The sequence below is a fragment of the Wyeomyia smithii genome, chromosome 3 (assembly GCF_029784165.1).
Source record: "Wyeomyia smithii strain HCP4-BCI-WySm-NY-G18 chromosome 3, ASM2978416v1, whole genome shotgun sequence".
Lineage (NCBI taxonomy): Eukaryota > Metazoa > Arthropoda > Insecta > Diptera > Culicidae > Wyeomyia > Wyeomyia smithii.
In genome coordinates, this window is record NC_073696.1 from 133,178,113 (window position 1) to 133,466,470 (window position 288,358).

General features: G+C 37.8%; 3 protein-coding genes and 1 long non-coding RNA gene across 10 annotated transcripts in view; 2 read left to right on the forward strand and 2 right to left on the reverse strand.

The window, feature by feature from the left end:
• Positions 1-30,983: 30,983 nt before the first annotated feature.
• On the reverse strand, positions 30,984-80,238 carry LOC129732824 (U4/U6.U5 small nuclear ribonucleoprotein 27 kDa protein). 2 transcript variants are annotated; one of them, XM_055694105.1, is made up of 4 exons: positions 80,015-80,238; positions 79,827-79,930; positions 55,830-55,946; positions 30,984-32,825 (listed from the first exon to the last, which is right to left on the reverse strand). In XM_055694105.1, exons 2-4 carry the CDS (start codon positions 79,898-79,900, stop codon positions 32,546-32,548), a joined length of 471 nt encoding a protein of 156 aa, XP_055550080.1. In that variant the 5' UTR covers positions 79,901-79,930; positions 80,015-80,238; the 3' UTR covers positions 30,984-32,545. The 2 variants fall into 2 exon arrangements, with proteins under 2 accessions (XP_055550080.1, XP_055550079.1); XM_055694104.1 differs by having other exon boundaries at positions 79,827-79,961; positions 80,015-80,237.
• A 7,737-nt stretch (positions 80,239-87,975) lies between these two features.
• On the forward strand, positions 87,976-158,746 carry LOC129731187 (lysosomal-associated transmembrane protein 4B). 2 transcript variants are annotated; one of them, XM_055691000.1, is made up of 6 exons: positions 87,976-88,104; positions 105,719-105,856; positions 151,843-152,038; positions 157,041-157,179; positions 157,231-157,510; positions 157,561-158,746. In XM_055691000.1, exons 2-6 carry the CDS (start codon positions 105,746-105,748, stop codon positions 157,870-157,872), a joined length of 1,038 nt encoding a protein of 345 aa, XP_055546975.1. In that variant the 5' UTR covers positions 87,976-88,104; positions 105,719-105,745; the 3' UTR covers positions 157,873-158,746. The 2 variants fall into 2 exon arrangements, with proteins under 2 accessions (XP_055546975.1, XP_055546976.1); XM_055691001.1 differs by lacking the exons at positions 87,976-88,104; positions 151,843-152,038 and having other exon boundaries at positions 105,778-105,856.
• A 7,771-nt stretch (positions 158,747-166,517) lies between these two features.
• LOC129731188 (uncharacterized) lies at positions 166,518-209,084 on the forward strand. 2 transcript variants are annotated; one of them, XR_008728980.1, is made up of 3 exons: positions 166,518-169,862; positions 205,231-205,362; positions 208,675-209,084. It is a non-coding gene; the product is annotated as an uncharacterized LOC129731188 (long non-coding RNA). The 2 variants fall into 2 exon arrangements; XR_008728979.1 differs by lacking the exon at positions 166,518-169,862 and having other exon boundaries at positions 202,091-205,362.
• A 46,027-nt stretch (positions 209,085-255,111) lies between these two features.
• Positions 255,112-288,358, reverse strand: part of LOC129731185 (uncharacterized) — a 131,898-nt gene continuing 98,651 nt past the window's right edge. For all 4 annotated transcript variants that reach the window (XM_055690999.1, XM_055690997.1, XM_055690996.1 and 1 more), the window contains 4 exons: positions 287,608-287,702; positions 259,562-261,074; positions 255,559-255,791; positions 255,112-255,362 (listed from right to left, as the gene is read on the reverse strand). In XM_055690999.1, the coding sequence (XP_055546974.1) occupies positions 255,194-255,362; positions 255,559-255,791; positions 259,562-261,074; positions 287,608-287,702 (2,010 nt within the window). In that variant the 3' untranslated portion in view covers positions 255,112-255,193. The remainder of the gene's footprint in view (positions 255,363-255,558; positions 255,792-259,561; positions 261,075-287,607; positions 287,703-288,358) is intronic.

Below are 288,358 nucleotides of genomic sequence, written 5' to 3' on the forward strand. Positions count from 1 at the left end.
GACATAATTGTCCCACGACTTTTATTTTATATATCATGGCATTGTTGTGATAAATACATCAAATCGACAAAAGCATGCGAACTTTAACAAACCAGTAAAAATAGGCGAAATGGTGCCCATCGCTGATGGCAATAAATCGTACATGCCTTTGATGATGAATATGATATTCTTTTCTCGATCAAGACAAACGAAAACCTAAAGCCTGTAGTACACTCTTTGTCTAATGGTCAAATATTTGACCTTCTGACATTATGGTCAAATTTATTTGACATCATGGTTGTTGTTTGCCCGTGTTTGCCCCATGTTAAAATTGGAGAGTGACAAACAATTATATTTGACCAAATTTTTATCTGGCAAAAAATGACAAACATTTGACGCTCGGTCAAAGAGTGTAATACAGGCTTAAGAAACAAATAAGAAGACTCTAATTAACTAATGAGGTGAAGAGAATAAAACTTATTCGGATATTTTTGTATTTCAATTACGAACAGTTTACTAACCCCAGGTGAACGTGTATCGATTGCTATTCCTTACAGCACTTTTTTACCAGTGTTTGAGATGTCTGACAGTTGCGGATGTTGCTTCTTCTTTTTCTTGAAAATATCCTGCATTCTAATTTTTTTGTGAAAGGACAATATTCTACCGTTCAAATAGTCTTTCAGCCCATGAGGCAGGTCTACAAATTCACTCAGTTCTTTGTAAGCCGATCTACTATTGACGATCATAAAGGTAGCATCATCTTTGTCTACCTCGATTTTCTCTTTGGAAAAAAATCAATCTCTTAGAATCAAGTAGATTATGATTCAAAGCTTCTGCAAAGTCATCGTAACTCAATCCCTTTGTTTCTTCGGGATAGTCATCGAAGCTATAGTCAATGTTTTCCAACCCATCCATGTGTGGGTTCCAACTAGTTTCTTGCTTTCTTTTGAACAGAGTAAATCTACCTGACTCGTCAATGATTTGTTGGCTTTGATTTGCTTCATTAACTTGTTGCTGCTGCAGTTGTTGTTTTTCTTCCTCCCGTTTTTGTTGTTAATAACTCCAACACATGATACATCTGGATTAAGACGTGATAAAAAATCTGCAACAACATTATCTTTTCCCTGCTTATACCGTATGTCACATTCGAGACCTTGTAATTTTAGTCTCAATCTGGTTAGCGTTGGTGAAGTTTCCTTCAGCCGCCAAATCGAAACCAAAGGTCTGTGATCAGTATAAACTATGAATTTTTGATATGTATGTAATGTATGTAATATGTAATGTTTGAATCTGTTTACCGCCCAAACGATGGCGAGTAGTTCTTTTTCAATTGTGTGATACTTAATTATTTCAGCACCTATAAGCACACGACTGGCGTACGCTATTGGTTTATCTAAAGTTTTTTCATTTGATAATACCGCTCCAATTGCATAATCACTTGCATTCGTAGTTAGAACAAAAGTGTCCTTATAGTTTGGCCTAACTAAAAGAGAATCCGAAGTCAAAAAATCTCTCAATTTTTCAAACGCTTTCTAACATTCATCTGTCCAGACGAAACGTACGTTCTTCTTCAACAATTCGTTTAAAGGTTTTCTAATTTCTGCAATTTTTGGTATGAAGTTGCCATAAAAATTTACCGTACCTAAGAATGATCGAATCCCCTTTACTGTTATAGGAATAGGCATATTTCTTACAGCTGTTATGTTATCCTTCATTGGGCGTATGCCTTTTTCGTCAACTATGTGTCCTAAATAATTAATTTCGGTGCGCAGAACTTGACATTTGGTTGACTCAATTCTTAAATTATGTTTTCGTAACGCTTTCAGAACCCTTACTAATTCTCGGTTGTGTTCTTCAATTGTTCTACCATATACAATAATGTCATCCAGGTAAACAATAGCTTGAATGTCCCCAAGTTCATAAAGTACTGTGTTCATCAATCTTTGAAATGTTGATGGACTGTTCCTTAGCCCCATAGGCATTCTAGTAAATTAATCATAATGGACTTTCGGGGTTGAAAATGCCGTTTTAGCTGCATCTTTTGGGTTAATAGGCACCTGAAAAAAGCCTGATTTTAAATCCACTGTAGAGCAAGATCGCGCGAAATGACCTATGGTCGAATATCGACCATTTTTGATTTGAATGAAACTTTGCACACGTATTTGGCTTAGCAAACTGAGCATTTTTCACAGATGGAGAGATTTTTTACACCCATGAGTTACATTCTAAAAAGGCGTATGCCTTTTGGCATAGGTTTTATTCGAAGCATTGTAGCCCAGAAACCGTTGGTTGTATAGAAAAACTGTCTGAGAATGAGTTGTAGGGAATCAAAAATGCACTATAAAAAAAAATATACACTGTACAAAAAAATTTTTTTTGACCAAAAAAAATTTAAAATAAACATTTAATTTCAATTTAAAAAAAAAGAGTTGAATTTTTTATTATTGTTTTTTTAAAGAAACTTGACGTTAATACGCAACTTTAAAAAAAAAGTCCAGGATGGAGAAATGAAAAAAATTTTTTTTATGGTAGATTAATTTTTTTTATAAAAAATTCTAATTTAAACATTTTTCAAAATATTTGTATTCTGATGATTTTGAAAGATGCAGAGAGCCATTTTGAAGTAAAAAGCTCCTGGTAGTAAACATTCTAAAGGCATCGGTTTTCGAGTTATTTTAAATTTAGGCTCAATAAATTATTAATATTTCGGAAAATACACGTTTTTTCTTAATTTGTCCATGGTTCTCCAGCAAAAACCATACGTTCATTGGAATGCTTGATCAAAAATATACAATTGATTCTTTGACAACAAAACGATCGGATAAATAACTCAAGCGCTAAACCTCAGCCTACCTACACGTTCCCCCTTGCCGAATGTTTTATAAAAAAATATGTTTGTCGTGCAACACTACCTACTTGTTTACTAATAATAACTGTTTGTTAAGTACGCAACCAATAACTTCTGGGTTACCTATAATATCTGTTTTCGTATATAAATACGATTGCACTACTCTAGATGTGTTAGTAACAGTTTGCATTTTGTGAAGATGAATAAAGTGAAAATGGAATACACCAAGCCCAAATGCTGTAAACCCTTTCCAGATCATCGGTGCTCATCAAGCTTACGCAAATTAAACGAAAACGTTATTGCAAAATTGAAAATATTGAACAGTCAAGCTCATTTTAGTACGTCTTTATCAATTTGTGATTCGTGTAGTTATTGGAATGATAGTCAAGTCACCATTCATCCCTTCGTTGTTTACTATTCAGAATCTGGAACACTTAAGAATATCAGCTTCATCATAATATCGGAAGTACTCCATCATGATACCCGCAACAGTATCATGATGGAGTACTTCCGATTTAAGGTGTTCATTGCCAAATTAATGAGTTTTTTGAAAACAACAATAGAGTTGAAAAAAGCGATAGAGCAAAATCATTTCAAACCGCCTGGAAATACGCGAAAATTTAATCGATCATTTTTGATTTGAATGAAACTGTGCACACGTATTTGGCTTATCAAACTGAGCATTTTTCACAGGTGGAGAGATTTTTTACATCCATGAGTTACATTCTAAAAAGGCGTATGCCTTTTGGCATAGGTTTTATTCGAAGCATTGTAGCCCAGAAACCGTTGGTTGTATAGAAAAATTGTCTGAGAATGAGTTGCAGGGAATTCAAAATGCATCATAAAAAAAATATACACTGTACAAAAAAAATTTGTCTGACCAAAAAAAAAATTAAAAATAAACATTAAATTTCAATTTAAAAAAAAAGAGTTGAATTTTTTTTAAATTTTTTTTTAAAGAAACTTGACGTTAATACGCAACTTTTAAAAAAAACCAAGAATGAAGAAATGAAAAATATTTTTTAATGGTAGTTTAATTTTTTTATGAAAATTCTAATTCAAACATTTTTCAAAATATTTGTATTCTAATGATTTTAAAAGATGCAGAGTCATTTTAAATCAAAAAGCTCTTGGTAGTTAACATTCTAAAGGCATTGGTTTTCGAGTTATTTCTAATTTAAGCTCGAACAATTATTAAAATTTAGGAAAATACACGTTTTTCTTAATTTGTCCATGGTTCTCCAGCAAAAACCATACACTCATTGAAATGCTTGATCAAAAATATACAATTCATTCTTCGACAACAAAACGATTGGGCGAACGGTTCTCAAGAAAAGAGTTAAATGTTCTAAGTGATATAAATATATATAAGAATCAGATATTTATTTTCGAGTTTAATTATCTTAGGAACATATTTTTTTATGACATAGATACTTTACAGAACTAGTTTCACTTTATATTTTATATACATGATAGGTAAATGATTCGTCATCTTTTGAAAACAGCTTCGTTTGTATCTTATTTTCTGAAATCGGAACAAAAGAGTAATACTTTTGTGTGGCAGCTATTATTATAGATCTTTTTTAAATATTGCTCAATTCTGTAACTCCTTGTTCATATTCTTCATATGATACCCAACTAAATGACATTTTTGATGAATTTTCATTACTTTTCTGATTAGCCCAATCATACAATTCTTTTGCGCTTGTAATGGGATGTTCATGTTCTTTAGCTAAACTTGCATTTCTTGCCATTCGTTTTAATGTGCCACCAATTGCATCGCATGGGCCTTTACCATGAGAAGTCGCGAAAAATGCCACTCTGCATCGACGTTATATCTTGTTTTGAACTTGCAAAGACTTGCAAAGTTTTTTCTATTTTTATATTGTGAGGCAGCTCCATCAGACATAAATATCGCTTTTTTCAACTGTATTTTTGTTTTCAAAAAACTCATTAATTTGGCAATGAACACCTGAACCGCAACAGTATCAAGATGGAGTACTTCCGGTATTATAACGAAGCTGATATTCTTAAGTTTTCCAGATTCTGAATAGTAAACAACAGGGTGGCCACTCATTTTACATTTTCGAATTCCCGCATTTTTCCCACATGATTGCAACAAATTCCCGATTTTAATCAAAATGCTGAAAAAGTTGTGAATTCTCTTCCGAAAAGTTTTCAGAATCTATGTAACGCGTGATAAACGAAATACAGTTTTTCCTGAACGTAAAATAGCATTATCTTTAATTTAAAAAAAAAAACGCAAATCCATGTCACAAGTTTTGTTCCCCAAATAATCAATTTAAACAAAATATTTTTTACTCTTAGGTTTAGTAGTTTTATGTTTACCCTTAGCTTCCCATGACTTTTTCTGATGATTTGAGCAAAGGAAAAAAAAAATTTGTACGAAAAAAGCTGTTTTGTTTGTTGTTGTTCCCCTCATAGGTTGTTAGTCCATCTAGTCCGTCAAAGTTGTATCTCTCTGGTCATCTTCCAACATATTCAACTTGTTTGCATCCAGCGCTCAAAATGGTCAAACCGATAAAAAAAATGATTTTGGGGACCAACATTTCAAAATAAGTGGTTTCGAAACTTAAAAAAATAACCTGGAAACCAGAGAAATGATCTCAATTTATTATTTTTTAAATTGAAAGTCTTTTACTGCACGAACATGTCTTGCAGAAACCGTTGAAAAGAAAACAAATCTATTTTTAATTTCTTTTAAACTTCTCAAAAATAAAAAATATTTCCTAAAATTTTCCCAAATCCTTTTTATTAGGATATTTTCTAAAGAATTTTTGGTTTTTATTTCTCCATGATCATCAATGTACAGTCTACATTATGCAATTTTTAAAAAATACATTAATATTTTTCAAAAATCAGCTCCTTGGAATGTTTAATTTAGAATATTTTTAATACTCAACTACTGTCAACAACTTTGGCGAAAACATCGCACCAATCAAACAAATCGTTCTGGTTTCGAAAAAAAAAATTCAGATATTTTAACCTCTTCCGTGTTCAAATAATCAACGTTGTAACATTTGGCAACTTAGAATTCAAAAAATAAGATTTTTGAGATATTCAATCAATTTTTTTAACTTTCGCTTTCAATTTTTTTTTCTTTCGCTTTTAACAGAACTACTATCTACAGCTTTTCCGGAAACATCACATCAATCAAGCTAATTATTTTGGCTTTTAAAATATTTAAAGTATTCTTGTTTATTGGCCACAGATTTAGTAGCCAACTGTGCACAGGGCGATTGCAGGGCTAGCGCTACGATCCTGCATACACTAATAGTCTCTCTCGAGCCGAGACACGAACCTACGACGACTGACTAGTTAGGCCAGCATCGTAAGACCAGTTACAAAACAACAAGCATCTCCGTAAAACATTGATTTGTGTTGTACCGTGTCAAATAAATGTTGTGTGAACAAAAAAAAAGCATGTAAAAAGTCGTATGCAGAAACAAATAAAATAAATAAATGTTTTAAATGTTTTGTTTATAAATAAAACCTCGCAAACGATTGTGCTGTTTTCTAAGAGCATTTCTGATTGTATTTACATCAAAAATAGTTTTTTAGCAGTCAAATTGTATAATTACGAATTTGAAATATGTACAAAATTTAGTTTTAAAAAATTCCAAAATAATGTTTGCTCTATTATGTGGCAAGTTTTTAATGTTTTTTCAATTAACTGCTCCGCATAGAAAGTTCATCCCAAACCCAAATTTTCACCAGCATTGAGTTTCTAAGCGGAAATGGTAGCTAGTTTCGCTGGAGTTCGCCAAATATTTCTTCTAAAAGACTAGCTGAAATAAAAATCTTTGAAAAACTGGAGAATCAGAACTGTGTACCACTTATTTTATCCTCAATTTGTTTATTCAAATAAATACTAATAACTAGTAATGTTAGTAAGATTGTACAGTAAAACTTATTTTCCATTGAAACAGTTTCTATTATACATATGAGAATTTATGATTGATTCTTTCGCTAAAAACGTTTTCTCGACAAACTGGCAACTTCCATTCCCAGACTCCGGACCAGTTTTCGACCCCGGTTTTAATTCGCTTTACCATCTTGAGAAGTCCCACAGAGTCCATTCATTTTTTTTTTGACGTAGAATACGTCTTACGGCAACAATTACAGGGACCCAATTTCAATACAGGGATCCAATTTCAAAACCGAAAACATCGAGAGCTTCACAAAAATTGTCCAATTTCAAAAGTTTTAAACCCAGTCAGTTTCCAACCGAATTCTGTCATTTTTGCAGCAATCGATTGGAAAATCAATTAAGCACCCGACCAAATGCAGAAAATTGTAATCTGATTGTTCAAACTATTGTAATAATGAAAATTGTTGAACATTGTCGAAACGCAAATGTCGGCTTTTGATTGGTCGCTTGCTGCCTTTCCCTCAAAAAGACGACAGAATGGAGTACCTATATAGCGTGCGTGGTTTGCTATATAGCGTGTGCATGCCTAGCGTGTCTGTGCATGTCTATAGCTTGTGTGGCTTGCTATTTAGCGTGCGTGGCTTGCTATATAGCGTGTGTGGCTTGCTATATAACGTGCGGCTAGCGTACGTGGCTTGCCAAATATGCTATAAAGTTTATAGCATGTGTGGCTTGCTATATAGCGTGTGTGGCTAGCAGTATAGCGATTGAAATTTTCATATATACATGATTGCTAATAAATCACCTCATGTAGAATTTAATTATCACTGTAAATTATCCAAAACTTAATAAACAATTTGCCATGTTGAAAAAATTTTCACTTGTCAATAAATGGCATTGACAAACACAGTTAACCTCAAAGTTTATCTGAAGAATTTCTGAGCTAGTGAGCCTGAATCACATAATTTTTCGCGCAAGTCTTACTAATTGCAGCAATCAGTTGTAAAATTATCTGCGCTATCGTGAAATGCAGGAAATTGTTATTTGAACTGATATATCATAGATGGAGAATGCACTATTTGCCCTTGTCTATAGCCTCTTCGTAGCCACTGCCTAAATTAAGATATCTTAGTGCAACTTGATACAAAAGACAACCACAAAACAATTCAATTTCATTCTTGTTTTGGATACGGCAGCAAATGAAACCGCGGTGCCGGCTACAAAGGTAAACGTCATCTGGAGCAAAGAGACTATTAAATTAATTAGCCCCAATTGAATGTATTCCCAAACATATTCTAAGAAATACATTGACATAAGACAGGCTGTCGTATTCTACGTTACCTCTGCGGTCGTGTATTATAAACAACCTCTTCAACTTTTTTAGATAACACCAGATTTCGACTTTTTATGCTATTCTAAGACATTTGGTGTCAACATTTATTTTATTTGAAAAGCAGGCCTGATAAAAGTAGTCAGCTGGTCAGCGGATCAAAATAAGCAAGTTTAGTGACTTTTTTGTTAAAAAATTGACTGCTGAAGAAAAATGTAACTTTTAATGGATCAACTTGCAGTGCTGCACTTCCAACTTCTCCATCATTTGTAATTGCATCATACACAATACTTTGAAAAATCTTGGTAACAAAATCCCAATTAAAGAAAAAAATTCCCGACTTTTTCCCGATGTAATTTAATTCCCGACTTTTTCCCGATTGAGTGGCCCTGTAAATAACGAAGGGATGAATGCTGGCTTGACTATCATTCCAATAACTACACGAATCACAAATTGATAAAGACGTGTTAAAATGAGCTTGACTGTTCAATATTTTTAATTTTGCAATAACGTTTTCGTTTAATTTGCGTAAGCTTGATGAGCACCGATGATCAGGAAAGGGTTTACAGCACTTGGGCTTGATGTATTCCATTTTCACTTTATTCATCTTCACAAAATGCAAACTGTTACTAACACTTCTGGAGAAGTGCAATTGTATTTATATACGGAAACAGATATTATGGGTTACCCAGGAGGTAGGTAGCTTACTTTACAAACAGTTGTTATTAGTAAACAAGTAGGTAGTGTTGCACGACAAACATACGTGTAGGTAAGCTAAGGTACAGCGCCTGAGTTATTTATCCAATCGTTTTGTTGTCAAAGAATGAACTGTATATTTTTGAACAAGCTTTCCAATGAACGTATAGTTTTTGCTGGAGAACCACGGACAAATTAAGAAAAACGTGTATTTTCATATATATTAATAATTTTTCGAACTCTAATTTAAAATAACTCGAAAACCGATGCCTTTAGAATGTTAACTACCAAGAACTTTTTGATTCAAAACAACTTTCTTCATCTTTTAAAATCATCAGAATACAAATATTCTGAAAAATGTTTGAATTAGAATTTTTATAAAAAAATTAATCTACCATAAAAAAATTATTTTTCATTTCTCCAATTCAACTCTTTTTTTTTAAATTGAAATTTAATATTTAAAAATTAAAAAAATTTTTTTGGTAAAAAAAAAATTTTTTGTACAGTGTATATTTTTTTTATGATGCATTTTTAATTCCCTGCAACTCATTCTCAGACAGTTTTTCTACAACCAACGGTTTCTGGGCTACAATGCTTCGAATAAAACCTATGCCAAAAGGCATACGCCCTTTTAGAATGTAACTCATGGGTGTAAAAAATCACTCCATCTGTGGAAAATGCTCAGTTTGCTGAGCCAAATACGTGTGCAAAGTTTCATTCAAATAAAAAATGGTCGATATTCGACCAACAGTGATTTGGCGTGATCTTGCTCGATATTAATGTCTGATGGAGCTGCCTCATAACATAAAAATAGAAAAAACTTTGCAAGTCTTTGCAAGTTCGAAACAAAATATAACGTCGATGCAGAGTGGCATTTTTTTGCGACTTCTCATGGTAAAGGCCCATGCGATGCAATTGGTGGCATATTAAAACGAATGGCAGGAAATGCAAGTTTAGCTAAAGAACATGAACATCCCATTACAAGTGCAAAAGAATTGTATGATTGTAATAAAAATTCCTCAAAAATGTCATTTAGTTGGGTATCATATGAAGAATATGAACAAGGAGTAACAGAATGGAGCAATATTTTCAAAAAATCTATAATAATAGCTGCCACACAAAAGTATTACTCTTTTGTTCCGATTTCAGAAAATAAGATACAAACGAAGCTGTTTTCAAAAGATGACGATTCATTTACTTATGATGTATATAAAATATAAGGTGACACTAGTTCTGTAAAGTATCTATGTCATAAAAAATATGTTCCTAAGATAATAAAACTCGAAAATAAATATTTGATTCTTATATATAGTATCACTTAGAACATTTAACTTTTTTCTTGAGAACCGTTCGCCCAATCGTTTTGTTGTCAAAGAATGAATTGTATATTTTTGATCAAGCATTCCAATGAACGTATGGTTTTTGCTGGAGAACCATGGACAAATTAAGAAAAACGTGTATTTTTCAAATAATTATAATTTTTCGAGCTTAAATTAGAAATAACTCGAAAACCAATGCCTTTAGAATGTTTACTACCAAGAACTTTTTGATTCCAAATGACTTTCTGCATCTTTTAAAACCATCAGAATACAAATATTTTGAAAAATGTTTGAATTCGAATTTTCATAAAAAAATTAATCTACCATAAAAAAATTATTTTTCATTTCTCCATCCTGGACTTTTTTTTTAAAAGTTGCGTATTAACGTCAAGTTTCTTTAAAAAAAAAAACAATAAAAAATTCAACTCTTTTTCTTTAAATTTAAATTTAATGTTTATTTTTAATTTTTTTTGGTCAAAAAAAATTTTTTTTTCTACAGTGTATATTTTTTTATGGTGCATTTTTAATTCCCTACAACTCATTCTCAGACAGTTTTTCTATACAACCGACGGTTTCTGGGCTACAATGCTTCGAATAAAACCTATGCCAAAAGGTATACGCCCTTTTAGAATGTAACTCATGGGTATAAAAAATCTCTCCACCTGTGAAAAATGCTCAGTTTGCTAAGCCAAATACGTGTGCAAAGTTTCATTCAAATCAAAAATGGTCGATTAAATTTTCGCGTATTTCCAGGCGATTTGAAATGATTTTGCTCTGTAGTAAAATATTTGCTATGTCCAAGGTTACCGAGAATTTCATCGATTAGTGGTATAGGATAAATAAAAGGTTTAGTAATCAAATTAAGTTCTCTGAAATCTATCACAATTCTATACTTCTTATTTCCGTCGGCATCTAAGTCTTTCTTAGGTATGCACAGTACTGGTGCATTCCATGGACTTGTTCTAGGCCTTATTATACCTTGACGGTACTTTTCATCAATTTCATCGTTTATTAATTTCTTTGAACTTTCTGGGAATCTATATTGTCTTTTATTTATTGGTATATTAGTAGTAGTTTCTATATTGTGAATTGCTGCATCTGTAATGGTCCATTTATCTCCCGTTAAATAGAATACGTCACTGTATTCTGACATGATAGCCTCTATTACCGTATAATTATGTTGTTCTAAATGATTCATGTTAAGTGAGTCTATTACTATAGAAATTCTTTCTACTCTTTTCAGTTCATTCAGGTTTCTATTCTCTACTAGACTATAGTCTTGTCTGAAATCTATATCTTCAACATCAACTGCTTCCTCGTATAACTTCACATCATTGTTCGAGTAATCTACACCCATTTGTTCATAAGTATCGAATTCTTGTTCCATCCTATTAAAATCATCTTGTTCATTTTCTACAGACATTCCTATGTGCTTATCTGTTAGATCGAAATATGTGTCCTCTAAGCAACCAGTTTGACATTCTTTTTTGTTATTATTTTTAACTCCAATATATTCTTCAATGCATTCAGTTTGACATCTTTGCAATGCGGATTTACCTTGCACTCAATTAACCCTCTGTTTTCATTAAATACCTCAGTATATGTGCTTCCCATATTTAACTCTTTGTTAAAGCCATTGTCATTTTCACATGGCTTGCGCAAAATAATTGAAGTAAACTGTTCGCTTATATATATTGTATATTGTTTCAAAAATTGAGCCCCAATGATTGGCGGGACACATAAATCTTTCATTATAAAAAATTTAACCATGTAACATGAATTCCCTATTGATAATCCTACTTTTACTGATCCTAATGTTTCTTCTTGAGTTAGATTAAACCCTGTTAGTAATACCTTATCTGTATAATCTACATTTTCCAATTTCATATTGATAACGGTATTCCATCTAATTAGATTATTGTACGCTCCTGTGTCTAGCATGTACCGTTCTGTTTTTCTCGGGTTATCGACCGTAGCAATGTTCAAAATGAATTGATTATTCGCAGTAAATTCGATACTTAACTTCTCGTATGCTGGGATGTAAGTTTTAAACTTTTCCCATAAGTTAGTAGTACTTTGACACATTTTGCGCTGATAATTTTCCGTCACGCTTGCTGAAATATAATTGCATTCGGTCGTTTCCCTCTGAATGCGTCTCTGTTCGTTATTTTCTAAATGTCTGAGTGTTTGGACGCCATATTCGACACCCCCAGAATTCAGTTTTTTTGTTGGTTGTAGTTTCATCCTTCATTGTATCCTCTATCGGTTGTACCCTGTCTAGGAAATTGATTTTGATTTCTATCGTAATTGTTGTTTGGATTGGATAATAAGTGCCACCCCTATTTTCAGTGTATACTCTATTTTGATTAAACGCTTGGTAGTTATGAGATTGTGAAGGCTGATTGAAATTGCTTCTATTATAAGAACCATTAGACTGGTACCGATTGTTCGTAAAACTATTTTGAAATCCGTTATCTCTAAAATTTTGCTGATTCAAGTTTCTAGAATTCCATGAATTATTATTGTTCCCTCTATAATGATTATTGCTTCCACGAAAATTATTATTGTAGTTATAATGCTGACTATTGTTTCCTCTAGAAAAATTATTGTTAGCTCCACGGATGTTATTGTTGTAGTTCTGCTGCTGATTATTATTTCCTCTAGAATAATTATTATTAGAGTTTTGTCGTGTGTTGCCTACCATTCTCGTAGGGTGGAGTCGGTTGTGAAAGTCTTTTAATTCTTCTTCATCGTCATATTCTTTTTGGAGCCACTCTAATAAATCTAGAAATGATTTTTTCCTCTGTGATTTTTCTGCAAACGCTAATGCTCGACTGTTCAGACCAGCTAAAAAGTGTCTTCTTAATGACGCTCCTACAAAACATTCGTCATCGTTATCATGGTTTTTCAATTAGGTTGTTTGGTGGTAATGTTTTGCAGCCCTACTTCTGTATTTTTCAAAACTTCCGGTATCTCCTTGAACTAAAGTTTCGATTTGTTTGATTAGAGATCCTATCGTCGATTCTCGATTGAAAGCGCTTTCTAAATTTGTTTTAACTTTTTCCCAGTTGTCGTCTTCTATTTCTGTGAATCGCGTTAGCGCTTCTCCTCTTAGCTTTGTGTATACAACATTCAAGAGCGGTGTCTGATCTTCTTGTTCTGGTACTTTTTCTGCGAAGTAGTCGATTACTATCAGAAATGGACGAAGTTGTTCGTGCTTCCCATGAAACTCCGGAATCGATTGCATAGCCATGACCATTCGTAAGGTGCTGGGTCTGCCATCATGAATTTTGGTTTCAACTTCCGATTGAGTAGAAACTGTCTCTCGAAAATCGGTCCTTTAATCTCTCTATAATTACGCAAAAACTGGTTTCGTCTAAGTCTAAATCATCAAATTGCTTTAGACTTATTTGGTTGATGGAAATATTATTTTCCACAAATTCTTCTTCTAGATCTTTGATATGATCTAGGAATTTACTTTCTATGTAGCTACCACTTTTTTCTTTTTATACTTGCTTGGATGACGAAGTAAAAGGAAGATCCTCCCAAGCTTGTGATATCTCTAAAACTGATATGTCGTTCTGTTCATATGCTGAAATGACAATTTAAGAACATAAGACAAATACAGAGACAATTTCCAGACAATATTCCGAATTTCGGCGTTGTTTTCGTTCCTTTTCAGGGATTAAAACTGTTCTATTCAAAATTTTCAAAGATAATTCGACTTTCGTCTTAACGAACTCAAAGTCATCTGTTAATTTATTCCAATCTCTTATCGGAATTTTATCTTCATATTTCTTTAGAATAGATTCAAACTCTTCTAAATGCTCTTCTAGCAACAGCCTCTTTGTATTAACTCCTGTTTGTGTTCTCGCCCTGTTCATGCTCTTGCAGAGGTTCTTATACTCCCTGTCAATATATTCTTTAATGTCTTCCAACCTACTATATTTTTTCACTTTAATCTGTCACTAGCGATCACACACATCTTGCGAAAAGAAAAAAAAAACAAAAAAAAATGGCTTGAGTTACTCACCACAGCTTGCCTACTTCCATGTTGCACGGTTGATTTTGTCCTTTGTTGCTGGCGTTCCTAACACTTCCTAGTGTTTTTCCTGCTGTCACCATACAATGTAGGGTATAACCTACCAGGGACTTCTAATACTAAGTATCCATGTACGCGCAATTGGCGCGAAATAAAAACCACCAGATTAACGTGGACTAACTAACCTTATTTTCGCACAACACTACTTAAATATACCCTACATGTAACTCAGAGAGAGAGACTTTCTCCACTCTCTGTTTACCTTACTAAGCTCTTAACCTAATCTAGTACTGTTAAGTACAGGCGGCGTTTTGTTTACAACACAAAACTTGTTTATTTTAGTCGAGTTTGTTTGCCTGTGGCACAGCAGAAGGCTGCGCGAAGTTCTTTATTTTTGTCTATTCAATGCCTCGGTGGCTTTGGTGACTATTCATCGCGGACGGAAAAGATCTATCGCCAACGCTTGCATGGCAGAACCGCTCTCGGTCTCTTCTTCAAGATTTTTCCTGCTTTCCTTACAGATGATCTTGTTTTAGGGGACAACGGCAGGCGGCCGTGTCCCGGTTCAACACTATACTTGTTTTACACTTCTTCCATCGGAAGGTTTACTGTCTTTCGGACTAAGCTAAAATGTACCGTACTCTGCGTGACGGAACACAAGGTATTTTCTGTGCGGGTGTGACGTCATATATATATATATATATATATATATATATATATATATATATATATATATATATATATATATATATATATATATATATATATATATATATATATTTTTTTTTTTTTTTTTTTTTGTTTCAGGTGGAGGGGAAATTTGCATCCAAACCCCTGAGGTGACCAACCTCAGGGAGTGTGGGGTTGGTTTGAATCAGTGACCGGACCCACTAAAACCCCTCCAGTCTCCAGCCCATAATACTCCCCGGGACCACCGCTAGGTATTGCTTCGGGGAGCGGCTTTTGTGCTCTGTGCACCCTCTTGGTTCTATAGATCTCTTTGCTAACTTAGCTAACTAACCTGGAGACTGGCCGTTAGCTAACACTGGCGTGTCGGTGGTCAACCTGTCGCCTGTTTTGCAATTCTAAAACTATTTGAGAGGCGGCTGTACAAACCGCCCTCCAAATGTTTGGGTCTTTACACATCCTCCGAACTAGGTTGTCCGGAGTGGTGTCTGGCCCGCTCACTACCATCATGTCGCTCCGCGCATGCACAAAACGAGGGCACACGAAGAAGACATGCTCAGCAGTTTCTTCCGCATCCGCGCACTCGGGACACATGGGGGACCCCGCATGCCCGAATCTGTGTAGATACTGCCTGAAGCAACCATTACCTGACAGAATCTGTGTCAAGTGGAAGTTAACTTCTCCATGGCGCCTCCCGACCCATCCGGATACGTCCGGAATAAGTCGATGCGTCCATCTACCCTTTGCGGAATTGGACCATTCCTGCTGCCATCTGATCATCGAGAATGACCTTCTGGTGCCTCGTATACCCCTTGTGTCACGTTGATCGAAGCATTCTACGTCCTCCTTAATGGCTATGCTGATAGGCATCATGCCGGACAGGACGCAGATTGCGTCGTATGACACTGTACGGTACGCGCTCACAACCCTCAGGCACATGAGCCTGTAGGTACTTTCCAGTTTTCGACGATGACTGTTGGTACCTAACGCTTTGGACCACGCTGGCCCACCATACCTAAGTATGGACGAAACCACGCTGGCAAGAAGTTTACGCTTGCTGCCATATACCGCTGAGCTATTGGACATCATTCGAGATAGTCCTGCAGCGGCCGTTGAAGCCCTCTTACAGGCATAGTCGACGTGACTCTTAAATGTGAGCTTATCGTCAACCATAACCCCCAAGAGCTTCAAGGAACGCCTTGAGGTAATGGTGCAGTCACCGACTCTGACCACCGCCTGTTGCTCTAATTTGCGGTTGTTCACAACCGTAACCTCCGTTTTATGGTGCGCTAACTCCAGTTTCCTAGAGTGCATCCAGTCTTCGACCTTGCGTATGCAGTGCGCGGCCGTCAACTCGACCTCTTCGATCGACTCGCCGTAGACCTCTAGCGTGATGTCGTCTGCGAAACCGACGATCACAACCCCTACAGGGAACTTTAGTTTCAACACCCCGTCATACATGACATTCCACAACACCGGGCCCAGGATGGAACCTTGCGGTACTTCTGCGGTGATTGGGACGCACTTCTGACCCTCCTCCGTGTTGTAAACTAGTACCCGATTCTGGAAATAATTTTCCAAAATCTTGTACAACGACACCGGTACGTGGATGCTCCTAAGCGCGAGCGCTATGGAGTCCCAACTGGCGCTATTGAATGCATTCTTCACGTCAAGCGTGACGATTGCGCAATAGCGAATGCCCCAACTCTTACGCTGGAGTGCTACCTCTGCCGTCTTGGTGACAGAGAGAATAGCATCCAGCGTGGATCTACCTTTCCGGAAGCCGAACTGGTTACTTGCCAGACCGTTTACACCCTCTGTGTACTTCACCAGTCTGTTGAGGATAATCCTCTCAAGCACCTTGCCCGTAGTGTCCAGCAGACAGATAGGTCTATATGCCGATGGGTCCCCTGGCGGTTTCCCAGCCTTCGGCAACAGCACCAATCTCTGTCGCTTCCACCTGTCCGGAAAGAGGCAGTCATCCAGGCACTTTCATGGCCGTCCTGATGGCCAAGTTCGGGATTCCATCCGGTCCCGGTGCCTTGCTCAACTTTAGGGAGTTGGCGATCACGATGAGTTCCTCATTCGTAACCCTTACCTCCTCCACAACCTCTGCACGGCTGCCGTCTCTCACGGATTGGATGCCCGGCAGGTTGGCCGACCATCCCTGGTCTGTGTCTGAGATACTGGAACGTCGGACGTGAGACTCAGCAACCGGAGGCCAAGGATTTGGCTCGTGTCGTGGAAAGAGTCCCTCGATGATGCGCTCCAGCATCGCTGGTGATCGCTCTGCAGGCGCCAACACGCCTTTGGTCTTCGCCATTACGACTCTGTAGGCGTTGCCCCATGGATTCGTATTGGCACTCGCGCATAGCCTATCGGAGCAGGCCCTTTTGCTCGCCTTTATCGCACTTTTAAGCGCCGATCTTGCAGATCCGAATACTACACGGCGCTCTACCCACTGTGCATCGGTACGTGCACGTTGCAACATCCGTCTTGCACGGAGGCACGCGCTACGGAGGTCCGCTATCGCGTCGGTCCACCAGTATACCGGTGACTTACCATTCCTAGGTTGGCGGGTCCTAGGCATGGTGGCGTCGCACGCCCGCGATAATGTGGCAACTAATTGGTCAGCACTCGGGCGGAGCCAACTGCCCCCCTCGCGCTCTCTTCTCATTGCTTCTGCAAATACCTCGGCATCGAAATGCGGTTTCGTCTAAGTCTAAATCATCAAATTGCTTTAGACTTATTTGGTTGATGGAAATATTATTTTCCACAAATTCTTCTTCTAGATCTTTGATATGATCTAGGAATTTACTTTCTATGTAGCTACCACTTTTTTCTTTTTATACTTGCTTGGATGACGAAGTAAAAGGAAGATCCTCCCAAGCTTGTGATATCTCTAAAACTGATATGTCGTTCTGTTCATATGCTGAAATGACAATTTAAGAACATAAGACAAATACAGAGACAATTTCCAGACAATATTCCGAATTTCGGCGTTGTTTTCGTTCCTTTTCAGGGATTAAAACTGTTCTATTCAAAATTTTCGAAGATAATTCGACTTTCGTCTTAACGAACTCAAAGTCATCTGTTAATTTATTCCAATCTCTTATCGGAATTTTATCTTCATATTTCTTTAGAATAGATTCAAACTCTTCTAAATGCTCTTCTAGCAACAGCCTCTTTGTATTAACTCCTGTTTGTGTTCTCGCCCTGTTCATGCTCTTGCAGAGGTTCTTATACTCCCTGTCAATATATTCTTTAATGTCTTCCAACCTACTATATTTTTTCACTTTAATCTGTCACTAGCGATCACACACATCTTGCGAAAAGAAAAAAAAAAAACAAAAAAAAATGGCTTGAGTTACTCACCACAGCTTGCCTACTTCCATGTTGCACGGTTGATTTTGTCCTTTGTTGCTGGCGTTCCTAACACTTCCTAGTGTTTTTCCTGCTGTCACCATACAATGTAGGGTATAACCTACCAGGGACTTCTAATACTAAGTATCCATGTACGCGCAATTGGCGCGGAATAAAAACCACCAGATTAACGTGGACTAACTAACCTTATTTTCGCACAACACTACTTAAATATACCCTACATGTAACTCAGAGAGAGAGACTTTCTCCACTCTCTGTTTACCTTACTAAGCTCTTAACCTAATCTAGTACTGTTAAGTACAGGCGGCGTTTTGTTTACAACACAAAACTTGTTTATTTTAGTCGAGTTTGTTTGCCTGTGGCACAGCAGAAGGCTGCGCGAAGTTCTTTATTTTTGTCTATTCAATGCCTCGGTGGCTTTGGTGACTATTCATCGCGGACGGAAAAGATCTATCGCCAACGCTTGCATGGCAGAACCGCTCTCGGTCTCTTCTTCAAGATTTTTCCTGCTTTCCTTACAGATGATCTTGTTTTAGGGGACAACGGCAGGCGGCCGTGTCCCGGTTCAACACTATACTTGTTTTACACTTCTTCCATCGGAAGGTTTACTGTCTTTCGGACTAAGCTAAAATGTACCGTACTCTGCGTGACGGAACACAAGGTATTTTCTGTGCGGGTGTGACGTCATATATATATATATATATATATATATATATATATATATATTTATATTTATATATATATATATATATATATATATATATATATATATATATATATATATATATATATATATATATATATATATTTTTTTTTTTTTTTTTGTTTTTTTTTTTTGTTTCAGGTGGAGGGGAAATTTGCATCCAAACCCCTGAGGTGACCAACCTCAGGGAGTGTGGGGTTGGTTTGAATCAGTGACCGGACCCACTAAAACCCCTCCAGTCTCCAGCCCATAATACTCCCCGGGACCACCGCTAGGTATTGCTTCGGGGAGCGGCTTTTGTGCTCTGTGCACCCTCTTGGTTCTATAGATCTCTTTGCTAACTTAGCTAACTAACCTGGAGACTGGCCGTTAGCTAACACTGGCGTGTCGGTGGTCAACCTGTCGCCTGTTTTGCAATTCTAAAACTATTTGAGAGGCGGCTGTACAAACCGCCCTCCAAATGTTTGGGTCTTTACACATCCTCCGAACTAGGTTGTCCGGAGTGGTGTCTGGCCCGCTCACTACCATCATGTCGCTCCGCGCATGCACAAAACGAGGGCACACGAAGAAGACATGCTCAGCAGTTTCTTCCGCATCCGCGCACTCGGGACACATGGGGGACCCCGCATGCCCGAATCTGTGTAGATACTGCCTGAAGCAACCATTACCTGACAGAATCTGTGTCAAGTGGAAGTTAACTTCTCCATGGCGCCTCCCGACCCATCCGGATACGTCCGGAATAAGTCGATGCGTCCATCTACCCTTTGCGGAATTGGACCATTCCTGCTGCCATCTGATCATCGAGAATGACCTTCTGGTGCCTCGTATACCCCTTGTGTCACGTTGATCGAAGCATTCTACGTCCTCCTTAATGGCTATGCTGATAGGCATCATGCCGGACAGGACGCAGATTGCGTCGTATGACACTGTACGGTACGCGCTCACAACCCTCAGGCACATGAGCCTGTAGGTACTTTCCAGTTTTCGACGATGACTGTTGGTACCTAACGCTTTGGACCACGCTGGCCCACCATACCTAAGTATGGACGAAACCACGCTGGCAAGAAGTTTACGCTTGCTGCCATATACCGCTGAGCTATTGGACATCATTCGAGATAGTCCTGCAGCGGCCGTTGAAGCCCTCTTACAGGCATAGTCGACGTGACTCTTAAATGTGAGCTTATCGTCAACCATAACCCCCAAGAGCTTCAAGGAACGCCTTGAGGTAATGGTGCAGTCACCGACTCTGACCACCGCCTGTTGCTCTAATTTGCGGTTGTTCACAACCGTAACCTCCGTTTTATGGTGCGCTAACTCCAGTTTCCTAGAGTGCATCCAGTCTTCGACCTTGCGTATGCAGTGCGCGGCCGTCAACTCGACCTCTTCGATCGACTCGCCGTAGACCTCTAGCGTGATGTCGTCTGCGAAACCGACGATCACAACCCCTACAGGGAACTTTAGTTTCAACACCCCGTCATACATGACATTCCACAACACCGGGCCCAGGATGGAACCTTGCGGTACCCCTGCGGTGATTGGGACGCACTTCTGACCCTCCTCCGTGTTGTAAACTAGTACCCGATTCTGGAAATAATTTTCCAAAATCTTGTACAACGACACCGGTACGTGGATGCTCCTAAGCGCGAGCGCTATGGAGTCCCAACTGGCGCTATTGAATGCATTCTTCACGTCAAGCGTGACGATTGCGCAATAGCGAATGCCCCAACTCTTACGCTGGAGTGCTACCTCTGCCGTCTTGGTGACAGAGAGAATAGCATCCAGCGTGGATCTACCTTTCCGGAAGCCGAACTGGTTACTTGCCAGACCGTTTACACCCTCTGTGTACTTCACCAGTCTGTTGAGGATAATCCTCTCAAGCACCTTGCCCGTAGTGTCCAGCAGACAGATAGGTCTGTATGCCGATGGGTCCCCTGGCGGTTTCCCAGCCTTCGGCAACAGCACCAATCTCTGTCGCTTCCACCTGTCCGGAAAGAGGCAGTCATCCAGGCACTTCTGCATGACTGCTCGAAATAGATCAGGGGCCACTTTCATGGCCGTCCTGATGGCCAAGTTCGGGATTCCATCCGGTCCCGGTGCCTTGCTCAACTTTAGGGAGTTGGCGATCACGATGAGTTCCTCATTCGTAACCCTTACCTCCTCCACAACCTCTGCACGGCTGCCGTCTCTCACGGATTGGATGCCCGGCAGGTTGGCCGACCATCCCTGGTCTGTGTCTGAGATACTGGAACGTCGGACGTGAGACTCAGCAACCGGAGGCCAAGAATTTGGCTCGTGTCGTGGAAAGAGTCCCTCGATGATGCGCTCCAGCATCGCTGGTGATCGCTCTGCAGGCGCCAACACGCCTTTGGTCTTCGCCATTACGACTCTGTAGGCGTTGCCCCATGGATTCGTATTGGCACTCGCGCATAGCCTATCGAAGCAGGCCCTTTTGCTCGCCTTTATCGCACTTTTAAGCGCCGATCTTGCAGATCCGAATACTACACGGCGCTCTACCCTCTGTGCATCGGTACGTGCACGTTGCAACATCCGTCTTGCACGGAGGCATGCGCTACGGAGGTCCGCTATCGCGTCGGTCCACCAGTATACCGGTGACTTACCATTCCTAGGTTGGCGGGTCCTAGGCATGGTGGCGTCGCACGCCCGCGATAATGTGGCAACTAATTGGTCAGCACTCGGGCGGAGCCAACTGCCCCTCTCGCGCTCTCTTCTCATTGCTTCTGCAAATACCTCGGCATCGAAATGCGATGTCTTCCACCCGCGGACGGTCGGAGTATTGGCTCTACCCGTCGCCTGCCGCCTCACGTTCTGGACTACGCTATAGCAGACCGACTGGTGGTCACTATAGGTGTAGCCATCTTCTACCCTCCAGTTCACGATCAGTCCTGGGCTGGAGAACGTCACGTCGATGATCGACTCCGCACCATTTCTGCTGAATGTACACTTGGTTCCAACGTTGGCCAGATCTAGGTTGAGCTTTGCCAAAGCTTCCAACAAGATCTGACCCCTCCGGTTCGTGCGGCGGCTTCCCCACTCAACAGCCCAAGCGTTGAAGTCGCCCGCCACTACTAAGGGTGTTAGTCCCGTCAGCTCCATAGATAACAAATCGACCATCTGGGTGAACCTTTCGATAGACCAACGCGGCGGAGCATAACAACTGCAGTAGAACACTCCGTCCACCTTGGCAACCGCGTATCCTTCATTTGAGGTTGACACAACCTCCTGAACCGGGAACTTGCTGGTCGTGCATATGGCCGCCGTACTGGACTTATCTGCAACCCAATTACCGTTTCCGGGAGGAATGCAGTAGGGGTCCGATACGATTGCGATGTCCGACCGCGACTCAGACGCTGCTTGGTATAGCAGCTGCTGTGCCGCATAGCAATGGTTCAGGTTCAATTGTGTCACCCTCACGCCCGTGGTTTCGTGGCCGCCTTACCGGCTGGGCACCGTGGGCCTCCCATAAAGTGCTTGGCGTCCCGTTTTCCAGTACATACCAAGCACTTGGGAGGCTCCCCGCAGTCTTTAGCTTTATGGCCAGCACCACCACAACGCCTACATAACTGGCTCCTATCGGGCCCCTTGCAGGTCCAGGACTTGTGTCCTCCCTCGAAACACCTGAAGCAAACGTCCGGCTGCTGGAGTATGCTCAGGGGACATACTGACCAGCCAACCTTAAGTTTGGCTGTCTTCAGGGCCAGAGTTGCATCGGCCGATGCAAGCCGGAAAGTGGCCACCTGGGTCCCCGCTGGACCCTTTCGGAGGCGAATTACCTCAGTGGCTACTTCCACTCCGCACTTCTCCTTGAGGGCCTGTGCAATATCGCACCTCTCGGTGATTTCATCCAGGTTTTTGAGCTGGAGAGTCACCTCTGAGGTGAGTGCCCGAATTTGCACATCTTTCCCGAGGACCTGCTCGGCTACCGTCTTGTAGGCAGCGCCCTTGTTTTTAGCATCCTTACGGAGCTCAAGGATCATCTCGCCGTTGCGAGAACGACGGATGGTCCGCACATCCGCTCCCAGATCCTTGAGCTGGGTTTCGCCTCTCATTTTCTTCAAGACTTCGGAGTACTTGGACCCCTCCGTCTTGAGTATGAGGGCGTCGCCTCTGCTTCGCGCCTTCTTTCCCGTTTTTGGACGATTTTTCGCCTTCTCGTCGTTGCGCTTGCTGTCTTTTTGGCGCTTCCTTCCTCCCACGGTAACCCAAGGGTTTCCCGTAGCTGCCACTTCGGCAGACTTTTCGGCGGACTTGGAGGCCGTTGGTGTGCTATCTCGCGGGCTTAGCACAACCAACCGTTTCTTGCTGTTCTCGGGGGCTTCCCCCGGAGACTGCCTTGCTCTTTTTGCGGCTGACCCGGAGGCGCAAACCGCTGCAAACGTGCAGGTGTCCGTTTGGACCGACTTCGTCGCCCTTCCGGTCACCTCCGTTGCATTCTTCTCTGCAGCCACCGCTCTTGCCTTGAGCTCGGCGTGCTCCTTCTTCGCAGCATCGACGGAGGACCGAAGCATGTAGAGAGCCTGCTTCAGGTACTTCGTCGTGTTGGTGCGACTTTTCGCAAACTCGATTATGGCATCGAGCTGCTCCGACAGCGCTACTACCTTCGGTAGCGTGTCTCGCTGTCTTCCGACCGCCTTTATCAACAGTGGACCAGCCACTGCGATGACTTGCGTCGATCCGGTAGGCGTACTGCCTTTGCCGTCTTCGCAGGCGTCCTTTACTGCATCCATCTCCGCCTTTCTCGGCGGAGACCTCTGGATGCCTCCTCGTGCAAACGGGTTTTTCAACCCATCTGCGCCCAATTGTTGATCTTCATTTTTTTTCATATATATATATATATTTGTTTTTTTTTGTTCATCTATAATTTATTTGACACGGCACAAATACAATTTAATGTTTAACGGCGCCAATTATATCTGGTAGCTTACTTTCTAAAGTATCTTAATAGCTAAAAGCAAATTTTTTATCCTCGCTGCCGACTACGAGCTGAAACTAAATGTAACTTTAAGCTATAATATTTTGCATTAAAAGCACTGGTTTACTGCATGATGGTTTTCATTGCCATAGGTAAGCACATGTTCCGCTGCTGGGCCAAGATATTACGGACTGGCATATTGGGTTGTCTCCCTCGGGCCTTGAGAGTATCGTGCGGGTGTGATTGCTGTTTCCGGATCCGGGGTCTCAACGTGTTCTTGTCGTTAGGCTGGATGCAGGCGGAAGGGGGTAGGACTAAACTGGGGCGTGGATGGATTTCAGGAAAACGTATATAAGGGACATGTAGGATAGGTCACGGCTCGCCAAGACATCACGAACAGGAACAGCCGACTGCCTACCTTCGGCCTGCAGGGAAGCTATTAATTTAGACCTGGCGTCACGGTGTACAGGGCATGACCAAACAACGTGCTCTATGTCGTGATAACCTTCACCACAGGCACAGATACCACTTTCCCCGAGCCCAACACGACGGAGATGCGCGTCAAATCTATAGTGATTGGACATAAGCCGGGACATCACGCAAATGAAATCCCGACCTACATCCAACCCCTTGAACCACGGGTTCGTCGACACCTTGGGGATTATGGAATGTGATGATCGGAGTCCAAGCATTTTGCCAACTGATGATCGTATTCTGACGTACAAATGAGAAAAATTCATTAAAGGCAATTGGTCTTTCATAAATTCCACTGTTTGTTGCGCCCACCTTAGCCAAAGAGTCCGCTTTCTCATTGCCCGGTATCGAGCAGTGAGAAGGGACCCACGCTAAGGTAATCTGATACGATTTTTCGGATAAAGCACTCAGATGTTCCCGTATTTTCCCCAGGAAATACGGAGAGTGCTTAACATCTTTCAGCGATCGGAGAGCCTCAATGGAACTGAGACTGTCCGTAAAGATGAAATAATGGTCCGTGGGCATTTTTTCGATAATCCCTAGGATGTACTGAATTGCAGCCAATTCTGCGACGTAAACAGAAGCAGGATTATCAAGCTTATGGGAGACGGTTTAATTGTTATTGAAAATACCGAAGCCAGTGGACCCATCAAGAAGTGATCCGTCAGTGTAGAACATATTGTCGCAGTTGATGTTTCGATATTTATTGGAAAAAATTTTGGGGATCTGCTGCACGCGTAAATGATCCGGGATTCCACGAGTTTCTTCTATCATGGATGTATCGAAAAAAAAAAGTAGAATCAGAAGTATTTGATAAGTCGACACGATTTGGAATATTCGAAGAAGGGTTAATATTATGGGACATGTGATTGAAATGCAATGTCATTAAACGGGTTTGAGAATTAAGTTCGATTAACCTTTCAAAATTTTCAATCACAGGACGGTTCAGGGCCTCACATTTGATAAGAATGCGAGAAGACAGGCTCCAGAACCGTTTTTTCAATGGTAGTACTCCAGCTAAGACCTCCAAACTCATCGTATGGGTCGACTGCATGCAACCCAAGGCGATACGCAAGCAACGATATTGTATTCGCTCCAGTTTGATCAAATGTGTGTTTGCTGCGGAGCGGAAGCAGAAACACCCGTACTCAATGACAGACAATATCGTTGTTTGGTAAAGCCTTATAAGGTCTCCTGGGTGGGCTCCCCACCATTGTCCGGTTATTGTACGAAGAAAATTCACTCTTTGTTGACATTTTTTCATCAGATACCTAACGTGACAACCCCAGGTGCCTTTAGAGTCGAACCAGACACCAAGATATTTGTGTACCAAAACCTGAGAAATCGTTTTACCCATTAATTGTGTTTGAAGCTGAGCAGGTTCATGCTTCCTAGAAAAAACTACTATCTCAGTATTCTCCGGAGAGAATTCGATACCTAGCTGTAAAGCCCAAGCAGACAAATTGTCCAAGGTATCTTGCAATGGTCCTTGCAAATCGGCAGCTTTGGCTCCTGTAACAGAGATTACACTGTCGTCTGCAAGTTGTCTTATCGTGCATGAATTTGCCAGACATTCGTCGATGTCATTTACATAAAAGTTGTAAAGAAGGGGGCTTAAACATGAGCCCTGGGGAAGACTCATGTAGCTAATGCGAAAAGTTGCCAAATCGCCGTGCGTAAAATGCATGTGCTTTTCGGACAGCAAATTGTGCAAAAAATTGTTCAAAATTGGAGAAAATCCTTGTCGGTGAAGTTTACCCGAAAGAATGTCAATAGAAACGGAATCAAAAGCCCCCTTAATGTCCAAGAACGCAGACGCCATTTGTTCTTTGCGAGCATACGCCAGCTGAATATCTGTTGAAAGCAACGCAAGACAATCATTCGTCCCTTTGGCACGGCGGAAGCCAAATTGAGTATCTCATAGTAGACCATTTGATTCGACCCAGTGGTCTAAACGACGGAGTATCATTCAAGTTCAACAAGCGCCTCTTGGCATTGCCGGGTAGATTCTTCAACAAGTTGAATTTGATTCTATCTAACCCAGGTGCGTTATTGTTACAGGACAGGAGGGCAACTGAAAATTCTGCCATCGTAAAAGGTGATTCTATCGCGTCGTGACCCGGAGACGTATCGCGAACAAAGTTTTGCGCAGGAACAGAGTCCGGACATACTTTCCTGGCAAAATCAAATATCCACCGACTTGAAAACTCCTCGCTTTCGTTGACCGTTACGCGATTCCGCATTCTTCGGGCTGTGTTCCAAAGAGTGCTCATCGATGTCTCCCTCGACGTCTCGTTCACGAACCGACGCCAATATCCGCGTTTCTTTGCTTTAGCCAGGCTTTTAAGCTTGGTATTAAGCTCCGAATACCGTATATAGTCGTCGGGTATACCTCCCTTCTGGAAGGCCCAAAACGCGTCGGATCTTTGCGTGTAGACATCGGAGCACTCTTTGTTCCACCACGGAGTTGGAGGCCGCTCTTTGATCGTTACGCCGGGATATTTCTTCGTTTGGGCTTGCAACGCGGCGTCGAGGATTAAGCCCGCGAGGAGGTTGTATTCCCCAAGTGGTGGGTGATGTTGAATCGACTCGACCACTTTTGAAATCATTTCCTCGTATAACTTCCAATCGACATTCCGTGTGAGGTCATACGGAATGTCGATTGGTCGCATGCGAGTTGAACCGTTAGTAATTGAAATAAGAATAGGCAGATGGTCGCTACCGTGAGGATCGAGGATTACCTTCCATGTGCAATCCAACCGTAGCGACGTCGAACATAAGGATAGATCCAAAGCGCTTGGGCGCGCTGGAGGTTTCGGGATACGTGTCATTTCACCGTTGTTCAAAATAGTCATGTCGAAGTCATCGCAAAGGTTATAGATTAAAGAGAAGCGGTTATCATTGTAGGGGGAACCCCAAGCCACACCATGAGAGTTGAAGTCTCCCAAAATCAAACGTGGCGAGGGAAGAAGTTCTATTAAACCAAAGAGCAACCGTTGCCCAACCTGTGCTCTGGGAGGAATATATATTGAGGCAATACAAAGCTCTTTACCTTGTATTGTCATTTGACATGCGACAACTTCGATGCCTGGAATCGAGGGGAGGTTAATACGATAGAAAGAATAGCACTTTTTAATCCCTAAAAGTACTCCTCCATATGGGGTGTCTCGATCAAGGCGAATAATATTAAAATCATGGAAGTTGAGATCAATATTTGAAGTAAGCCAAGTTTCACAAAGGGAAAATGCATCGCATTTATTTCTATTTATTAAAACTTTGAATGAATCCATTTTTGGTAAAATACTTCTACAATTCCACTGTAAGACAGAGATAGAATGCTTCGTATACGCAGATGAATTAGGCATCGAAGGGTACAATCGCTGCAAGGAGGGGCCATTGGGCAGTCAACTGCTTCAAAAATGATCTAACTGTTGGGAGGAATGCTGTAAGAAAAATTTTAATTGGATCGGGTACATTGAAAGTTTCAAAAATCCAGTCCACAATGTCAGAAAATTTCACTAATCCAGAGTTTGTTTCATCAACTGGGAGTGCAAAAGGAACAACTGGAGTTTTAGATGTTCCTGGCAGTGCTGGGAGTTTGCTTCGGTTTTTCCGCAGCACTGTTTGGTTTGTTTGTAACTTTCATTTCACTTTGGGAAATCTTAGGACCTTTTCGGGGAAGTTTAGGAGAGGAAATATTTTTCCTCTTTCTAGACGCCCCAGGATTTGCATAAGTAGTTCCCGCTGGTGAATCGTCAGAATCGGTTTCATCAGAGGACAACAGATCAAAGGGGTTCGATGTTATGGTAGAAGTGGTCACGGTCTTCTTCAGCATCTCAGCGTAAGATCGCTTTGAACGCTCCTTAAGTGACCGCTTGATTTTATCTCTGCGCTGCATGTACACCGGGCATGTGGAGAGCTCATGCTGATTTTCCCCGCAGTGAATACATTTTTCAGCATTTACACTGCAAGAATCGTCTGCATGAGTTTCTCCACACTTGCTACATCGTGCCTTATTGCGGCAGTAGGCGGCTGTGTGGCCTAGCTGCTTGCAATTGGTGCAATTCATAACACGGGGTACATACAATCGCACAGGCAGACGAACCCGATCGATCGTGACGTGGCTAGGGAGAGCAGATCCGGCAAACGTAACACGAAACGAGTCTGACGGAGTGTACACTTTTGTGCCGTTGACAAGAGACACAGACCGCAATTGCTTGCAATCTATGATCTTTACTTTTACGTCGTGACACAAAGCATTTTTGAAGCAGCCAAAACCGCTTGCCAAGATACACTCGACCGACAGACTCGAATCGGTTATGACACCGTCGATCTCCACGTCTCGGGCGGGTATATAAACGCGATACTCGCGTGTGAAAAGCTCGGAGCGAGCAATAGCGTTGGCCTGTTCCAGGTCGCTGACCACGACACGGAGCTTGTTGGGTCTGACCTTGGAGATTTCGGTCACGGCCTTATACCCCTCCGTCAGGTCTTTCGAAATCTGCAGGATGTTTAACGGTTTCGATTTCGGTCCTGCTTTTGGGCGAAAGAAAACAGTAAAGCTGCCCTGAGATCCGTCCGGGTAAAGCCTGGGGCGAGGGGGGACTGGAGAATTAACAGAGGAAGGGTTGGCAGGAGGGACAGGGTCGGAGGGGTTCGGGGATGGTGGCACGGGAGGCGAGGGATCTACATCCATCGCGCTAAATCTAGTGCACTAGCGCCATCTATATATAATAGAATAAAACAAATTATTTTCAAAACATTTCTTTATGTTTTATTCAGATTTTGAAACAATATCACTCTTTTTTATTTGACATTTCAATACAAAACCATTTTAATTGCTCCAGTTTACCATAATAAGAGGTTGATTAATTAAGTAAAGCCTGGGAGGTGCTCTAATATTATGCAGTTGTTATTTTATATAGACTTTGGCCGCCAACCATTAGTATACCGGACGATTGCGAGGCTAACGCTAACGATATCTCTGGCACTAGCAGTCTCTCTATAGACTGTTGCCTTCATATCCAGACTTGTACCTCTATAACTCTACGTCTGGTTTTCTTTTAATAATTAGCAATATAAAGACCAAAAACAATACGTGTGAATAATTTGAAAGAAGTATCTACTCTTTCATTGAAAGCAATATTTCTTGACACTAAATCGTTATAAACTGTAAATTTTTTTGTTACGTGTAATCGGTTTAAATGCTGGAAAATTTTTGGATGCAATAGAGTAATTTAAAAGATTTTTTACACTCGCGATTATCGAATGACCTGGATACAAATTCTTATACAAAAACTGTGCGAATCGAATCAAAAACTCAAAATATGTGGATATAATAATATTACATATCAATGCCCTATTTGAAAATATTTGTACCGTATTGTTATAACTGAGTATTCAACATAATAGAATCATATGCATTGACTATAATGTCGGTACTCCTTGAATCTAAAAGGTCAATCTTAATCTTTTCATTTAATGTATTAAGTAAGCTTAAAAAACGAATTCATAATGCTTGTCGAATAAAAACCAACTTGGTTTATCTTTCTCAATAATAAACCAGCTTCATTTGAACAACTGGACTCACAGTATCTTGGCGGGTTGTATATAATGATTATTGATATGTTATAATAAAATTATTAAATTTTTTAGATTTGTTTCAAAAAATTCTATTATAATTGTTGACAAATCTAACGTCGACGTTTCTCACTTACAGTTTATTTATTTTTATATGTGAACAGGTGTTTTAAGCATATAAATGTGATAATCTAATCTTCTACAAAATGAATAACGTACGTGGATACATATAGAACATGTATTTCTTATTATTATTATTTGAGGTATATTAAAGTTTCTCTTTTGATGCTATTGTTAACTGTGATGAATAAAACTATGAGGTTTGGTTGTTTGTGTATAGAAGAAGTGCTCGAGGGATAGCGACACGCGAAAAATATCATTTGCTTTTCAAATTTGGACCAGTAACTTATTAGACAAATTGCAATGCAATACACAAATTTGGATAAAATTGCGTTAATTACAATTCAAAAATGAGATGTTACCAAAGATGACTAGAACAAGATTCCTGACTCTTTTAGTATCCATCGGACGCGATTGTCGCTGCGCGTGAACGAAAGTCGAACCAATTTGTATACTGGTAATTTGATGATGAAGGCTAGGTGGCGAAAGGTGAAGCATTTTTTTTTCAATATCCTTGTCGGTCCTGCCATCTGATTTTCAATATCCTTGCACGGTGTGGCCATCTAATTTTTAATATCCTTATAATGTGGTGCTATCTAGTTTTCATTTTCTTCTGGCGGATTATGCACGATAAATCGATTCTGCTCATAACCAGTTTTATGCGCATTTAAGTTATTAGATGGCAGCACTAACCGTTGTAAAGGTGTCGTGGGCAGAATGTACGAAAAAGCTGGAAGTCAAGTATCTTGTTCTAGTCATCTTTGATGTTACGTAACACGTATGACAAGTATTTCTATAATAACAAGCTTTCCTACCGAGATTTATTTTTATTTTAATACACCGTACAGTATCCATTCACCGTGAGGGTTCCATTAACTGCTCACTTTTCACATGGAAGTTATTTTTTTTTTCATAACAAAACACACTTCACGAAAACCATTGTCGCGTTACTGAAGTATCGGTCACAATATTATTCAAAAAGCGTTTTTTGTTATGAAAAAAAAAAAAAAACAAAAATGAAAAGTGAGCGGCGAATGGAACCCTCACGGTGAATGGGCATGTATTTGATTGTTATGAACGGGACCTGTGTCTGCGGCGGAAGTTACCGCGGCATTGATATTGGTCATGTTATGTCAACAAACTGATCCTGTCGCGATTTCTTGACGAACCTTGACCTTCCATGCATGTCCCTAATATACTTTTTTCAGAAGACCATTGAAAACCACATCTCCTTCCGGATATATCACAAATAAGAACAAACACACATTTGGATCCCCAATTTGATACGCGCACGGCAACATCAAGAATAATCATTCGTATAACAATCGAAATTCTGTAGCTAACGGCATCGTGGATAAAAAAAACAATTCAGAAGATCATTGGCTCTGTATCGTACGTTCTATTTTTAATAGTTTGTAAGTTAGCTTATCTATAAATCACTTGCAAGAGCTTGTGCTCTTTATTAAAAACCTTTACTCTATAGAAAAGTGCTTACTCTTTTGGATAAAAAAGAAGAAATATTGTATTATTATGTAAAAATAATAATATAACTGAGTATATCATTTATTGTTGCGAGCAGAGAACAATACATTGGCAGATTTGCATTCGGTTATAAATGCATTCTCGCTCTTCAACAAGTTGAAAAAAAATATTCGTAAATTTCAAGTTGTATCAGTAACACAAAGGTAAACGATGTTCAAGATTTCCTTATCATCTGTTTGTGAAAGTTTCATAAATTTTCAAGAATGTTTAAAATATTAATTTAATTAAACTAAAAACAAATGTTAAATACAACATATCAAATGAATAATAGATTCAGAATATATCGAATTTCAGTTTTTTATAGAAATTTTCACGTGGGTGCTTTTATGCACATCCGCAACAACATAGAAACATTAGACCACATGAAGTAAAGAGTTTACTTTTCTCATGAGATTTACACGACAAGACCAAAGCAAAAGCTTTTGTTTCTATGATCAATGTGTTATGTTCACCTCATAAATTGCAGCCACACTAAAGTGCTATATAAATTGAGTCTACTAAATACTGATTTGTATTTGTGAAGTTACAGTCATAGTCATACAGAGTACAATTAATAATATTAGGATATTTTATTAATTCAAATTAATGAATCTCGCATCGTTACTAAAGTTTCTTAAGATCTATTTAAAGAAACATGAAACAATAAATAATGTATTAAGGCACTTTTGAGGCAAAAATATTTTTCGCTGTGTCGTACAGTCTTGCACTGCTTCCTTGGCTATTGCATTGTTGTGGTAAATTTAGGTGTGTGTATGATTGTGTATATGAAAATGGCTATTGCAGTTTGTGGAACCCGTTTGTTGTGCTATGTTTCAGCTATTGTACTTTATGGAGGATGATCTGAATGCAGTGAATTACTTTAAATATACCCATTTAACAAATCATTACAGCAAATATATACGCAATTAAGATTAAAATTAAGAATAGTTTGTAACGCACTCTGACATGAATACAAACTGCATACAAAGAAATCCGATCGAGTTTTTTTTCTATAAGCAACATAATACGATTAACGCAATCTAAGCAACGAAGTCTAACGGTCGATTGAATCCACCCTTTCGATTCATGTACTGTCTATATTTTCGTTTTAAAATTACGTGTACTTCTCCTACGTTGTTGCCTTCCACTTTCTTACCTTTGGTCGTGTCAAACCCGCAGAAACCCATTGTTTTTAACATTTCCTGCTCATCTGGTGTTTTACCTTCGAGATCAGCTTCAGTTATTATTGGTTTCGCATGAAATCGCCTTGACGATGATGATTGAGGAGATTTATCTCGTCCTCTGTCGTACGACCTCGATCTGCAAATATGAATTTTGCTTAAGCATTTTCTTCCATTTTTTGATGTAGAGTACAACTAAAAATATTAATAGCATGAGAATTGCAGTTCCCCCACTTTTTTGACGAATTATTGTTTTATTTATATCAAAAGTATTAATACCCCTTATCATAAAACAACCTTTAATTCAGCGGTTCCAACCAAGGGGAATGCTAATAAAACTAACAAACCCTTCTTAAACCTTCATTTGACTTATATTTTTGTATGACATATTTCTTTATTAAACATTGACAACTAAAATGGAAGCCCTAACATTGTACTTGGTCCCAGGGCCCCCTTAATCCTGAATCCGGACCTGTAATCGTGGCATGCACAAATTGCACTTCGCTATAAACAATTTATTATTTTTTAAATTATGGCACACATCAAAGGAAATCTAGCGAAAAGGTGACTTTTCTGCACGGTTTTGCTATTCAGGAATCAGACCACAGACTGACGGACATAACACTTTGAACAAATTTCCAATTAAATCGTCGTTCGATTGGTTATTATTGTCGTAAGATAATAACACTAGCAGCATCTGCTGCCCTGTTCGCGCTGCGTCTGTTATTCCGACATCAGCGCTAGCGTACGTGCATACGTCAACTTGGAAATACAATATAGAGATAAGTGACTTTTCACCTACGCACACTAGTAAACGTGTAAGCCCGTGTAAAGTTGCTTTTGTTTCCTCCAAACTGTAAATCATCGCATCTCGTTGCTTCGACTTTTATCACTTTTTAACATTTTTGGCCGATTTTGTTCAGCAGCTTCTTCCGATTTCTGATCACGAATGAAACCATTCATTCAGAAACAAATTTAAAACACATAATGAGTGTGCAACTGAATATTTTTCTAGCTGCTAAAATAAAGCATTGCAAACGAAACAGCCATTTGTAAATATTTTCCTCAACTAATGGCACTAACACATTCGTACGTAAAAAGGTCTATATGTGTGAAATTGCATTAACTCGCCCCAGACGGTGTTTTCGTGCGATGACTTATCAGATTGGAAATTTGAAATGATCGTTTTTTTTTTGTAGCGATAAAGTTTTGCTTCAGTGATATCCTGTTAGTTTCATATCCCGTAATGTAGAACGTGAGTATAAAAAAAAACTCGTCAGGAGTCGCAATCAGTGTGTCAATTTTTTACCATCGTGTTCCAGAAGAACCACTAATTCCGCAAGCAAAAATGTATGCTCTTTTATTTACTCAAATTTTCACTTCGCCTGAAACAGCTTAACATTCCTGAAACATAGTTTACAACTCCAAAGGGAGGAAAATTGGAATTAAATAGAAAAGTAAAAATTTTCGATGGCGAAATCGCTTTTTCATTATGATAATGGGTCCGCGTCTTATCTCTACGAATTAGTAATCGCTTCAATAGAACTTTACACGCCAGATTCCACTAATACAGTCCTAGCCGTGTAACCGTACGAAGTCGATTTGTTTTCAACAATAAACCAGCTGATACTCGGTTTCGAAAAATATTCCAGCTTGGGCGGGATTCTAGTTCATTTGAGTTGAATATATTGACAAACCTTGTTTCAATGGACAAACAAACAAAATAAAACTAAAAATCGGCTTGCAACTTTATTAAAAGTTCGGGGAAGGAAGATTTTTTGTTGTATTTTACTTACCAGCAAAAACATGTATTAGTGAAATCAACCACTACTATTAGTGCAAATATTAAGGTCTATTAGCTCAAAAAAAAAACTATCAATAAATCTTTTCAATATTCGAATGCTATTTTACTACTATCAATCAATTGGACATTCTTTATATTCAAAATAAGCCAACAGGGAGGAAATTTATATGTCAAAAAACAATTAAAGGTGTCATAACTTTCCCGAGTAATCTGACGCTTGTCTAGAGCTGCTTCCTAATTTAAAAAACTCAATTTTGCTCGGATATTGGCCTTAACATTAACGTAGATGAACATTTGTCTACGATATGAGACTTTCTCGTAAAATATCTCCGGCCGAATTTGAATATCATTTCAATATTTTTTTTCCAATTAATTTATTTTGTCAGCCATATCATCATCATCATCATATGTAAACTAGTCTCATAGTTTTTCAAAAGCTATAGCTATATAAAAGAAAATTATTGTTTTGTGGTTTTAGCCTCAGGGATTTAAAATACTGTTTTAACCCCTAAATGCGCACAACGTTGAAAAATCATCTAAAAGCATAAAATCTTTCTTCAACAGGTTTACTGCTATAAAACTAACAAATATGCATAAAAAAATTGAAGGATTTACTTTGCAATGTGAAAATATGACCATGTTTTTTTTCAAAACAATACTGCGACTTTATCGCAGAATAAAGTCGAAACAATTACTTTTGTTAACAGAAACTTTAAAGAGGACCTTTTGTTAGCAAAATTTCTGATAATTCAGACATTTTCACTTACCACTAACCTTATATTAAAATTTATTTTCAAAGACTGTCAGCACCAGACGGAAATCTCGCCATGTTTTTTTTTTCGTTTCCGAGATTTTGACAGCAAAAACAAAAACAAAACATTCAAATACAGTACTTCCAGCTGTTAAGTTTTCTTCGTTAGAGCCTAGAGAGCTGTTCTGATTAATGATAATTCGAAAAAAAAATTAAAAAATACATGCATTTTAAAACGTTATTAGTAATGTTGTTTTAAAACAACATTGCGCATTTAAGGGTTAATGTATGCCGAGACATTGTAAAGTCAATGACTTCGCATTGTTGATTATAGAAATCCGTCATGCTATTTATCGGTCTACTTTTGCATATTGAGAGCAAATAAACCACGATTTCGATGTCCTCGAGTTGGTGCATGAAAGATTAATTTAGAAAGTAGTTCTGCTGAGTCAACTCGTTGCGAAACGATTTTGAAGTCATAGCGTACTCTCGCAAAATGCTGCTTTTTTAATGTTTGAATGTCAACACATAACATATATACAACTCTGAACAAAACTCTGCAACGAATGAATGCCCAAGCTATCGCATTCGTTTTTCGCTGTTCCATCCTACATTGATTTTCAAGTGCATCGTTCGAATAGTTCGCTCCAATACACAGTGGTTTAAAACGCGAAAAACGTGATCGTCAGTCTTTTGAGTATAAAAATGCCATTTAAATGCTACAGTGTATTCAACAAAGTTTTTGTAGATCTTAAGGAGCATAAAAGTGAGATAAATTTTTTTTTATTTACTTATCAAATCAAAACTGAAGACTTCGTAGTGCATTTTTTTATCTGAAATGTCCTAAACCCTATGGAAAAGTTGAAAATTCTCCCAAGGTATGTCGGCAGAATGATGTATTTTTTAAATATAAAAAAATTTCTAGTACATAGTAGGCCTCTAAAATCACTTCAGAAAAAGTTATTTGTTTTTTTGATTTTTAGAAACTTTAAGGATGTCTGTGTATGAAACTACCTGAATGTGGTCGATTTTCAAGAGATAGAACCAAAGTGTCTCCAGCAAAGTTTTTCTACATAAGATTGTCTACAACTTTGCTGAAGACTTCGTTCTAATTTGTTATGTGAATAAAAAAATAAAATTTTTATCTCACTTTTAGGTGAATTAATCAAAAATTTATTTACATCAAAAGATGCTCCTTAAGATCTACAAAAACTTTGTTGAATACACTGTAGCATTGAAATGCCATTTTTATACTCAAAAGGCTGACGATCACGTTTTTCGCGTTATAAACCACGGTGCAATAGTTTGAACATGCAACAAAAATCTGTTTTTTTTGCTTCAATGACCAGGTAAAAAGCTGATCTTGAATCTACCAGAATCAAGTTAAGACAGGACCGCATTCAAGAGACCTTTTAAGTGGAAATTCAGTAACAATTCACAATCAACATCAATAGCAGAGCTGGTAGCGACTGAGTGACTCAAAAATAGGAACTTTAGAGACCAAATGACTGAAAAAAGAGACCAAAAAGAGACCATAAAGGAACCGAAAAGAGACCAAAAAGTGACCATGAAGAAATAGTAGGAGGGTGGTATTCAAGACAAGACCGCATGTCGTTGACTACCGTATTCTTATATTCCATTAAAACAAATAGTAGAGGGACATGCAACTCCAGTATTTGTTGCAATTTTATCTAACAGTGCATTTCTGAATGCTGAGACGTTAAAACGTTATAAATAATAATATATATTAGAAGAATGGATCCTTTGTTTGTAACTGCACTACCAAGACAATCATTTAATTTAGCGAATTGGGTAAAATTTTCCTATCTAAGCAAAAAGCAAACTCAACGAAACTATCTGAAATTGGAGACCAGAACGATTCAAGCAAAAATTTTAAGTTTAAAAATTGTTTGACATTAAATAGATAAAGCTCATGCTAGGTTAGCTCCAGCCCAGCTTTGAACAATAATTAATAAATAATATAAATGACATATATGGATGAAACCTTATTTATATTGGCATCCCCGCTTCCCAGGTATTCGAATTAGAAAAGCATTTGTTCGTAGTTTGAAATGACAGGACAAATATTAGAATTAACAAATTCGATGTATTCCGAGAATTGCGCTTATAGATCATGTTCATGTGTCGAGATATTGCGAAGATTCTCAATATATTCGTTTTAGCACTAGACGAAACTGCTAGCAAATTACTATAGCTGTAAACCTTTATTACAAAAATCCGTATCGTCCGTATGTCACTGGTGCGGTTTTGGAATCAAAATGATGGGGTGAAATGTTCGAACGGTACGTTTTATACCAAGGCTTCGTCAGATAATTATAAAGAAGGTGGAGCTAAGTAGATGATGGAATGGTAAGGAAAATTTTTTCTTGAAAGCTGCGCCGGTTGCTGTCGTAATATTAACACCAGCACGAACATGCAGTTATGCAAGGTTTTTTCCGCTAGCAACAGCATTTTGTAAAACAGAAAATTCAATTAACCGCTTCTATTTTAAAACTTCGAGGCACCAAAAGGTGCCAGTTGCCGATTATTCTCGTTTACTGGTTATTCCGTCCAGAATTCCAGTCATTTTAGTATATTGCAGTAGCCATGTATTACTTACAGCCACCAGCATTACGGGTGAAACCGGCACGAGATGACCGGTACTCTTTTGTCTTTACTCCTTTCAGCTGCTAACACCTAGCGTCCACATGTCACTGATGCGGTTTTGGAATCAAAATGATGGGGCGCCGACCGCTGCCGTAAAATTAACACCAACAAAAAGATGCATATTTGCAAGGCTTTATCCGCCAGCAGCAGCATTTTGTAAAACAGAAAATTCAATTAGCCGCTTCTATTACACAATTTCGAGGCACCAAAAGGTGCCAGTTGCCGAATATATCCTTGTTTTTGGTTAGTCCGTCCAGAATTCTTTCAAGATAACGGCCGTATGTAACCGGTACGGTTTAGTAATGAAACTGGTGGGGTGAAATGTTCGAACGATACGTTTTATACCAAGGCTTCGTTAGATAATTAGAAAGAAGGAGGGGCTACATAGATGATGAAATGGTAGAGACAAATGTTCCTTGAAAGCTGCGCCGGCCGCTGTCGTAATATTAACACCAACACAAACATGCATTTTTGCAAGGTTTTTCCGCTAGCAACAGCAACTGGTAAAACAGAAAATTCAATTAGCCGCTTCTGTACCAAAATTTCGAGGCACCAAAATGTGCCAGTTGCCGATTATATTGTTGTTTTCTGGTTAGTCCGTCCAGAATTCCAGCCATTTAAGTGTTTTGCAGTAGCCATTTACTACTAAAAGCCACCAACATTACGGGTGAAACCGGCACGAGATGACCGGTACTCTTTTGTCTTTCCTCCTTTCAGCTGCTATCACCAAGCGTCCGCATGTCACTGGTGCGGTTTTGGAATTAAAATGATGGGGCGCCGGCCGCTGTCGTAAAATTAACACCACCAAAAAGATGCATATTTGCAAGGTTTTTTCCGCTAGCAGCAGCATAAATAGCGGAAACAGAAAGTGACAACAACAATAACAACAAAGTCAGATCGATTGTATCCGTTAGTGTCGACTGTGCTTGGGAAAAGAGGTAGTGATTGGCTGCGCGGTATGATTTAGACAATCGATATTGATTACCAATTTTTCAATAGTGTATCTCAAAAAATAGTTACATAAATTTAACCGTAAAAGAATTTCTGATCGATTGATGCCAAAACCTCGAAAACCTGATTATAGATGACTGCAAAATAAGCGCTCAAAACCTGACCACTTTTCCCTGGTTGAATTACTAGATTTTCAAATTCAGGGGCCTAACTTCGATATAGACGTTAGTCAACGTCAAAAAAATCTATTGATATCGTAAAAAAATTTGAAAAAGACACAGTAAGTTTCTATTTCGGCAAGAATTTATATCATATTAGTTTGTCTCTTAAATTTTCGCCCCTGGGACAACTTTAAACGAGGATTCACATCAAATATTTTTACATTGAAATTGGTTATTGTCATATAGAATTCATCATAATCCGAGTTTGTGTTAGAACGACTCCTACACGTTCAAAAGAAGCAGAAGGCAACAAATACCCGTACACCCACCGATATTATATGGGTGCATGTGTCGTTATGCAAGAGCAGGGCCTCCCCGTTATAAAATTTTGGCCTCAGTTTTGGCACAGACGAGCCACTCGAAGACGATTTCTTTATCCCGAAAAATAACAATTGATTTGAAGTTTTGTTTATTAGGCAGTAATGCCACTGATGTTGCTAAAAACAAGCGTACACACTTATTAGCAAAAACAAAAGCCGTTTTTACGAAAATTAGTTGCACGGTTGTGTCTGTGGCTTTAGTATATGATGCACAGTTGGGTGAGTCAACTCAGCCCAATCGAAAATTTGAAGTAACAGAAGCGTGAACGAACATTTAACACTTCAAAATTTAGTTCCACCTTAAAAGGCAAGTTGAAATGAGTCGTAGTTAGAAAAAAATCAAAATGATTGACGGGGTAAACCTTTTTTCGATAACCAAAAAGCTCAGTTAAAGTTTAGACAAATATTATAAAAAGTGCTCAGTCCCCCTAATCCCCACCGATGCTAACAGCTGTTAAGAAACAGCAAAAGATGCTTATCCGGCTAATTAAATTTCTTTATTCCACCAGCTCACCTCGTTTTGACCTGGAGTCGCTCGAACTGCTGTCAAAACCTTTCTTTATTCGCTTGAATTTGACTCAGAATTGACCTGGAAGCGCCTGCAAAACAGACAGGTTCACACTGTAATTTTTGTCAGTTTTGCGAGTGGATTCACCAATACTATTACATCGTATCTGTCATAACACGCGGGGGATACTGAAAACGACCAGTAAAGCACGACATGTACTCAATAGAACAAGCAAAACATATTTTCCATTTCGTAAAATATTTGAACCCAACGGTTTGCATTTGTGGTCCCATTTGTGGTCCCCGTGGCTCTGTGGTTAGCGATGTCGGTCGGCTAGCTCTCCCACACGGTTGTGATCGTTCGATTCGATTCCCGATCGAGTCGAGGATTTTTTCAAGCAGGAAATTTTCTCGACTTTGCACTGGGACACGGTGTATCGTTGTACTTATCCTACACATACAAAATGTGCTAAAAACAATATCGATAACGAATTCTCTCAACTAATCTGTTGATCAGTATCAGTATTTGTCACAATATAGTCAATAGTATTAAAATTATCAGCAGGTGGTGTCATAAAGCTTATCTCAACTGGTGATTCGTCATAGTCGTTCCCCTTTCCAGCTGGTTCGTGACGTTCGCTATAACAAACGCACATTCCTTGAGTTTTTTGAAAAGAATTAAAATACATATACTTAACTGGATAGGGGGGCCGTTGCCCCCCCTTAGTCCACCGGTGGAAGAGTGACAGCATTCAATTGCCAACAATTGTGTTTTAAACAGATGTTGGCGGTATAGCGAGACCGTTTTTTTGTATTAAAATCTTCAATTTCCCCAAAGAAAATACCAGTCGGCCAGGTACTCAAAAACAGCGCAGTTTCCTTGGTATACCACGGTGAAAGCACGACGTGGAATACGCGAATTCCGCCTACAAGCAACCAACATTCGAAGGAATCATTGCGATCGCCCGAGTGCAATCGTTTACGATTTTTTTGTGAAACACTCGCTATATGTTGCCCGCTCTGCCTACAGCAGGCAATAACGTTTGCGGTAAAAAATGGACTTTTTCAGATAGTGATAAAAAAAATCAAGACAGATAAATGAGTTGGATAAATTTCCCATTAATGGTAATCATATTATCTTATTTGCAAAAAAATTCGACGTCCTTGCGAGCGGACTTCCGGCAGTTAAACGGAACATTCGCCATGGCGGACGAAAACATGCGTGTAGGCATGTTTTTAAGCTCTTTCTTCGTTTTTTTTTTTATTAATTTCTCCTCCGTTTTCGCGACAAAATTGTTGGGATAGATCTTGCGCTTCAAGTTTGCCCAGAAATTTTCGATAGGACGCAGCGGGGGACTTTGGGCGGATTCGCCGATTTCGGTACCATATTTAGCCACTCCATCTCCTCAAACGATCGCTTCGAGTAGTGGGCCGACGCCAAATCTAGCCAGAACACCGTATCTTCGCCCTTATGGTATTTCTTGATGAACGACGCAACTTTTGGCAGGCACTACGTACTATAAATTTCCCCATTCACAGCCAGCCCGGAGCGAAAGAAGAGTAACTTTGACATCCCTTTCTCGCTGATTGTCAGCCACAGCCGCATCTTCTTGGAGAACTTGGTCTGTAAAATAAACTCCACCTCGGTGCTCACTTCCTTCGTGGGGGAGGTAAAATACGAAGTGCCCTGCTAATCGTTGCCATCCAGGGCGAGATAGGTCTCGTCGTAAATCACCACTGTCACGTCGCGATTCGCCGGGAAAATCGCTTTGACTATCTTATTCAACCGCTGTCGCTGCGTCATTGCCTGCAGCTCCGAGACCAGTGGACAAGACTGCCGCTTCCTGACATGTATGTCCATGTTCTCCAGATACTTGTTCACTGTTTTACTGCATGCACCAACCTCCCGACAAAGTGCACGCAGCGATTTAGCCACTTTTCCCTCGGTCAGGAATAAAATTCAGCATCCTTTGAAGTTTCTTGTCGCTCAGGGTCGTTGGTCGCCCGGAATCGGGCTTTCTTTCGATGCTCTGAACGTTGTCCAATAGTGTCAAGATGTTGTAGATGCCGGAACGGGCATACCCGGCGTCCACAAAGTGCAGCACGATGTCCGTTGTTGACGCGGCGGGGTACCGTTCTTTGAACACGCATACTTCTGAAAGGAGTAGCTTCACTTTTTTCGCCATCACAGTTAGAGTTTGACTGATAGAGCTGTCAAATTTGTTTGCTAACTCATGGGTTACTATGATTGATGATGCATGAGTAGTTTCATCAGTGCGATTAAAGGTAAACCCATGAAAAATTGGAAATTTTTGTCCGTTTTTTTACCGCAAACGTTACTTGAACAAAATCATTAAAGAAAGTCACCATATATTTCTTTGCTCTAAGTTGTCTCTTGCATGCGTGAGAATGTGTAATTTTTATTAGTGATGGTTTGCTGGGATGAAAGCTTATGAATAGTACGATCGGGAATGATACCCGAATGATTGTTATGCGATAAAAATTTTTCCATCCTTTGTCGCAATACCAAAAAATACTTTGGTAACGTTTCTATCCCTGGGCAACAAGAGAGCAACCCATGAGCTAGTATTCATGGTGGTTGGAGTATACAACCGATGGAAACAAGTGGTTGCATATTTTTTCAACAGCAAACTCGATACCGGATGGATTCCTCAAGTCTGTTCTGTTGGACAACATCCAGAAGGCTGAAGCACTGGGGTTGGAGGTTCCTTTTTTTACTTCAGATTGTGATCCGAATAATTTTGAAATGTGGAATGATTTTCGAAGCAAAAGTAAACTGAAAATTGTGACAGATGTAAACCACGCATTCAAGAATTGTGTGCAAGGATGAGTAACAAATAGAGTTATTTATCTCTCACAGCAAATGGTCACAGAAAATAGACTGTCTTCAAACGTGGTTGATATACTTCATCTCGCTTTCGAACAAGGCAGAGGGTTGAAAATGGCATCCCGTTTAACTTTTAAGGCAGTAGACTTCCTCAACGTTAGCAGTCTGGATGCCATGAAAGTATCTAATTCTTATAAGCTTGTCAATCATGACGTTGCCGCAGCATTGCGTTTTATGAGTGCGGAAACCCAGCACCCAGAGCTTCTTATCACGGCACTAAGAATCGAGACTGTGTGGTGTTGGTTCAAATACATGACTTCTCGTCAGTTTCAGTTAGCCCTCAGTCTTCGTAATCTGTATGTATACAACCAAGCGATATCGTTTCTCAGAACGTATCGCACTTTAATTTTTGATTGTCAGGTCGGAATTAAAAAATAGTGGAAGCCGTGGCAAGCTGCTCATATTTTATGTACAAACTCTGTTCTTCGACTTCAACATATTTTTTCATACACTGAAAATTATCCAGCAGTTTACACTGCCAGATTTACTCAAGACTGTATTGAGAATGTTTTTTCATTGATGAGATTCAAACAAAAAAGACCAACAGCGTTACAGTTCAAGGATAACTTGAAGCTTCTATCAGTATCGTAGTTTTTGGCAGAAATACCACAGTCGTCCTACGACCATGACGTAAGAGAATGGTTAATCGATTTCACAACCAGCATTCGGAATTTGAATCAGTTTGAATCCAATGCCTCCGGAAAAAGCAATATTGCTGGTGAGATGGATGATGTTGAGTATTTAAGTGACGTTTTTGGCGATGTTGTTTTTAAAAATGCGGATCGGAATAAAATATTTCATGTGGAAGGATACATACTACTCAGCGTTGCCAAGAACTGTACAGTTTGCGAATCGTGTTTTTCACCATGTATAAGCGAATATCCTTTTTTGAAACTATTCACTAGGTACGTAGTTTTACAAGATTACAACGGTGAAGCTTTGTTATATGTCACTGAACAACTATACATGTTTTCCGTTGCACTTGAGAGAGTCTTTCGTGAGAATATATCGATTTTAGTCGCCACGAATTATAACATTTCATCGCAAATGACTGCATTGACGATGGCTATTCCGATAGGCATTTTTGAAGAGTGCCACGAAATTCGAAAAAAAAAGTAATTGATAGATTTGTGACATTCAGGCTACGAATTCATGAACCGTATAAAACCAAATCCAACAAATTAGATATCCGTTCGATGGCATTATAAACTGGTTCGTTGTTGTTATATTTTTTGTATGTGTGCTGGTTCCACTGATGAAAATAAAGAAAAGCTGCGTTGATATTGCAATGTTCTAGTTTAAAATTAAACCTATGTGCCATCTATAAAAAAAAACAAAATCTTACTTCAAATCAAGTGAAAATTTGTTTCGGATAATGTTATATTTCAAATGTGTAGTTGATATGTAGAAAAAACTCATATTCTATATTACGCTCAATTACAACACTTTTCATCCACTCCTAACATAATCACTTTGTTTATTTACTTTGCTCGATTGGTACCCTTGCTTGACGTTAAATTGGTTCCATTGGTTTCAATTTTGCGCGACTCTATATTATAAACATACTCTGGTCCACATGTGGCCTATGGCGACCTAGACACTTTATATGACTATCGAAGTAATCAGAATGTAAATAAAATGTAATGAATATTATATTACCGGAACATTTTCCAATCATATATCCAGAACCAGCGATTCCGGCTATCCTACTCATGAACATGAAAGACCATAATACCTTTTTTTTGGCGGTTATTGAACTTGAATTTGTTATGCAAAAAACTAGAAACCTAAATAATATGATTATAAAACCATTCATTTCTGGCACAAAAAAAAACGAGTATAGCACGCTAGCCTGGAGGGCTTATACCGGTCTCGATCAAATAGATTAGTTGAGAGAACTCGATATCGATATTGTTTTTGTCCCCCTGAACACATCCTTTACTTCAAACATCCGAAAAATAAATCACGAAAATTCATTATTTTTCAACCTTTTAGACTAGGGTCTCCCCTTAACAAGAGTGCCCTTCGTATGGTATTTGTGGAGTGAAAACTTGGTCTCGTAAAAACGTATGTCGAACAGTCTTCGAGGTTGTCATTGATTTTATAACCTTTTCCGACCGAGCCAACACAATTGTGTACGTGAAACAAAACCTAAATCGAAGTCCACACCCTGTTCGATTTTGGCACGGTTCAATTTTAATAATTTTATCACATATGCCAAAAACGGACGGTTTTCTAATCATATTATTAACAAATTTTAGTTCAATAACCGCCAAAAGTAAGGTATTATGGTCTTTCTTGTTGCCGGATGGTCAGCTGGTTCCAGTTATATGGCCGGAGAATGTTCCGGTAATATAATATTCATTACATTCTGATTCCTCCGGTAGTCACATAAAGGGTCTAGGTCGTCACATGCGGACCTATTACGGTTGTGTTCCGGATACTCCGGGATTACTAAACCAAAACAAATCAAGCGACACCTATAGCTACTTGAAATCCGAAAACTAGTCCATTGGTGGCCATATCTAAGTCTAAGTCATCAAAGGCCACTTGAAGGTGAAAAAAAAATTAGATAAAAAAAACTTCGTTTGTGACAGGGTTCGATTCTGGCAACATAAAAAGTTCTGACGTGTTGCCAAAATCAAACGGGACCTGAAGTTCCTAAATGAATACTTGTTTGCCCCGTTTTTTTATTTTTCGCAGCAGCTGTGATGTTGACACTAGCATTGTGAGCGATAAAACAATAAATTTGACTTTCTAAGAGAGATAGACAAGGTTTTGTTTAGTCATTTTCTACCTACACAATTGAGCCGTTGAGAGCAAAAGTGGTACATGTGCCATTAAGTAAATTTTTCAGAAGACGCGATAAACAAAAACACTCGAACAATAAATTATTTTCAACAATTTTTTTCAACATAACTGCACTAAATCATTGCTAAAAAGGTTTCAAAGGACGGTTCGTGAAAGCATAACGAGTTCTGGATGAGAAACTTACACAAACTTCGATGGAGAAACATGTACCACTTTTATTCTATGGGAAAAATAATGACAAGAAAACGTTGAGAGCAAAAGTGGTAGATTTCCAGTCTGAGCATGAAGGATGGATTATAGCTCGCTAATCTTAGGGCATAGAACATTCATGTCATCAACAGAGTCGTCCAAGTGATGGAGTACTATAGGATGGTGATCTGTTTTTTTGAGGAATTCTGTCACTTCGTGGCACTAGTGTATATGTATTTGGTAACAGAAGAAATTTTACATAATCTAGATCGACCTGGGCCAATTCCAACTGTTATCTTTAGGATTGTTATTTGGCCGATAATAACTACACGATGGACCCAGGTTCAACTTTCGGTAGACTACCGGTTGCCCACCAGATCCAGAAATATCGTAGAAGAGGAAAACTGAAAAATATTTTGGCAATAACTCTGTTAATTCATCAGATCAAAAAGTGCAAAAATGGCACAAGAACCATGTAATTCTGCACTCAACGGCTCAATTATGAGGGCTCGGTCGGAAAAGGATAAAGGTAAAGTTACGGAAGATGATATGTCATAACATCTAAAAAGCTATCTTTTTAGAACTGTTTTAGAATCGAACACTCAAAACCCAAAATTTGACTTCTTTTCAAGCAGCAAAAATTCACTTATTGTTAGGCGGGCACTTGGGAAAACTAATTTATTTTTTTTTTTGTTCACACAACATTTATTTGACACGGCACAAAACTAATTTATTTGAAATTTTTTGAAATTTTACCTAACAATTATCATGGCTCTCATGGTCTAAACTTGCAATTGCGACTATTGAACAGTGTTTTATTCTGCTGATTTCGTGCTCTAAATTGATCGCGTCCTCAAATTCGAATTTAGTGATATACTTTGTTTGGAAAAGTTTCTATGTATGTTATTGCGCTTCTTTCAGAATGAACGATCAAATCATTAATTCACCTAGAAGTGATATAATTTTTTTTCCTCAGGGCAGTGAGTTAGACAGCCAGTGTCTTCGAGAAAGTTATGGAAAATGTTTATGCTAGCAACTTTGTCGAAGGTATCGAATTTATCTCTCATGTTAAAAAAGATATAAAAAGTTTTATACACAAAGTTCACTCAAATCATAATAATAATAATAATAAATCGATATAACCTTTCTCCTGGATTTTCGCAATAACATACACAGAAACTTTTCTCAAACAAAGTATATCAATCAAATCAAATTTGAATACGCTATTAATTTAGAGCATGAAATCAGCAAAATAAAGCACTGTGTATTGGTCAGTCCACATACCATTTACGATAGAGAATGTCCTTTTCAGTGACACTATACTGCCAGGAAGGTACAACATGTACATGCTCAGTATTCCTGGTAGACAAACTTGTTTGTTTTGAAGAAAACCCGTTGCCCCGAGTCTTCGAAAACTTTTCGGAGATGACTACTATGTGTTCCAGCAAGACGGTGCACTAGCGCATACTACGAACTGGGTACAAGGTGGGACAATTTTACGGATTTTCTGGATAAAAATGAAGGGCCTACAAGCTGCCCAGGTCTGAACCCAATGAACTTTTCTGTCTGGTCCTACATGATGTCGAAGCTTACGGACAAGATCTCCAACTTGGAGAAGTTCAAAGCGGTTAACCAGAAAATCTAGGATGAAATACTCATAGAATCCGTGCGTGCCACTTGCGATAGCGTTTGAAGTTGGTAAAGCTAACTAACGGAGGGGTTCTTCAAAAACATCTGCTGTAGATGTTCATTCCTTATGAGAAGTTCAATAAAATATACTCAGAAATTAAAGGTGTATTAAAGGGACACGTAATAAAATTTTGAAATTGTACCAGAATTTATTGAAAATGGTGTATATTCTTTGGGTAATTATTAAATTACTAGCTGACCCGGCAAACTTCGTACCGCCGCCTTGAGTTTTATTGACTATTGTATTGCAAAAACTGAAATATCTAACTACTGCTAAAAAGATACCCAAGATATGTTATAGCTCTGATTTGTTTTTAATTTTTTTTTTCATTCCTGCGCTCGTAAAATTCTACGTTTTTATTTCATTGAACATTATGAAGCACCTTTCAACCATAATCAAATAATTTCAATACATTTCTGAAAATAAACAGCCATTCTTTTAAATATTCTGAAGGAAATGATTACGTTATATATTCAATTATTCAAAATCTTGGCCTAATGCAAATATAGTAATACCCTTCTGCATGGCCAATCTCACTGGTACAGATTTTATAAAAAGCTTTAGAATTCTAAATAATTTAAGCTTAAAATTCGGAATATACGAAACATGTGAAAGTGGTCAAGACGGTCCTAGCCACTGAATTCTATATATTCCACAATGTCGGGGTCAGGGTCACGTGCACATGCGACATAGAGCTGTCCATGTGAGAAACATGAATACTCGGAGTTTATGCCACAAATTTTCAGCGACTGTCCTTGGGTTTTATCAATAGTCATCGCGAATGCGCGACGCACGGGAAATTGCAGAACGGCAAATCGGTAGGAGTAATCGAGATACGAGGGATTATTACGACTACTCCTTTGTAGTTTCCTGTCAGAATTGTCGCTTCAAAGACATTTGCCATCGGGTAGGGGCAGCAATGCATCTGTTCGGTGGTAAATTTGACCTTGAATCTATAAAGTAGTAGTATTTGAAAATATAGTATTAGCATTTTTCTCTCAATTTTATTTTTCTTTTGTTCAAGACTCGTTTTAAGACTTTGGAAACTAAGTGTGTAACTGACGATTTTGAGATATATGGGCTGTCGAACGTCGACGCATTTCGAGTTCGTCTTGTTCTTAACCGATCAACTTCCCTTCGGGACTCGTATATTTCCTGTCTTTTTAATAATCTAGTGTTGCGAAGCCTGACACTTTTATTGACCTGCTACTGCTCGTGTCTTAATTCGCAAAACTGGAACAAAAACTACGAATTTAATTTTAATTCAACGGCATGTTAAGTATTTCAACATTCCGCTTACAACAACTTCATCTGAAGAAAAAAACACTTCGACCACAGCAGAAATTTGTCAAAGTCAACTGGAAGATATGCAAGAATCAGTTTGATCATGTAGATTAGGACACATTCCTTTTATAACATACCCTTAGCGGCACCTTCGTTAGGAAGCATCCCCACTACATGTGGAAGAAAATTAATCGAAACCAACTAAAACCAACTAAAATCAGTATGAAAGCTGTTTATGCGAGAATATGCATGTTTTAGGTTTAATGCCGCCAGTTATCAGGGCTTCGGGCATTATCGAATATCACGCAACTGTGGAGCGCGAAATTAAATTAAATTACGTTTGAAATTAAATGGTAAATTGGTAGGTAATATCTGGATACACGGAGCTTCGAAATTTTCGCTTCAATGACATTAATATTTCATCTGCTTTTTGAGGCAGATCTGCTGCCTAAGCACCAGAGTAAATCCAGAGATTTGTAGGAATGCAATAGTGCCTATTTAACGAAACATGAACAGAATGTTTTTTGAGAAGCAAAAACTACACGTTCATTTCAAATAATCCAGAAATTAGATTTACATTATCAAGCATATGCCCTTGAATAAAATCGAAGCCACGTTGAGAGTATTCACATGCTTTTCGAGTTTGTTGCTACCACGCTATTGCTCTTTTGCATAGAAAAGGTGTAGTAGGCAGTGGAACGAATATCACTTAATATGTGAATCAATAACAGGGGCTTGTTTACTCAACAACGACGCCTCAATAACGACGCTACAACAACTTGTCTACCGGTCATAGCCTGCAATCATAGTAATCTAATGACGTTGTTCTTGGAGTAAAAGGCGGGAAAAACCGAAAATATATTTCAATTTTTTTTTCTAACTTTATCAGTTGATTATTTTTATTTTTATGGCCTATTAACTCGTCGAAGATGAAGACAAAAGAAACACAAAAAGAATCATTCAAATCCGTTGATTCTACTTCGAGTGAAACGCCGTTATACAGACACCAACTTATTTTTATTTAATAGAAGATAGAAGATGCGCAATATATATGCGAAATTAGCTCAAAACTTGGGAGAATTGGTAGAACGCAATAAATGCTTAGGCTCGAACCATTGCGTGTGAAAACTTATGGGTAGAATTTTCCTACAGGTGAGCAAAATCACCCCAAATGACCTATGGTGGTATATCGACCATTTTTTATTTGAATGAAACTTTGCACACGTATTTGGCTTAGCAAACTGAGCATTTTTCACAGATGGACAGATTTTTTTAGACCCATGAGTGTTTTCATTTTCTGAAAGGGCGTATGAATTTTGACGCAGGACTCAGAAACCATTGGTTGTATAGAGAATCTGTCTTTTTGACTGAAAAATAATAAAAACCCAAAATTAATCCTCCTAGCGGTGAGACCCAGCATTTCTCTTTCGAACTTATTATTTGTTTAAATAAATTTGCATGAAACCTTCAATTAATAGAAGAAAATATACCTTCATAATTTCTGCAGGAATTATTTTTCACTCTAAATAACGAATTTCTGATAGCCAAAAGCAAAACTTACCGAACACCGAGCACAAAAAAGTAATAAAAAAGCGTTCTTTTTTAACATTGTTTGATTTCGGCAACAGAAAAAACTCTGACGTGTTTTTTCAAAATTTAACGGGGTCTGTATTTTGATTATTTATCTGCAGATCTTAATTGAGAACGAATTAGTAGAAAGTAAACTTCCTTTTATATTCAATTGCACTTGTGAAAGATAACTCACTCACCGATTCCAAGCAGTATCATTGTTAGTATCTTGCAATTGCTTAGCAAATATGTAACATAAAAAAATCAGTATTCACAAGTTCGTGGGAAAAGTAAAGATAAATAGTTGCAGTTTTCAGTGGGAAATGAGATTATGTAGAAATTTTGACATTGAAATTTATGAGCATGTTAACATTTATTTATTTCAATTTAGGCCAATTTAAACATTAATTAGTAAGCAGAACCAGGAAAAATTAATCAGTTTTAAAATACCTAAAAACAACAAAGATGCCATATTTGAAAGTTATCCATCTGTTTTCTTCAAAAATAAACCGGGCTAGCATGATAACCAACATTAGGCCCACCAATTGATGTTTTCATAATGTTGTTCAATTACGGTACGGTAATGGAAGGTTGTGCTCATATGTTTAGTACCTAAATAGTTTCTTGCAGATTGCTGATATATTTTTTGACGTGGGACTACGTCTTTGTTCACTATACTGGAAAGCATTCTGTAAAATTGGAAATGAAACTGGCAAATGTTGCGTCAGATTTCAAACGTAAATAACAGCATAACCAAAAGATGAATAACAATAACCAATATGTTGTTGGATAGATAAAATGTAGAACAATTTTGCAATTTGCTAGTTATCACTCTAATTTCATTCTTGAGCGATAAAATTTATAAAAAGTTTCAATGACAAATTTACGCGAATAATGAACCAATTACATGCGAGCATTCCTAGCACAGACGACGTGAATGGACACCATCAATTCCCTATGATATTCTCTGTATCAATATCGAAATAAAAATTGACAGAATCTCCAGATTTTTTGCGTTACGTAATTTGTGAACGACGCCTTATCATCTAATTCTTTTGGTTGTTCATTTTTTTCTTGTTGCTGAACATCTTTATATCCGAAAAACGAACTGGAACTTCTCCAGAAACGTTCTCTTCCAGATCTTTCTTCATGGGCCCATCTGATAACTTCTTGATTTCATCATCTAGTTCCAAGAATCGGACATCACGGCTAATGACTACTTCTCCTGTTTTAGTGTTCACCAATCTATAGGCTCTGCTATCTGCTGCATATTCAACAAAGGTTAACTTCATCGCTTTTGGCTCGAACTTCGTGCGTTTTTGGAATGGCATCCAAACATAAGCACTACAGCCAAATACCTTTAAATTTTTCATATCTGGCTTCCTGCCGAACCAAATTTCGAACGGTGTAACATCTACTGCACCGGTTGGTAACCTGTTCTGTAAATATGTTGCTGTATTTACAGCCTCCGCCCAGAATCATCTTGGCAATCCAGCGTCCAAAAGCATACATAGTGCCATCTCGTTCCTTTCGGCTACACCGTTTTGTTGCGGAGAATAGCCAGCCGTATATTCTTCCCTGATATCTTCTTGCATATAGAACCTCCGGATACCCTTTGGTCCCTTTCCACAAAACGAAAATATTCACGAATTTTAGCTTCAACTTCGGATTTTTCCTGCAGGAAGTATACCGTTGTATATCTGCTATGGTAATCGATCATGCTTAAGTAGTGTCTGCAACCACCCATAGTCTTCGTCATCGGTCCGCTGACATCGCTGTGAACAATGTCCAGGATCTCCTATGAAGTTTTCTGCGCCACTGCTGGAAATTCGTGCCGAGCCATTTTTGCTTCGATACAACACTCGCACGTTAGCTGGATTCGACACTTTTTACATACATGCCAGAAACCAGATTCTTTTGTTCAATTGTTTCAAAAACATCCAGATCCCTGTGGCCGATTCTGCGGTGCCAGTTGGCAGTTTAGATTGTTTCGTCGGTCAGCAACCATCAACGAACGTGATTCTGCAACAGTATTCAGCCGGTACAAACCACCCATTCGATCACCTGTCGCAATCACTTCATTGTTGAATAGCAAACTGCATCTTTTCGTATTAAATACAACACGAACTCCTTTCTTAGTAAGCTAAGTCACTGACACAAGATTTCCTTCTAGTTCGGGGGCGTAGATCACGTCGGTTAAAGTTATTTTCACTTGCTCCCCTTGGCCATCGAGACACTGAACTAAGCAATCCCCGACACCGGCGGTATGAATCACTTTTCCATCGGCCATTGAAATTACCGTCCGAACGGATCTATCCAACCGTTGGAAATATTAACTGTCGTTTGTGAGGGGAAACGTTGCGCCCGAGTCTATTACCCACGAATTCGCGATATCACTTCGATTCCGAACCACGAACGACTTTTTCCGGTCGCTTTCGCGCACTGTTTTCGCCTTTTCTCTTGATGACTTTTACTTGTTCTTTTCTTCTACTTCCTTTTCAGCTAGAAAAGCACGTTCTTTTTACGATGTACTGGCTTCTCACAGAAGTAGCAGACCGCCTGATTTTTCTGCTTACCTCGGCCAACCATTTTCAACGCTTGTGCTTCCGAATTACCCCTCTGCTTCTTTTGCTTATCGGCTTCGTCGATGAGTTTGACTTTCACCATCTCGAAAGTTAGTTCTTCTTCTTTACGAGCTTCTAGAGCAGTCGTCAGAGGATTGAACGAATCCGAAAGCCCACGTAGAATTAGAGCAACCTTCATACATTATTTTATTTTGAATCCGGAACTTTCCAACCTTGCGTAACGCTTCATTATTTCGTCCAGATACGCTTCCATACTTTCACCAGCTTGGTAGTTCTGGTTCGTTATCTGCTTCAAGGGGGTTACCTTTTGTCCCAGCGATTTCTTGTTGTAATGTTCCTTCAACGCTACCCAAGTCGTTTTGGCCGTGGCCTTGTCCTGGATGATGCTGTACTGGCTTTCCTCCAAAGTGAGTTGAATCGTTGCCAGTGACTTTTCATCCCCGTTTGTCCAAGCCTCGGTCAAAGGATCCGGTGCTGTCCCTGGTTTTATGAATTTCCAACATTGTTCCCTTTCAGCAACGCTTGAATCGCAAACGACCATGCTTGGTAATTGGAATTGTTTAGCTTCGGAATTCTTTCCCACTCCATTTCAGGAACTGGACAACTTGGCTTCTTGATTATCTGCTTGATAAATGACTTGAGTTCTGCAATCCGCCTAGTGGTTATGAACTGCTGGTGCTTACAACCTGTTTGAGTTATATAAGCTAGGGCGAACTAAAAAAATACGTCTTATACCAGGTAATGAAAATTTTCATTAATTTTTCCAAACAAGTAACTAACCTAGCAGCTACGTTGCTATGTAGCTTCAATGCATAACATCAATGTTGCTATGATGCCATGCTGTCGACTATGTTGCTCTCAACACATACATTTCAATAAACTTATGGTTTTTGTTGGAGAACCACGGAAGAATAAAAAAAGTGTACTTTCCTAGATATTAAAAAAATTTCAGACTTAAATTCAAAAGAACTTGAAAACCGATGCATTTAAAATGTTAACTACCAAGAGCTTTTTGATATAAAATGACTGCTTAACTGTCCTTTCCGGACAAACTGACGCGGTTGGTCAAAGCGATGATAGATCGAGTGATGTGTGTAGTTCGAGTATCGGGGGCACTCTAAAGCCCCTTCGAAACCCGAAAAGGCCTAAGGCAAGGTAATGTTCTCTCGTGCCTACTGTTTAACATTGCCCTGAAAGGTGTCATTATAAGAGCGGGGATTAATACGAGTGGCATCAGTGTTGGGAATTTCGACACAGAAAAATGAAAATGATACAACAGCAGTTTTACTCTCACTCTCTTCAAACTGATATTGAGTGTCACCCGTGTCAATTATCAGTCAATAATCATGTCAGTGATATAAATGATATATTTTAATTAATATCAAAATTATTTGATCTGAGCCAATCCATTGCTTGAATTCAATGGAGCAGATAGGCACCTTCATCCTACACCGCATAAACATCGCTAGAGCAACATAGCGTGTGCGAAATCACAGAAATGCTGCCAGTCAGCATTACCACTGTCAACCGATTGGAGCTGAAAGCAATTATCACTTTCAGTTCGTTCGTGTTGACACTGACATTCGTAGCTCTCAGTGTCAACTGAGAATCTATTTGGTTTCGCTGACGATATCGACATTGTGGCTCGGACCTTTGTCAAGATGGCGGATACGTACATCGGACTAAAGACTGAAGCCAAACGGATTAGACTGGTCATCAATGCATCGAAGACGAAGTACATGCAATGAAGAGGTTCACGAGAAGACATTGCTAACCTCCCACCGCGAGTTCAAGTTGGTGGTGATGAAATCGAGGTGGTCGACGAGTTCGTGTATCTGGGCTCACTGGTAACTGCCGACAACGATACCAGCCGAGAAATTCAACGGCGCATTATGTCAGGAAATCGTGCATACTTTGGTCTCCGGAGGACGCTCCGATCGAGTAGAATTCGTCGCCGCACCAAGTTAATCATCTACAAGACGCTGATCAGACCGGTAGTCCTCTACGGGCATGAGGCATGAACTATGCTTGTGGAGGACTAACGCGGTCTTCCAGCGGAAGGTGTTGCGTACCATTTTCGGTGGACTGCAGATGGAAAACAGAGTGTGGAGAAGGCGAATGAACCACGAACTGCAGGAGCTGCTTGGGAAGCCATCTATCGTCCACACCGCTAAGATAGGCAGGTTGCAGTGGACTGGTGTAAGAATGTCGGACGACAGCCCGGCAAAGATGGTTCTTGAAACCAATCCGTCAGGGACGAGACGGAGAGATGCACAGCGGGCAAGGTGGATCGATCAGTTGGAAGACGCCATGCGGACCTTACGCAGACTGCAGAGCTGGACCGAGTGGAATGGACACGACTCTTACGTACAGCAAAGGCCACACCACGGCTTGGGAATGTTTGGTAAGGTAAGTAAGTAACTCCTTTAAAATCATTAGAATACAAATATTTTGAGAAATGGTGAAATTAGATTTTTTTTAAATTATCTTGAATGAAAACTTTGATTTTCATTTGTCCACCCTGAACTGTTTTTTTTTTAAGTTTCATAATAACTTAAAGTTTCTCTAAAAGAAATCAACTCTTTTTGTACACACTTAATTAATCTCGGGAATTTTTCCAACAGCTCTCTCCATCTGTGAAAAATGCTCAGTTAACTAAGCCAAATACGTGTGCAATGTTTCATGCAGATAAAATACTAAAATGGTCGATTAAAATTTTGCGTATTTCCAGGTCATTTGAGATGATTTTGCTCAGGTACTCACTGTACCTGTAAATTGAAGGATTTAAAATAGAAAAGTGAGAGAACAAAAGTGATAATAAAAACAAATCTGTAACATATATGTTGGTAAAAATTATACAATACACTTCACACTTCCTGTATTCACCTAGACCTGGATCTCCGTCTGTAGTCACGAGGTCGTAAATCTCGTTCTCTGTCTCGGTCACGACGTTCCCGGCTTTGATCTCGACTCTTCTCTCTATCTACTGAATGCCTCCGTTCTCTGAAAGTACACAATATAGGCGAATAGTTGGTCAATTGTAAAATATAATAACTAAGTGAATACACTTTATCTTTTGACGAGTATAACATTATCTCGTTTATGTTATTTGTTTTAACAACGAATTGTGTAGCATAGGATATTGCATCGCCCATGCAAGTGTTGCCACGATTTATTAATATCTAATAATTATTAATATTGAACCGCCAATGTAATGCTATAGTTTCGGGAAACGCATTCTAAAAGCAATATAAAAAAGTATCTTACGCAACCAAATTGAAAAATAACAAATAAACCATAAACAGTCACAATCACCCCGTGGGCCCTCTCTCCTTAGAACATTTAGAGGTTAGAAAATTGCAAATTGTGAAATGTCTTCACCCTCCGAGACAAAATGTCTTCCCACCCGACATCCGTGATCGAGCAAAAAACGGGTCTGCTAATCTCAGATAGTTATGCCTAAATATCATGTTTCTTTGGTTTCGAGTTGTAGTTGCATGTATGGCCTTCACGGCGACCATACCTGGGAACCGGGGCATTTGCTCCCATTGCCCCCTCCTCCTTAATCTGTACTTGAGAATATCACTTTCATCACTGGCCCTCGAAAAATAATCATAATTAATTAATTAAAATTAAGCTCAAAAACTTGCTCAAATATAATTTCAAATTTGGCTCAGAAGTGTAAAATGACAAAACAACCGGCATTCGAAGTTTTGATGGTGTGTTTTTTGACGCAGAACAACGCCTAACCGTGAAAGTGCGAATTTGGGTTTCTTCGCAACTTACGAAGCGTTTTTCGTGTAAAACACCGTTCACACTACACCGCACATCAGCTTATATCAAACGATTCGTGCTATCGAGGCCATATCACCATCGATATTGTAGAGAGTGATGGGAAAGCAATTGGAAAAACAAAAAATCGATAACAATATTGGAAATTCTATTATTCACATGTTAGTCTCGATTTCATATTATTATTCGAAATTCATGCGCGTGTGTGACATGAGTTTGTATTATCTAAACTGGTGAGAGAGCATGAATTGGTGTGAGCATGGATCCATTATTAATGGCTAATAGAAAGACAACGGACTGTAGGTGTGGGAACATGCAAAGCGAGAAAGTCGAATGTTTGGTGAGAGAGCATGCAAATGGCAACGGTTCGTTGAGAGCGAATGGCTTGCTTCGCGCGCACCCATGAGTTTATATACTCTAAATCGGTAAGAGAGCATGAGTTTGTGTGAGTATGGTTCCGTTTTGAATGGCTAAGGCCCTGGCCATAGTGGACGCGAACAGTTTAGGGCCTAAAAAGATGACGGAAGACTGTATGTGTGCGAACATGCAAAGCGAGAAAGTTGAACGGTTGGTGAGAGAGCATGCACAGGAAACGGTTCAGTTGCCGGCACCGAGACGAGAAGTTAAAATCATTTTTTCGGCTAAAAGTAATTTACAAAAACTCACCAGAAATCGTTCAAATTTTTTTATAATCGGCGTTTTTAACGCTAAACATCGATCATGGAATAATTCTCAAAGTAATTCCAATGGCAAAATTTTATTCAATGATTGTTCCTCAGGATACTATTATGTTTTGTCTCCGAATATTCCTACATGTTTCTCTTCTGTAAGAAATCCATCAACAATCGATTTGGTGCTAACAGATCAAAGTCATGTATGTAGTGAATTGATCACACATGCTGATTTTGATTCTGACCATCTTCCGATAACTTTTTCTATATCACATGAATCAGTTTTAAACCCTATGAGCTCTGTTTTTAATTATAACAAGGCTAATTGGGAAAGATACAAAACTGATATTGAGAGAAATTTCAATAATGAGCTTGATTTGCAAAACGAAGTGAATATTGATTTCGCTTTGGAAGCATTAAAATGTGCAACTGTTGATGCCAGGAATTATTCTGTTCTAAAGGCTCAAGTGAAATTTGATTCACCAATAATTGACGAAAATCTTCAACTTCTAATTCGTTTGAAAAATGTCCGCTGACGTCAATATGAACGTTCTCGTGACCCTGTTTTTAAAATTATTTATAGAGATTTACAGAAAGAGATTAAACATAGATTTACTTTTCCAAAAAATCAAAAATTTGAGACTAAAGTTGAAAAATTGAAACCATATTCAAAACTCTTTTGGAAGCTATCGAAGATTCTTAAGTAACCTTCAAAACCTATTCAAGTTTTCTTGTATCCAATGAACAAAAGGCTCAAAGACTTGCTCAGCAGTTTGAGAGTGTTCAAAATTCAAATTTGAATTTTGTGAGTCCAATTGGAAAGGAAGTCACACGTCTCCCAGAATTTTTTACCTGCAGAAATAATAAGCTAGTTTCACTTGAATGAGATTAAATCAATCATTAAAAATTTCAAAAATATGAAAGCACCTGGTGACGATGGAATCTTTAACATATTAATCAAACATCTCCCTGAGAGCACAATGGAATTTTTAGTAAAATTTTTCAATTGCTGCTTCAAAATTGCATATTTTCCCAAATTATGGAAAAACGCAAAAATTACTCCAATTTTAAAGCCGGATAAGAATCCAGCTGAAGTTTCAAGTTATCGACCAATCAGTTTGCTTTCTTCAATAAGTAAACTGTTTGACAGAATTATTCTTAACAGAATGATGTCACACATCAACGAAATTTCAATTTTTGCAGATGAACAGTTTGGATTTCGCCAAGGGCATTTCAACTACTCATCAATTGCTCAGAGTAACTAATATGATACGAGCTAACAAATCTGAAGGTTATTCCACTGGAGCTACTCTTTTGGACATAGAAAAAGCATTCGACAGTGTTTGGCATTAAGGTTTGATTGCGAAATTGCAAACTTTTAATTTTCCAATTTTCTTAATCAAAATTTTAAAAAATTATCTTACTGATCGAGCTATGCAGGTTGTCTATCAGTTTTTAAAATCTGATAGATTTCCTGTCAGAGCAGGTTGCCTCAATATTCAGTCTTGGGTCCAGTCCTGTACAACATATTCACTTTAGATTTTCCTGATTTGCCTCCAGGATGCACAAAGTCATTGTTCTGCGATGACACAAGCATTTCCGTAAAAGGAAAAAGTCTTCGTGTCATATGCAGTCGATTGCAGAAAAGTTTAGATATTTTTTCTTCCTACTTGCAAAAGTGGAAAATCTCTCCCAATGCTTCTAAAACTCAAATGATAATTTTTCCGCATAAGCCTAGGGCTTCTTTCCTCAAGCCAAACAATAATCACGTTGTCAAGATGAATGGGGTTATTTTAAATTGGTCTGGCAAGGTTAAGTACTTGGGACTAATTTACGATAAAAAACTTATTTTCAAAGAGCACATTGAGAGTATACAAGCCAAGTGCATCAAATATACAAGATGTTTATATCCTCTCATTAACAGGAAAACAAAGAAAAAACTTTTGATTCACAAACAAATTTTTAGACCAGCAATGCTTTATGCTGTACCGATCTGGTCAAGTTGCTGTTCAACAAAGAAGAAAACGCTTCAAAGGATTCAGAATAAAATTCTCAAAATGATTTTGAAGCATCCTCCTTGGTTTGGTACCCTCGAATTACATAGACTTACTGATGTTGAAACATTAGAAGCTATGTCTAATAAAATTATTAACAATTTTCGACAAAAATCGTTGCAATCCTCAATTGCTACGATAAGCTCTCTTTATAGCCAATAAGTTAGCAATGAAGTTAGTTGTAAGTTTATTTCCCTTTCTTGACAAATAGGTTTAAATCTCTACGAATGATAAGTCCTAATTGCGAAAGCAAACAAATCCTAACAATTGAAATTACAAATTTCCAACAGTGTTGAGAAGTCACCATTTGTGATTGGACAAACATACTCATTATTTACTAATATTTATCATAAATACTTAAGCTACTAACAAATCCCCCCTTAAAAAAATTTTTTTTTTGGCTAACGTTGTTAAGTGAAGTAGCAGCTTTCGTGATATCGGAAACCGGAGAACACGACACATATCACCTGATATCCCATACAATCGAGCTATCATCGGATTTCACCTCGGCTACATGATATCGCGGATATCATGTTCGAAATTCAATAAAACCAGGTTTGCACCAGTTGGCAACACGGCCAAAAGACATTTGACGCAACCAGCCATGTCCAAAACACGCTCTGCACTGAGGGATATATTTGAAACACGAAACGGCGTGCTTAGCAATAGCCACTCAGTGTTGGTGTAAGACAGACGATACAAAGGGCGAAACTTGAAACACCGAAGCCAGTGGCAGTGTTATACGATCGCCACTGGCGCCTCAAGCTTCGGCAAACACCGGAAACGAGGGCTTTACTTTCGTGAAAGCACCGTAGCCGTATGTTTGAACTTCGTAGAAACACCTCGTTCGCTGCCATATGGCTCCGCTAGGGCTAATGCGAAGCGAAACATTTCCAAAAATACTCACATTGCTGATATTATTCTTTACGTGAGACCAGTGTTTTCCGAAGCTAGGTTCACCGACGCCGGTGTTTGCCGAAGCTTAAGGCACCAGTGGCGATCATATAACACTGACACTGCCTTCGGTGTTTCAAGTTTCGCCCTTCGTGCCGTCTGTCTAACACTAATACAGAGTGGTGATAGCAAGACACGTCGTATCATGTTGCTATGTAAAACCCGCACCAGTGCAGCCCGGTTCAGTGTTTATACCATGGCTGGACGCAATCCTACAAATTTCGCAAATCGCGTTGCATGCATAACTATACAAAAATCGACATATTTGTTAGGGCGTCAATAACATGCATGAAAAAAATTGACCTTCGAATATCGTTTAGCGGTTGGGCTTAAAAGTTTCGTCTTCTCGAAAAGAAGTCCCCATGCGAAATTCCAGCTCAATCGTACCTTGAGAACACGTGCCTCAAAGCGATCAAAGTACTTTTTGATCGATGAAAAAATGTACATGAAATTGTCGATATCGATTTTTTAATGCCAAATGTCCTAGAAATGCATGAAACGTCAAGATCTCGGCTCTTTCTGGGACTAAGAAAGGAATTTTCCTTACCTCAAAAATCACAGAAAGCCGATTTTTCGAAAAAAAATTCTTCTGTTTTTTTTTGTCACACCAATTGCAACAATTGCAAAATCGCATTCATTATATTGTTGCAAAGTCTGTTTCAAAGTTTCGTCGAATCTGTTCTAACCATTTCAATAATCTGTACTTATCTGAAATTTTTCACAACAATCTGTAATCTGTACGGTACAGGATATGTACGGAAAAAGCGAGAAAATCTATACGTTTCCAGATAAATTTGTACGAGAGCTGGTGTCGATAATGCTCGAAACCGGTCGACTCTAGAGGGTAAATTTCACAATTTAACGTTAATATTAAGTAAGAGTAATTTAGGCTAATACCAATTTCGAACTCTTTTAATGTCCGAGCTTATTAAAGTTAGCCAAGGGGAGGGCGAAGAATAAATAACACCGTGACGAAAAAAAGAAATTTCTTTGATAAAAAATTTGTAAATACAATTACGACGTTTGTAACTTGTACTCAAATAAATGTTCAAAAAAAAAAAACATTGTACTATTATGCCAAAAGGCAAGCAAAATGATTAACAATAATAATAAAATGTCGCTGTCACTGGACTTGTTTGTTGCCAAATTTAGCATATACGCTGTCGAAAAACCAATAATATTGACAAAACGGCTTGAACTTTTTTTCCGTCACGTAAAATGTGAATAAAATTTGTAACGGCCTAAGTGGGTTGGTAAATGGTTGAACACGTGTAACTTGAGACCCTAATGTGGTCATTCACCTGTGTCCAGCAACTCCTATCCCAACCTCCACGAGGTGCCGACCGGAATACGAGTAACCTTAGTGGAGATCGGGTAACCAACCCCCGGTAGAAGCTTTGGTTGTATGCTGACTGGGAAGGGGCGTCATACGCGGCATCCTTCACTCGTCAACCAATGAAACGGCCTGGCTGATAAACTTTCCCGCGGCCAGAGGAATGGTCATATGTGGCTCCTATTTTCCACGTTAGAATATTCGGAAATACACCTGGAGGCATCCAAATGGAGAAGCCTGCTGTACAATCGATCACGCACTGATTGAAAGTCGGCGCTTTTCGGATGTTACTGATGTTAGGTCTTTTCGGGGACCAAACGACGAGATATCTCTGACCATTATCTCGTCGTTTGTAAGATCCGCGCGCGGTTGTCGCACGTGCTGAACGTGCACAGAGAGGACGATGCGTTTCAACATACAGTGGCTGCAGGCTGATGGCGTAGCAGAAGCATACGCCGGAGAGCTGGATCGAAAGTTCGCAGAACAGCACGAGGAGCGAGAGGGAAACATAAATGGGCTATGGAGTAGTATTCACAGTGCTATTGAAACGATGGCGATGGCGAGAGAGGTGGTAGGCACGACGCGTGAAAGACAGCCTAACGGCTGGATTAATACCTAGTGCCAGAGAGCGACAAACTAGAAGAACCGTACCAGAAGCCGCATGCTCACTGCGGCTACGCGTCAGAACAGAGAGAGATTAAGGGAGGCAAGAGCTGCAGAAAACAGAGTCCACCTCCGGAAGAAGCGCGAGCACGAGGAGCAGGTGCTCACCAGCGCACAGGACAATTTTGCTAGGAATAATGCGCGGGGCTTCTATAGAATAGTCAACAGAGTCCGAAGTAGAAATTTTTCTGCGCCGGTCATGTGTAATGACAAGGACGGAAACCTGGGGTGGCATTGCGCATTTCGTTTCGAGTGATTTTTGTTCGTTTCGACCACATTTGACATTGGCGATTTCGATTCGAGCTCGAAACGAGTAGATGGCGTATTATTGCAGTTGATCTTCGAGCAAAAATGGCATTACGTAATGGTTTGATCGAGCATTTTTTAGCTCGAAAGTGATAAAAAATGGTCGATAAGTTGAAGGCGTTCGTTTGTACCTAAGTTTGTTGACTAAAACATAAATAATTTCACTAAACATCTGTGGAGCGGAAATACATTAATTTGGTAGGATCCACTAGCGATTAGATTTAAAGTAGGAGCTAACTTTAACGGAACAGGGATTGTACTAGTGCAGTTTGGAGGAAAATGAAATATTGTACTTCAAATAGGTTTGAGTGTTCCCCGCCTTATCTTGAAATGTTGACGAAACCATGAAAAAAAAATCTTTTGCATCAGAAAATAACTAACTTTGTTTCATTTAATGTAAGCCTAATACTCATGTATTATTGTTTACGTCTTTGTATATTCCTAAAACCATTTTCATCACTAGAAGAATCGTAGTAAAACATTCAAAGATTGATATGTTGTTTTAAGGACAAATCTTATTATAAACGTGAAAAATACCAATCTCTAGGGGCAAGACACTATTGATATATGGCGGAATATTTCCAATATTAAATATTATAAAGTATTTATCGTTGCATTATTAGGCGCCGGTGTGATATCAATGTGTCGGATAAACGATAAATATCAAGATTTATCAACCGATATCGTATAATATTACCGAAATATTTTTTATGAAAATAAAGTTGTTCAGCCCCTAGACAAATCTGACATTTATTTTCGAGTCAATGTTTGCTCGAAATAAACTGCAATAAAATTGGGGTGTCGAAAATAATACGCAATACCAACTCCACCTCGGAACGAGTTTGATTTCTCTCGATTCGAGTTACTCGAAGCGAAATGCGCAATGTCACCCCTGCTCACGGATAAACCGACGGTTGCAGCCAGTTGGAAAGAGCAGGCCTCAAAGCGGTTAGGCAATGCAATAGTAATGATCTTAGTGACCAAAATATCAAAAATATTGACCAAATAGTTAGTGACTTTATATCAATTGAAAAGTGTTGGTCACGGTTGGTAAGGACTACGAAGGTATCCAAACAGCATAAAATTCTAGTTGTTACGTTTTTTTCACAAAGGAGCCAGTGCTTAGACGAGATTTTTTTCTCCACGGTTGGTTTTCATCAGCAGCACACTTTTGTATAAATTATTGCTTCCGAACTATTGACACACATTCTAACGTCGAGCAAGCTCGACCTCCACCATATCATGGTTTTCAATGGCTTTTTTAATACGAGTTTATGACTTGGAAAAAAAATATCAATTTTATTTTAGAAGCATTTGAAAAGATTTTCCACTTTTGCAAGTAGAAAAAAAAATATCTAAACTTTTCTTCAATCGACTGCATATGACACAAAGACCTTTTCCTTTTACGGAAATGCTTGTGTCGTCGCAGAACAATGACTTTGTGCATCCTGCAGGCAAATCAGGAAGATCGGAAGTAAATATGTTGTACAGGACTGGACCCAAGACTTAACCTTCAGGCACACCTGCTCTGACGAGAAATCTATCAGATTTTGCATTCTGATAGACAACCCGCTGTGTTCGATGAGTTAGATAATTTTTCAAAATTTTGATTAGAAAAATTGGAAAATTAAAAGTTAGTGATTTCGCAATCAAAAATTATACCAAACACTGTCGAATGCTTTTTCTATGTCTAAAAGAGCAGCTCCAGTGGATATTGGTAACTCTGAGCAATTGATGAGTTGTGGAATGCCCATGGCGAAATCCAAACTGTTCATCTGCAAAAATTGAACTTTCATTGATGTGTGACATCGTCCTGTTAAGAATAATTCTCTCAAACAGTTTACTAATTGAAGAAAGTAATCTGATTGGCCGATAACTTGAAACCTCATCCGGCTTTAAAATTGGAGTAATTATTGCATTTTTCCATATCTGGGGAAAATATGCAATTTTTTAATAAAAATTCCATTGTGCACTCAGGAAGATGTTTGATTAATATGTTAAAGATTTCATCGTCACCAGATGCTTTCATATTTTTGAACTTTTTAATAATCGAATCTCATTCAAGTCAGTTTCAATCATTTCTCCAGGTGAAAAATCCTGGGAAGAAAATAAATAAACGTGTGACTTCATTTTCAATTGGACTCACAAAATTCAAATTTGAATTATGAACACTCTTCTTTCGATTCGTGTCAACTAGAGATACTCAGAGAGAGAAAGAGAGAGAGAGAGAGAGAGAGAGAGAGAAATAAGCGATGGAAAAACCGCCAATTTGGCAACTAGGCTTCACATGTCAGAGGGGCTTAAAGGCGCAATGTTGACTAACTTTTTAATTCGACCCGTATAACTAATGGTGACGGTGGATGCCCTGGGGAATAATAAAGTGCATCACAAAAATTGCGAAAGTGTTAAATTTTATGTTTATGGTTCATATACTTTCAACATAATTGACCATTATTTTGTTGACCATCCCAGCAGGTCTCGAGGTACGATGCTGACCTAACAAGCCAGTCGTCGTAGGTTCGAGTCTCGACTCGGGAGAGTCTGTTAGTGTCAGTAGGATCGTAGCGCTAGCCCGCAGTTGTCCTGTACACTGCGAAGTCTGTGTATAATAAACAGGAGGTCGAGTTATGAATCGGAATGTAGCACCAAGGCTTTGCTTTTTTTTTGTTGACCATACAAAAGGATTGTGAACCATCAGTTGAAAATCTTTGTGACAAAGCAATTTCTCAATTCATTGTTTAGCAATAGAACATGAAAAACATGTGAAAATGAATATATCCTTTATTGTTCCTGTTTTCAATACCTCTCAATGCTTTACCTTTCTTGTTCGTTTGGCTCACAACATTCTCTCCGCATATCTCTCCCTTTGAGTATTGCTAGTGTCAACATTAACACGCTTAGTTTGAATTACTGTCTCTGACAACGAATGTTGAGAAATTAAAGCGTTGCAAACTGTTTCAGCTGAAAGATGTGCTCGTCAAATATCTTTGAAAAAGTGACTTAAGTGTACGGTATCGATACATGGAGCCGAAGTATCGAGTATTTTGGCATCAATACGCTAGCGATTAGTAGCGGTATCGATACTTTGCCAACGATACGTTGAAACGATACCGATACCACCGATGCCTTCTATTGGGGATAAGCGATGCAAGTATCGATACCAGAGGTATCGATACTTCAGCCAAAAGCATCGAGTATTTTGGCATCGATACTTTCTATACCGATACCACGATACTTGGTATCGTTTTGTGCAAAAGTATTCCAGTACTCAGGTATCGATACTTCAGGCAGTATCGCCCATCCCTACGCGCCACTCGATGACGATTTCATCGACCAGAAAAACAACGATAATTTTAAAATTTTGCTTAGTGGGCAATAATGCCACTAGTGTCGCTATAAGCATGCGTGTATATTCATTATCAAAGACAAAAACCGTCAGTAATGCCGCTGGGGTTGGTTTAAGCAAGCGTGCACACCCATTAGCAAAGACAAAAACCGTTTTACGAGAATAAGGGAACATACTTAAATGACGTAGCATTTTTCACGAGTTTTTTTTACGCGGATTTTTTAATTAATGCAGTTTTTTACGCGGATTTTTGAATTAACGCGGTTTTTTCACGCGATACCGCGCTAATTCAAAAACTTTTTAACGAATTTTTGAATTAACGTGGGTTTGGAACCAGAAACGTTTAAGCGTTTATCTAGTAGAAGACTAAGTCCAAAAAACACCCACCGCCCTACAAAAGATCCGGAATGACCGTCAAAGAGGACAATTTTAAATACTTTAAATAATTAGTGCGTTTTTTTACGTGGATTTTCGAATTAACGCGTTTTTTTACGAGGTACGTAATAAAAACCTGACTGTAGTAACATACATACAAAAAATACTTGAAAAAAAACCGTGTTTAATTCACTTTATTTACAACTTATAGACTCGTGACTGCATCTTCTGCTTCGAAGGGCTTGTATTTTGGTACAAGGAGTAAACTGCCGGTACCCGCATAACTGTCCCATACTGATTTTGGTCACTTTTGAGTTATCATCGGGAATCGACTTAATTGTTATCATATTTTCTAGGAAAAAATTAAAATTGATACTTTTGTATGGAAAAACATGGAAAAAATACCAAGTTGTTTTTGTCCCATATTGAAAGTACCCGCATTACAGTCCCACTGCATAGTGGTACAAACTACAAACATTTAATTTTACTCCAGATTACTGTATATCGGCTTAATTCAGGCATATAGAAGCATGTCATTTAATTACCTAGACTCATGTTGTTTTTCTGTAGTACAATCTACGTTGCCAATGATACTGCCGGTTGCTGGTTGAATTTATATGTGATGGGACAAAATATGCGAGTACTTTTGAAATGTACCCGCATATTTTGTCCCATTTTGTCTTTTTTTCAAGTTAGATAACGTAAAACCAATTCCATCTATGTTTTTTTGTTCTCAACGATAAACTTGTGGTGCAATGAAACTGTTATGGTCATTGGTTCTGGATGTAATTGCTGGAAATCCGAAAATTCAAGGATAACATTAAATCACCGTTTTCTCAACATGTTGTTTTTCATTATGGGACAGTTATCCGGGTACCGGCAGTAAAGGTGTTTAAACAACTTAGTATGATCCATGTCTGCAGAAAACACAGAAACTATTCCGGAAATGAAACGAGTATCTTGTAATTTTCACTATTAAAAGCCACAAAAAAGCAAAGATTTTTGTATTCAAAACAGATTGTGTGTTTGGAAATCCAAGTGATTGTTTATGTAGCAGAGCTTTTAGAAGATTTCAGAATGCCATAGATAAAAACATTTCGACAGATTTCGCTGCAATACTTTGTGCAATGTTTTAGTGTATTTTTAGAATACATTTTTTCTGCAAAAAAAAATCAGTCTTTAAAAAAATGCTACGTCGATTTTACCACAACCCCCCCAACCTCCTTGTCACAGCTTGTCACAAAATGATGATATACCCCCTCCCCCCATAAATGCTACGTCATTTAAGTATGGTCCCTAAGTCAGTAGGCAATAAGCTCACATGGTGGCGCATGAGTGTAACGTTTCGAACAAGGACGAAGATTTTTCAGAATTTTTCTTCGCAGAGGTACGTCTGTTTGTCTGTGGTGACCTTTTGATGAAAAAGTAACTTTTAAGTGACTGGTCTGAAAATAGTGACGGATGAACGAATAAACAAATGCCGAACGACTGGTTGGAAGGCTCCATATGCCCAATCTGTAAGAAGGGTCATCGATTGGTATGTTGCAACTATCGAGGCATTACGTTGCTCAACTCCGCATATAAAGTGCTCTCCCGTATCCTATTCTTCAGATTGAGACCGTTAACGGAATCCTTTGTTGGCGAATACCTGACTGGTTTTCGACAGGGGCGTTCCACGACGAATCAAATTTTCACCCTGCGACAGATCCTCGATAAGTTCCGGGAGTATAATTTGCATACGAGCAAGATCGCGCCAAATAACCTATGGTCGAATATCGACCATTTTAGATTTGAATGAAACTTTGCACACGTATTTGTCTTAGCAAACTGAGCATTCTTCACAGATGGAGAGATTTTTTACGCCCATGAGTTATATTCTAAAAGGGCGTATGCCTTTTCGCATAGGTTTTATTCGAAGCATTGTAGCCCAGAAACCGTTGGTTGTATAGAAAAACTGTCTGAGAATGAGTTGTAGGAAAACAAAAATGCATCATAAAAAAATTTACACTGTACAAAAAAATTTTTTTTGACCAAAATAAATTTAAAACAAACATTTCAATTTAAAAAAAGAGTTGATTTTTTTTTATTTTTTTTTTAAGAAATTGACGTCAATACGCAACTTTAAAAAAAGTCCAGGATGGAGAACTGAAAAATATTTTTTTATGGTAGATTATTTTTTTTATAAAAATTCTAATTCAAATATTTTTCAAAATATTTGTATTCTGATGATTTGAAAAGATGCAGAGAGTCATGTTGAATCAAAAAGCTCTTGATAGTTAACATACTGAAGGCATCGGTTTTCGGGTTATTTTAAATTTAAGCTCGAAAAATTATTAATATTCAGGAAAATACACGTTTTTCTTAATTTGTCCGTGGTTCTCCAGCAAAAACCATACGTTCATTAGAATGCTTGATCAAAAATATACAATTCATTTTTTGACAACAAAACGATTGGATAAATAACTCAAGCGCTGTACCTTAGCCTACCTACACGTTCCCCCTTGCCGAATGTTTTATAAAAAATATGTTTGTCGTGCAACACTACCTACTTGTTTACTAATAATAACTGTTTGTAAATTACGCAACCAATAACTAATGGGTTACCTATAATATCTGTTAGAAGGGTCCAGAAGTGTTAGTAACAGTTTGCATTTTGTGAAGATGAATAAAGTAAAAACAGAATACACCAAGCCCAAATGCTGTAAACCCTTTCCTGACCATCGGTGCTCATCAAGCTTACGCAAATCAAACGAAAACGTTATTGCAAAATTAAAAATATTGAACAGTCAAGCTCATTTTAATACGTCTTTATCATTTTGTGATCATGTAGTTGTTGGAATAATAGTCAAGCCACCATTCATCCCTTCGTTGTTTACTATTCAGGATCTGGAACACTTAAGAATATCAGCTTCATCATAATATCGGAAGTACTCCATCATGATACTGTTGCGGTTCAGGTGTTCATTGCCAAATTAATGAGTTTTTTGAAAACAACAATACAGTCGAAAAAAGCGATATTTATGTCTGATGGAGCTGCCTCACAATACAAAAATAGAAAGATTTCAAAACAAAATATAACGTCGATGCAGAGTGGCATTTTGCAATTGGTGGCATATTAAAACGAATGGCAAGAAATGCAAGTTAAGCTAAAGAACATGAACATCCCATTACAAGCGCAAAAGAATTGTATGATTGGTCTAATCAGAAAAGTAATAAAAATTCATCAAAAATGTCATTTAGTTGGGTATCATATGAAGAATATGAACAAGGAGTAACAGAATGGAGCAATATTTTCAAAAAATCTATAATAATAGCTGCCACACAAAAGTATCACTCTTTTGTTCCGATTTCAGAAAAAAGGGATACAAACGAAGCTGTTTTCAAAAGATGACGAATCATTTACTTATGATGTATATAAAATATAAGGTAAAACTAGTTCTGTAAAGTATCTATGTTATAATAAAAATTTGTTCCTAAGATAATCCTCTTCTTGAGAACCGTTCACCCAATCGTCTTGTTGTCAAAGAATGAATTTTATATTTTTGATCAAGCATTTCAATGAACGTATGGTTTTTGCTGGAAAACCACGGACAAATTAAGAAAAACGTGTATTTTCCTAAATAATTATAATTTCTCGAACTTAAATTAGAAATAACTCGAAAACCGATGCCTTTAGAATGTTAAATACCAAGAGCTTTTCGATTCAAAATGACTCTCTGCATCTTTTAAAATCATCAGAATACAAATATTTTGAAAAATGTTTGAATTCGAATTTTTATAAAATAAATTCATTTACCATAAAAAAATTGTTTTTCATTTCTCCATCCTGGAATTTTTTTTAAAGTTGCGTATTAACGTCAAGTTAAAAAAATAAAAAAAATCAACTCTTTTTTTAAAATAGAAATCTAATGTTTATTTTTAATTTTTTTAGTCAAATTTTTTTTTGTACAGTGTATATTTTTTATGATGCATTTTTAATTCCCTACAACTCATTCTCAGACAGTTTTTCTATACAACCAACGATTTCTGGGCTACAATGCTTCGAATAAAACCTATGCCAAAAGGCATATGTCCTTTCAGAATGTAACTCATGGGTGTAAAAAATCTCTCCATCTGTGAAAAATGCTCAGTTTGCTAAGCGTTTGCAAAGTTTCATTCAAATCAAAAATGGTCGATTAAATTTTCGCTCATTTCCAGATCATTTGAAATGATTTTGCTCATACCCATCATCAATTTTCACATTTTAAGGCAGCATACGATTCAGTGAAATCTCCCAGATGGTCTCGAGGTACGATGCTGGCCTAACAAGCCAGTCGTCGTAGGTTCGAGTCTAGGCTCGGGAGAGACTGTTAGTGTCAGTAGGATCGTAGCGCTAACCCCACAATTGATCTGTACACTAAAACAGTTGCCTGCAAAGTCTGTAAAAATAAACAGAAGGTCGAGTTCCGAATCGGAACGTAGCACCAAGGTTTTGCTTTTGCTTTGCTTACGATTCAGTTAAAAGAAACGAGATGTTGCAGATAATGCTGGAACACGGTTTCCCGACGAAACTAATTAGGCTTATGCGTATGACGCTGGAGGGATCAAAATCATGCGTGCGGATAGCTGGCGAGACATCAGTCGCGTTCGTAACGTTAGATGGATTGAAGCAAGGGGATGCGCTCTCTAACTTACTATTCAACATCGCCCTTGAAGGTGCAGTACGAAGAGCAAACGTGGAAAGAAACAGTACGATCATCACGAAATCTCACATGCTTCTTGGTTTTGCGGACGACATCGATATCATCGGTATCGACCGTAGGGCTGTGGAGAAGGCCTTCGTGCCTTTTAAGAGAGAAGCAACGAGAAAAGGACTTGTCATTAATTCTACCAAAACGAAGCATGAAGTAGCTGGCAGGGAGCGTGGGAGTTCTCGTGGTGTTGGTGCTGAGGTGGAGATAGATGGGTAACGATTTGAAGTAGTTAACGAATTCGTTTATCTTGGTACGCTTGTGACATGTGAGAACGATATGAGCCGTGAAGTGAAACGACGAGTTGCAGCTGCGAACAGGTCCTTCTACGAACTCGCACAAAACTAGCGCTTTATAGGACACTGATACACCCGGTGGCCCTTTACGGATACGAAGCATGGACGCTGAAGGAAGCTGATCGACGAGTGCACGGAGTTTTTGAAATTCTGCCACAGACAAACAGACGTGCCACTCGATGACGATTTCATCGACCAGAAAAATAACGATTATGTTGAAAATTGGCTTAGTGGGCAATGATGCCAATAGTGTCGCTATGAACAAGCGTGTACATTCGTTACCAAAAACAAAACCCGCCCGTATTGCCGCTGGTGTTGACTTGAGCAAGCGTGCACACCCATTAGCAAAGACAAAAACCGTTTTACGAAAATAAGTTAGTAGGCAATAAGCTCACATGGTGGCGCATAAGTGTAATGTTTCGAATAAGGACGAAGATTTTTTTTCGAAGAGACACGTCTGTTTGTCTGTGGTTCTGCGATCGATACTTGGCTGTAAATTGGAAGATGGAGTGTGGCGCAGGCACATGAATCACGAGATGTACCAGGTATACAAACATGCTGATATAGTGAAGGTAATACACTGCCCCTGTTTACATAGTTGAAGTAAGAGCCAAAATGACCAAAATGCACTTTTTCGTTGATTCAGCTTCCTTTCCCTAAGATACATACACTACAAATGAAAAGAAAAATATTTTGTTCTGAAACTTTTGAGAAATATTGGTAAATCATTTTGGCGTAACTGCCAATTGGTTGCAAAAACCGGCGTCACTCCATACAAGGTGCAATTGTCTATGTTAAGTCGTTTTACTCGGCTGTCTAACCACTGTCTGTTTGTCTAAGTTAAGTCGTTTAATTCGATAAATATTCCATGGAAAGAAGAAAAGGGGAAAAGGGACTGAATTCTTGTATTGTATATTAATATTTTTATAAACACTCAGTCTCAGGAATGTCTAAAGTCACCGTGTCCTTTCCCCCTACTAGTGGATATTTGCATCAGATGAAATGATTAAAACGTGTGTGTATATTACGGTGGGTGAATTTAATCGATTTGCCAGACGTTTTTTATGGTTCTATTTGGGGCCCTTAACAATCTTGACACGAGTAATCCATATTCGGCAGGTTTAGCATTGTCTTGGGGCCTAAATTGAACAAAAAAAAGTTTGTTCTGGCCCTGTGCTGTCAAGTTTGCATTTTTTCTTGTAACGATTACCCACCTTAGCGTAAATGTAAGTTTTTGTGTATGTATGTGTGTGGGTTTGTATGTGTGTTTGTGCGTATTTGTCCAACTGAAACTGCCGACAGACAATAACTGACGTTTGACCGAAACACGATTGATAAAACTAATTCAACTGCGAGGCAGAGTAGGAAGTAGTCGAGTTTTTACGCCAAGCTATGCGAACAATCTGCGAGAAAAATGCATGTTTATTCGCATAAACTGGCGTAGCGGTTTTTCTAGTTTAATTACCATGGGGAAACTCGTATAATTCATGGGGCCTCTATTCATAAAATTGACAGACTATTTTGTTGAATTTGTATCTCAATATAATTATTTGGGTTAAAGAATATCAAAAACGCGTTTTTCTCACAATGATGGTGTTGGTTGTTACGTCAACTATGTAAACAGGGGCAGTACAGCGGACAGACTTCAGTAGGCTGGGCATGTAGCCAGAATTCCTGACAAGAGAGCCGCCAAAACTATCTTCAGTAGAGAACCAGGAAGAGGCCGTCGACTCCGGGGTAGGCCTCGCACGCGGTGGAAGAAGATGCACGATCTGCTGGTGTACGAGAAGACTAGTGAACGGCTGCCCAAGACAGAAGAAGCTGGACATCTCTAATTCGTTCGGCCCTAGACCGGTAAACGGTCCGTTAGCCAACAAGGTGAAGGAAAGTTAGTAAAAGTAATGGCTTTTTTTTCTCTGTGTGGACTCATTACTGCGACCAGAGACATTTTGATCTATTGTGATATTGCCCAGGTGTTTTCTGTATACCGCACTTCATATCATTGGCAGTATCACTATTGAAGTGAATGATACGCTTTTTTTTATTTTTTATATTCGTGCTTGTGTGTGAGAGTTTACCCTTTCATTTCAAGCTTACTGCTGTACTATACCGAGCCTCTTTTCTATCCTACTAATATCGCCAAATTACAATTCCCTGAACTGAGGCTACACCTAACGTTCCTCTCTGGCCAGGTTTATTCTAAGAGGAACTTATTATGTCAAGAGGAAGGAGTCTTATCGAAACCTCGTTCCTCGTGCCAATATCGCCAATTACAATTCCCTGTAGAGGGTAAATATTTCTGAAATCAGTTTTATTATAAGGACTTATTTTGTCAAGAGGAAGGAGTCTTATCGAACCTCGTTCCTCCTACCAACACCGCGTCACAATCACAATTCCCTGAAGAGGTACTCATGCTTCACCTCTGGTCAGGTTTATTATAAGTAGGACTTATACTTTTGTCAATAGGAGGGAGTCGTATCGAAACCTCGTTCCTCCAGCCAAGACCGCGTCATAATTACAATTCCCTGAAGAGAACTATTATACGTTACGCAGAACAGTTTTATTATAAAAGGGACTTTTTTGTTAGGATGAAAGTCAGCAAGGGTACCATAGAATTCAGCTTGAAGGAAGGGTATGTAGTAGAGAGCCTGAGAATGAACCCATGTTAAAGTCCTTTGGCAACCAAATAGTCTGATTCTACTAAGATTCGAACCCACGACCACTCGCTTATCAAAGCGAACTCTGTAACCTTGCGGCTACGAAGCTCTCTTAAAGTAACGGCTTAAGTGTTGTCTGGTCCTGTTTACATGTCTGTTCTATCAGTGTTGTTAGCTGACACGTTTTGGAATTAACGAAAAAGAATTGCGATGAAACGGTGTTGAAGCCACAAATTGCACAAATGTTACTTGAAGTCGAGCCATCACTTCGAATTTTCAAAAGCACGAGACTCGGAAATAATAATGCGTTCCCTGTGAAAACACTATTTAATGTTTGTATTAACTCATTCCCCGCAGGTGATGCCATATGACATCACCTGACATATAAACTTTGATAACACTTTAACAACTATACTTGAAATTTCTAACGATGAAAATATTCTAAGCAGTTAGAAAACAGGGGTGACATTGCGCATTTCGTTTCGAGAAACTCGAATAAAACTAAATGATCGCTGGGGGGCGCTATGTTTTGTTTTTCGTATTTTTTTTCGACTTTGCGGGTTAGATGAGCCGCAGGACAAATGACAATGACAGCTCCTTTTAAGCTTAAAGCATAACTGGCAGTATGTGACCTACTCGAAAATAGCGAGAATCGTTCGAATCGAGCTACGCAATGCCACCCCAGATTTATCTTCAACATGCAATATAATTTGTGCCAATTATGAATGCGGTTGCTGAGTAATAAGAGTTTGAATGTCATTTTTCGATGCTAGAACTGATTTCTCTCCGCGGGGATAGGGTTAACTATTACCGAGCCTTGTGCCTTTAAAAATTCGAGGTGGTGGCTCGAAGTCGGCCATTTGTGGTTTCAACATCGTTTCATCTTGATATTTTTGAACATGTGATTCAAATGGAACTGAAAACTAAGAAATTGAAAACTAAGTTCGACTAATTTCTAACAAATTTTCAATTACCGACCGATTCAGGACCTAATTTTTAATAGGCTACAGAAGCGATCTTTCAACTGAAGAACCCCAGCTAAAACCTCCATACTCATGGTATATCGTTGTTTTGTAAAGCCTTAAAAGGTCTCCTGGATGGGCTCCCCACCATTGACATTTTTCATCAGATTCCTAATATGACAACTTCAGGTCAAACAAAGCGTTGATGCTGCTGCTGCGTCTGGGGCATAAGCGCAGAAATAAGAGCTAGAAAATTGTAATTTAAATCTGATTTATGCGATTTGTAACGTGTAACATGTTCCATACAACAATTTGGTATTATTGTTGCTAACGGGTCGGTCAGATCTACAGATTTCTCGGCTGATCTACGGATTTGTTTCACTTCTACTGATATAGGGATCCGTAGTTAAAATCTACGGATTTTAGAAAAAAAAAACTACGAATGTTTTCAGTTTGCTATTCCGGGATGAATATACTCAATAAATTTTAAGGGAATTTTCCCGCAATTAACTCCCATTTAAAACCTAAATATATCCACCTAGCGGTCAGACCCAGCCTTTCTCATTCAAATTTATTATTTGTAAAAATAGATTTACATGGACGCTTGAATCCAATAAAAGTATATTCACTCTTTGGGTTCTAAAATATTGATGTTGTAATTGAAGTATAAAATATGAAATTTGACGTAATGTTAGTGCTTAAGAAATAGCGAAATAAAAGAAAGGACTCTTAATATCGAACAATTTAATCACGATCGATACCGGGAACGTTCAAATATTACGATACCACATTTAAATCATGTTGAGGCCATATATATTGATCAAATTAGGTATAGTTTTAAATAGTTTTTGAATTTCTTTTCGTTCCATAACTTTTGAACCACATATCAAGTTTTTATGAAGTTAGTTATTTGTAAGTTTAGGAGATAACTCGTTCGTATGACACTAGTTATGTTAAATAAGTCGTGTAATCTTTGAGATAATAGGCTTCCCGATCAAACGACTATAACAAACGGGTAACAAAAATATATATCAACCTGATAGAAATAACAAAGCCTGTAATATTCTTGTTATACCGGAATGATAAAAAGTACATAATTATATCAAATTCAGTTCATCTTGCACTTGAATGTTCAAAAGTGTGTTTTTAAAGCATATTTATAACAAAATTTGTTATTAAATTAACAAAATGTTGTACATTCTAACTAATTCTGATTTTTTTCTGCCTAAAACCTTACAAAACATGCTATAATTTGTAATATTCAGTAAGTAATTTTGATAGGAATTTCGATATTTTAATTATTAACGAGACCAAGTTTTGAACACAAGTTGATACAAAAAGTTCGTAACAAAATATCAAAATTTGTTATAATTCTGGTGTTTTTGACAGATCGGGTTTCGTTGTTTTAACAATTTAATACATAACGGTTGTTAAGCATTCGATTATAATCAAATGAAATGGGAACGTATATGTAGAGCACCCGAATTATGAAACCATCATAATTCATCAGTTAACCCCCAACTAGCCCGTTCATCCTCCATCAATATTGTTCAAATCGGTTGTGTAGTTTCTGAGATAATAAAGTTTCGTGGTTTTCACATTTCGATACATTACATACGAAGTTACAAACCGATTACAGTGAAATTCAATAGGGTGTTATGAGGCACCTCTCATTTGACACTAATTTTTTGAAAATCGGTTCAACCATCTCTGAGAAAAGTGAATGAGTTTAAGTAGTCTTGTGAATATTTTTCTTTTCATAGCTGGATTTCACATTTTAAACATAACAGGCAAAGTAATAGTCCGTTTGCAAAACAAATCAATAGGGTCCTATGGGGCAACTAGACCTCCCATTTGACACCGATTTTATGAAAATCGGTCCAGCCATATCTGAGAAACATGAGTGAGATTAAATAGTCTCAAGAACACGTTTCTTTTCATAACTTTTAAACCACATGTCCAATCTTTATGAAATTCGAAAGTTAAGGGTTTTTAGGTAGCCCGTTCATTTGGGACACACACATACAGAAAATGCTTAGCTCGTCGAACTGAGTCGGGTGATATACGACATTCGGCCCTTTGGAGCACTTTTATACCTTTAGTTTTTGCAGTGATTGCAGTGACCTTTCTAGGAGAAAGGCAAAAATATGCTAATGACAATAAAATTATTTCGTTCACCGTCGATTTTCCAAAAAGAAAAAATCCATAGATATCCGTAGAATCTACGGAGTTACACGAAATATTTCTGGCATTTCTGGTTGCGAAGCTTGCAACCAAATACTAGAGTGCCTTTATACAGTGTGCCTGTATTCAGACACTCTCAAAATTGGAACAAAAATTATCTGTCAGTGTCATTCCACTCTAGCAAACAACCTATTCGTCCTGACTGAATTAAATCATCTCCTTCACTAGTGATGGGAAATATCGCCCAAAACGGACATCGATAACAATCGATAATTCCGAGGCTTTTATCGATATTATCGATAAGTATCGATAATTTGACAGCTAACGTTTGCGGTAAAAAAAAATTTTCAGATGGTGATGAAACGTTATTCGACAAATGCAATTTTACTATATAAATTTGTTAAAAACAGAGACAGAGATGGCCCAAACAGAATGGATACGTTTGCGTTGCGTTGATGTCAATGTGACAGTAAATGTATGGGCTAACTGTCAAATTGCCGCAAACGCAGCCGCAACGTATCCATTGTGTTAAGGCCTTGAATGACAAATCTTACGATACTGCGAATGAAAATTCAAACAACCGGACGAGTGAAACAGTTTGTTTTGAAAAGTCATCGGGTTTTATGCCGGGAGTGCTTTCTACGGAGTAGTTTCAAGCCGAAGTTCATTTTGAAGGATGTATAATAAGGGAAATAATTGAAGCAGGCAAAATTCTGTCAATTTTTAAATGGCCAAAACTTCACGAAAAATGAATCAATTCTGACAAAACAGGTTTCATTTTACTGGAAAACTGTCCTAGTTTCCTAGTATTACTTAAGAACTGGACGTGACCAAGGGTCACTGGAAATGACCCGGGGCGAACCTTTACACCACCCCACAACAATGCTAAATCTTGTCGAATAACAGCAGGGTAGGTGAGGTCTCCTTCTTTTGGGTCTCCTCCAGTAACCAGCCGCACTGACTTGTGCTCACCCTTATAATATCGATAATTATCGTTAACGTCAAAAAATTAACGATAATATCGATGACCATCATTTATCGATCTTATCGATAAGTATCGATAAGTTTCCCATCATTATACCTTCACACACATTGAACTGTCCGTAAGCGAATTTTAGGGAGAACTACCAAAATGGTTGCTATCACATTCACCCTTGAAGAAATTCCTATCCTCTGCACTCATAGACAGGGATGCCACATATACAGATTATTCTGTATTTTACAGATTTTTGGGCCGGAGTATCGTTACAGAATCTGTATATACAGAATTTCGTCAAAAAGTACAGATTTACAGATTTTTCAAATTGACATAAATTTTTATGGACACTCCAAATTGAATGCATAAAATCTTGAGCGAATTGAATATATTTTCAATTCCTTGCACGTTTCAGCTCAGAAATGGACTTTGAATATGTACCATAAAAACTTGAAAAGTGCAAAGTTCTTTATGTTTAGACAATACCTACAGATTTTTTACAGATATTTTTGATCCAGATACAGATGCTCAGATTTTTTCAAAGAAAAATACAGATTTAAATGTGGCAACCCTGCTCATAGAGTGAACAAATTGCACCGTAACTCCGTCAGAGCGAATTATATTCGTGCGGAGAAAAGAAAAAGGATGTTCAGTGTTACCTTGGATGACATGACGCCACTATGTACTCTACTATGTACTGTACGCCACAGGTACTCTACCAGATACATTAATCACAGCAGCAAACTTGCTTGTCCTCACCTCTCCAAAGATTTAAAAATATTTTCTTGAGCGTCTTAGAAGAATGAGATACGAAATCAGAAAAAAAAGAATATGTTTCCATTCAACTCTACTAGAAATTTGAGAAGTAAACATTGAAAATATTACTACTATATTACAGATACGTATTTCGGTTGCTACATAAAACCATCATCAGTGCTTATATGGAGTTTTTTTTATTTGTAGGTAGAAAATGAAATTAACCCTTCTTAATTGAAGTTAGGTAGTGAATTATGCGGTCGGTTGTTTATGGCTAGGGTTTTTGGGGAGAAGATTGAATAGCCATGAAGGAAGGTTACCTACGTCTGTGTTGAGAAGCGTGGATGAGTGTTGCCTATAAATTTCTAAACTTTCAGCTACGTCGAACTTACATAAATCATTAACGGGGCAAAGCAGATGAATCCGAAAGTTAGTCCGAAGTTAGTGGAAAGTTAGTCCGAAGTTAGTTGATGTTCCTCGTTAAAAATATGTTCAGCCACTTTTGATTTGAAAAGGTGTGGTGAATCATTTTTTGAAACTTTACATGTTTTTACTTCTGCGAAACCCTCTTTGAAACGCGGGAAATGGGTTTCAGGGAAAAGTAACACAACCGATATATCATAACGTATAAAGTGACCTGTCAAGTAATTTCCTAATACTCTCATCATTTTTCTTCTAAATAAAGAATGCATATCGAATAACCACATAACATCAACTGCAAAATTTTCTATCAAAAAGATTCATTTTTGAAGGAAGTATCGATTTTAGCTAAGACACTTCACATGTTTTATCTGTACATACCAAAATAAAAGCTTTTATATACCTTACCTTCCAACAGAACGATTTCTTTCACGATCCCGCCGTTTTTCTCTGTGTGCTTTTCTTCTTGGTGGCGACGGCATTTTTTTACCCTGTAGTATTTTTTTTACAAACTGCTTACAAGCGGTATCAAAATCAACAAGCCTGCAAAATAATTTGAAAATACTTCAATTTACACAATTATATTATGTACTTACAGATATTAAGGCTCAAGTGTCGAAGCCGGTGAACCATTCGAAAATATAACTACGCGTTCAAAACGTATGAAATAGGTTGCTTATTGCCCCTGTCAAACAAAAACAAAGTCGAGAAGTCGTGAAAATTGAATTACAATGTATGAAACTAAATTGTAAAGAAAAAATATTCTCTGGGACAGCAAATGCAACTTGAAACTCAGCTCAAATAAAAATTGTACATACTTAGCATTAGGCAGGGATGCCAGGTCATATTTTGAAATGTTTTCACGGTTCGAGAAAATATGTCTTCAACAGTCTATGTTTATAATATAGAGTTGCGCAAAGATGAAACCAAAGGAACCAAATCAGTGTCAAACGAGGGTACCAATCAAACAATGTAAATAAACAAGGTGATAATGTTAGGAGTGCACACAAAGAAAATATTACCAAGCGAACACGTAAAAACAACGTAAATTTACGTACAACTGAATGTTTTCCACCCCTTTGGCATCACGCCATGTTTCAAGAGCTAACATCTCAATATATGTAAAAACGAGATAGCATATCACCGCTTCTTTTCATACATCTTTATCGTACTGCTGACAGCGGGCACAAATTAATTTGAGCCCATGGACATGAGTTCATTGTCATTCACTGTTACTCGGTATAGGGATGCCAAAGGCTCGATGTTTTCACTGGTTTAGGTAAATAATGCGCATGAAAATTGGTGAAAACAACGCAACAGCTCAATAAAATGGGAATATTTAATTTTGGGTAAAAATTTGTATGGAAAATGATGACTTACGTGCAGGTACCCTAAAGTAAGTAAATCACTTTCACCTATAAGTACCTTCCCGCGCAGAAGGGTTGATTTGCGTCAAAAATACGCATATTTGGGTGGTTTTATTTTTCGGTGTGTATGAAAAGTGTTGTTGTAAAAGTGTTGTAATTCCGAAGTTTTACTACACATTTTGAATCCAATATTAAACCTGTACATTGGTTCAGTTAAATTTAACAAAGCATCACCGGTGTTATCTTTCTAAACTGTGTACCATGTGAAGAATTTCAAAAAAATTATATTCGCTTATGCATGGTAAAAAACAGAACTGTACACGCTCACTCTGGGCTACTCAGCGGCTGAGTTGAATTTGAATCGTTTTTTTCAGTTGTTCGAAGACGTCAAAAAATGAGTAGAATTAAATTGATCATGGCGGCAAATTTTCTCAAATTTGGGTAGGGTAACGGGGGTATTTTGGCCAGCTTTGGGAAGTGTTCGCACAGTTCATTAAAAACAAACAAAATTTTTCAACATAAATACCTACTCTATTATACCATTGTTAAAAGCTAAGTGTCTATTTTAATATACACCGTTCAACAATGCAATACATTGAAAAACATCCTAGAAATATCAAAATTTCTACGAAGTACTAAAAACATATTTTGGTCCACCAAATTTTTACGTTGGCCCACCTTTATATCTTCAGACGTGTATTGAAATAGTACGGACTAATTATATTTAAGATCATCATCGGTATTTTAAGAGCAAAAATAGTAGGTTTGAGGAGAACATCCTTCTGCTGTGAATTTTTGTAAATTTTAGGCATCTAAAAATGAAATGATTTGGCTTTTAGCGGTTCGACAGGCATTCTCATCCAATTACATATCGTTAAATGTGACAAATTAAGAAGTAATTACCTGTAAATTGTCACAAGCTGCTTCTTTGTTCACGTGCAACGGCCGAACGGGAATCAAGGGAGATGTCAAAACTTGGCATGGCCAAAATATGTTTGCTTCAGAAAGGGGCAAACATATTTCGGCCATGCGTTAAACCACTTTTTCAACTTTTTCCAACATATTAGAGTATACAAACTGTTTCTATGACATTTTATTGATGTTACTACAACAACGAATTGTTTCAAAAGCATACATATTTGTTACAATAGCTTCCGGACGTTGACTTGTATATTACCACTCCCTTTCGACTTTGGGTTGGCTCAGCCATGACTTTAAATATGTATGAACTAATTCCAAAATAACACTACTCAGAGCCAGTTTTTCGCCGAAAATTATAGCGTAGTATAATTCTTAGGTGTGTTGTTCAATGTTGCACGCATAGTTTTCTAATATGCATTGAATTTATCAGATAAAATGCGTAAAATGTTACCGGGTGGGCCAAAATACCCCCGTTACCCTAACTGGTTGCAATTAAAAGCAAACAGCAAACCAAGCAAACCGTCAGAAAAAAGGAAGAAATAGAAATGTTAGAAATTCGTTGTTATCGGTAGGTAATTCATAATTTGAAATAATTGACTGCAACTAATGCCAATTTTTCTTTTTCACCAGAACTCGTTGGTTGGATATACGGCGAATGAATTCAAAGATCTCCCGTGTCCCGGCGAACAAAGGTAAATTTCTCGAAATAAGCCTTTTTAAAATAAAATTCATTAAAAAGGCAAAATATATTAATATCGAGTCAATAATGATAATTTTTCCGAAATTCCCTCATTGAAGCTTAAAGTACTCACTTTTGAGTCGAAAATGAGTAACTTTTACGCATTGCGCATCAGGTATAATATGGGTAATATTCACTCAATTTTTATAACATTCGGTGGTACTCAAAAATGAGTAAATAACTTCAACTCAATTTTGAGTACATACGGTTATAGCGAAACTGATTAAGTTTTGACTCAGTTTTGGGTTATCCAGAGTGAGCGTGTATAGTTTTTGGCAACAAACGGCACAAAAACTGTGTTGCCGAAACGATGGATTTTCTCTTTGCGCGACTCTATATTAGGCTCTGGTTAAAACACCCCTTTGGTATCAGGAGTCTATGTGTATATAGAGTCGCGCGAAGAGAAAATCTATCGTTTCGGCAACACAGTTTTTGTGCCGTTTGTTGCCAAGAACTATACAGTTCTGTTTTTCACCATGCATAAGCGAATATCATTTTTTGAAATTCTTCACAAGGTACACAGTTTTGAAAGATTACACCGGTAATGTTTTGTTAAATTTAAGGAACCAGTGTACAGGTTTAATGTTGGATTGAAATGTGTAAGTAAAACTTCGGAAAAACACATATTCTTTATTACGCTCAATTACAACACTTTTCATCCACTCCTAACATTATCACCTTGTTTATTTACATTGTTCGATTGGTACCCTCGTTTGACACTGATTTGGTTCCTTTGGTTTCATCTTTGCGGGACTCTTATTATAAACATAGACTCTGTTTGGTATCACGCCATGTTTCAAGGGCTAACATCTCAACATATATAAAAACGAGATAGCATATCACCGCTTCTTTTCATACATATTTATCTTATAGCTGACAGCGGGCACAAATTAATTTGAGCCCAGGACATGAGATCAACGTCATTCACTGTTACTCGGTGTTGGCCCTGACGACTCTGTTGATACTGGTTTGGTTTTTACTTGCGCAGATTAAGGAGGGAAATATTTTTGCTTTTGTTTTCTCACAAAAATTGACAATTGCATATGAGAATTCGCGTAGGTGCGAACAGCCTTAAATATTTCTTTTACTTGTGTCAGAGCCAATAGGAATGCCAAACACGCTCCTTTAATTTTACTCTAAATTGAGCAACTTTAACTCAGTTTCACATTGTCTATTAAAACGTCAAACATTGAGTAAGTTTCGTTTACCGAACTGAGTAACAGTTACTCAGATTGTCATAATTTTCTGCTTTACTCTTTTTTTGAGTGGTATTGAAAACATTTAAAAACGTTTCGCTAAAAAAGAGGTGGTGTTTGGAAAAACGTTTTGTGAATAAACTAAACTAAAACGTGTTGTATTGTTGTTTGAAAAAAGTGTTTTTTATTTGTGTATTAGAGTTCCTCCAGATATGAAAATGATTATGGATTTTTTGGCATGTGTACTATTTAAAACCTGAAGTCACAGTTCCCGGGTAACAGTGAATCGTATTGCTGCGGTTTTTAATGAAGCTGCTAAAGGCAGAAAATACACTAACGATTTAATAAGGTTTGTTTTTTTATTACATATATGTATATGAAAATACAAAGATATAAAAAAAACTTGTGATTTTGTTATAATTGTATGCAACAATCCTCTGGCAGTTTCATTCATCAACGGGATCAAAAGTCGAAACGAGCAAACTGAGTAGCTTTTACTCAGTTTCATTTCAAAGCGGTTTTCTTAGATGAGGGTAATTCCTACTCAATTTCTGACATATGGTGACTCTACCCATAAATGAGTAATATCATAAAAACTCTGTTCAGAGCTAAGGGGAGACAACTGGGTATAGATTTGCATCCACTTTGGGAACCACTCGCTGATTGGTTGAAATTGTAAAACCCGAAAGCGTTAAAATTTATCATCAGGCTTGCTGACAGCGTTGCTAAACAACATGTTTCGTTGTTTTGATTTATGTTTTTTTTATGATGTCACCTGTTATAATCTAAAATATTTTCAAATTAACATTCAAAATGAAGTACAAAGCGTACAAATACGGGTGTAGTAAGAGATCGACTTGGATCCTCACTTATATCAATTACCCAAAGATCTAAAAGTGCGCAAGGAGTTAATACGGCTTTGCGTGAAGCATAAGAACAGCATACCGCTGCTCAATGTCGGAAGTGAATAGAGTAAGCTTATTTCTGCTTTTGATTTCGTTCTGGATTAAGTTTAAAACATACCTGTTGAGACATATTGCGTAAGCGGAGAGTACAATTCAGATGGGTCAATGCATGAATCATAATCATTGATGGATGACACATTTGATTTTAAGGTTATTAAAGATGCAGATTCTCCGGTAACCCTCAGACAGTAAAACTATCGCCTGCAGGAGGAATTGTGCATAATGCTGATAAAAAGCAATAAGAACATTCAAGTATTTTCCGAGTGAATGGCATCACTCACGAAAAATAGAACAGGGATCATCGAGGTGGGTGAGTAAGAAAAGTAAGAAGCTAGATGTCTCCCCTTAGGTTCAGAGTAGGTTCACTTTTAACGAAAGTGAGTGACATCTCACTCAGTTTAGAGTTAAATTTGACGAGCGTGATTGTAGTAATGGGGAACTTATCAATACTCATCGATAATATCGATAAATTCCAGGCATCGATATTATCGTTAATTTTCTGATGTTAACGATAATTATCGATATTATAAGGGTGAGCAAGTCAGTGGGGCTGGTTACTGGAGGAGACCTGACCTACCCTTCCCCCGGAGTGGCTTCTGCTGCTAGGTGTTTGTTGGGTGCTGTTATACGATAAGATTTAGCATTGTTGGGGGTGGTGTGAAGGTTCGCCCCGGGTGTCACTAAGTTTCTGAGCAAAAATGGTAGCTAACTAGGTATTTATAGTTTTTAGTTTCCTAAGACAGATAAATTCAAAAACTTAGTACTGCAGAACTTCAAAAAAATATCAAAACTTTTTGCCCCATCTCAAAAAAAGCGATGAAACGAAATTGTAAATTGCATTTTCTTTGGCTTGCTAACTCTTGTAATAGGACGGACTGGACATGCATAGCGTCAGTCTATTGGTAGTTCTCTGGTAATTGTTTAGTTTAGCTTGGAACTGTTTGCGTTTAAAGTATCTGTTACCCAACAAACAATTTTTAGTTCCACTAAAATCGGCTCAACTCGGTTCAATTGTAGTTTCAAATCAACGAAATTGTTGCGCCGAAAAAAAGTGTCCTGATTTATACAGGGGGTAGACAAAATGGTATCCCAACCTCCACGTGGTGCCAACCGGGATACGAGTAACCTTAGTGGAGATCGGGTAAGCATCCCCGGTGGAAACTTTGGTCGTATGCTGGACTGGGAAGGGGGAACGTACGCGGCTGTTTCCCCATGTTAGGGGCGGCATACAACAACGTCTGATCCCGAGCGGGCGGCTGAATCATGAAACGCGGTGTCTCGCCAGCTATATCAAAGACGGCAGCCCCGTCGCGAGAGTAGGTTTCGCAGCCCTAGTAAGGCAGCATACCGAATATTAAATACTACGAAATTAATTAAATACTACACATCTACTATAGCGGCGGCGTGAAAGCAGAAAGAGGAGTCGGTTTCGTTCTAATTGGAAAATTGGATATCGAGATGCTAGAGCCGCTGAATAAAGACTCTATCACCGGAAGAAACGACAGCATCGGGAGCGTATTCTTGTGGAGGCGGAAGGTTGCTTCTCCAGGCACGATGCGAGGAGCTTCTACAAGAAGGTCAACGGAATCAGGAATCGAAACGTGTCAGCCCCTGACATGTGCAACGATAGGGAGGGGAACCTGATAACCGATAGAACAGAGGTGGCCAGGTGTTGGAAGGAACACTTCAGTGTGCTGTTGAACGGTGAGGGAAACAGTGGAGTCGAAAGGAGCAGGATGACTATTGAGAATGATGGTCAAGCTGTGGATCCACCATCCATGGATGAGGTGAAGAAAGCAGTAAAAGAGCTGAGAAACTGCAAGGCAGCCGGGAAGGACGGCATTCTCGCCGAACTCTTCAAAGTCAGGAGCGAACAGCTGTATCGTGCCATCCATCGGATCATGTTGAGTGTGTGGTCTGATGAAAAATCGCTCTCGGACTGGTTGGAGGGTCTCATATGCCCGATTTACAAAAAAGGTCATCGCCTGGACTGTAGCAATTATCGGGACATAACGCTTCTCAATACCGTGTACAAAATTCTCTCCCGCATCCTGTTCCACAGACTGAGGCCGTTGCGACAAATCCTCGATGAATTTCGAGAATTCAACTTGCAGACGCACCATCTGTTCATAGACTTCAGGGCAGCGTACGATTCAGTTAAGAGAAATGAGTTATGGCAGATTATGATCGAACATGGCTTCCCAACAAAGCTGATTAGGCTGATACGTGCCACCCTTGAAGGTTCTACATCAAGCGTCAGGATAGCCGGTGAGATATCGGACTCGTTCGTGACGTTAGATGGTTTTAAACAGGGTGACGGGCTGTCGAACTTATTGTTCAACATCGCATTGGAAGGTGCTATACGGAGGGCTGGTGTGCAAGGAAGCGGCACCATCATTACGAAGTCGCACATGCTTTTCGGTTTTGCGGACGATATCGACATCATTGGTATCAACCGTAGAGCTGTGGAAGAGGCCTTCGGACCTCTCAGGAGGGAAGCTGCGAGATTAGGGCTTGTCATAAACTCTGCCAAAACGAAATACATGGTGGCTGGCAGAGTGCGTGGTAGTCCGTCGGAGGTTGGTGCTGCGGTGGTGCTAGATGGGGAAACATTTGAAGTAGTCGACAAATTTATTTACCTGGGAATATTAGTGACATGTGACAACAAGGCTAGCCGTGAGATAAAGAGGCGGATAGCAGCCGCAAACAGGGCCTTTTACGGATTACGTAACCAGGTAAGGTGTTCTCTGTTTTGAGTGTAGTATTCGTTTCTCCCTTCCAGCTTGGTACCATTCGAGTAGTTTATTTTGTACTAACTTTTTTGGAAGATTTCTTCCTGAGTGTTACGTATGTCTTATGTATGTTCAACTTTCAGTAAAAGATCATGTGAATGATAAACCGCACACTTAGATTTTATTGCCGAGAACTTAACAGCTGATAAATTCAGCGAAATGTTCTACAAGTTTTCGGCAGAATTTCCAAGAACTTCGGCAAACGAAATTTAATACCTGCTGATTTACAGTAGATCGATATATTTGCTGAATGTTCGTCGAAACATATTGCTGACATTTGTTAGAAATTTCACCGAGCTACATCAGCTGTTGGGAAGTTTGCAGAGATAAATTAAGTGTGCAAAATGTATATTGCGGTGGGAAAAATGTTTAAGGATGATTATGATGATGATGGTCCCACCTCATACTCCTACATGGATTTTCAAAGACCCAAGAATTACTCAGATTTGCTCTTTATTTTTCAGTTTTTCAGATAAACTCGGAAAAACTCAAATTTTTTCACTGTCTTGCCCCTTGTAATCACATAACATTTCAATAGATTTTTACGCAATCTTGCCATGAAATTTTTTTGAGTGTATTGTTCTCAATAGATTTTTCTTACGCACTTCTCTTGCTCTGAGTATTTCTTATAAAAAAAAATAGAGTAACTTTTCACATTTTACAGTGCTGAATTGAATTGAAATTGTAGTGTAGTGTTTAATTAAAGGTATTCTCTAAATTCTGATTATTATTATCTAAATAGTTCCATCCAGAAAACATCCGAGTTGTATTTTAAAATCCACTGTCTTTTGCATAAATTGCCTGCTTTTTTATCATGAAAGTATTACAGCGCAATAACAAATCGTGGATAAATAAATGTAAACATTAGTTATGAAATGATAATTTGCTAAAACATTAACTGTTTTTACATCCCAATGAATCTTTGTATGTTTACATTATTTTTGATTTTAAACCATTTGCCATTTCCATGATGTAAGTATGTATTCTGTAAAATGTAACGTGACCCTAGGATAATGAAACAATATATTAGAATATTATTCAATATGTTTTTGCGATTATTTTTTATACATTAGTCGCTAAATTCATATTTAAATGTCTGCTGCAATTGCCTTAGACTTTTATTCTATATCAGCTCTCAAATTTAGAGTTCAATTGCTTTTTATTTTGATACTGCTATTAGCGCACGAATAAAATATAAAATTTTTATCGTCTGATATGTCAATTACGTTGGCTGATACAGATTTTGAAAAATATCTATGTCACATAATATGAAAGTACCTAAATCAACAATAATTTTACCAACGTTTCAATCACTAACAGAAGGAGCGAAAAAAGTTAAGGTAAAGGGCGTGCGAGAATGTTAAAATCTAAATACGATTTGGATCATGAATCTAACTCATGTTAAATCACTGGCGTAGCGTGGTGGGAGCGGCGGGGGCGGTCTGGCCTTGGTGTCACCCTCTAGGGACATCCATGAGGAAAATTTTCATACGTGTCACCTTCAACAGGGTGATATCCGTGAGATTAAATATCAATTAGGTAGGTGGAGGTCGCGGTGAAACCCTCACCCTCGAAAATTATATAATTTTGCTCCTAAGAGTATAATCTCAACCAATTTTTCAAAAATGGGTAGATTTAGTGCAATTGGAAACGAATCTTCTAACTCTCACAATTTTTTATAACAAAATGATTTCGCTGTAACCTGGTGGGGGTGACACCCAGGAGAAAAGGGGTGACACCCAAATTTTCCGCCCCCGGTCACGCTACGCCACTGTGTTAAATTAAACTATTATCCAGTTTCCAATCAATAGTTTTCAAACATTGCTCCAGAACATTTGTTGAAATTGAAGCTATTTTATATTATGCAGAAGCGTCGCGTGGCTGATTTCGTCACATGTGCACCAAACATCCATTTAAGTTCTCTTCTTAAATGAAAAAAGAAAATCAAACCAAAGTATACGATGCTTTGAATTGAAGGGTTTCGCTAGTACGCTTACTTGTTTTTATAGGTTATCATATTTCGATAATTGCATATGCCCGGATGCTGGAATAGCTTACCTGTGCAGTGCACATGTTGCACAGGCGGACCCGACGCCACTGATATTATGTATAGTTGAATCAGCAATTCAGGCTGACCAGATTATCTCTGGGAAAAACGGGACAAATCTCGCTAAACATGTGAAAAGGGCCCATGTGCCATATATAAACAAGCCACAATTTCACGTTTTCCAATGAATACAAGCTTAATTCACCCGTACAAATAAGATTGTTTGATTAAGAATAAACTTTTTTATCAATAAATCTTATTGGTAAGGGCAGATTTCGCTTGTATTAATCAAAAAACGAGAAATTTTTTTAGCTTGTTTACATATGGCACATGGGCCCTTTTCACATGTTTGGCGAGAAATGTGTTTGAAAACGGGGAATGATTTTTGAAATTTGTACTAACTAAAGTAAATCTCCCAGATGGTCTCGAGGAACGATGCTGGCCCAACAAGCCAGTCGTCGTAGGTTCGAGTCTCGGCTCGGGAGAGACTATTAGTGTCAGTGAGATCAGGATCGTAGCGCTAGCCCCGCAATTGTCCTGTACACTAAACAGTCGGCTGCAAAGTCTGTATATGAATAAACAGAAGGTCAAGTTCCGAATCGGAATGTAGCACCAAGGCTTTGCTTTTTTTTACTAACTAAAGTTAAACATACAAAGAATTATAAAATTTGTAATATGGAAGATCAAAACTTTGCTCAACAATTGTCATGGCTCTCATGGTCTCAACTTACAATCGCGACCGTTCACGATACAGGATGTCATTTACAGAGACGCGGTACTGCCAGGAAATTTTTGGCAGCTCAGAAACTTATTTTCCATTTCGAAAAATAGATTTAGTTCAACGGTTTTTTTGGAAAAAATATATTGTTTGTTATCTAAAATATTATTCACATGTTATGTAGAACCACGTCTTATATGAAACTCAAGTTCGTCAACATCGCTCCTACCGTTAACTACATAAACGTACATTATTTAGAGTTTCAATATAAGACTATGCTTTGTTAAAGCTCAGTCCAGGCCGCATTAGATCGTCGAAAGATAGACGCCGCCAATCGCCAAGTATAGAGAATCCTCACCAAAACCAGGCCACAGGCACAAGGTTTTTCAATTTGACATAAATGCACATAGTTGTCAGAAATGGAAAAAAATGATGTCATTTTTTTATCAAATTTGTTTACCCCTCGGCCAAAGGGCGAAATAGTTTTTAGAATAATCAAAATATTAGCAATTCCGAAGTGATTTGCGATAAGGGCGCAACTGGCAAAAGATAAACATTGGGGAATATCAGTTTGAAAATTTGCAAGTACATTTTCAAATCGTAATTTCAAAGGAAGTGACAAATTAACATCAATACTAAAAATCGACGTAAAATATACCTGGCTTATAGTTTCCTAACAATACTACATTAAATTTGTGCATTTATGGCTTAAATCTGCACTTTTCTTCTAACCTTTTTCTTCTGAGCCTTAAAGCATTCTGACAACGAGATTCGCCCACCTCTATTTCGCCTTAAAGCATTCTGACAACGAGATACGCCCATCTTTCTTTCGCCTTGTTTTTATTTTTTCTCCAGTTGCGCCCCTTTAAATGCGCCTTTATTTTTGAAAATAAAAGTTGATCCGCCCTTTACTGTCGCCTGTTTACGAAATATTTCGCAAATAAGCCCGTTGCTTCAAAACAATGGTAAGGGCCTAGTTCCAAAGTATCTTTTGTTTTGGGTAAACTGCTTTATCGCCCTTCACTAAAAGCTTGATTTAAATAATTTTATCGATTTATACAAAAGAAAGGATTCATGCCATGAATTTCGTAAGTCTTTTCGAAACCAATAGTGTAATAAAACCATTTGTTTACATTTTGTTAGTTGAGCCCTAATCGCGAATCACTCCGGAATTATTGAAGTTTTATTTGAGCTCTATATCCAAAATTCGTTATGGAAGCTACTGCAAAGGGCACTTTTTTATAAAGAAGAATGATAGCAAATATCTTATAATACCAATATCAGGGCTGTTACAAAAATCTTATTTTTGAATCCGCAAAATCCGCGCCACGGAATTGAAGATCCGCGCCGTGAGAACTAAATCCGCGCCAAAAAAAAAATTTAAAAACTGTTGAGAAATATAATTCATCAAATATCATTTTTAAAATTTTGTATTTACCTCAAAATGCAGGACATTTGAATTTTGTTACTGGTTAACTACTTTTGAACATAAACTCTAGAAAATAAATTTGCAAAAAAATATAGTTAACCGTAAGTTGAACGTCTCACTGCGCCAATGTTTAGCAGTAATGATGGAGAAAATATTGTTTACAAAATCTTCTTTACAAATGCAAAACGTCGCACTAATTTCATTTTCTTTCTTTTTTGAAGTAGAATACTTCTCTCAGGAAGTTCGGCTACATAGGGATGTGAAATGAAAATCTAAAACCGAAAAAGGGAAAAATATGTCCAATTTCAAATGCTTATAAATTGGTTAGTATTCGATGGATTTCCTTCGTTCTTGCAGCAATAGATTGGAAAATCTTCTAAGATTCTTCCAAAATAAAGATAATTGTAATTTTATTATTCAAACTATTGTACTATTGAAAATAGTTAAGCCTTGTCAAAACGGAAAATTAGACCTCTGATTGGTCGTTATAAGATTGCTTCCCAAGCACGGTCGACATAATCATATACCTTGCAGTTTAAAATATGCTATTTGGCCTATATAAGAGCCTGTTTCAGCCGAAGCCGCTCATAAAAGTTCTAGAAAGCGACAACAGTAGTCGTCCATCCTTAGCAGCAGCACTAGCAGTGCAGTGGATACCAGCGAAAGTGGATAGCGGCCACAGCTGTGGTATAGCACAGTGGGGCGACTCCATACAAAGGCTGGCAAAGCAAAAAAAGTGTCGATAAATGCGACAAAAACTTGGTATTTACATAATTTTGGGGTGCTGAACACGAATTTGGCATCCATTTTTTGTTTGGGGCCGTCCATAAAGCACGAAACCCAATTTTTAATATTTTTTGGCACTTTCTTCCTTTTTATAGAATTATATGATCTTTGACCACAAGTAGTGCCACCGGGCGTCTTCCCCATTGAAAAAAAAACGTTATTTATGGACGACCCATCGAACTAATTTTAAATATATATATTTTTTTAAATAAACTAAAACAACATAAGTAATACAAACTAATTACAAATTGAAAAAGTCATCATCATCATCATCTTCCGCTGTGATCGCTTGAATCTTGTGTTGAATTGTTTCCAGAAAATTTGAAATTCATTATACTTATCAGCAAGAAAAATGTCTTTCGCTGCAATTTTCATTTCTTCTGGTGATTTTCGATGTTTCATTGTTTCATATATATGTTATCTTCCTAATCAGGGTTCTATGGTTGAAAGAGGACATTTAAATACATGTATAACACCATGACTTGACAACTTACTAGACAGTGAATTAGGTGGTGTCGCTGAAATTGAAGGCTCCATAATAAAATTCAACAAATTTATGAATTTGAAAACCAAGACACTGGAATGACACAACGTTCTTAATGAATACGAAAAGATGCGGAGTGCGACGACTGTTCTTTGTTTTACCTAAATTTTGAATGTAGTCACAACCGTGGCAAACTGCGGCAACTATACTTTTAAGCTACTTTACTACCAAAAATCAGGTTTTTTTCATTTTTTTTTAGTTTCAGGCCTACTATAACCAAATTTTACAATATCTAATGAAAAGGGTTTGTTTTGCACAATAGTTACAACAACTTTTCCTTTGACGTCAAAAAAATCCAAGCTATCCTTGAAGCTACAGAGCGTTTCAAAGTAATGTACTTTAAAAAAAAAAAAGACAAAAAACCTCAGTTCGCCAAGCTTTGAAAAGTCATAAAAAATTCAGATTTCATGATATTGCGCCCAAATTTTGGATTTAGACACTTGATTGTTATAGCAATAAAGGAAAAACATTATGAAACAGCTAACGAAAAAAAAATTTTTTTCTGGCTGATGGCCAGCGATTCCCCACTGTGCATAGCAATGGATAGCGCACCAGTTGCAGCGGATCTCAGCAACGATAGCAGCTAGGCCAGCTGATGCAGGGGCAGCGGATACCAATGGTAGCGTATAGCGGCCACAACTGTGGCATGGCTATGGATAGCGTAGTAGTTGCAGCTGGTATATCTGACCATGAAGCATTTATGCAATAGTTGAATGAAAGTTGCAATTGCAGCAATCGCCCTTTTTCAAGGCTACTAAATGTATTTGGAAGAGCATAATAAATGGTTATTAATAAACTGCAATTGAGGTTTGAGGCTGCTGCAAATGCACAGCAGTTTGAAGCTTATTACGGTTTGTATAAATTTCGGTGCTTTTATATGCATAATGTATAAAATTTTTGAAATTTTTGTCTTGTTTTTAAATTGAATTTACTCAAATTTAAAAAATAACATCTTTTTGAAAATTCCTCTATTTATAGAGTCAAGTATGCCCTTTAAAATGAGACCAAGAGAAATTTTTTATGTTTGATGATGAAAAATATTGATAACTTTGAGTAGAATTGAGATTTACAAAGTCAGCATTGCAAATTGTTTCTCTTAAAAAGCTCTAAAAGTCGTTCAAAAACAGTTTTGAGATGAAACTTGAAATAAAAAAGTTAGAGCGCAACATGTGTTTTTTCAATATAAATCGGTTGTTTTCAAAGATAGAGAAAAACTTTTTTTTACAAAGTTACTCAAAATTAATGGAGCTATAATATTGTAGAACAAATTTTTCTTCTATCTACAAAGATAAACAAGTTAGATACTTGATTTCATCGATAATGTTGGTCACTCTAATTTATGATAATTTTTCAATAAGCGCTTTATCATATGTAACAACTTTGTAGAAGAAAGGTTTTCTCTAAAATGTTACTAGAGAGCTCTCGACCCAAATTTCCCCTTAAATTTGGTTTCTGGACCATTGTGGAATGGTATAACTGAAAATAATTTAGCCATACCTATTCTTCCAGTAATATCATTCCACAACGTTCGAAAAATTTATTATGTCAGAGCGGATATCGCACGCTACCTGACCATGAAGCATTTATGCAATAATTGAATGAAAATTGCAATTATAGCAATCGGCCTTTTTAAGGCTACTGAATGTATTTGGAAGAGCATGATGATGGTTATTAATAAACTGCAACTGAGATTTGATGCTGCTGCAAATTATTACGAATTGTTGATAATGTGCTTAACAAGCGGTATATACGAAACAAATCCGATTTAGAAATGACTGACACGCAAGCAGCCGGTTTTTCTTTCTTGTAAATGTATTCTACTTCAACCTTGCGGTCGTGGCTTTGCACACAACCCTCCTGTGATTTTTTTTGAGAAAAGTATGATTATGACGAGTAACATACCTGTAAGACATAAAATCTATATGAGAAGCGAGAATTGAATTATGAGATTTGAATTATTTGAGGTATGAGGTGGGATAAATGCTGTGAGATGTGAAAAGAAATAGATAACCATCTAACTCTTCAATCCCGTATACCATCAAGAACATTCATTCAGTAGTTAATAATGTTCGTGAGTTGCAATTCGTAAAAAGTTTTGCTAAAACTTACGAGGAATCATATTAAAATTAAGTCAAAAGGACAAGCCTAGCTTTAGGAAAAAATGCTAATATTTATGGAGTATTTCCAAGTATCACAGACAACGATTTTAGTCGACCATTTGGGATTTGGGTGAAATTTTACTCAGATGTTTCTATAGGCTAAAGACAAAATATTATATTATTAGTGTTTTTTTAATCACGACTAATTTAAAAAAAACTTCGAGTTAAAATAGCATTGATGATTAAGGGAGTCTTTTCATCAGTGACCTCAGATAAATATAACAACAACAACAATATCGCACGCTATTCTGAGGGGCTGATGCGGTCTCGAGCAACTAGATTAGTTGAGAGAATTCGTTATCGATATTGTTTTCGGCACATTTTGCATGTTGTAGAATGAGTACAACGATACACCGTACCCCAGTGCTGAGTCGAGAAAATTTCCAGCTAGAAAAGATCCTCGACCTGATCGGGAATCGAACCCGACATCACAACCGTGTGGAAAAGCTAGCCGATCGACATCGCTAACCACAGAACCACGGGGACCACAAATAAATAGAAAAATATGTTTTGCTTATTTTTTTTCAAGATGGAAAAAATGATACAGAAAAATAATTGTTGCGTTCATAAGAAGGTAAGTTTGGACATGAAAAAGAATTGTTTGCTGAAAATCAAAACAAGGTGGCGGAGTTAAGAAAAGACTCACACGGTGGTTCGTCGCTGACAACTCAAACGGCGTGTACGATTCCGGCCTTTCCTTTTACCTATCTTCTTTCGACTTCTCATGTAACCATGCACTTCGTCAAAATGTGTTATAAATAATTATAAAAAAATTTTCATTACAAAATGCTCAATTTTCGCTACTCTTTTGCTACTCTCGTTGCAACTGATTTTTTTTTATACCTGTGGGATAGTTGTGTATATTTATTCTTTTCGTTACGAATGTAATTTTGTATAAATAGCTTCAGTAATTTTTTTTTGTAATCATGCACGCCAATGCAACGAATGAAATTGTTAATAAGTATGCCATATTGTTTCGTACATCAAGCATTTTTCTTCTCATGTTCAAATTATGTATAAAGGATACTTATTCTGTTGCCACTGATTGTTTCTCTATGTCACTTTTATCGCGTCGAAACAAATTAGGAAAAAACATGGTAAAGTAAATATTTTGTTCAGAAAAAAAATTAATCCAATTATAAATTTAATATCTCAAAAACCCCTTTTTTCAAAAAGGTTATTTTTTCTACGAAGGGTTAACTAAAAATTGATGATTGTTTGATCACGTAGAAATGATCATTGCCAGAGGTAAAACTTTCTAGAAAGAGCTTTTTTAAAGTCAGAATGGTTTTTGTTTTGTATCTTCGAAAAAAGTTGTAGATAGTACTGTTGTCCTCCCATCGAAAATATACAACAGAAAGAATAATTATGAATGGATTATTATAAAAGACAACTGTTCAATAATTATAATTTATCTTAAAAATCCCACTTTTCCTCGTTTCGAAAAACTGTTGTTTTTTAAGAACACTACAGCTGCAGCACTACAGTTAGCTCAACAACTAACTAAGTTTAAGTAATAAAAGCTAAAAAGGTAAAATGAAAACGATAATTTATTTTGAATATTTTACAATGGATATAGGTATATGTTTTTTTAAGGAAAGAATTATTATCTTCAACTTTTTCAAAGTAACTTTACTGTTGTTCAAATGAAGCATTTCGAAAACAAAAAACATCTTGAAAACTGTTTTTTTCCTCAGTAGATAGACATTCGGCTCAAGAGTTAACTCTGTGCTGATATATATTAAGCTTACTAATCCGAGTGCTATTGAAAATTAGAAATATTTTTAGAGCCAAAACGGGTTGTTCTTGCAATATGTTTTATTTACACATACGATAAAAATTCATAAGCAAAAGTAAAAAACATTTACAAGAGTATACTATTTATTATACAAACAACAACAAATTTCACAAATAAAACAATATATCAACAATAATAGTTTATTCGTTCGCTTTCAACGCGTCCAACCTTTTTTGTTCCTCAGCTTCTTCATTCATAAGTTTTTCACGCTGCGCACCTAAAATTTTTAGACACGCAACTTGTGGGTTATCATCTTTAAGTTTTTTCAATTGTGTTGTAATCAAGCTAGTAATTTCTTCAGCAGCTTCTCTTTTTTTTCGGATAATATTGTTCTGCTCTTCTACTTTCTCTTTCTTGGCTGTTAACTTGACTTCTTCTTCCTTTTTCTGATTATTTTCTTTCTCTACTTTTTCGACATGTGCTTGTCGAGCCATTTTAGCTTTTAATAATAACTCCTTCGGAGGTGTGAACTTTTCCAAATCGTTCTGGAAAAAGTTCATTCCACTTAAAATATTTTCACGATGGTTAAACAGTTCTTCAGACATACTCGAACGATTTTCGGTTAAAATAAGCTTTGAGCAAGAGAAACGTCTTCAGCTTCCGCATTAGAATGCGATACGGTGATTACAATTTGAAACAATTTTTTAAGTTCAGTGAAATTGTGCTGTTTAAAAATATTAGTAAAAAATGCAAAATTATCGTCTGTTTGAACAGAATTTTTAAAAGATTTTAGTACAACAACCTCTTCAAAAATGCGAACTGGATCCAAATTAAAACTTACTAACTTAGCTAGGTCCATTATTTTTGTCTCTGAATTAACAAGAAATATATTCGATGGCTTCAAAAACGAAACTAAATAATAGAAATCATGCGGAATATTATTCGCAAGTAGATAACTTATCAACGTCTGAACATGCTTTATCAAACCTTCTTTTAACAAGGTTAAAACCTTCTCATCATCATTGAATTTACATACTGAACTTGGCAATATTACACTCGCTACCTTTTTACAATGGGAAGACTGAATTGCTTTTTCTTTGAAAACATTCTCAATTTTATCTACGTCATAAATTTTTGCTAACCAGCAAGTCATGAAACATTTAACTTTTTCATGGATACGGAACAAAATAAATTCGTTGCTTTCCAGGTATTGGATTAATTTTTCAGTGTCGTTGCATACATCAATCACAAACTGGATCATGGATTTCATCCCACGCATCGATAAAATTCTGACGATTGCTTCTTCGTGATACGTTAAGTTCTTTTTAGTCCCGTGTGTTAATTTTGATTTCAGTACATAGAGTCATCTATATTCGACATTAACACCTTTGCAGCATTTCCAAGCATCACCCATCTTGTTTCGACAAATTTAACAAACTTCTTCGGCTTTTTCTTGCTGTTGTTCACGAAATCCTCCCAGCGAGCAGGTACGTCGAAGTAAAAATAAACAACTTTTGCGAGCTCGGAAACCTCGATACCAAATTCATTTAATGCATACTTAATTGCATTATGAATGTGTGCTGGGCAAGATCCGGTGCTGACGAGTTGAAAACCTCTTTCACCTATCAGCTTGTGGTTTATCTTGCGTTCTAAGCTTTGGTTGACCTTTGGTCCATCTCTGCTGATCATGACCAAATTCTGCAAGGGCAATTGGGCGTTTTCCAAAGTTCTCATTATTTTACCAAGCAGAATATCTGCGGTTGCTTTTCTCAAGAAAGTCGACTCCAAATGAAAAAACATAACTTTATCCAAGTGACATGAGAAATATTTCACTGTTACTTCCAGCTCCTTTAGCTTGTTGTTGCCTTCCGTTTCATCGAATAGGAGAGAATAATATTCCCCTAGGATATCCTTTAAGAAAAGGTCTCTAAAGTAAGGACCGATTGCATGGTTAACCATATCGGTCATCTTCTGCCTGTACAGACAGAATCCATTGAGGTCGTTAGGAGCTATCAATTTTAAAATTTATGAGTCTTTTCCGGCGGAGTTGAATGATGCATATTTCATCACACTATGGATGATCCATACAACTTCTTTCTCAAGTGTACTCCCATCCCTAACATGAAGCCGCATAGTTGGCTGTGTCGATTGAGTAGACAGCTGTGGCTCATAAGAAACATCCCTATTTCCTCTGCTTGGAATGACTTCAACCTAGAATTGAATGAAAAATGGACTTTTATTTTCGAATTAAAACCCTCTAAGCTTGAACCTTTGTGGAACAAGCAGAGATGCCAGATATACAGACAAATCTGTATTATACAGACTTTCTGTGTTGCGATACAGACACGCATAAGCCTACAGATTTTATACAGACATTTAGTATAATACAGATATTACACAGATATCTGATATTCTACATAATGGTTTTACCAGTATACACAAAAAAACGAACACAAAAACCAAAAGTCACTGTAGCCGTTGCTGGAAAAAGTGAACTAGGAACTGCACACTTTGCTGAACATATTAACCTTGCGTTTTTGAGAGTGAAATCATGACAACGGGAATCGAGTCAGGCTATCGGGGTTTTTATCGGCCCCGTGGGCACTAATCTGCCTGTTTCGCCCCCAGTAACAAAAAGCTGATTGTCTCGATCGATTGCCATGCAGGTTATATTGGGGAAAAGACCGTTTGTTCTATTCGGAGCAATATCCAACGTTGAAGAATTGCTTAAAATGTCCCAAACCTTGAAGGTACTATTTTTATAACCGCGAGACTTCTGCCATCATGTATCAGTTTAGCTACATTACGACGAACGACGATTTTTATCACGGGAAAGACTCTTACTTCTATGTGTTACTTAGATTTAAAAGATAAATTAGTTATCGATTAATCGACCAACTATGATAGACTCGAAAAAAAACAATCAAAACAAGCAATAAAACGAAACAATCTGACAGGTCGACAAATAATTAGGTATCAATGTATCGGTAACTTTTTTTCGCAGCGGTATACAGACTTATACAGACATTTTTATGGATTATACAGACTTGCCAAAAAAAAGTCTGGCATCTCTGGGAACAAGAAACTGGATTTAAAATTTTAAAACCCTATGATCATCAGTAAAACCTTAAGTTCATTCATATGTAATGCTCAATAAATCTTACTTTTGACGAAGAAGACCACCGAAGCTGCTGGTTACTGCTATATATGTTTGCGAGGTCCTTATGTTTTGAAGTTTTAGCATGATCATGAAGAGAGGCGATTCCTCGGTTTGCGAAGGTTACTTTCCTTCGATTACAAATTTTGCAGTAAACTTCACCTGCAGCCAAAGAGCGTTCATTAAAAATGATGTACGATTCGTAAAGCGACCCATTTGGGTCTTGCTTCTGCAACCAATTGGCCTCAAAACGGGGTTTTCCTGTAAAACATGTCTTTGAATAAGTGAAAATAATATGTAAAAAGCTAAATATGCGCTTGCCCATGTTTTGGAATTTAATAAAAACTAGAAAAAATAACAAAACTGGAGATTTACACTTCAAACACTTGAAATTTTGTTCAACTTTCTAGTATACAGAGATGCCAGATATTTTTGATAAATGTCTGCAGCTGCTCGCAAAAGCGGGAAAATCTGCTCAATTAAAAAAAGTCTATCCGTGATTCGAGAAAATTGTGGTGCGTAGCCGAAGTTTGCGAAAATCAGCACTCATTTTAAGAAAACCTGCGCAAATAACAATAATAATCTGCACACGGACTCTAAAACTCTGCGTTTCGCAGAAAAATCTGCAAATCTGATATCCTTGCTTGTAAATGCCGATATGCGTATACGGAGTTGAAAAAGATTTTAAAGGCTATTCGCACCTACGCAAACTCTTGTATGCGACTATCAAGAAGTGTGTGATGCCAAAAGCAAAAATATTTCCTTCTTTTTCTCATGCAAAAACCAGTAGTCGTGAATCAGAGTTTCTGCCCGCCTGCTACGGCGGGCAGCGTGAAATATTTCAGACTTTAATACACTCTTATCGAAAAGAACTGATAATTAACAAAATTGTTTGAAAATACTGATATTAAGCTCGCTGAAAACGGTTGCAAGGCTATCCGCAAAATCCGCGCCTAGGAGCAGTGAAAACGCGCCAAATCCGCGAGAAACGCAAAATCCGCGAAAAACGCAAAATCCGCGCCGACTGTAACAGCCCTGCAATATAGTTCACTCTCGAATTCCTCATATAATTTCGAGAAGACGCATAGGGGACACCCCCTCTTGTGGTGAAAAAGGTAACTAAACTCATTGCACTGTGGTACAGTAACGCAATTTAGGCGGACATGAGCTTTTTGATGTGATTTTGTGGTTTCAAAGCAAGTTTCTTCTGAGGCGTTGTTTCTTACACTTAGTCCTTTATTTATGTTCAAATGAAAATTAGGGTGGCCCTAAAATCAGCGAAACGAAATGAACTAGCTTTTTTATCTGCCGAAATAATTGTATACATTTTTCGGCAAAGTTGTAAATCGACTATTTTTTTGTAGCGATTTAGAGCAATTTGACGTAACTGACCTAGGGTTAAAAAGAAAAACAGATTTTTTGCTTTATTTTTTCAGTCCAAATGTAATAACAAAGTTTTCTTTGGTTAACCTTAAGAACACAAAAATACGCAACTTTTGACGGAAAAACATTGTCGATATGTTGTATAGGTGAAGAGCTTTTATTTGTTAAATAAAACGTTCAAAAAAACATATTTTTAAGCTCTTGAGGTCCGAAGAATACACTGTCATTAAATCTGAACTGAAAAAATAGCGCCAAAAAACCGTTTTTTTCGAAACCCACTCTAAGCCAGTCACGTAAAATTACTCTATTTCGGTCAATTTATTAGCTACAAAAGAGTTTTTTTTTGCCCAAAATTAGTTAATCTACAACTGTGCCGAAGAATGTAAAAAGCTACTTCTGCAAATAAAAAAGTTATTTTTTTATTTCGCCGATTTTAGGACCACCCTAATTTTCATTTGCACATAAATTAAGGACTAGCTATAAGAAACAACTTCTTAGAAGAAACTTTGACTTTAAAATAAAAAAATCGCATCGAAAACCTCATGTCCGCCTAAATTGCCTTACTGTACCACTGTGCATTGTTGTTGCATTTCTGTGAGCGTATGACACATTCTTACACACGAAACTGAAAATATTCAATTTTAAACTTAGTTGACTCAATTTCATATTTTCACAGAAAAAATGACAAATCATGTGAAAAAATTACTTATTACAGATTGCGTACGTAATTCCGGACTAGAAATGATAAAAGCGTTGCGACACTAGTTGAATCTTCTATATAATATGCTTGTATTTAACAACGAATGACCTGGTTGTACTGAGATTCGAGCCCGCAATCTTCCGCTTTGTACCAATTAGTAGTAAATACATGGCTAGTTTGTGCTTGATTTAACCCTTTCCCGCTCATGGTGACTCTAGAGCACCAAGAATTATAATCATCATATCTTGACATAAAATAGTTTGTTGTGCTTACGATTGTTCCATAAACTTTTATATGCTGCCTCAGAGCATCACTGTGAATTTTCTTCAAAATACTACAGTTGATAGTAATTTTTGTTAGTCTACAAAGTGTTCAGCTTGAATTTTCTCGTGATGCTATAAATTTTAATGATAAACCTTGTGAGCGGGAGAGGGTTAATATTAAATGTCAAATACTCATAATACCCGTAACGAAGAAATCTTCTAAAACTAATGTTGTGAAATAAATTACTAGAACTTTCTTAACCTCAATAATGAACTTTGAGTACTTTATGCGAACAATATACCTGCATGCTTTTTCCTGCGTGCTCGAAGATTGCTGCATATACTTCCACAGCTCCTTAAGGGATTTTATTAGCGCTCCAATAGAGCGGAGCATGGTTTTTTTGTCGACTAGTTTGAAACGTTTGTACCAGCAAATAATTGTCAGTGTTACGTATGTCTTAAGTATGTGGTTATATCTCGACCATATTTACTTTTTAAAAGTCGTGTGAAACTTTCACTTGTAAATTCCTTGTTTCCACAATGGTGAATATATGTACACTGCGATCACTTTTGACACGGGTTGTTTTTATGCGTTTTTCAAACGGGACATTTTCACAATAACGCGGATTATTTTTATTCGATTCGAAAGATTATTTGTATGCGGTATCAAATAAGTTTAGTATAAATATATCGAATCTAATCTTTTAAATGCGGTACAACCAACCGCATAAAAAGCAACCCCAGTGTATATTATTGTTTTAAGCTTTCACTTTATTGGCGTAAACTAATAATGCGATATATTTTTTGAATTTTAAAATTCTTAAAATAAAAAGAAAACAATTATGACAAATCTTCCATACTTACAATTTGACATCTACTCATTCGAGTTACACTTTTTTAAACATTTATTATATTCATTTGACATGTAGAACATATTAGATGTACAAGTCACCTATTTTGTCATAAGAAGCGACAATTGGTTTATCTCCACGATAATCAGAAAATCCACGAGACAGTTGTGATCAGCTGATTACAGTTGAGGTCGCTACTTCGATAGAACCCCGATCGAGGAAGCGCGAAAATCAAATATCCAATCGATTGCTCCAGTATCGCGAGAATAGCCATCCTTAACACAACAATAAGATACCACTCTTGATTTTTTGCAGACATTAGGATTTTGTGTTTGGTTCTGTTTTGGGTTCTCATTATAAAATTCACAATAATATGTGAATTTTTTTCAGTGAACCCATTTGGGTAATTTTATTGTCAAAAGTGATTCATTTTCGAATGTCCTGTAGAACAAAATCAGAAGTGGCGCTCCTAGCGGTCGAGAAGGTGACTAGCGCTTCTGTCATTTTCAATGTGTTTTTATGATTTCACGAAAGTGAACTATATTGGTATTATAAGATATTTGATCAAGATTTCTTCAATAGTTTATTGCTTTATACCGCGAAATTAGTGAATATTGACAGATAGTGACTATTATTTTACGTAAAATGGGATGATTTCCTCTCGTTGAGTAGTGTTGTTCGTGATTACCTGTCGCTGAAAACTTACCTGTGAATAAGTGCCTATTTTTACCCGTGTCCACTCGATTAGTACGCATTTTTAACGCTATCTGTCCATTATTCCTCCTGTGAAAATGTGTTTGAGCCCGAAGTTACCCGTCCGGCATTCCACGGTTCCTCTGAGAAGAAGCGTTGAATTTGAGAAGTTCGAAGGAGGTTCGCCAATTTCGTTCAAGGGGTTATATACCTTTTTAGTTTTCGAAAAATTGACTTCATTTTGAAAACTTCAAACATCATTTTGACAAATTTTCATTAAGATCTGAGCAATAGGAAAAAAGAGCGGTTTGAATTTGATCAGGAAGTTACTACTTTTATGCTATGCTACGAGGTTAAAAAATCCAAACTTTCCTTTTTTTCTCGAGCAAAAAGGTATATAACTTCAAAAGTCATGGAATGTACAGTAATAATAAAGCTAGGCTGCAAAAAATGATTCCTAATTATATTTAAAAGTTCCAGAAACATCACTTCAAATACAGATAAGGTGAAAAAATATCTATATTCAAGGTAAAAAACCGCCTGAATTATTTTAAAACTGCGAAAAACAACTAGAATGTTTCCTCTATTCGGCAAAAATGGCTATAAAAATATTAGTGAGAAACAAAGAAGTTGAATATTTTGAGATGAAAATATTTTCAAGTCGAATAATAAATTAAAAACTCTGTTCGAAATTGGCGAGGAAAAATGAAGTCAGAAATGGAAAAAATAAACCAATTAAGATTAAAATGGCTGAATTACAGTTTGCTGACGAATTATAAAAAACTCGAAAAAAAAAAATAAAACTCGAAAACCTTAAAAAATAAAAACTCGAAATGAAGCTTAAAAACAATGAATAAAATTTTGCAAGACTTGAAATGATAGAAAATAATTTTAAAGAATTGTCAATCCGAAGTTCAAAAGCATCCAACATGATTCTTAATTGAATTTAACATTCATGAAAAAATATTCTGAAAGTCTTGAAAAAGCGGAAACTGACTGCAAAATGCCGAAATTACTTAACTAGAAAGAACAGAAAAGCACAAACATCTAATCACCATCATCATTCAATTAAAAAGTGTAGTTGAGCTAGTAATTTATTTTTGAAAGTCTGAAATGACAGACAATTATTCCAAACAATACAAAAAAAATTAAGAAATAATAAACTATAAAATTATATATCTGACTAAAATTTTAGAATTTTTGTTCCCTGCTGTCAAAAAAAATGTACCTAAAGAAAAACTAATTTATTTCTCATGAAGATTCATTCATTATGAACGAAAAAAAGAACATTTGAGAAAGGTCCGTAATCGGCCTTCAGACGAAGCATTTTAATGATGCCGGAACAAAGTGTGAGTGTGTGGGCCTTACTGCCTCAAGAAACTTTGCATGCTTTTTCTTGAAAATACATCTAGACTAACATCTGAAAAGGTCTGAACTTACACCTCTTTCTCATATATCGATATATCTAAATAATCACGAGGGATTGATAAAAGTTATCAATGAATGACTTCTAAAGAACTGTCTGAACGTTCATTTAAAGCATTGAATAAATTAAATTTGAAATCGAACACTGAAAAATTGACTTTAAAAACAAAAAGTGATTTAGGAAAAGGTCATTTCAGATTTCTTCCGACACTAGTTTTTTAGATGGACAATTTACACTATTAAGGAGAAAAGGTTAAAAAAAACGTATGCAATTTTTTGTGAATAAAAGATTATTCCCACGTTTGCTTCTTGTTTATATGAATACCGATTGTTTTGTCTCCATCTTTAGAAACATAATTGTATAATTGCAAAAAGCAAATAAAAATAGTTTTGCTCTTTCAAATGCTTTTTTTATATTATATTTCAGAGTTGTCAAAACGACGAAGTCTCAGTCATGCTAAGGATTCGTTTAAAAATGGGTCCTTCAATAAGAAACAAAGAATGGACATGTTGTTTTGGTCTTCATGTACGCACAGCAACGGTTATTATTGGTGTGTGGCATTTGGTAAGTACAATATTTGCGCTTTGTCAAAAGATAACATGAGTCATGATTGTTTATACAAAGAGCAATATAAATTTTCATTTATTATTATTTAGGTTTACAACTGTTAAAACTTTCGAACGAATTGGAGAATACTGTGCGAATGTGTTCGAACAGTAAAAAGGCAAAAAACTATGAGATACAATAAAATAAAACTGCGTGATTAATGAAGCGAATCCGTCAGGTTTCAGACACGCCTATTCCATTGCACTGGTTTTGTGTGTGACATATTTTTGGTCTCGTTATCATTTCAAATCCTCCCAACTGGTCTCGAGGTACGATGCTGGTCTAACAAACCAGTCGTCGTAGGTTCGAGTTTCGGCTCGAGAGCAGGCATCCCAATTGTGCATATATTTTTTTACTGCCTTCCGTGGGGATTTTAGTTGTTGTTGTTTGTACGTCAACATATCCGCGCTGGTAGTCGGTAGTCACATTGAGAACGTATTGGCAACAGAGCATTACAAAAGGAAACGAAAAATGTCTCCGTGTGTCGATTCGGCAGTATTTGGAGGGTGTCTTCGGAAATGCGAAAGTAGAAAATTGAAGAAGCTGTTTTTTAAACAGACCAATAAAGGACTATTCCCATTGGGGGGATCCGCGTTCCAATAAAGGGCTATTCCCATTGGGCCGGATCCGGGCCGTGTCCGAGTCCTATCAGGGACTTGTCATGCATTCACACTGCGCCGTGTATAAACCGTGCCTGCGCCGCGCTCTGGCTGAGAAATGTTGATGTATGTATGTAAAAGAACGTCTTCCTCTTTTTTTCATACCGCAGTTCACTCCGCGCGAAATATGGCACTACAACATACACGCATCCACCCGAGTGCCTTCCGTGCACTCTCCGGCCAACACAAAGTATCGTCGGCAACGATAGTTTTTCTCTCGCACGGCGGCAATTGCCGTCATACTCAGCGCTGCCCCGGTCTGGGCACGGCGCGTCGGTGTGAATGCGTTCATGAGAACGCATGCAATCAATCTCAAACAAGCCCGGACGACACACGGAACAGCCACGGTCCGGTGCCTGCCCGGTCCCGGAACGGAAGCAGTGGGAATAGCCCTTAACAGCCCGAATCTACCGGAGACATTTCCCTCTCTTTTTTTATTTGCTTATGAGGGATGTCGTGTGCAGGGATGCCACATATACAGATTTTTCTTCATTTTACAGATTTTTTTAACATAATAAGCAATACAGAATCTGTATTACAGAATTACAGAATATTCCCAGAAATACAGATTTTACAGATTTTTTTGTTATACCGACGAACTGAGATCAATTTCAAAGTTAGAATTTGATTATACGATTGTCAAACTTTTGTAAAAAAAAAACATCAGGATTATGTTGGTATCGATGCAGAAGAAGTGGGATGTGACTTGGACGCAGCGCGAAACCTAATGATTAAAAATATTTGTCGGGATCTTTGCTTAGTTCGTGAAACAAATTGCAAAGAGGTGCGATTTCACCGATCCTGTTGTAAAAACGGCAGTTTTAGGCAATCCTAAATCGTTCGTGAAATTGAAAAATTTAAACGATTTTTGATGCATTAAACGAAATTTGATACATCAATTCCCCAAATTCGCATCAGTAACTGACCGACAAGGGTTGAATAACGAATTTCGCACGCTTCAAAGAAACCTTTTGAACGGAAGATTCATTGAAACAAATGACTTAACTTGGTCTGAGAAGTTGGACACCAATAGGCGGGATGGTAAATTTATGTTTCCGTTAGAGATCATTTGTGAGAATTTTTTTAATAAATCTACATTCTTTGGGTTGGTTAGAACGCATACTTTCAATATATAGTTGAAACAAGTCTAAAGTTAGAAATTACATGGCCCCTAAGCTAATGATCACAATTTTAGAAGCTAAAAGCTACGTTACAGATCAAGGAGTATAATATGAAATCAACGAAAACTTAAAAAAGTAAATTTAACAAAAACCTGTATAAACATCACGTAGAGAAAAATAATTTTTTTTTCTTCACATATCATTTATTTGACACGGCAAAATACAATTTAATGTTTAACGGCGCCAACTATATCTGATGACTTAAAATCTAAAAGCAAATTTTTTATCCTCGCGCCGACTACGAGCTGAAATTAAGTCTATCTTAAAACAAGCATGTATTTTTCAATCAGTGTTTTTTGGTTGAATGGTCGTCTGATGATCGTCGAATGGCCATGAATATGAAGCATGTATGGATTTGTTCTGCTGAGCCACGAAGTCATGAGCTGGGACAGAGGTTTGTAATCCTCGGGTCCTGGAGGTATTGTGCGGGGTCTAGTTGCTGGTTATGGTTCGTTGTTGTTGTTCGCTGTACTCAAGTTGCCATATGGTGTGTGCCGCTGAGCCAACATATCACGGTAGGCCTCGGGTTCTCAGGTCCTGGCGGATTCGTGTGGGGTTCAGTTGCTGATTCCAAATTCAGGGTCTACGACGTGTTCTTGCCGCTTTGTTGAATGTGGGTAGACAGGAATAGGACTAGACTGGAGCATGGATGGATTTCAGAAAAATGTATATAAGGGACATGTAGACGACTCGCCAAGACATCACAAACAGGAACAGCTGGCCCTCTACCCTCGACCCGGAGGGAAGAAAAATACAGATATAAATGTGAAAACCCTGGTCGTGTGAAGGCTGTTAAAAAAGTCTGTGGGAAGAAGAAGCGTAAGGACTGCTTGGCACCTCGCAGTCAGTCTTCGTGCAAAGAAAAGCAAACTCGACAATAGAGCGTCTGTGCACTGCACACTGAGCCAGAAATGGAATCTAGCGGAACGAAATTAGGGTTTGACCAATCGGTTTTCGATCTTCTACAAAGTTTCTCGGTATAGTTAGGGCGTCATTTTGGATGTATGAATTGGTTCGGAATTTAGCCGCAAAGGTGGCGTTGCGATGCCAACTTCTTTCCCTTACACGCTAGAGCTTTGCGGTATTCGACAAAGTTGTAGATCTCTAAATTTCATGAAACTTTACAGAATATACAAAATGTCTAACTCTTCAAGTTTCAGAGATCTACGAGTTTTTATAAATTTTGTCTGAATTTCACGTTTTATTGTAATAATTTTATGAATTCACTCGAAATAATTTCTCACAATTTTTTTCTCGATAGAAATTTAATAATTACGTCGTTTTCTTCCGAATACAGAAGTTTCTGAAGTACTTAAGTGAAAATAATACACAAAATTTGAAAAAAATACATAATTTTGTGAAGTAGATATCTCAGCGGGTAGCAAGTAGTGGCAAAGTAGTGTAGGAATCAGGTTTTTTGTTCCAAAGTTTTCCCGCTTAGCCAAATTTCAGATGTTCAGAATAAAACAAAGACAAGCAATTTCCCGATTGGATAAATGCCGGACGCCCAACAGAAGTCGAACAGAAGTAATAAAAGGGCAAAAGAAGAGCGTTGATTGTCGGCAAAAAAGAGCTTTGGTTGTCGTCAACGCAAATACAATATAAATACAATCACTCGCAAATATTCCCCGTTGGACGAAGAAACAGATTTTAAAGCCTGCTCGCAACTATACACACTTCAAATTTATTGTCGGGTCTCGGTAATTTTTGCCCAGAACGGCACCACTGAGTGCCCGGTTAGAAAAATAATGACAACAATTTAGCATAACATAGCATATAAAAATCATTCTGTGCCGAACACGCATCAGTATAGGACGTGTTTGGTGATCGCTCCGATAGAATATAAAACAAAAGACGCGCGAGCAAGTGTTGGCATTGTTTGCCTGGTCGAGTGAAGGTTCAAGATCGCCCGCATTTGTGCAACTGTTTCGCATCGTGACTGTTTGCTGATGCGTAAGCCGATTTGGCTGCTAAGTGATTTGTGCTACAGCAGTGGACGAGAATCTCAACACAAAGGAGGAAAAAGAAGAAGCCAACAGTTGACAGCGAGTTGTGTCGCTGTGCTGAGTGATCACACACCCGGCTCGCTGCTGGTGGCTGTTTGGAGCTGCTGTATTGGTGCTGCTGGCTGTAACGGCTGCAGCTTCGACCGTTCGGACAACCAACCCTGCTGAAAGGAGAAGTAAAGAGGTACGTGTTCTGTCGGCGCTAGTGCGCTAGATTTAGCGCGATGGATGTAGATCCCTCGCCTCCCGTGCCACCATCCCCGAACCCCTCCGACCCTGTCCCTCCTGCCAACCCTTCCTCTGTTAATTCTCCAGTCCCCCCAGGCTTTACCCGGACGGATCTCAGGGCAGCTTTACTGTTTTCTTTCGGCCAAAAGCAGGACCGAAATCGAAACCGTTAAACATCCTGCAGATTTCGAAAGACCTGACGGAGGGGTACAAGGCCGTGACCGAAATCTCCAAGGTCAGACCCAACCAGCTCCGTGTCGTGGTCAGCGACCTGGAACAGGCCAACGCTATTGCTCGCTCCGAGCTTTTCACACGCGAGTATCGCGTTTATATACCCGCACGAGACGTGGAGATCGACGGTGTCATAACCGATTCGAGTCTATCGGTCGAGTGTATCTTGGCAAGCGGTTTTGGCTGCTTCAAAAATGCTTTGTGTCGCGACGTAAAAGTAAAGATCATAGATAGCAAGCAATTGCGGTCTGTGTCTCTTGTCAACGGCACAAAAGTGTACACTCCGTCATACTCGTTTCGTGTTACGTTTGCCGGATCTGCTCTCCCCAGCCACGTCTCGATCGATCGGGTTCGACTGCCTGTGCGATTGTATGTACCCCGTGTTATGAGTTGCACCAATTGCAAGCAGCTAGGCCACACAGCCGCCCAATGCTGCAATAAGGCACGATGTAGCAAGTGTGGAGAAACTCATGCGGACGATTCTTGCAGTGTAAATGCTGAAAAATGTATTCACTGCGGGGAAAATCAGCATGAGCTCTCCACATGCCCGGTGTACATGCAGCGCAGAGATAAAATCAAGCGGTCACTAAAGGAGCGTTCAAAGCGATCGTACGCTGAGATGCTGAAGAAGACCGTGACCATTTCTACCATAACATCGAACCCCTTTGATCTGTTGTCCTCTGATGAAACCGATTCTGACGATTCACCAGCGGGAACAACTTATGCCAATCCTGGGGCGTCTAGAAAGAGGAAAAATATTTCCTCTCCTAAACTTCCCCGAAAAGGTCCTAAGATTTCCCAAAGTGAAATGAAAGTTACAAACAAACCAAACAGTGCTGCGGAAAAACCGAAGCAAACTCCTCCTGGGCTTGCGAATTTAAAGTCCCAGAAGGAGTTCCCAGCACTGCCAGGAACATCTAAAACCCCAGTTGTTTCTTTTGCACTCCCAGTTGATGAAACAAACTCTGGATTAGTGAAATTTTCTGACATTGTGGACTGGATTTTTGAAACTTTCAATGTACCCGATCCAATTAAAATTTTTCTTACAGCATTCCTCCCAACAGTTAGATCATTTTTGAAGCAGTTGACTGCCCAATGGCCCCTCCTTGCAGCGATTGTATCCTTCGATGCCTAATTCATCTGCGTATACGAAGGATTCTATCTCTGTCTTACAGTGGAATTGTAGAAGTATTTCACCAAAAATGGATTCATTTAAAGTTTTAATAAAAGAAACAAATGCGATGCATTTTCCCTTTGTGAAACTTGGCTTACTTCAAATATTGATCTCAACTTCCATGATTTTAATACTATTCGCCTTGATCGAGACACTCCATATGGTGGAGTACTTTTAGGGATTAAAAAGTGCTATTCTTTCTATCGTATTAACCTCCCCTCGATTCCAGGCATCGAAGTTGTCGCATGTCAAATGACAATACAAGGTAAAGAGCTTTGTATTGCCTTAATATATATTCCTCCCAGAGCACAGGTTGGGCAACGGTTGCTCTTTGATTTAATAGAACTTCTTCCCTCGCCACGTTTGATTTTGGAAGACTTCAACTCTCATGGCGTGGCTTGGGGTTCCCCCTACAATGATAACCGCTCCTATTTAATCTATAACCTTTGCGATGACTTCGACATGACTATTTTGAACAACGGTGAAATGACACGTATCCCGACACCTCCAGCGCGCCCAAGCGCTTTGGATCTATCCTTATGTTCGACGTCGCTACGGTTGGATTGCACATGGAAGGTAATCCTCGATCCTCACGGTAGCGACCATCTGCCTATTCTTATTTCAATTACTAACGGTTCAACTCGCATGCGACCAATTGACATTCCGTATGACCTCACACGGAATGTCGATTGGAAGTTATACGAGGAAATGATTTCAAAAGCGGTCGAGTCGATTCAACATCACCCACCACTTGAAGAATACAACCTCCTCGCGGGCTTAATCCTCGACGCCGCGTTGCAAGCCCAAACGAAGAAATATCCCGGCGTAACGATCAAAGAGCGGCCTCCAACTCCGTGGTGGGACAAAGAGTGCTCCGATGTCTACACGCAAAGATCCGACGCGTTTTTGGCCTTCCAGAAGGGAGGTATACCCGACGACTATATACGGTATTCGAAGCTTAATACCAAGCTTAAAAGCCTGGCTAAAGCAAAGAAACGCGGATATTGGCGTCGGTTCGTGAACGAGACGTCGAGGGAGACATCGATGAGCACTCTTTGGAACACAGCCCGAAGAATGCGGAATCGCGTAACGGTCAACGAAAGCGAGGAGTCTTCAAGTCGGTGGATATTTGATTTTGCCAGGAAAGTATGTCCGGACTCTGTTCCTGAGCAAAACATTGTTCGCGATGCGTCTCCGGGCCACGACGCGATAGAATCACCTTTTACGATGGCAGAATTTTCAGTTGCCCTCCTGTCCTGTAACAATAACGCGCCTGGGTTAGATAGAATCAAATTCAACTTGTTGAAGAATCTACCCGGCAATGCCAAGAGGTGCTTGTTGAACTTGTTCAATAAGTTCCTGGAGCAAAACATTGTACCGCAGGATTGGAGGCAAGTGAAGGTGATCGCCATCCAAAAACCAGGGAAACCAGCTTCTGATCACAACTCTTATAGGCCGATTGCAATGCTTTCCCGTACCCGGAAATTGATGGAAGAAATGATACTCCGTCGTTTAGACCATTGGGTCGAATCAAATGGTCTACTATCAGATACTCAATTTGGCTTCCGCCGTGCCAAAGGGACGAATGATTGTCTTGCGTTGCTTTCAACAGATATTCAGCTGGCGTATGCTCGCAAAGAACAAATGGCGTCTGCGTTCTTGGACATTAGGGGGCTTTTGATTCCGTTTCTATTGACATTCTTTCGGGTAAACTTCACCGACAAGGATTTTCTCCAATTTTGAACAATTTTTTGCACAACTTGCTGTCCGAAAAGCACATGCATTTTACGCACGGCGATTTGGCAACTTTTCGCATTAGCTACATGGGTCTTCCCCAGAGCTCATGTTTAAGCCCCCTTCTTTACAACTTTTATGTAAATGACATCGACGAATGTCTGGCAAATTCATGCACGATAAGACAACTTGCAGACGACAGAGTAATCTCTGTTACAGGAGCCAAAGCTGCAGATTTGCAAGGACCATTGCAAGATACCTTGGACAATTTGTCTGCTTGGGCTTTACAGCTAGGTATCGAATTCTCTCCGGAGAAGACTGAGATAGTAGTTTTTTCTAGGAAGCATGAACCTGCTCAGCTTCAAACACAATTAATGGGTAAAACGATTTCTCAGGTTTTGGTACACAAATATCTTGGTGTCTGGTTCGACTCTAAAGGCACCTGGGGTTGTCACGTTAGGTATCTGATGAAAAAATGTCAACAAAGAGTGAATTTTCTTCGTACAATAACCGGACAATGGTGGGGAGCCCACCCAGGAGACCTTATAAGGCTTTACCAAACAACGATATTGTCTGTCATTGAGTACGGGTGTTTCTGCTTCCGCTCCGCAGCAAACACACATTTGATCAAACTGGAGCGAATACAATATCGTTGTTTGCGTATCGCCTTGGGTTGCATGCAGTCGACCCATACGATGAGTTTGGAGGTCTTAGCTGGAGTACTACCATTGAAAAACCGCTTCTGGAGCCTGTCTTCTCGCATTCTTATCAAATGTGAGGTCTTGAACCGTCCTGTGATTGAAAATTTTGAAAGGTTAATCGAACTTAATTCTCAAACCCGTTTTATGACATTGTATTTCAATCACATGTCCCAAAATATTAACCCTTCTTCGAATATTCCAAATCGTGTCGACTTATCAAATACTTCTGATTCTACTGTGTTTTTCGATACATCCATGATAGAAGAAACTCGTGGAATCCCGCGTGCAGCAGATCCCCAAAGTTTTTTCCAATAAATATCGAAACATCAACTGCGACACTATGTTCTACACTGACGGATCACTTCTTGATGGGTCCACTGGCTTCGGTATTTTCAATAACAATTTAACCGTCTCCCATAAGCTTGATAATCCTGCTTCTGTTCACGTCGCAGAATTGGCTGCAATTCAGTACACCCTAGGGATTATCGAAAAAATGCCCACGGACCATTATTTCATCTTTACGGACAGTCTCAGTTCCATTGAGGCTCTACGATCGATGAAAGATGTTAAGCACTCTCCGTATTTCCTGGGGAAAATACGGGAACATCTGAGTGCTTTATCCGAAAAATCGTATCAGATTACCTTAGCGTGGGTCCCTTCTCACTGCTCGATACCGGGCAATGAGAAAGCGGACTCTTTGGCTAAGGTGGGCGCAACAAACGGTAGAATTTATGCAAGACCAATTGCCTTTATTGAATTTTTCTCATTTGTACGTCAGAATACGATCATCAGTTGGCAAAATGCTTGGACCAGAGGGGAACTGGGAAGGTGGTTACATTCCATAATCCCCAAGGTGTCGACGAACCCGTGGTTCAAGGGGTTGGATGTAGGTCGGGATTTCATTTGCGTGATGTCCCGGCTTATGTCCAATCACTATAGATTTGACGCGCATCTCCGTCGTGTTGGGCTCGGGGAAAGTGGTATCTGTGCCTGTGGTGAAGGTTATCACGACATAGAGCACGTTGTTTGGTCATGCCCTGTACACCGTGACGCCAGGTCTAAATTAATAGCTTCCCTGCAGGCCGAAAGTAGGCAGCCGGCTGTTCCTGTTCGTGATGTCTTGGCGAGCCGTGACCTATCCTACATGTCCCTTATATACGTTTTGCCCCAGTTTAATCCTATTCCCTTCCGCCTACATCCAACCAAACGACAAGAACACGTTAAGACCCCGGATCCGGAAACAGCAACTAGACCCGCACGATACTCTCAGGTCCCGAGGGAGACAACCCAATATGCCAGTCCGTAATATCTTGGCCCAGCAGCGGAACATGTGCTTACCTATGGCAATGAAAACCATCATACAGTAAACCAGTGCTTTTAATGCAAAATATTATAGCTTTAAGTTACATTTAGTTTCAGCTCGTAGTCGGCAGCGAGGATAAAAAATTTGCTTTTAGTTATTAAGATACTTTAGAAAGTAAGCTACCAGATATAATTGGCGCCGTTAAACATTAAATTGTATTTGTGCCGTGTCAAATAAATTATAGATGAACAAAAAAAAATAGCATAGCAAAAGGGATTGCACACATCGTAGGTAGCTATACAATGATTAGCTTAGGATAAATATAGTGATAATAATAATAACTTCACAAACATATCATCTGTTTTCACAGGAAGAAAACTTGGGACTAGTATCCTTCTTACAGATGATGTGAGTTGCAAACTAAGCCTTTCATTGGATACCTGGCTACGTCCTTACAATCGCCGGGGAAAGCAAGTAGGAATGTTAGTTCAACGTCTACTTAAGAAGGTGCAGGGAACCCATACTACCTTCATAGACGTTACAGGAATCAGGGTGTTGTGTTAGTAGGAAAGGTAATATGCCAAGGATCTCTATTTTGACAAGATAGAGTGATGTGAACATGTTTAAGAATATTTTGATATATGGAAACTTAGGTAGCTTACCTACGTGATCACCTTCGTCTACTTTCACACATCCTTTCATACTCTCGACTCACGCAATAAATGGGACCGTTCCTAAACCACGTGGTCATGTTTTGATCACTTTTTATACTCCCCGTACTCCCCCTGTGGTCTCTCCTGGTCTTTTGTCCAACCCCCCCCCCCCTTGCGATTTTAACCACGTGGTCTTTTCATTTGTCAAGTGCCAAAAATTCACTTAAATTCTTACATTTTTATTATTAAACTTCTAGTACATTCTATATTTCTAAAATGCAAAAGCTTCATTCATGACTTGGTGGCAACAATTAATTATAAGTCAGGAAAAAAGACCACGTGGTCATTTCGTTAACCCCCCCACTCCCGTGCGTGGTCTTTCGACAAACCCCCCCGTCCCCCTCTTTATGACCACGTGATTTAGGAACGGCCCCAATGCATTCACTCGTCTCACACACACTCATTATCACTCACTGCGACGATGTATGTGAACGCGACGGGTATTCTTGTATTAGTGTTGTCGAACTCGCTTCAGTAAAATTTCTCTGCTGGCACAGGTCAAGTGGGGCGCCTCTCGTGCCCCTCTGTACGACATCACCTGCACTGCTGAGCAATTTACCGCACGGCCGTGTCTGCCGTACACAGCAATTGGGATGATAGAACATATGAGCGGAGCTCCATGAAGCCGCTTACTACTTACGGAGACAGTAACAGCAACAAGCTGTATGCAGTTTCACGCTCACTACATCCTCCACAAAACAAATTAGTGGTGCTTTGTCATTTTATCGATAGTACTCTATCGTTTTGATGATGTTTATGTTAGCGGAACGAACGCCGACCAACACCTAGCGACACATCACAGCGCAACGCAAAGCTATTCTCTTCGCTCTCCAAATATTTATTGTCATTCCCTTCGCTCGCATCACTGAAAAGTCGACGCTCAGAGCAAGCACTCACACACACACGCGCAACAGCTTTGCCGGCATTACAAATTTCAATTTTCAAGCGTAAAACACTGCGTTTTTTGCTAAACCTTCACTTTTCTCACATAAGCAAAGCATCACAGAGCACATCTTTATACTTTTTAACAAGTTTGGCCTCATTAAACACTTATATATCAATAACTTAAACGGAGAAGTTTCGGGACACGTGTTGTCAATTAGCTAGGATAGGTCAATCTTAAATCGATCCAAAGAAAATCGATCTTTTTCGCGATGACTTTCGATTTTTTATCGGTTTTTTAGCTTTGCAAAAATCTAAAAGATTGTTTATTTTTTGATTTGATCTTTTCGCTCTTTAAAAAATTTAAATTATTCTTCAACATGCAGCAGTTTTTTTTTAGATGCAATTTTGAGTCATTGTTAGTGATCGTGTATCGTTGTTTTATCGGGTTTTGAATGGTTGCGTGCGAATATGACATCATCATGCCTCCTTATAGTCCATTCCATTCCTGCAAAAAATGCAATTGGTGACGCACTAGCAGATATGATATGATCGGCGTGCAACCAAATCGAACCAAGCTCCAAAAACATTATCTCGAGTAATCGGCGTTCAAAGTTTTAGAAAATTTTTGTTATCACAGAAAACCACGCGAGCGGCGAGTTTGTCGCCTGACCAATTTGGGTTTTACAGATGGCGAGTCGGCTGGAATTTGGACGAATAGCTCGCCTGCGAAACTGTTCGATTCAGTTGTCAGCAGCCAAGTTTCACTTGCGATCTCTTATACAAAATTCTACCCGCCTCGTAAGTGACTTAATTTTCGAAAAAATGGGGCTTGGTTCGGAGTAGTCGCACACCGACCATCCTATAATCATTGCTATCCTGTATCACATTCCACACACAATAGAGCAAAAGTGTGATATTTTGAAGTATGATTCTGCAATGTATTTTGAATGATGTTCCGAAACGCTAACAAACACATTACCAAAGTTATCAAATGATGTAAACTTTTAAGTATATTTCTTCAACAACCTTTTGAACTTGATGAAACAACCTATTCTATCTCATGTGCATTATAACAACCACGGACGGTGTTATAGCATTATAAACTTCAGTTCCAATCAGTTAGTATAAATTTTACAGCGCCGCAAAAAAGCGCTATAAAAATCGATCCAGCTGAGCAGACTTGGCATTTCTCTGCACCAGGTGTACACGTCGACTCGCACGAGGAGCAGATAACTCGATTCGCGCGAAGAGAATTTTTTTCTCACGCCGTTAACACGCATTAGTTCGGAGGTGCGCGTGTGTTATTTCTCGAGTACACGGTAGGTGCACCGTGTATATCAATGAAACCAAATGAGAAAACAAATAACCTACGCTTTGTCTACTTTATATTGAAAAATAAGTTCAGTCACACGTAGTTGATTTTCGTGCCATAATAATAAACTGGCAGACCTCGTCCTTTCCCTACAGCTTAAACGCACATCTACTGCGAATCAGGCTCACAGATAGTGCGTTTGTGGATTGAACCATCATGACAATATGTACGTTTTGGTGGTTTTAGTGGTGCTGAACTCCGAGGCGGCCAGATCGTTACTTTTAGATACCCATGCTCCAGTTTGTGGACCAAGGAAACAAGGTATGAACGATGCTGATTGATGATCTCCGTAAATCGGGGTAAGATTGTGCCAGTGGGGTGAAAGTGTGCCATACAAACCCATTGTTTGTTAGCTATCTCATGGCGATCACAAGACCAAACTTTTTTGAATAAGTTCCCTCCAATATTCAACCAGGAAAGACTAGTCTTCTGACCAGGAAGAGATGGCTGACAAGTCACGGGTTAGAAGTCACAACCTCACAATCTGATCCCGCCTGACGGTACTTGAAAAGCAACGTAGTGCTCATCAAACAACGAATCGACGACGCGGTGATTAAAAGAGAACATGCTAGTTTTAGTTTTAGGTTCAGTTGCAATTTTTTTAGCCTTTATAAGCCATCCTAGAAACAGGGTTTATCTGGTTTCTGTAGAAATTAGTAGAAAGAATTTAAAAAAAAATGTTTGAAATAAGTAGCAATTAGGAATATTCACTATTGTTCTAGTGGATGAGCATTTAACAACGTGGGCCATACGTGCTTGCCTCTTCGTTACTCTCACTATATTTTTATTCATACCACCAAGTTGTCACACGGACCTGGGAATCCAAGAAAAGGACATCTTGAACAAAATAAAAGATATGAAGAACTGGCAAAGGAAAGCTGCGATCGTTTGCAAAAGGCTGTAAAAAGCTGAAAAACTAGAGTGGCTAGTTAAATTTCAGTACCCATTTTTCTTATATACATTTATAGTCATACATCAGTTGCATTTGCCACCAACATGTTATGTCCAATGCGCTTTGGTCAGAAAATCTCTGGAGTCATTTTGCTACTGTCGGCTCGTCAGTCAGCAAAAATGCTTAGAATATTAATTTGGATGCTGGGAAAAATTACCTTGGATTTAAAAATCAATCGCATTAGCCATGGCAATTATATGACGGACGCCGCGTGCCATCGTTCGGCTTTGCGGAGCAAAACTTCGGTTTTAGGTGTAAAACTTCGGCTTTCTTTTTTGCTGAAGTGTAAACGATTCGTTTTTCCCGTGCAGAATGCATATGAGTGAGCAGTTGCTTGTCAGGTGTAGTGTAAATGAATCGCGCGCGCGGAGTCCTTTGATTCCCGCGTAGTGCAAGTGAAAAATACACCTTGCTCTTCGGTCGCCCGGAGGAGAAATCCAAGTCTGCAGCTGAGATCGATTCCGCGGCTCCGATATTATAAGTGCATTGATCTTAGGACCGTCTTACTGAATCGATCCTTAAGATCGATTTTTTCTGAAGATGCTAATGCCGTGCTGACAGCTCTTCAAATGACAACAATTTCGGCACAAAATATCCGTAATCTCGGTAGTGATAGCCGTGTAATATTTTTTGCCGGAATTTTAGTTAGGTTGAACCGAGATTTACGAAAAAATGTGACAGCTGTCACTATTTTTTTAACCGAGCACTCAGTGGTGCCGTTCTCGGCAAAAATTACAAATTAAAAATTTTAAGTGTGTACAAATTCTCACTCGGAACAGTGAGACTGCTTGTGAAAACCGAGAAAACAGAGCAAAAATGTTGCTCTCTTTTCCTCTCACACAAAACTATCCGCAGCGCACACGCTGCGTACTAAGAATAAGTCAATCCATGAGACAGTTGCGATCAGCTGATTTCAGTTCGTTTGCAAAAAATGTCCTGTGATACCAAAGAATGTCTGTTTCAATGAGACTACATTAGCTGATGTTACGCATTCTTGCCAGTTGTTCGCTGAGCATTTTGCATCAGTATTTTCAAAGAATCCTGCTTCAAGCTGTTGTGATATGCCGGTTCATAGCCTCTTTAGCGCCACTATTGAGCATTATTTTCAACCGGTCGTTCCAGGAGATGAAATTCCCTCGCATCTGGAAGCAGTCTTTCATGAATCCTGTTTTCAAACGTGGTGATCATTACAATGTGATTATTTACCGGGGGATCACGAGCCTATCCGCAGCCTCAAAACTGTTGGAAATTATAGTGCGTGAAACTATGCTCGATGGCACGATAAGCTATTTTTCAATTGACCAACACGGCTTTATGCCTGGTAGATCGGTTACAACGAATTTGATGAAATCTACGTCAGAATGTATAACGAATATGGAGAATGAAGTGCAAGTCGATGCTATATACACAGACTTAAAGGCAGCTTTCGACAAAATTGACCATCAAATACTCCTTAACAAATTGTCTCGGCTTGGGATTTCTACTCAATTGGTGTCCTGGCTAGAATCATACTTAACGAATCGTGAACTTAGGGTACGGATTAATGGTTGCGTATCGAGGGCATTTACAAACAATTCCGGTGTCTCACAAGGTTCAATCTTGGTCCGCTACTATTCATTCTATTCTTCAATGATGCTGCTTTGATTTTGAATAGAGGTTCTTTTAAATTGGTGTATGCTGACGATTTAATGTTATATGCTGTTATACAAACGCAGGAGGATTGTCGCCGTTTACAAACCTGTCTAAGTTTGTTCGTTGATTGATGCCACAGAAACAAATTGATTGTTAACATGAAAAAATGTCAAGTCATCTCGTTCCATCGTAAATCACAACCAATTATCCATGATTATCATATTGACGGCATTACGCTCACCAGAGTAACCGAAGTGACTGATTTGGGTATCCTGTTGGACTCAAAAAGATATTTGATTTGCACAGCTCAGGGTTGATTTCTAGACCAACAAGACAGTTGGGCTTTGTATCCAAGGTGGCTAAGGACTTTTCTGACCCGCATTGTTGGAAGGCACTGTACGTGCAATTGTACGACCGATTTTAGAAAATGCTAGTATTGTATGGAACCCCTACTAGGTCACGTGAAACCTTAGGATAGAACGGGTTCAAAAACGGTTTTTTCGATTGGCACTGCGAAACTTACATGAAACCCCGACAACTTGCCTCCGTACCCTGATAGATGCCGACTACTGGGCCTGGAAACTCTGTAACGCCGAAGAAATATACAGCAAAGTTTGTTCATCGCTAAGCTACTAAATGGAGAATGAGATGCCCCGGCACTGCTCCAAATTAAATTTTCGTGTCCCGAACAAAAATCTCCGAAACGCAACATTACTGCAACCTATTTTTCCACCGCACTTTGATCGGAAAAAAATAAACCATTCACAGCGTTTACCGCTGTTGAAGACCACTTCCAGTTTGACAAACCAACCCGATATTTTATAAGTAGACTCAAAACTGGGATTGGTTAGTAAATTTATTCATTAAGACTATTTACTGTCAGATGGATTACTCAAATACAAATACAAAACTTTTGACAGCCTCAGGTATGTTCGTGAGATCGCAACTTAGATGCAATCATTGAAACGTCACTCGTGGATTGCCTTATGCGAATCGGCGAGTTTGGTGGCTATGTGAGAAAAAACTGAAAACTGATGTTCGGATGAAATGTTTATGAGGCAGATTTACCAATTCTTCAATTCGAACCTTTTGTGAAACATCAAAATTTCAAACCGAAACTTTAAAAAATCGATTGCTGAAATTCTGTACAAATCTTATGTTTAAGCATACTTCGCTAATATAATCGACTTTAGCATGTTATATGCTGTTAGAGTGATAGTTTGCAGGAGGATATGATAAGGTCGATAAGGAAGGAAGTAGGTTACTAAGTCTGAAGGCGAAGATAAAAGCACCATAACACGGAGCAGGTTACTTCTCAATAAGTAACACTGCAAAAAGGTGAAAAACAAAAATGTGCGTCCAGCAAAAACGTCCGGACAATGCCACAAAAGATCAAAAAACTACTGTCGCAGTGGGGTTCATACAGGAAAAAGGTAGGTTCATCATTCGATGCAATGCACGAGAGGAGTAACATTTAAACTTTATGTACACCATCAGCGACTCACAGTTTTTGAGAATAGTTTTTTGTCGCTTCTCTACAAAATTAGAGAATTAGCGATTAACGTTTCGAAGGCCAAAACTCTAGCGTCGCTAATAGTCCGCAAACCAGCTCAAAAATTAGCGAAATCGTTTAACCGCTTACTGAATATTAGCATCGCTAATTAGCGATTAGCGAATTAGCGGAATGGTGCTCACCACTGGTAGTCATGGAATACTACATTCAGTCGGCCGATATAGAACTCCTCAGTTCCGTGAAGCAATCGCTTATTATTCTCAGTGCGTCATTTGAAATCCCTCCCAGTTGGTTTCGTAAGTAAGATGCTGGCCTAACAAGTCAGTCGTCGTAGATTCGACTATCCTCGCAATTGGATAATAAAGTTACACAGTATTTTTTTATTTTTATATATCAGCTGAAAGAGTGTAATTTTCTGAGCGAAACGTGATTCGAAAAAATGTTTATCGTTGTCTTTCGATTTTCAAGTAAAGAATAAAGAACTGCTCGAAATCTTTTGGATGACAGTTGGTACTTGGACGAACTGTCATTCAATGGATTGGGAGTAGTTTTTCATTCTTCATTTAAAAATCAAAGGACAACGATAAGCATTTTTCAAAAATCATGGTTTGTTCAGAAAACGCATCTTTTTCAAATCTAATGATACATAAAAACTAGTATAGTTTTTTAACCCAATTGTCCTGTACACTAAACAGTTGGTCGCGACACGATGTCTGTGTATACTTAATAAATAAACGGTCGAGTTACGAAATTGAAAAAGTTTCATTATTACTAACAAAAGCCAAACCACGTTGAAGCTCTTTACATAGACTTTAGCAAGGCATTTCACCGTATTGACATGCCAATGTTTATTTTTAAACTGAAAAAATTGGAATTAAGCCAGGTATCTTCAAGTGTCTTGAATCATATCTAACTAACACGAAACAAATAAAATGTAATGGAAAAAAATCAAACCCCATTCACGTTACTTCAGGTGTTCCCACAAGCTCTCATTTAGGAGTACTCCTTTTGACGTAGGACTACGTCTAACCGCACTATACCGAGATACATTCCGCGAAAACTAAAACCAAGATGTAACGACGGAATGAAAGATTTCAAACGGTTATACTGATGTAACCACATGATGGACCACAATAATCGATATGTCGTTGGATTGATAAAATGATGGACAATTTTGTGATTCTTCAATTTTTATTATCACTTCATTGTTAAACAGTGAAAATTGAATAAAAGTTTCAAGGTCGAATTTTCACCAACAATGTACCAATCATATGCGAGCACGCCTAGCACAGACTTCATGAATAGACACCAACTGCCTGCAGTGATATCCTGTATAGCAGTGTCAAAAAAAATTTTGACAGAATCTCCCCGTCCCAATAGGTCAACTAATGTTAGCTCTCATGAGCCTAGACTAAATTGATGTCTTGAAGGTAAAGCTTTTTCGGAAAGTTCGTAACCACCTCCACTACCAGACAGTTTTACGTTCTGCTGTTAACAAATATGTTAATGTTAATAAAACTGATGTCTTGAAGGAGAATATGATGGCACAGGCAACAGTACTACACCAAGTAATGTATGAACAGAGCGCTGGTTCCTCGTCGTCTATCAGTGCAGGAAAACTTGATATTCATTTTTGTGCAGTCAAGCCAAGTGAAAACTACATTGCCACTGTTGACGCACAGTGGGGCGTGGAACACAATCGAATTGCCGTTTGAATTGTCTTCTTCTTCTTCTTGTTTCGTATAGCAGCAAATATCAGAATTCAATATGATTTTTCGGATGTCGCAAAATAGGCTGCGCCGCCGAGGACAACAAAATGCGTTGTTTATTTTTGAACTCTACACTCTGCCTTTTTTTAGATTTATTTAAATAACTAAATATAGGGTATTTTAAAGACAATAGTAAACCAAAATGCTCCGTACAGATCTTTGAATAGGTAGTTAAACGAGCTGTACTGATGATTATATTTTACTAGCTAAATGAATTTAGTCCAATATGACAATACTAGTTGCATCACGCGGTGGCGGTTTAGAGAAAAACCAAATTCATTTCATCTTGATATTAGAGTTCCGACGTTACTGTTTGTATTTTTCAATCGAAATTTTTTTGAATTGGCATTTGCAAGAAAATATTACTTTCCATAACCTTACTTGTAATTGAACAACGCTATGCAAACATTAATTGCTGAGGCTAATGTTGTGCATCACTCTAGCCCAGTTTATTTTCGAAGATAACGGACATATAACTTTCAAATATGGTATCTTCGTTGTTCTTTGGTATCTTGAAACTGATCAAATTTTTTCTGATTGATTCTGTATACTGATAAAATGTTTAAATTGACCTGAATTGAATGTTAACATGTTCATAAAATTCTATGTCAATTTCAAATTTTCTGTGAATATACATTTTCTACTAAAACTGTAATTCGTTATCGATATTTTTTCCACGAGCTTGTAATTACAGGAAAAAAATTTATGTGACATCTTTGCCACTTTGTGATCGGTGAGTGAGCCAACTTCAACAAGACAAATAGATATAGAAGGAAGTTTAATTTCTACTAAATCGTACTCAATTAAATATTTTATAGAAGGTTGCCTTTTCGCGCATTAAAGAAAATTCGCTGTATTAGAATGAAAGGTATTCATCAATGGTCCAGAAACCAAATTTAGGGGAAAATCAAGTATCTAACTTTTTTATTTTTGTAGATAGAAAACCTTGTTTTACAATTTTATAGCTGCAGTAATTTTAAGCAACTTTGTAAAATAAAGTTTTTTTCTAAAACATTGCTATAGAGCTCTAGACCCAAATTTTCTCCTAAATTTGGTTTCTGGACCATTGTGAATGTTAAAGAGAATATTTTTTCTTCTAAGATAGAGTGCTGCAAAGAAATAATCAAAATACAGACCCCGTTCGATTTTGGCAACACCTCAGATTTTTTTCTGTTGCCAAAATCGAACCATGCTAATACAGAACGGTTTTTTTCATGACTTTTTTGACTTTTTAAATGGTCAAAGACGACCTTAACAGTAGAAATGGCCACCAATGAACTAGTTTTAGTTCCAAGTCGTTGGAGGTGTCGCTTGATGAATTTGGGCTGACGACCTAGATACTTGATATTACCACCGGAACCAAAACATCTTCCTTTTGGAAGATGTTGAGCTTAAATTGGTTAAAATAAATCAAGCAAACTACAAAAGTAAAATGAGCTCAAATCGAACATAGTTTCAAAATAAAATTATAAAATTATTGTAGTCCTACGTCAACTATGCGGTCGTGTCTTGGTTACCACCCTCCTACTATTTGTTGTATACATCATCGACATTTTCTTCATTTTCAAAAATCTGAAAGTGCTGACGATATGGCGCTACATTTGGAAATAAAAATAATGAAGACATTAATATATTTCAGAGTTGCACTCCGGACATTCTACATCTAAGGTAAAAAAAGTCTATTGGAAATTAACATTAAAAATGTAATTCAGTATCTTTGTGCAGAAAGTTACCAACACCCAATACCGTAATTACATTAGGTAATCAGAATGCAGGAAAATGTGGAAATGTTAGTGAAGTTAGTTAAAGCGAATGGCTATGGGTTCGAATCTTGGTAGAATCAGGCCATTTGGTTGTCAAAGCGCTTGAAAATAGGTTTATTCTCAGGCTCCCCACCACATACCCTTCTTAAAATCTGAATTGGATTGTTTAACTACTCACGGATTTCAGATTTTTATATATCAGGTAAAAAAGTGTAATTTTTGGAGAAAAACGTGATTTTTAAAATTTTGTATCATTGTCCTTCGATTTTTAAATGGAAAATAAAAAAATCGCTCCAAATCGCTACAATGACAGTTTGTATATGGGCGAACTGTAGTGATTTCGAGCTGTTTCAATTCGTGATTTAAACATTGAAGGACAACGATAGAAAATTTTTGAAAATCACGTTTTGCTTAGAAAATGCAGCTCTTTCAGATTTAATGGTACTGCTCATAATATGAATTTCGGAGTACAGAAAACACGTGGCCAATATTCTCAAATCAAATGTCTCTGGTCGCAATAATCAAATGTCTCTGGTCGCAGTGATGAGTATGATGATGATCTCTGAGAGTATGTAGTCACCAGGTCCATCTGAATGAATCGAAATAATCCGAGGGCCTCACATAGATTCCTCTTAGCAAGGATCGAAATCTCTTACCTTCTCTCTGATTTCGTTACGGAAGTCATCACTCGTAGTTTGGATGTTGGCTGACCACTGTTACTCGGTTTGCGTACGTTTGTCGTCTTTTTTATTACTAGGGGGGTTTGTTAGATTTTTAAGTATTTTTAATAATTACTAGCTGACCCGGCAAACTTCGTCCTGCCTGTTTTACTGTTTAATTTAATAATTTTAAACATTTCAAATTCATTGATTCCTTGCGATTTGTTTATATCGTTTGAAATGAATGGTTTTATCGGAATGACAGCATCCTAGACTTTTGGCTTTTGTACATCACCTCTATTCCGGAAATATATTGGGTGCAGTCCAGTTATTTTCGTTGTTTTCCAGAAACAGAAAGTGGTCATCTTCGAATTCAAAATGGTGTCCAGGGTCCATGCTTGGCTTTTCTACATCATTTTGATTACGGACATATCCATATGTAGTAGTATTCGGTTATTTTCGGCTGTTTCCCAGAAGTTGCCATTTTACAATTCAAAATGGTGTCTGAGGTCAATTTGTAGCTCCTTGCATCATTCTGGTTCCGGTGATATTGGGTGGTATTTGGTCCCTTTAGGCTATTTTTCAGAAACCGTAAGTCGCCATCTTGAATTATAAAATGGCATTTGGAGACAATTTCTGGCCCCTGAGCGTCATTCTGGTTTAAGAAACACCCATATTGGGTGTTGTTTGATCATTTTCGGCTGTTTTCCAGGAACCGAAAGCCGCTATCTTAAATTTCAAACTGGTGTCTGTGGTCGATTCTAGCTCCTGTGTATCATTCTGGTTCCGAAGATACTCATATTGTATGGAAATCGGCCTTTTTTAGAAACCGGAAGTTGCCATCTTACAATTCATAATGGTGTCTGAGGTCAAATTTTCAGCTCCTGGCATCATTCTGGTTCCAGAGATACTCATATTGGGTGGTATTTGGGCACTTGAGGCTGTTTTTGAGAAACCGAAAGTCGTCACCTTCGACTTCAAAACGACATGTAAAATTAATTTCTGACCTCCGTGTGTCATTCTAGCTCCGGAAACATTAATATTGAAGGGTATTTGGTCAATTTCGGCTGTTTGCCAGCCACTGGAAGTAGCCATCTTTGAATTCAAAATGGTGTCTGTGATCTGTGATGTTTAGCTTCGATGTATCATTTTGGTTGCGGAGATACACCGCTGTTTTTTGGAAACTGGAAGTCGCCATCTTGAATTTCAAAATGAAATGGCATTAAGAGACAATTTTTGGCCTTTGAGCGTCAATCTGGTTGAAGAAACACCCATATTGGCTGGTATTTGGTCAGTTTCGGCTGTTTTCCAGACACCGGAAGTCGCCATCATACAATTCAAAATGTTGTCTGAGGTCGATTTATAGCTTCAGTGCATCATAACAATCCCGGAAATACCCATATTGGGTGGTATTAGGTCATTTGCCGCTGTTTTTCAGAAACCAGAAAACGCCATCTTGGATTTAAAAAAGGCATTAGTAGACAGTCTTTGGCCTCTGAGCGGCATTCTGGTTAAAGAAACACATTGGGTGATACAGGTCGGACTCGATTATCCGAAACATCGAAAACTTTTTCATTCCGGATTATCGAGTTTTCCGGATAATCGAATCACACAAAAAACACTGCAATTTTGCGATTAACGAACATAAAATAAATATTTCTTTTCTTTATTTTACTTGTATGATGCAGTGGCGTAACCAGAAGTTATTTCTGATGCGAAAGGGGGTAAAATATTGAGAAGCAAAAAAAAAAATAAATTGGATATTGATTATTTTCACTAAATTCGAACATGTCCCAAACAAAATGAAATGACTTAAAAGGTAACAATTATGCCAGAAGGGAGGGTAAAGACAAAATTTCGAAATTGAAATTAAAAAGGGACACCAAAAAAAATAAAATTCCAGATAAAAAAGCAAAGCCTTGGTGCTACATTTCCTATCGGAACTCGACCCTCTGTTTATCATACACAGACTTCGCAGCCAACTGTTAAGTGTACAGGACAATTGCGGGGCTAGCGCTACGATACTGCTGACACTAACAGTCTCTCTCGAGCCGAGACTCGAACCTACGACGACTGGCTTGTTAGGCCAGCATCGTATCTCGACACCAGCTGGGTATAAAAAAATTCCGGATAATCGAGTCTAAAATTCCGGATAATCGAGTTTCCGGATAATCGAGTCGCCGTATAATCGAGTCCGACCTGTATTTGGTCCTTTTCGGCTGTTTTCCAGACACTGGAAGTCGCCATCTTACAATTCAAAATGTTGTCTGAGGTCGATTTGTGGCTTCAGTGTATCATAACAATTCCGGAAATACCCATATTGGGTAGTGTTTGATCATTTGCCGCTGTTTTTCAAAAATCGGAAGTCGCCATTTTGGATTTCAAAATGGCATTAGGGGACAGTTTTTGACCTCATTCTGGTTATAAAGAAACATTCATATTGGGTGGTATTTGGTTATTTTCAGCTGTTTCCAGACACCGGAAGTCGCCATCTTACAATTCAAAATGTTGTCGGAAGTCGATAGGTCGATTTGTGGCTTGAGTGCATCATAACAATTCCGGAAATACCCATATTGGGTTGTATCTGGTCATTTGCCGCTGTTTTTCCGAAATCGGAAGTCGCCATCTTGTAGTTCAAAATGGCATTTGGAGAAAATTTCTGGCCCCTGTGCATCATTCTGGTTTAAGAAACACCCATATTAGGTGTTATTTGGCCATTTTTGGCTGTTTTCCAGACACCGGAAGTCACCATCTTACAATTCGAAATGTTGTCCGAGGTCGATTTGTGGCTTCAGTGCATCATAACAAATCCGGAAATACCCATATTGGGTGGTGTTTGGTCATTTGCCGCCAAGTCGCCATCTTAAATTTCGAAATGGTATTCGATGACATGCCAGAAGAAGAAAGGGTGTCGAAACATTATAAACATATTTGGTACACCTATAAACATTCACTTGCCAAATTTGGTTATATTTGCTTGATTGGTTCTCGAGCTGTGTGAAATTTGAGTTTCATTTGTATGGGACCCCTCCCTTATAGAAGAGGGAGGGGTGTCAAACCATTGTGGATATATTTTTTACCTCTAAAAACATTCACCTGTCAAATTTGGTTCCATTTAGTTGGTTAGTTCTCGAGATAAGCAGAAATTTGTGTTTCATTTGTATGGAACCCGAACCATTATGGACATATTCGTTACCTCTAAAAACATTCACATAAAAAATTTGGTTGTATTTGGTTGATTGGTTCTCGAGCTGTGCGAAATTCGTGTTTCATTTGTATAGGATATTAGTAAATAATAAATTTGTGTGGCCAATCACTAATAGTGACTTCTCAACACTGTTAGGATTTTGTAATTTTGATTATTAGGATGTTTTCCTTCGCAGTTAGGACTTATCATTCGTAGGGATTTAAACCTACTTATCAAAAAAGGGAAATAAACTTACAACTAACTTATTGACCATTAGGACTTATCATTCGTAGGGATTTAAACCTACTTATCAAAAAAGGGAAATAAACTTACAACTAACTTATTGACCATAAACAATTTTATTTGACACTAGCTGACCCGGCAAACTTCGTCCCGCCTATTTTAGTGTTTAATTTAATAATTTTAAACATTTCAAATTCATTGATTCCTTGCGATTGGATTACATCGTTTAAAAATGATTGGTTTTATCGGAATGACAACATCCTCGACTTTTGGCTTTTGTACATGACCTCTATTCCGGTTATATATTGGGTGCATTTCAGTTATTTTCGTTGTTTTCCAAAAACTGAAAGTGGTCATCTTCTAATTCAATATGGTGTCCAGGGTCAATGCTTGGATTCTCTACATCATTTCGATTACGGGCATATCCGTATGTAGTAGTATTCGGTTATTTTCGGCTGTTTCCCAGAAATTGTCATTTTTCAATCCAAACTGTTGTCTAAGGTCAATTTATAGCTTCTTGCATCATTATGGATCCGGTGATACTCATATTGGGTGGTATTTGGTCACTTTGTGCTATTTTTCAGGAACCGTAAGTCGCCATCTTGGATTTAAAAATGGCATTTGGAGACAATTTCTGGCCCCTGAGCGTCATTATGGTTGGTTATTTTTGGCTGTTTTCCAGTAACCAGATGTTACATCTTTGAATTCAAAATGTTGTCTGTGGTCGATTCTAGCTCCTGTGTATTGATCTGGTTCCAAAGATACTCATATTGTATGGAAATCGGCCATTTTTGGCTGTTTTTAGAAACCGGAAGTTGCCATCTTACAACTCATAATGGTCAATTTCAGCTTCATTCTCGTTCCAGAGATACTCATATTGGGTGGTATTTGGTCACTTAAGGCTATTTCCCGGACACCGGAAGCCGCCATCTTACAGTTTAAAATGTTGTCTAAGGTCGATTTGTGGCTTCAGTGCATCATAGCAATTCCGGAAATACCCATATTTGGTGGTATTTAGTAATTTGCCGCTGTTTTCCAGAAACCGTAAGTCGCCATCTTGGATTTCAAAATGGCATTTGTAAACATTTTCTGGCCTCTGAGCGTCAGTCTGGTTAAAGAAACATTCATATTGGGTGGTATTTGGTTATTTTCAGCTGTTTTCCAGACACCGGAAGTCGCCTGCTTACAATTTAAAATGTTGTCTGAGGTTGATAGGTCGATTTGTGGCTTCAGTGCATCATAACTATTCGGGAAATACGTTTATTGAGGGGTATTTGGTCATTTGCCGCTGTTTTTCGGAAACCGGAAGTGGCCATCTTGGGTTTCAAAATGGCATTTTGGAACAATTTCCGGCCTCCGTGCAACAATCTGGTTAAAGAAACGCTCATATTGAGTGGTATTTGATCATTTTCGGCTGTTTTCCAGACACCGGAAGTTGCCATCTTACAATTCAAAATGTTGTCTGAGGTCGATTTGTGGTTTCAGTGCATTATAACAATCCAGGAAATACCCATATTGGGTGGTATTTGGTCATTTGCCGCTGTTTTTCAGCAACCGGAAGTCGCCATCTTGGATTCTAGAATGGCATTAGGAGACAATTTTTGGCCTCTGAGCGTCAATCTGGTTGAAGAAACACTCATATTGGGTGGTATTTGGTCATTTTCGGCTGTTTTTCAGACACCGGAAGTCGCCATCTTACAATTTAAAATGTTGTTTGAGGTCGATTTGTGGCTTCAATGCATCATAACAATCCCGGGAATACCCTTATTGGGTGGTATTTGGTCCTTTGTCGCTGTTTTTCAGAAACCGGAAGTGGCCATCTTGGATTTCAAAATGGCATTTTGGAACAATTTCCGGCCTCCGTGCAACAATCTGGTTAAAGAAACGCTCATATTGAGTGGTATTTGATCATTTTCGGCTGTTTTCCAGACACCGAAAGTTGCCATCTTACAATTCAAAACGTTGTCTGAGGTCGATTTGTGACTTCAGTGCATCATAACAATCCCGGGAATACCCATATTGGGTGGTATTTGGTCATTTGCCGCTGTTTTTCAGACACCGGAAGTCGCCATCTTGGATTCTAGAATGGCATTAGAAGACAATTTTTGGCCTCTGAGCGTCAATCTGGTTGAAGAAACACTCATATTGGGTGGTATTTGGTCATTTTCGGCTGTTTTCCAGACACCGGAAGTCGCCTTCTTACAATTTAAAATGTTGTTTGAGGTCGATTTGTGGCTTCAGGGCATCATAACAATCCCGGGAATACCCTTATTGGGTGGTATTTGGTCATTTGTCGCTGTTTTTCAGAAACCGAAAGTCGCCATCTTGAATTTCAAAATGGCATTTGGAAACAATTTCTGGCCTCTGAGCGTCAATCTGGTTGAAAAAACACTGATATTGCGTGGTATTTGGTCATTTTCGGCTGTTTTACAGACACCGGAAGTCGCCATCTTACAATTCAAAATGTTGTCTAAGGTCGATTTGTGGCTTCAGTGCATCATGACAATCCCGGAAATACCTATATTGGGTGGTATTTGGTCATTTGCCGCTGTTTTTCAGAAACCGGAAGTCGCCATTTTGGATTTCAAAATGGCATTTGGAGACAATTTCTGGCCTCTGAGCGTCAATCTGGCTGAAGAAACACTCATATTGGGTGTTATTTGGTCATTTTCGGCTGTTTTCCAGACACCGGAAGTCGCCATCTTACAATTCGAAATGTTGTCTGAGGTCGATTTGTGGCTTCAGTGCATCATAACAATTCCGGAAATACCCATGTTGGGTCATTTGCCGCTATTTTTTAGAAACGGGAAGTCGCCATCTTGGATTTCGAAATGGTATTTAGAGACATGCCAGAAGAAGGAATGTTGTCGAAACATTATTGACGTGTTTGTTACACCTAAAAACATTCACCTGCCAAATTTGGTTATATTTGCTTGATTGGTTCTCGCGCTGTGCGTAATTTGAGTTTCATTTGTATGGGACCCCTCCCTTCCAGAGGAGGGAATGGTGTCGAACCAACATGTACATATTTGTTACTCCTAAAAACATCCATTTGCCAAATTTGGTTCCGTTTGCTTGGTTAGTTTTCGAGATGTGCAGAAATTTGTGTTTCATTTGTATGGGACCCCTCCCTTCCAGAGGAGGGAAGGGTGTCGAACCAACATGGACATATTTTCTACTCTTAAAAACATCCACATGCCAAATTTGGTTCTATTTACTTGGTTAGTTCTCGAGATGTGCAGAAATTTGTTTCATTCGTATGGAACCCCTCCCTTCCAGAGGAGGGAAGGGTGTCGAACCAACATGGACATATTTTCTACTCCTAAAAACATCCACATGCCAAATTTGGTTCTATTTACTTGGTTAGTTCTCGAGATGTGCAGAAATTTGTGTTTCATTTGTATGGGACCGCTCCCTTCCAGATAGCGAACCTATACATTAGAGAAATGACAAGACACTCACCGTTAAGGCAACTGTCAATATCAAAACGGATAACGGCAATGCAAATTGATACAACTCGCCCGTTTTGATGTTGACAGTTGCCTTAACGGTGAGTGTCTTGTCATTTCTCTAATGTATAGGTTCGCTACTTCCAGAGGAGGGAAGTGTGTCGAACCAACATGAATATATTTGTTACTCCCAAAAACATCCACTTGCCAAATTTGGTTCCATTTGCTGGGTTAGTTTTTGAGATGTGCAGAAATTTGTGTTTCATTTGTATGGGACCCCTCCCTTGCAGAAGAGGGAGGGGTCTCGAACTATCTTAATCACCTTTCCCGGCCCCTAAAACCCCTATATACAAAATTTTACGCCGATCGGTTCGGTAGTTTCCAAGCCTATATGAATCAGACAGACAGACAGAGCTGCATTTTTATATGTTTAGATAGCTTCTAATGTTTCAACTAGGGATGTTACGGATATCCGCATCCGCAAATGCGGAACATCCACATGAAAATTGACATTTGCATTTGCATCCGCATCCCCATCATACCATGTGAAAATAGTATGAAATACTGAAAAACAATCGCTTCATAAAATTTTGTAGAAAAATTTTCCTTGGTGTATTTTCTACTCGCTTGAATAACTTTTGCAGAGGGGGGGGGAGGGGGGGTACATGGTATATGAAATAAGCAAAATAAAACACAAGGGATGCTACGAATATCCGCATCCGCGAATGCGGAACATACGCATGAAAATTGACATCCGCATCTACACTTGCATCCGTAATCACATATCCGCATCCTCATACGCATATGCAGATGTGAAAAATTACATCCGTAACATCCCTGGTTTCAACACAAGTAAGTCTATGTAATACACCGAGTGTACCAAACCAAGGAGGGCGCTTCAAAATTATTTTCAGAATTCTATTAATGAGAGGATATAAACATCTCGTATATTTAATGCACGTTGCTTGTATAGGTACCTACACTCAATTTGATAATTGAAAATATGTTTTTAGCGTTATTAGTCGCAAGTATTCAACCTTGTCAGATCAATTTAAAATAACTCCATTCATCTTGATAACGTGATTATTGTTTGATTTGAGAAAAAAATCTTGAGGCTTATCCATTGAGTTTTAGACGTATCGGGGGAAATTTTACATCTTTGCAAATAGGAAAAGATCTTTTCGGGTTTCAATTGATTTTTTTTCGGTGTAATTTAATAAAACAAACCACAACATAGTTTACGTTTCAGCTTACTATTTTTCAGCCATCCTCAGAACTTTGATTATATGAAAAAAAAAAATACAAATTAAAATAACATCACATATTGATTTTCTTCAAAATATCACAAATATTACAAAACTCACTAACTATTGTTTTCGTGTGCATCACCGTGCGGATCCCTTTAACTTCTATCCATTCTCATTTTGCCCAAGTTGCCGATCAGCAGGATGATTTTTGTTTGCGTACACCTCTCTATGTTTTTTACCCATGCCGGTGTATGTATTGGAGAACCCCAGTGCATCGCGTTGTAGATTCACCGCTCTGCTCCCTCTCAGCTTGATGTGGAGAGCCTCCGCCGATATTCTGCTTTGCTCTCTGGTTATCCGTTTTAATAATTGAGTGCGGGAGAAATCGAACTCATGCCCGTTCTCTATTGCGTGTTGCGCTAAACCCTTTGTTGTTTTTTGTCTCCGTACGTCATATCGATGTTGTGCGAGGCGTTTTTCCAGCGTTTGTGAAGTCAGCCCCACGTATTCCTTGTCTGGACAAACTCCACATGGTACGCTACATTCCAAATTAGTTTGTTGCATTTTTGGTATGTTGTCTTTGAGTTTTGAGAAAACAATGTTTTTAACTTGGCCTTGAGGTTTGTGCAAAGCGACGATGTTATGTTCGCGCAGCACCTTACCCACTTTCTCGTTCAGGCATGGGGTATACGGCAACGATACATGTTTAGTTCTCTCTCTGGTTTGTAGTGTTGTACGCTGCATGGACTCGTTGTTTAAGTATTCGTTGTAGGAAATGTGTTGGGTAGTTGTTCAGCGGTAGTATCGATTTAGCTTTTTGTATGCTTACAAATCTTTTCTCGACATCAGTCAGTTTAATTGCTCGGTCGAAAAGTGCGATTGCAGAGTTTTTCTTATGGGCATATGGGCTTTCCGATGTGAAGTCTAGGTACCGACCTTTTTTTTGTTTCGGAAACCACATTTTAGTTATCTTTGCCTCTGTCCTTGTTAGTGTTATGTCCAAGAACCTCAGTGAACCGGATTGTTCCTTCTCCACCGTGAATTTGAGTGACATTTCCATCGTGTTAAATTCACGTACCACGTTTTTCTTGTGGGCATATGGGCTTTCCGATGTGAAGTCTAAGTACCGACCTTTTTTTTTGTTTCGGAAACCACATTTTCGTTATCTTTGACTCTGTCCTTGTTAGTGTTATGTCCAAAAACCTTAGTGAACTGGATTGTTCCTTCTCCACCGTGAATTTGAGTGACATTTCCATCGTGTTAAATTCACGTACCACGGCATCAATTTCGTCTTCTTTCCCCACACAAAGCATCAACGTATCGTTTGTAAGTGATCAACGAGATTCCCCTATGAAGCAGTTTTGCCATGCATTTTTGTTCCAGTTTTTCAATAACGATATTTGTAACTACAAGGTGATAAAGGTGAGCCCACCGGAACGCCAAAACATTGGTTGTAGACCTTCCCTTCGTAGTGGAAAAACAACGCACCTAGTACCGCTTGCATCGCATTTTTTAAGCTGTCCCATGGAACGGTTGTGTAATTACGCATTTGGTGCCATTTCTCTTCTATATATTCATACACTTTGTGCACAGGTACGCTTGTATAGAGAAACGACATCTAGAGAGTCGATCACGCATCCCTCCGGTACTTGTGTATTCAAAATTTCTTCCGCAAAATCAAAGCTGTTTCGAATATGATACTGTGTCTTCCCTACAAGGTTTTCGAGAATTTCTGCCATGTATTGAACCATCTTATAAGTGACGTATCCCACTGTTGATACCACTGGTCTGAGCGGACGGTTCTCTTTGTGTAGTTTCGGTAGGCCGTAGATACGTAGTGGATAGCAATGAAACGTTTTAATTTGTTTTTGATGTACGTCTCTATATGCCCTTCTACCCACCATTCCTCTACAATATCGTTCAGTTTCTTTAGTGTTTTATTCGTTGGGTTACTTTTTCAGTAGTGTGTATGAGGAAGCATCGTTTACTAGCTCCGTCATTTTTTGCCGTTATTCGTCTGTCGTCATCACCACAGTTTTGTTTCCCTTATCCGCTCTGGTTATGCAGATCTCGGGGTGTTGTTCCAGTGAACGGACATGAGTTCGATTTATGGCGTACGGGAACAAAAATCATCCTGCTGATCGACAACGTGCGCAAAATGAGCATGAATAGAAGTTAGAGAGATCCACACTGTGATGCACACGAAAAAATAGTTTGTAAGAGTTTGTAATATTTTGAAAAAATCATTATGTGGGTTATTTAATTTGTTTTTTTTTTATATGATTAAAGGATGGCTGAAAAATAGTAAGCTGAAACGTAAACTATATTGTTAAATCTCACGAAAAAATCAATTGAAACCCGAGAAGGTTAGATTTACGGTGATTCGAACCCGGAGAACACAAATAGGAGAAGAGAATATCTAAACTTTTCTGCAACCGCCTGCAAATGACACGAAGACTTTGTCCTGCCTCTTGTTTGAATGTACGCTAAAGGCATTGGTGCAACTACGGGGGGGGGGGGGGTCTAGGGGGGAATGTTTGTATTCCACTTTTTTTCTAGAGGCTATTAAAAAGGTGGCTTTGTAAGGTCAGCAAGCAGGATCGATTCTCATGCTTAGCTCTGCTCAATTTTAATTTTTTGTCCTTCCAAAAATAAAATGTCCTCCGAAAAAAAATTCAAGAATTTTTTTTTTCAAAAACTTATAAGGCCGTTACAAATTTTATTTTCATTTTATGTCACCTCCCCCCCCCCCCCCTCCTTCAAAAATCTTGAATATTGGAAGGGGAAGAAAAAAAAACTCAAACCGTTTTGTTCATTTCATTGGTTTTCCGACAGCAAAAATGCTTAATTTAGCAACAAACAAGTCAGGTTACAGCGAGAGTGTCGTCGAAAGGCAAGCGAAATATATAATAATAATAATAAAGTGATATTTTTCAACATTTATTTGAGTGCAAGTTACAAACGTCATTACTTGCACACAAACTTTGATCACAGATATTTCTTTTTTTTTCGTCTCGGTGTTATTTATTTTTTGCCACCCCCTCTGCTAACTTTGATAACCTTGGACATAATAAAAATTCTAAATTTGTATCAGCCTAACTTGTTTTTCCCTGATTTCTCTATGATCGGACCGATTGCATTGATTAGGTAATCTTTTGTAGTTTTTATAGAAAAATAGTTTTTTAAAAAATGAGCTCTTTTAGATAGGGTAAATGACCCAATAGTGGAGGAGCTAAGCACGAGTTATGCATGTTTAGCCATGTTTTGGCTAAGAAAAACGAATCTAGCTGGTCCGTTTCACTATTTTCTGTTGAAATGGGTTCTATTTGATAATTTTGCACCTTAAAATTGACTTTGAACCCGTTTTGGGGGGTTAAATTAACTAAAATTAGTTGTACGCTTTTGTTCCAATAGTTGCGGTAGAGTTCCTATAGTTGTGAATGGGTGTTCCTGTAGTTGCGGTTTATAAAACACTCGTGTTTGCTTGGTTAAATGAAGGTATTTGCCTCGCATGAAGTGGTTTTTGATTGTTTTACTATTTATCATATTGTTTTTAATAGGTTGACAAGTCGGTTTGCAAGTAAATACAAAAATGCACGAAGTTAACTAAGAGACGGATTTTGCGCCAATTTGGTCAGATGTTGGCAAAATTCAGTGAGGGTGTAGGTTTTATTAAAATAAAACAAATTTTGCATACTTTTTATAAAATGTCTTTAGACTAACATTTGAAAAGGGCTGAAATTGGCTGAAGAGAAAGACCAATGGCACTCATTTTGAAATATTCAGAAGAATTTTTTTTCACAAATGGTGACTTCTCAACACTGTAAGTTAGAGTCTATTATCTCTGCTTCGTACCATGTTTGCCCTTACATTTTTGACGTTAGTGTTTACTAAAAGAGCGACCGAAGCTGTGAAAGGTTCGTTAAAAGAATTACAAGACCAAAAGCAGTGGGTAAGCATCGATTAAGAGGTCATAAATGCATAATACAGCATTTTAGGGGTGAGAGCGATAGCTTTTGTGGCCGATCATGTATGAAGTATCGGTAAATACACGGTGTCAGGGGAAGGTGGGGTTCAAAAATTGAATAGTAATAAGTTACATCATTTAGGTGTGTCCCCTAGTACCTGCTTGTCCCTAATATACACAAGTAGTCCCACATACATATGATCTGATAAACGTAAATCAGAATTGCGAAACATACCGCAACTATAAGAGCATAGTGTATCCTGTGATCCAATAGTGGAGGAAGTAATTTATAAATAATATGATCATCTATTACCGAACTTCACCTTTGCAACAGTTTCCATAATAAACTGTTATCTGGGAAAATAATTATATGCGTAATAATCGTACTAAAACCACACACATATCTTAAAACAATCGTGGACAAAAAAAGAAAATGGGTATTGAGTGGTGCCTTCCGGGTAAGTTTCTGAAAAATACAGTATTTATCAGTAATTTGGATATTTTCAGTATATATTGTTGTAGTAACATATGTACTTATGATTAGTCTATTATTTCTTCAACATGTAGCATAAGCAATTCGGTTCTAATTAGTTTAAACGATGAATTTAAAAGCGATGCCGCAACTATTGGTACTACCACAACTATTGGATCATCTACCCTAATTAGATAATTTTTCGGAAAAACAAAATTATTATCTACTAGTTGAACATTCCCGGCGAAGCTCCAGATCGAAGGTTTCGAAATTAGGATTAATTTGTTATATATCATTGCTGCATTAGCACAACCCACATCAAAAATATTTCACTTCGTATACATCAATATTCGGAGAACGCACAGAACGGAAATACCCATATTGGATTGTATTTTGTGAATTTGGGTTGTTTTACAGAAACTGGGAGTCGCCATTTCGGATTTCAAAATGACGTATGTACTTTCGGAAAATGTTGTGTAGGGTCATCTCAATTCTGAATATGGGTGATATTCGGGCCATTCGACAATCGTTTACAGTAAATTCTCTTTTTGTATAACTTTCTAAAGAAAGGAATCAAGAAGAATTGAGCATGACTATTCATGTTTACTTCTCCTCTACAATAATCTCTAAAGAGATGACATGTTATTTTTTTTTTCAAACGAAAATGTTTGTTAATGTCCAGGGAACGCGTCTGACATGAAGGTTTTCTGATAACCAACAATTGTGTTTTCATTCCCAAATTACGTACAATTAAAAAAACGGGACTTTCAATGCCCAAGTCGCCTCTCAATCGATGTTCAAACCAATGAAATGTGACATTTCTTCCAGTTGAATGTCCCAAGATCTAGTTTAGGTAAAAGTAAAAAAGGTATTACGAATACCGTAATGTGTTACTATTTACAAAACTACGGAAACATCAGAAATGTATTTTTTTCTATGCTTGACTCGCATTAAATCAGAAAATGAGTTTTTCTTCAAGGAAATGTTTGCGGATGTGAAGGAACAACGAACATTTTATTGAAAAAACCTAAATTGATCCACCTAGCGGTCAGACCCAGCATTTCTCATTCAAACTTATTATTTGTAAAAATAGATTTACATGAACTGCCGCTCATGACAAGTCCGTCCCAATTGCATTTTTATCAATTTTGAGTTTATTTATGGAACCAATTCCTTTTTATATCTACTGTATGAGGTTTGATTGAACTTTACGCGTTCTACATCGTGTGGCTCTAGCTGATGTACAATGTTTTCTTCAAGACAAAGTTTCCAGCAGTAGCTTCTTTCAGCTGCTGTTTGTTGACAGTGAACGCTTTAGGTGTGTCACTGTATTGTTAGTTAAACAGGCATTCTTTAGTTAATAATACTTTTCGTATTTTATCCGTATTTTATGTAAAGACGTCGTTAAGAATTGTTCAATTATTGTCGCGAATTTCGTTTTGAAGAATTTGTCAGTCATATCAAATACTTCGGTACGCTACTTAGCTGTTTTTTAACGGAGAAAACATTTTCCTAAGCTATAGGTGTTCTTTCATATTTGCCTTCACTGCTACGTAAAAGCTGTCCGCCGTCACGAACGTGTGACCGCTCTCAGGAAAATTTAGAACAAGTTTTTACACCTAAACTGATTTTAAATTTATTAGTAGTATCAAATGTAAAAACAAAATCTTATTTTATTTTGAGCCGCACAGTTGGTACATTGTGTTATGCTTCTCACAAAATACTACAAGGTATACAGCCCTAGGGGTTGTATGAAATTGTGACGTAGGACTGAATGTATATATTATATGCTGCGATTGTAGTATTGAATATTTTGTTGGCCGCGCATAAAAATTGCTCTCCGCTGTGCCCTCCAGTAGCTGTGTCAGCAAAATATCCTGCAGCGTACGATGGTAACTGTTGCTGCCGTATGCAAAATAAAGGTAACATGCTCCGCACTGACTGGAAGTTGACTCGTATGCAGCTCTCGCTTCTCAATGTCGTGTACCTTTAACAGCTGCACTGCACTCGCTATTGTGTAACAAATAAACTGAAGCTGAATTTCCTACACGCAGTCTTTTGTATCGAGTTCAGAGTAGATTTTTGCCATTAGGGCGTGGCCACACAGTTTAGAGAAAAACAAACAAACCAAAACACTTCGTTGAGTCAAAATATGTAGGCAGTGAAATTTATTTCGTCCATGGTAATAACAATCTGTGCTTGGGAAGCAAGCCAATAAGGAGGGAAATGTACGGGAAAGCTTGACCTTGGAACTTTCCACCTTTTTTCACCATTAAACAGTAAAGGAACAATGTTGAATATTATATCAAAAAATTGTTACACATTTTATCTATCCACCGACATATAAATGACTAAGATGCATTAAGTCGTTCGCTTGCTATAATCGTTTGAAATCTGATGCAACATTTGCCAGTTTCATTTTCAATTTCACTAAGTGTAATCTAGAGATGGTCGGGTATGGGAAATTTGTGACCCGTACCCGACCCGTACCCGATTCATCGAGAATTTTCAAACCCGTATCCGACCCGAACCCGAAGTCGGGTTTGTTTAAAATACCCGTACCCGACCCGAACCCGAATTTTTTTTCAACTACCCGTACCCGGCCCGTACCCGAAAGAAAAATACTTCGAAATTGCCGGTACTCGACCCGTACCCGACCCGTCCTGGATTTTTTTATATTATTTTTTTTCTGGTCACCTCGTACATTTTATGCACTGATTGTCGACTGAGTTTGGCTAGAACCGAGTGTTACGTATGATTCTCTGCTGAAGATTTCTATTTTGTTTTAAAACGGTTTTTGTCTTTGCTAATGGGTGTGAGCGCTTGTTTAAATCAACAACAGCGGCATCACTGACGGTTTTCGTCTTCGATAATGAATGTGCACGCTTGCTTATAGCGACACTAGCGGCATTATTGCCCACTAAGCAAAATTTCAAAATAATCGTTATTTTCTGGTCGAAGAGATCGTTATCGAGTGGCACGTCTGTTTGTCTGTGGTTCGAAATTGTTACCAAACGATATTTTTTTGATACCCGAGTAATAATTACGTAGAAGGCATTCCGGAAAGAGTTTATTTGCAATCGGTGCAAGTACAAAATTGTCGCTACATAAAACAGAAGTTGGTTCAGCAATTCCTCAAATTTCGAAAGAAAGCCGGCTCCCAGAATCCAGAAAGCGCAAGTTTAATAATCGAAATACGCTGGCAGGATTATTACTGAAAGCTTATGAAATTTATTATTTACGTGAAAATAAAACCAATATGTCATGTGTACCCTACACTGAATACAAATATTTTTTCAAGCGGCGATACTTTCAAGTTTTTAAAATACCTACTACTAAAAGATGCTTTTTTCCTGGTTCTAATTGACAGCTCATTCTGGTTCATTCGACAATCCCACAGCTTCTTATCCGTTTCTCCCTCCCAGACCAAGTCTATGCTAAAACACCTAGGCTTGAAAAGTTAATAATTAAATTCTCATAATGCACGAGAATCGAATTACCCGTACCCGACCAGTTGAGAATTTTTCAAACCCGTACCCGACCCGAACCCGAAGCCTTGGTTTTTAAATTACCCGTACCCGACCCGAACCCGAAAAAATTTTTTTGGCGTTACTAAATTTAAAATAGCCGTACCCGACCATCTCTAGTGTAATCTAGTATAGAAAACAAAGACGTAGTCCTACGTTAAAACTAGTTGAATGAAGCACGAGAGAAGGTCATTTATGACTTGACCAGCGCTGGATTCATTCCAAACGCAAGCTATAGTACCGCCATCGATTTGCAGTAGTTCGTTTTTCATCACTAGTCGTAGTTGGCTATGGGACTGACTTGCTATCATTCTGGCTACGTGCCGTAAAAGTAATTGCATGTGAGTCCCAGCTTATGATTTTCAACAAATTTCAATCAAATTTCGGTTTTTATGCAAGCTTCATGATGCAAAAGTGTTAGATTGTCATTGCAGTACTAAATTCTGTTGATGGTCTTGATTGAAAAATCATTTGAGTCCAAAAATTCACCTAAAGCGTTACGATTTTCAATTGCTGTTTTTTTCTTGTCAGCACCAAAACGCAAATGGGACAGACTTGCCATGAGTAAATGTATATTCACTCTTTAGGTTCTAAAAAATTGATATTGTAATCTATACATATCAAAGTGCAGTCAGGTCTGTCTGATCCATATAGGCTCGAAAACTACCGAATAAAGGTTCATATGATAGTTTGAGACCCCTCTCTCTTCTGGAAGCGAGTGGTCCCATACAAATGAAACATAAATTTCTGCACAATTCAAGAACAAACCAAGCAAATGAAACCGAATTTGGCATGTGGATGTTTTAAGGGGTAACAAATATGTCCATAATAGTTGGACGCCCCTTCCTTTTCTGGAAGGGAGGGTTTCAATACAAATGAAACACAAATTTCGGCACATCTCGAGAACTAATCAACTAAATGGAATCAAATTTGGCAGGTGAATGTTTTTAGTGATAAAAAATATGTCCATAATATTTTGACACAAATGAAACACAATTTTCTGCACATCTCGAGAACTAACAAACTAAATAAAACCAAATTTGGTTGGTGAATGTTTTAAGAGGTAACAAATATGTGCATAATGGTTTGACACCCCGCCCTTTTTTATAAGGGAGAGGTCCCTCACAAATGAAACACAAATTTCGCACAGCTCAAGGACCAATGTAAAAAAATACAACCAAATTTGGTATGTGAATGTTTTTAGAGGTAACAAATATGTCCATAATGGATCGAGGCCCCTCCCTTTTCTGGAAGCACATGTTTCTGCACAAATTTCTGCACATCTCGCGAGCTAATCAACTGAATGGAACCATATTTGTTAGGTGAATGTTTTTAGTGGTAACAAATATGTTCCATAATCGACCTCAGGCAACATTTTGGATTGTAGGATGGTAAATGCCGGTTTCTGGAAAACAGCCAAAAATGGCCGATTTCCACCCAATATAATAATATCCGGATCTAGAATGATACACAGGAGCTAAAATCGACAACAGATACCATTTTGAATTCTAAGATGGCAACTTCCGGTTTCTGAAAAACAGCTGAAAATGACCAAATACCACCCAATATGAGTGTTTTTTTAACCAGTATGACGTTCAAAATCCAGAAATTGTTTCCAAATGCCATTATGAAATCGAAACTGGCGACTTCCGGTTTCGGAAAAACAGCGGCAAACGACCAAATACCACCCAATATGGGTATTTCCGGAATCGCAATGATGCACTGAAGCCACAAATCGACTTCAGACAACATTTTAAATTGTAAGATGGAAACTTCCGGTTTCTGGAAAACAGCCTGAAATGGACGTTTCCCATTATATATGAGTATCTCCGGAACCAGAAAGATCCACAGAAGCTAAAAATTGATCACAGACACAATCTTGAATTCTAAGATGGTGACTTCCGGTGTCAGGCAAACAGCCGGAAATGAGCAAATACCATTCAATACATTCGGATTCAGAACTCGACCTTCTGTTTTATTCATACACGGACTTCGCAGCTAACTGTTTAGTGTACAGGACAATTGCGAGGCTAGCACTACGAATCCTACTGACACTTACATTCTTTCCCGAGCCGAGACTCGAACCTACAATCGTACCTCGAGACCGTCTGAGATATTTTTCTGTATGTATAAAATCATCTACAACCATACTTCAAACATACTCAAACATACGTAGTGTTGTGAATAATATCTCAACTTTTAGCAACTACCTATTATTTTTCCTCAAATGTCTTCCCTGAACATTAACGAACATTTTTTGATGCAAAACAATCACATATTAGAGCATTGAATTTCAATTTAGAGACAAATTGAGCCCAAATAGTCATGACTTTGCATGTTTTACGTAGTGTTGTGAGTAATATCTCAATTTTCAGTAATCAGAAACCTATTATTTCTTCTCAAATGTCATTCCTGAACATCAACGAATATTTCATTAAAAAAAATACACACCATCGCTGTGAATTCTGATTTATTTTGCATTCCTCACGTGGTTTCCTAAAAAATATTTATATTTTAAATCATAATTGTGCCTTTCATTTTGCCTCAAACATCTTTCCTGAACATTAACGAACATTTTATTATAAAAATCTCACAGATCATAACTGTGAATTTAGATTTAGAGGCAAATTCAACATAAACAGTCATGATTTTGTATGTTTCACGTAGTTTTGTGATTAATATCTCGATTTTTTAATAATCAGATACCTGTTATTTTTTCTCAAATGTGCTTCAACAAACATTTTAATGCAAGAAAAATCACATGTCATCGCTTTGACTTTTGGTTTAGAGACGAATTGAGTATAAAACGTCATAATTTTACATGTTTTACGTAGTTTTGTGAATAATATATCAAGTTTCAGTAATCAGATACATATCATTTTTCCTTAAATGTCTTTCATAAACATTAATGAACATTTTAATGAAAAAAGAATCATATGTCATCAATTTGAATTTTGAATTAGAGGCAAATTCAGCACAAAAAGGCATATTTTTGCATGTTCTACGTAGTTTTGTGAATAATATCTCAAGTTTTAGTAACCAGGTACCTATTATTTTTCTCAAATGTCTTTCCTGAACATCAACGAACATTTTGATGTAAAAAAACCTACATGTCACTGTTTATTTTTTGATTCAGAACGATTCAAAATGATGATGATTACTTGTACACTTCAGAGACGGAGGGAGTAATATCAAGAAGATCAAGAGTTACGGATTTCCATTTTTATATAGTTATTATCTACAACTTTGCCGAAGACGTCACACCGATCCAACAAACCGTTCTGGCCCTAAAAATATTTTTAATCATCAATACCTTCCCAAAACTGCATTTTTCAATAGCCTCTCGAAAATGAGTCGTGTTTCAAAACATTCAACCAATAGCACAAAATGGCATCATTTGCCTATAGAAACGTCTATGCAAAGTTTTAGCCAAATCAAAAATGGTCGTTCAAATTGGTTGCCCGTTTTTTGTGGAATTGCTCAAAATTCAAAATTGCTCCTGAGTCGGTCTCACTGAAGAAGATGGCATAAACACAAACTAACAGACGTAACACTGGAACCTAGCTCCATCGCCACAAAAAAACGATCTTTTTAAATTTTCAATCACATAACAGTCATTGCGCGACAATGCCGGCTGGGGCACTGTCATGCAAATATAGTTCTCAAATTGAAACATGCACGTACGCTAGCGCTGACTGGGAAATACAAGACGCAGCGCGAACACGGCAGCAGATGGTACTAGCGTTATTAACTTAAAGTACTGATATCATTCGAACGATGATTTTATTGCAAATTTGTTCGACGTGTTATGTCTGTTAATCTGTGGTATAAAGATGTACGTTTAGCCTTTAAGCTTGAACTTACAATTTTAATTGTAACACCTTCAATTTAAAATTAAACAGTACTGTTAAACCTATTTTAAGTTTAGTTGTAGAAATCGCAAACAATCATACATATTCCAGTTTTATTAACCCGTAAAGACCCGGGACGGAACTTTTTTTTAGAAAATGGTCGTTCTCAGCGATGCTGCGGCCGATTTGAGTAAACTCGGAATATTATTCAAGGGGAATAGTTGCTCTAAGTTTTAGTAAGGGTGCCACCCCTCTGAACCCCTCCCAGTTTATGTGAGACCCAAATATGTCTGTGCCTTTTTTTATTTTTTCCTACTGATTGAACAAACGCATGGATTTATCATACGTATCAAATGTCCTTTGCATCAAATCATGTCGAGTAGATGAAATACGATTAACAAAAGTAAATTTTGAAGTTACCAAATTATTTCAGTGCAAAATCACATAACTACGTATTTTCATAGAAAGTCAAAAAAGATGTTCTACTGAGGGAGATTGTAGCTGTGTCCTTCAAGTTTTCTACTCTACATTTTTAGAATTAGGTCTTCTAAGTCCAAATATGTTAAAAGATTCATTCTAGCATATACAGATTTTGAGAAAAACAAGTTTGAATTCACTAAAGTACGAATTTTCATGGAAATTCGATTTTCTCAGTCTCTCACAGTAGGTTTCTATTTTGTTTTTCCATTTTTCAACTTTGCATTTTTAGAAAAAGGTCTCCTGAATTCAAATATGGCGAAAGATTTATTCTAGCATGAACAGATTTTGAGAAAAACAAGTTTGAATTCACTAAAGTACGAATTTTCATGGAAATTCGATTTTCTCAGTCTCTCACAGTAGGTTTCTATTTTGTTTTTCCATTTTTCAACTTTACATTTTTAGAAAAAGGTCTTCTGGATTCAAATATGGCGAAAGATTTATTCTAGCATGAACAGATTTTGAGAAAAACAAGTTTGAATTCACTAAAGTACGAATTTTCATGGAAATTCGATTTTCTCAGTCTCTCACAGTAGGTTTCTATTTTGTTTTTCCATTTTTCAACTTTGCATTTCTAGAAAAAGGTCTCCTGAATTCAAATATGGCGAAAGATTTATTCTGGCATGAACAGATTTTGAGAAAAACAAGTTTGAATTCACTAAAGTACGAATTTTCATGGAAATTCGATTTTCTCAGTCTCTCACAGTAGGTTTCTATTTTGTTTTTCCATTTTTCAACTTGACATTTTTAGAAAAAGGTCTCCTGAATTCAAATATGGCGAAAGATTTACTCTAGCATGAACAGATTTTGAGAAAAACAAGTTTGAATTCACAAAAGTACGAATTTTCATGGAAATTCGATTTTCTCAGTCTCTCACAGTAGGTTTCTATTTTGTTTTTCCATTTTTCAACTTTACATTTTTAGAAAAAGGTCTCCTGAATTCAAATATGGCGAAAGATTTATTCTAGCATGAACAGATTTTGAGAAAAACAAGTTTGAATTCACTAAAGTACGAATTTTCATGGAAATTCGATTTTCTCAGTCTCTCACAGTAGGTTTCTATTTTGTTTTTCCATTTTTCAACTTTGCATTTCTAGAAAAAGGTCTCCTGAATTCAAATATGGCGAAAGATTTATTCTAGCATGAACAGATTTTGAGAAAAACAAGTTTGAATTCACTAAAGTACGAATTTTCATGGAAATTCGATTTTCTCAGTCTCTCACAGTAGGTTTCTATTTTGTTTTTCCATTTTTCAACTTTACATTTTTAGAAAAAGGTCTCCTGAATTCAAATATGGCGAAAGATTTATTCTAGCGTGAACAGATTTTGAGAAAAACAAGTTTGAATTCACTAAAGTACGAATTTTCATGGAAATTCGATTTTCTCAGTCTCTCACAGTAGGTTTCTATTTTGTTTTTCCATTTTTCAACTTTGCATTTCTAGAAAAAGGTCTCCTGAATTCAAATATGGCGAAAGATTTATTCTAGCATGAACAGATTTTGAGAAAAACAAGTTTGAATTCACTAAAGTACGAATTTTCATGGAAATTCGATTTTCTCAGTCTCTCACAGTAGGTTTCTATTTTGTTTTTCCATTTTTCAACTTTACATTTTTAGAAAAAGGTCTCCTGAATTCAAATATGGCGAAAGATTTATTCTAGCATGAACAGATTTTGAGAAAAACAAGTTTGAATTCACTAAAGTACGAATTTTCATGGAAATTCGATTTTCTCAGTCTCTCACAGTAGGTTTCTATTTTGTTTTTCCATTTTTCAACTTTGCATTTCTAGAAAAAGGTCTCCTGAATTCAAATATGGCGAAAGATTTATTCTAGCATGAACAGATTTTGAGAAAAACAAGTTTGAATTCACTAAAGTACGAATTTTCATGGAAATTCGATTTTCTCAGTCTCTCACAGTAGGTTTCTATTTTGTTTTTCCATTTTTCAACTTTACATTTTTAGAAAAAGGTCTCCTGAATTCAAATATGGCGAAAGATGTATTCTAGCATGAACAGATTTTGAGTGAAACATGGTTAAAACTATCAAAGTATGTACGTCTTAGACAAGTAATTATATCTGTATCTAACTAGATACCAGCAACTCGGTATCAAAGTTTTGGTTCATAGCATAGAGCAGAATTCGTATATTTATAAACCATACGGAATCTCGGGTTGGTTTAGAAATATACGAACTGAAAAAAAAAATTAAAGCCTTTCAAGTTTTAAAACAAAAAAAAGAGTCACGTGGCTTGTGATTAGTCTTTAGAGTAAATAAAGCGGACGATAGAGTTTTTTTTTTTGTTTTCTTGGACAATTTATACGGAGACTACGGTCGGAACTACGAATAACTAACCAAACCAACGAAGATAAAAAAATCGATGTGAGCACTGGCACCGCAAAACGTTTGTGTTAGTGTGTACCTTAGTGTACCTTAGTCAGTACCTTAGTACCTTAGTGAGTTCAAACTCGTTTTTCTCAAAATCAGTTCATGCTAGAATAAATCTTTCGCCATATTTGATTCAGGAGACCTTCTATAAAAATGCAAAGTTAAAAAATGGAAAAATAAAACAAAAATCTACTGTGAGAGACTGAGAAAATCAAATTTCCATGAAAATTCGTACTTTGGTGAATTCAAACTTGTTTTTCTCAAAATCTGTTCATGCTAGAATAAATCTTTCGCCATATTTGAATTCAGGAGACCTTTTTCTAAAAATGTAAAGTTGAAAAATGGAAAAACAAAATAGAAACCTACTGTGAGAGACTGAGAAAATCGAATTTCCATGGAAATTCGTACTTTAGTGAATTCAAACTTGTTTTTCTCAAAATCTGTTCATGCTAGAATAAATCTTTCGCCATATTTGAATTCAGGAGACCTTTTTCTAAAAATGTAAAGTTGAAAAATGGAAAAACAAAATAGAAACCTACTGTGAGAGACTGAGAAAATCGAATTTCCATGAAAATTCGTACTTTAGTGAATTCAAACTTGTTTTTCTCAAAATCTGTTCATGCCAGAATAAATCTTTCGCCATATTCGAATTCAGGAGACCTTTTTCTACAAATGTAAAGTTGAAAAATGGAAAAACAAAATAGAAACCTACTGTGAGAGACTGAGAAAATCGAATTTCCATGAAAATTCGTACTTTAGTGAATTCAAACTTGTTTTTCTCAAAATCTGTTCATGCTAGAATAAATCTTTCGCCATATTCGAATTCAGGAGACCTTTTTCTAAAAATGTAAAGTTGAAAAATGGAAAAACAAAATAGAAACCTACTGTGAGAGACTGAGAAAATCGAATTTCCATGAAAATTTGTACTTTAGTGAATTCAAACTTGTTTTTCTCAAAATCTGTTCATGCTAGAATAAATCTTTCGCCATATTTGAATTCAGGAGACCTTTTTCTAAAAATGCAAAGTTGAAAAATGGAAAAAAAAAATAGAAACCTACTGTGAGAGACTGAGAAAATCGAATTTCCATGAAAATTCGTACTTTAGTGAATTCAAACTTGTTTTTCTCAAAATCTGTATATGCTAGAATGAATCTTTTAACATATTTGGACTTAGAAGACCTAATTCTAAAAATGTAGAGTAGAAAACTTGAAGGACACAGCTACAATCTCCCTCAGTAGAACATCTTTTTTGACTTTCTATGAAAATACGTAGTTATGTGATTTTGCACTGAAATAATTTGGTAACTTCAAAATTAACTTTTGTTAATCGTATTTCATCTACTCGACATAATTTGATGCAAAGGACATTTGATACGTATGATAAATCCATGCGTTTGTTCAATCAGTAGGAAAAAATAAAAAAAGGCACAGACATATTTGGGTCTCACATAAACTGGGAGGGGTTCAGAGGGGTGGCACCCTTACTAAAACTTAGAGCAACTATTCCCCTTGAATAATATTCCGAGTTTACTCAAATCGGCCGCAGCATCGCTGAGAACGACCATTTTCTAAAAAAAAGTTCCGTCCCGGGTCTTTACGGGTTAACTCACAAGTGTTCTGTGTTGCACTGTCGTTCAACTTCTCTTTTACCTTCAATCTTGTCTGTAAACTGTGAATTCATTGCAAGTTCTGAATTCATTGTAGTAGTATTATTGCAACTTTGTATCGCACTGAGTTTTACCTTAGACCTTATTCAGATTCGCTTTTAAATACACCTCAATTTCAATCAACCGCGACCCTCCGCTTTCCAGAAGACTCAGGCTTGGTTTGCTCAGTGCCCTTTACTGATCCAATCATTTCTCTGGCCTGAGAGCTTTCAAATATCAAGCGTCTTTGTCCATCTCTCGACCACTGAGGCTCGTGCCGCAAGTTCAGTAATTTTTTTATTTGCAGCGACAACGGATGCTTGAAGCATGAGGAGACTCTGCTTCAGATCCCTTGAGAAGTTGCTGCGACCTGGACGCGTTAAGTGATTATGATTTCGAGCTGCTCTGATAGGTATATAACTCACGGTAGCGTATCCCGCTGTTTTCCTATGGCCTTTAACAGTGATAGCTCTCTCAGCGCTATGGCTGTCGTAGATCCGGTAGGTGTACCGCCACCATGCGCGGATGCGTTTTCCTCTGCACACATATGCAAATATGCAAATCAGTGCAATTCAGGAATTCAATAAAACTTTTTCGCCACTCTGCTATTTGTATGTTGGCTGAATGGGATGCCCCTCCACCCGCTATGCGAGATCATACTAGAGTAGTTGTGATTTTGACTCCATGGTTGTCTATGCTGGAGCAGCGCCAGCTAGTCTATAAAAAACGTAAGCGTCTTATGAGCAAATATGGCCGCATCCATTTCGGCGTTAGTCATGAAAGAGCTTCTGATTTTGATTCTACTTCTGCTTGATTCCCATCGGGAATTCGGATTGTACTAAAAGGTCTGCCAGGTTTTAGGGTACGGAGACCCCTGCAACGGTTTTTTCGTTATTTCAAGTCCAAAATCATGTTATGAAGTTCTGATTCTAATTTTATAACACTGTTGAATATCTCTATATTTTATACTACTTATCAGATTTTTTTAGGATAACCATGGTATTTTTTTTCTTTACAGTTTTTGAACGTCCTTGCTTTGGCTATACTTTCGGTGATCATTAGAACTAATAACTATCATTTATTATTGGAAAACTTAGATGAAGAGGAAGATGGTGAAACTGAGTCTCTCGCACCAATATTACCAACTCCATTGAGTAAAGTAGATCCTCCTTATGCATATCGTGATCATTTCCAGCAAACAGGATTGCGCAACGGTAATATAGAATACTGAGTTTATAACTCGCTAGCAGCATAATTGTTACATGTGAAACTTATGCTTCCAGCGCGCGACATCATACTTCATGAAACAATGCTTTAGCTGTGTTAATATTTCATTGAATTTTATTTCTAATAACTTTGCAGTTTTTTTACTTTTATTTTTTCTTTAAAATATTTCGCATGATAGAATATAAGAAACTGGTTAAGTGTTGTAAAAAATCGACACGTTACTGCCAAGTGGATTCCACTTACTTCTGTGCTAATAGATGAAACATTTCATATTTACGAGGAATACACTTGCGTTTCAGTTCACAACACAAAATCAAGTGTCTTACACTTCGATTTCCCATGTCATGCATACCAAAATCAATCATTTTACACTCAGATTTCAATGCTTACACACGTCAAATTGACGTGTCGTTTATCGTTTATTGACATTCATATATAAAGAGCATTAGGAATTAGCGTGCGATTTATTTTCAGTGTATGTCTCTCTGGCTCTTGCACACAAAACTAAATTCAGCTCAACATTTTCGATTGAGGGAAGCTTTCAAAATGTGTCCTTCCGCTATGCATAAAAAGATTCAAAGAAGAAAAGTTAACAACGAAAAATTTTTACAGCTAACAAAAGAAACTATCTCACTAACAGTAATGCATCGCACCGATACAGAATCAAACAGAGAACTCTATACTAGGGATGTAACGGATATCCGCATCCGCAAATGCGGAACATCCGCATGAAAATTGACATCCGCATTAGCATCCGCATCCGCATCATACCATGCGGATATTAAAAAAAAATATCGCTTCATAAAATATTGCAGAAAAATTTTCCTTGGTGTATTTACTGCTCGCCCAAATAACTTTTGCACTGGGGAGGGGCATGGTTATGTGAAATAATCAAAATAAAACACAAGGGATGCTTCGGATATTTGCATCCGCATCCGCGAATGCGGAACATCCGCATGGAAATTGACATCCGCATCAACATCTGCATCCGTAAACACATATACGCATCCGCATCCGCATCTGCAGATGTCTGAAAAATCACATCCGTAACATCCCTGCTCTATACACGAAAAGCAACGTGGTACTTCCAACGCCTGGTTGCTGGTTTCATCGAAAATCTTAGCCTAATAAATGAATATTAGATGATATGTTTTCAATGATTGTCCGACTTTTCCTAGAAAACCATTCCCCGTAAAATAAAGTGTCGAAGGATTTTCCCCAGAATGAACCATTCTCCAGAATACCAAATCCCAGAATACACTAGTTACCAGAATTCTAAACCCCTGAGAGTACAAGTTTCCAGCAAACCGTTTCCCAGAATGCACCAATGCCCAGAAAATTATTCTCTAGCATCACCGTAACCAGAAAAAAAAACATTAGTACTCAGCTATTATATTGTTAACATTCTAAATTATTTGACATTTTTAATTAACACTTGCGACCTTGCTGACCCCTCCAGAGCCGAAAAAATGAAAATTCTTTTACCTGCCATTCCGCAAGATCTAAACCGAATTTGATCGAACCTTTTTCAAAAGATCACAAATTTATCATAGTTTTTTGACAGTTCATAGTTTTTTTGACATTTCTTCTAGACTTATCGAGGGGAACGGTGGGGTAAGTATCCCTCCAGAGACACAGGCTAAATTAAAAACGCTGCTTCAACATATCAAGCTTTAGGTTTTTGCAAAACAACACTATTAACGATCGATATTTCGCCACTTTGTTTTAATTAGATAGTCGGATTCCCTCAGCCTTGCCAGTTCTGAATTGACTGTTTATCGATGACTGCAGCCCAAGCCGAAGAGCGTATGAACTCGGGCGCGACGGGCGAGCGAGCTCACCGCACGTCCGCGTGAGCGGATGAACGGGCGGCCCACACCACCACACGGCCGAACGCCCCGGAGTGTGTTGAGGCAGAAGCGCGACACCCGCACGAACTGGGAGCACGCGTAGACCCTCGACCCGGCAGCCTCGTAGCCCGAGTCATCCCAGTCTTCAGAGCCAATCCTTATCCCGAAATTACGGATCTAATTCACCGACTTCCCTTACCTACATTGATCTATCGACTAGAGACTCTAAACGTTGGAAACCTGCTGCGGATTCGGTACAAGCTGTTGAGAGTTTCCGTTCCCCAGTCTACGATTTTCAAGGTTTAAGAAGAGAATATCGACACAGCAATTTAATACCATGCTCTACCAGCCTGTCCAACCATATCTCTGTATGAAAGACTTCCATGGCTAGTATGACTGGTAAAAAGATAAGAAAACTCTTCCGATATTTCTTGTTGGCTTCTCGAAGGAAAAAATTCATGTTACCATGATTTCAAAGGCGCTACAGTTTCCGGTGTGCACGCCAATGCAAACGTATACTTAACAAGCTCCGGAATTGTTACCGGGCTCCCTTTCGCTCGTTCAATATATACTAGTGGATGTTACATCAACCCAGGAAAACGAACGAACCTCTACAGAGGTAATTTCTGCAGGGGGGCTGCCCCCCATGTGAACTAGATTAACCGAATTGAGATAAGAAGGGGTATTTTAGATTTTTGGTCAAAGAACCTCAGAAATCAATTCGCTACTGTGTTTTTGTGGTCGACTTGTGATGTTCCTTCAGCTAAAAACGATTACTGAAAGTTCTCTAATTTTATGACTATGGCCTGGTGTCTAGTGCTTACTTGTTTACTCCATGAAAGAACAAATGTATTAGTTGACAATAAGTTGATTCAAATGATAGAATCGTTATACATTTCAAATATACAAAAACTCAGTTTTAACAGATTTTCCATGTTTGAAAAAATAAAAATGCATATTTCTTCGTTTTAGGATAACAGTTTTCTGGAAAACGATATTTTCTGGGAAATAGTTTTCTGGGCATTGGTTCATTTCGGATAATAACTTTCTGGGTAGCAGATTTCTGGTGATTGGTACATTCTGGGTTTTTGTTTTCTGGGGAAAAAGCTTCGGCGTTTTATTTTCTGGGGAATAGTTTTCGAGGAATTGTCATACAATCGTTTTCAATAACACGATGTATTTTACACGTTTTTTCTAGGATGATTTTCCAAATAACACGCTCTTTTTATTCGTCACTTTTTCAAATAACGCGATTTTTTACATGTTTTTTTGTCATCGTGTAAGACTGTAAAATTAAGTTTGGAATTGTAAGTTAAAGACTATGAATAAAACTCCCAACATTCGGGAGTTCCGCGTCGTCTAATCCTTCTGCCAGATCAGCTGCCGTATCCCGTAATTGCTGATCTTTTGAAAAAAGTATTTCCCAGCTAGCCAGCATTTCGTAAATTTTTGTTCCGATTTCTACTCCCTGTATGAGAATCCGGGATAGTCATTCGCAGTCAAGATGGTGTGCTGAATGGACTGCATTTCACGTCGAACCAATTAGGCCGTTACAAATTTTATTTTCATTTTATATCTTGAATATTGGAAGGGGAAGAAAAAAAGCTCAAACCGTTTTGTTCATATCTTTGGTTTTCCGACAGCTAAATGCTTAATTTAGCAACAAACAAGTCAGGTGACAGCGAGAGTGTCGTCGAAAGGCAAGCGAAATAAATAATAATAATAATTAAGTGTTATTTTTCAACATTTATTTGAGTGCAAGTTAGAAACGTCATAACTTGCACACAAACTTTGACCAAAGATATTTCTTTTTTTTCGTCTCGGTGTTATTTATTTTTTGCCACCCCCTCTGCTAACTTTGATAACCTTGGACATAAAAAGAATTCGAAATTTGTATCAGCCTTAGTGGTCAAACTAATTACAGGTTAACTGTTCAGGGAAGCTCATATGTCTGTCGCGAATGACATAGAACCAGCGTGCTGCGGCAACACACTCTGCTTTTACATTTCTCATATAAATCCGGTAGTACCACTGCACACTGGGCCAGAAATGGAATCTAGCGGAACGAAATTAATAGCGGTTTGATCAATCGGTTTCCAATCTTCTACAAAGTTTCTTGGTATAGTTAGGGCGTCATTTTGGATGTTTAAATAGGTTCGGAATTGAGCCACAAAGGTGGCGTTGCGATGCCAACTTCTTTCCTTTACACGCTAGAGCTTTCCAGTATTCGACAAAGTTGTAGAACTCCAAATTTCATGAAACTTTACAGAATATATAAAATTTCTAACTCTTCAAGTTTCAGAGATCTACGAGTTTTTATAAATTTTGTCTGAATTTCACGTTTTATTGTGATAATTTTATGAATTCATTCGAAATAATTTCTCGATAGAAATTTAAAAATGTAACTTTGTAGAAGAAACAAAATTTCTGTCACTTAATTTTTTTTGCAAATTTACGAGTTTTTGAAGAATTTGTTTGAGTTCACGTTTTTTGTAATAGTTTGTGATTCGAAACATTAAAATCACCATCTGCAATTGTTAGCCAAATGTAAAATGTTATTAAAAATGTTAAAATAATATTTCTAGTTGTATATTTCCATGTTATACGCTAAAGTTTTGTAGCTTAGAACGGTCTTTGGGATAGTAATAGTTTATTCGAGCTCGCTCAAATACTTGACTTACTCGAATTAATTTCATGAGATGTATTTATTCAAATAAAATAAATATACTTTTGCGGGTGTAATTAGAATAAGGATTTATTCATTTATAATCATCAAAGTAAAAGATTTTGAACATCAACTGGAAATTGACTTTTCTCAGTTAAAGCATAATCTTTTATCGGGCTCGATTCCCGATCGAGTCGAGGATCTTTTCGAGCTGGAAATTTTCTCGACTCAGCACTGGGGTACGGTGTATCGTTCTACTTATTCTACACATGCAAAATGTGCCAAAAACCATATCGATAAAGAATTCTCTCAACGCATAATCAATCTAGTTGATCTAGTTGACCGCTATTAGTTTCCAGGCTAAGCGTGCGATATTGTTTATCAAAAACTTAACATGTATGTTGTTTTTCAATCAAGAATGCCTAATCGAAAAAATAATCATTGTCATGAAGTAATTAATTAATTTTGTTGCAGATGACGTTGATATGAGCGGATTAGTGTTTCTTTGCATGATTGCTGTTACACTAATGCTCATATATGGAGCAGTTAAGGGAAAACCGTCTCACTTGTTACCATTCTTCTGTTTGCAAATCTTTGATTTCGCAATAGCAACGTATGCTAATTCGAGACATTAGAAAAGTACAAATCTTAACTATTTTTTTAGTCTTACAGCAGCAGGTCATTTATGCTACATACGATCAATGCATCTTTGGATAACGGAAAGTCAAAACCGTCTCCCATGGCGAGAAGAATTAATAAAGTTGAATCCCAAAACGTTGTCGGTACTTGTGCTAATAGGATTTATCTTTTTTATTTTATTGAAAGCATATTCAATTGGAATAGTTTGGCGTTGCTATAAATGCTTGACTTTGAAGCAACATAATCTGCGTTCAATGTTGCCGTATATTATTCCAGATACACCCGATGCAACAAATCATTGTCAGGTATGATTGCATATTTCAATTCATAAGAATCTTAAAAAAATATCTTGCAGGAACGAGACAACAATTCACTTCTGCCAGGGTATGAAGAAGCCATTGCTGGCTTGAAACAGTCCCCACCTCCTTCGTATGTGGTCGCAATGGCTATGAATAGCAAAACTGGTCCTGAAATAGTGCTTGCTGAATCATCAACCAGAATTGGTGACAATCAGACAGAGCCTCCACCATACAATTCTATTGAAACAGTTTCATCGCAACCAGACTCTGAAGTTTCTTCTAACAATAACAACCATTCCGTGGTAACATTAGAATCATTAACAAATAGTGAAACGATTACTGTTTCAACTAATAATAATTGCGCCTAAAATCACACCAGACTTGCATCTTTTATATAGTTCATTTTCATGTAATTTTCTAGAACATAAAATGTGTGTTTAGATGTCCAATATTCGCTTCGGTATAAAGATGCCTATTCAAATACAGTTTAGTTGTGTGACGCAATGCATGCATAAGGTAAAAAACAATCAAATTTGACCATATATGATTTTTGTTGTGAAACACCAGCACGAGAGAAATTATACCAAGTTACTACTAACTAGAATTTTGAACCTTTGAAAAAGAATGAAAACAAGGCGGTATTTAATATGTCAATATTTCTTTTAAACCTATTACATGATTGAAACAATGTAGCTAATTAAAATTACATTTGGATCGCTGTTGTAACTGTTCTTTAAGATTTAACGTAACGAGAAAGAACGTGTAAGTTTACGAAGACAAAATGAAACACAAAATGATTTATTCTTTATTGCCTACATCGACGTTGTATAACTTCATATTATTATGCTGGGAAACTAGTTTATCAAATCCTTCTAATTTTTATTTCAACTGGTTTTGTTGCTGTTCATGCAATGCTATATCGCAAAAAGATACACAATTCATTCTTTTTAACAATAAATATCAAAAAAGGCATTGTAGTATATAGTTTAATTGACAAAAATAGCTCGAAAGCCTTTGAATATAAAGAAAATTGTAAAAAAAACAAAAACAATTAGACTGATTGTCAGTGGAGTATTATTCTTCTTGGTTACCTGCATGCAACTACAGTGTCTGTTTCTACTGGTTAAAATCGAATGATTACAAGATAAGTGTAGTTTACTAAACCACTTCAAAAAAGAAAAATAAATTGTAATCGACGTACGGTAGATTAAAAAAAGTATAAAAGGAACTTCTTCACAGTAATTTCCACCATCACGTATTTATACATTTATAAAAAGCAGCTTAACTGAAGTCTACAACAAACTGTAAAGCAACCGAGTCCATTTAGATAGAAATGAACTCTAACTACCCTTACTAACACGCAGAGAATCCTAAGTAAGAATCCCCAGGATACCTTTATCTCGGTGACGGAACCATGAAAGAAATCGCAAACACGATCCGGAGGATTCCCACTCAGGAATCTTATTCAAGAATCCTAGAGCCATATACAGGGCATTCCTGAGGATTCTATATATATGAGCCGTTGAGAGTAAAAGTGGTACATGTGCCATTAAGTAAATATTTCAGGAGACGCGGTAAACGAAAATACTCAAATAGTAAATTATTTCCAACATTTTTTTTTCAACACAACTGCACTAAATCAATGCTGGAAAGGTTTCAAAAGACAGTACATGAAAGCATAACGAGTTCTGGTTGAGAAATTTACACAAACTTCAATGGAAAAACATGTACCACTTTTGTTCTATGGGAAAAATAATGACAACCAGAAAACGTTGAGAGCAAAAGTGGTACATGTCCAGTGTGAGCATGAAGGATGCATTATAGCTCTCTAATCTTAGGACATAGAACATTTATGTCTTCAGCAGAGTTGTCCAAGTGATTGAGTACTATAGAATGATGACCTGTTTGTTGAGGAATTCTGTCTCTTCGTGGCGCTGGTGTATATGTATTTGGTAACAGCATACGAGTTGATACTGAAATAGGTAAAACGCTTTCTGCTACAAAATAGTCACGGGTACACTAACACCACGTAGTGAGAAAATTCCAAAGCAGACAGATCTTCATCTGAAAGTACTCAATCACTTGACCAACTTTGCTGAAGACATGATTGTTTAATATCCTAAGATCCTCGACTTACAATTCATCTAACATGCACAGATTGGACATGGATTGGACCACTTTTGCTCTCAACGAAATTGTGATTATGTTAATTACCAAAAATTGTGTTGGCTATAATTTTGGTTTAGGTTATCAGATCTCGGTTTTTCTTGGATATTCTAGTACATTATTGCGTTCTGCATCAATTTATGCAAAAAACCCAAAAAGTGTAAAAATGGCACATGTACCACTTTTGCTCTCAACGGCTCATATATAGTTTCCCTTTTTTTGGTTGTAAAGCTTGAACATAAAAAAAATCTCTTTTGTGTCGGTGCTGTCAATTTGACACATTGCTTGAAACTCTCAGCCTAACCGCTATTTAACTACATGCATCTTTTATCTCTTACTCTTTCAGTCTTGTTGATCTAATCATCATTTGGTTTTGTATTTACTCACAAAGCAAACAAAGGTTGATGTCAACGAGCAGTGGTCAAGAACTGGAAGGGAGAAACGGATACGAAGCTGTGTGAGTGTCAAAATGAACCAGAATGAGTTGTCATTGACTGTCAATTTGAACCAGGGATACCAAATGTGCAGATTTGTCTGCAAAACGCAGATTTTTGGGGTCCGTGTGCAGATTTTGAGTGATTTGCAGATATTTGCAGTTTTTCCACGATTTCTGCAGATTTTTGTCAGAGTCTCCTTATATTTGCGCAGATTTTCTTAAAATGTGTGCAGATTTTTACAGACTTTTGCCCGCGTGAGCGAAATTTTTTCGGATCACGGGTAGATTTTTTACAGATTTCGAGCACATTTTTCCGGTTTTTCGAGCAGTTGCAGACATTTTTCAAAAACATCTGGCATCTCTGATTTGAACCAAGGAAAAAAAGCATTTTTTTGCGTTGAGTATTGTTATAACTAAAAGGTATCGCATTGCTCGAAAAAATATTCATCGCAAACAGATTTTGTATTCATTGTCGTTTTATAAAATATTTTGGTTTGTTTTTATTTAATATAATAAATTTCATAAGCTTTAAGTTATAATCATGCTAGCGTCCTTCGATTATTAAACTTTGGTTACAATTTTGAACACACTTCATCACGGTAGAACTCAACACTCTGAAAAAAACTTTTTTACAACGGCAAATTGAATTGAATTGAACACAGGCTCGAAAAATTAGTCTGTAAAATTAGCTCATTCAGTATTCCTGATGTTACTAAATAAAAACTTCGTTTAAGTCATGCATGCGTTGCAGCAAAAAGATAGTTACACGCGATCAGAAAACGATGCATGTGCGTGTTCTTTGTTTTGAGTGTAGTATTCGTTTCTCCCCCCCCCCCCACAGGTTAAGAATAGCTCGGTTTATTCAGTCAGTGTCAGTGGCAAAAGAGTGAAAATATTGTTGAAAACCGAACATAATAATTTTGAGGGCTTCCTAAAATGTTGCGCAATTCGCACCGATTATCAATAGTATTTCACGGATGTTTGCTAATCAATCCTGATTGTCTATTTACGATCTGCAATATTTAAGAAGTTTTTCTTTTATACAACGATGTTGTTTGGTAATAAAAATACATACGACCAAAATTTCGAGTGATCCGCATCAGAAAATGGTATTTACTGCTGAATAAAATCTAAGATTTTTAAAAACGGTTTGTTTGATTGAAATGGTGTCTCCGGTAAAGATGTAGCTACCAATAACACTGATCTGAAGAGAATATTATACACTCCGAAAAATAATGTTTTACACTGATAAACAAACCAAAATAGTCTTAAAATTGTTTAAATTCAAAATTTTGAGACAGTAAAGCTTAACATTGTTCACTACAATTGTATCTAAACCTGATGCTGGTGAACGAAAAAAATGAAGGGTATTCAAGGTGCGCAATTCAATACTAGTTCAAATGCACAGTACAATACTTATTGGAATTGTTCTCGGCTGTGTCAGATATCTGAAAACAAGAACAAGGCTGATGTTTTTCATTAGTTTTAGAAGAGAAATTTGCGAGCAAAAATCTTTTTAGAACACTTTTCCACAATTTCATTTAGTCTTTGTAAATGTCCACCCTAATGTTTTTTACCGGCTGAATGCGACATTTATATGAAAAGCTCTATACAAACGAAATTAAAAACAGTGTTCTTATTCTAGAATAAACTAAGTAAAACTGCAGTCGAATTTCTGGTACAACACATGTACATATTCAGTTAATATTTCAATTTTGTTAACTTTGCTGAAGCGAATAATGGATATTTATCAGTTTTTTGTAGTGATTATTCAATTATATTCTTTTTTGTGTTATTTTGCAGCTATGGAACAGTTAGCGTCTTTATAAATGCCTTCATAATTGCGTTTTTCTCCTTCGCAGCAACAGTAAATTTTTAATTTCTGTATGGTCCTACCTAGAACGTAAGTAATGTTACTGGATGAATTCCAGCTGATTGGTAAATGCATAGGTATGAATCTTCTGAACACTGATATGAATCAAATATTTTTATCGACAATGAATACGTATACGATATAAATTAGCTTAATGTCCCAACACTATTGTGTGATTTATATCTGTTTTTATTAATCTATGCATAAACGTCCAGTTATGATAAATTTGAATATAATTGAATTGCAATAAGTGCTTAACTTCTGAATGTGTGCAAACATTGAATCAAATGATCCTATGCAAAGCAGAGCGTGTCTTGTAGGCTGTGCAATGGCCACAGATTTGACAAGTCGCTTGTAATTGCTGTAGACCAAGTAAGTGATTGAAAGAGAGAGAATCATTTAGCACATAGGGTTAGTGATCCCGTCATGGCGAGTGCATTATTGCATAAGCGCCAGTTATGGCACTAGTCTTTTTAAGCTCCATAGACCACAGCTGGTACATATTTCAGGTATTGTCATGATCGGTACACCTCCCTTACCCATTATAAATCAACCACCATATTCATTTGATATCGCTTCAACTAATTAACCAATTGTTTACGGGGTTTGTTATTTAATTATGTAAAATAATTATTTATTTTCAATCTCAGCTATTTTTTTTTAATTTAAACACAGTTCCAAGAGTTGACACTATATTGCAAACAATAAAACATAGGTTGGCGAATTTTGAGTACTCGGAAAAGGTGGGCGAGTTCTGGGGTCGTTACCCTAGTTCTCATTTTTAGAAAAAAATTCAAAATACGTTTGAGGAAAAAAACGACGTGGTGGCGGTACTTGTTTGACATGTTTGTTCAAGAATGTATTAAGACAGCAAGCTTTGGTAGCGTCAGAGGAACAAGAAGACGATTATCGCAATGAAAAGTGGTTCTACCGTGACCATTTCGAAGCCTGGCCAGGGAATTCATTTTTCGATCAGCGAAATCAGGGAATATCAGAAGAAACTGAAAAATATTCAGGGAAACATTCTTAACCGAGACGCGATTGAGCAGAATTGTCATGATCGGTACACCTCCCTTACTCATTAAAAATCAACCACCATATTAATTTGATATCGCTTTAACTAATCAACTAATTGTTTACGGGGTTTGTTATTTAATTATGTAAAATAATTATTTATTTTCAATCTCAGCTATTTCTTATTTTTATTTAAACACGGTTCCAAGAGTTGACACTATATTGCAAACAATAAAAAAATAGGTTGGCGAATTTTGAGTACTCGGAAAAGGTGGGCGAGTTCTGAAGTCGTTACCCTAGTTCTCATTTCTAGAAAAAATTTCAAAATACGTTTGAGGAAAAAAACGACGTGGTGGCGGTACTTGTTTGACATGTTTGTTCAAGAATGTATTAAGACAGCAAGCTTTGGTAGCGTCAGAGAAACAAGAAGACGATTATCGCAATGAAAAGTGGTTCTACCGTGACCATTTCGAAGCCTGGTCAGGGAATTCATTTTTCGATCAGCGAAATCAGGGAATATCAGAAGAAACTGAAAAATATTCAGGGAAACATTTTTAACCGAGATGCGATTGAGCAGAATTGCGCCAAATGATCTGGAAATATACGAAAATTAAATCGACCATTGCACACGTATTTGGCTTAGCAAACTGAGCATTTTTCACAGTTGGAGAGATTTTTTACACCCATGAGTATATTCTAAAAGGGCGTATGCTTTTTGGCAAGGTTTTATTCAAAACGTTATAGCCCAGAAACCGTTGGTTTTATAGAAAAATTGTCTGAGAATGAGTTGTGGGGAATTGAAAACGCATCATAAAAAATATATACATTGTAAAAAAAATGTTTTTCTGACCAAAAAAAATTAAAAATAAACATTAAATTTCGTTCTAAAAAAAGAGTTGAATTTTTTTATCAATTTTTTTTAAAGAAACTTGAAGTTAATACGCAACTTTGAAAAAAAAGTCCAGGATGGAAAAATGGAAAATAATTTTTTTATGGTAGATTATTTTTCATCAGACGCTTTTCGCTTTTTTAACTGTATTTTTGTTTTCCAAAAACTCATTAATTTGGCAATGAACACTTGAACCGCAACAGTATCATGATGGAGTTCTTCCGGTATTATGATGAAGCTGATATGCTTAATTTCTGAATAGTAAAAAAACGAAGGGATTAATGGTGTAGTAAACAAGTAGGTAAAAACATTCGGCAAGGGGGAATGTGTGTAGGTAGGCTAAGGTACAGCGCCTCAGTTATTTATCCAATCGTTTTGTTGTCAAAGGATGAATTGTATATTTTTGTTCAAGCATTCCAATAAACGTATGGTTTTTGCTGGAGAGCCACGGACAAATTAAGAAAAACGTGTATTTTTCTAAATCTTAATAATTTTTCGAGCTTAAATTCAAAATAACTCGAAAACCAATGTCTTTAAAATGTTAACTACCAAGAGTTTTGACGTGGGACTACGTCTTTGTTTACTATACTGGGATGCATTCTGTAAAATTTGAAATGAAACTGGCAAAAGTTGCGTCAGATTTCAGACGTTAATAAGAGCATAACCACATGATGGATAACAATAATCAATATGTTATTGGATAGATAAAAAGTACAACAATTTTGTAATATAAATAAAAAAAATTGGATTGATAAAAAGTTTCAATAACAAATTTACGCGAATGATGAACCAATTACATGCGAGCATTCCTAGCACAGACGACGTGAAAAGACACCATCCGTTCCCTGTGATATTCTCCGTATCAATATCGATATGAAAATTGACAGAGTCTCCCCGTCCCAATTGTTCAATTTGTTTTTGCTTCCATGACCTTAGACTAATATGATGTCTCGAAGTAAAAGTTTTCCAAAAAGTTTGAAACAATCCCCATTATTGAACAATTTCTAAACCTGCTTTCAGAACCTAATGTCTTGAAAGAAAAACGCCGGTAGAAGCAATAGTACCAGTAAAGTAAAGAACCGCAGGTCTCTAGTCGTCTATGATTGCAGCGGTACTCTTCTATTCGTACATTTCAGCGATTCACTTCTATTCGTACTGCAGCGGAACTATTCGTATTTCAGTGGTACACTTTTGTTCGTACATTTCTATACGTGTGCAATCGAGGAAAAACTGCAATGCTGCTGTTGATGGTGATTGAAAGATCATCTCATAAATATGGTTACCATAAATTACCCAGCAAAAATTGTAAGCTTAACCATTAGAAACGTATATTAGCTGTCTTCGTAACACAGTGAATGTAGTTGTAGGCAAATGAAAAAAATTGTCAAGCAAAAAACAAAAATATAATTGTGGATTGCTACGATTTTTTGCTGGAACTTGTTAATAATTTTTTTTCAAAATATCTTCTTATGTTCGCCGATTAGTGAACCTTTGTAAGGGCTTCCATATTATTTTGAATGTAAGATCCATATTTTAGATTTGATTTAATCAGAGTTAAATACGACAAAACCATTCATTATGATAACGTCAGTATTATTGGATTTGGTTTTTGAGTATATAATATAAACTCTGACTTTGACTCATTACGAGAAATTCTTGGTGCCTTTTCAACAAGCACTATAAACAAGCACTATATGCTTGTGCTTTGTCAAATACATGTTTTTTGCACAGAAAAATACTACAGGCATAATTTCGTCAGATATAAACGATATTCTTTCGAGTGTTGTTGAAAATATTTCAAAAATTGATTTCCAGGAGATGCTGAAAATAAAAATACGTACAGTCGCTGAATAAACACATTGATTCTGTCTGCAGACTCTGTATTTTTTGTAACAAAAAATCCTCTATTACAGTGCTTAGTCCCACGTCACCATTTGATACAACCCTAGGGCTGTATACCTTGTAGTATTTTGATTCAAAATGACTCTGCATCTTTTAAAATTATCAGAATACAAATATTTTGAAAAATGTTTAAATTAGAATTTTTATAAAAAAATTAATCTGCCATCAAAAATTAATTATCATTTCTCCATCCTGGAGGTTTTTTTAAAGTTGCGTATTAACGTCAAGTTTCTTAAAAAAAATCTAAAGAAAATTCAACTCTTTTTTTTAAATTGAAATTTAATGTTTATTTTTAATTTTTTTTTGGTCAGATTTTTTTTGTACAGTGTATATTATTTATAATGCATTTTTAATTCCCTACAACTCATTCTCGGACAGTTTTTCTATACAACCAACGGTTTCCGGGCTACAATGCTTCGAATAAAACCTATGCCAAAAGGCATACGCCCTTTTAGAATATAACTCATGGGTGTAAAAAATCTCTCCATCTGTGAAAAATGCTCAGTTTGCTAAGTCAAATACGTGTGCGAAGTTTCATTCAAATCAAAGATGGTCGATATTCGACCATAGGTCGTTTGGCGCGATTCTGCTCGATTCCTTTTGTTCAAAAACTGATTTTTGTATCATAAAAGGCTATTTTGGGACCTCTATGGTTCGGTTTCATAACTGATTGAATACTTTCTTCTCTGGGAGTGTTGCACTTTTTTGTGCCGATTGCTGAAAAATATCGAAGAAATTAATGTTATATTTCAGGAAAAATCAGGGAATTTGATTTTGAAACTCAAGATAAAACTGAAAATACTTTGTGTTGTACCATTTAATAGGTTTATCAATCGGATAATTTGTTGAATGTTGATCAAATATTGTATTCCGCTATTGAAATGTTGAATGTGAAATCAGGGTAATGTATCTGAAGGCTGCTATACGTTCGATAAATAGGTTCGACTGTAATTGTGTAAACCGTCCAAATCAAAACGTGTATGGTATATTCACTTATTTTAAACATGTGTTCATAGTAATACGTATATCATAAAAATTAATGTTTACCCAATGAGTCCTCATATATAAGACCAAAGAGAAATTGGTGGTCAAAGGAAAGGTTACTAACAGGTATAGTCGAATTTAGGGGCAGAGGGGTGTTCAAGGGAGACATGGCTTCCGGGCACCCACACTCTGGGGGCCACAAAAGTTTATTGCTCATCATGACTCATAACTGATCACAAATAATTGAAAACACAACAAAAGTCGCAAAATTCGTGAAAACTAACACAAACCTTTCTCAAACGTATGTTTTTGTATAACATATTCCTTTATTGAAATGTCGATAACTTGAAAACGTGGCTCTAACAAGTTTCTTGACCCCGGGCCACCACAATCCTAAATCTGGCCTTGCTACAGGTTTCATGATGTTTCATCCCTTTTTAAGCAATCAAGAGCCATTTGAAAGCGATTCCGACGGGTAAGGAAGAGAACGTGCTCAGGTTTGGATTCATGAGTTTGAGATGACTTTAAGACAGGGGCGTAGCTATGCACTATGGTTGGAATCGTGAAATTTCATGACAAAAATCTGTAAGTCGGAAACCATAGATGCTAGAGATTTCTTGTCTTCTAGAAAGTTACTCTACTAAGAGGAATCTATTTTTTGGTATGACTGGTTACAAGGGTGGTCCTATTGTACTCATAAAAAAAATTGTAACTTTTTTATCTTACTACTTAGAGCAACATTGTCTTGCACAAAATTGTAGCTAATTTAATTTCATGCTACATAATCTTGTGTTCGTCACCTGTAGGCACGTTGAGCGTTTTTTTCTTTATCGTTTTGTTTTGATCCGTGAAGAGATATTTGCTGTGTGATGCTTTTCTTAATTTGTTGCGCACCAAGCTAAATCAAAGCACCTAGCCCGAGTGCGTGTGGGCTATGGAGCTAGAGCTACAATTAAGCTCTGCTTGAGATGCTGTGCGTAGTTTACCAAGTTTGATTAGGAATTTTGTAACATTTTTTTAAATATAACCTCGTTTTTTCAATAAAGATTGATGATTATGCTTCCTGGAACGACGGAAAGTATCAAAATAGTGTCTTGATTATATTTCACTGTATTTTCTGGCTGAAGGCTCAAAAATATAAAGCAATTTAAACCTCATATTACAGGAAATATTTACCAGTACGCATGCTTTCTATAAAGGAAATAAACAAATCCGAGTAATTGCAACTGTTGCAGGTAAAAAAAAACTCACGGCATGTGCTTTTGAAACTATTAAACAGAACATTATTTTGCTGCTTCATTACATTAAATTTCATTTCATTGAAATCATGACATTTAATTTCAAAAACAACACAAATATGTAACTTTAGAAAAACACCAACGAAGAGATATCAGCTCTGTGGTTATTTTTTCTAATAATTTTTAGATAAAACCCTTCAAAACACAAATAAATCAAATTTTTGAGCAAGAACTGAAATTTTCATTGCGAAGCGGGATTTACCACGAAAATTTACATTAAAAAAGATACTTGATATCTTATCGGGGAGCTGAGATATTGGCATTTTTCTATGGATGAAAAACTATGCATTTTAACAAATATGTTAAATAACTGTTTTATTTTGGGAGATAAAAAATAACAATGTTCAGGAAACAAATGCATTTTTGGATGGCTGATAACTTAGTAGAAGGTTTCAAAATTTGGAAAAATATGCGAAAAAAGTTAGAACGAAAATTGTGATTATTAGTACCTTCTAATAAAAAACTCAATGTTGCTCGTAATATGTAAGAGATAGAAACATGATGTATTCGGTAAAGTTTCTTGTTTTAAGATAACTTGAAACTTTGTCGAAGACACCTTGCGTCTATCTTATTCTGATTAAAAAGTAAATTTTTATCTCACTTATTGGTGGATTGATCACCCTTCATTCTACATTAAAAGATGCATTTTTGAATATCCTGAAACTTCTCCGAACATTCCTCATGGCTATAATCAACTTTTGAATCACTATTTAGAAAATTATACGCACAAACGGCAAAATAAAACACTGTGCAATGAAGATATTGAGCTTTAGTGGCATTTTTGACAAAATGCATAGTTTTCCATCACATGTAAAAACGCCGATATCTCAGCCCCCCGATAAGATATCAAGGATCTTTTTTCATGCAAATTTTCGTCTTGAACTCCGCTTTGCATTAAAAATTTCAGTTCTTGATAAAAAAAGTTTTATATGTGTTTTGAAGGGTTTTATCTGAAAATTATAAAGAAAATTCACTTTTTTGTGATGTTCAGTGGGCTCTGTGAGTCAAATAATTGAATGCGATGCTGAACCAAACCATGCAAAATATTCAAAAACAACCCCACAAAAATAAAAAAAATATATGGAAAAATTTAGGAATTGAACAGATTTGAAAAATAAATGCAAAAGAGTGGTTTTGTAGCTTGAAAAAGTCATTTTTTCTAAATCACTTTTGGGCAACCTGAAAACGACCTTCTAGAAAGTCGAAATGTTCTACAAAAACGCTATAAATAACATTATCTTTCAATTTAGGGATGAGCAGCTTGACTTCGATTTTTTTTTTGGGACAGCCTAGTGTCCAGTTTCCGGAGAAGTAGACGTACCTTCGCCGCATCATTCAGCTGGCCTGCATCGTTCTCGAAGAGCTTCTGGTAGCGGTTAAACCAGCGTCCGAACGTAACTCCGTTTTCTTCGTAGAAGACAAACTCGGTGATGTTCGATGAGAGGAACTCCAAAATCTGCTCCGGGATTTGATACTGAGGCTGCTGCTGCTGGGTCGCCATCTGCTGTAAAAGTTGGGCCATCTTGAGAATCATATCTTGAATTCCCGGTTGCGGCTGCTGATCAACTCTATCTTCTGCCATGTTCGTGGATTCTTGAGATAATCGTCGCCAAAATGATATGTCCAATGGTTTAAGGAGTTTTTACTAAAAAACATTTATTTATATTCGAGGTTGGACATAACAACTTTTCCACTCTGATGTCAACTCTGGAACAACTTTTCACTGGTCTACTTGTCCTATTGTGAACCCCTGTCCACAAAACGTTTATTACACCCGAGTCCTTCAAAGGAAAAAGGTACTTTTATGCTGAGCGAATTAAATAAAATGGTAATTTACGAGTACTAACGTAGTACAGTCAGGTTTTTTTATACGCGATTTTTTTGCGGATTTTTAAATTAACGCGGTTTTTACGCGGATTTTTGAATTAACGCGGTTTTTTACGTGATACCGCGCTAATTCGAAAAAAATTTCGCGAATTTCCGAATTAACGTGGGTTTGGAACCAGAAACGTTTAATTGTTTATCTGGTAAAAGACTTAGTCCAAAAAATATCCTCCGCTCACTGAAAGGTCCGGAATGACCGTCAAAGAGGACAATTTTAAATACTGGTTCTAGAGCGTCTCGGTTTTTTTTTCTAAAGCCCTTCTTGCTGGACTACTTTACGCGGAGTTTTAAAATAACGTATTTTTGACATAGAACTACGTTTTTTTAGCCTACCACATTGGGATGTAAACAGGAAAACAATAAACGAAAAGGGGACGAAAATTGTTGCATTTAGCTTATAAATCGGTTTGTTTTCAACCGATTTCCTTCATTTTTGCAGCAATTGATTGGAAAATTATACACGCTTCCACCCAAATGTAGAAAATTTTTGACTGATTATGCGAACTATTGTACTATTGATAATTGTCAAGCCTTGTTGAAACGAAAATTACGTCCTCTGATTGGTCGCTCGCTGCCTTTCCCTAAAAAGGTCGACAGAATAGTATAACTAGTTAGCTGCAGTGTAACTAATTGCGGAAGTAGCAGTAGCGGGCTGCGCCAGTACAAAAATCACATTACACAGCAGCAGCGAGGTAGCACCAAACGTCTCGATTTGCCAGTTAAGGGCTTCGGCCTTCTGCCCGCAATAAAGTTTTGCTTTATCTTGGCAACAGCACGTTCTGTGTTGAATTCAAGAAAACACAATCTGTCGCGGCCGTCTTATTTATTGAATGCGAAAACAGCTTTTACAGATTTTGAACAGAAAAATGCCTTTCTCAAGGCAAATAATCAAGTAATTGAAGGTTAATAATTTTTGGCAATAACACAATCATTCTGTGCTGGATCCTAGCAATCAAATTCTGTCGCGGTCAAAAAATTTGCTTTATTTATTTACTGTTGGGGCAGCACAAAGGCTGCGATCAGCATAACCGATTTGACCAACAAACTACCCTGTCCTGTTAGAACGCCTCAACAAAAGTGATTAATTAGAATTTACAGGAGTAAATTGAAATCGATTCAATCAAACTGCATGAACAGAATTTCGTCGTCTCCCAGCTGCTCAGTTGCAACATGATGCAACACGCAACAGCGAGCAAACGAAATCGCTTGCTTGATTACAAGCCGTAAAACGATACGGGTTAAAATCGCTGTGTGCATGGTGTTTATTCGCTGGATACAAAAATCAAATGCGAATCGTGGAATAATTCGTCTAAAGAAAATTACAGAATGGGAAAACTGAACTGGCCTATTTCGTAGCAACTTTCGGCTGTAGAAGAGAGTTTCTTGTAAAATCAACTACATTCATTAGTCGAGAGGAGAGCTGGCTGGACCATCCACAATGTTGGCAGTAGCAGATATCAGCACTTAGCAGTAACAGCGGATTGGTCATCATGTCTCAGGAGCAGCGCGGTTCTTCTTAGCGTGTGTCGCCAGACTGCCATTATTCCCCCACTATTGGGGCAGCATAAAGATTGCCATCAGCAAATCTAATTTTGAGCAGCAAAATGCCCTTTTCCAGGCAAATTAACAAATCTTTGAAAGTTAATAATTTTTGACAATGAAGCAAGCGTTCTGTGCTGGATCCTAGCAATTCAAATCTGTCGCGGCCGTCTAATTTACTGATTGTGAAACAGCTTTTACAGTTCGTGTTTTCAGTGTCAATATCCGAACTTGATCAGTAAACTGCCCTTTTCAAGGCAAAAAAAAAAACAAATAATTGAAGGTTAATAATTTTCTGGCATCAACACAAGCAAACATTCTTTGCGGGATCCTAGCAACCAAATACTGTTGTAGTTGTCTAATTTTTACTTTATTCAGTTATTTATTATGTGTGGACTCATCACTGCGACCAGAGATTAGATCTATTGTCAATACCCCACTATTGGGGTAGCACAGAGGCTGCGATCAGCATAACCGATTTTGAGCAACAAACTGCACTGTTAGAACGCATTTTCAAAGGCAGTTAATTCGACTTTGCAGAACTGATAAGAAGTCGATTCAATCAATCAGCATGAACAGAATTTCGTCGTCTCCCAGCTGCTCAGTTGCAACACGCAACAGCGAGCAAACGAAATCGCTTGATGTTACAAGCCGCAATACGATGCGGGTTAATATCGTTGCGTGTGTTAGAGCACCATCGGTGTTTTTTCGCTGGATACAAAACTTAAATGCGAATTGGAAATTATTCGTCTAAAGAACATGAGACAATGGTAAAACTTAGAAATGAGGCGTGGCCTATTTCGTAGCAACCTTCGGCTATAAAAGAGTTTCCCTGGTAAAATCAGTTACATTTTTTAGTTGGAAGGTGAACTGGACGGACGTCCAGTCCACAACGTTGACAGTAGCAGGAGCGGATACCAACAGTAGCAGCGGGTTGCGCCTGTAGCTGCTTTCGGATTAAACGAATCACTTGTAGGGTTGTCGATATTAAAAATAAAATATCGATATTCGTTTTATCGATATTAAAAGCGGCATCGATATTGAAATCGATACTACGTGACGATATCGATATTTTATCGATATTTTCCTTCATATATTTTTTGTTTGGATTTTAGTTAGGCCTGAAATAAGCTGAACGCCGACGTGAGCGATCGGGCGAGATTCTTGCCGAAGGTTAATAAACAGCCGTGAGTAGAGTTGTTCATTAACCTACGGCGAGAATCTCACCCGATCGGTCGCGTTGGTGTTCAGCATGTTTCATGCCTTAAGCAGGTATTAGACGAAGCAAATATTTGCTATTTTTTAATACAGATTTTATTTTGTGCAAATAAAAATCGTACCAAAAATAGCAAATATTTTCGTCGTCTAATACCTGCTTTAGTATTGCATATTCCGGCGAAGTGTTTGCTATTTCATCTCGTCCGTTAGGACAGCGGGCCGATTGCTGATCGCTTTACGCAAGGTGCATTTTCCAATCAGATTAAACCGACGTTTAGTGAGCCGCGTCTCCTAATCCTCACTGATCCATTGACTAATCAGCAGCCAGTTACTGAAGCATCCTACCTGAACATTCATGTTATCGCTTATGTAACACCGATTCTTTACTGAAATTCATCGATCCTGCCATCCCAATGTAACACCAAGGCATCGCATTTGATCGGTTTAATGTGGTGGTTATTACCCCGAGAAGTTCCACACCCAAATTTCTGGAAATTCGCTCTATACATGCTGTCAATAAAAAAAGAAATATGGCAACTATATTTCTGTCGAACTGCTTACATTTTCCATCTAGCACTTATTGATTCTAATACCAACAATTCTGGTACCTACTTTTTAGTTGGTTTGCCCTAAAATAGCTGGAATAGAGTAAACGTCCTTTAATTTCTATTGACCTATTTTCGAATAAATATATTTATCAATGGAAAACCAAGCCTTAACCAGGGTGGCCACCCAACCGAGAAAACCGGGAAAAAACCTGGAATTGTTTGGAACCGGGAAAAAACCGGGAATTTCACCGAATATTACAAGCCGGGGTGAGATTGTCAGCTATCTCATGGCGATCACTAAAATTCAGTGGTGGGCACCATTCCGCTAATTCGCTAATCGCTAATTAGCGACGCTAATATTCAGTTAGCGGTTTAGCGATTTCGCTAATTTCTGAGCTGGTTAGCGAAACTGTTAGCGTCGCTAAAATTTTGGCCTTCGAAACGCTAATCGCTAATTCGCTAAATTTTGTAGAGAAGCGGCAATAAAACTATTTAGAAAAACTGTAAATTGCTGATGGCGTATGTAAATTGCTTCGAAAGATGAACATACTCTACAGCGAAAGTTACTTTTGGAACGTATGTTTCATTCAAACAACGTTCAATTGTCTTGATTGTCTAGAGTTCCTCTCTTTACGACACAATTGCAAGTCAGACTTTTTACCCTAGAATGGAGTTCCAGTTATCGTACAAGCCACAGGAGCATTTTGAAGAACACACCCGATCAGTCAAAAATATCGGGATTGTAACAAATCTTGATATTTTGTTACGAATTTTCTGTATCAACTTGTGTTCTAAACTTGGTCTCGTTAATAGTTAAAATATCAAAATTCCTATCAATATTACTTACAGATTATTACAAATTATTATAAGTTTTGTAAGGTTTTAGGCAGAAAAGGATCAGAATTAGTTAGAATGTACAATATATTTTGTTGAATGAATTACAAATTTTGTTATAAATATGCTTTAAAAAACATACTTTCGAACATTCAAGTGTATGATAACAGAAGTTGAAATAATTCTGTACTTTTTATCATTCTGGAATGTCAATAATATTACAGGCTTTGTTATTTCTATCAAGTTCAGATATATTTGTGTTACCCGTTTGTTATAATCGTTTGATCGGGCAAGGTGTAGATTGAATTTTCGGCACACCGAGAACTTTTGTAAATTGCAATGCGCTTCAAATTATGACAGCTTTGGTTCTACTTTTTCGATTCAGATCCTAATTGACTTTATGAAAACATTCCTAAAAGTGTTCGTTTTTAATGCAAACTGAAAAACTTTTGTCATTCCTTGTTTTTACAAAATCAAGTATGAACACCGATTCGTGAACCTTTTATTGTAAATAGCTCCAAAAAGTAATTGTTTTCGTTTGTTTTACCACAAAAGATCAAAGTGGTCCAAATCTTACAAAACATGAGCAATAAATATAGCGATATGACTATTTGCATATTAAAAAGTTAGCGATTAGCGATTAGCGAAAGCTCCGCTAATGTGGGTTTAGCGCTTAGCGTTTAGCGATTATCGAGCTAAATTTTTCGGTTAGCGTCTTAGCGATTAGCGTCGCTAAATTCTCGGTTAGCGGTGCCCACCACTGCTAAAATTCCTTGAATAAGTTTTCTCGAAAACGACCAAGAAAGACTGGTCTTCTGACCCGGAAGAGATGGCTGACAGGTCACGGGCTGGATGGCACAATCTCACCCCGGCTGCCAGTATATTCAACTCATTTCTCACAGTGCTTATATCAGTTTCGTTTTTATTCATCTTTCTCTTGGAAACTAACTTGACCACGGTAAGCTCCCCGGAAGTAGCAGTCAAATGGCTCGAATTTTGCCTAGAGCAAATGGCTCACGAAGATAATCTCGCGGGAACTGTAGTTGACAGATTTCGCCAAGAATACTCACAACTGTTGGGTACGCATTCGACGGAGACATTGCTGACTTCCTACCGCCGTAGTGAAAAACGCCTTGATACTTTCTGTAGAGATCTGATAGCTGATTTAGGCAAGAAACGTCCTAACTTGACCGTGTTTATTAAGGAGATTTTGATCCAGCGATTGGTTTACGATGCAGTACAGGATGCCGGTGGTGAAGACGAAATTGATATCACCAAGTCGTTAATCTATTACGTTCGCGTTTCACATGGCCGATATATTGAATTGTTGAAGACAAAGAAGAAGGAGAATTCAGATCAAGATGAAGAAGCCAGAAAGAAGAATGCCACGGCCCGTGCTCTTGAAGCTAATGTGTTTAAGTGTAATTCTTTTAAATATTGAATCTTCGGTGGTTGAGGTAAAAACGGTTCCGTGTCTTCGCCCTTATGGTATTTCTTGATAAACGACGCAACTTCTGGCAGGCACTTCGTACTGGAAATTTCCTCGTTCACGGCCAGCCCGGAGCAAAAGAAGAGCAACTTTGACATCCCTTTCTCGCTGATTGTCAGCCACAGCCGCACCTTCTTGGGGAACTTGGTCTGTGAAATATACTTCACCTCGGTGCTCACTTTCTTCGTAGGGGAGGTAAAATACAAAGTGCCCTACTAATCGTTGTCATCTAGGGTTGGATAGGTCTCGTCGTCCATCACCACTGTCACATCGCGATTTGCCAGGGAAATCGACTTGACTATCTTAAACCTTTGTCGCTGCGTCATTGCCTGCAGCTCCGAGACTAGAACCAGTGGACGGGACTGCTGCTTTCTGACATGTATGCCCATGTTTTCCAACAACTTTTTCACTGTTTTACCGCATGCACCAACCTCCCGACCAAGTGCACGCAGTGATTTAGCCACTTTTTCCTCGGTCTTCCTCTTCAGCATCCTTTGAAGCTTCTTGCCGTTCAGGGTCGTTGGCCGTCCAGAACTGGGCTTTCTTCCGATGCTTTGATCGTTGTCCAATTGTGTCAAGATATTGTAGATGCCGGAACGGCATAACAGGCGTCTACAAAGTGCCGCACGATGTCCGTTTTTGACGTGGCAGGGTACCATTTTTTTTACCGCAAACGTTATCCTCTTGAAAAAGATGACGTCCGTCACATTTTTTGAATTTCTGCAACAATATCTCTGGATTATAATAAGCCTGAACACGCTTAAAAAGTGACTGTATTAGAATGTAATTCGATAATGGGATGTAAATCGACAGTCACGCTTTTTTAACCCTTAACTGTATGAAAAAATGCAGAATTCTGAAGTACAAATAACCGGGAAAAATATTTGAACGAACCGGGAAAAACCGGGAAAAAACCGGGAATTTAATTTCGAGTTTTGGGTGTCACCCTGCTTAACGTTTGTTTTCAGTATAATGTGCACTTTCAATGAATATCTAATATTGTGTGTAAGCATTTTAAATTTAATTTTGATGCCATGATGAACTTATGATCGGTAGGCAAAATTTTGCCGGTAGCACTCCCCTGATGGCAACCGAGAATACCGGACAGCAATATCGAGTCGCAATATCGAAATATCGATAATATCAAATGCGCTAATATCGGTCAAAAATATTGATATTGTGACGAGCAAATATCGATAATATCAAATATCGATAAAATATCAACAACCCTAATCACTTGCCCGGTGGTTGATCACATGTCTCAGGAGCAGCGTTATTTCCCCACTGTTGGGGCAGCATGAAGATTGCCATCAGCAAATAAAATTTTACACAGCAAAATGCCTTTTTCAAGGCAAATAAACACGTCGTTGAAGGTTAATAATTTCTGTGCTGGATCCTAGCAATTTAAATCTGTTGCGGCCGTCTGATTTGCTGAATGAATGTAAAACAGTTACAGTGCGTGTTATTCGTGTGTTTTTATTCCCCTACTGTTGGGGCAGTACAAAGTTTGCGATCAGCAACCGATTTTAAACAAAAAAATGCCTTTTTCAAGACAAATAAACAAGTAATTGAAGATTTATATTTTTTTGACAACAATCTTAACAATCAAATTTTGTTGCGACTGTCTAATTTACTGAATGTGAAAACAGCTTTCAAAGTGCGTGTTGTCAGAGTTCCTTATTCCTCCTTGTAGGGCAGCACAATGGTTGCGATCAATATCCGATCTTGATCAGCAAAATACGTTTTTCAAAGCAAACAAACACGGAATCAAATTCTGTCGCAGTCGTCCTTTATTATTTTGTTAATTCCCCCACTGTAGGGGCAGCTCAAAGGCTGCGATCAGCTTAATAGATTTTGAACAACAAACTGCCGTGTTGGAACACCTTACGCCTTTACAAAGGTGGTTAATTCGACGCTACAGAAATAATTTGAAGTAGATCCAATTTTTCAACATGAACAGAATTTCGTCGTCTCCCAGTTGCTCAGTTGCAACACGCAACAGCAAGCAAACGAAATCGCTTGAAGCCGCAATACGATACGGGTTAATATCGTTGCGTGTGTGAGAGTACCATCGGTGTTTTTCCGCTGGATACAAAATTAAATGCGAATTGTGGAATTATTCGTCTGAAGAACATGAGACAATGGTAAAACTTAGAAATGAGGCGTGGCCTATTTCGTAGCAACCTCCGGCTATAAAAGAGTTTCCCTGGTAAAATCAGTTACATTTTTTTTGTCTGAAGGTAAACTGGACGGACCGTCCATAACGTTGACAGTAGCAGGAGCGGATTGCAGCAGTAACAGCGGGTTGCTTTGTAGCTGATTTACGATTAAACAAATTACTTGCCCGGTGACTGGGCACATGTCTCAGTAGCAGCGCGGTTCTCAGCATGTGTCGTCAGAGTGCCGTTATTCCCTCATTGTTGGGGCAGCTCAAAAGTTGCTATCAGCATATCCGATTTTGAATAGCAAAATGCCTTTTGAACTAGTAATTGAAGGTTAATAATTTTTTTAAAACACACGCAAGTAATCTGTGCTGGATCCTTGCAATCAAATTCTGTCGCGGCCGTCTAATTTACTGAATATGGAAACAGCTTTCACAGTGCGTGTTGTCAGAGTGCCCTTATTGATTTTGAACAGCAAACTGTGCCTCTCTTAAGGCAGAAAAAAAACAAATGATCGAAGAATAATCGTATTTTCGGAAGATCTCGAGCGCCAGATTTCAACAGCAATTTCTTTCAGTTCGTTCATTGATATCGTATTTTTTTATATGCGAATTAGAAGCCTATAGCACTGCCATTGCAAAAAAAATCGAATTTAAAGCGTCACTGCATGTTTATCATTTTTATTCGCTGTTATTCTCATTCATGTTAAGCTAGCAACATTTAATACAGTAGTAATAAAACCTTTTCTAACCTTATGGCTGTTTTAGTTCAAGGTAAAGCGCTCATTTAGCATGTGAAAAAGTACGGGGATATTCCTCAGTTGAAATGGGTCGATAGATGTGGAATTTCCTTAACCATGTGAGTTCCAGATCACACAGCCATATATTTTGTACTCCAGCACGGCACAAAACGTGCAAAGTATTGTATTATTCTCGCACAGTAGACTTCAAGAGTTTATTCAATGAAACGTTTCTCGATTTGAGCAAGCAATAGTAGATTTTAAGACTCGTTAATGAAACAATCCAAACCATACATTTGTTAAGGGGGGACCCTACTCTGGGAGTTTGAAAAATAAAAAAAAGTAGGAGGTTGTATCCAAGACACGACTGAATAACTGACGTAGAACTACGCACACTAATAACAAATGCATTGTTGTAGGTGTTTCATTAATGAGTCATAAAGTCTACTAATCTTTGCTTTGTGCTGCCTCAACAGTGGGGGAATAAAGACACTGAAAACACGAGCTGTACAAGCTGTTTCACATTCTGTAAATTAGACGGCTGCTACAGATTTAAATTGCTACTATCCAGCACAGATTGCTCGCTTGAGTTGTCAAAAAATTATTAACCTTCAAATATTTGTTTATTTGCCTTGAGAAAGGCATTTTGCTGCTCAAAATTGGATTTGCTGATGGCAACCTTTAAGGGCTATTCCCATTGCTCCGGGCCGTGTCCTATCCGGGACTTTTCATGCATTCACACTGCGCCGTGTATGAACCGTGCCTGCGCCGCGCTCTGGCTGAGAAATGTTGATGTGTGTATGTGAAAGAACGTCTTCCTCTTTTTTCATAGCGCAGCTCACTCCGCGCGAAATATGTCACTACAACATACTCGCATCCACCCGAGTGCCTTCCCTGCACTCTCCGGCCAACACAAAGTATCGTCGGCAACGTTTTTTTTTATGGGGGGGATTTGTTAGTAGCTTAAGTATTTATGATAAATATTAGTAAATAATGAGTATGTGTGTCCAATCACAAATGGTGACTTCTCAACACTGTTAGAAATTAGTAATTTTAATTGTTAGGATTTGTTTACTTTCGCAATTAGGACTTATCATTCGTAGGGATTTAAACCTACTTGTCAGAAAAGGGGAAGTAAACTTACAACTAACTTAATTGCTAACTTATTGGCTATAAAGAGAGCTCATCGTAGCAATTGAGGATTGCAACGATTTTTGTCGAAAATTGTTAATAATTTTATTTGACATAGCTTCTATTGGTTCAACACCAGTAAGTCTATGTAATTCGGGTGTACCAAACCAAGGAGGACGCTTCAAAATAATTTTCAGAATTTTATTCTGAATCCTTTGGAGCTTTTTCTTCCTTGTTGAACAGCAACTTGACCAGATCGGTACAGCATAAAGCATTGCTGGTCTAAAAATTTGTTTGGAAATCAAAAGTTTGTTCTTTAAACAAGGTTAGAATTCCTGTTAATGAGAGGATATAAACATCTCGTATATTTGATGCACTTGGCTTGTATACTCTCAATGTGCTCTTTGAAAATAAGTTTTTTATCGTAAATTAGTCCCAAGTACTTAACCTTGTCAGACCAACTTAAAATAACCCCATTCATCTTGACAACGTGATTATTGTTTGGCTTGAGGAAGGAAGCCCTAGTCGTATGAGGAAAAATTAGCATTTGAGTTTTAGAAGCATTGGGAGAGATTTTCCACTTTTGCAAGTAGGAAGAAAAAATATCTAAACTTTTCTGCAATCGACTGCATATGACACGAAGACTTTTTCCTTTTACGGAAATGCTTGTGTCATCACAGAACAATGACTTTGTACATCCTGGAGGCAAATCAGGAAGATCTGAAGTGAATATGTCGTACAGAACTGGACCCAAGACTGAACCTTGAGGTACACCTGCTCTGACAGGAAATCTATCAGATTTTGAATTCTGATAGACAACCTGCAGAGTTCGATCAGTAAGATATTTTTTTAAAATTTTGATTAGGAAAATTGGAAAATTAAAAGTTTGCAATTTCGCAATCAAACCTTAATGCCAAACACTGTCGAATGCTTTTTCTATGTCTAAAAGAGCAGCTCCAGTGGAATAACCTTCAGATTTGTTAGCTCGTATCATATTAGTAACTCTGAGCAATTGATGAGTTGTGGAATGCCCATAACGAAATCCAAACTGTTCATTTGCAAAAATTGAATTTTCGTTGATGTGTGACATCATTCTGTTAAGAATAATTCTCTCAAACAGTTTACTTATTGAAGAAAGCAAACTGATTGGTCGATAACTTGAAACTTCAGCTGGATTCTTATCCGGTTTTAAAATTGGAGTAATTTTTGCATTTTTCAATAATTTGGGAAAATATGCAATTTTGAAGCAGCAATTGAAAATTTTCACTAAAAATTCCATTGTGCTCTCAGGGAGATGTTTGATTAGTATATTGAAGTTTCCATCGTCACCAGGTGCTTTCATATTTTTGAAGTTTTTAATAATTGATTTAATCTTATTCAAGTTAGTTTCAATTATTTCTACAGGTAAAAAATTCTGGGAAGAAATTAAATCAAATTGACGTGTGACTTCATTTTCAATTGGACTCACAAAATTCAAATTTGAGTTATGAACACTCTCAAACTGCTGAGCAAGTCTTTGAGCCTTTTGTTCATTGGATACAAGAAAACGTTCACCATCTTTTAAAACTGGAATAGGCTTTGAAGGTTTCTTAAGAATCTTCGACAGCTTCCAAAAAGGTTTTGAATATGGTTTCAATTTTTCAACTCTAGTCTCAAAATTTTGATTTCTCAGAAGAGTAAATCTATGTTTAATCTCTTTCTGTAAACCTTTATAAATAGTTTTAGAAACAGGGTCATGAGAACGTTGATATTGACGTCTGCGGACATTTTTAAAACGAATTAGAAGTTGAAGATTTTCGTCAAATATTGGTGAATCAAATTTCACTTGAGCCTTTGGAACAGAATAATTCCTGGCATCAACAATTGCACATTTTAATGCTTCCAAAGCGGAATCAATATTCACTTCGTTTTGCAAATGAAGCTCATTATTGAAAATTCTCTCAATATGAGTTTTGTATCTTTCCCAATTAGCCTTGTTATAATTAAAAATAGAGCTCATAGGGTTTAAAACTGGTTCATGTGATAAAGAAAAAGTTATTGGAAGATGGTCAGCATGTGTGATCAAACCACTACATACATGACTTTGATCTGTTAGCACCAAATCAATTGTTGATGGGTTTCTTACAGAAGAAAAGCATGTAGGACTATTCGGAGACAAAATAGAATAGTATCCTGAAGAACAATCATTGAATAAAATTTTGCCATTGGAATTACTTTGAGAATTATTCCATGAACGATGTTTTGCGTTAAAATCGCCGATTATAAAAAATTTTGAACGATTTCTGGTGAGTTTTTGTAAATCACCTTTAAAATAATGTTTGTGCTCGCGTGTGCATTGAAATGGTAAATATGCTGCGGTAATAAATAAAATCCCAAGTTCAGTTTGAACTTCAATTCCCAAAGTTTCAATAACTTTCGTCTCAAGATGGGGAAGAGCACGATGTTTGATTCGGCGATGAATAACAATTGCAACTCCACCGCCGGAACCCTGAATCCTATCATATCTATGAACCACGTAATTGGGATCATATTTTAATTTTATGTTAGGTTTCAAAAATGTTTCAGTAATGATTGCAATATGCACATTATTTACTGTTAAAAAATTAAAGAGCTCATTCTCATTGGCCTTCAATGAGCGAGCATTCCAATTTAAAATTTTGATCGGTTTATTTAAAATCGTTGCTTAATTTTAAATTAGAAACAATTTTAATTGTAAAATTTGTACCTATTTGAATGGCTTCAAACATTGATTTTGCCTGCAACATGGCTTTCATGAGATCGAACATTGCCTGTTGCAGAAAAGAAAGTTTACCTGCCGTAATAGGCCCAGGCAGTTGACATTAGAAAAAATATTTTCGGTAGCAATATTAGCTGGGGTAATAGGTGTACAATTATTTTCTAGCGTGTTTTGCTTACCCATATTAGCGGTCATTTTAGAACTACCAACATTTGGCGGTAGAATGTTCGAACTACCTGTAACCTGTGCATATACAGAGTATACAGAGGGGTAGAAGAAGTGGGCGTTATTGGTACGCTTGGATAATTTGGTTTTGAAGTTTGTTTTGATTGGGAAATTGATATTTGTTTACCTTGCCTTGCCTTAACAATTGCTAAACAGACTGGGCATTGGTAAAAATTTGACATATGGTTGCCGTTACAAATCACACAGCGAAAATTTTTACTCTCTTTCACAGGACATGTGTCCTTTTTGTGAGAAGAGTCTCCACAAATGAGGCATTTTTGGTCCATGTTACAAAACTTTGAACCATGGCCATAACGTTGGCAAATATGGCATTGGGTGATATGCTTTTCACCTCCGCCAAACTTCCTATAAACTTCCCACTTTACACGCACGTTATATAAAGCATGTGCTTTTTCAAAAAAAAATTAAGTTATTAACCTCACTGCGGTTAAAATGAATTAAATAATTAACAAGGGAAATTCCAGTGCGCTGACTGTTTTCGCCTCGTGATTTTTGTTTCATTAGAATTACTTGGGTAGGGGCTATGCCAAGTAATTCTGTTAAAGTAAGTTTGATCTCATCAACGGTTTGATCGTTGGTGAGACCTTTCAATACGACCTTGAACATCTTGGCGCTCTTCGTATCATATGTAAAAAAATTATACATCTTTTCAGTTAAATACTGAATAAGACGATTACGACCCTTTATAGAGTCGGCTAATAAGCGGCATTCGCCTCTACGACCAATTTGATAGGTAACTTTAACGTCAGAATCAAACGTTGAAAGTTCCTTTTTGAAAATATTAAATTCAGAAGAAATAGTTACCACAATAGGTGGAACTTTCTCCTTTTTTAAATATTTTACATTTTGTAAAGTTTCATTACTAATTACTTCATTTCACCAGCTTCTTGCTCAGGCAAAATATCAAAAGGATTGTCACTACAGACTCTCGAAGTGTCAGAAAGAGATGCCTCTCTTTTCCTCCCCGCAGTGATGCGTGGTTTCTTTTTTCGTCCTGCCATTTCAGGTGATGCGAAAAAAGTTAAAACAAATGTAAAATTCTAAAATAAGTAGTCTTGAGAAAGACTGATGGGAAATAACTTTCAGGTAGTCTTTAAAAAAACACTGACAAAACACAAACTTTGAAGCTATAGGCAGTCAAAGAGCAGTCCACAAGCAACCGAAAACACGTCTGACCTGTAGGTAGAGACGTTTCGATACCATCGATACTAACACAGAATCGATCCTTCTACTTCCGATACTTGAGTATCTGGTATCGATGTTTTACCGACGATACTTCATCAATATCGATACACACCGCTCAGTATCGAAAAATTTGTTGCATCGCATGCATGCATGTCATCTCATCAGCGATGCTAATTCAAGAGAAATTTCTGTAGATTAACCTACGGGAACGATCCTCTTCAACGGTGATCCGAAAGTCTAATTTATCGAGCCTTGCGAGCCGCTTTTTTCGAAAACGGGAGCTTATAAAAAAAGCGTAAATGGCCTTCGGTATCTGAAGAAGCTAGTTTTTCTAGGTTCAGTAAATGAAATGAATGAAAATGAATGTTTTCATCTTGAGAAGTATACATTAGAAAAGAATTATGATTTTTATTTTCAATGAACTGGTATCGCACAACGATACATGTAGGTATCGATACCTTAGCCTTAGAATATCAATACCATCTCTTGATACAAGTATCGATTCTAAGTATCGATGTTTAATGGTATCGCAACGTCCCTACCTGTAGGACAGTCCAAGACGCACTGATCGTCGGCAACGTTATTTTTTGTCTCGCATGGCGGCAGCACGACGGCTACTCAGCGCTGCCCCGGTCTGGGCACGGCGCGTCGGTGTGAATGCGTTCATAAGAACGCATGCAATCAATCTCAAACAAGCCCAGACGACACACGGAACAGCCACGGCCCGGTCCCGGAACGGAAGCAGTGGAAATGGCTCTTTAGGCTGCCTCAGTAGTGGGGCAATAACGGCAGTCTGACGACACCCGCTGAGAAGCGAGAAGAACTGCGCTGCTTCTGAGATATGGTGACCAACCACCGGGCAAGTGATTTGTTCAGTTTTATTGATTTTTGTACACAGCGAATAAACACCGATGGTGCTCTCACACGCGCAACTATTTTAACCCGTATCGTGTTGCGGTTTGTAACCATCAAGCGATTTCGTTTGCTCGCTGTTGCGTGTTGCATCATGTTGCAACTAAGCAGCTGCGAGACGACGGAATTCTCTCCATGTTGATTGATTGAATCGACTTCATATATGCCAAGATAAAGCAAAACTTCATTGCGGGCAGAAGGCCGAAGCCCTTAACTGGCAAATCGAGACGTTTGGTGCTACCTCGCTGCTGCTGTGTACTGTGATTTTTGTACCGGCGCAACCCGCTACTGCAGCTAACTAGTTGTACTATTCTGTCGACCTTTTCAAGGGAAAGGCAGCGAGTGACCAATCAGAGGACGTAATTTTCGTTTAAACAAGGCTTGACAATCATCAATAGTACAATAGTTTGCATAATCAATCAACAATTTTCTACATTCGGGTGGATGCGTGCATAATTTTCCAAACAATTGCTGCAAAAATGAAGGAAATCGGTTGAAAACAAACCGATTTTTAAGCATTTAAAAAGGGACATATTTCGTCCCCTTTTCGTTAATAGTTTTCCTATTTACATCCCTATGTGGTAGGCTAAAGAAGAACGCAGTTCTACGTCAAAATCCGTATTTTTTTTCGGATGTTTCGTCGAGAAAAATGAGGGAAGTTTGAATCTATTTTTTAATGGATAGCACCATTTTCATTGCATCAAAGGGATATTTTTCTGAAAGTACAGTTTATCAACAACAACAAAATACGTTTGAGTTTGAGATACACCAATTATTACTGGAGTAATGGCCGTTTCCCCGAAACGCTATTTTTTGCAGAGGCTTGCGGTGATCCTGATAGAGACTCAGCGGCTCAACCGAAATCAAAAAATTCATACTATTTCATTAGTTTAGAAGTGTGCCGGGTCCTTGAACGATCGCTTTTATGAGTATTTTGTTTTCAGTGCAAACCGGAACGTTTTTCCCAAAAAATGCACGTTTTGAGCGCTTAAAATTGCATTAAAATTTTTTTTTCGGCAAAATGTAACTGTATGTTTCAAAAAGCGATCGTTCAAGGACCGGCGAATTCAATAATGAAAATTTAAAAAAAAGATGAAGGAAATCAGTTCAGTAGTTTCTCCGCAATCAGGATCACGGCAAAGTCATTTTTTGGAAACACTATTCCGAGATAATCGCGTGTAAAGTTTCAAGTTTAGCTTATGCGGTCGTGGCGAGGCGCGCTGCGAATCGCTCTAACTTTCTTCCTATTGCTCAGATCTTTATGAAAATTTGTGAAAATGTTCTCAAGATGTTGCGTTTGAAGATAATGCAATAAAATTTTTTTCGGTTTTTTGAAAACTTAAAAGGTATATAACCCCTTAAAGTATATTTGGAGATATAATTTGCATGTGTTGGATACAAATATAGTGAGTATTACGCATCGTTTCTCCCGAAACCATGTTTTTCAACTGGTGGTACGTTTTTCTCAGCATCTACTGCGCCGATTTGGCTGGAATTTTTTTACAGCTGCTTGTAAAATTTTAGCCAAATCGGTTTGGTAGATGCTGAGAAAAACGTACCACCAGTTGAAAAACACTGCCAATAGCGTAATACTGACTATATTTGCACCCACGGTACACAAAATACATCTTCAAATACACCTTAATCAATAGTTGAAATGCCCGAACACTTCACCTTTCCCTAAACATCCAATTCAAATTCATTATTTTTCAACTTTTCAGAGTAGAGTCTTAATACCTTAATACGTCGGTTATACGATCGTGTCTTGGATACAACCTCCTACTTTTTTTTAGCGGATTTTTGGATTAACCCGCTTTTTTTGATGCGGATTTTTGAATTAGCGCGGTTTTTTACGTGGATTTTCGAATTACCGCGGTTTTTTTACGAGGAACGTATTCCCCGCGTAAAAAAACCTGACTGTACCAACTTAAATTACTTAAGGTTACCTTTTGTTTCGTAATGTACTGCACTGCGTCGTGATAGCAAAGTATCGTAAGCACCACTACAGTCAAGTTTCACTGCTGAATATTTTCATGTCCAGGGCACCAAACTTTATCTATTGATGGTTCCAGCCGCTATAGTCTTTCTAATCATTTCAATCTTTTTTTCTTTTGCTCGTTTTGTTCATTGGTCACGCTTTTCCTCAGACTTTCGAATTTTCTCTTTCTTTGAGTAATCAAGGTATAAATATTATTAACCCATTCCCGGCAGAAAGAAATCAGTTTTTACCTCAAAAAATTAACTTCAAACTCTTATTACTCATCAACTTTATGCACAATTGACACATACTGTATTGCATATTGATGATCAATCTGTTCTCAAACCATACAGAACAGTTTCATCGTGCAAATTTTCAATCAAAATTTGAATGTCAGGTGATGCCATATGACACCACCCGCCGGGAAAGGGTTGAACAAACAAAACCATGTGTCTTACCGGTGTCTTCTTTTGGATATTTCCATTATGAGGATGCTCTGCTAAAAATGTCCGAACTGTCAAAACCAAACACTCTTTGGTGATGAGGAAGCCCTTCAGTGCCAAACACAGATACTGAACTAGTGCCGATTGTTCTTGTTGGTGGTACTTTCCGTGCTTTCCCGGACCATCTAACTCTCCGCCGGAACTCTATTTTGGAACGAGAAATGTTGAACCGTTCACATGCCGCCTTAATTGGAACACAGTTTTGAATCGCCTGGTTATACTGGGTAATGTCCAGTTCGGTGTACTCCTAGGATGTTGTTGACGCTTTTCCCATTTTCATACGTTTTCCGGACCGAAACTTTCAAACGAACAACAAACACTATCGGTGAGCGCACAAAACTCAACTCTAAAACTAGGGGTGTCCAAAATGGGAAAAAGTGTTGTTTTGTTTTCTTAAGCTGGGTATGCAGTTGAAACGAAAGGGGGTCAAGAAATTTCTCCCTTTTTATCGAACGGAATTTCGACAGCTGATATTGCTTCACATTAACCCGTTCCCGGCGGAGAGAAATCAGATTTTAACTCGAAAAATGACCTTGAAGACCCGTATCACTCAGCAACTACATGCACAATTGACACAAACTGTATTGCATATTGTAGATCGATCGTTTCTCTAACCGTATTGAATAGTTTCGTTGTTCAAAACTGCAAGTATAATTGGTAAACTACAATCAAAGTTCAGATGTCAGGTGATGCCATACGGCTCCACAGTCGTATTCACACCAAGAGAAATTTATCGTCAAATAATAAGATCTGTCTCAATTCACGTCGTTTATGGACAGCCCAACACTTTTTTCAAGTGACAAAATCATCTACAGAAGAAAATTTACAATTTGACACCAAAAAATTAATTTTGGCCGAGAATCTTAATTTTCCGACCATTGTGTATTGGTTAATTCTTTCTACATGAGACAGAGCATAGCTCACTTTGCTGTGTACAAACACAAAAACTCTGGAGAGACTTTCCAAAAACGAGCATTTTTATCAAGCAAATTAGGGGGGGTTGGTGTTGGTGTTGGCGTTACGTTTTGTTATAATGGGGGGATGCGGGTCCCAAAATTGAGTTTTTGCGTTACGTAATTTATGGATATCACTTAGGACAAAAAAGAGTTAATACGTATCCAATCACGTCATTATTTTCATGAAATTGTTTCCTAGTTGAAGTAGATTCACAACTATTTTGTTGTGACCGATGAAAGAAATTATTATTATTTAGAAATTCTCAGTCATTTAGCGCCAACTGTACAATTTTGTGAAGCAAAATTAGTAATGGTATGATCAACTCTAGGAAGGGCTACAGAAATCCCCCTCCTAGCCCCTCTGTAGTTACGCCAATGGATAACACCTGGGAGCGAGAAACAAATGTGAAGCTGTGTGAGTGTCAAAATGAATCAGAATGAGCTGTTACTGACTGTCAATTTGAACCAAGAGAAAAAAAGCGTTTTTTTTGTAGAGTATTGTTATAACTGAACGGTTTCGCGTTGCTTGAAAAAATATTCATCGCAAACAGTTTTTGTATTCATTGTCGTTTTACAAAATATTTTGGTTTATTTTTACGTAAAATCATAAATTACATAAGCTTTAAGTGATAATCATGTTAGCGAACCTTGATTAATAAACTTGCGTTTTTTTCTGGATTTAAGGCTTTGGTTACTATTTCGAACACAATTCATCACGGCTGAATGTTGATTCTCGTTTCACAAAATAGTGAGATGTAGGATTGTAACATTTTTGAAACTGCATGAAACCGTGAAAAACCTGCCTCACAGGTTACGCTCTCGAACACATTTTCAGAATGTCTGCGCAAATATATTCAAACTCAAAACTCTGAAGAGACGTTTATAAAACGGCAAATTGAAAAAAAAACGCAGACTTGAAAAATCTGTGTTTTACAGACAAATTTGCACATTCAGTATTCCTGATGTTAATAAAAACATCGTTTGAGTCATGCATGTGTTACAGCAAGAAGATTGCTACACGCTATCAAAAAACGACGCATGTCCGTGTTCTCTGTTTTGAGTGTAGTATTCGTTTCTCCCTCTTAGGATAACACTATTTCAGTATTGTAGGAAAATTGGGGCTAAATTGACATGTTGCTGCCATTTTACGTGGATCAAACACCTACCAATCGATTTCTGAGATTTTTTTACACAATAAAAGATTTTTAGAATTAGTGCATTACCATCAATGCTCTATATACATGTATTTTTATGCAAAACTGAATTTCCCCGAGTTTGAACATATTTCAACTTAAGGGGCAACAATGGTGCCATTTTGAATTTTTGAGAAACCGGTAATTTTTGTGGTTTTTTCGACGCCATTTTGTTTTGAGGCCAAATATCAAAATTCTAAGAGTTTGTCCACATATTAGCATCTTTTTACCCATCTTTTGAAAAAAAAAACAGCTCTTAAATCGGACAAAAACTGAGCTAAAACGGTGGTTCTACGAAAACGGTTCCGGCACGGTTTTAGTATATTTCACAAAGCAAAATAATATCTATAGATATCATATAGATTCGTTCCGCCCATCTCTTTTTTTATTTAAATGATTTCAAACACTCGAAATTTAATTCCCCTGCATCCAAAGATTTAACTTACGATTTGTTTACTTACTTACTTTGTTGGCTAACGGACCGTTAACCGATCTAGGGCTGAACGAATTAGAGATGTCCAGCTTCTGTCTTGGGCAGCCGTTCTCCGGTCTCCTCGTACACCAGCAGATCATGCATCTTCTTCCACCGCGTGTGAGACCTTCCACGGAATCGACGGCCTCTTCCTGTATCTCTACTGAAGATAGTTTTGGCGGCTCTCTCGTCAGGCATTCTGGCTACATGTCCAGCCCACTGAAGCTTGCCCCGCTGTATTACCTTCACTATATCAGCATGTTTGTATACCTGGTACAACTCGTGGTTCATGCGTTTGCGCTACACTCCATCTTCTAGTTTACCGCCAAGATCCGATTTGTTTATAGTCTGCAAATACATAACCAATCAGACATTGGATACATTCGAACTTAAACAATAATCGTTTGAAATGATTGGTTTTTTCGGAATGAAAATATTCTTGCCTTTAAGCTTTTATACTTTACGTCGATTCTTAATTAAAAGTCAATTTTTGACCTCTAACCATACCAATCATTTCTGGTTGGTTCCCAGAAACCGGAAGTCACAATTCTAGAGTTCAAAATGGTGTCTGAATTGGATTTTTAGTATCTGTGCATCATCATTATTACGGAAATACCATATTTGGTCACTTTCGGCTGTTTTCCACTCACCGGAAGTCGTCATTTTTAAATTCAAAATGACATGTTAAGTTGATTTCTGGTCTCTGGGCGTCATTCTGGTTCCGGATATACCCATATTGGTATTCGGCCATTTTTGAAGTCGCTATCTTGGATTTCAAAAGCATGTGGGATTCATTTCTGGCCCGTCATCCTGGTTTCGAAAGTAACCATTTTGGGTTGTAATCGGTCTTTTTGGGCTGTTTTCCAGGAACCGAAAGTCGCCATCTTAGAATCCAAAATGATGTCCGGGGTCGATTTCTTGTTTCTGTGCATCATTCTGGTTCCGAAAACATCCGTTTGGCGTGGTAACTGGTTGTTTTCCAGAAACCGGAAGCCGCCGTCTAAGAATTCAAAATGGTGTCTGAGGTCGTTTTTTGGCTTCTGTGCATCATCCATTTCGGGTGGTAATTGGCCACTTTCGGCTATATTCCAGACACCGGAAGTCGCCATCTTAAAATTCAAAATTGTATATGAGGTTGATTTTTGGTGTCATTGCATCATCACGATTACGGAAATGCCCTTATTGCAGCGGTCTCAACCTTTTTTGTCTGCGTACCCCTTGGCGATATTTTGCAACTCAATTTTACCCTCTGGCTTGGAATGTTCTCGCAGACTGGGGGAGAGCAGTAATAGATCATGTTGTGGCAGTCTAGTTTAGGTTTCAAATTGAATTATGATTTGTTTGATTGCTTCAGTCATGTTTAAAAGGCAAGATTGAACAACAAATGAAGTGTTATAAAGAAAAATTGCTTTGTCCGGTATTACTGATTTTTCTTTTGCGTACCCTTAGGGGAAAATGATGTCCAGGGTTGATTTTTTGATTCTGTGCCTAATTCTGGGTCCGAAAATATTCGTATTGCATGATAATTGGTTAGTTTGGGTTGTCATCGTCTCAGAAATCAAAATGGTGTCTGAGGTTGATATTTGACTGCTATGCACCGTCACAATTACGGGATTTGGTCATTTTCGGCTGTTTTCAGGAACAGGAAGCCATCATCTCGGATTTTAAAAAAGGCATGTGATGGCAGTCGATTTCTGACTGTTTCCTACCGGACAACCGGAATGTGTCATCTTATAATTCAAAATAGTATCTTAGGTTAATTTTTGGCTTCAGTGCATCATCACAATTACAGAAATACACTCTAGTAGCCCTTTTCTAAATATTGACATCCTTTGATTGATACGCTCTAGTAGCCCTTTTCTAAATATTGACATCCTTTGATTGAACAAGGCTCCACAGTTGCAGAGTAAATGTTCAGCAGTTTCGGTTTCAAATTGGCAAAACCGACATTCTGTAGATTGAGTTTTTCCAATTTTATTTAGGAGAAAACCTACTCGGGCAGTGACCGGTCAACAGTACCCGAAGATCTTTTTTATTCCGTTTTCCGAGCTTTCACAGCACTCGGTGTGATAATCTTCTAGCTTGTCTGGATGTATCCGTGGCGTTCCAGCTTGATTCTACCGTGGACATTTCCAAAGCTCTAAATTCAGTCCTTAGAGCGCATTCTGGGACTCCACAGAATGGTTCCGGAACAATAAAATTTGATGCTGAGCCTTCTCTTGCTAGGCTGTCGGCTTTTTCATTTTCTTCAATGCCGCAATGGCCGGGCACTCAGTATAGAGTAACTTCGTTCCTACTGGCCAATTGTCTTAAAGAAAGAAGGCATTCCCACACTGGCCTCGATTTACATGTAAAAGCAAAGCTACTTAGCTATCAGAAAATATAAAGATTTTCGCAAATCTGTATTTTCTTGTTAAATAAATATTCACACATTCAATAATAGCATGAATTTCTGCTTGAAATACCGTTGGACTGTGGCCCATTGGTATAGCTCTACTGATTCCAGGGCCAAACACCCCAGCTCCAGTATTTTCACCCATTTTTGATCCATCGGTGTAAAACACAACAGAACCTGTACGTAGACTCGGTCCTCCTGACTCCCATTCATAGCGGCTTGACTTAACTACTTTGAAGGGAATGTCATAGTTTGTATTCGTTGTCATCCAACCTTCTATTGTTTATCAATCTGAATTCCTTAAGGATCCTTAGGTGTCCCACAAGGTCATCATCTAAGATCTTATTATAACGTTTTAATAGCAAAGCATTCTTTGCAGCCTGCGGCTTTACATATTTGTGCAAAGGTAGCATATAAAGGAGTGCTTCCAAAGCAACTGATGGTGTACTTTTCATTGCCCCAGTTATTGATATACAGGCAAGCCCCTGCAGCTTACCAAGCTTCGCTTGAGCGGTTACCTCGTTAATTTTAGGCCACCATATAGGTGAAGCGTATGTGATCTTCAGACGAACAATTGCCGAACAAATCCAATGGACTGTTTTTGGTCGTAGTCCCCATGTTTTCCCACGGCTCTATTACAAACCCAAAGGGCATTTGTACCCTTAGAGATAGTCTTGTCTAGATGAGAATTCCAATTCAGTCTTTCGTCCAAAGTTACACCGAGGTATTTAAGTTCTTCTGCAAACTGAATTTGAACACCATCTAGAACAGGCCGTTTTAAATTTAGCTTTACCCTTTTAGTAAAAGCTACTATAACAGTTTTAGAAGGATTAACATTTAAACCCTCTTCTCTACACCATTTTGAAGTAGATTTGAGCGCAGTTTGTAGTCGATTAGATATCGTGTCATCGAATATCCCACGAACTATTATGGCTACATCGTCTGCGTACCCAATTACTTCATATCCTAGTTCTGTTAGCCTCTTAAGGAGTTCGTCTACAACTAAGGACCACAATAAGGGTGAAAGTACTTCTCCCTGAGGACATTCCTTATTAGATCTAATATTTAGCTGCGCACCTCCAAGATCAGCAGAAATTTCTCGAACTCTTAGCATCGCCATTGTCCATTCAATAATACAGTTATCCATGCCCCTTGCTTCCATTGCGGAACGCATTGAGCTATAGGATGCATTATCGAATGCTCCTTCTATATCGAGAAAAGCTTTTTTTTGGCTTGAAAGGACTTCTCGATTTTGTTAACTAACGCTTGTAGCGCTGTTATTGTAGATTTACCCGATTGATAAGCAAATTGGTTTTTGCTCAATGGAAACTTCACCTAGATTGTTGACTTGATAAAGTCGTCAAAAAAGTTTTCCATTGTCTTTAATAGAACAGAGGAGAGACTGATGGGTCTAAAGGCTTTGGGAGTCGTTTTGTCTCTTTTCCCGCTTTAGGAATAAAGACAACTCGAACCTTTCTCCAGGCTTTTGGTATATAACTCATGGTAACACTGGCTCTGAAGAGTTCAGTCAACTGGGGAATAAGAGCCCTGTTGGAGCAGTGCCGGGAAGATTTCATGTTTTCCAGCAGATTTGTAAGGTTGAAAAGAAGTCAACGCCCATTCAACCCTACCAGGCTTTAGGATAGACTTTAGTTGACCACAAAAGTCCTGCCTCATCTGAGTCTTGCACTTCACCGGATATGGGTGTTGACCCTGGAAACCCAAGAAACAATTGAAACATAATAAAAAAATAAATTGAATAAAATAAAAATTTCGAGGATTTAAGAAACATTTTTTGTTACTACGATGAAATTGTAAAAAAACAAGCAACAACTAAAGTTGCATCGCTGCTTCAAAAAACTTTACACCAACAACGTCCTTCGCGTGGTTGGATTTGTTGTTGAAACGTGTAAACGGCATTTGAAAACCTAACCTTCACTGAATAGATCTAGTGGGTGGAGCATATTGGTTGCCAACGTGATGCTTGCGAGATACACAAAACAAACACACAAAAATACTTTTAAAAGTTGCTGTCGTGTTCTGAAGCCATATAACAGCAACTTTTGCTCGATCGTTCGCCTTATGTTTGTTTTTGAGATGAGGTAATTCACTGCGTTGTAACTTTTGGGTACTTGGACTAGAACTTGTCTAAAAAGTGTGGGTCTCTAAAGCGAAATGAGATAAATTGCTCTGAATTTCATTATGAGCTGAGGTGCTTATGAATTGAAGAAGCAAAATTAAAAACTGATAATGACCATTGGCATGATAAGGGAAGCAAAATTTGAAACTGAGTCATATACTTGCAAGTGTTTCTACAGCAAATAACGTTAACAGTAAAATTTAGAAAATTGAATAGAATTTGATAACTGGAGTTGAATCCTCATCAAATTCCTGGAAATAATCAAAAATAAATCGCTATATAGACAATATTTTACCATTCTGACCATTTGCCATTTGACAATCTTACCACAACGCCATGTAGTTTCTATTGCGCCTTAGTTGCTGCTACGATGCATCTTCGTAGCTGAAATTTTACCATGCAGCATTTACCATGTTGTTATCAAATTCCATGCATAAGTTCATACACATTGCGGTTTCATTCTTGAAACTTGTGTTGAAACAACGAAAATGTTGCAATTGGCTCCACCTCCTGCGCTTTTTTTGTCATTGTATAAGAAACTGAGATGTAGCTGCAACATAGTTTCGCATAAGAATTTGGTGCTGTGATGCACAAAGTTCATAATCGAAACAAATTTTGCTGCTTGGGAAGCGAGTTCTCATCATTACTTTCAGAGTTTCAGCGGAATCAACTGTAAAACTGCCGTCCTCTTTTTTAAGATTGCCAATACCATTTGAATAATTTTTGAAAGAATTTTATGCAGCCGCGCAGCTGTTGGAGCGTTATTGATCTCTTTGCAGGCCCGTCTCCAGTCCTGTCTTTTGGCACGCCTCAATTAACTGTTGTATGCAGTCAGGGCTTTTTTGTAGTGATCCCAGTCTAAAGTGACTTTTGCTCGATTGTACAATTGTCTAAATTTTTCCTTAAATCTGCCAGTTTCTCATTCCACCAAGAAACATCTCTGCTAGATGATCCATGCTGAACAGGACAACTAGCTTGATATGATGAAATCATTTTATCAATGAATTCATCGGAGGCATTATCCAGTTGTGAGCAAGTTTTTATTGATGTATCTTCAATTGTATTGTGGTTCTTTAAATAGAATCGATACAGATCCCAGTTGGTTTTTCTTGGGTTCCTGTAGTTTAATGGTTCGGTTTATAATTAAACCTGATATGTTTATGGTCCGACAGTGATTCTTCATCAGAAACGTGCCAGTTCACAATCTTTCTTGATAAAAGGTCACTGCAGATCGAGAGATCAAGAACCTCTTTCCGGTTGGAACTTATATATGTAGGCGATTTTCCTCTATAACATATGTCAATATTGTTAGACGAAATGCAGTTCAGCAGATTTTTGCCTCTTTTATTGATATCTGAGCTACCCCACAGTGTGTGATGGGCATTTGCATCACACCCTGTTATAAATTGGGCGTTCATTTCTTTACAGTAGTTTATAAATTTTTCAGTCAGCGAAGGAAGAATGCCATCAGTATCTCCAGGAAAATAAGCTGAAGCAATGCATACTTTTGTTTTTCCCCGGGTCGTTGGCACCTCCACCCTGATCGTAACTTTGTCTCTACTTATAAACTCGGTAACTGGGACAAACTCAGTCTTTTTGTTTACTAGGATTGCTGTCCTAGGTCTCGGCTCACTGTTATCGTATAGAAGATTGCAATTAGGCAGAGAGCAACCCAGTACTCTTCCATTATTAACCCAGGGTTCCTGAATTAAACCCACGTCAGAATTTTCTTTGGTAAATCTTTTACTGAGCACCACTGAAGCACCCTTCGCATGGTGAAGATTTATGTGAATAAATAATTCAGATATATTTGTGTTATTTGTTTGCTATAATCGTTTGACCGTGTAGCTTCCGAAAACAATCTTGTTTATATGAAAACTAGCTGACCCGGCAAACTTCTAACGCCCATTTTTGTGTTCAATTTATTAATTTTAAACAATTCAAATTCTTTGTTTCCTTGCGATTTGTTTACAGTCTGCAAATGCACGCCGAATCGGCCTTTGGATATGATCAAAGTCAAAAGGCAAATCGTTTGAAATGATTGGTTTTACTGGAATGACAACATCCTCGATTTTTGGCTTCTGTACATCACCTCTTTTCTAAAAATAACCATATTGAGTGGTATTCGATCGTTTTCAGCTGTTTTTCTGGCATCAATCTGATTCTGGAAATACCCATATTGGGTGGTATTCAGTAATTTTGTTGTTTTTCAGAAACTGAAAGTGGTCATCTTTGAATTCAGAATAGTGTCCAGGGTCAATGCTTGGCTTCTATGCATCATCTCGATTACGGAAATATCCATATTAAGTAATGTTCGGTCTTTTTCGGCGGTTTTTCTGAACCGGTCGCCATCTTGGATATCAAAATGGCATTTGGAGATAATTTCTGGCCCCTGAGCGTCATTCTAGTTTGAGAAACACGCATGTTGGGTGTTATGCAGTCATTTTCGGCTGTTTTCCAGAAACCAAAAGTCGCCATCTTACGATTCATAATGGTGTCTGTGGTGAATTTTTATCTTCTGATTTTGGAGAAACTCAAAGTGGGTGGTATTTGGTTTTTTTCGGCTGTTTAAAAAAACCGGAAAATTTCTGGCCTCTGGGCGTCAATCTGGTTAAAGAAACACCCATATTAGGTGGTATTTTGTCATTTTCGGCTGTTTCCCAAAAACCGGAAATTGCCATCTCACAATTGGAAATGTTGTCTGAGGTCGACTTGTGGCTTCAGTGCACCATTACGATTCCGGAAATACCCATATTAGAAAGCAGAAGTTTCCATCTTAAATTTACAAATGGCGTCTGGAGTCAAGTTTTGGCTCCTGTGCGTCGACCCGATCATTGCAGGCTGTTTTCCGGAAAACCTGGTTGAAATATCTGTTTAATTTGTATGGGAGACCTGCCTCTCTTTCCAGAGTACGGAGGAGTATCAAACCACCAAAGAAATTCATGTTCGATTTGTATTAGAGTCCTCCCATCTAGAAGGCGGAGGATGTTGCACCACCATTAAAATATTTTTTGCCCCCAAAAACCTCCACATGCTAAATTTGGTTCAATTTACACGATTAGTTCTGGAGTTGTGAAAAAAACTGAGTTTCTTTTGTAGGAAACCCCACCCTTCCAGAAGAAGGAAGGGTTTTACACCATTATGGGCTTGTTACCCCTTGAAATATTCACCTGCCGAATTCGATTCTATATACTTGGTTAGTTCTCGAGACGTGCAGAAATTTGTGTTTCATTTGTATGAAACTCCTCCCTTCCAGAAGAGGGAGGGGTGTTAATCCAATAAGGACATATTTGTTACCCCTAAAGACATCTATATGCCAAATTTGGTTCCATTTGCTTGGTCAGTTTTCGAGATGTGCGAAAATTTGTTTTTCATTTGTATGAGACGGCTCCTTCCAGTAAAGAGAGGGGTCTCGAATTATCTTTTCACCTTTCTCGGTCTCCAAAACCACTATATACAAAATTTCACACCGATCGGTTCTATGGTTTCCAAGCCTATATAGATCAGACAGACACAGAGCTGCATTTTTATATGTTTAGATAGTTCAACCGATTACCGTGATGGTAGCCACCAGTCGAGCGTACCTCTATTTGTATTTTATTTTCGGTGGTAGCTTTCAAAAGATGATTTCAAAATAACTGTCGAGAGTCAACTGTTTTAAATTGCTGTCATATTACCTATTGTTGTTCATTGCGCCTTCTGCGATCTCATTTCATCTTTGTATGGAAATTCTATTTTCGTGTATTTTACCATTTTCCTTTGAATTTTCCTAGCTTTCTCGCCGTAACAATTTGCCTTGGACAAAGACGAACACAACAAAACAAAGCCAGCTCAAGTCAGACGCTCCGTTGTAAAGTTATGGACGGTCGCACATATGTAACTTTATTTTATATATAACAGAAGATACATTAGTCTATTTAGAGTATCGGACGTCTTCGTCAGTGGTTTTCTTCGGCCCTCTTTTGCATCAGATTGCTGCAGAAAAACTGCCGAAGAAAACCACTGACGGAGACGTTCGATACCCTATCTAAACATATAAAAATGCAGCTCTGTCTGTCTGTCCGTCTGATCCATATAGGATTCGAAACTACTGAACCGATCAGCGTGAAATTTTTTATATGGGGGTTTCAGGGGCCGAGAAAGGTGACTAAGATAGATCGAGACCCCTCTCTCTTCTGGAAGGAAGGGGTCTCATACAAATGAAGGGAGGGGTCCCATACAAATGAAACACAAATTTATGCACATCTCGAAAACTAACCAAGTAAATGGAACCAAATTTGGCATGTGGATGTTTTTAGTAGTAACAAATATGCCCACATTGGTTCGACACCCTTTCCTCTTCTGGAAAGGAGGGGTTCCATACAAATGAAATACAAATTTCTGCACATCTCAAAAACTAACCCAGCAAATGGAACCAAATTTGGCAGGTCGATCTCCCCTTTGTTTAAGGGAGGGGTTTCATGTAAATGAAACAAAAATTTCTGAACATCTCAAGAACTAACCAAGTAAATGGAACCAAATTAGGCATGTGAATGTTTTTAGAGGTGACAAATATGTCCATAATGGTTCGACACCCCTCCCTCTTCTGTAAGGGAGGGGTTCGAAACAAATGAAACACAAATTTCTGCACATCTCGGAAACTAACCAAATAAATTGAACCAATTTTGGCAGGCGAATATTTTTAGGGGTAACAAACTTGTCCATAATGTTTCGACACCCCTCCTTATTCTGGAATGCAGGGGTTCCATACCAATGAAACAAAAATTTCTGCACATCTCGAGAAATAATCAAGTAAATGGAACCAAATGTGGCATGTGGAAGTTTTTGGAAGCAAAAAATATTTAAATGGTGGTTCGACACGCCCCCTCCACTTCTTGATGGGAGAGCTCTTATGCAAACTAACACAAATTTCTATGGTTCATACAAACTAAACAGATATTTCAAACAGGTTTCCCGAAAAACAGCCTAAAATGATCGGGTCGATGCACAGAAGCCAAAACTCGACTCCAGACGCCATTGTTAAATTTAAGATGAAAACTTCCGGTTTTTTTTCCGGAAAATGTCTCCAAATACCATTTTGAATCCGAGTTGGCTACTTCCGGTGTCTGGAAAACAGCCGGAAATGACCAAATACCATCCAATATGGGTGTTTCTTTAACCAGAATGACGCTCGAGGACCAGAAAATGTCTTCCAATGCCTCTTTGGAATCCAAGATGGTGACTACCGGTTTTTGAAAAACTGCGGAAAATGACCAAATACCACCCAATATGGGTATTTTCGGAATCGTAATGATGCGCTGATGCCATGAATCGGTCTCAGACAACATTTTTAATTGTAAGATGTCAACTTCCGGCTCCTGGAAAAAAGCCAAAAATGGCCGATTTCCATCCAAAATGAGTATCTCCGGAACCAGAATAATGCACGGAAACTGAAAATCGACCAGACATCATTTTGACTTCGACGATGGCTACTTCCGGTGTCTGGAAAACAGCCGATAATGACCAAATACCATTCAATATGATTGTTTCCGGAACCAGAATGACGCTTAGAGGTCAGAAATTGATTTCAAATGGCATTTTGAAGTCCAAGATGACGACTTTCGTTTTCTGGAAAATAGCCTGAAGTTACCAAATACCACCTAATATGAGTTTCCCTGCAACCAGAATGATGCAAGGAACTAAAAATTGACCTCAGACACCATTATGAGTTTTAAGATGGCAACTTCTGGTTTCTGAAAAATAGCCGAAAATGACCACATAACACCTAATATGGATGTTTCTTAGACCAGAATGACGCTCAGGGGCCCGAAATTGTTTTCCACTGCCATTTTGAAATCCATAATGGCGGCTTCCGGTTTCTGAAAAACAGCCTAAAGTGACCAAATACTACCCATGAGTATCCCTGGAACCAAAATGATGCAAGGAGTTAAAAATTGACCTCAAACAATTGTAAGATGGCAACTTCTGGGAAGCAGCCTGACCCTGGACACCATTTTGAATTCTAAGACTGAATACCACCCAATACGGGTATGTACAAAATCTAAAAGACGAGGATGTTGTCATTCCGATAAAACCAATCATTTCAAACGATTTGTCCATTGATCATATCCTATAACCGATTAGTCGTGCATTTGCAGACTATAAGCAAATCGCATGGAATCGATGAATTTGGAATGTTTAAAATTATGTAATTAAACACAAAAATGGGCGGGACGAAGTTTGCCGGGTCAGCTAGTTATGAATAAAAATAATTTTCATGCTCATCGATTCATACTTAGGCCGTGGTTATACTGGCGTGAACTGCGTCGGAACAGTTCGGGATCTGTTTTGACGCGCGTCAGTATTTATTGTTCGCTCCAGTATAACCACGACCTTATCCGCAGGTCGCCTTTTCTCGTCCGCCTCTTTGCGCAGATTCCTTAGTTCGTCCTCTTCAGAAAGATAGAAGCGAAACGCCGGTGGAACCTAAAGTTTGTAGCAAAATCCGCTGGAGGACCGAAAAAAAATATAATAAAGTAGGTCGAGCCGTTCGGAAACATTTGCCTTTTAAGTCTACTTTTTACCGAAAACTGTCAATTATCCAACATATATAGAATCAAAAATGTCCTGTGGTAGTTTTGCATCAATAGACCACACACCTCTTCAGTAGGATCAGTCCTCTACAGTACTCATTAATCTTTCGAGCTCTGAATAAATCAAGTGAACAAGTGGTTCTTCTTGCTGGAAGAAACCTGAATAAGAACAATCCGATAAATCTAGTGCTAAATCTAACCGTAACTTGAAAAAATCGGGCTCGCAACTGCGATAGTTTGCATGGTCTGTTCCGGTGGCAGATGATAGGTACATTTAAACTAGGCTTGAAAATAGTGACCAAAGTCACTAAAAAGTGACCCGCTTCGAGTCCTGAGTAACTTATGTACGACGCCAAAATACATTGATTCCCTTGCATTTAGCAGAGACATCTTCCTGACGTTTTGACTTAGCACTTTCCAGGCAATTTCGTGCTACCTCGTATGAACCTCAGCAAAAAGATTTCGTTATTTCAAAGAACTGACTCTTCTGATCAGCTCGCGAACGGATTGTCTGCATCTATGAGCAAATTTCTTTATTCCACTGGGTCAGTGGAAATTTGCGCGAGAATAGAGAAGCGATATTGCCATTCACGATGCAAGAAAGAGATACCAGACAGTCCCAAATGGGCTCTAAGAAAAAATAAATTCGCTATACGTGTCGTGGCGCTTTGTTGCCATCGTTGCCGTTGTCAAAGTCACGTGCTTCATCTTCAATTTTCTCTCTCGCTTGACTTGACTGTAAAATCGCAGCTTGTTATGTAGAGGGGGGAACTTCATTCAGCGCAACGCACTATCATTTGCAAACCGAATATATACTTATATATATATATATATATATATATATATATATATATATATATATATATATATATATATATATATATATATATATATATATATATATATATATATATATATATATATATATATATATATATATATATATATATATATATATATATATATATATATATATATATATATATATATATATATATATATATATATATATATATATATACTTTTATTCTCTCTCACAATTTATGCGCACTCTATCTCTATCAAAGCGAGTCGGGTTTCCCGAAAACCAATTATCGCATTTCTGTCGTGCTCCGTTGCCATTTTTATTTTCTTTCTTTTGCCGCATAGTTTTGTGTTAGCTGTATCCTAAGGCCTCTGCCATGCCGAACGTCAACGCGAGCGATTGGGCGAGACTCCCGGCGTAGGTAAATAAACAGCCATAAGTGGAGCTGTTCCTTAAGCTACGGCAAAAATCTCGCCCGATCACTCGCGTTGGCGTTCAGCCTGACAGAGGTCTAACACGAACAAAGTATGAAACACTGGAAAAAATCTCATATCTACTACACTATGTAGATTCAGATAATCAATAAACCAGTTCTTTCGCTGTTTTTGTTCCTTTTTTTTTGCCATCCATTTGTGTGCGTTAGGGTTTGCAATACTCCCGGGAATCGATTTCCCGGGAAACGGGAATGAAAAATCTTATTTCCCGGGAACCGGGAATCGAAATTTTTTTTAGCAAAAATGAGATTTTAAAAGAAGTTTATCAGTAAAAGGTAACAAAAAATTGATTACAATTTCATTCTCAATTCGCATGAAAAACAAAAAAAAAAAAAACAAATGAAAAACAAAACATATACATGTTAACCCTCTTCCGCTCATAAGGTTTTTCATTAATATTTATAGCTTCACGAGAAAATTTAAGCTGAACACTTTGTAGACTAACTAAAATTACTGTAAACTGTAGTATTTTGAAGAAAATGCCCAGTGATGCTCTTAGGCAGCATATAAAAGTTTATGGAAAAATCGTAAGCACAACAAACTCTTTTATGTCAAGATATGATGATTATAATTCTTGGTGCTTTAGAGTCACCATGAGCGGGATCGATTTTTGTAGCATATATTTGCCGAAGAGGAGGATTGAAGGTCCTTATGTCGTCAAAGAATCGCTTCAGATCCGCTGACAAATTTCCGTTAAGCTCAAAAATGTTATTTCCTTCTGTAAAATTTTGCTCAAGTCCACTGAATCACCGCTGATGTTCGATTTCTAGAACACTTTCAAATCACCGATTTCAGCTCTTGCTAAACTGGTGTCCGAGGCTTTCAGTTTGTTGAAGAGAAAACTGAGCGTTAGGCAGGCATTGGACGAGGGAAATATTTGCTATATTTGGTACGGATTTTTTGAGCAAAATATGTTGTACACTACAGTAAATATTTACTGTTTACTTGAGCGGTAGCAAACCTATTCGCTAATTTTTTTTTATTAAAAATATTTGCTATGTCATTACACGGTGCGATTTTTTTTTTCAAATAAACTTCGTCTCAAATCTAATTTTCATTGAAAAAACAACATTTCAAACCCTCTTGTAGTTTATGTCACCATTGATTGGAGCGTAGGCTTCCGAGGAAGAATTTTGGTTGATTACTACGTTATTTCGTTATTTCGCCGTTCGGTAGTTTTCTGTGACCGAGACAAACCGAAAGAAAACGATAAAATATCAAATAATCAGTTCAATGAGACTTAAAATAAGTCAGTCTTAAAAAATTTGAATACCTACCAATTAACATGTAAAGATGATTTTACGTTGAACATTATTGTAACCATAAAAAACACGGTATTTTTACTGTAAGCTTCTAAACGATTGTTGTCATTACCATGTTTTAACAACGTTTTTTGTTGTTGAATCTACCACCGACAATAATTTTACCATGAAAAACATTGTCAGTGACTTTTAAGTGTATGGGAAAGATGCCTGAAAAAATGCTTTTAAGATACATAACGACCCGCCTTTTTCATGGTAAAAATGGCAAAACCGATGTTTTTTATTGTTCTGGACAATGATATTTAATGTAAAATTGATTTATCTACAATGAAAAACATAGTTAAATTATGGTATAGCTATGTACAATACAGCAATTTTTAAGGTTTGTTTAATGTTTTTTTTTTCGGGTAATACCCAGCTCACTGTTGTACAATTGCTGTACACAAGTTCGAGAGTTTTAGTTTACAAGTATTGAAGTTTTTTCTTGTAATAATTACCTTTCGTTGCCAATATCTACGATGCTGATCACCTAACGTGTATAGTCAATCAAATTACTTAAAAAGAGCAACAGTTAGAGAAAAGATTTCTTCGCTTTGAACCTCGGTTCTCTGTATTTTTGAGTGTATTTTCAGTTCATGCTATGGAATTTTAGAAAAAACGTTTCATACATAAAGTCCGAATTCTTACGTAATTCAATTATTATTATTATTTTTTTTTTGGGCTATGAGCACGAAATGCTCAAAAAGTAATATCCATTTTACAAATACATGAAAATGATGATGATGATGATGATGGTCCCGCCTCTTACCCCTACAAAGATTTGAGGTAGACGATTTATCTATTAGATAATTAGTTATTACTTCAATTAAACCAGAAAGCAAAAAAAAACGGACTGGTTTTGTCGATACAGATATAAAATCCTCCATAATATTCCAATGCTTAAACGGCAGTATTACTTAATAAAAAAAAAAATTAAACACAAATTTCTAAGCCGTTCTACGACCAAGATTACCAAGTTCTAATTATTTTACTTCTTTCAATCAATTGAACATTATTCACATCTGAATTAAGCCAACACCCAATCTAGCCCACAGCTAAATTGCTACAGTCCCAACAAGGCCATTCCCGCCGAACTCAGCAAGCAAAGCACAGGTAAACCGTGAACTCAACATGAGACTCATGAGGATGTCCCCACCTAGGGAAAACTCAATTTTCATAACATACATCAGCATAATACATCTGTATGTATGTAAATAAAAAAAAAACCTTTATTTTTCAAAATGTCATATATTAATTTAAGAAAGGTAGTCAATTATATCTGTGTAACGCGCGCGATTCTCAAACCTTTGTAGACTTCTCATTTTTTTTTTTTTACTACTACATTAAATACAAAATCCATCATTATCATCGGGACGAACATAATAGTTTTTACAATGCTTAAATAAATACTAAAAAGCTATTAAGCAAAAGTCCACATAAAATCATCCGTTATGAAAACTTCGTCAATTTAGTGCGTGAATTGTTAAAACACTTCTGTTTAGCTGCCTAAAAAACAGCTTTGACGTGTGAAATACATTGTCTCTTGAACTCAAGTAGCGTTGCTGCACGTTTGACCTGTGTAGGCATCGAATTGAACACTTTAATTCCTTTAAAAAATAATGAATTCTGCGAAGCTCCAAAAATAAAATTTGGTGTTCGAATTTCTGTTGCGTTTCTAGTATTGTATCTATGAATATCACAAATTTAATTAAACTTTTTGTTTTTACACAGGAGATGGAAAAGCAGCTTGAATATTATAGGACACAAACAGCGTTGGCGGACGTGAAACTGAATCCTGTTTTCAAGTCACAAGATCCAGATTGCCAACCGAAATACGAAAAATTTATGGAAAATTCCGACTTTGTGAGTATAAATTCATGAAAGTTCATTCAACATTGTATTTTATCCGATTTTGGAGTGAATGTGCACACACAAGAAGCAAGTATACGTTTTATGCTAGCCCACATTTCGATTGTGCGGAATTGGGGCAATAGGGTTAGTTGATATCCTCAGTGATAAAATCCACCTTATTGTCACGATACCACTGAACTACTTCTTCAAATCGCCAAATACGACTAAAACTTACGAGACCTCTGTGTGCGTTAATGTATTATAGAACCCGCTTTTCGTTCGAGGTACTCTTGTATACCGTTGAGTCCATCGTCTTGTTCGTGATAAAAAACCTAAATTAATCCACCTAGCGGTCAGACCCAGCCTTTCTCATTCAAACTTATTATTTGTAAAAAAAAGATTTACATGAACGCTTAAATCAAATAAAAGTATATTCACTCTTTGGGTTCTTCAATATTGATGTTGTAATTGAAGTATAAAATATGAAATTTGACGTAATGTTAGTGCTAGTAAATAGCGAAATAGAAGAAATGACTCTTAATTTCGAACAATTTAATCACTAGCGATACCGGGAACGTTCAAATAGTACGATACCACATTTAAATTATGTTAAGGCCACATATATTGATCAAAGCAGGTAAAGTTTTAAATAGTCTTTAAATTTCTTTCCTTTCCATAACTTTTGAACCACATATCAAATTGTTATGAAGTTTGTTATTTATAAGTTTGAGAGATGACTCGTTCGTTTGACACTAGTTCTGTTCAGATAAGTCGTGTAATCTTTGAGATAATAGACTTTCGTTGTTTTAACAATTAAATACATAACGGTTGCTTAAGTTCGATTATAGTCGAATGAAAAAAAAACGTAAAGGGCAGCAAAACATTGAAACCACGTGTTCAATCATAATTCATCAGTTAACCCTTAACTAGCCCGTTCATCTGATATCAATAATGTTTAAATCGGTTGGGTAGTTTCTGAGATAATGAAGTTTCGTGATTTTCACAGTTCCATACATTACAGACGAAGTTACAGTCCGATTACATGTATTTTATGCTATCGCCTGAGAAATTGTATCAGTGGGGTTTTTTTTCGGCCTCGCAGTCTTTCTGGCAATAAAACGATTTAATATCTTTTTATCATCCGACGTTTCGGTGTATATTGCACCTTCATATGGGAATCCCTATTTTTTAGACAAAAACATGAACAGTGTGAAACATTAAAATAACAAAAACTATAGTATGCGACAAAGCCCTTACAGAAAAAAAACCCACAGTCCGATTACAGCAGAATTCAATAGGGTGTTATGAGGCAGCTAGACTTTTCATTTTACACTAATGTTGTGGAAATCGGGTCAGCCATCTCTGAGAAAGGAAGTAAGTTCAAGTAGTCTTCGGAAAATGTTCCTTTTCATAGCAGGATTTCACATATTTAAACATAACAGGCAAAGTAAGAGTCCGATTGCAAAACAAATCTATAGGGTCTTATGGGGCAACTTGACCTTACATTTGACACTGATTTTATGAAAATCGGTTCAGCCATCTCTGAGAAACATAAGTAAGATTAAACAGTCTTCAGAACACGTTTCTTGTCTAGTTAAAGGTATTTTAGGTATCCCGTTCATTTGAAATCAATTTTGTTTAAAACGATTTTGTAGTTTCTGAGATAACGATGCTTCATGAGTTTTACATATTGATACATAACCTCTAAACTATAAATTCGAATTTTTCGTCTATAGCTACAAATGCCTTGCCAGATCATTAGTTTCCGTGCAAATTTGTCAGCGGAAATCGACTTGGCGGAAACATCACCCCGTGCTAGAGCGAGATAAAATTTCGTTCCGCGAAGCTGTCCAAAATTCATCGTCACGCATGTTTTGTCGTCCATAAGCAAACATCCTCTCCAGCTTCGTCAGAGCCTTCTCGTATAACTTTCGAACGCTCAACCGTTTTGTTGGTTTGCTTACAGAAACAAAAAGAACGGTAGCCTCCTCGTAGACTGATCGTCCGGACAGAACTATTGTTAGCGCCATATTTTTTTGTGATATCCCGATCCGAGAGTTTTGGGTTTACTTTGATTGACCTCAATACCTACCAGATCAGTTACCGATCGTATGTTCCACTACGACGTTTACTCTGATTCACGGGTCACGATTATCCGTTCTCGGAAACGTCTGAGCGCCTAATACACAGTAGATTTGACGAATTTCAGTGTTTTGTGACTTTCAGAACGGACCAAGTTAGGTTATCGACGTGAATGTTCAGATTTCTTTTTTCTTCGTTTTCCATTTAACACAGTTTTTTTTTTCAAACTTCTCGTACCGAAATTTTAGCAATAATGAATGATTGTTTGTAAACTACAAAATGTTGTCAAAACATTTCAAATCAGATCACGAAGAGTGCTGCTCCACAACTGGCAATATTTCCGAATTCTAAATGAGGCAAGCTTAATGAACCATATGTTAAAGTAAAGGTAGACTTTTTATAGCAAACAAATTGGCTTCGTGAACTTCGATACCGCATTTAAAATAAAAGCCCCGGCCCCTGAGAATGTCTTGTTCCGTCTAGAATCTATCGTATAGTTTGTCCGACATATGGTACAGACTGTTTAGCTAGTCTACAGCTCTGTATATTGTTTCACAGCCTTCCCCATTCCCAGGTTCTAGAATTTCCTCTGTTCGCACTTGAAGACGCATTTGAATTTCCAAAATTCATCGAAAAGCTCAGGCCCAATGAATTGCTATGCTGATTTCTGTACCTTGTAATTCCACAAAGCATTATTGACAACCTGATTAACTTTACGAACTAATTTCATTTTTGTCATATGACTTACATTTTAAGTTTAGTAAAGCGGGCAATGTATGTAGTTTTTCGAGAATGCGAAAATGAACGGGATTAGAAGGTGTGACTTTTAGGCTTAGAAAAAAAATTTTTGTCTGGACGAGGGAAAAAAATTTCTAAGCCTAAAAGTCACATATTCTATTCCCGTTCATTTTCGCATTTTCGAAAAACTACATACATTGCCCGCTTTACTAAACTTAACCTGATTAAGTTTTTATAGAAGATGCAAGGCTTTTATTGACAATAAAGGATCTGTTATGCCTTTAATTGACAGTAAAGGATCGTTATGCCTTGTTCACACTATAGCCGAAATCATGTGATATCGCGTATCTTGATATCCATACATCTAGTCCTGTCTTACAACGTGAGTTCTAAAAAATGGTTGAAGTTGTTGTTTTTCAATATATAAAATGTAAAAAATAGCATAGAATAGATTATTTGAATAATAAAATTAATAATTTGTCTATTATATTTTTATTGAATCAGATGATTACTGATGAAAACGCCGGCAAACCAATCGACAGCGAACACCCAGCAATTTTTGGAAATAAATTATACAACTTCGTGCCAAAAACTATGGAAGATTCAGATCAATCTACAATAATCGGGAAGGAAACCATTTTTCAGTTGGAACAGTCTGGTTACGATGACAAATATAATTGTTAAATGTATTAACAGTGTATATCGAATTTATATTTATGTATATCTGTTTATTATTACTGTCGAAAGGTTTCAAATTAAATTACATACGGTCGGCAACCATCAGTTAACTCTCTCGATACCTGCTATTTAATGGAATGAAACTCGTATGGATGTGTTTTTTTTTTGTGTGGAAAAGCGTCGTTCATGTATAGTTAACAGGACCTGAACGTTGTTAATAAATTTCAATAAGAACACATTTTCATATTTATTTATAGACAATGCCCAAAATCTACGATGAAATGTTGAAAGATCAGAGCGCAAGTTGACCGGGTACAAAAATTTGAAAAAATGTTGGAAGCCTCATTTATGATTAAACAGGAGCAAATTTTTAAATCACAAAAGAAGCTACGAGATAAATTCTAGCATAAAATTTAGTTCTAATCAACTGTTAGGTTTTCTTCTACTCATGTTAATAGTTTTTTGTTGTCAAAGCTTTTTTTATTTGTTCTCAACCTTCTTATTTGAAGTCCTGCACAGCGGTTTAAAATAGTAATGTCGCGAACCTAATTCTGTAGGGTCCAAATGTCTTCGAAGCAATTGCTTGTATTGAAATTGATACACTTACATATTATATCATCTATCCATACACAAATCGCTCAAAAGCGTGTTACTGTGATGTTATCTCGTTACGCTGAAGGAAGAATGTGCAAAACAACAGAAACGTTTACCGATCGTTCGCTAGATTGTGATGAGTCGGACGAGTAACTCTTTCGCTATTTTGTAGTATGAACCTGAAGCTTCAAAACGGCGGTGAGTGTGAACTTCCGGGCGTCCTCCTTTCTCTCCAATTCGCAGTTGAAGATAGGGTGAATTATTGTTAAAATTTCTTATACCTTTTGATCCAAAAGGAATCTAAGTATAGTGTCTTCATAAAATTGTTTCAACAGGATAAGACGTAAAATTCTCTAGAACATTGTATTTAGAAACAAAAATCAAACAAAAAGTTAGAAGCAAAAAACTGAATTTACGAACTTTGTCATACGGAACCTAAGTTTTTTTCAAAATCTAAAATACATATAGAAAAATCTTGTTAGGTGGCATCTATAAAGTACGTCACGCTTATAGGGGGAGAGGGCGTTAAGAAAACCGTGACGATTTGTGAGGGGGAGTACAACGTTGGATGACGTTACATGAAAAAAATATTCAAAAATATAAAATTGACAGAAAAAATTGTTCAGTTTACCCCCTTTTTATTCACAACCATCGGAATATATATAGTTTGCTTGTCTTTCAGTCACGCGCACGACAAACGAAAGTTACTCAAATTGCCTTTTCCCAAGCAAACTCTGAAGCTGAGGTACACTAAAGATTGTTATTTTTTGTGGGTAGTAACGCAACCTTTGTTTCAAGTCCTCCACTCACCTCCTCTCGCCTGGTATGAAGCCAGTCGTGAGGAAATCAAAGCTAACTGCGTCTTAACTATTATTCGGCACACGTGTTAAATTAGCACATGGCTATAGGTCCTGATGCAGGTGCATCGACAAAAACCGCCAAAAACGTAATAAAGGGTGGAAGGCAATTTTAAGATGTAAGAAAGACATAGTATCATTCTGTGCCGAACACGCATCAGTATAGGACGTGTTTGGTGATCGCTCCGATAGAATATAAAACAAAAGACGCGCGAGCAAGTGTTGGCATTGTTTGCCTGGTCGAGTGAAGGTTCAAGGTCGCCCGCCTTTGTGCAACTGTTTCGCATCGTGGCTGTTTGCTGGTGCGTAAGCCGATTTGGCTGCTAAGTGATTTGTGCTACAGCAGTGGACGAGAATCTCAACACAAAGGAGGAAAAAGAAGAAGCCAACAGTTGACAGCGAGTTGTGTCGCTGTGCTGAGTGATCACACACCCGGCTCGCTGCTGGTGGCTGTTTGGAGCTGCTGTATTGGTGCTGCTGGCTGTAACGGCTGCAGCTTCGACCGTTCGGACAACCAACCCTGCTGAAAGGAGAAGTAAAGAGGTACGTGTTCTGTCGGCGCTAGTGCGCTAGATTTAGCGCGATGGATGTAGATCCCTCGCCTCCCGTGCCACCATCCCCGAATTCTCCAGTCCCCCCTCGCCCCAGGCTTTACCCGGACGGATCTCAGGGCAGCTTTACTGTTTTCTTTCGGCCAAAAGCAGGACCGAAATCGAAACCGTTAAACATCCTGCAGATTTCGAAAGACCTGACAGAGGGGTACAAGGCCGTGACCGAAATCTCCAAGGTCAGACCCAACAAGCTCCGTGTCGTGGTCAGCGACCTGGAACAGGCCAACGCTATTGTTCGCTCCGAGCTTTTCACACGCGAGTATCGCGTTTATATACCCGCACGAGACGTGGAGATCGACGGTGTCATAACCGATTCGAGTCTGTCGGTCGAGTGTATCTTGGCAAGCGGTTTTGGCTGCTTCAAAAATGCTTTGTGTCACGACGTAAAAGTAAAGATCATAGATTGCAAGCAATTGCGGTCTGTGTCTCTTGTCAACGGCACAAAAGTGTACACTCCGTCATACTCGTTTCGTGTTACGTTTGCCGGATCTGCTCTCCCTAGCCACGTCTCGATCGATCGGGTTCGTCTGCCTGTGCGATTGTATGTACCCCGTGTTATGAATTGCACCAATTGCAAGCAGCTAGGCCACACAGCCGCCTACTGCTGCAATAAGGCACGATGTAGCAAGTGTGGAGAAACTCATGCGGACTATTTTTGCAGTGTAAATGCTGAAAAATGTATTCACTGCGGGGAAAATCAGCATGAGCTCTCCACATGCCCGGTGTACATGCAGTGCAGAGATAAAATCAAGCGGTCACTTAAGGAGCGTTCAAAGCGATCTTACGCTGAGATGCTGAAGAAGACCGTGACCACTTCTACCATAACATCGAACCCCTTTGATCTGTTGTCCTCTGATGAAACCGATTCTGACGATTCACCAGCGGGAACAACTTATGCCAATCCTGGGGCGTCTAGAAAGAGGAAAAATATTTCCTCTCCTAAACTTCCCCGAAAAGGTCCTAAGATTTCCCAAAGTGAAATGAAAGTTACAAACAAACCAAACAGTGCTGCGGAAAAACCGAAGTAAACTCCTCCTGGGCTTGCAAATTTAAAGTCCCAGAAGGAGTTCCCAGCACTGCCAGGAACATCTAAAACCCCAGTTGTTCCTTTTGCACTCCCAGTTGATGAAACAAACTCTGGATTAGTGAAATTTTCTGACATTGTGGACTGGATTTTTGAAACTTTCAATGTACCCGATCCAATTAAAATTTTTCTTACAGCATTCCTCCCAACAGTTAGATCATTTTTGAAGCAGTTGACTGCCTAATGGCCCCTCCTTGCAGCGATTGTATCCTTCGATGCCTAATTTATCTGCGTATACGAAAGATTCTATCTCTGTCTTACAGTGGAATTGTAGAAGTATTTTACCAAAAATGGATTCATTTAAAGTTTTAATAAATAGAAACAAATGCGATGCATTTTCCCTTTGTGAAACTTGGCTTACTTCAAATATTGATCTCAACTTCCATGATTTTAATACTATTCGCCTTGATCGAGACACCCCATATGGAGGAGTACTTTTAGGGATTAAAAAGTGCTATTCTTTCTATCGTATTAACCTCCCCTCGATTCCAGGCATCGAAGTTGTCGCATGTCAAATGACAATACAAGGTAAAGAACTTTGTATTGCCTCAATATATATTCCTCCCAGAGCACAGTTTGGGCAACGGTTGCTCTTTGATTTAATAGAACTTCTTCCCTCGCCACGTTTGATTTTGGGAGACTTCAACTCTCATGGTGTGGCTTGGGGTTCCCCCTACAATGATAACCGCTCCTCTTTAATCTATAGCCTTTGCGATGACTTCGACATGACTATTTTGAACAACGGTGAAATGACACGTATCCCGAAACCTCCAGCGCGCCCAAGCGCTTTGGATCTATCCTTATGTTCGACGTCGCTACGGTTGGTTTGCACATGGAAGGTAATCCTCGATCCTCACGGTAGCGACCATCTGCCTATACTTATTTCAATTACTAACGGTTCAACTCGCATGCGACCAATTGACATTCCGTATGACCTCACACGGAATGGCGATTGGAAGTTATACGAGGAAATGATTTCAAAAGCGGTCGAGTCGATTCAACATCACCCACCACTTGAAGAATACAACCTCCTCGCGGGCCTAATCCTCGACGCCGCGTTGCAAGCCCAAACGAAGAAATATCCCGGCGTAACGATCAAAGAGCGGCCTCCAACTCCGTGGTGGGACAAAGAGTGCTCCGATGTCTACACGCAAAGATCCGACGCGTTTTTGGCCTTCCAGAAGGGAGGTATACCCGACGACTATATACGGTATTCGGAGCTTTTCCCAAGCTTGAAAGCCTGGCTAAAGCAAAGAAACGCGGATATTGGCGTCGGTTCGTGAACGAGACGTCGAGGGAGACATCGATGAGCACTCTTTGGAACACAGCCCGAAGAATGCGGAATCGCGTAACGGTCAACGAAAGCGAGGAGTCTTCAAGTCGGTGGATATTTGATTTTGCCAGGAAAGTATGTCCGGACTCTGTTCCTGAGCAAAACATTGTTCGCGATGCGTCTCCGGGCCACGACGCGATAGAATCACCTTTTACTATGGCAGAATTTTCAGTTGCCCTCCTGTCCTGTAACAATAACGCGCCTGGGTTAGATATAATCAAATTCAACTTGTTGAAGAATCTACCCGGCAATGCCAAGAGGCGCTTGTTGAACTTGTTCAATAAGTTCCTGGAGCAAAACATTGTACCGCAGGATTGGAGGCAAGTGAAGGTGATCGCCATCCAAAAACCAGGGAAACCAGCTTCTGATCACAACTCTTATAGGCCGATTGCAATGCTATCCTGTATCCGGAAATTGATGGAAAAAATGATACTCCGTCGTTTAGACCATTGGGTCGAATCAAATGGTCTACTATCAGATACTCAATTTGGCTTCCGCCGTGCCAAAGGGACGAATGATTGTCTTGCGTTGCTTTCAACAGATATTCAGCTGGCGTATGCTCGCAAAGAACAAATGGCGTCTGCGTTCTTGGACATTAAGGGGGCTTTTGATTCCGTTTCTATTGACATTCTTTCGGGTAAACTTCACCGACAGAGATTTTCTCCAATTTTGAACAATTTTTTGCACAACTTGCTGTCCGAAAAGCACATGCATTTTACGCACGGCGATTTGGCAACTTTTCGCATTAGCTACATGGGTCTTCCCCAGAGCTCATGTTTAAGCCCCCTTCTTTACAACTTTTATGTAAATGACATCGACGAATGTCTGGAAAATTCATGCACGATAAGACAACTTGCAGACGACAGAGTAATCTCTGTTACAGGAGCCAAAGCTGCAGATTTGCAAGGACCATTGCAAGATACCTTGGACAATTTGTCTGCTTGGGCTTTACAGCTAGGTATCGAATTCTCTCCGGAGAAGACTGAGATAGTAGTTTTTTCTAGGAAGCATGAACCTGCTCAGCTTCAAACACAATTAATGGGTAAAACGATTTCTCAGGTTTTGGTACACAAATATCTTGGTGTCTGGTTCGACTCTGAAAGCACCTGGGGTTGTCACGTTAGGTATCTGATGAAAAAATGTCAACAAAGAGTGAATTTTCTTCGTACAATAACCGGACAATGGTGGGGAGCCCACCCAGGAGACCTTATAAGGCTTTACCAAACAACGATATTGTCTGTCATTGAGTACGGGTGTTTCTAATTCCGCTCCGCAGCAAACACACATTTGATCAAACTGGAGCGAATACAATATCGTTGTTTGCGTATCGCCTTGGGTTGCATGCAGTCGACCCATACGATGAGTTTGGAGGTCTTAGCTGGAGTACTACCATTGAAAAACCGCTTCTGGAGCCTGTCTTCTCGCATTCTTATCAAATGTGAGGTCTTGCACCGTCCTGTGATTGAAAATTTCGAAAGGTTAATCGAACTTAATTCTCAAACCCGTTTTATGACATTGTATTTCAATCACATGTCCCATAATATTAACCCTTCTTCGAATATTCCAAATCGTGTCGACTTATCAAGTACTTCTGATTCTACTGTGTTTTTCGATACATCCATGATAGAAGAAACTCGTGGAATCCCGGATCATTTACGCGTGCAGCAGATCCCAAAAATTTTTGACGTGGGACTACGTCTTTGTTTACTATACTGGGATGCATTCTGTAAAATTGGAAATGAAACTGGCAAATGTTGCGTCAGATTTCAAACGTTAAGAGCAGCATAACCACATGATGGATAACAATAACCAATATGTTGTTGGATAGATAAAATGTGTAACAATTTTATAAAACGCTAGTTATCATTATTACTTTACTGCTCAACGGTGAAAATTGATAAAAAGTTACAGGAAAACTTACGCGAACAATGAACCAATTTTATGCGAGCATCCCTAGCACAGACGGCGTGAATGGACACCATCCGTTCCCCGTGATATTCTCTGTATCAATATCGATATAAAAATTGACAGAGTCTCCCCGTCCCAATAGGTCAATTTATTTTTGCTTCCATGAGCTTAGACTAACATGATGTCTCGAAGGTAAAAGTTTTCCGAAAAGTTTGAAACAATCTCCATTCCTGAACAATTTCTAGACCCGCTTTCAAAACCTCATAAAAACTGATGTCTTGTAAGAAAACATGCTGGTAACAGCAACAGTATCAGTGGAGTAAAGAACCGCAGGTCTCTCGTCGTCTATGATTGATACTCTTCTATTCGTACATTTCGGCGGTACACTTCTATTCATACTGCAGCGGTACTATCCGTATTGCAGTAGTACACTTTTGTTCGTACATTTTTATACGTATGCAATCGAGGAAAAACTGCAATGCTGTTGTTGATGGTGATTGAAAGTTTATCTCATAAATATGATTACCATGAACAAATCCACAAGAATTGTGGATTTTGCAACGGATATTTATTCAATTTTATCTTCGATATTCACTAAATAATCGTGACCGGATAGTATTGAAAGAGTAAATTCCACATATACACATTTGTAGAAAAGAGCCTGCGAATGCTTATGAATTTTTGGTTTATTTACTAAGATTCATTAGAGTTTCCTTTTGCATTTCAAAATGGTTAGATGATATATTATTACTTAAAGCTTTACCATAATAAACGTATGTATATTAGCAGTCTTCGTAATACAGCGAATGTAGTTGTAGGTAAATGAAAAAAATTGTCTAGCAAAAAACAATAATGGAATTGTTGATTGTTATGACTTTTTTGCTGGAACTTGTTAATAATTTTGTTAGACAGATAAAAAAATTCAAAAAATTGATTTCCAGGGGAGGCTGAAAATAAAAATACGTACAGTCGCTGAGCAAACACCTTGATTCTGTCTGCAGGCTCTGTATATTTGGAACAAAAAATCCCCTAATTACAGTGTTTAGTCCCACGTGACCATTTCATACAACCCTAGGGCTGTATACCTTGTAGTATTTCCAATAAATATCGAAACATCAACTGCGACAATATGTTCTACACTGACGGATCACTTCTTGATGGGTCCACTGGCTTCGGTATTTTCAATAACAATTAAACCGTCTCCCATAAGCTTGATAATCCCAATCTGTTTACGTCGCAGAATTGGCTGCAATTCAGTACACCCTAGGGATTATCGCAAAAATGCCCACGGACCATTATTTCATCTTTACGGACGGTCTCAGTTCCATTGAGGCTCTCCGATCGATGAAAGATGTTAAGCACTCTCCGTATTTCCTGGGGAAAATACGGGAACATCTGAGTGCTTTATCCGAAAAATCGTATCAGATTACCTTAGCGTGGGTCCCTTCTCACTGCTCGATACCGGGCAATGAGAAAGCGGACTCTTTGGCTAAGGTGGGCGCAACAAACGGTGGAATTTATGAAAGACCAATTGCCTTTAATGAATTTTTCTCATTTGTACGTCAGAATACGATCATCAGTTGGCAAAATGCTTGGACCAGAGGGGAACTGGGAAGGTGGTTACATTCCATAATCCCCAAGGTGTCGACGAACCCGTGGTTCAAGGGGTTGGATGTAGGTCGGGATTTCATTTGCGTGATGTCCCGGCTTATGTCCAATCACTATAGATTTGACGCGCATCTCCGTCGTGTTGGGCTCGGGGAAAGTGGTATCTGTGCCTGTGGTGAAGGTTATCACGACATAGAGCACGTTGTTTGGTCATGCCCTGTACACCGTGACGCCAGGTCTAAATTAATAGCTTCCCTGCAGGCCGAAAGTAGGCAGCCGGCTGTTCCTATTCGTGATGTCTTGGCGAGCCGTGACCTATCCTACATGTCCCTTATATACATTTTCCTGAAATCCATCCACGCCCCAGTTTAATCCTATTCCCTTCCGCCTACATCCAACCAAACGACAAGAACACGTTAAGACCCCGGATCCGGAAACAGCAACTAGACCCGCACGATACTCTCAGGTCCCGAGGGAGACAACCCAATATGCCAGTTCGTAATATCTTGGCCCAGCAGCGGAACATGTGCTAACCTATGGCAATGAAAACCATCATACAGTAAACCAGTGCTTCTAATGCAAAATATTATAGCTTTAAGTTAGATTTAGTTTCAGCTCGTAGTCGGCAGCGAGGATAAAAAATTTGCTTTTAGTTATTAAGATACTTTAGAAAGTAAGCTACCAGATATAATTGGCGCCGTTAAACATTAAATTGTATTTGTGCCGTGTCAAATAAATTATAGATGAACAAAAAAAAGACATAGTATCGAAGATATCAAGTATGTGAATGAAATCTAAAGTTAGCCAAACAACTGTCGGTTGATTATGAACGTTAATTCATATTTACATGTCCAATAAGTTCTGTAATGTCATGGCATTACCATAAAAATTAGGTTGTCAAGTGATGGAATAAGGCAGTACCTGTTATAGTCCATTGAGGATAGACTATGAAAAAGTCAAGAAAATAATGGGGATTATATACCTTTTTGCTCGAGAAAATAAGCAGTTTGTTTTTTTTTTAAAGTGTGTAGCAATTTTTATATGCATCGAAATTGTAATTTTTCAATAGTACAGCTATTCGATAGCAAAAAGTTGTTTGTTTATTAAAAATATCAATTACGACCGAAGGCGTTAATAACGAACATTTATAAATAATTGAAGAAAACCGGCTGTAACTCGCCAAAGCCATTTTATGCAAAACATCATATCGAGTTTCAAGTTAAGCTTCTGGCGCGTGACAAGCCGCACTTGAAATCTATCCAACTTTCTCCCTATTACTCAAAGCTCTAACAAAATTTACAAAAATGTTCTCAAGAAGTTGTACTCAAAGATAAAGCAATATAATTTTTTTTTCGATATTTTTAAAAATAGAAAAGACATTTAACCTACACAAGACATGCTGCACATATTTTACCCCAAATTAATTCTTTAAGTATGCTACGACGTTCAAGATGTACGGAGAAAGGGATAATTATTTTGCTGATACGTGAAAATTTTAGCTGTGTCAAAAAAACTTAGAGTATAAGATAAACCCATTTCCGACGAGTGACATTCAAACTTTGATTCAAGTTCAACAATTATACATGAAAATTTTCACGATGAAATTATTTAGTAAGGTACAGATTGATCTTTAATTTGCAATACAGTTTGTGTTAATTATGTTTATAGTTGACGGGTAATAAGAATTTGAAGTTCATTTTTCGAGGTAAAAACTGATTTCTCTGCGCCGGGATCGTGTTAAGCTTTTGGCCATTATTTTTGAACATTATGTTAAATCTGATCAACAGTTTTGATTTAAGATATTTTGATATATCGACATGAAATTTTCAAAGTTTTAAAAATTAAACATAGGTTTATCTACTATCTTGCAAATGCGCTACAGTAAGCCAACTTTTTTTTATTTTTTATCAAATAATATTTTTTTTGCTTACGTAGAAGAAGACGAAAACAAAGAAGTAGACAAAAGTGGTGGTGATGGGATGAGGATTGTTATGTTGTTACGCAACACTATAAAAGGTTTCTGTGAGGGAACGCAGATGACAGATGTTTCATGCGCGTCATTTATCATGTGTGAAGTTATATTGGGGTACTAGCTAACCCGACAAACTTCGTCCCGCCTATTTTTGTGTTCAATTTAATAATTTTCAATATTCCAAATTCATTGATTTCTTGCGATTTGTTTATATCGTTTGAAATTATTGGTTTTATCGGAATGACAACATCTTCGTCTTTTGCCTGTAGTACATCACCTATGTTCCGGAAATACTCATATTGGGTGGTATTCAATTATTTTCGTTGTTTTTCAGAAACTGAAAGTGGTCATCTTCGAATTCAAGATGGTGTCAATGCTTGGCTTCTATACATTATTTCGAGTACGGAAATATTCATATGAAGTAGTTTTCGGCTGTTTCCCAGAAGTTGCTATCTTACAATTCAAAATTGTGTCTAAGGTCAATTTTTAGCTTCATGCATCATTCTGGTTAAAGAAACACCCATGATAGGTGTTATTTAGTCATTTTCAGCTGTTTTCCAGAAACCGGAAGTCATCTTCTTAGAATTCAAAATGATGTCTGTGGCCGATTCTAGCTCCTGTGTATCATTCTGGTATCGCAGCATCTCATATTGGATGGAAATCGGCCGTTTTTGGCTGTTTTTCAGAAAGCGGAAGTCGCCATCTTGGATTTCAAAATGGTATTTGGAGACAATTTCTGGCCTCTGAGCGTCATTCTGGTTGAAGAAACACCCATATTGAGTGGTATTTGGTTATTTTCGGCAGTTCCCCATTCACCGGAAGTCGACATCTTACAATCCATAATGTTGTCTGAGGTCGATTTGTGGCTTTAGTTCATCATAGCAATACCGGAAATACCCATATTGAGTGTTATTTAGTAATTTCCTACTGTTGTTTAGGAACCGGAAGTCGCCATATTGGATTTCAAAATGGCATTTGGAGACAATTTCTGGTCTCTGAGCGTCATTCTGGTTTAAGAAACACTCATATTGGGTGATATTTGGTCGTTTTCAGCTATTTTCCAGAAACCGGAAGTCGCCATTTTGTGTTTCAAAATGACATTTTGCGACAATTTCTGGCCTCTGAGCATCATACTGGTCAAAGAAACGCCCATATTTGGTTGTTTTTGGGTCATTTTCGGCAGTTTTCCAGTCACCAAAAGTTGCCATTTTGCAACTCAAAATGTTGTCTGAGGTCGATTTGTGATTTCAATGCATCATCACGATTTTGGAAATACCCACATTGGGTGGTATTTGGTCATTTCTCGCTGTTTTTCAGAAACCGGAAGTCGCCATCTTGGATTTCAAAATGGTATTTAGAGACAATTTCTGGCCTCTGAGCGTCATTCTGGTTAAAAAAACACTCATACTGGTATTGGTATTTGGTTATTTTCGGCAGTTTTTCAGTCACCGGAAGTCGCCATTTTACAACTCAAAATGTTGTCAGAGGTCGATTTGTGGTTTCAATGCATTATCACGATATCGTAAATACCCATATTTGGTCATATCCCGCTGTTTCCCAGAAACCGGAAGTCGCCATCTTGGATTTTAAAATGATATTTGGAGACATTTTCCGGATAGAAACCGGAGTTTCCATCTCAAATTTGACAATGACGTCTGGAGTCGAAAATGTTTCTTTTTCTCAGAAACCTCAACATATCAAATTTGGTTCCATTTGCTTGATTATTTCTCAAGGTGTGCAGAAATTTGTGTGGAACCCCTCCTTTCAGATGAAGAAGGGGTGTCGAAACATTATAGACATCTTTGTTACCCCTAAAAATATTCACCTGCCGAATTTGGTTCCATTTTTTTGGTTAGTTCTCGAGAAATTTGTGTTTCATTTGTTTGGAACCCCTCCCTCACATAAGAGGGAGGAGTGACGAACCATTATGGACATTTTTGTTACCTCTAAAAACATTTACATGCCAAATTTGGTTTTATTTGGTGGATTGGTTCTCGAGCTGTGCGAAATTTCTGTTTCTTTTTTATGGAACCCCTCCCTTTTAAAAGAAGGAGGAGCGTCAAACTGTTATGGATATATTTGATACCCTAAAAACATCCACCTACCCAATTTGGTTCCATTTACTTGGTTAGTTTTCGAGATGTGCATGAATTTGTATTTCATTTGTATGGAACCCCTCCCTTTTAGTAGAGGGAGGGGTGTCAAACCATTATGGATATATTTGTTACTCCTAAAAACATGCATCTGCCAAATTTGGTTCAATTTGCTCGGTTAGTTTTCGAGATGTGCATGAACTTGTGTTTCATTTATATGGGACCCCTCCCTTCCAGGAAAGGGAGGGGTGTCAAACCATTATGGATGATTTTGTTACATCTAAAAACATTCACCTGTCAAATTTGGTTCCGTTTGCTTGGTTAGTTTTCGAGATGTGCATGAATTTGTGTTTCATTTGTATGGGACCCCTCCCTTCTAGAAGAGGGAGGGGTCTCAAACTATCTTAGTCACCTTTCTCGGCCACTAAAACCCCTATATACAAAATTTCGCGCCGATCGGTTCAGTAGTTTCCAAGCCTATACGGGACAGACAGACAGAAAGACAGACAGACAGACAGAGCTGCATTTTTATATGTATAGATTAGAGAGGGATTTGAACTAGCCATCAATGATTAAAAGAGGTCAGTACTTCGTTGTTCTAAGCTTTGCTATTGTTAATAACAAATTGCAGAGACAAACTTTTGCATGTGTGAATATTTTTTTTAACAATCCAGTATTTTTTCATGAGCAATGGTTTTTGTAAATTGTTTTTTTTTTTATCACATTCATTTTTAGTTATTTTGTAAGTTTAGTTTGTATATAACATATGTAACATCAAACAATTGAGAAAATTAACTATTATTTAAATTATGAAATTTAAAAAAAAATTAAATCGTTAGAAAACAATTTTTCGAAAATAATGAAATAATGGAGATAAAGTCTTTAGATATTGGACTAAACAGCTGTGCAGTGGATCCGTTTAAGAAGCGAGATGCAGATTCGTTTTCGAGCAAGCAATTAATCCACGATCTACTTAACGAAGGATTTATCGCAGTTTAGATAATTAATTAAGTTTTTAACCAGCGCTGGTCATCTGCATCGAATTGTCGATAGTGTCATAGTTACATCTTGAACTTCAACTCGATATTCCAAAAAAAATTTCATTTTAGATTAAATACCAACTTTTAATAGTTCAAAATGCATTTGAAAGTGGCTAGCCACGACGGGCCAACTAGTTTGAATAATAATTACACTGTAAGTAATTAGAGAAAAACAATCACAGCAAAGAAAATTCTTCCGAAAGCTGGTGGCTTCAAGGCTTCAGCAGAAAGTCCTGATTCCCCGAATCCACGAACATTGTCATACAGAACCTAACTTTATTTCAAAATCTAAAGTACATATAGAATAATCTTGGTGGCATCCATAGAGTACGTCACTCATATGGGGGAGAGGGCGTTAAGAAAAGCGTGACAATTTGTGACGTAGAGGGGAGGGGGAGTATAACGTTGGGTGACGTTACATGAAAAACCTAAATTAATTCACCTAGCGGTCAGACCCAGCCTTTCTCATTCAAACTTTTATTCATAAAAATAGATTTACATGAGCGTTTCAATCCAATAAATGTATATTCACTCTTTAGGTTCAAAAATATTGATGTTGTAATATATACATATAAAATTGCAGTCCGGTCTGTCTGTCCGTCTGATCCATATAGCCTCGAAAACTACCGAACCGATCGACGTGAAAATGTGTATGTAGGGGTTTTGGCACCGATAAAGGTTCCTACGATAGTTTGAGACCCTTCCCTCTTCTGGAAGGGAGGGGTCCCATACAAACGAAACACAAATTTCTGCACATCTCGAGAACTAATCAACTAAATGGAACCAAATTTGGCAGGTAAATGTTTTTAGTGGTAAAAAATATTTCTCTAATGTTTTGACACCCCTCCTTCTTTTGGAAGGGAGGGGTGCCACACAAATGAAACACAAATTTCTGCATATCTCGAGAACTAACCGAGTAAATGGAACCAAATTTAGCATGAGAATGTTTTTAGGGGTAACAAATATGTCAATAATGGTTTGACACCCCTCCCTTTTCTATAAGGGAGGGGTTTCATACAAATGAAACAAAAATTTCGCACAGCTCAAGAACCAATTAAGAAAATACAACCAAATTTATTGTGTGAATATGTTTTTAGAGGTAACAAATATGTCCATAATGGTTCGACGCCCCTCCATCTTCTGGAAATACAAGTTTCTGCACAAATTTCTGCACATCTCGCGAACTAATCAACTAAACATTTTTGAATTGGTAAATGGCAACTTCTAGAAAACAGTCGAAAATGACCGAATAATACTCAATATGGATATTTCCGTAATTGAGATGGTGCATAGAAACCAAACATTGACCCTGGACACCATTTTTAATTCAAAGACGACTACTTTTAGTTTTTGGAAAACAATCTAACCCTCCCAATATTGGTATTTCCGTTGTCAGATTGATGCCAAAATGACCGAATACCACCCAATATGAATATATTCAGAATTGAGGCAATTTACAGAAGGCAAAAGACGAGGATGTTGTCATTCCGATAAAACCAATCATTTCAAACGATTTGTTATTTGACTTTGACTTTAAACACATCGCAAGGAATCAATGAATTTGGAACGTTCAAATAGTAAGATATCACATTTAAATTATATTGAGGCCACATATATCGATCCAAGCAGGTATAGTTTTAAATAGTCTTTGAGTTTCTTTTCTTTTCATAACTTTTGAGCCACATATCAAATAGTTATGAAGTTTGTTATTTGTAAGTTTGAGAGATGACTCGTTCGTATGACACCAGTTATGTTCAAATAAGTCATGTAATCTTTAAGATAATGGACATTCGTTGTTTTATTAACAATTTAATACATAACGGTTGCTTAAGTTCGATTATAATCCAATGAAATGGGAACGTATAAGGCAGCAAAACTTTGAAACCACGTTTTGAATCATAATTCATTAGTTTACCCTTAACTAGCCCGCTCATATGATAATAATATTGATCAAATCTGTTGTGCAGTTTCTGAGATAATGAAGTTTCGTGATTTTCACATTTCGGTACATTACAGACGAAGTTACAGTCCGATTACAGTAAAACTCAATAGGGTGTTATGATGCAGCTCATTAATTTACACTAATTTTGTGGAAATCAGGTCAGCCACCTCTGAGAAAAGTGAGTGAGTCCAAGTAGTTTTCGGAATGTGTTCCTTTTCATAGCTGTGGATTTCATATTTTTAAACATAACAGGCAGAGTAATAGTCCGATTGCAAAACAAATCAATAGGGTATTATGGGGCAACTAGACCTTCCATTTGACACTGATTTTATGAAAATCGGTTCAGCCATCTCTGAGAAACATGAGTGAGATTAAACAGTTTTCAGAACACGTTTCTTTTCATAACTTTTGAACCACAAGTTCAATCTTTAAAAAAATTCAAAATTTAAGGGTATTTCAGGTAGCCCGTTCATTTGAAATCAATTTTGTTCAAATCGGTTGTGTAGTTTTCGAGATAATGATGTTTCATGATTTTTACATTTGATATATAGCCACAAAACTAAAAATCCGATTTCCATAACATTCAATAGGGTCTTATGGGACAACAAGACCTTTCATTTGCAATTAATTTCATGAAAATCGGTCCAGCCATCTCTGAGAAAAGTGAGTGAGAATAAAAATCTGCACATACACACACACACATACACACACACACACATACAGAAAATGCTCAGCTCGTCGAGCTGAATCGAGTGCTATATGCCATTCGGCCCTTTGGAGCACTTTTATACTTTCGGTTTTGCAAGTGATTGCTATACCTTTCTAGGAGAAAGGCAAAAATATTTAAAAATATAAAATTGACAGAAAAAATTGTTCAGTTTACCCCCCCTTTTATTCACAACCATTTGATTAATAATTACACTGAAAGTAATTAGAGAAAAACAATCACAGCAAAGAAAATTCTTCCGAAAGCTGGTGGCTTCAAGGCTTCAGCAGAAAGTCCTGATTCCCCAAATGGGTCTGACGCAGTGTTGCCACATATTCATCTGTACTGGGAGCTGCAAGAAACTTTTTCATCTGTACTATTTCCGAAAAAAAAAAACTGTTTCATTAGAACATAGTTGTTTAGTTTGTGCACCTGTAAAAAAACAACTTCAACGATGTTTGTTCATTGTTTTGAGAAAACTGTGACTGCATTGACTCTGTTAGTATTAGTTTTGAACTACTGGCTCGCTTGTAAATGAAACTTTTAGATTGCGAGAACGCGTTCATTGTATTGTTGCTGAGTCTGTTACAAAGTTTAGTCTAATCTGTGAACTGTACAATACAGAATCTGTACCGAAAAAAAAAAACAAAATAAGCTGTACGTTTCCAGAATAATTATTTTCTATTTTTTTTGGTATTTTTTTTTTTGGGACATTAGGTAAAGCACTCCGACACGTTATTTGACTATATGTTTATTAGCTTAGCTTGACTCACTGCACATATCAATGGTTGCACTCCGTGATTGATCCGAGTATTCCGAGTCAGTAAATTTGTACAGTGAATCAACTGAATGGGGTTGGGAATGACCGACCATTCTCATTGTACAAGTTCTAGTGACTCAATACTTTGAAGGATCAATAACGACGCCGGCCACGTTCTTGCAATCAGGTGGGAAGAGGGAAGGGATGTTAGTGTGGCCCTTACTGTTTGGAGACCGTGTTAACCTCTGCATTATTTAGCTATTTTCGGTTTATTATATAGCTAACCGGCTAACTAGAGAAACACAATTAGCTTATTTATATCTGATATCGGTTTATACCAAGAGACATTACCAATGCCTTTGGGGCCGCGCACAGGTGTGCATGGTTTATTTCAATGGAGCACAAAATTGTTTAAATTTACTAATTTGAGACCGATTTTCACTATATAATGTCATTGGAGCTACGCATATTAGACTACACGATGTGGATCTGATTTAAACCAATAAACTTTAAGAAGGCCAATCCCGAGTACCACAAACGCACTTCGATAAACGTGGTTCTTTCACGTAGCCATTAGATTACTGATTAGAGACTGAGTTTATTTCTAAATCTCTACTACAGCGGCGGAAAAAAAGGTTTGTGTTATCATGATATGTGACGGAATCGAACAGTGCGTCTTGAGCTGCCCGACAGATCAGACGTATTTTCGGTTGCTTGTGGACTGGTCTTTGACTGCCTATAGCTTCAAAGTTTGTGTTTTGTCAGTGTGTCTTTTAAAGATTACCTGGAAGTTAACTTACATCAGTCTTTCTCAAGACTACCTATTTCTTTCTTTCTCAATACTTGCAATTTGATATTATTTTTGAACTTTTTTCGTATCACCTGAAATGGCAGGACGAAAAAAGAAACCACGCATCGCTACGGGGAGGAAAAGAGAGGCATCTCTTTCTGAAACTGGCTTATGCAGTGAAATTTTATATGATATTCTGCCTGAGCAAGAAGCCGGCGAAATTGAAATGTTCGAAAGTAAAACTATTCAAAGTGAAATTTCTGTAAAAAAGGAGAAAGTTCCACCTATTATGGTAACTATAGCTTCTGAATTTAATATTTTTAAAAGAGAACTTTCTACGTTTCTCTCCGACGTCAAAGTTACTTATAAAATTGGCCGAAGAGGCGAATGCCGTTTACTGGCCCAAACATTGAAAGATTGGAATCGTCTTATTCAGTATTTAACTGAAAAGATGTATAATTTTTTTACATATGATACGAAGAGCGCCAAGCCGTTCAAGGTCGTATTGAAAGGTTTCACCAACGATCAAACCGTTGATGAGATCAAAATTACTTTGACAGAATTACTTGGTATAGCCCACATCTGTTCAACTAAAGAACCAAACAAAATCTCTTTATTTTAAGTATCGACATCTAGCGGTGGAGAGAATGCATTTTACACTCGAAATTTCATTACGCTTATATTCCATTTATTCAACAAAAGGACTGTATAAGCGCTCGCCGCTTTTTCGCCGAAAAAATCCTTTGTTCTCCCCAGTACTGGTATAGCGAGGGTGCCTTTTCATGATAATCGCACAGTACCACCCGCATACGTGTAACGGTTTTTATGTAGATATATTTTTAATGAATTTCATTGTTGCCCAAGTTGAAAACTGAATGTCTTGACTACCGACAATCATTTTTTTTACATTGTACCTTATATCGTAAGCAGTGCTGTGTATAGCGCGTCTGATATGCATTACTTGCAATGTTAGGTATAAAAAACGGTACGAGAAAAAAATACTGTCGTTGGTCGCGAAATTCAGTTTCCAAGTCCAACGAAAATATTCAAGTTAATCAACTAACAGGTTAAAATAGTTTCAACAGTCGCGAGGTGTACGATTCAAGAAAATTTGTTAAACAATGTTTGAATGGTTGAAAGGTTTTTAGTTTAATTTGTTCTATTGACGTTGATAGTGAATTGTTACTGAATTTCCGCTTTGAAAATCTCTTGAATGCGGTCCTGTCTTAACTTAATTTTGATGGATTCATCTATTCAAGATCACCTTTTTGCCTGGTCATTGAAGCAAAAAAATAATTTTTTGGTGCATGCTCAAACTATTGGAGCGAACTGTTCGAACGATGCACTGTAAAATCAATGTAGGATGGAACAGCAAAAAATGAATGCGAAAGCTTGGGCACCGATTTGATGCAGAGTTTTGTTCGAAGTTGCATATCTGTTCTGTGCCCCTACCCAAGTAATTCTGATGAAACAAAAATCACGAGGCGAAAACAGTCAGCGAACTGGAATTTCCCTTGTAAATTATTTATTCCATTTTAACCGCAGTGAGGTTAATAACTTAAAATTTTTTGAAAAAGCACATGCTTTATATAACGTGCGTGTAAAATGGGAATTATATCGAAAGTTTGGCGGAGGTGAAAAACATATCACCCAATGCCGTGTTTGCCAACGTTATGGCCATGGTTCAAAGTTTTGTAACATGGACCAAAAATGCCTCATTTGTGGAGACTCTTCTCACAAAAAGGACACATGTCCTGCGAAAGAGAGTAAAAATTTTCGCTGTGCGAATTGTAACGGCAACCATATGTCGAATTTTTATCAATGCCCAGCCCGTTTAGCAATTGTTAAGGCAAGGCAAGGTCAACAAAATTCAAAACAAAATTCTCCAAGCGTACTAGTGACGCATAGTTTACCTACTCCTTTGCATACCCGTTTAACTTATGCACAGGTTACAGGTAGTTCGAACATTATACCGCCTAGTGTTGGTAGTTCGAAAATGACCGTTAATATGGGTATGCAAAGCACGCTAGAAAATAATTGTACACCTATTACTCCAGCTAATATTGCTGCCGAAAATATTTTTTCTAATGTCAACTGCCTGGGGCCTATTACGGCAGATAAACTTTCATTTTTGCAACAGGCAATGTTCGATCTTATGAACGCCATGTTGCAGGCAAAATCAATGTTTGAAGCCATTCAAATAGGCACAAATTTTACTATTAAAATTGTTAAAATTTAGCAATGATTTTAAATTAAACAATTAAAATATTTAATTGGAATGCTCGCTCATTGAAGGCCAATGAAGACCAATTATCACTAAAACATTTTTGAAACCTAACATAAAATTAAAATATGATCCCAATTACGTGGTTCATAGATATGATAGGATTCAGGGTTCCGGCGGTGGAGTTGCAATTGTTATTCATCGCCGAATCAAACATCGTGCTCTTCCCCATCTTGAGACGAAAGTTATTGAAACTTTGGGAATTGAAGTTCAAACTGAACTTGGGATTTTATTTATTGCCGCAGCATATTTACCATTTCAATGCACACGCGAGCACAAACATTATTTTAAAGGTGATTTACAAAAACTCACCAGAAATCGTTCGAAATTTTTCATATTAGGCGATTTTAACGCTAAACATCGTTCATGGAATAATTCTCAAAGTAATTCCAATGGCGAAATTTTATTCAATGATTGTTCTTCAGGATACTATTCTATTTTGTCTCCGAATAGTCCTACATGCTTTTCTTCTGTAAGAAACCCTTCAAAAATTGATTTGGTGCTTACAGATCAAAGTCATGTTTGTAGTGATTTGATCACACATGCTGACTTTGATTCTGACCATCTTCCAATAAATTTTTCTTTATCACATGAATCAGTTTTAAACCCTATGAGCTCTATTTTTAATTATAACAAGGCTAATTGGGGAAGATACAAAACTCATACTGAGAGAAATTTCAATAATGAGCTTGATTTGCGAAACGAAGTGAATATTAATTCCGCTTTGGAAGCATTAAAATGTGCAATTGTTGATGCCAGGAATTATTCTGTTCCAAAGGCTCAAATGAAATTTGATTCACCAATAATTGACGAAAATCTTCAACTTCTAATTCGTTTGAAAAATGTCCGCAGACGACAATATCAACGTTCTCGTGACCCTGTTTTTAAAACTATTTATAAAGATTTACAGAAAGAGATTAAACATAGATTTACTCTTCTGAGAAATCAAAATTTTGAGACTAAAGTTGAAAAATTGAAACCATATTCAAAACCTTTTAGGAAGCTGTCGAAGATTCTTGAGAAACCTTCAAAGCCTATTCCAGTTTTAAAAGATGGTGAACGTTTTCTTGTATCCAATGAACAAAAGGCTCAAAGACTTGCTCAGCAGTTTGAGAGTGTTCATAACTCAAATTTGAATTTTGTGAGTCCAATTGAAAATGAAGTCACACGTCGATTTGATTTAATTTCTTCCCAAAATTTTTTACCTGCAGAAATAATTGAAACTAACTTGAATGAGATTAAATCAATTATATAAAATTTCAAAAATATGAAAGCACCTGGTGACGATGGAATCTTCAATATACTAATCAAACATCTCCCTGAGAGCACAATGGAATTTTTAGTGAAAATTTTCAATTGCTGCTTCAAAATTGCATATTTTCCCAAGTTATCGAAAAATGCAAAAATTACTCCAATTTTAAAACCGGATAAGAACCCTGCTGAAGTTTCAAGTTATCGACCAATCAGTTTGCTTTCTTCAATAAGTAAACTGTTTGAGAGAATTATTCTTAACAGAATGATGTCACACATCAACGAAAATTCAATTTTTGCAAATGAACAGTTGGGATTTCGCCATGGGCATTCCACAACTCATCAATGGCTCAGAGTTACTAATATGATACGAGCTAACAAATCTGAAGGTTATTCCACTGGAGCTGCTCTTTTAGACATAGAAAAAGCATTCGACAGTGTTTGGCATAAAGGTTTGATTGCGAAATTGCAAACTTTTAATTTTCCAATTTTCCTAATCAAAATTTTAAAAGATTATCTTACTGATCGAACTCTACAGGTTGTCTATCAGAATTCAAAATCTGATAGATTTCCTGTCAGAGCAGGTGTACCTCAAGGTTCAGTCTTGGGTCCAGTCCTGTACAACATATTCACTTCAGATCTTCCTGATTTGCCTCCAGGATGCACAAAGTCATTGTTCTGCGATGACACAAGCATTTCCGTAAAAGGAAAAAGTCTTCGTGTCACATGCAGTCGATTGCAGAAAAGTTCAGATATTTTTTCTTCCTACTTGCAAAAGTGGAAAATCTCTCCCAATGCTTCTAAAACTCAAATGATAATTTATCCGCATAAGCCTAGGGCTTCTTTCCTCAAGCCAAACAATAATCACGTTGTCAAGATGAATTGGGTTATTTTAAGTTGGTCCGACAAGGTTAAGTACTTGGGACTAATTTATGATAAAAAACTTATTTTCAAAGAGCACATTGAGAGTATACAAGCCAAGTGCATCAAATATACGAGATGTTTATATCCTCTCATTAACAGGAATTCTAAACTTTGTTTAAAGAACAAACTTTTGATTTACAAACAAATTTTTAGACCAGCAATGCTTTATGCTGTACCGATCTGGTCAAGTTGCTGTTCAACAAGGAAGAAAACGCTCCAAAGGATTCAGAATAAAATTCTGAAAATGATTTTGAAGCGTCCTCCTTGGTTTGGTACACTCGAATTACATAGACTTACTGGTGTTGAACCATTAGAAGCTATGTCAAATAAAATTATTAACAATTTTCGACAAAAATCGTTGCAATCCTCAATTGCTACGATAAGCTCTCTTTATAGCCAATAAGTTAGCAATTAAGTTAGTTGTAAGTTTACTTCCCCTTTTCTGACAAGAAGGTTTAAATCCCTACGAATGATAAGTCCTAATTGCGAAAGCAAACAAATCCTAGCAATTAAAATTACAAATTTCTAACAGTGTTGAGAAGTCACCATTTGTGATTGGACACACATACTCATTATTTACTAATATTTACCATAAATACATAAGCTACTAACAAATCCCCCCTTTTTTTTCTTAAAAAAAAAGACGGAATAGAACGACGCTGAGCGCGGAGCTCGCTCATTACGGGATTATCTTTCTTGTCAAACACCGCGATCCTATGCGAATGAGGCGTACAAAAACCATATACCACCCGAAGCGTATTTATATAAGTGTCTAATGTTAATAGTGAATAGTCACATTCCAGCGTAAGGCGACACCACGAGGAACCGACTTTGGTGTACATTTTAGGCTGGATATTAGAAATTAGCTTAAAGAGCATATGATTAAACAGGTCGTAAATGGTGCCAATTGAATGTACTTTCTTATGACGGGTTGGTTTAGCAATTTAGATAGTTGTATCATGCACTGCAACCCGATGCATTTTGTAACGCGACACCATCGCTGAATTTCGCTTTTTCAACCTTCGATGGCATACGTTCAGATATCTGCTCTGTTGTAAGTTCTTGAGCCCTGGTTTCTTTTTGATATTTATTCCGGAGACAAAATCCAACAAAATGACATATTACAACTTAGAAAACACTGAATTTTTAGCGAAATGTTCCCAAAAACATTTTGGTGTGTCAATGGTGTCGCGTTACGCAAAACAGTCTCCTGCAAATGTTGTCGCGTTACGAAAATGCGAGCTTTGTAAATGTGAGCATCATGATTAATTTTTAGTCATATTATCTACGACAAAGTTTTTGTTTAGGTTAATACCAATAAATACACTTTTTATTCACTTTCACTATTTAATTCTATCACTTTTCACTTTTCACTTGCAAATACGTATTTCAGTGCCTTCGTCAGTGCTTATTTGGACTGTGGAGAAAATAGCGAAACCCCAAGAGTTTTATACCTAATTAGGTAAACGACTGGGGCAAATTTTAACTCAGAAAACGTAAACAATTTGAGTTAGGTAGAGAAATGTGCGGCCTGGTGGTCCATGCCTTGTCGGGGAGTTTTCGGTAGAAATTTAAAAAGTCAAGAGAAATGATTACCCTGATCTCTGTTAAGGAGGGTAGCTGGATTTTGTTTGAAAATTTCTAAACTTTCTGCGACATCTTATTTCCAAGGGGATGTTACTGATCGAACTAGACTAATGTTGTCGGTAGTCATAGCGTGATCTTCATGAAATATATGTTCGGCTATTTTGGATCTGAAATGGTGAGTTATTCCTTTTTTTGAGTCTTTCTTAGCCTTTACAAGTTCTGAAGTATGTTCCTTAAACCGGATGTCTAAATTTCTTTTTGTTTGGCCAATGTAAACTTTATCACAATGTGGACATGCAACTTTATAAACACCCGCCCTATGTAATTTGTCAATAGTGTCTTTAGTAGACCCCAACTTTGTTTTCATTTGATTATTTCTACTACTGTAGATAATATCGATACCAAATTTTCTAAATTTTTTACGAAGTTGACAAGTGAAACTGACGTCATATTCAACCACTACTCTTTTCCGATCTTCTGTTCTGTAAAAAAAAAAATAGATAAATAGTGAAAGTGAATAAAAAGTGAAAAGTGTAGTGAAAATTTTTCTATCAAGACGCTCGAACATAAGTGAATAAAAATACCAATAAGTTTATGCTATGACATTTACATTTAGTTTAAAGTTACGCCGATGGGGGTGTTTCAGATTATATTATTTTACCACTAATCGTACTGAGAATGGTTTCCTTCATAAGATTTTCACCTTTTTTGATACAGTTTTTCTTGAAGTCAAGGGGAAACAAGTAGTTCATGCAAAGCTATCACTCCGTACCCTCCACTTTTCGACTGGCAAACAAAAATAGCTGTATCTTTATGAAACATTGGGCCCTTTTACTGAAGCCTCGGCGAGCAATTGTCTCGTTTGGATTTTTCTGCTACAATTTTAGTCAAAATTGCACTCAAATTGCAAATTTGTTGAGGTTTCCAAGAAAAAAATATCAAAATGTACTTGAAGTAAGAAAAGATATGTGAAAAACACGAATGGATCCGTTTTTTGTGGTTTGTTGTGGCTTGTGTGTTGGAATATTAGGTAGTGTCGTAACCATCAGGTATTGAGTGAGTTTGCAAAAAATATTGTTAATTTATAATGTACCTAAAGTTTTATGAGTTTGAATTAATGTTGAAAAGTTTTTTTTATTGCTTTATTAAGGTGGCTGTCAGCCACAGGCTAGTTCGCCACCGTGTGTTGAAAAGGTATTGTTCAGCAACTCCCCAAGGAACGGAGTGAAGTGTAATTGGCCTGGTTGTTTTCGTGTTTCGGAGGTTTTAGCATTGAAGGCCATCGTTTCCATCGTTTGATATTTGGGTATATCGTTTGGGTATAATACGTTCTCAATTTTTGACTAAAAGTAATAACATTACCAGAGTATATGTAGTGTACGTGAGGTTTCTGTTTTATTCTCTGTCATGTGGCAATGATTATTGTTGATGTGTTTTTCGTAAATAACATGGTTGGTTAAAGCAGTATTTACGCCAAAAAAACAATTGCTTAAGGAACAGCATAAGTCTATTTGAGGCTAAAATAGTGAAATACGCTGTTTTGCACTATCTTTGAAATTATAATATATTCTCGTTTCCATAATTTATTTTAATTTTCAAGCACAAAGATATTTTTACAGTTTTAATGTTATTTGAAAACCATTCTAATAATTTCCCATGGGTTTCCATTGGTATTGAATATGTAATGATCTAATTCCAGTGAAAAGTAAACTCCTCACTTCTAGGTGGATATAATTTGATGCAGATGACTATTATTCATCATGATTCTATCATTTTGTAACATTTGCACAATACGAAAAGAACTACTATTTTTGTAACGCGACACCATAACAAAGGACCTGTTTTTAATAACCTACCAATTGAATCTACAGAATAGCAGCAACAACTGCGTTTAGGCCATGAATACGTCCATAAAAACCTTTTACTTCTGATGTATCACATGCCCATAGCTTCAAAATAGTATCATTCAAGCATATTTTTTAAAAATAGTGTCAAAACTATGATTTTATTATTCTTTTATGAGTGTTTTACAAGCAAACTCAAATGAAACAAACGTTTTCCGCGAAGTTCAATTTATCCTCTTTCACATACACAACAGTTCTGGGTCAAATATGCAGTTTGAAATTTTGATGTCTTGGCGTAGAAGAGCTAGGAATGTGTCAATAGCTTCAAGAAAGCAAGCGCACTTCGGTAGACGCGGTCTTTTAGAAGATATACATCGCAAAGTTATAGAGTTAATCTCGATATTTATCGACCGGACGAAACCTATTCCGGTTTGCAACGTGATTAAATAAAACCAACGAACGGGCAGTCTCCGACTAAACGGTCAACGTGAGACATGGATAAATATCTTCAGACACACCGGGAAGTCACTACACTCTGAAAACCCTTGGATGTGCTTAACTAACCCGAGCTGAAGACGCGTTTACACCGGAGCGTTATGGAAATTAGGCTTCACGCCGGGAAAATCATCCTCCTTCATGTCTGCCGTTTCATTTGTTCAACAGTTTCTGAAGAAATGTCAACATGAAAACCTGTTTTTTGCACGATGACCTAACTGGCATGATTCTGCCGGTTTGGGGAAAGCGGGATGTTCGTTTCTGCCAATGTCGACAGCGGCTTCGCAGTAAGATCTGCGTCAAATAAAATCAGGCTTGGTCAGGTGGATAAATTTACTGTTCCGTAACATATATTGTCAGATTTTTAAAGAAGTCAAAAAGTAATCAGCGCCACGGAAGGCGTATTGAAACTTCTTGTGAATAGTGTTCGACATCGCATCGGGTAGAATCCGGTTAAAAGTCAGATAGGACCGGAAACTTCGAGTCTCGATTTACCCGGTTTGTACTTCTCGATTTTTTAATATGATATCAATCACCAGTAGCACTTTTATATTGCGGATCATTTCAATTGCATTTGCAAGTGACATACTTTAAAAAGAATATACCTATATCAAATATTTTTAACAAACTGTGTTCGTCTGTCATGTTGCGGAAACTAGGTCAATATCTGCTGAAATTTCGTTAATAATATAAATAATCAAGACTTTGTTATTTTGAACATTATCCACATTAAGTGTTTCTCAGAAAAAAAAGGTTTTTTTTATTCTGTGTTCGACCTTTTGACTACTGGATTTTGTTGGGAAAGACGCCACCTTGAAGAGCTATTTGTTAAAGATTTCTCAGATTTTTTCTATATCAAAAACAAACAGTAGCTAATAATATTTTTTTCAAATTGTTCATTCAGAGTGTCAGTTGAATTTATCTTACGGACTATGAGAAAATTACTTATACATTCCAGCTCGAAAATTTTCCCGAAGTCCCAGGATCGAAGTTTTTTGAAAAAAAAAATTGTTTTGAAGAACAGATCTCAACGTTTCGTGCATTTTGCCAAATGCATCATGACTGTTTCATGTGCATTTTTTCATTGATCACTCTGAGACTCTTCTTCTCAAAGTCCGCTTGAAATGCCCCAACTCTTAAAGCAAAGAAAGCGCGAGAAGGCGAAGATCGTCAACGATTTGGAGATAAAGAGGGCGAAAATTGTGCAGCAGATCACTACATATGAAGGTACTTGCTGACGTCGACGAACAGCTAAAAACGATGGAGAAGAGATGTTTTTCATAGTTCTGTAACACTATTTTTTGCAAGGCATAAGTAAGCATGTGAAAATTGATTTTTTCCCATATGTTTCAAAAATAAAACACCAGGTAATTTTATTAAATATCATCGAGAAAATCGGGAAAAAACCGGGAAATCAAAAATTTAAATTGCATGGCCACCCTGAACAAAACAAAGTGCTAAGCTTAATAACAAAATGCCAAAACAATCGCAAGCAAAATTTAGTTGTCGTGGACTATCGTCACCCCGACCAAAACGGTTACAGTATAATTAAATAAAAATTATTTATGTGTATTACAATTGTCCAAAAGCTAGGAATATCATAAACTAAAAGTATAAAACTAGGTAAAATGTCCGTAACCGACCAGTTAGGGCATGGTAGGCGATACGATCAAATACTTGTCAAGCGCGATATTAAATTTTCAAACTATATTGTAAAACTGCCTATTCTGTCTATTCAGCATAGTTAGTCTAAAGAACACGGTGGCGATACACATCTCTAGACAACCAACTACTCAATATGCATCTACCAAAAACATACCAATTGGTTCAAAACGGCCAACTTACAGCGTTGGGTATTTGAATTATATAACATACTCCAAATGCACAAAACTGACAGGCTCCAAATTTCAAACTTTAAGAACATAAAAATGCAGATATACAAGCTAACCAAAAGGGGGAAGGAACGGCTTAAGCAGTAGCGCCTATTTCAATCAGTCGCAGAAAACAGGCTTAAACTCCTGCTTTTTGATCAATATCGACAATTTCAATGATGGGAACGAAAACTTTGATTGTCTAGCTGTCTTACGAATATAAAATAGTAGGAGGGTGGTATTCAAGACACGACCGCATGACGTTGACTACCGTATTCTTAAATTCCATTAAAACAAATAGTAGAGGGAATTGCAACTCCAGTATTTGTTGCAATTTTATCTAACAGTGTATTTCTGAATGCTGAGACGTTAAAACGTTATAAATAATAATATATACTAGAAGAATGGATCTCTCTTATTTAATCGCTGTCATTTCATACATATTCGAATCAAACCTTTGTTCGTAACTGCACTACCAAGACAATCATTTAATTTAGCGCATTGGGTAAATTTTTCCTATCTAAGCAAAAAGCAAACTCAACGAAACTATCTGAAATTGGAGACCAGAACGATTCAAGCAAAAATTTTAAATTTTAAAATTGTTTGACATTAAATAGATAAAGCTCATGCTAGGTTAGGTCCAGCCCAGCATATAACTTCATGTATTTAAAATAGTAGGAGGGTGGTATTAAAGACCCGACCGCATGACGTAGGACTCTATATTTTTCATCTAACAGTGCTTTCTCATTTGCTGACATTAGAGCGCTTTGAACAATAATTAATAAATAATATAAATGACATATATGGATGAAACCTTATTTATATTGGCATTCCCGCTTCCGGTATTCGAATTAGAAAAGCATTTGTTCGTAGTTTGAAATGACAAGACAAACATTAGAATTAACAAATTCGATGTATTCCGAGAATTGCGCTTATAGATCATCTTCATGTGTCGAGACATTGCGAAGATTCTCAATATATTCGTTTTAGCACTAGACGAAACTGCTAGAAAATTACTATAGCTGTAAACCTTTATTACAAAAATCCGTATCGTCCGTATGTCACTGGTGCGGTTTTGGAATCAAAATGATGGGGTGAAATGTTCGAACGGTACGTTTTATACCAAGGCTTTGTCAGATAATTAGAAAGAAGGAGGAGCTAAGTAGATGATGGAATGGTAAGGAAAAATTTTTCTTGAAAGCTGCGCCGACCGCTGTCGTAATATTAACACCAGCACAAACATGCATTTATGCAAGGTTTTTTCCGCTAGCAACAGCATTTTGTAAAACAGAAAATTCAATTAACCGCTTCTATTTTAAAACTTCGAGGCACCAAAAGGTGCCAGTTGCCGATTATTCTCGTTTACTGGTTATTCCGTCCAGAATTCCAGTCCTTTTAGTATATTGCAGTAGCCATGTATTACTTACAGCCACCAGCATTACGGGTGAAACCGGCACGAGATGACCGGTACTCTTTTGTCTTTCCTCCTTTCAGCTGCTATCACCTAGCGTCCGTATGTCACTGGTGCGGTTTTGGAATTAAAATGATGGGGCGCCGGCCGCTGTCGTAAAGTTAACACCAACAAAAAGATGCATATTTGCAAGGTTTTTTCCGCTAGCAGCAGCATAAACATCGGAAACAGAAAGTGACAACAACAATAACAACAAAGTCAGATCGATTGTATCCGTTAGTGTCGACTGTGCTTGGGAAGAGAGGTAGTGATTGGCTGCGCGGTATGATTTAGACAATCGATATTGATTACCAATTTTTCAATAGTGTATCTCAAAAAATAGTTTGTTTTTGTTACATAAATTTAACCGTAAAAGAATTTCTGATCGATTGATGCCAAAACCTCGAAAACCTGATTATAGATGACTGCAAAATAAGCGCTCAAAACCTGACCACTTTTCCCTGGTTTTCCCTGGTTGAATTACTAGATTTTCAAATTCAGGGGCCTAACTTCGATATAGACGTTAGTTAACGTCAAAATACCGTTAATCACAAAGAAATCTGTGAATAAATATCTTTTGAAACAAATCGACCTATATTGCAGCCATTCAGGAGCCACTTCGGGTGCTGCAAAAAAAAAACGCCTGCAAAACAGATGGAAACTGCTTAAAATAGGTTCGGGGTGATTGGAATAGTGTCCCACGATTGGTAATTTTAATTGATTATTGTTAAAGTTTGCTAACTTAGTTTTACAATCTGAGAACAAGTTCTGACAGGGAAAACGATAAAGAACAGATTGATATACTACTGTTTGATTTTCACCCAACACATTTCGAGTATTTCGTCTGAATACACAGGCGGTTCTAGTTGCCTAGAATAGGTTCCCTATGTATTGACAAAATGCCAAACCAATCATGATGAATTTATATCACGCTATCTGTATTTATTAAAACGACAATGACGATGACAAATAGACTACATATCAACACGCAACCAAAAACCAGTATAGAGATCACGACCTTTCTTTCCAGTTTTTAGGTATACCTGTTAATCTTAAATTGAGTCTCCAGTTCTATTTTTCTACAAAATTAAAATAAAATTTCCGAAATAACCTCAGATGTAGTTAGCGATGCTACTACCTGAACGCAACTCACTGTCAATGCAATTAAGCCGCTCATCTATAATATAGTGAACCTGTACGCTAGAGAATAGCAATGGGCAAGATCGATCCAATTTTTGCAAAATCGATCTTTTTGGGTCGATTCATCAATTGTTTTATTCGATTCTGCAGCGCGCGATTTTCTACTGAATCGATTCTTTGGATGGCAAGATCGATTTTTTTCCCGCCTGAAAAATAAATGTGTGCAAAAAGGAATGAGGACAAGTGCATTTATTGTTGCCAACGAAATCTGATCTGAAAAATGTGTCATTTTTTTTACCAAGATGACCATAATTGAAGAATGGGCTCAAATTCAATAGAAAAACTCATTTGTTTTTGTTGGTTCAAACAATTGTGTACGTCCATAACAACTTTTTTCATATATCACCCCTTATATATGCTGGAACCTTGTCGTTGAGTTGAAATAGAAAAATCCGCAGCCAAATTACATCTGTCAGGTATTTTTAACGCAGTAACCATTTTTTGCCTTTGTAAACGCTAAATGGGGAAATTTGGGTCTAGAGCTCTATAGCAACATTTTAGAGAAAAACTTTCTTCTACAAAGTTGTTACATATGATAAAACGCTTATTGAAAAATTATCAAAAATTAGGGTGACCAACATTTTCGATGCAATCAAGTTTCTAACTTTTTCATCTTTGTAGATAGAAGAAAAATTTGTTCTACAATGTTATAGCTCCATTAATTTGAGTAACTTTGTAAAAAAAAAATTCTTTCTATCTTTGAAAACAACCGATGTATATTGAAAAAACACATTTCGCGCTCTACACGCAAAAGTTGGACTGTGTGGAACCACATCAATAATGCGTTTTTATAGAGCAATTTCTGTACTGTTTCTGAACCAGTACACCGAATGTGTGTTCTGCATAACGCATTTGGTGCTCTAGCGAATGTTCAATGTACTGGACGGCTCAAAATCAAAACACTTTAGAAGTATTAATCGGTGCTAGTATTGCCATGATGATTCGTACTGGTATTGGTAATATTTTCCAGAATGCGGCTGTCGTTAAAGTAGTGCAAGCAGTAATCAATACTGATGATTTTGGCACTGACTACGTTAACGCAAATATGAACTGATAGATTCACTATTATGAATCCGGTCATTAAAAAACATCATCGAATCAATAACAATTAAAAAGACATTGGATTTGTTTCAAACATTTTGCATTTAACGACGATTCTGGTTTTATTCATATGCATTCGGTTCCACGTTACTGGCACCAGCGTCAGTAAATTCTGTTGCAACGAGGCTCGCTGTTGGCTATTTCGGTTACTGATGGTGATTAGGGATGCACGAGCTTTTGATACGCACCGACTCACGAAAGTAACCAGCGGTTTTTTGAGCGCCCCAAAACTGATCGTTTGCCCAAAACCGAAGTCTCCCGAAACATTACGATTTTGTGGGTATAATACATATTCTGATTTCAATCTCTGTCAATGTATTCATTACGCAACGGTTGCGTTATTCTTTTGACACACTTGTTGTGTAAAATCCAGAGCATTTAATGTGCGTTTTGAGAGGACAAAACGGATGATGTAAGCTTGAACTTTTGCGTGTAACTTTTTTATTTCAAGTTTCATCTCAAAACTGTCTTCGAACGACTTTTAGAGCTTTTTAAGAGAAACAATTTGCAATGCTGATATCGTAAATATCTCAATTTTACTCAAAGTTATTAATGTTTTTCATCAAAAAATATGCGTTTTTCATTTGTTTGTCATTCTTTTTGGGGCAAACATAAAAAATATCGCTTGGTCTCATTTTGAAGGGCATACTTGACTATATAAATGAAGGAATTTTTAAAAATATGTTATTTTTTAAATTTGAGTAAATTCAATTTAAAAACAAGACAAAAATTTCAATAATTTTATACATTATGCATATGAAAACACCCAGATTTAGTTTTTGGTATTTTTTCTCATAACTAGGAATAATTACCTTTAATTTGATCCAAAAAGATTAAAAATCGATCAACTGGTTCAAAAGTTATGAATTTTTTTGAAACAAATACATCGAACACAGTCGTTTTTTAATGGCCTGATTCTACTAAGATTCGAACCCACGACCACTCGCTCATCAAAGCGGACTCTGTAACCTTGTAGCTACGCAGCTCGCTAAAAAAAAAATTTTTTTTTTTTTATTTTAAAATAACCAAAAGGGGGAAGGAACGGCTTAAGCAGTAGCGCCTATTTCAATCAGTCGCAGAAAACAGGCTTAAACTCCTGCTTTTTGATCAATATCGACAATTTCAATGATGGGAACGAAAACTTTGATTGTCTAGCTGTCTTACGAATATAAAATAGTAGGAGGGTGGTATTCAAGACACGACCGCATGACGTTGACTACCGTATTCTTAAATTCCATTAAAACAAATAGTAGAGGGAATTGCAACTCCAGTATTTGTTGCAATTTTATCTAACAGTGTATTTCTGAATGCTGAGACGTTAAAACGTTATAAATAATAATATATACTAGAAGAATGGATCTCTCTTATTTAATCGCTGTCATTTCATACATATTCGAATCAAACCTTTGTTCGTAACTGCACTACCAAGACAATCATTTAATTTAGCGCATTGGGTAAATTTTTTCTATCTAAGCAAAAAGCAAACTCAACGAAACTATCTGAAATTGGAGACCAGAACGATTCAAGCAAAAATTTTAAATTTTAAAATTGTTTGACATTAAATAGATAAGTCTCATGCTAGGTTAGGTCCAGCCCAGCATATAACTTCATGTATTTAAAATAGTAGGAGGGTGGTATTAAAGACCCGACCGCATGACGTAGGACTCTATATTTTTCATCTAACAGTGCTTTCTCATTTGCTGACATTAGAGCGCTTTGAACAATAATTAATAAATAATATAAATGACATATATGGATGAAACCTTATTTATATTGGCATTCCCGCTTCCGGTATTCGAATTAGAAAAGCATTTGTTCGTAGTTTGAAATGACAAGACAAACATTAGAATTAACAAATTCGATGTATTCCGAGAATTGCGCTTATAGATCATCTTCATGTGTCGAGACATTGCGAAGATTCTCAATATATTCGTTTTAGCACTAGACGAAACTGCTAGAAAATTACTATAGCTGTAAACCTTTATTACAAAAATCCGTATCGTCCGTATGTCACTGGTGCGGTTTTGGAATCAAAATGATGGGGTGAAATGTTCGAACGGTACGTTTTATACCAAGGCTTCGTCAGATAATTAGAAAGAAGGAGGAGCTAAGTAGATGATGGAATGGTAAGGAAAAATTTTTCTTGAAAGCTGCGCCGGCCGCTGTCATAATATTAACACCAGCACAAACATGCATTTATGCAAGGTTTTTTTCCGCTAGCAACAGCATTTTGTAAAACAGAAAATTCAATTAACCGCTTCTATTTTAAAGCTTCGAGGCACCAAAAGGTGCCAGTTGCCGATTATTCTCGTTTACTGGTTATTCCGTCCAGAATTCCAGTCCTTTTAGTATATTGCAGTAGCCATGTATTACTTACAGCCACCAGCATTACGGGTGAAACCGGCACGAGATGACCGGTACTCTTTTGTCTTTCCTCCTTTCAGCTGCTATCACCTAGCGTCCGCATGTCACTGGTGCGGTTTTGGAATTAAAATGATGGGGCGCCGGCCGCTGTCGTAAAGTTAACACCAACAAAAAGATGCATATTTGCAAGGTTTTTTCCGCTAACAGCAGCATAAACATCGGAAACAGAAAGTGACAACAACAATAACAACAAAGTCTGATCGATTGTATCCGTTAGTGTCGACTGTGCTTGGGAAGAGAGGTAGTGATTGGCTGCGCGGTATGATTTAGACAATCGATATTGATTACCAATTTTTCAATAGTGTATCTCAAAAAATAGTTTGTTTTTGTTACATAAATTTAACCGTAAAAGAATTTCTGATCGATTGATGCCAAAACCTCGAAAACCTGATTATAGATGACTGCAAAATAAGCGCTCAAAACCTGACCACTTTTCCCTGGTTTTCCCTGGTTGAATTACTAGATTTTCAAATTCAGGGGCCTAACTTCGATATAGACGTTAGTTAACGTCAAAATACCGTTAATCACAAAGAAATCTGTGAATAAATATCTTTTGAAACAAATCGACCTATATTGCAGCCATTCAGGAGCCACTCCGGGTGCTGCAAAAAAAACGCCTGCAAAACAGATGGAAACTGCTTAAAATAGGTTCGGGGTGATTGGAATAGTGTCCCACGATTGGTAATTTTAATTGATTATTGTTAAAGTTTGCTAACTTAGTTTTACAATCTGAAAACAAGTTCTGACAGGGAAAACGATAAAGAACAGATTGATATACTACTGTTTGATTTTCACCCAACACATTTCGAGTATTTGAATACACAGGCGGTTCCTAAAGTTGCCTAGAATAGGTTCCCTATGTATTGACAAAATGCCAAACCAATCATGATGAATTTATATCACGCTATCTGTATTTATTAAAACGACAATGACGATGACAAATAGACTGCATATCAACACGCAACCAAAAACCAGTATAGAGATCACGACCTTTCTTTCCAGTTTTTAGGTATACCTGTTAATCTTAAATTGAGTCTCCAGTTCTATTTTTCTACAAAATTAAAATAAAATTTCCGAAATAACCTCAGATGTAGTTAGCGATGCTACTACCTGAACGCAACTCACTGTCAATGCAATTAAGCCGCTCATCTATAATATAGTGAACCTGTACGCTAGAGAATAGCAATGGGCAAGATCGATCCAATTTTTGCAAAATCGATCTTTTTGGGTCGATTCATCAATTGTTTTATTCGATTCTGCAGCGCGCGATTTTCTACTGAATCGATTCTTTGGATGGCAAGATCGATTTTTTTCCCGCCTGAAAAATAAATGTGTGCAAAAAGGAATGAGGACAAGTGCATTTATTGTTGCCAACGAAATCTGATCTGAAAAATGTGTCATTTTTTTACCAAGATGAATTGAAGAATGGGCTCAAATTCAATAGAAAAACTCATTTGTTTTTGTTGGTTCAAAACAATTGTGTACGTCCATAACAACTTTTTTCATATATCACCCCTTATATATGCTGGAACCTTGTCGTTGAGTTGAAATAGAAAAATCCGCAGCCAAATTACATCTGGCAGGTATTTTTAACGCAGTAACCATTTTTTGCCTTTGTAAACGCTCTCCTAGCTGGTCCTGAGGTACGATGCGGGCCTAACAAGCCAGCCGTCGAAGGTTCGAGTCTCGGCTCGGGAGAGACTGTTAGTGTCAGTAGGATCGTAGCGCTAGCCCCGCAATTGTCCTGTACGCTAAACAGTTGGCTGCGAAGTCTTGTAATAATAAACAGAAGGTCGAGTTCCGAATCGGAATGTAGCACCAAGGCTTTGCTTTGCTTAAACGCGACATCAATTGACAAACCCGTATGAAATTTGGCTAATACGCATGAAATATATCGTAACAGTATGAAACCACAAGCGAGGATGAAAAGGACGACGAAACAAGTTTACACCTCCATCTGAATAGCATGTCTTAGAATCAAATATTCTCAAAAAAAAAAAAACAGTTACAATGTTTTGGTCAAAACACAATATTTTCTGTTCGGACTCATCTTTGCGACCAGAAACATCTGATCTATTGTGATATTCCTCATTTCTCATTCCTCTTTCTATCCTACCAATATCGCCAAATTATGAATCCCTGGAGTAAGACTTCACCTAACGTTCCTCTCTGGCCAGGTTTGTCCTAAGAGGGACTTATTTTGTCAAGAGGAAGGAGTCTTATCGAAACCTTGTTCCCCATGCCAATATCGCCAATTACAATTTCCTGGAGAGGATAAATATTCCTATAATCAGTTTTGGACTTATTTTGTCAAGAGGAAGAAGTCTTATCGAAACCCTCCTCCCACCAACACCGCGTCACAAACACAATTCTCTGAAGAGGATAAATATTCCTATGATCAGTTTTATTATAAGAAGGACTTATTTTGTCAAGAGGAAGGAGTCTTATCGAAGCCTCGTTCCTCCTATCAACACCGCGTCACAATTACAATTCCCCGAAGAGGCATTTAGTGCTTTACCTCTGGTCTGTTTTATTATAAGTAGAACTTTTTTTTGTCAAGAGGAAAGAGACTTATCGAACCTCCTTCCTCCACCCAAGATCGTACCATAATCACAATTTCCTGAAGAGAACTATTATACTTTACTCAGACCAGTTTTATTATACTGCCGTGAGATGACAATGCAAAATGGTCCAGAAACCAAATTTAGGGGGAAATTTGGGTCTAGAGCTCTATAGCAACATTTTAGAGAAAAACTTTCTTCTACAAAGTTGTTACATATGATAAAACGCTTATTGAAAAATTATCAAAAATTAGGGTGACCAACATTTTTGATGCAATCAAGTTTCTAACTTTTTCATCCTTGTAGATAGAAGAAAAATTTGTTCTACAATGTTATAGCTCCATTGATTTAAGTAACTTTGTAAAAAAAATTCTTTCTATCTTTGAAAACAACCGATGTATATTGAAAAAACACATTTCGCGCTCTGCACGCAAAAGTTGGACTGTGTGGAACCACATCAATAATGCGTTTTTATAGAGCAATTTCTGTACTGTTTCTGAACCAGTACACCGAATGTGTGTTCTGCATAACGCATTTGGTGCTCTAGCGAATGTTCAATGTACTGGACGGCTCAAAATCAAAACACTTTAGAAGTATTAATCGGTGCTAGTATTGCCATGATGATTCGTACTGGTATTGGTAATATTTTCCAGAATGCGGCTGTCGTTAAAGTAGTGCAAGCAGTAATCAATACTGATGATTTTGGCACTGACTACGTTAACGCAAATATGAACTGATAGATTCACTATTATGAATCCGGTCATTAAAAAACATCATCGAATCAATAACAATTAAAAAGACATTGGATTTGTTTCAAACATTTTGCATTTAACGACGATTCTGGTTTTATTCATATGCATTCGGTTCCACGTTACTGGCACCAGCGTCAGTAAATTCTGTTGCAACGAGACTCGCTGTTGGCTATTTCGGTTACTGATGGTGATTAGGGATGCACGAGCTTTTGATACGCACCGACTCACGAAAGTAACCAGCGGTTTTTTGAGCGCCCCAAAACTGATCGTTTGCCCAAAACCGAAGTCTCCCGAAACATTACGATTTTGTGGGTATTATACATATTCTGATTTCAATCTCTGTCAATGTATTCATTACGCAACGGTTGCGTTATTCTTTTGACACACTTGTTGTGTAAAATCCAGAGCATTTAATGTGCGTTTTGAGAGGACACAACGGATGATGTAAGCTTGAACTTTTGCGTGTAACTTTTTTATTTCAAGTTTCATCTCAAAACTGTCTTCGAACGACTTTTAGAGCTTTTTAAGAGAAACAATTTGCAATGCTGATATCGTAAATATCTCAATTTTACTCAAAGTTATTAATGTTTTTCATCAAAAAATATGCGTTTTTCATTTGTTTGTCATTCTTTTTGGGGCAAACATAAAAAATATCGCTTGGTCTTGGTTTTTCCGCTAGCAACAGCATTTTGTAAAACAGAAAATTCAATTAACCGCTTCTATTTTAAAACTTCGAGGCACCAAAAGGTGCCAGTTGCCGATTATTCTCGTTTACTGGTTATTCCATCAAGAATTCCAGTCCTTTTAGTATATTGCAGTAGCCATGTATTACTTACAACCACCAGCATTACGGGTGAAACCGGCACGAGATGACCGGTACTCTTTTGTCTTTCCTCCTTTCAGCTGCTATCACCTAGCGTCCGCATGTCACTGGTGCGGTTTTGGAATTAAAATGATGGGGCGCCGGCCGCTGTCGTAAAGTTAACACCAACAAAAAGATGCATATTTGCAAGGTTTTTTCCGCTAGCAGCAGCATAAACATCGGAAACAGAAAGTGACAACAACAATAACAACAAAGTCAGATCGATTGTATCCGTTAGTGTCGACTGTGCTTGGGAAGAGAGGTAGTGATTGGCTGCGCGGTATGATTTAGACAATCGATATTGATTACCAATTTTTCAATAGTGTATCTCAAAAAATAGTTTGTTTTTGTTACATAAATTTAACCGTAAAAGAATTTCTGATCGATTGATGCCAAAACCTCGAAAACCTGATTATAGATGACTGCAAAATAAGCGCTCAAAACCTGACCACTTTTCCCTGGTTTTCCCTGGTTGAATTACTAGATTTTCAAATTCAGGGGCCTAACTTCGATATAGACGTTAGTTAACGTCAAAATACCGTTAATCACAAAGAAATCTGTGAATAAATATCTTTTGAAACAAATCGACCTATATTGCAGCCATTCAGGAGCCACTTCGGGTGCTGCAAAAAAAAAACGCCTGCAAAACAGATGGAAACTGCTTAAAATAGGTTCGGGGTGATTGGAATAGTGTCCCACGATTGGTAATTTTAATTGATTATTGTTAAAGTTTGCTAACTTAGTTTTACAATCTGAGAACAAGTTCTGACAGGGAAAACGATAAAGAACAGATTGATATACTACTGTTTGATTTTCACCCAACACATTTCGAGTATTTCGTCTGAATACACAGGCGGTTCCTAAAGTTGCCTAGAATAGGTTCCCTATGTATTGACAAAATGCCAAACCAATCATGATGAATTTATATCACGCTATCTGTATTTATTAAAACGACAATGACGATGACAAATAGACTACATATCAACACGCAACCAAAAACCAGTATAGAGATCACGACCTTTCTTTCCAGTTTTTAGGTATACCTGTTAATCTTAAATTGAGTCTCCAGTTCTATTTTTCTACAAAATTAAAATAAAATTTCCGAAATAACCTCAGATGTAGTTAGCGATGCTACTACCTGAACGCAACTCACTGTCAATGCAATTAAGCCGCTCATCTATAATATAGTGAACCTGTACGCTAGAGAATAGCAATGGGCAAGATCGATCCAATTTTTGCAAAATCGATCTTTTTGGGTCGATTCATCAATTGTTTTATTCGATTCTGCAGCGCGCGATTTTCTACTGAATCGATTCTTTGGATGGCAAGATCGATTTTTTTCCCGCCTGAAAAATAAATGTGTGCAAAAAGGAATGAGGACAAGTGCATTTATTGTTGCCAACGAAATCTGATCTGAAAAATGTGTCAATTTTTTTACCAAGATGACCATAATTGAAGAATGGGCTCAAATTCAATAGAAAAACTCATTTGTTTTTGTTGGTTCAAACAATTGTGTACGTCCATAACAACTTTTTTCATATATCACCCCTTATATATGCTGGAACCTTGTCGTTGAGTTGAAATAGAAAAATCCGCAGCCAAATTACATCTGTCAGGTATTTTTAACGCAGTAACCATTTTTTGCCTTTGTAAACGCTCTCCTAGCTGGTCCTGAGGTACGATGCGGGCCTAACAAGCCAGCCGTCGTAGGTTCGAGTCTCGGCTCGGGAGAGACTGTTAGTGTCAGTAGGATCGTAGCGCTAGCCTCGCAATTGTCCTGTACGCTAAACAGTTGGCTGCGAAGTCTTGTAATAATAAACAGAAGGTCGAGTTCCGAATCGGAATGTAGCACCAAGGCTTTGCTTTGCTTAAACGCGACATCAATTGACAAACCCGTATGAAATTTGGCTAATACGCATACGTTATGAAATATATCGTAACAGTATGAAACCACAAGCGAGGATGAAAAGGACGACGAAACAAGTTTGCACCTCCATCTGAATAGCATGTCTTAGAATCAAATATTCTCAAAAAAAAAAAAACAGTTACAATTTTTTGGTCAAAACACAATATTTTCTGTTCGGACTCATCTTTGCGACCAGAAACATCTGATCTATTGTGATATTCCTCATTTCTCATTCCTCTTTCTATCCTACCAATATCGCCAAATTATGAATCCCTGGAGTAAGACTTCACCTAACGTTCCTCTCTGGCCAGGTTTGTCCTAAGAGGGACTTATTTTGTCAAGAGGAAGGAGTCTTATCGAAACCTTGTTCCCCATGCCAATATCGCCAATTACAATTTCCTGGAGAGGATAAATATTCCTATAATCAGTTTTGGACTTATTTTGTCAAGAGGAAGAAGTCTTATCGAAACCCTCCTCCCACCAACACCGCGTCACAAACACAATTCTCTGAAGAGGATAAATATTCCTATGAACAGTTTTATTATAAGAAGGACTAATTTTGTCAAGAGGAAGGAGTCTTATCGAAGCCTCGTTCCTCCTATCAACACCGCGTCACAATTACAATTCCCCGAAGAGGCATTTAGTGCTTTACCTCTGGTCTGTTTTATTATAAGTAGAACTTTTTTTTGTCAAGAGAAAAACGACTTATCGAACCTCCTTCCTCCACCCAAGATCGTACCATAATCACAATTTCCTGAAGAGAACTATTATACTTTACTCAGACCAGTTTTATTATACTGCCGTGAGATGACAATGCAAAATGGTCCAGAAACCAAATTTAGGGGGAAATTTGGGTCTAGAGCTCTATAGCAACATTTTAGAGAAAAACTTTCTTCTACAAAGTTGTTACATATGATAAAACGCTTATTGAAAAATTATCAAAAATTAGGGTGACCAACATTTTCGATGCAATCAAGTTTCTAACTTTTTCATCCTTGTAGATAGAAGAAAAATTTGTTCTACGATGTTATAGCTCCATTAATTTAAGTAACTTTGTAAAAAAAAATTCTTTCTATCTTTGAAAACAACCAATGTATATTGAAAAAACACATTTCGCGCTCTACACGCAAAAGTTGGACTGTGTGGAACCACATCAATAATGCGTTTTTATAGAGCAATTTCTGTACTGTTTCTGAACCAGTACACCGAATGTGTGTTCTGCATAACGCATTTGGTGCTCTAGCGAATGTTCAATGTACTTGACGGCTCAAAATCAAAACACTTTAGAAGTATTAATCGGTGCTAGTATTGCCATGATGATTCGTACTGGTATTGGTAATATTTTCCAGAATGCGGCTGTCGTTAAAGTAGTGCAAGCAGTAATCAATACTGATGATTTTGGCACTGACTACGTTAACGCAAATATGAACTGATAGATTCACTATTATGAATCCGGTCATTAAAAAACATCATCGAATCAATAACAATTAAAAAGACATTGGATTTGTTTCAAACATTTTGCATTTAACGACGATTCTGGTTTTATTCATATGCATTCGGTTCCACGTTACTGGCACCAGCGTCAGTAAATTCTGTTGCAACGAGGCTCGCTGTTGGCTATTTCGGTTACTGATGGTGATTAGGGATGCACGAGCTTTTGATACGCACCGACTCACGAAAGTAACCAGCGGTTTTTTGAGCGCCCCAAAACTGATCGTTTGCCCAAAACCGAAGTCTCCCGAAACATTACGATTTTGTGGGTATTATACATATTCTGATTTCAATCTCTGTCAATGTATTCATTACGCAACGGTTGCGTTATTCTTTTGACACACTTGTTGTGTAAAATCCAGAGCATTTAATGTGCGTTTTGAGAGGACACAACGGATGATGTAAGCTTGAACTTTTGCGTGTAACTTTTTTATTTCAAGTTTCATCTCAAAACTGTCTTCGAACGACTCTTAGAGCTTTTTAAGAGAAACAATTTGCAATGCTGATATCGTAAATATCTCAATTTTACTCAAAGTTATTAATGTTTTTCATCAAAAAATATGCGTTTTTCATTTGTTTGTCATTCTTTTTGGGGCAAACATAAAAAATATCGCTTGGTCTCATTTTGAAGGGCATACTTGACTATATAAATGAAGGAATTTTTAAAAATATGTTATTTTTTAAATTTGAGTAAATTCAATTTAAAAACAAGACAAAAATTTCAATAATTTTATACATTATGCATATGAAAACACCCAGATTTAGTTTTTGGTATTTTTTCTCATAACTAGGAATAATTACCTTTAATTTGATCCAAAAAGATTAAAAATCGATCAACTGGTTCAAAAGTTATGAATTTTTTTGAAACAAATACATCGAACACAGTCGTTTTTTAATGGCCTGATTCTACTAAGATTCGAACCCACGACCACTCGCTCATCAAAGCGGACTCTGTAACATTGTAGCTACGCAGCTCGCTTAAAAAAAAATTTTAGTCGCAGCAAACTTTCTTCGTTAAAAGCAAAATTCGATGCAACAATCTTACGTTCGCTTACCTAACGCTCCAAATCACCAGACCACAAGACCGTCTCGAAAGTTTAACTTGTATTGTATCAATCATATATATTGTACAATCATTACTAACTGATTGGTGTACATTTGGGTGGCAATAGAAATTGACTTTTCGAGTTTTATTTAGAATCGAGTTTTCCGGATAATCGAATCAGAAAAAATATTCAAATTTGCGATTAACGAACATAAAATAAATAGTTCCTTTTTTTATTTTACTTGTATGATGCAGTGGCGTAACCAGAAATTGTTTCTGAAGCGAAAAGGGGTAAAATCTTGAGAAGCAAAAAAAATAAATTGAACATTGATTATTTTCACTTAATTCGAACATGTCCCAAACATGCAGGAAGTGACATAAATGGTAGCAAATATGTCAGATGAGATGGTGAAGGTAAAATTTCGGAGTAAAAATTGAAAAAGAACACCAAAAAAAGAAATACTAAGCTAGAAAAAGAACGCTCTCACCATTTACAATTCGATCCAGATCCTATTTAGTTAATCCTTATTTTATGTCCTTAATCGATCATACTCATCTGTCGAGTATCACTCAGCTTGGATAAATTTAAGAGAAAAATTCATAGGACATTCGTTGGCTCCTGTTGCGAAAACTTCTCCTTATGGCGGTTTCGATTACTTCCTAAGTTTCCAGAGGCAATTTAATCCGCTTGTTCTTCATGCACTTTGACTAATACTGCGACCTGCGTTTTGACTTATATCGACTGTTTCTTCAAATACGGAAGGTAACGTTGGCGGTTTTCGGTGAAAATTAACTTGATAACACTGTTTCAACCAAAAACAATAGATTAAGAATATTTTGCGAGAACATTGTGACGCAGTAGAAAAATTGCGCCCGTTCGCGTTCGAAGACAACTTTGAGTTTCATGCAGAAACAAGATAGTTGCAAATTTTATTTTTGCCATAGTAGGCTACGGTGATTGTTACATAATACCATAATGTGAGCAATTTTAATACAAGCATTTGCTTCAAAGACACTACAGTTCTAAAGTGAAGCACTTGGACACTACAGAAATTCTGTAACAGATTTAAGTTCGCGACATTACTTTTCTAAACGACTGTGTCTTGGTTTAACTCGAATCAACCCAATGATGCCATACAGCAACATTTGACACATTAAACATTTCTCAACTCAAAATGCATTCAATGGCATTTCCATCATTTGGCAATACTTTTATGAACACCAATAGTTTGGTAAGTGGCCGCAGTAGCAATCCAAAGTTAGAGGTTAATGTCGATTGATTTGTAGAAACTTCTATTTATCTATTTATTTAGACCGGACCATTGTTTACATAAAGTTGTTAAAAACAATTCAAGTTATGTTTGTTTGAAAGCCTGAGTTGATTAATATTAAAACACTCATTCTTTGATGGAAGGGAAACTTGTAATCAGTGATCAGCTTCATGACGATATCAGACTATTTGTGTCCACCAACAGGCACCCCAATGAACAACTGTTCAGCAGCGCTGGTCAGATTTATGACCCGCTTCATAACCGGTTTACTGACGAGAAATTTGCCAAACTGATGAAGCAACATTTGCCATTGGCTGATTTCGACTTCTATTTTTCCTTTTTTTATTCTCGCTTATTTACCATCGGTCTAGTAACGCCATTGTTGTTTGTGCCAATCACCGACGCACGGGGAAGCGACTCCACTCAGGACCCTAACTTTCGACCCGTTGATTAGCGGACCGGCGCCAACAGCTTTACTTCCTCATGCGAAAGGCGTGATCCTACATTTTTAGAAAATCTCCCGGTATCGGCTGAGGTTAAATCTAGACCAGTCGCACAATTATGGGTCAGGCACAATTGGGGGTTACTTTTACGAAAATACGTTTATTCTCACGAAACTGAACATTTTTCATCAGCTGCAGTTTTCCATTAAATTAGTTTTAGTTTTATTTATACGATTGAAAAGACTGCCATTTGCAAATGAACGGAAGGATCAGGCAAGCCAACTCTACAAAAGATTAGGAAATCAAACGAACTATTTGGTTTCAAGAGCTAAAGCACAATACATGAGCTGGTTCCTCGACAGTAAATCTCTGCTAAAGTTTTCTGGCAGCGGGTAAGGAAGCTGGGCGTTGGCAAGCAACCAGCATGTGACAACTGCTATCTTGACCCCGATGAAATAAATCGTGCGATTGTGTCGAACTTTACTGTGAGCGACAGCGGTGGCAGAAGCAACCAAGCTTATCCTAGCTCACCTCATAGTTTTTCTCTTCGTGCTGAGGAATATTGGGAAGTTGTCAATGCTGTTTGTGACGTGCAATCGAATGCAACAGGACTCGATGACCTGCCGATAAAGTTTATTAAGGTCATATTACCGTTGGTCGTCAATCAAATTACGCATATCTTCAATGTCATTATACGAAGCAGTGTTTTTCCCTCTTGCTGGAAACATGCGAAATAATTCCTGTCCGAAAGCAGCGCCATTTGACTTCAATAACAAACTTAAGGCCTATAAGCATCCTCTGCGCTCTCTCGAAAGCCTTCGAAAAGCTAATGGGAAGCAGATGACTTCTTACATCACTGGAAACAATTTACTATCAGAGTTTCAAGCAGCTGTTGCGTTTGATAAAAAGGCTGGCTCTATACTATTGTTGCTAGATTTCTTCAAAGCGTTCGATACAATCAATCATCACAGGCTTTGCGTAAAACTGCAATCACAGTTTAATGTCACTTCTGGTGTAGTAAATCTGCTCAACTCATATTTAACAGATAGAAAGCAAACCGTTTTCTGTGGAGATCGACGATCAAATAGTTCTGTGATCACTTCAGGAGTGCCGCAAGGGTCTGTTCTTGGCCTGCTGTTATTTTGCTACTACATTAACGATCTGCCTAATGTTTTAAAGTACTGCACCATACAGTTGTATGCTGATTATGTACTGTTGTACATAAGCCGTTTGGGTCTTGGTACCAGTCATATTGTTGTATTGGTTAACGAGGATCTTGCAAGGATTACACAATGGTTTCGGTGAAATGGACTTTTGCTTTTTTGTCAATAAAAGCAAAAGTAAACCCTTATTAATTTAAGCCAGAACACGGAATGTTGCTCACCATAATACACTGTCTGACGTTACAATGGACGGAGAAGTGATACACTGGACAGATAATGCAAGCAACCTGGGCTAAGTCTTTCGCAACGATCTAAAATGGGATGGACTTATACGACAACAATGTGGGAAAATTTATGCCGGATGACGAACGCTATATAGCTGTGCCACATCTACCCCCCCAGGTGCCGGTGAACTGCGAAAACTAAGTGCACCACTGCGCTGCCGCATCAGCAGTTTGTACTCTACAGTCCTAGAGTGTCACACACAGAACTCTCAAGGCGGGAGGACTCGCGCCTGTTCACCAGCTGACAGGACCGCCACTGAACTTGCTCGCGTCTTCAAAACTTGGTTGTCCCATCAAGTAGTTCTTCAATCTATAGAAATTCCTTGTTCGTTAGAGGAGTCGTTAGCTGGAATATGTTGCCAGCCAGAGTAAAAAGTTCTGCATCGGAGGTAGTGTTCAAGAGAGACTGTTTGAATTTCTGGAACCACGCTTAAAGAGATTAGGTTAGGTTAATCAATAAATTAGCACATAAAAATGATTGAGAGACGAGAGTTCAACCGGAAGTAGTTAAATTAAAAAGGTCAACCTTTACACTACTGGACAAATAAATAATAATAATAATAATAATAATAACAATGATAATAATAATAATAATAAATGACGTTAAATTTAATAATCTTGCTCGGTGCATAAACATTTTACGATGCACAACTATCAGTTGGTTATTTTTTGTTACTTTTACACAATCATGCATCAAGAATAAATGAAATAACTTATTTTCAAGCTATTAGGGGCCATTCACATACCACGTGGACATATTTTTAACGATTTTGACGATTTTTATTATTATTCAGTGTTCAGTTTATATTCATTGGCGCTGATGTATGAATAAGTATATTTATAGCAATAAAATCTTATGATCACGCTCAAGTCTGCGTTTGGCACAAAGTGCAATAGTTCCCATCGTATCTTGAGGCGGTGGTAACCCAGGAATAACTAATGACGACTGTTGATAGTATATTTCTGATCTTCCGCAACGATACGCATAAATTACAGCATCCTGGGTCCTGAAATGCGAAATATAAATATGATATATAAAACTAAAGCAGATAGAATTGGTGTTAAAGAACAAAGTGTAGTGTTTTCAACGCTCAATTTAGGCTAATAAAACCATAATGTTAACTTTTTTGTGAAAAAACATACATATACATGTACATCAACAAACTATGTGTTTTGGTTAAGAAATCAATAGTCACCACCTACCTTAAAATCATTTCTATGAGCTTACGGTTATAATAAAAATCGTTATGCAAGGAGTTTAATATTAAAAGATCATTGGGACTCCACGGCCCGTATCTGTTGTTAACATCCCATTTAGAATCAAGACATATGAAGCTGTAGCTTCCATCGCCTTTGTTGCAGCCTTCTACATCAATGCTCATAGCTTGATTCAAGCTATTTTCGATGCGACATAACTTCGATACGCAGGTTTCAAACTAGAAGTATATAGTAGAATTGTAACAATTGAAAGACGTTTATATATAACAATAACTTTCGTGTGCGTGTCAAATTGAAGGTAATTGAAATAATAATAACTTTGGTGTCAAATTGAAGGTAACTGAAATAACAAAAACTGATATCTTTCATGGAAACGGCGAAAAGTTAACTTAAAAGAGAAATGAATAAAAAAGTTGAAACTTTCTGAATAAAAAAAAAAAAAAAAACAATTTTAAAACCACAACATTATGTTTGATTAATTAGGGGACTCCTCAGTATACTTTAAAATTTCAAAATCAATGCAATGTTATCTCAGGAAGACTGGATGGATAGGCAGTACAACTTTGAACGACTATTCCAAGTGACTGAGCCAAGTCGCACTGAATGGGAATCAGGTGGGCCTAGCATTTAACCAGGTTCAATACTGTTCTACACGGATGGCTCCAGGTTAAACAATAGGGTTGGCGCTGGGGTGGCAGGCCCTGGAATCAATCTATCAATACCTATGGGAGAGTGGTTAACAGTATTTCAGGCAGAAATACAGGCAATAATTGAATGCGCTACAATTTGCTTACGACGTAACTATAGACATACAAATATATGCATTTTTTCGGATAGTCAAGCTGCACTAAAAGCACTGAAATCCGTTTCCTGTTCTTCGAAATTAGTATGGTATTGCATTCAATTGCTACAGCAGGTGGCTAGAAATAGTAAAGTAAACTTATTCTGGGTATCTAAGCATTGCGGCATTGAAAGGAATGAAAAAGATGATCTGTTGGCGAGAAATGGATCAATGCAGTTGTTCATAGGGCCAGAACCGTTTTGTGGGATCTCAGAATATGCGCTTAAAATGGAACTTAAGAAGTGGGAAAAATCAATGATAGAAAAACATTTGGAAAAACGATAATTCAGCTCGACAATCGAAAAAATTTATTGCACCCAAAAAAAAAAAAAACAGTAACCCAGCGATTGCTCAGTATCTCAAAAAAAGACTTATGTACCTACAGTGGCCTTGTAACGGGACACTGCCCAAGTAAATATCACTTTAAACGGATAGGTAAATTGCAAAATGATGCCTGTCGCTTTTGTAACCTAGATAAAGAAACCTCGGAACATTTATTATGTGACTGTGAAGCATTCTTTCAAAAGAGGAAGCAATTCTTTGATAAACACTTAATACAACCATTAGATATCTGGATGACTTCTCCTAATAAGGCAGTGAACTTTATTCGTTCAATAATACCTTATTGGGACGATGCCTATATTCAGCAAGTGGAAACCATTCAACCTAATAGTGGTACGACACCCTGATGAGGCTTGCATCAAATAGGGGCCCGCCACAAAAGATCAAATCTCTGGTCGCAGTGGAAAATGTACCCAACAGGAATAAAAAAATGTTTGATTGATATGAAGGCTTCGGTTAAGTAGTAAACAGTAATTTTGTCCTTCCAGACAAATTTCACAGTTTCCAAAAATCCCATTTTTTACGGAGAACACACAACATAAACTAATCATTGATACCTGTTTGAGCATGGGAATAAAAAACTTAAAATTTCTAAAATATCAGGCTCAGGTCGGTCAGGAGGAGGGGTGTAGACCGGTTATTAGAAAGTTCAGCGCACACCGGTTGAAACGGCCCTCGACTCATTGACTTCGCCGCATCCAAAAACATTGCTATACGTAGTACCTACTTTTAGCACACCTAAATATCACTACAACCGACCGAATCACAAATCGATCACGTTTTGATTGACGGAAGGCGCTTCTCAGATATTATCCCAGATAATCTTTTGCCGTCTTTCGCCACTAGAAGAAGGTTTGTGGTGAGTTATCAAGCCGGTATTGTAGAAAGTGTCACGAATATCAAGTCCTCACGCACCATCTTTTTAACGATTTTAAGGCCGCTTACGACACTATCGACCGAGTAGAGCTATGGAAAATATGGACGAAAATGGGATCCCTGCTAAACTAATAAAACTGATTAACGCCGCAGTGGATGGTGTACAGTGCTGTGTAATGATTTTGGGTGCGTTAGCAAGCCCGTTGAAACACGCACGGGATTTCGACAAGGCAACGGCCTTTTCTGCCTCCAGTCTACCACACCAACTGCCCCATTTACACACTTGTATGACCGGTAGTCCTCTACGGACACAAAACATGGACAATGCTGGAGGAGGACTTGCAAACACTAACCGTTTTCGAACGACGTGTAATTGGGACTACCTTCTGCGGAATATGTGAGAATGGCGTATGGAGGCGAAAAATGATCTACGGTGTCCCGGTGAGACGAGGTGAATAATGATTTTCGCATATTTATTGTTATTTAAAGTTCAGTTTGATTTTTTGCCTCGAGAGGCTCATTAATTACCTTCGATTTGACCCCTTTTTTGAGAAATTACACCAATTTTTGAAAAATTACAATTTCTACGCAGCATGTTTTGTAGAAAACTTTCATGAACTTAAAGCTAGAAATCAAACTTCACGTTCTCTATCCAACATATGTATTGTATTAAAATCATAATTTCACAAAAACTAAAACAAATGAAGATTGCTAGTAGAGTTTAATGATTCATTAAAGTTAGATTATTTAGTTTAATATATTTCTTTTTTTCTGAGAGATTTGGTGTCAAAAACAAACTGTAGACAGTTTTCAAATGTTCAAATGCTCGGACTCGGACTCGAAGTATAAAAAAAAATTTAATTCCGGATAATCGAGTTTTCCGGATAATCGAATCGCAGAAAAAATATTCAAATTAGCGAATAATGAACATAAAATAAAAATTTCCTTTTTTATTTTACTTGTATGATAGAGTGGCGTAACCAGAAATTGTTTCTGAGGCGAAAGGGGGTAAAATCTTGAGAAGCAAAAAAAAAAATAATTGGACATTGATTATTTTCACTTATTTCGAACACATCCCAAACATGCCGGAAGTGACATAAATGGTAACAAATATGCCAGAAGGGATGGTAAAGGTACAATTTCGGAATAAAAATTAGAAACGAACACCACAAAAAAAATTCCGGATAATCGAGTCCGACCTGTAATCACATTTTTTGCGTGAAAATATCGAAACACGATTAAAGTAAATTGTTTAACTATATACAGCACTCGTTCGCTAATTGCACGCGATTTAGTTGCACTGCGTTTTGATTGCACGTCCGTTAGTTGCACGAAAGTGCAATTAAAAAGCAGTTTTGCGTCAAACTACACGTGGTTTTTGAAGCTAATGTCTCTCTGTTGCGAGGGGATACTGAATGCGCGAAATATTTAATTACCTGAAAATAAATTCAATATTTTTAATTTTGTTATTTTAGATTCCGGTTGTATGTACTAAATAACAAATATACATAATCACATTGCACGTTTGCCCAATTTGTTTTCAATTATAGTCGATCTAGTTAATTTCAATTTGATCACTTGTGTCGAATCCTCACTGAAATGTCGCATTAAGCTGTCCACACACTGAACAGCTTCTGAAAACGTGGGATTCTCTGAAATACAGTAATGTTCGTTACACTCCAACTAAGTTGCAATGCATGAAAAAATCTGACTGGTTCGAAATTGGTTCGTAAACGGATACACGAAAACCAAACATTAGCGCACCCCCTAAAAATTTTTGACAGTTTTGAGTTCATGCAATTAAAAAGCCCATCCGCTAGTTGCACTGCAACCTTCGTGCAATTAGCGCACGAGTGCTGTATATCGTATTGTTATGTTATTAATACGATATATATAGTTAAACAATAACAGCACTCAGCACTATCTTACCAAGGAATGTATCATATCCTCCTGTTCACAGCTTTTCTCTTGAAGCATTAGTACGAGAGTCATGTTTTGCTGTACACAGATAAAAAGTTCAACTTTTACTAGCTGGCTAAGTTCGTTATCATCCGGATCTTCGCAATCACAATTTGACTGTGTTGGACATATGTTCTTTTTTCGTTTAAGATTAGCCTCAAGTGGCGTCAAAGGATTATTTAAATTGTATCCAGGTGTGGTGTCCCAGCTAGAGAACCCACTAGAATGTGAATCATTCATAGCCAGTACTGTAAGTTTGGACATTAAAGGAGTCAACTGTAAACCTGAAACGTTCCTTCGACGAATTGGAGAGTTGAAAACATTGCGATTCACACCGTGTTCAAACATTTCGATATTTTTCTTATCAGTACTCAATGATTTGAGGGGCAGAGTTAATCCTTTTCTCTTGTGTTTACTGCTTCTTTGGAGAATATCTTCAGGAACTACACATGTTTCATTACATCTTTCATTTTTGTTAACTGAATTTGCACATTCAGTTTCTACATCAGGATTGTAGCACAATCTATCAGGAATAGCACCAGAGCTGGTATACGCTTTTAACTCGTTATAATTTAATTCTAGAAGTTCCTTAAAAAGACTATAGGAGATCAAATTTCCTTTGGAATTATAGATAGGATACATGGGATCAGTAACAGTTTTAGAGTAGCATTCGCCTCGTTTATGCCTATGCATAGATTTGGTATTTCTTGAATCTGTAATTGGATCGCCTATTGCATCATCCAATGATATAAATTCTCTTATGTTAGAGTATGATGCTCTCAATCGATTGTTAATAATTGAATTGCAGTGAATATTGGAAGCTTTTATTTTTATTGGGTCTTTATGACGATTCTCATTCAAATCAAGATTTTCGCTTGTTTGAACGTATTCGGAGTATTTCGATAAATCTGCTTGAGTATCATCTTCATTGACTGCGCAGATTGATAGCAGGTTTCCATTCGGCAAAAGTTTGTTTTCTGTCATAGGAGTAGAACATACACTTGTCTTACCTATGAAACTAGGAAAGCTATCTGATTCATCGAAGTTAATGGAATTAAATCCTGATTCCATTGTTTCTTTCAATTGTGAATTTTTAAAAATTAAGGGTAGATGAGTAGGTCTACTTATGGTGTTCTTTTTTGTTTGCTTCGTTACTCCGTCGTCAATATCCTCCTCAGGAATATTAGTAAATATCAATGATTTTACTCGTTTCATCACTGAATGCGAATCTCTTGAAAAGGATTTTTTTCGCATCGGAAATGGAACTGCATCTTTAGTAGTGGAACTTGAAAATAAATTGAACGATTGATTTGACACGCGTACTAGGTCTGCGTATTCACTTGCTGGGATGTAAGCATTGATTAGAGAAACTCCAATCGGTATATGATAATTCGCCGAAATATGTTCAGAACATTTTGGACGGTACAAATCAGATACTGTGATAATTTTCGTTAAGTTATCCGATAGTTGACTAGCAACAACTCTGAAAAGAAAAAACAAAGACGAATTAAGTTTGTATTCGAAAGTGAAGTACATGGGAGAGACAAATTTTTTTCAAGGTAAACTGTCTACATGTTTTCGAGCTCTCTTAGTATCTACTAGACATGTTTTTGTGTCAGACAGAAGTGAACCAGGTTTTAACCCTCTAGTGCCCAAATTAATTTCAAGAAGGACTTTTTTAAAATCACTATGAATCATTATAAACACTTTTTGAGTATTTATTGAAGCTTTTTAGAGGTTTGACGGAAGCCCGCCAAATGGCGGTATTGGGCACTAGAGGGTTAAGTGTAATTATTTTGAAAAGTATACTTCATATCTTAATTTAGAGGTAAAAATTTAATAAATCAAAGTGTAAACTGCAATCGATCAAAGTAGTAGGGTAAGTTCGGCAAGATGGGTCAGCCGGTTTTTAACGTGAAATAACTTTTTTTGTGATGACACTAATTTTGCATGATGCGTAACCTATCTTTGACTATTCTCTTTCTTTATAACATTCAGAAATAAGAAAATTGCAAGTATCGTAAACGCGAAGGTACCTCTTGACCAGAGCCCAAAATCGTTCAATGGGAGGAATTTCAGGACAGTTTGAGGGATTCATGTTCTTGGGAAAAATTACCACGTTTTCGGATTTGCTCTCTCAAGTAACAAAATTGGTTTTATCAAAGTTTTATAGCGCTGTTTTAGCTGTACCAAGCACTATAAAACTTTGATAAAGCCAATATTGTTACTAGGGCTAGTGAGGTCGGGCCAGAATAATAGGAGTGGCATGTTGGCGAATTAGTGCCAACAAATATTTTTTCAAGCATTGATTGATATGAATATCTACATTCATTGATCCATTTACGATGAAAGGCTTTGAAAATATACCACAAGAGCAAATTGCCTACCACATCATCATCTATTTTCTTAATTTTTCAGTGTAAACTGCATTGTTCGCCTTGTCAACATCATCATCTTTACAAATTGGGTAAGGGGCCATCCACATACCACGTGGACAGCTTTGGGGGGGGGGGGGGGGGGTGTTGGCTAATGTCCACGGTCTATACAATTTTTTCAAAATTTATATGGGCAGTTGTCCACGGAGGGGGAGGGGGGGGTCAAAATCATTAAAAATCTGTCCACGTGGTATGTGGATGGCCCCTAATACTGCGGTCCCAGCAATGGATATATGAAATTGAAACGAGACAAAATGACGATGGCGACAATGACCAAAACAAAACAAATTGACAGCTATCCCTATTATTACGCATACCAATGCAACTACCTTGAAAATGTGTAGAGCTAGCTAGAGCTCTACCAGGACCTGTGGTCACTTAGAAATGAAACACACGAAGTCCTGCACGCGAACATTCCATTCGCGGAGTCACCTCTTTTGGATGATAGATAATTATTGATAATTTTATAATTTTATTGAGTTACAATTTTGCTTAAATATTAACCTGTGTAACTCAAGGCGGAGAGACTCTTCTCCTCCGACCTGAGTTATCGCCTATCTAGCGGTTCTATTCTAACCTATAGTATTTATTACTCTGTTTTGTTTTCGAGTTGAATTTTAGTACATATTATTATACCGCCGACGTTATAGAGCGCGGGCATCGAAGCACGTGCGAGAGCGTACGGTATTTGTTCGCGCGCTAATTGTGAGTATCCGAGAGCGCGCAAGCTCTCGGTACCGTGCGCAACCGTGAGCGCCTAAGGGTAACCGTGAGTGACGCTGTGCCTCCGGCTTCTGTTTTGCTTATAGTTAAATTGAAAAGGTAAACATTGTGTGGCATGCTCGTTAGGATATTTACATTTCGTATGCCACCGGTCAGTTGGCGACTCATAACTAGGAAGTTTGGTTACTGTTCTGAAGGTATCATAATAAGGATGTTTTGTTCTGTTCGGTTGAGTTAATAATACAAAAATGCCTTGATGTCGTTCTGTTCAGCCAACAATTCATAATAAGGATGCTCTAGAATGCTATGTTATTGTAACTTGTTTTTTTGCGAGTTAAGTAAACTCTTCTGCAAGCTAATGCTCTAGTTTATGTTGAAATTGTTTTGATTCTCTACAGTATTGAGTAAGCTCGGCAGCAAACTATGGTTTTTAGCCTGAATTCTGATACATCGTGACGGAGCATTGGGTAATCTTCGCGGGGTGTGACGTCACATCTCCCCACTCAACCGAGGTGGTTGTTATCGCGATGAGATAACGGCCTAATGCCTAGTTATGTTGTTTTTTTTTGGTGCCTCTTATTTACATAATATTTCTTTTTTTTTCCTTACTGTTCTGCACAACATATTACATACACTTATTCGGGTCCCCTACATCTCATATCGGCTGCGTGCTGGTGCTGCGTCTGGTGCTCGCCGCTTGGTTGCCGTATTTGGACCTGGGGGGGGGTGTCCGGCGGTGGAGGTATTCGTCCCCTGGTGATGTCGTCATCGGTGTAGTCGGTTGAATACCCGGAGCGCCGTGCGCGCCGTCATAGTGGAGGCTCGCCCGGTCCACCGCGTTCGAGTTTGTGTTTGTGTGAATTCCTTCTTTGGCGGGGGTTCCGCCCTGCGCCTGCCGCGTTTGTTTTCCTACTTGCGCACCCTCCATACTGCGCATGCAGCTGGGTGCCTGGTTGATGCTATTTTACGTTGGGTTGCCCCTGCTATATTATTACGGGGTTCAGTAACTTTGATAATCCTTACTTGGCGTAAATTCAAAGCTTGGCCAGTGGACTCTTTGGGGCAGTAAGGTGTCAGCTAATTTCGTTGGCCTGCCATACTTTTGTCTCGGGGTGATGTACCTTGCATTGTTCTGCTTGCAATGTTTCCACTTGTTTTTTTCCGTTTGTTTGATGCGTAATGCAAACATGAATTTTGCAATATAAATGGGGTCGGCCAGGATATTGTCCCCTTGATTTCCGTTGGTGATTTTACTACGATTGGCAATCTCCCCATGAAGTTTTCTTAGGAAGTTTTCTAATGCGTAACTGATGCTGTCTCGATTAGTCTGAGCCAAACCAGATCGATAACTGATATCTGGTTAGCTCTCGCCCGTTTTTTTTTATGTTGTCTGGGATCTGTGTTGAATTGGCGGCTTCGCCGCGTTCGTAATTCCTCCTTGGTCTAGAAACTGGAGGCTGGTGGTTGTTCTCTCCTCGATACTGCTCGAAATACCTCACCCGCCATCGACTCCCACCATCCGGTCTCCCCTTAGCGCCAACTGCTGTCTCCTGGCGACTCGGTGGCATCTCCTCGTGGTCTGTAGAGTCCGCTATCGTTAATTCGCTCATCTCGTCGTTTGGCTGCTTGGTGTCCTTTTTTTTATCTTACGTGCTACCCCTGCTAAGCAAGTGGTGCATATATTTTTTTGCTATCATTTCATCAATTCTTTTTTTGTTTTGGTAATTTTTTCCACTTGCTGTCTAAAATTAATTCACTCGCGTACGGGCTTCTTACATTCTATTCTCTTTTCTACGCTTCTACTTATAATCTATGCCCGTATTCTTTTTTCTTTCGGTTAATATACTTTCAATTCTCTTCCCCTACTAAAGTGTACAATATTTTTGTGTGTATATTTTCTTTATCTGATTTTACAAAAAATAATATTTAAATGTCCATTTTTTATTTTATTTCGTTTCACTTTTAACTTTGATATATGATGTTTTTCCAGATTAAACATCATGTTGACACATATCAATCCGATTCATCTTTAACAGGCCTTTTACTTTCTATGTTGAAATATCAATTTAACTTGTCTTTTGGCCATTGAATAACTTTTTTTCAATTTGATGAAAAATCATAAACGTTTTGCTTGTTTGTTACCTTTTGGTTACATATTTTTCCATCCTCTTGCTTTTCTTTGGATATAATCTTTCATTTTCCTTACAACATTTTCACTAAAATATATCTGTTTCACACATTCTTTCATCTCTCTATCTTCGTTTTATCATGTTCAAACCGCATCGGTTAAATCTCTTCCTTTTCTTTGTCAGGTATTCTCTGTCTGTTTCATAAATAAATCTTTTCGTTGTAAACAATCGCGTCGGTTAAATATTCATTTTTTTACCTCTGTCTTCATATATCTCCTATCATTGACTCTTTCAAAAACTCTCGATACTCTCTTGACTTCCTTGTTTTCCATTAAGTTTTGTAGTTTTATTTTTTTCGTATCTTTTTTTTATTCTCTCTAAAATTTCTTTTTATCCCGCCATACTTACATTTACTTACACTTCTCCTGTTATGCAGTAGTCTGCATAATACCTCTCCCTCTTCCGTCCGAAGGTGCGACCGCCCGCTCTAGAGATTCCTGAATCTCCTGGGCCGGTTATTCCCTTGTTTTCTTTTCACTCAATTTGCACTCCCGCCAATCATTCTGGTTAACCATCCCCGTTGTCTACATTCGCTCGTCCTTAACTAAAATTAAAATAGTCTGAATCTCCTAAAGTCAGCAGTCTCCTTGTCCGGTAGGTTTAGCCTTCTTGTCCAAAGGCTCTCCTAGTTCTATTGTTTTCCGTCGTTTAAATTATCTCCATCACACAAAATTCCCTAGTACATCATCAATCGATTTTCTGCTTCTATTTCTTATTGGGCCAATAGCTATTTTGAATTATTCAAACCTCGTTTTCATGAGGTCTTTTGTTCACTATATAATTTTTCTCCTTTCTTTTTTCCATTGCAACCTTCCAGGTCGTCTTCCCCAGGGCTCATGTTTAAGCCCCCTTCTTTACAACTTTTATGTAAATGACATTGCCGAATGTCTGGCAAATTCATGCACGATAAGACAACTTGCAGACGACAGTCTAATCTCTGTTACAGGAGCCAAAGCTGCCGATTTGCAAGGACCATTGCAAGATACCTTGGACAATTTGTCTGCTTGGGCTTTACAGCTAGGTATCGAATTCTCTCCGGAGAAGACTGAGATAGTAGTTTTTTCTAGGAAGCATGAACCTGCTCAGCTTCAAACACAATTAATGGGTAAAACGATTTCTCAGGTTTTGGTACACAAATATCTTGGTGTCTGGTTCGACTCTAAAGGCACCTGGGGTTGTCACGTTAGGTATCTGATGAAAAAATGTCAACAAAGAGTGAATTTTCTTCGTACAATAACCGGACAATGGTGGGGAGCCCACCCAGGAGAACTTATAAGGCTTTACCAAACAACGATATTGTCTGTCATTGAGTACGGGTGTTTCTGCTTCCGCTCCGCAGCAAACACACATTTGATCAAACTGGAGCGAATACAATATCGTTGTTTGCATATCGCCTTGGGTTGCATGCAGTCGACCCATACGATGAGTTTGGAGGTCTTAGCTGGAGTACTACCATTGAAAAACCGCTTCTGGAGCCTGTCTTCTCGCATTCTTATCAAATGTGAGGTCTTGAACCGTCCTGTGATTGAAAATTTTGAAAGGTTAATCGAGCTTAATTCTCAAACCCGTTTTATGACATTGTATTTCAATCAAATGTCCCATAATGTTAACCCTTCTTCGAATATTCCAAATCGTGTCGACTTATCAAATACTTCTGATTCTACTGTGTTTTTCAAAACATCCATGATAGAAGAAACTCGTGGAATCCCGGATCATTTACGCGTGCAGCAGATCCCCAAAATTTTTTCCAATAAATATCGAAACATCAACTGCGACAATATGTTCTACACTGACGGATCACTTCTTGATGGGTCCACTGGCTTCGGTATTTTCAATAACAATTTAACCGTCTCCCATAAGCTTGATAATCCTGCTTCCGTTTACGTCGCAGAATTGGCTGCAATTCAGTACACCCTAGGGATTATCGAAAAAATGCCCACGGACTATTATTTCATCTTTACGGACAGTCTCAGTTCCATTGAGGCTCTCCGATCGATGAAAGATGTTAAGCACTCTCCGTATTTCCTGGGGAAAATACGGGAACATCTGAGTGCTTTATCCGAAAAATCGTATCAGATTACCTTAGCGTGGGTCCCTTCTCACTGCTCGATACCGGGCAATGAGAAAGCGGACTCTTTGGCTAAGGTGGGCGCAACAAACGGTGGAATTTATGAAAGACCAATTGCCTTTAATGAATTTTTTTCATTTGTACGTCAGAATACGATCATCAGTTGGCAGAATGCTTGGACCAGAGGGGAACTGGGAAGGTGGTTACATTCCATAATCCCCAAGGTGTCGACGAACCCGTGGTTCAAGGGGTTGGATGTAGGTCGGGATTTCATTTGCGTGATGTCCCGGCTTATGTCCAATCACTATAGATTTGACGCGCATCTCCGTCGTGTTGGGCTCGGGGAAAGTGGTATCTGTGCCTGTGGTGAAGGTTATCACGACATAGAGCACGTTGTTTGGTCATGCCCTGTACACCGTGACGCCAGGTCTAAATTAATAGCTTCCCTGCAGGCCGAAGGTAGGCAGTCGGCTGTTCCTGTTCGTGATGTCTTGGCAAACCGTGACCTATCCTACATGTCCCTTATATACATTTTCCTGAAATCCATCCACGCCCCAGTTTAGTCCTACCCCCTTCCGCCTGCATCCAGCCTAACGACAAGAACACGTTAAGACCCCGGATCCGGAAACAGCAATCAGACCCGCACGATACTCTCAAGGCCCGAGGGAGACAACCCAATATGCCAGTCCGTAATATCTTGGCCCAGCAGCGGAACATGTGCTTACCTATGGCAATGAAAACCATCATACAGTAAACCAGTGCTTTTAATGCAAAATATTATAGCTTTAAGTTACATTTAGTTTCAGCTCGTAGTCGGCAGCGAGGATAAAAAATTTGCTTTTAGTTATTAAGATACTTTAGAAAGTAAGCTACCAGATATAATTGGCGCCGTTAAACATTAAATTGTATTTGTGCCGTGTCAAATAAATTATAGATGAACAAAAAAAAAAAAACCTTCCAGGTCATCCTAGTCCTTTAAATTCCCCAAGTTTTCTATTTATTTAACTGTTATCGGCAGGGTTCCTTGTCCCTCACGCCTTCATTCGTATTTAAATTTTTCCAACTGTGTTATGCCATTTGAGTCGCTCTTTCGGCGACTTTTCGTATTTCTTCACGCCATTTCCTTCTTGAAACCTTGTCACGCCTTTTGATTCCTGTCATTGAAAGGCTCTTGATATTTTCGGCGACTTTGTCTATTTCTTCACGCCTTAACTTCAGTATACTTTTTTCCGTTTGGTTCTGCCTATTGACCCCCGTCAATAAAATCATTCATCTTTCTCGGCGACTTTTTCTATTTCTTCACGCCTTTATATTTTATTTTCCTCTTTAATTTTTTATTCATCGTATTTTTCCCCGCAGGTATAATATATTATCATGTTTTCCCATTCATTACTAATTTTGGCCTCGAACTTACGTAGCTTATGGTCGGCTCTTGTTAACGCGATTCTGTACTGTTGTTTGTTGGGCTCATCAACAGCTGTAAGATTTCTTTGTATTTACCTGTCCGTTTTTCGTCACGGGATTTTGTGTTTGAATATATCTTGTGATATATTAGACTCAGCATGCGTTACTTCGTGTTTTCCTTCGAATTACTTAAAAAAATACAGCCCGTCACCATGAAGCGCTCAGGTGCCTGCGCTGTCGTAACTTATAACATCCAATATCGTATTCCAACTCAAGTTCATATAATCAGTCATAATAACGTTTAAGTCGGTTATTATGAACTCTCTCTAAACGATTCCCATTTTTGATTACCGTGGTCATTTCACTTTTTTTTTTTGTTCATCTATATGGTCATTTCACTTGGAAATTCAACTACTTCATAAGGTCCTCTCCACATATTCTGGAGCTTTTGACCTGGTCCTGTCGGGACTGATTTCACTAAAACTAAATCGCCATACATGGGCTGCCATTCATTTGCCTTTCTATCATAAACTTGCTTGCGCTTTTCTTTTGAATCCTTTAGGTTGGCCTTCGCGTTTGCGTGGAGGTCAAAAAATATTTTTTTCATCTCTTGTGCATATGTTTCATATGTCAAATTGTCCACTCCATTCCGCTTGTAAATGGAGGTCGGAATGCGTGCTGTACGTCCATACAATAATTCGAAAGGGGTGTTGATGAGTTTACTGAAGTATTATACTCAAACGTAAAAAATGGAAGTAATTTATCCCACGTGTGCGGTTCTCCGCTAATAAATTGCCTTAGGTAAGTTTTTAACTCACGATTTGATCGCTCCACCAAGTTAGCCTGTGGGTGATATAAGCTAGTGGTAATTTTCTTGATCTTCAAAATCTTGCACACATCTTTCATTAGTGCGCTCACAAAATTTGCACCATTATCCGTAACTAATTCTAACGGTGCCCCAAATTTGCATATATAGTTTTCCACAAAAGTTTCAGCTACTGTGTAGCTCTCTTGATTCGGCATTGGTGCCGCGATCAAGTATCTAGTCAAATCGTCTTGCATGAATAATCCATATTTGTTCCCGCTGTCAGACTCGGGTAACACAACTATATCCATGTAAAGTTTATCAAATGGTTCCGAAGCAGTTGTCGTAATCTGCATTGGAATCCTGTTGGACTTACAAATTTTGTTCTTCTGGCAGGACTCACACTGCCGCACATAATTCTCAATATCTCGTTTCATAGTGGCCCACGTAAATAGTGTGCCAATCCTCTGGCGCATTCGTCGCGCTCCAACATGCCCTCCCAAGGGTGCATCGTAAAATTCTTTCAAAATTGTTTCTATCTGCTCCGGCGCAACCAACGTACGCTCGCTATCAGCATTATATAGTATAATTTGCTTCTCTAGCTTACCCGCTATAAATTGAATCATTTGTAAAATCTCCCGTTGTTTGATTTTTCTAAATGATATTAAATGAATTACCCCAGCAGCTTTCACGGCCGTGGGACTTCTATTGAAACTCTCTAAAAACAGTGAAAAGAATTTCCGGCAGTCGATTAATGAATTTCCGCTGCCGTCTAATATAAAACCGCCTACCTTCTTGTCTTTTAATTTGAGTACACCATCCTCTACGTATTCTTTCAGTCCTTGTGACAGCTGATACAGTGTCTGAAGTTCTCTGTATGCCGTCCGACTGTTTAAAATGACAAGACGAGCTTCGATATTTCTCTCATCCAATATTCTCTTCGAGACTTCCACTGTCTCGTTTGGTATCAGGCCATCTGATAATGCCTGTGAAAAATCATCATACGAAATATTGACGAGTTGTTGCTAATCCTCGTCCTCAGCGATGTCCGCAATGTCTATGGCACTCAAATCTTGTATTGTGCCCTGTAATTCATCTGAAGTGTTTTTCTGCTGCTCTATCAGGCGTTTCTGCTGGCGCGTAATCATTGCTATCTGCCTGTGGGGAGCACTTACTTGCCCCTGACATGTCCCATCTGACAAACGTGACAGAAAATCTGCGACTACATTCTCGCTTCCTTGTTTGTACCTGATGCTACATTCTAAACCCTGCAACTTCAGTCTCAATCTTGTCAGCGTTGGAGATGTCTCTTTGAGCCTCCAAATCGCTATAAGTGGTCTGTGGTTCGTGTAAACGATAAACTTTTGGCCAAAAATGTAATGTTTGAAATATTCTAAGGCCCATACAATTGCCAGTAGTTCCTTTTCTATAATATGGTATTTTGTTTCTGCACCTACAAGTGCACGACTCGCGAATGCGATCGGCCGGTGCATAGATTTTTCGTTTGACAGGACGGCCCCAATAGCATAATTGCTAGCGTCCGTCGTAATAACAAAAGTGTCCTTATAATCTGGCCGGACTAAAACAGGCTCTGCAATCAGCGCTTCTCTAAGGAATTCGAACGCTTCTTGGCATTCTTTTCCCCACACAAATTAAGCGTCTTTCTTTAACAAATCATTCAGCGGTCTGCGTTTTTCCGCGATATTAGGGACAAATTTCCCGTAAAAAATCACTGTGCCCAAAAACGATCTTATACCTTTCACGTTAGTGGGTGGCTTAAGGCTCTGTATGGCATGTATATTTGCATTACTGGGTTTGATGCCGTTCTTGTTAACGACATGTCCCAAGTATTCTAATTCTCTCTTCAGAAATTGGCATTTTGCTGGTTCAATTTTTTAGTTATGCTTACGTAGAGCCCGTAATACTGTACGCAAGTTGTCATTATGCTCGCCGATGGTGTCGCCGTAAACTATAATATCATCGAGGTAAGCAAATGCTTTCACATCCCCGATCTCAAACAAAACTGTATTCATCAACTTCTGAAAGGTTGAAGGACTGTTTCCCATTGGCATTCGTGTAAATTCAAAATGACCTTTTGGTGTGGAAAACGCCGTTTTAGCCGCATCTCGGCGATCAATCGGAACTTGATAAAAACCGGAACTTGATTCACCCGATTTCAACATTATCCAATATCTCATTTATAAGAGGTATTGGGTATACAAACGGTTTTGTGACTTCGTTTAACGACCTGATGTCTACCACAGTTCTGTATCTTTTGTTACCGTCAGCATCCGGTTTCTTTGGTACACATACTACCGGTGCATTCCAGGGACTAGTGCTGGGTCTTGTAATACCCTGCGCCCTCATTTCATCGATTTCTCTATTAATGTGTCTTTTTGTAGCTTCCGGAAATCTGTACTGTCTCTTGTTAATCGGGACTTCCGATGACGTCTCGATAGTGTGTACGGCGGCGTCAGTCGTAGTCAATCTGTTGCCTTCGAAAAAGAAAATGTCTGCGAAGCTTTCAACTATATTCTTCACTGTCTTTAATTCCATATCAGGCAAGTGGGCCAAATTTAACACTTGCCGTAGTTTTTCAATACTTGCAATACCTTTTGACTCTGGTGTCAGCTTGTGCTCCAACAGGTCATAGCCAAGCCTCGAGTCTAGGTCTAACTCTGGCATTAAAATATTTTTCGAGTCAAGAAAATTGTTCTCCGGCTCTTCATTCTGATATGTTTGGTGCTCCCTATTTATTTCGTTTTTGTCCACGTCAGTCTCATTGCGGGCTGTTTTGCTAGTATCTCTCAACTCGTTCTGTACCAGGACTCTATTTCTGGCTGCCATATAAACATGTCGATCAAGGACTTCCTCCTTGGGCATGCTCCACGGACTCAAGTCGTCCTGACCTCTATTGCCGTGTTTCTTGAACACGATGCAATCAAAATTATTCCCAATTTGAAGAGTATGATTCTTTAAAAACTCTGCTCCGATTATTCCGTTGCTTGGCAAATTTTCTATTATATGAAATTGTGTCGGGATTAGGAAGTCTCCGACTATTAAATCCAACGTAATTGTACCAGAGGTTCGTACAATGTTGCGGCCGATACCTCCAAAAGTAGTTACATTCTGTGTATTCACCGGTACATTCAAACGGTTTACAATGCCTGCATTAATTATATTCGTACATACGCCTGTATCTAAGATCAGGTATAACGTAAATTGGACATTCTGCTTAGCCAGCAGCGTTAACATTAAGTACCCTCTGACATCGTAATAGACGCGCTTAGCCACACAAGCACTGTTGTCTCTTATATGATTGCATGCGGTCCTCCAATCTGATATTTCTATGTTGCTGGGTTCATCTGTGCACATGCGCCAGTCGACGTCCTGACACAATTCTGCGAAGTCATCGCTGAAATACTCTTGTGCAAATGGATCTTGTATAACTTGTTTTGGGTAATTTGTATCCCCCCTTCCAGTATGTCTTATACTCAAAATATTTCGGTGTCTGCGGTCGCACGAGTGATCGGACCGTCCGTTCATTGATCCGCTCTGACCATAATAATTGTGCTGCCTGTTTCTGGCATAGTTCTCCTGATTACGCAAATTCATAGGAGCGTCGTGTTTGTTATAACTGAGCCGATTCCCGCTATATCTTTCATAATTTCTAGTTCTGCGACTGATATGCTTATCTCTTTTGAACCACTTTTTTCTATAACTCGTACCCGTGTGGTTGATTGAGAAAATATTTCTGCTTCTGATACAATGCTTGGGCGCGGCGTGCTGTTTTTCGAGCAAATCTACGCCACGCAACCGGTTCTCAATATCGGAGATATGTTTGATCTCCTGTTCATAATTTTCTCAATAATCAAGCAGCTTTTCTAAATTCAGCGCTTCTGTACCTCCGGCGGCTTCTTTCAATAAGCTGTCGTGCAGCCCTGCTATACAATGTAACCGGAGACTCACTATCATACAAGACTTCTCACATTTGTTTTCATAGAAGTCGATTTGTCTCTTAATTTTAAGTACTCTTCTTTTGTTTTCAGGGAAGGTCTCATACACTCCCTGCCTCAACGTTTCTACCTGAATAATTACCGCTCCTATGGATATATTTTCTCCAAATTCCTTGTAAAGATTCTGCTTGACCTGTTGCCAAGTATATGCTCTTACTTTGTGTATCGCGGCAGCTGCTTTGCCTTTCAATTTCAATAAAATTATATAAATCAGAGAAGTGTGTGGCACTCCTTCAGGTATTTTTAGGGCAAAATGTTCAATATGGTAAATGAACGCTTCTAGTTCGACTACCGGTCCGTCATATTCTGGGATGCACTGCATGGCATCTCTTTCTGGGAACGAGTACTTCATTTTACAATAAATATTACTCTTCCTGATAAAAAAGATTCTAAAGTTTCTTTTAAATAATTGTAAATTATTTCAAGCTCTTTCTAAATAATTACGATTCTGTATCGCTGATATTGTATCATAAAAAATTAATAGCACTGTAAAATTATCCGTCTGCAAAGACGACTGTAAAGGCTCATGTGGCCTTCTTTCTCTTTTTCCTAGGTATCACTAACGATTCTGTTGACCAGATGTGATAACGTAGCGTGACCGACTCTAATTTCTTCGTCGCGCCATCAAAAAATCTGAACACCAAGGTTCGAACCATTTGGTGTTAAAACTTTTTATCAATTCAATAAATACTTTTAGATTTAAATAGTAATTAAATGATTATTGAAATAATTCATGAACTAGTATTTAAACTTTCAACATTATATATCTCTGCCGTTAGTTACTATTTTCTCTACCGGCGGATATTTAACCATCGCTGCGCGCGTTGCGCTAATTGATCTAATTTTTACTTTGACCTACTCGCTACTGATTCGTTTTGCTTATGCTAGCAGCACGATCTACCATCGGCCATTAGAATTACTGCATACAAACCGCGACCTTGACCGTGCCTGGCACAGCTGATCGCAATAACACTGTAAAATACGTCACCTATTCAACCTGGTGGCATAAGAACGGGACGACAAGCATTCTAGCATATGCTACTATACTGTATAAGTAAAGACGCGATCGCAGAGGCTCTCACGCTCTTTTAATATCGCTAACGATAGCGTAGCTCTCAATTTACATACTTGCTGTATGGCTACCAGTGAGCTAAAACTCTTTTTCAGAACAATTAAGGTGAGTTCCATGTGCGTAACTTTGTCTGTTTGCGTTCTACAATTCGTCTTGCCATCGGTGTTGCCGCAGGCACTGCTATTTAATTAGTCAGGTCGTGCAAATGTCAACTAGTTTATTTCGCTGGTACGGAGTCACATTATTTTTGGGCGAAATAAATGAACCTTTTTTGATATAGGGAAGAAAACCAAGAACTTACCGACTAAAATTCATCTTCCTGTTGCGACAGATTCGTCTAAAAAAAAAAAAAAAACAAATAAATCGAGTCCGCGTAATGTTAGGTTTCTTCCAACACTCCTTTACATTTTTTACACACTGGTAAAGAAAAACCCTATCATACACAACAACAGCTTCGCATTTTTGTTCTTGTCCATTTCTAATAATTTTTCACTTCGTCTTTACTCGTATTATTATTGTATAATTGTTTACTTGATCATATTATTTTTCTTCCTCTTGTTTCTAGTGTGACCAAAAATAGTTTAAAAAAATAGAATAAAAAATATAGCATAAGACAAACCAGTCTGTACGATATGATCGAAGACGATGAACAAATACTATGCAAGTACCCACTGTGTTGCTTCTTTATCACTATAAACCACTTTTACATTTTTTTCTTTCAAGCGCGAACCAAATTTGTTTTTAACACTATAAAAGTTTGTAACCGATGTTCTTCCTTACTATTTTTTTGCTGTTTTTTTCCTGTTTCGCGTGCACAATTTTTTTCTCTAACACTTTTAGTTCTCGTTGCACAATATCCACTTTCGTTCAACGTCACACAATTTATACTTCGAACTATTTTATCGCGCTTTTTACCGTTATCGAACACTACTTATACTTAAGCTTCTTTTGACTTTATATTACCTCGCGTGGTCCGTTTCCTTTTCTAGAAACCAGAAAAAAAACCGCAGTCACCACCGTGTAGGACTTGCTAGAGCTCTACCAGGACCTGTGATCACTAAGAAATGAAACACACGAAGTCCTGTACGCGAACATTCCATTCGCGGAATCACCTCTTTTGGATGATAGATAAAGATGATTGATTTTATTGAGTTACAATTTTGCTTGAATATCAACCTGTGTAACTCAGAGCGGAGAGACTCTTCTCCTCCGACCTGAGTTATCGCCTATCTAGCGGTTCTATTCTAACCTATAGTATTTATTACTCTGTTTCGTTTTCGAGTTGAATTTTAGTACATATTATTATACCTCCGACGTTATAGAGCGCGGGCATCGAAGCACGTGCGAGAGCGTACGGTATTTGTTCGCGCGCTAATTGTGAGTATCCGAGAGCGCGCAAGCTCTCGGTACCGTGCGCAACCGTGAGCGCCTAAGAGTAACCGTGAGTGACGCTGTGCCTCCGGCTTCTGTTTTGCTTATAGTTAAATTAGCGAACCTATACATTAGAGAAATGACAAGACACTCACCGTTAAGGCAACTGTCAACATCAAAACGGCGAGCTGTATAAATTTGCATTGCCGTTATCCGTTTTGATGTTGACAGTTGCCTTAACGGTGAGTGTCTTGTCATTTCTCTAATGTATAGGTTCGCTAAGTTAAATTGAAAAGGTAAACATTGTGTGGCATGCTCGTTAGGATATTTACATTTCGTAAGCCACCGGTCAGTTGGCGACTCATAACTAGGAAGTTTGGTTACTGTTCTGAAGGTATCATAATAAGGATGTTTTGTTCTGTTCGGTTGAGTTTATAATACAAAAATGCCTTGATGTCGTTCTGTTCAGCCAACAATTCATAATAAGGATGCTCTAGAATGCTATGTTATTGTAACTTGTTTTTTTGCGAGTTAAGTAAACTCTTCTGCAAGCTAATGCTTTAGTTTATGTTGAAATTGTTTTGATTCTCTACAGTATTGAGTAGGCTCGGCAGCAAACTATGGTTTCTAGCCTGAATTCTGATGCATCGTGACGGAACATTGGGTAATCTTCGCGGGGTGTGACGTCACATCTCCCCACTCTCCCGAGGTGGTTGTTATTACAGAAGATAACGACCTAATGTCTGGCCATGATGGTTTCTGGGTGCGTCTAATGCTCTTTATAACATTTTTTTCTTTGTCTCAGAGATTTTATACAATTCGTCTTTGTTTTCTTGGCATGTGTAACGTTACTATTTACATATTTGTATTTTCTGTAATATTGCTTGTCATTGATGTACCATATTGTTTTTTCATTAATTTACATTTTCATACATAAAATTTCTTCATATAAAATTAAAAACCGCAATCGCGTATGTTATGTGACTGTTCATCCGCTGCGCTGCTACTCGTACTGTGTTGTGAAAATCTTGCGGGTGGAGTGTGTCCGGTCGGTGGGGACCCCCTCGGCCTGTAGTGGCCGCCTATCTGGATCACGCGACGACGTCATCACGTCGCCTTAGTTAACACCTTTAACGGTTCTCATTCTTTATTGGCGCACCTCTGCGCGCCGGATTATTTGTTTGCGCTACCTTGCTGAGGTACTCGCTGCGCTATGTGTAATCGTAATTATTAGTTTTAACCCAGTTGGCAATAAGTTTGAGTGCCAATGGCCTGCTCGTCAACAGCTGATTCGTGTGCTTTGATCGAGTTTTGTTTTGTTCTACGACGGTGTCAATTCACCGCGTATTGCTATGCGCTTGTGTAGAACTGCGCTATATGCATCTGTATTCAAATGCATTGGGTAGAACCAATACTAACGAAGTTCTCCCGGGTATGATATGGCCTTTCTTTGGCTTGGCCTATATTCGTTTTTTTCCTCTGTTGGGGTAGGGTGCGTGTCTTGCCCCGCTACCTGCCTCATTAAAGATAATCCATGGATCGCTTTGCCTTGCTCCATCCTTTTTTCCAGTTTACAGCGAAAACTTTCTTCGCCAGTCTCGTAATCATCTGTTCGTGGCCACTCCTGGGTACACGCCGGCCGTAAACACCCCTCCGTTCAACTCCCCGCACTCGGCTACCTCCCAGGTCCTTCTTGGGCTGCATCGTAGTCGTCTTAAACGATCTGGAACACGTCTTAGTTATTTTGGTTTTGCTGCTTACTTCGGGTTGTGTGTTATTGCTCATCTTAAACCTTAAATGCTAACCCTGCTGAGCAAGTGGTGCATATATTTTTTGCTATCATTTCATCAATTCTTTTTTTGTTTTGGTAACTTTTTCCACTTGCTGTCTAAAATTAATTAACTCGCGTACGGGCTTCTTACATTCTATTCTCTTTTCTACGCTTCTACTTATAATCTATGCCCGTATTCTTTTTTTTCGGTTAATATACTTTCAATTCTCTTCCCCTACTAAAGTGTACAATATTTTTGTGTGTATATTTTGTTTATCTGATTTTACAAAAAATAATATTTAAATGTCCATTTTTTATTTTATTTCGTTTCACTTTTAACTTTGATATATGATGTTTTTCCAGATTAAACATCATGTTGACACATATCAATCCGATTCATCTTTAACAGGCCTTTTACTTTCTATGTTGAAATATCAGTTTAACTTGTCTTTTGGCCATTGAATGACTTTTTTTTCAATTTGATGAAAAATCATAAATGTTTTGCTTGTTTGTTACCTTTTGGTTACATATTTTTCCATCCTCTTGCTTTTCTTTGGGTATAATCTTTCATTTTCCTTACAACATTTTCACTAAAATATATCTGTTTCACACATTCTTTCATCTCTCTATCTTCGTTTCATCATGTTCTCATCGAACAAACCGCATCGGTTAAATCTCTTCCTTTTCTTTGTCAGGTATTCTCTGTCTGTTTCATAAATAAATCTTTTCGTTGTAAACAATCGCGTCGGTTAAATCTTCATTTTATTACCTCTGTCTTCATATATCTCCTATCATCGACTCTTTAAAAAACTCTCAATACTCTCTTGACTTCCTTGTTTTCCATTAAGTTTTGTAGTTTTATTTTTTTTGTATCTTTTTTATTCTCTCTAGAATTTCTTTTTATCTCGCCATACTTACATTTACTTACACTTCTCCTGTTATGCAGTAGTCTGCATAAAACCTCTCCCCCTGCCGTCCGAAGGTGCGACCGCCCGCTCTAGAGATTCCTGAAAGATAAGAAGGTTAGGAAATAAACGAAAACTCGCACACTCAATCATCCTGGGCCGGTTATTCCCTTGTTTTCCTTTTACTCAATTTGCACTCCCGCCAATCATTCTGGGTAACCATCCCCGTTGTCTACATTCGCTCGTCCTTAACTAAAATTAGAATAGTCTGAATCTCCTAAAGTCAGCAGTCTCCTTGTCCGGTAGGTTTAGCCTTCTTGTCCAAAGTCTCTCCTAGTTCTAATGTTTTCCGTCATTTAAATTATCTCCGTCACAGAAAATCCCCTAGTACATCATCAATCGATTTTCTGCTTCTATTTCTTATTGGGCCATTAGCTATTTTGAATTATTCAAACCTCGTTTTCATGAGGTCTTTTGTTCACCATATAATTTTTCTCCTTTATTTTTTCCATTACAACCTTCCAGGTCATCCTAATCCTTTAAATTCCCCAAGTTTTCTATTTATTTAACTTGTTCACGCCTTCATTCGTATTTAAATTTTTCCAACTGCGTTATGCCATTTGAGTCGCTCTTTCGGCGACTTTTCGTATTTCTTCACGCCATTTCCTTCTTTAAACCTTGTCACGCCTTTTGATTCCTGTCATTGAAAGGCTCTTGATATTTTCGGCGACTTTGTCTATTTCTTCACGCCTTAACTTCAGTATACTTTTTTCCGTTTGGTTCTGCCTATTGACTCCCGTCAATAAAATCATTCATCTTTCTCGGCGACTTTTTCTATTTCTTCACGCCTTTATATTTTATTTTCCTCTTTAATTTTTTATTCATCGTATTTTTCCCCGCAGGTATAATATATTATCATGTTTTCCCATTCATTACTAATTTTGGCCTCGAACTTACGTAGCTTATGGTCGGCTCTTGTTAACGCGATTCTGTACTGTTGTTTGTTGGGCTCATCAACAGCCGTAAGATTTCTTTGTATTTACATGTCCGTTTTTCGTCACGGGATTTTCTGTTTGAATATATCTTGTGATATATTAGACTCAGCATGCGTTACTTCGTGTTTTCCTTCGAATTACTCAAAAAAAATACAGCCCGTCACCCTGAGGTGCTCAGGTGCCTGCGCTGTCGTAACTTATAACATTCAATATCGTATTCCAACTCAAGTTCATATAATCAGTCATAATAACGTTTAAGTCGGTTATTATGAACTTTCTCTAAACGATTCCCATTTTTGATTACCGTGGTCATTTCACTTGGAAATTCAACTACTTCATAAGGTCCTCTCCACATATTCTGGAGCTTTTGACCTGGTCCTGTCGGGACTGATTTCACTAAAACTAAATCGCCGAACATGGGCTGCCATTCATTTGCCTTTCTATCATAAACTTGCTTGCGCTTTTCTTTTGAATCCTTTAGGTTGGCCTTCGCGTTTGCGTGGAGGTCAAAAAATATTTTTTTCATCGCTTGTGTATATGTTTCATATGTCAAATTGTCCACTCCATTCCGCTTGTAAATGGAGGTCGGAATCCGTGCTGGACGCCCGTACAATAATTCGAAAGGGGTGTACCCCGTTGATGAGTTTACTGAGGTATTATACTCAAACGTAAAAAATGGAAGTAATTTATCCCACGTGTGCGGTTTTCCGCCAATAAATTGCCTTAGGTAAGTTTTTAATTCACGATTTGATCTCTCCACCAAGTTAGCCTGTGGGTGATATGGGATAGTGGTAATTTTCTTGATCTTCCGGCAGTCGATTAATTAATTTCCGCTGCCGTCTAATATAAAACCGCCTACTTTCTTGTCTTTTAATTTGAGTACACCATCCTCTACGTATTCTTTCAGTCCTTGTGACAGCTGATACAGGTTCTGAAGTTCTCTGTATGCCGTCCGACTGTTTAAAATGACAAGACGAGCATCGATATTTCTCTCATCCAATATTCTCTTCGAGACTTCCACCGTCTCGTTTGGTATCAGGCCATCTGATAATGCCTGGGAAAAATCATACGAAATGTTGACGAGTTGTTGCTCATCCTCGTCCTCAGCGATGTCCGCAATGTCTATGGCACTCAAATCTTGTATTGTGCCCTGTAATTCATCTGAAGTGTTTTTCTGCTGCTCTAGCAGGCGTTTCTGCTGGCGCGTAATCATTGCTATCTGCCTGTGGGGAGCACTTTCTTGCCCTTGACATGTCCCATCTGACAAACGTGACAAAAAATCTGCGACTACATTCTCACTTCCTTGTTTGTACCTGATGCTGCATTCTAAACCCTGCAACTTCAGTCTCAATCTTGTCAGCGTTGGAGATGTCTCTTTGAGCCTCCAAATCGCTATAAGTGGTCTGTGGTCCGTGTAAACGATAAACTTTTGGCCAAAAATGTAATGGTTGAAATATTCTATGGCCCATACAATTGCCAGTAGTTCCTTTTCTATAATATGGTATCTTGTTTATGCACCTACAAGTGCACGACTCGCGAATGCGATCGGCCGGTGCATGGATTTTTCGTTTGACAGGACGGCCCCAATAGCATAATTGCTAGCGTCCGTCGTAATAACAAAAGTGTCCTTATAATCTGGCCGGACTAAAACAGGCTCTGCAATCAGCGCTTCTCTAAGGAATTCGAACGCTTCTTGGCATTCTTTTCCCCACACAAATTTAGCGTCTTTCTTTAACAAATCATTCAGCGGTCTGCTTTTTTCCGCGATATTAGGGATAAATTTCCCGTAAAAATTCACTGTGCCCAAAAACGATCTTATACCTTTCACGTTAGTGGGTGGCTTAAGGCTCTGTATATTTGCATTAGTGGGTTTGATGCCGTTCTCGTTAACGACATGTCCCAAGTATTCTATCTCTCTCTTTAGAAGCTGGCATTTCGATGGTTCAATTTTCAAATTGTGCCTACGCAAAGCTTGCAATATTTTGCACAAATTATCATTATGATCGGTGATAGTGTCGCCGTAAACTATAATATCATCGAGGTAAACAAATGCTTTCACATCCCCGATCTCAAACAAAACGGTATTTATTAGTTTTTGAAAGGTTGAAGGACTGTTCTTCAACCCCATTGGCATCCGCGTAAATTCAAAATGGCCTTTTGGAGTTGGAAATGCTGTTTTAGCCGCATCTCGGCGGTCGATCGGGACTTGGTAGAAACCCGATTTTAAATCAATTGAGGAGAAATATTTTGCTCCTTCAACATTATCCAATATCTCATTTATAAGAGGTATTGGGTATACAAAAGGCTTGGTAACTTCGTTCAATGATCTGAAGTCCGCCACAATTCTGTATCTTTTATTACCGTCAGCATCCGGTTTTTTTGGTACACATAATACCGGTGCATTCCACGGACTAGTGCTGGGTCTTATAATACCCTGCGCCCTCATTTCATCGATTTCTCAATTAATGTGCCTTTTCGTAGCTTCCGGAAATCTGTACTGCCTTTTATTAATAGGCACATCTGATGAAGTTTCAATGGTGTGTACTGCGGCGTCAGTCGTAGTTAATCTGTCGCCTTCGAAAAAGAAAATGTCAGCAAAGCTTTCAACTATATTCTTCACTGTCTTAAATTCCATTTCAGGCAAGTGGGCCAAATTTAACACTTGCCGTAGTTTTTCAATTCTTGCAATACCTTTTGACTCTGGTGTCAGCTTGTGCTCCAACAGGTCATAGTCAAGCCTCGAGTCTAGGTCTAACTCGGGCATTAAAATATTTTTCGAGTCAAGAAAATTGTTCTCCGGCTCTTTATTCTGATATGTTTGGTGCTCCCTATTTATTTTGTTTTTGGCCACGTTAGCCTCATTGCGGGCTGTATTACTAGTATCTCGCAGCTCGTTCTGCACAATGACTCTATTTCTGGCTGCCATATAAACATGTCGACTAAGGACTTCTTCCTTCGGCATGCTCCACGGACTCAATTCGTCCTGACCTCTATTGCCGTGTTTCTTGAACACGATGTAATCAAAATTATTCCCAATTTGAAGCGTATGCTTCTTTAAAAACTCTGCTCCGATTATTCCGTCGCTTGGCAAATTTTCTATTATATGAAATTGTGTCGGGATTAGGAAGTCTTCGACTATTAAATCCAACGTAATTGTACCTGAGGTTCGCACAATGTTGCGGCCGATACCTCCTAAAGTGGTTACATTCTGTGTATTTACCGGTACATTCAAAAGGTTTACAATGCGTGCATTAATTATATTCGTACATGCACCTGAATCTAAGATTAAGTTTAACGTAAATTGGACATTCTGCTTAGCCAGCAGCGTTATCATTAAGTACCCTCTGACATCGTAATAGACGCGCTTAGCCACACAAGCACTGTTGTCTCTTATGTGATTGCATGCGGTCCTCCAATCGGCTATTTCTATGTTGCTGGGTTCCTCTGTGCACATACGCCAGTGGACGTTCTGACAGAATTCTGCGAAGTCATCGCTGAAGTACTCTTGTGCAAATGGATCTTTTATAACTTGTTTTGGGTAATTTGTATCCCACCTTCCATAAGACATACTTATACTCAAAATATTTCGGTGTCTGCGGTCGCACGAGTGATCGGACCGTTCGTTCATTGATCCGCTCTGACCATAATAATTGTGCTGCCTGTTTCTGGCATAGTTCTCCTGATTACGCCAATTCCTAGGAGCGTCGTGTTTGTTATAACTGAGCCGATTCCTGCTATATCTTTCATAATTTCTAGTTCTGCGACTGATATGCTTATCTCTTTTGAACCACCTTTTTCTATAACTCGTACCCGTGTGGTTGATTGAGAAAATATTTCTGCTTCTGATACAATGCTTGGGCGCGGCGTGCTGTTTTACGAGCAAATCTACTATCTACTTTGTGTATCGCGGCAGCTGCTTTGCCCTTCAATTTCAATAAAATTATATAAATCAGAGAAGTGTGTGGCACTCCCTCAGGTATTTTTAGGGCAAAATGCTCAATATGGTAAATGAACGCTTCTAGTTCGTCTACCGTTCCGTCATATTCTGGGATGCACTGCATGGTATCTCTTTCTGGGAACGTGTACTCCATTTTACAATAAATATTACTCTTCCTGATAAAAGAAATTTTAAAGTTTCTTTTGAATAATAATTACAATTATTGTAAATTTCTTCCAAGCATTAATAATAAGGATTCTATATTGCTTTAAAATATTATAAAAAAATACTAGCACTGTAAAATTATCCGTCTGTAAAGACAATTGTAAAGGCTCATGTGGCCTTCTTTCTCTTTTTCCTAGGTATCACTAACGATTCTGTTGACCAGGTGTGATAACGTAGCGTGACCGACTCTAATTTCTTCGTCGCGCCATCAAAAAATCTGAACACCAAGGTTCGAACCATTTGGTGTTAAAACTTTTTATCAATTAAATAAATACTTTTAGATTTAAATAGTAATTAAATGATTATTGAAATAATTCATGAATTAGTATTCAAACTTTCCACATTATATATCTCTGCCGTTAGTTACTATTTTCTCTACTGGCGGGTATTTAACCATCGCTGCGCGCGTTGCGCTAATTGATCTAATTTTTACTTTGACCTACTCAACATTTCATCGCTACTGATTCGTTTTGCTTATGCTAGCAGCACGATCTGCCATCGGCCATTAGAATTACTGCATACAAACCGCGACCTTGACCGTGCCTGGCACAGCTGATCGCAATAACACTGTAAAATACGTCACCTATTCAACCTGGTGGCATAAGAACGGGACGACAAGCATTCTAGCATATGCTACTATACTGTATAAGTAAAGACGCGATCGCAGAGGCTCTCACGCTCTTTTAATATCGCTAACGATAGCGTAGCTCCCAATTTACATACTTGCTGTATGGCTACCAGTGAGCTAAAACTCTTTTTCAGAACAATTAAGGTGAGTTCCATGTGCGTAACTCTGTCTGTTTGCGTTCTACAATTCGTCTTGCCATCGGTGTTGCCGCAGGCACTGCTATTTAATTAGTCAGGTCGTGCAAATGTCAACTAGTTTATTTCGCTGGTACGGAGTAACATTATTTTTGGGCGAAATAAATGAACCTTTTTTGATATAGGGAAAAAAACCAAGAACTTACCGATTAAAATTCATCTTCCTGTTGCGACAGATTCGTCTAAAAGAAAAAAAAAAACAAATAAATCGAGTCCGCGTAATGTTAGGTTTCTTCCAACACTCCATTACACTATTTACACACTGGTAAAGAAAATCTCTATCATACACAACAGCTTCGCATTTTTGTTCTTTTCCCTTTTTAATAATTTTTCACTTCGTCTTTACTCGTATTATTATTGTATGATTGTTTACTTGATCATATTATTTTTCTTCCTCTTGTTTTGAGTTGCTTCTTTATCATTATAAACCACTTTTACATTTTTTTTCTTTCAAGCGCGAACCAAATTTGTTTTTAACACTATAAAAGTTTGTAACCAATGTTCTTCCTTACTATTTTTTTGCTGTTTTTTTTCCTGTTTCGCGTGCACAATTTTTTTCTCTAACACTTTTAGTTCTCGTTGCACAATATCCACTTTCGTTCAACGTCACACAATTTATACTTCGAACTATTTTATCGCGCTTTTTACCGTTATCGAACACTACTTATACTTAAGATTCTTTTGACTTTATACTACCTCGCGTGGTCCGTTTCCTTTTCTAGAAACCAGAAAAAAAAACCGCTGTCACCAGCGTGTAGAGCTAGCTAAAGCTCTACCAGGACCTGTGATCACTTAGAAATGAAACACACGAAGTCCTGTACGCGAACATTCCTTTCGCGGAATCACCTCTTTTGGATGATAGATAAAGATGATTGATTTTATTAAGTTACAATTTTGCTTAAATATTAACCTGTGTAACTCAGAGCGGAGAGACTCTTCTCCTCCGACCTGAGTTATCGCCTATCTAGCGGTTCTATTCTAACCTATAGTATTTATTACCCTGTTTCGTTTTCGAGTTGAATTTTAGTACATATATTCGACTATTTGCTGAAAACATTAGGGCGCGTGCGAGAGCGTACGGTATTTTGTTTGCGCGCTACTGTGAGTATCCGGGGGCGCACAAGCTCTCGGTATCGCGCGCAACCGTGAGCGCCTAAGGGTAACCGTGAGTGACGCTGTGCCTCCGGCTTCTGTTTTGCTTATGGTGAAATTGAAAAGGTGAAACATTGTGTGGCATGCTCGTTAGGATATTTACATTTCGTAAGCCACTGGTCAGTTGGCGACTCATAACTAGGAAGTTTGGTTACTGTTCTGAATGTATCATAATAAGGATGTTTTGTTCTGTTCGGTTGAGTTTATAATACAAAAAATGCCTTGACGTCGTTCTGTTCAGCCAACCATGTTATTGATCTATGTTATTGTAACTGGGTTTTTTGCGAGTTAAGTAAACTCTTCTGCAAGCTAATGCTCTAGTTTATGTTGAAATTGTTTTGATTCTCTACAGTATTGAGTAGGCTCGGCAGCAAACTATGGTTTCTAGCCTGAATTCTGATGCATCGTGACGGAACATTGGGTAATCTTCGCGGGGTGTGACGTCACAATAATATTCCAATAGTTCTGAGAGTGAAGTCAAAAACCTCAAATGCAAAGCTTAAGACGTTGATAAATGTATTGGTAACAATTGAGTATTTTCTTCGTGTTTTCATTTTTTCACTTGTATTTTGTCCACTTAAGAAAGTAGTCCATCTATGGCAGTTCTACCCTATCCAAATAAAATGTTTATGAAGACCTATTCAAAACATGTACTTCGCGCATACTAAACGATCTGCGTTCAGTGTGCGCTGCGTGGCAAGCAGCGCTTGCTGCTATATCGATCGCGCGGCGCGCGTTCGAAATATTAAAACTCGGTATAGAAAATTGGCTCGACGGCCATGTTCCTTTCGCGACACACCTGATTTTTCAAATGTATCTTGTAGGATTTTTTTTCAGTTTTCCAATGGTTGTCTTAGAATTAAAATCGGTGGTTGCCAACCTGTTCAAAAACGCGTTTTAATGATAAAATTCAAAATGGCGACGAATCCAAGATGGCGGTCAAACTTTTGATTACTTCACATGAAAGAGGATTAGAGGATTTTGGGACAGATATTTGAAATATAGCTCGATAAAAATATTCGATTTTCATTTTTCTAAAAATTTGTTCACCCCTTGGCGAACAAGGGGTCCACCAAATGGAACAAATTTATGTGCAGTTATTAATTTTTCACTGCGTTTAATCGAACTAAAATAAAAAAATCAATTTTCAAAGACCTCGTGTCACTAGTGACCTGGTTTCAGCGAGATTTGCCCATATTATTGAAAACGGTCAATCCTTGTTGAAGCGCAAAATTCGATTGATCTGATTAGTCAACGTTTTTTTTACTAGAAAAAATGACGCAAGCAGCCGGGTTATCTTTCTTGTAAAAGTATTCTACTTCAACCTTGCGGTCGTGGCTTTGCATCCTGTTATTTTTTATATTTAAGGAAAATATTGTAACCTGTCAATTGACAAAATAATTAAAGGAATTACGCACACCAACGCAACTACACTGAAGGTGTTTTTTTTTTCTTAAGTTGAAATGCTTTGGATATAGTGTATGCAAATATTTATGCATGTTTCCTTATAAACAACTACTTTTGTATAAAATAAGGAAATTTTACTTGTGAAAAACACTCAAATTTTGAGAAACAGTTCGAATAAAATTTTACGTGTTTTCAAGTGATTCTAGCAAGTAACTTTTCATGTTCTTTTATGCCAGTGTTTTATGTCGTTTTCGTTTTCGCGGTGTACTACACTCAAATGACACTTTTGACACCGAAAATGTTTTATTTGATTTGTCGTGTTCCTCTTTTTCTGTCTCTCCCTACACTTTTTCTGTCACTGATGACACCCGAAAAAATCAGAGTGTGCTGTAGGAAGTTACCAACACATTCACACGTATGTGTCAAAACTGGTTTGTTTTGGTTTTTGTTCCACGTGGTAAAGTGTCAGGTAAATTTTTTCTCAGCACATTTGCGAGATGGACATATGAAATGGAAACGAGACAAAATGACGAATGCGATTATGACCAAAACAAAACGAATCGACAGCTATCCCATTATTACGCTTACCAATGCAATGACACTGAAAATGTTTTATTTGAAGCTGCAAAGTATAGCACGGAAAAAGTGTAGTACGCCGCGAAAACGAAAACGACATTAAAAATGTTCGGTTTTTTGTTTCGTTTTAGAACTCAACTTACTTGTTGTGGTATAGAATGGTTCCACCCAATACTCCTACGGTTTGTTGAAAACTCTGTAAAATTTGTGTTGTCTCTAAATAGAGAGTGCTGGCGCTCTGAAAAAAATAATTTTTAATTAGTAGCAACGTACCTTGAAATTTAAGTGATATTATGAAACATACACGTATATGTTTCAATAATAATTCAGGGTGATTACTCAATTTCAATTACTTGGTTTTTTCCCTATTTCGAGAAAGTTTACCCGTTTGATTTGATCGTACACTTTACATAAATAAGCATTCATACATTTATTATTATTATTCTTCTTCTTCTCCTTCAGATTATATATATATTTTTTTTTTTTGATTGATTGATTGACAGAGTTAAGAGGAAAACTAGTAGGGGTAGGCAAAAGGGCTTTTTTAAAAAGTCATTTTGAGCTGTTCATTCAGTATTGGAACGATTTACATGTTTATAAATTCATTAACATATATACATACACTGCCTATAATCGCATACCAGTCCCACCTACATTCTTGTCGTTTTTATAGAGAAGTTATAGGTAAAGGTTATAGGTTAATCTCTATCTTATTATATTATGTCGAAAATATGGGCATAAACCACGCTCAACAACTGAAATAACTTAAGCAAGAACAATAGCTTTACACGTTGTTTTCTTAACATGATGAAAATTAAGATGGGACTGATATGCGATTATAGGCAGTACATACATTCATAAATACATTCTGAGGCCAGTCATACGAGCATTAGA

Excerpts from the sequence above, each read along its gene's own strand:
- LOC129731187 (XM_055691000.1), top strand. The coding sequence starts at position 105,746 with ATGCTAAGGATTCGTTTAAAAATGGGTCCTTCAATAAGAAACAAAGAA. Across the intron at positions 152,039-157,040 it reads GCAAACAGGATTGCGCAACG|ATGACGTTGATATGAGCGGA; the intron begins GTAATATAGAAT and ends ATTTTGTTGCAG. Across the intron at positions 157,511-157,560 it reads ATGCAACAAATCATTGTCAG|GAACGAGACAACAATTCACT; the intron begins GTATGATTGCAT and ends AATATCTTGCAG.
- LOC129732824 (XM_055694105.1), bottom strand. The coding sequence starts at position 79,900 with ATGCCGTCGCCACCAAGAAGAAAAGCACACAGAGAAAAACGGCGGGAT. Across the intron at positions 55,947-79,826 it reads AGAAATCGTTCTGTTGGAAG|AGAACGGAGGCATTCAGTAG; the intron begins GTAAGGTATATA and ends GTGTACTTTCAG. Across the intron at positions 32,826-55,829 it reads AGACGGAGATCCAGGTCTAG|ATCGAGGTCGTACGACAGAG; the intron begins GTGAATACAGGA and ends TCATATTTGCAG.